This window comes from Heterodontus francisci, chromosome 24 (assembly GCF_036365525.1).
Source record: "Heterodontus francisci isolate sHetFra1 chromosome 24, sHetFra1.hap1, whole genome shotgun sequence".
Taxonomy (NCBI): domain Eukaryota; kingdom Metazoa; phylum Chordata; class Chondrichthyes; order Heterodontiformes; family Heterodontidae; genus Heterodontus; species Heterodontus francisci.
In genome coordinates, this window is record NC_090394.1 from 59,750,422 (window position 1) to 59,990,065 (window position 239,644).

General features: G+C 43.6%; 1 protein-coding gene across 1 annotated transcript; it reads left to right on the forward strand.

Moving 5' to 3' along the window:
- Positions 1-542: 542 nt before the first annotated feature.
- rhbdl1 (rhomboid, veinlet-like 1 (Drosophila)) lies at positions 543-234,689 on the forward strand. The gene is made up of 8 exons (XM_068056862.1): positions 543-737; positions 31,552-31,710; positions 165,024-165,248; positions 168,947-169,095; positions 179,565-179,677; positions 225,184-225,284; positions 233,247-233,307; positions 234,418-234,689. The coding sequence occupies exons 1-8, from the start codon at positions 543-545 to the stop codon at positions 234,687-234,689; spliced, it is 1,275 nt and encodes a 424-aa protein (XP_067912963.1).
- The last annotated feature ends 4,955 nt before the right edge of the window (positions 234,690-239,644 follow it).

Sequence of the window (239,644 nt, forward strand, 5' to 3'; positions counted from 1 at the left end):
GTAACAAGTAACAATAGGATATGTGTTTGCACCTAATGATTAATTCCAATGAAGAGGCATTCATAGAGGACTGGGAATAAGTCACCTGGTTTCCTTCTTGACTCAGTTTTGATGCAGAGACTCAAAAGAGAGGGAAAAGGAGACAAGAATCTTTTCTTTTTAAAAGACGTACATTTTTGGATTTTTATGTAATTGTTTCCAAAATTGATCAAATAAAATAATGTAATATTAGCCATCTGTTCGAGGAAACACATGAAATACATGTTGAAGCTAGTAAAGGGTTAATATTGGAGTCTTTAAGATGCTGTATACCTCTTGTTTCTCTGCAGAGCAGCAGTGTGGCTGTAAAGCCTCTGTATCAGTGCAGTAAGTGTAATTATGTTCGAGCAGGGCTCACTATCTCTCATCAGAGGGAGCTGTTGAGGCAGCAGCTGTGTGAAAAATCCTACAGTGAACGTTCGAGCCATGTCACTCACTCTCAATTTGTTTGGACATGATTGGCTGCATCTCTTCTAGGAGCTTGTTGGCATTCTGTTGTGTAGATGTTGGCTGTTGAAGGACGTTGTGCAGAGAGGGCCTGGATCGGTACTGCCTTGCAAGCTATCCTCGGTGCCTGTGAGTGCTTGTGCTTCTGTCTGAGTGCTGGGAGAGGCAGAGAATTCTTGCCTGGTGTGTGTGCAGCAAGCTCAAGGTTGTATATGGATAGGAGCTCTCTGCTTCAGCTCATACAGGAGCAGGTCAGTATGTCTTTAGTCACCCTTCCACACTGGGATCATCACATTCCAGAGTTCTCATCTTTTATTACTTTGAATGTCATCTCATATTAATGAATCACAAGCCACATCTTATATGGCCTTTTACATTTTATCTATCTGGTTGAATAATTAGCTACTGTCAGGGCAGTGCGAACACTGGAGCTGAGGGAGCAAATGCAAAAATGTAGGAAAACAAGATGAGACTCAGTATAATCAAAAGTAAGAGGGAAGTCAAGCAGCAGATTATTAAACTAACAGCACTTCACTCAGAATGGGTGAGGATAAGGAGAGGCAGGAAGTCCTGAATTTGAAAATGTGAAGAGGAAAAGCGCTAAAAATGAAAAGGGAAAGAGCCCTAAATACACGGAATTAAAATAGCTTAGGAAGGAAGTGAGAAATAAGAGTTAAGGGTAGGAAAGAAAGGAAAGAAATCAAAGAGAAAGCAAAACAGAGATTGCAGTGCAGCAACAGAGTGATGGAGAAAAATTAGGACAGGAGAGCAGTCAGCTGCAGATACTCACTGAGAGTAGGATGTAGAGTCGCAAACTCTTATAATATTATTTTGGCACTGGTCATAAGGCCTTATTCAATTGTAAAGTAACTTATACATTAATTAATAGGTGCGGTTTTCTGGGAATTGAACAGAAGTTAGTAAAAACCTGCTCTGTCTATAACTATGGTGCTCATTTCTTTTAACTCAGCCCTGTTAACTCTAAATTCCCATAACATGACTGTGCCTTTGCTTTGATGTTATCTTAGTCTGTTTTATATTATCTTTTAAAAAGAGGGCTATGCTAAGGATTATTTAACAAAACATATCAAATGCAAATTAGACAAACAAAGCCATAAGTAAAATTACTTTATGAATCTTTTAGCTATAGATTAAAGTGTGTTAGAAATGTTGCTCTAAAAGATCTCATTAATGCAGTCATTGCTGATAAAAATTACAAATTTTACAAGAACTGTTATGCTTGAAAAATTATTTCTTGAGATTGATCTTTTTAAAGGAATTTGTAATATATGAACTTTGGTTAATTTAATCACTGATGCTACAACTGAATCTATTTTTGAATGCCTGATTATGCAACATAGAATTCTTAAAAGAGCTGTTAATGTGTGAAAAATGACTGAAATGTTCTGGACTATTGCATAGGTAGGTAATTGGGGCTGTTTTATACTGCAATCAGAGTTAGGCCGTTAATAGCTATGGCTCAATCAGGAATTTTGTATAATAGGAATGAATGAAAAGCCATTTGGCCAATTGTATTTCTATGGAATGGGAATGAATGAAAAGTGATTTAGTTAATTGGATTTCTATGTAATGGGAGTGAATGAGGTTTGATTTAGTCCAAAGAAATTAGGTACAGGGAGAGTAAATGGGAAACAATTTAGCCTATTGAAATCTTTTACACTGGACATGTTGGGGAAGTGACTTGGTTCATTGTAATTCTGTATGATAGAAATGAATAGGAAATAGCCATTGGAATTTTTTTCATTTTATTATAATTGTTCTTGGGACATGGACATTACCGCATTTCTAGTTGCCCTTGAGAAGGTGGTGGTGGCTGTCTTCATGAACCACTGCAGTTCATGTGGTGACAATATTCCGAAAATGTTGTTAGGTGGGGAATTCCAGGATTTCGACGCAGCAATGATTAAGGAAGTAGGGATGGTGTTTGAGTGACTTGGCTGGAAACTTGAAAGTGATTGGTTTTCCATGCACCTGCTGCCCTTGTCTTTCTATTTGATGGAGGTTCTGGGCTTGGATGGTGAATTGTAATAAGAAATGTGGTTGTTTTTCTATTATTCAAACCCAAGAGTATGTTAGAACCTTGACATGCCAAAATGTCTCTTTTATTTAAAAATAATTGAAAAAGTTATATTTTGTTACAACATATTTTCCACTATGCCACTTTTAAATTTTGGCATTATGCCTGTTGGGTTTTTCCATGTAGCTCTGGACCATGTGACACAAAGAAGAGACATTTTACACAGAGCTGTCAGTGCTGGGTAAATCCTGGGTGTGAGATTTGTAGCCACATACCCAAGGCAAAGCTATCATTTCATTAAACATGACAGCCTAGAGTTTCCTTTGCATTTGTTAGTGGGCATCTGGGTAACCTGGGCACAAATCAATTAAGTGGCTTAACAAATCACCAAATTTTGGGCATAAGTGAATTATGCATGTAACTACAATATGCCCAAGTCCATCAAACCCTCCGTCTGAGTGAATCTCCGGCCACAGACCTGGGTATGCCTCTGCCTTTCAAATACAAGTACTCTCTAATTGCACTTGTTCGCTGATCCCTCAACATTGAGTCTAGATTTTCAGGTGCAGCTGGAAACAAAAGCATTTTGAATTGCAATTTTTGATTGTTTGTTAAAATAAATTATCCTTACTGAGACCTGCTCTCGATTATGTGCTTCCTTTATTGCATTTTTATGGCAAAATATAAGTCACATTAAAAATTGAAAAGCTGCCTCGATTGCAGGTTCTTAAAATGCTATGCTTGAAGTGCATGAATGATGGTGAAATGAGTTGAAACTCAAAGAAGAAATATACTGGTGTGGGTTTGGTATTTCCTTGGTCCCGATTGTTTCTACTTAATTGTGCCAGTTTGCACCCATTTTGAGTATGGATGCATTCTAATGGATTGGGAAGATTCTTGAACATTTTTTGACATCAGTACAATTTGTGCAGTTTCAGGCAACTTCTAGATTCCACCCACGGAGCAAAGTCTAGGCCAATAAGTGTTTTTCAGAGAAAGACCTAGCTACCTGAGGTCAACAAAAACACCAACTTGCATTTATGTAGCATCATTAACATTGAAAAAAAAACGAAGGCACTTTAGAGCAGCCTAAAGAAGAAAATGAATCTCGACCTGGAGCCAGGAGTCCTGAGCACAGTGGCTAAAATTGTATATGCTACAAAACTGAAATAGGTGTCAGACTGCAAAGCTGAACTGTATAAGATACAGGAGGATTTTAATCTACTTGGAAATTGGGCAGATAGGTGGCAAGCTAAACTCAGTCAAGAGAAATGCAAACTGTATTGAGGACATAAAATCCAGGAAGGCGCTATCGTTAAATTGAAAAAAAAAGATGTGAATGGAACATGAGGCCTGGATGACAAACTTTAAAGCAATTTCTCTTGACTGAGTTTAGCTTGCCACCTATCTGCCAAATTTCCAAGTAGATTAAAATCCTCCTGTATCTTATACAGTTCAGCTTTGCAGTCTAACACCTATTTCAGTTTTGTAGCATATACAATTTTAGCCACTGTGCTCAGGATTCCTGGCTCCAGGTCAAGATTCATTTTCTTCTTTTTCATCGTTCTGATGAAAGGTCACTGACCTGAAACATTAACTTTGCTTCTCTCTTCACAGATACTGCCAGACCTGCTGAGTATTTTTCAGCATATTTTGTTTTTATTTCAGTAAATTCTGGAAATGCTTAGCAGGCCGGGCAGCATCTGTGGAGAGAGAAACAAGAGTTAACCTTCTGTCAGAACTGCAAAAGCAATTCAGATGTTGGGATGCATTAAAGAGTCAATATCAAGCTGAAATAGTGATGTAATCGTGCCACTTTTAAAATCATTGATGCAAATACACTTGCAATACTGTGTACAGTTCTGGCCGTTGCAGTACAGAAAGGATATTGCAACTCTTGAAAGAACACAACCAGAATGATTGAGGGAATGGATTGTGATGAGCTTATTATGAAGTGTAAATTGGGCATGCTCTCATTGGAAAAGAGATGGGTGAGAGGTTTTATGATTGCTGTTTTGGGGATTCTAAAGAGACTAAATAAGGTGTGTGATGTCAAGGCGGTCAATTTTGAGCGCCTGGCAGTAGCAACCTAAAAATGAAGTGAGTAGCCTTATCATCCGTTACCACCAGCAATGTGGCCGGATCCATTTTAGAGCAGCTCTGCTGCTTGGTGTCCAAAGCACCTGCCTGATTCCGGCATTAGGCCCTATTTTAATATGGAAATTGGGGTCCTAATACATAAATTAGGATAAGGATTTAAGGTAGGAACTAGTCGGAGCCTGTGCGGTGCTGGCTTTCATCAGTTCCTTGGACAATGAAAGAGAAGAGACCCTCTAAAGGTTCAATTAGTTTGTGTAATGAAAACAGTCTGAGCCACTGCCACCCTAGGACCCCAACCCTATGTGATTGTGACCCCAACTGTATCTTACTTTGTTGGTGGCTGCACCAGACAATTTTCAGTATTCAAGGTGGTGAGTGGTGTCAGGACACCTATTTGGACATCTGCTCCCAAAAGCCAAAATCTACCCTATTATTTCAGTGAGCGATTGGTAAGTGGCGGAAGCAGATAGTATTGATTAATTTAAATGCAAATTGGATAGATTTTTTTCATAAAATAATATTTTGAGATGAGTTATATGAGTAATTTGAGAAATTACATATGGTAAGTGTAGCATGTTTGGAAGGAACAGGTAACTTTTCGCTACCAATTTTTGGTTATGGTTCTCAAATCTTTGCACCACTGAAAGTTTTCCTCGCCTCATGCCTGGTTCTGTGGCGGACTAATTGATAATGATTGATTGCCATAATTAGTCAACAACCTGTTATTATTGTATCATGTGACTACCAAGATGGTATAAGTTTATACTAGATGGACTTTGGTCTTTTTTTCACCTCTCAATTCCTATGTTCCTAGCCAACAAGGGAGATATTAGGAGGACTGACCAAAAGCTTGGTCAAAGAAGTACACTTTGAGAAGAGGAATGTGGATATGCCAGGGGTACTGGGGCTGTGGGGAGGGGCGGGGGGCAGGGGTGGGGGGGGAGGTGATGGCGGGTGGGCATTGGTGGGGGTGGAAATTCAAGAGTGGGGCAGCTGGATTTACGACTGCCAATGTTTGGGCAAAGGACTGGGGGAGATGCGCATGTGACTAGAGTTCGAGGAATGGAGAGTTGAAAACAGATTGTAGAGATGGAGGTGGTTAAAGAAATAGGGAAGAGTTGGAGCATGAGAGGATTTAAGGAGAACTGTTTTAAATTTGAGGTGTTGGGGGACTGGAAGCCAGTGAGTATGGGATAATGGCCAAGTAGGACTTGGTGCAAGAAAGGATACAAGTGGCAGAGTTTTGGTTGAACTGAAGTTTGCAGATTATGGAGTATGGGAGCTCGCCAGGAGACCATTGGAATAATTTGCTCTAGAGGTGACAAAGACACATATGAGGGTTTTAGTCGGAAACAGACTGAAATAGCGGTGGAGGTGGGAAAGTTCATTAACATCTTATTGCTTATGAAGCGACTGTTAGTGAAATTCTTCAGTTATTGCTGGAGAGTGAGAGAAAACAGCAGAAACTGGAAATACTGGTGTATTCCATGGAAATGTGAGATTATTCCGGAGGTGGTAGAGCAGAGAGCTGAATCTTACACTCAAGATGCTCACACAACCTGGCAGCATTGGTAGGTCAGAATGGACACAAAGGATTGAATTTTCAGGTCGCACCAGGGGCAGGAAGAGAGGCAGGCAGGGGACAACTATACCGTTGCCAGCCAGCGTGGCGGTCTCCCGATGCTGTTCCTGGCCCGGCAAGTTTCACCAGGACAGGGGAGGACAGCCCCAAAATCCTGCCTGATCCACTAACAAAGGCAATTAAGATTGTTAAGGAGCTCATGAAAGGGGCATGTTCTGATTTTGACAGGGGCACGCACGCTGTCTGGGGCAGATCTGGTGCATGGAGGTGGACACACAGCGGGGAGCCAGTCATGGCCACCCCAGGGAATTAGGTGGGGCCCATAAAAGGTGAACAGTGCAGAGGGGGACTCAGCCATTGGCATACAGGTGCCATTAGCTCAGTGCAGGTTGCAGGGAGAGTGGTCAGTATGTGTTCAGGCAGTGCAAGGGGTCGTCACCCTGCTGGCATAATGACTCCATAACTGGAGTGGCCAATGCTGCCAAACAAAATTGGGGGGCCATCTGATCACAAGGAAGGCAGCAGCTGGCAATGGGGGGCATGACTCTCAGATTTTGGGTGATGAGGAGCAACACCCTAAGCAGGAAGGGCAGAGACCCAGGCTTCAGGAGGGTAGAGGACACAGAGACCTTAGCATAGGATCTACCAGGGAAGAAGGAACTACCTTGAGATGACCGAGAACCAGTGCTGCAGGAGACTGCGGCTCTCCAGGCAGAGGGTCACGGAGATCTATGCCCTCATCGCCGAACACCTCACATCTCACAGTACTGCTCACCATGCCCTGCCAGTAGCTGTCAAAATCACTATGGCCTTGAACTTCTTCGTTTCTGACTCCTTCCAAGGGTCAGCTGTGGACCTTGGTGGCATCTCGTAAGCGGCTGCATGCCCAGCACCTCGCAGGTTACTGATGCCGTATTTGCAAGAGCTGGACAGTGCATTCAATTCCAGACAGACTTAACCTCACAGGCACAGAGGGCAGTGGGTTTCATCTGCATTGCTGGATTCTCCCAGGTGCACAGCATCATGTGGTCATCAAGGCACCCAGTGACCGTCCAATCAGATTCATCGTCAAGAAGGGCTTCCACTCCCTCAACTTTCAGCTGTTGTGCGGCCACAACAAGAGCTTCCTCCACGTATGTGCTCGCCTTCCTGGCAGCTGCCATGACTCCTTCATTGTCCTCCAGTTCAAGCTGCAGCAGCTCTTCACTCCACTCCCAAACTCTGTGGATGGATTCTAGGAGACAAGGGATATCACTTGAAGAGATGACTACTCACCCTCTACGAGAGCCTGAGACAGAGGCACAGAGGTGATACAACCAAAGCCATCTACTGACTAGGACAACGATTGAGCAGGCCATCGGGCTTCTGAAGATGTGATTCCAGTGCTTGAACTAGTCAGGTGGCACCCTGCAATACACTACTGCAAGGGTCTTGCACATTATGGTGGTCTGCTGTGCTCTCCATAATATGGCCCTCCAGAGAGGTGTGGACCTTGAAGAGGGTGAGGCCCCTGGAAGAACAAAGCTCATCAAAGAAAGTGGAGGAGCGGGACGTGGAAGGGGAGGAGGAAAAGGAGGTGGAGGGGAAGATGCAGAACACTGAGGTGCCCCGACTGCACAGAGAGGTGGCTGTCCAGACAGGAGATTTGAGGGTCTTGGCAGGATGCCGTTAATATTTGGTATCATCTGATTCAGGCTCGTTCTGACTGAGCCTCTCTGACCAAAGAGGAACAGCATGGTCTGGAATTCACTCTGAGCTGGCAAACACGTCTATTGAAGACGCAGCCTGGAACATGTAAACATCTGCCCTGAGGTTTCACCATCACCATAGACCGACCCTTACTCGCCTTCACCACTTCATACCTCTTTTTTTGTCCCGCCATTAATCAAAGGAGGCTTACGTATCTGGCTTCATGTCCCAATATTTACATGATGCTCATAAAGGAAAACAGTGCACAGTTATAGGTAGAAGACACCCCAGTGACCCATTCACTGCTCTATCCGTCGTGGTAGTTTCTGCTCTTGGCCACTCCTACGCAGTTCTCCCCTTGAGGCTTTGGAGGAGGTGGAGGCAACTGCTCACTTTTCTCTGCCTGAAATGCACATGGCAGTCGTCCTTGTCGTGGAGCTCCCAACTGGGGCACTTCCAGAGACTGTCCGTCACTGGGTCCTGCTGCCTTCGTTAGATGATGATGATGGCGTCCTGTGAGGGGTAACCCCCTCATCCTCCTCAGTGACTGCCTCAGCCCTTGGCTGGTGCTGTAGATGGCTGGAGGTGAGCACCAACTGGGACGCAACTGGCATCCACTCCAAGCATCTCTGCATCACTAGCGCTACTGACTGATCCATGCTACAGAATGTGGCATGCATTGTGTGAATGTCAGTACGCAGTTCCTGCATGCACTGAGAGTGCTGCCTAATATGGCTGTCCATAAGGTTGGTCACTCTCTCAATGGACGAACTCATGCACTCAGAGCTCTGAGCTTTGGTGACGCACATAAGATGGATGGACTCCTCCATTCTCAGCCCATGTCATTGCACTCCCTCAGGAATCATAGAAAGTTTAAGGCACAGAAAGAGGCCACTTGGCCCATCGTGTCTGTGCTGGCTGAAAAAGATCCACCTATTCTAACCTCACCTTCCAGCATTTGGTCCGTAGCCCTGCAAATTACGGCACTTGAGGTGCAAATCCAGGCTCCATTTGAATGAGCTGAGGGTTTCTGCCTCAACTACCCTTTCAGACAGTGAGCTCCAGACGCCCACCACACTCTGGGTGAAAAAGTTTTTCCTCATCTTCCCCTAATTTTACTACCAGTCACTTTAAATCTATGTCCCCTCATCACTGACCTCTTTGCTAAGGTGAATAGACCCTTCACCTCCACTCTATCCAGACCCCTCACAATTTTGTATATTTCAATCAGATCTCCCCTCAGTCTTCTCTGTTCCAAGGAGAACAACCTCAGCCTATCCAATCTTTCCTCATAGCTGCAATTTTCTAGTTCTGGCAACATCCTCGTAAATCTCCTCTGTACCCTCACCAGTGCAATTACATCCTTTCTGTAATGAGGTGACCATAACTGCACACAGTACTCAAGATGTGGCCTAACCAATGAGTTATACAGTTCCAGCATAACCTCCCTGCTCTTATATTCTATACCTTGGCTAATAAAGGAAAGGATTCCATATGCCTTCTTAACCACCTTATGGACCTACCCTGCTTCCTTCAGGTATCTGTGGACATTCACTCCAAGATCTCTCACTTCCTCTACACTTCTCAGTATTTTCCCATTAATCGTGTATTCCTTTGCATGTCTGACCTCCTCAAATGCATTCTATTTGCCACTTTTCTGCCCATCTGACCAGACCATCAATATCTTCCTGCAGCCTACAGCTATCCTCCTCGCTATCTACCACGGCCAATTTTTGTGTCGTCTGCATACTTCTTGATCATGCCCCCTACAATTACATCCAAATCGTTAATATATACCACAAAAAGCAGGGGACCCAGTACTGAGCCCTGTGGAGACCACTGGAAACAGCCCTTCAGTCACTAAAACACCCATCAACAATTACCCTTTGTTTCCTGCCACTGAGCCAATTTTGTATCCAACTTGCTGCATTTCCCTGGGCTTTTAATTTTTTAAATCAGTCTGCCATGTGGGACCTTATCAAAAGCCTTGCTAAAATCCAAGTAGATCACATCAATTGCACTACCCTCATCTATCTTCCTTGTTACTTCTTCAAAGAATTCGATCATGCCCCCTACTTTTACGTCCAAATCGTTAATATATACCTCAAAAAGCAGGGGACCCAGTACTGAGCCCTGTGGAACGCCACTGTAAATAGCCCTCCAGTCGCTAAAATAGCTGTCAGCAATTACCTTTTGTTTCCTGCCACTGAGCCGAATTTCCCTGGATCCCATGACATTTTATTTTTTTAACCAGTCTGCCATGCGGGACCTTGTCAAAAGCCTTGCTAAAAATCCATGTAGACCACATCAACTGCACTACTCTCATCGATCTTCCTTGTTACCTCTTCAAAAAACTTGATCAATTTGGTCAAACAAGATCTTCCTTTAACAAATCCATGCTGACTATCCTTGATTAACCTGTGTCCTTCTAAGTGACAGTTTATCCTGTCTCTCAGAATAGATTCCAATAATTTTCCTGCTACTGAGGTTAGAATGACTGGCCTGTAATTATTCAGTTTATCCTTCGCTCCCTTTTTAAACAGAGGTACAACATTAGCAGTCCTCCAATCCTCCTGTACCACACCTGTATCCGGTGAGGACTGGAAAATGATGGTCAGACCTTCTGCTATTTCCTCTCTTGCTTCTTTTAACAGCCTGGGGTACATTTCATCTGGCCCTGGTGATTTATCAACTTTCAAGGATGCTAATCCCATTAATACTTCCTCTCTCCCTATGTTTATCGCATCCAATACTTCACACTCCTCCTCCTTAACTACAATATCTGAATCGTCCCCCTCTTTTGTGAAGACAGATGCAAAGTATTCATTAAGAACCATACCCACATCTTCCATCCCTACATATAGGTTACTTTTTTGGTCTTTTATGAGCCCTACTCTCTCCTTAGTTATCCTCTTACTCTTAATGTAATGATAAAGCATCTTTGGGTTCACCTTGATTTTGCTTGCCAATATTCTTTCATGCCCTCTCTTTGCTTTCCTAATTTCCTTTTTGATTTCACCCCTCCACTTTCTATACTCCTCTTGGCTTTCTATAGTATTGGGTTCTCGGTGTCAGACATAAGCTTTCCTTTTCTGTCTTATTTTACCCTGTAGGCTCCTTGACATCCAGGGAGCTCTAGATCTGGCCGTATCACCCTTTTTCTTTGTGGGAACATGTTTACTCTGAGCCCCTTGAATCTCCCCTTTGAATGCCTCCCACTGCTCTGACACTGATTTACCTTCAAGTAGCTGCTTCCAGTCCATTTTCACTAAATCACTCCTCAGTTTAGTAAAATTGGCCTTGTCCCAAATGAGAACTCTAAGTCCTGTTCTATTTCTGTCCTTTTCCATAATTATGTTAAAACTGTCTGAATTATGATCACTACCACCAAAATACTCTCCCACTGCCATCCCTTCCACCTGCCCATCTTCATTTCGTAAAACTAAGTCTAAAACTGTGCCCTCTCTTGTTGGACTTGCTACATACTGGCCAAAAAAGTTCTCCCGAATGCACCTCAAGAATTCTGCTCCCTCAATTCCTTTCACACTAAAACTATCCCAGTTGATATTGGGATAGTTAAAATGCCCTATTATTACTGCCCTATTATTCTTACACTTCTCAGAAATTTGCCTATATACCTGCTCTTCTATCTCACTCTGACTGTTTGGCGGTCTATAGTACACTCCCAGCATTGTGATTGCCCCTTTTTTGTTCCTTAACTCAATCCATATAGACTCATTTGATAAACCTTCCAACATATCATCCCTCCTCACAGCTGTAATAGTTTCCTTGACCAAATTTGCCACTCCCCCTCTATTCTTATCCCTCTCCCTATCGTGTCTAAAAACCCTGTAACCAGGAATGTTGAGTTGCCATTCCTGTCCCTCTTTAAGCCATGTTTCTGTAATAGCTATGATATCATACTGTCACATGTCTATCTGTGCCCTCAGCTTATCTGCTTTATTTGCTATACTCCTTGCATTGAAATAGATACCCTTGAGCACTGCCAAATCTTTTTTTTACATTTTCTAATCTTGTTTCCTTTGTCTTCCAGACTCATCCATTAATTTTCTGCCTTCCATTTTCATTTCTGATTTTGTCCCAGCTGAGTCTATCCTCAGGTCCCCATCCCCCTGCCAAACTAGTTTAAACCCTCCCCAACAGCACTAGCAAAACGTCCCACAAGGAACTCAGTCCCGGTTCTTTTCAGGTGCAACCCGTCCAACTTAAACAGGTCCCATTTCCCCCAGAGCCAGTCCCAATGTCCCAGGAATCTAAAGCCCTCCCTCTTCCACCATCTTTCCAGCTACGCATTCATCTGTCTTATCTTTCTATTTCTATACTCACTTACGCGTGGCACTGGGAGTAATCCAGAGATTACTACTTTTGAGGTCCTGCTTGCTAATTTCTCACCTAACTCCCTAAATTCTGACTGCAGGACCACATCCCTCTTTCTACCTATGTTGTTGGTTCCAATGTGGACCATGACTGCTGGCTGTACAGAATGCTGTGCAGCCACTCAGTGACATCCTTGATCCTGGCACCAGGGAGGCAACACACTATTCAGGATTCATGTCTGCAGCCACAGAAACGCCTATCAGTTCCCCTGACTATTGAATCACCTATCACTATGCAGCTCAGTCTTCGGTATAGTGTCAGATGGGTTGGCGTGCAGTGCACCCCTTAATGAATGCATTGCACTCCCTAATCACCATCTCCACCATGGATTCCCATTTTGCCTTACCAGACTTCTTTGGGGTCCGTGACCCTGGCGATTCCATGTAGGTAGGGAACCCCCACCTCCCGCTGGGGTCCTTTAGTGGGCATAACGAGCCTGTTTCTTCTGAAAGGACAAAAAAGAACAAGATAAGGCACTGCTGACTTCTTTGGTCAATGCCAGCTGCTCCTATCCATTGGAAGCTGCATGTTTCAGTGCTGGCAGATCCTCAGCAGCACTATGGATCTGAGCCACTCTGAGGGGTCAGAAAGTGCCCTGGACACACATTCCTCCCATGTTCAGGAGCAGCATGGAACCCTGAGGCTCCTCAGCTATTGTGTCTGCTGGAGGGTGAATACCCAGAGGCCAGTCCTGAGGGTTCGGCATTGCACTCACCTTAGCAGAGCGAATCAGGTCGTTGAACCTCTTCCTACACTGCCCCCAGTTTCTGCACACCACACTCTGCTGACTGTTTCAGCTATCTCCTTCTAGGCCTGTTTGGTCTGGCTGGATGGCCTCCTCCTGGTACCCTCTGGGAAGAGGTCCTCACTGCCCTCCCTCACAGCTTCGAGGAGGACCTCCAAATATACAAACTGGGTGGTTTTATTTTAATAAAAAAAAGTCAACAGATGAAAATGTCCGCTGAATCGTGGGGCTGCCCTGTCCTGTGTTCTAAGCCTCTGCCTCTCTGGAGACATCTTTCAAGCAGAAGGTAAAGCAATGAAATGCTAGCCAAAGTAATGGCTGCCATGGTCGGCTTAAATGGGTCCCACACTTGTACAGTCCCACCTCTGTTCCCACAGCCACTAATTGGCTACCAAGCTGTCTCCAAACCAATTAACAGGGTACCCCAAAAAAATCAGGGCTGGTGTCTCCCCCCAGGGCTGGGTTCAGGACCCGGAAACAGTCCTGATTTCCATTTCCCATCCCCGGAAGGAAAACCCTGCTCATAATTGCGGAAGATGACCCCTATCTTGTGCAGACACATCAATAGCCTTGACCTAGCTAGATGCAGAAATTCTGGCACATTCATATTAATGACAGGTGCACAGTGTGTAGAGTGAGTTTATGCAAATTAATTTCTCTGAATGTCCACCGGCAACCACAAAAGTGAAAATTAGGGCCATTAACATACCTTCTTCCCATAACAAAAAGTACATACAGTAATGAGAACACTTGCCAATGCCTCATAAAAGACAGTCTAATCACAGCAACAAAGAACATATACATAATTCTCAGGAAGCTCTTAAAACCTCCTTTCCTTGTCATTATGAAAGTATTCTAAATAATTTTGTTCAATAACTCTCTTCATACACACCACATTCTCACAGCTGGACGAGATCACTTCTTACAAAAATTTCTATTCCTTTCTTCATGCCTCTCCCCAGCTGGCTGCCTCCTGCTTAATCCATGTTCTGTCTTTAGACAGCTTGTACAGCAGATCCACACCTCCAACTGGTGGGATATGTGTGCAGGAACTCCTTTTAGCTTTATACTTGATGAAGACATAGGCAGTATTTTCTGCACCACTTTTCAGTGTGAGATTTGTGAGTTTGAGATCGCAATCCTCGGCCAAGAAGTTTTGGCAATTCTTGCCAATACAACGGCATTGGATAAACCCCCTTTTACAATATTATGATGATAGAATGGGATTCAAATTAGACTCTGATTTTTCTGCTTTTTTATGAAGTTGGATCAAAAAATTGGATCAATTCAGCTCTGTGCAAAGATGGACTTCTGCAGGTCAACAATGAAACGGGATGTTTGTAACCTGAAAGCGTTGGGTTTAACCAACAAAACAAGTTCGGAAGGACTAGATAAAACATCTTAAACATTAGCTTCTTTCTCATCATCTCTTTGTTCATGGAAGCTGAACGTGACACAGCTGATTGAAGGTGCAGCCTATGTCAATGCTGCCCATCAGTTAGTAGAGAAGATGAAGTGTTTCCTGTGCCAAACAGGAAAGCAATTGCATGTGTCACACTTGAACTGCAGCAGGCTGATGCAGGTGTTTTCAGGTTTTATCAGATTTAATCCTAAATTTTGGGATTTATTTTATGATGGGTAATTATTGAATTTAACCCTAACAGCAGAAACTTTAGCAATAATGGGGCCAACTAAGTGGTTAGAAATTTGCTGTGAAATAATTTCCATGTACATATTATAATTTTGCAGTGCCTTTTTCTATCAATTCATCAATGGCACTGTCATTTTTAACAAGTTAATAGCTGATTGTAATGTAATAAATTTGAATACTAGTGGAGATGAAGCTGAAATTCCTGATCTTATTTTAATAACTGAGACCAGCCATGAGAGCAGCCATAAGAGCAAGGAGTAGTTTAATGAATCTGCAAGAAGTAGGGAAATGAATCAGTTCAGGGCCATGCAGTAGAGTCTGCGCTTGGGTTATTTTTAGAATATCCATGGTAGAACTGGGTGATTTATTAAAAAGTGAGCAGCTGAAAGGTGTAGGGAACATAACTGATGATTGCTGAAGGATGATTGAGGTTTGTAGGCCCAAGTCAGTGGTCATTTATTTTTTGGTAAATCACTAAATCCTGCCATCTATTTTATTTGTACCACAGTCATTCCATTAACTTATCAATTTGTCCTCCCTTAAAATTTAAAACAACAAACTTTCATTTTGTGTAGACTTGCAATGGCTGAAGAATGATATGTAGTTTGTGACACAGAGTTATGATATTGCAATGTCATTTGGCACTTGCTGGAAGGTCAATGGTGAGAGTTTTTTGTTTTACATGGTTAGGATCCTTATGCCATAATAGCTACAGTTTTTTCAATCACTTGCCCTGGCACTTCAGTGATAGGAAAATTTACAATTTAATTTACTTGGTATAAGAATTTCCCTCTAATTAGTCACTATTAATCATGATGATAATAGATAGGGAGAAACGTGTCCGTCATTGTGTGCATATACGCATGCATCACTTAACTTTTGGAGTCAAAACAAATGCTAGGCTCAGAAATAATTCTTTATAAAGAAACCCTAATCTATGTGTGCCATAAAAATTATCTGAAGCATGCAGTAGACGGAAGTTGAAAGTCCTTTGGGTCTGGTACATTACAGCTCATGTATGGCTCCTGTACAAATTGAGTAAAACTCCTGTATTATGAGTTTGATACGTGAGTGGTATGAAATACAAGCCAGGTTTGAGTCAGAGACGTTGTGGGTGTACGATTGTTGGAATGCGTTTGTGAAGTACCAGATGTGTATGGGATTGATTGTTACAGAATTAACGATGAATATCACAATCTTGGAGTGCTTTTTTTCCTTAAACATAATCATAACAGTCTATCGCTTTTGTGTGCAGGGCCATTGTTACTAACACTTGCGTAGAATAGCATAGAAACAGTAGTAATCACTGCTGGTAATGTAAGTGATTGCTCTTTCTTGGTGTTACTGTCAGAATGCTATTAAGGTCCAACATAAGTAAAATAGACACAGTGCTGTTAAGCTATTACAGTCGCTACAGACCGATACCTTTTAATGAGACACGATGATGTAGCACTGAGATCATTGCTTTATTTTATTTATTTTTCAGCCAGGGTCACTCAGCTCCTGACCTCATTACAGCCTTGGTTCAAACATGGACAAAAGAGCTGAACTCAAGAGGTGAGGTGAGAGTGACTGCCCTTGACATCAAGGCAGCATTTGACAGAGTATGGTATCAAGGAGCCCTAGCAAAACTGAGGTCAGTGGGAATCAGGGGGAAAACCCTCCGCTGGCTGGAGTCATACCTAGCGCAAAGGAAGATGGCTGTGGTTGTTGGAGGCCAATCATCTGAGCTCCAGGACATCACCGCAGGAGTTCCTCAGGGTAGTGTCCTGGGCCCAACCATCTTCAGCTGCTTCATCAATGACCTTCCTTCAATCAGAAGGTCAGAAGTGGGGATGTTCGCTGATGAATGCACAATGCTCAGCACCATTCGTGACTCCTCAGATACTGAAGCAGTCAGTGTAGAAATGCAGCAAGACCTGGACAATATCAAGGCTTGGGCTGAGTTGTGGCAAGTAACATTTGCGCCACACAAGTACTAGGCAATGACCATCTCCAACAAGAGAGAATCTAACCATCTCCCCTTGACATTCAACAGCATTACCATCACTGAATCCCCCACTATCAACATCCTAGGGGCTACCATTGAACAGAAACTGAACTGGAGTAGCCATATAAATACCATGGCTACAAGAGCAGGTCAGAGGCTAGGAATCCTGAGGCGAGTAACTCACCTCCTGACTCCCCAAAGCCTGTCTACCATCTACAAGGCACAAGTCAGGAGTGTGATGGAATACTCTCCACTTGCCTGGATGGGTGCAGCTCCAACAACACTCAAGAAGCTCAACACCATCCAGGACAAAGCAGCCCGCTTGATTGGCACCCCATCTACAAACATTCATTCCCTCCACCACTGGCGCACAGTGGCAGCAGTGTGTACCATCTACAAGATGCACTGCAGCAATGCACCAAGGCTCCTCAGACAGCACCTTCCAAACCCGCGACCTCTACCAACTAGAAGGACAAGGGCAGCAAATACATGGGAACATCACCACCTGCAAGTTCCCCTCCAAGTCACACACCATCCTGACTTGGAACTATATCGCCGTTCCTTTACTGTTGCTGGGTCAAAATCCTGGAACTCCCTTCCTAACAGCACTGTGGGTATACCTACCCCAAATGGACTGCAGCGGTTCAAGAAGGCAGCTCACCACCACCTTCTCAAGGGCAATTAGGGATGGGCAATAAATGCTGGCCTGGCCAGCGTCGCCCACATCCCATGAATGATTAAAAAAAAATTATAGCAGGATTTGTTTACATTTCAAAAAATGAAACTCTTCACACCTCCGTATATGTAAATAATATAACAGGCACAAAATCCTTGTAATGGATCAATCATCGATCACTACAAATTGTTAATCATAAGCAGAAAAACATTTCTACAAAAAAATGTTCTTAAATGACATCTTCGCAATACAGTAGGCTATAGAATTGAAAGTGTCAACCTCAAGGACACAGTAACCATCAGGGATATTCAACAATCCCTCTGTTTAGTTGCTAACAGTATGTTTGACTTCTCATGAGATTTATGGGAAGTCCGGTATTTTATATAGAAAAAATTACTTGCATGCATCTATGAGATGGAAAATAAAGAAATCTATTAATACAGGCAAGTATGTTTGTAAGTGACACAGAAGAGTTGTTCAGCTGTTTCATTAATAGCCCATGAACAGGTTGCAGTTGTTTGTAAATTGAAACGTGTAGTGTGTGAATCAGAATAGGCAGGATGTGTGCCTCATCTATTGAATATAACTATCATGGCAGCATACTGCTATTTCTATGGTTTTAGTAATAATTTTAATTTTATCATTGCAAGGAAATACAGATGCTTTTGTACCAAACATTTTTGAAAACTATTGAAATTTCACCATGAGACTTATTTTAGTGGGTTCAGTATGCAAGTTCCAATATTGCAATAATTTCTCTCCAGATTGTCCTCTGTGCTGTGGTTACTGAGCATTTTCTGAGAGTTGTAGAGTGCTTCCAGTTGTGGAAATGCCATGCTTACCGTAATCACCACGACTATGCATTGCTCAAGGTTTTTTTTAGTCTATAATTGAATATCATACATTTGTGTCGAAATCGTGATGTGTGATATCAGTAGCAAGCATGCTAATTTGTTAATATGAAAGTCACTTGTCTCAGAATAAGCAGCTTAATCCTGTTTATTAAATTAGTGAGTCAAGGAATCTCATAACATAATACATTTGCTGCTCACATTACACAGCTTGTTTTCAATTCCATTGTCTAAAACACCAATTAAGATAGTTATTTGGGGCTGATTTGAGTAAAGTAAGAAATATTAATTTCAGAAAATAAGCTCTGTAATACTCGTTCTTTTGGTATGTGAACTATTGTAAGATTCACAGGACTGCAAGTATTATCCAAAGAATACTTGGGTATTTTAAATTGAAACAGATACATACACAGTGTCATGCAGCCCCCACCTGCCAAGAATGAGGCGCACATTATTTCACATGAACATTAAAACTTAAAATTGTTGCCAGGAAGAAAAGGCCTATCACAAGGAATTGCCAAACCCTCGCTGGAAAGAGCTTTTTTGCATACTAACAGACAGTGTTGGAACAAAGGAATCAGTCCCTGCTTCCCCAATACACAGAAGACCTGGTCAGACCAGTTTCGTCACATGACTAACTGGCAGTTGCAGTTTTTTTGAATTTGAACTTGCCACAGAGTTTTAAAACTCAGAAAGCTCTTTGCTCCTGGACTGAGAACATCTCTCTCCTGTCTGCTCCCATCTCTTTCTTACGGAACTGAAGACCCATTGAAGACACATGAACCCGAAGAGAGAAAAGTCTCCAAAAGTGAACAAGGTTTAAGAATACTGGGCCCCAATGAAAAGCAAGAATTACCTACAAAAGGACTAGTGAGCTCGAAGCACAGTAACAAGAAACTCTTCTGATAGTGCCTCAAACCTCTACTTTATCTCTTCTTCTGCTCTTTCCTGTCCCTATTTGCATATGCATATCGCGTATGCATGCTAGCGTGGGGTGCGGCGTGTATCCATAGGCATTAGCCAAATTAGAATTTAAGTTTTAATAAATTTCACTTTTCTTCTTTAAACCTAAGAAAGCCTGGTTATGCTCATTTCTGTGCCTTATAATTGGAAAGTGGTGAACAAGGATTCACCAAGGGAGAGCTCAAAACAGTGTGTTTAAAAATTAAATCCTGTTACAATAAGACCAGGTGAAGGCTGAAAGAGACCCCTGGACACCTTTCTCACCTGATCAGAACAACAGCTACTACAGGAGCACAGCAAAGCATGTCTCACTCTGTCAGGCTACACCCACAACTCCCTGGACATGTGTAATGTGACATCATTTCCTCCAGTGACTTTCACTGACAGCCTCTTAAGGTGGTCCCACAACAAGCGCCAACTCCATTTGAGGTGTTTAGTGATAATTGAATTTGCGTTAGAAACCAGTACCCAGGCACTCACTGCTCTTGAGACACAAAGTCCACAAATCTTTCATAATACTTGGTCCATTTGCTTTGGTCATTGAGACTGTGTAACATATGTCACTGTTACCTTGACCAAGTGCTATTGAAGGCAGTGGCATGATTTGGATAACATTTATACATATAGAGCGACAACCTCCAGTGATATGACAATGCTGCAGACCCAAATTTTTTGGAGTCTTGTAATTTGTCATCAGATTGAGTGTTCTGATTGGAGCTGGTTTTATGGCTTTTAAAAATCCCGCCTGGTAGAAACCAGTTGTGGAGGTTGTTAAAATCCATTGTGTAACTTAGTCATTGATGTCGCACCCAGATCTCACCACTTTTGATATTTACTGGCATTTCTGGAGAGGTGGACATCCAAAGCTGGCAGGGTCCTTCTTTAAAAGTGTGGATTGTGGTTCGATTATGCCATTGGACCCTAACTGTAATTTTAACTCTGGCCTTAGTGTGGAAGCTGCTGCACTGTCCCACCAGGTAAAAGCTTGCTAGAAGAGGATTGGATGCAGAAAAGGCCATTCAAGGTAGTCTTTTTAACTTACCTTTGTGGTGCCCAGGAGGGGCAGGAGTGCTCCTCTGGGCCCCACAAGGGAAGCTCAGAGCTCCTGTGCCCCTCCTGTGGACTACCCATCTTATCCCACAGCAAGATGTGCCTGAAACCTTTGTCTCCAGACTTACGGGAGTTCCAGAGGAAGTCGATTGTTGGAGGGTTAGTGAGGCCAAGGAGTTAAAATTGTCATGGCCTTATTCTGCCATGCATAGGCGGAAAGTTAACATGTCAGTGCATTTTCTCATTGGAAACCCACTATGAGCTAAATTCCACCCATGTATCTGCATTCTTGTGTCCTGACCTAATGGGGTACATTTCCATTTGGTGCAGACTTTGGGCAGCTAATTGACAGAGTGCAATTGCTGGTCACCTGAGATTCTCGGCAGGGGACCAGGTCCATTTTGAAGACAGAGCCTGATTAGCATTTGGACAGGGGCTTCAGGTGGAAAACAAATGCCCTGGGACAGCCTGTCAGCTCCAGGCACTACTATACTGTCTGGCCTTGGTCACATTCAGTAAGTATAACAAGGGCCTACCCCATGATAAAGGGACCATTCTAGCCAGTGAGCGGTAGGTCCAGGGGAAAATTATGTTGACCACATCATGGTGAGAACTGAGTGATAAATCATTCTCCACATTTTTCGAGATGAAAGCATCCCATTTTCACTGAGCGGGAGGCCTGAAAATCTTCCACAAATTTGCTTTTTGATAGAACCACACACATCTGTATTTGAAAATTTCTGCGGAATTATTTTCTTTCCTTTTATTTCAGTTGCACCTGTCATAAATTTATTAATTTGAGTGCAGATATTGACATTTATTGGACCTGCTCTGAACCACTACCTGAATCAATCTTCCATGGATTTTCAGGAAAACTGATACCAGATTTCAGTAAAATAAAGGAGAATGGCACACGAAGCTTGCTGCTATTTGTTTGAGTATCTCTTTCCCAGGAACCAATGCACAAGGTAAAGGTGGTTGTGGCCAGAACAGTGGAACAGGAGAATGGAGGCAGAGAGGGAATCCTTTACGGTTTATGTATCTTGTATATTTTACACATTTCTGGAATTCTACCCTTGAATGCTTTGGTGATTTTTCTGTCGTTGCTTTGGGTCACTCCAATGCATTTAACATTAGGCTGAATTTTGTGCAGGGAGTGGGAGTCCTGATGGTGGGCCAGAAAGCTGCCCCAGCTGCATTTTATGGTGCTGAGGCAGTTAATGCCCGATGCTGTGCTCCACGCCCTTTTAAGGATGTCGATTCTGCTTCCAAGAGTTTCTGGCCAATCAGAGAGCCAGCAGCTCAGCAGTGCCACTGGGAGCAGTGGCCATTGCTGGGACTGCATTAGGCCCAGGACCAGGACCAGGAGCAGCACTGGAGGCCTAGAGTGAAGGTAAATGTGGGGGAATTGCCGAAGCCATTCAGACAGGCCTTGGTGAGGAGTGGGGGCATATGGTTGTTGAGGGCATTGGAGTGGTGTTGGCTAGCGGGTGGACTTTGCCACCAGGGGTCCTCCATGGGCCACAGATTGCCCAAGCAGGAGCGTACGCTCCCAACCCCCCCAGCCTACAGGGAGGCTGCAAAGTTTTACTGAGTGGCTTTCCCGTGTGGTGGAGCACCCCCCCCTCCTCCCCACCCACTGCCACTAGTTAAATGCCAGTGGTGGTGGAAAGGGACCCTTAAGTGGCCACTTAAGGGCCTCAATTGGTCTCTGTGTGGGAAGGCTGTCCTTGGCCTTCCCTGTCTTTGACAAATTTCAATGGTGTGAGGATGGCAACAGGCATTCCACCCACCGTCTTCCCTCACTATTTTATGGGCCCCCCTGCTTCCCTGCCCATCCCTAGAGGACTGATAAAATTCAGCCCAATCAGTTCAAATTGGCCCTTTTGGTCCAGGTAACCTTCGACCATATGTTTATGAATTAACGATTACACCTGGACATGCTAAACCTGTACATTGAGGTGAATAAGACTCAAGTTTATAAATGACTCTTTCTGCTAATGGATACTTTTGTCTACGTGTGAACACATCGGCAGGTGTTGGAAAAGAATTCTTAACTGTGACAGGCTCATCCACTGTGTCTTTTTCCCATCAACTCGGGTTTCCCACAACTCTGTGCTCTCTTTATACAATGACCTTCTTAGCTCAACATCCAACCTTATCCACTGTTTGTTAATAATTTCCCTTTTCAAATTGCATCCACCAAGTGTTGACAACTTCTATCTAGTCCCCTTGCATTGCAATGGGACAATTGCTCGATCTTGATCCCTTCCATGCCTTTCAATGGCCAATGGAAATTGTGTTACTTCAATTGTTCAAATACATAGTTTCTTCATGTTTCTTGTATTTTTTTCCCAAAATATACTTTATTCATAAAATTTGTAAAAATACATTACAAAACAATTCAAATTTGACATTACATAAAGTGCAAAAAAAATCAGTTTCTTTCAATACAGTACATGAGGTGCCTTACTACCCTCGACATTTCAAGTTATATTAACAATGTACATTTGCATTACATACCAAAAACATTCTCTGGTGCTACAGTACGAGGGGTTTTACATGGGTTCCAGCCCCTTGGTATTATCTTCAATAGCTCTTCCTTTGATGGCTCTGCCTTTAGTCCTTCATTCTAAAATCACAAAGTGCAATCTGCCAGTCATAATTTTGTAGTGGTAGTTTGCATTTACACTGAAATCAGATCATCCAGATACAATTCTACGGTCTTTATCAAACAACTGCAAAGGTTGCTACTTCCTGAATATGCTGCTAATTTTAAATTTCGAACATCAAATTCTTAAGTTAACTTTAAGTTTTCCAAAATCTACTCTGTGTGCTTTTGTTTGGAGTCAGTTGATTTTGGATTGGCTCTTTTAGCAAGGTGTTATGAAAGTGCTTGTGTTTTTGTGAAATATCTTTTTTGAGGAATTCATAGTCAAACTGAAGAAATGTTGGACCAGTTTTTTTCCAAGATGGTCATCAAGAGGACACCAAAAGGACTTGTTTGACAACAACATTTACTGGTTGTCACATGACTCAAGTTAAAAATAGAACAGAAACCCTGGTAACTGGGGGAAGATGTGTGCAGAGAAGTGATAGATCAGAAGGTAGACTTTGTTTCCAGTTTCACTTTTGAATTGTTTGGAGTTGGGAATGAACTGTTTAAAAGGGGTTGGAGTTTTTAAAAATAACACTGAAGGCAGAACTCCAGCTCAGCCCAGCCTGTTCCATCTCTTTAAAAAGCCTGCAGAAGAAGAAGAGAACTTCCAAGGAGAGAAGAGAACTTCCAAGAACAGAAGAGAATTCCCAAGGAAGGAGAGAGGATCATTACCCAGCTCAGCTTTCCAGCACCTCTCTAAAAGAAATAAAAACAAGAAATGCTGGAAATACTCAGCAGGTCTGGCAGCATCTGTGGAGAGAGAAACAGAGTTAACGTTTCAGGTCAGTCACCCTTCTTCAGAACTAGTCTGACCTGAAACGTTAACTCTGCTTCTCTCTCCACAGATGCTGCCAGACCTGCTGAGTATTTCCAGCATTTCTTGTTTTTATTTCAGATTTCCAGCATCCGCAGTATTTAGCTTTTATTTACCTCTCTAAAAGACCCTGAGAAGTCCACTGTGTCAACTCATCTCGTCTCCTGTCTTTGAAGAAAAACCTGCTAAATTAATTCTCAACGCCGCCTGAAAAGAACTGTTCTAAAAGATCCCAGTGACCCATCTACGTGTACTCAGAGGCCAGACTGTATGGGAGTTTTGGAACATAACATATCTCATCAGCTGTTTCTTCAAGAATGAGCAAGTATTCAGCCCAAGTGTTTTTTTTGCCGGTAATAGAGCTCTAAAAATAAAAATCCCTTTATTTTTCCGGTTAACTGGTGTATGTGTGTCTGTGTGAGTGTGAGGGGACTAAGATAAAAAGGGAGCTTTAAAATTTCTGTGTGTTTATGCTTTACTTCAGTACTGGTTAAGACTTGTTTCATAATAAACTGATAATTTTGTTGTTTATTGGTTGCGTTTTACTCTGGGATAAAAAGAGAGTTTATGATTGTCCGTATTGGTAAGTGGGAAAAATTTAAATATATGTTGTGACTTGTGGAGAAGTGGAACTAGAATAAACAGTGCACTGCTCGAGCCTCGTTCGTAACAAAGGGGACCAAATAAGTGCTTGATTTCTTGGGTAGACTGGTTAAGACCAGAAACCACCCCTGAGGACACCTTTTCACCACCCTGAAACAGGAGATTACAGAAGTAACAGGATATCTTGAATAACATTTGCAATCATTTTCATTTTATCTTTGGTGTACCAGTTTAATTTTCTAAATAATTATTGATTATGTTAGTTGTCATAGTTTACAGTAATATAATTATTTACCCTAAGGTACTCTTCATGAGTTTACAAAATGAATTTCTGGTTTGCACATCTAATTTTGTTGGAACAAACTCAAAGCTCTGTAGCACAATTATTTTATTTTCGTGTTTTATAAGCCCATCTGAATGGGCAGCTTCTCATATGCAGCAAATTCATCCATAGCCATAAATAACCAAACTCTGGTCCCTGACCTTCAGTGTGGCTGTGATTCTCTTTGATGATACCCAGAGAGTGGTTAGATTGTGGAACGTGCTACCACATGGAGTGGTTGAGGTGATTAGCATTTAAGGGGTGGCTAGATAAGTGTATGAGGGAGAAAAGAATAGAAGGATAGGCTGATAGAGTTTGACGATGTGGGGTGGGAAGAGGCTCATGTGGAGCATAAACACTGACATAGACCAGTTGGACCGAATGGCCTATTTATGTGCTGTAAATTCTGTGTAATTTTTTGTAACCAGAAACAGTATTGTTCGTACATTTGCCTCCTGAAACAAGGATTTTGATGCGTACATCACTCTGGATGTGCTCTTCAACGTGTACTACGTAAGTGTATAACACTTCTACATTGTAGGCTTCATAACTTGGTTCAATGGAAGAGCATATTTTAAAGAAAAGATGTGGAATTCTAGCTGCCAGAAAGATGAGATATCCTGGCAGTGATAATAGAAGTCCATGTTAATCAAATTTGGGAACAATTTTCCCCCAAAATCAGAAATATGCAATGTGAAATCTGCTGAAAGCAATATTGCAAATGTGGGTTTTTAAAATCAACAGAAATAACACAACAGCAATGATCATTGTGATGTTAATCATAGTAGAAAAAAAACTACAGCATGTTGTCAATTTATTCTGTTTGAATTGCCCAGGGAACAGCAAGACTTTCTGCTGTCTCAATTGAAGCCTTCTGTTATCATTTCAAATGATGTGTATTTTGCACTTCACACCACCACAGGCATGATGCTGACCAGAGAGCTGCTGTCCTGCCTAAGGGGATTCTAGTCAAATTGTACAGGGTTTTGCTTTTACAGAGCAGCCATACGAGCGCCTAGATGGAAGAAAGTAGAGTGCATGGCATCCCAAATGTCTGTTAATTCTTCGTGCAGAAGGGTCTGTGACTCAGCCCAAATGTGAGCCAAGCCAACATTCAGAGCTGAATGTATTCCAGGTCCCACATCAGCAAATAAATACAATAAGCAGACTGCACCTGAACACATAATCAAGTTAAACCAGCCAACAAACCAGATTGTAAACCAGACCCAGCTTGGATAAAACAAACATACATATGGAGCAAATTTCTGCCAAGAGGAAATCCATTACATCATGAAATTTTACAAGTCTTACATACCTGATCTGAGATCTTTTTCATGCTGACCATACAACGTAGAGTGACTCTATGCTTTGCTGCACTGAACTACACTTGCACAAATTTTGTCGCTGTTTGTATAGACCACTAAAAAAAAGCAAAAACAGTAAGAGAAAATGACTCTCACGTGGGTGGCACTTTGTGTTTCTTGTCAAAAGCTATCTGTCGTCATGGTAATTGATGAATGAGCATGAGTATAGCTAGATCCACAGCACCAAAAGAGATTTGTATCAGCATTTTATCCTATCTTCTCACCTTCTCCTTTCCTGAGGATGGAGATTCATACTGGGTGGGATTTCATAAGGTGCTGTTTGGTATATCACTCAAGTGGTCTTTCTGCTGAAGTGGTCATTCTTCCCGTGTAAGCCTAGACAAAATCTGCAAGGCTATTTTACCACAGAGGCCATCACAACTGAGTTCAATACTATCCTTACCTGACATCCACAATGACAACAACAACAACTTGCATTTATATAGTGCTTGAAAAGTAAAATGTCCCAAGGCACTTCACAGGAGCAGTAACAAAATTTGACACCGAGCCACATAAGGAAATATTAGAATAGGTGGTCAAAACCTTGGTCAGAGAGGTAGGTTTTAAGGAGTGTCTTAAAAGAGGAAAGAGAGGTAAAGAGGGGGAGAGATATAGGGAGGGAATTCCATATTGCACACTTACAGCCCAGATGCTGGATAATGGTCAGGTGCAAGTACACTGTCTGATTTGTTTTTCTGCCTCTCTACCCTAAACATGTTGAGGCCAACCAATTAAAATGCCCCACCCACCACACTAATTATCACTAGCTAATACAACATATTACATTGGTTCAATCTGGGACCTCACTGGTTTGTATTCTCAATACTACAATCACACGGGGACTGATTTTCCTTCCGGAGTCGGGAAACGGGCGTTGGGACTGTTTCCAGGTGCCGATCCTGTCCCGGTGGTGAGTAGCAGTCACAGGCCACGATTTTCATGAGGGCAGTTTGGGCAGCCAATTAGCGACTGTGGGGGTGGGAATGGAGGTGGATCTAAGTGAGTGCGGGCCAACTTAAACAGACCATGTTTCATTGATTCAATCACAGGAGCAGATGTGGAGCAGGAAAGGCAGAGGACTGGAATCTGGGGCAAATATGCCCTTCGCTTCGCAGATGCAGACCTGGAGGTCCTTCTTGAGGTAATGAGGGAGAAGAGGGAGGTCCTCTTCCTGAAGTGTGGCAGGAGAAGGCCAACCTTGCAGAACACTGAAAATGTGAGCAGAGTGTGGTCAGGAAGAACTGGGTGCAGCACCGCTTTGGCAAGGTGAGTGCAATGCCAGACCCCCAAGACAGGCCCCTGAGTATTCAGTCTCCAGCAGACACTCCAGCTGAGGAGTCTGAGGGTGCATACTACTCCTGAACATGGGAGAAATGTTTGCCCGGGGTACCTACTGACCTTTCAGCAAGACTCAGAGCCATAGTGCTGCTGAGGACCAATCAACTCTGATACATGCAGCATCTTATGCCAATAAACTTTTGGCATTGGCCAAGTGGCCAGCAGTGCTTATCTCTCTCTTTTTTGTCCTTGCAGGAGAAAAGAGCAGATAATGCTTGCGAGAGGGCACAGACTGGAGATGTTCCTAACCTACACATGGTCACTGCCAGGTGACTTCTCCAGAAGCAAGTTGGGGAAGGTGAGATGGGCTTCCCTGGTGGAGAGGGCAAATAGAAACTGCAATGTGTGAGTGAAGGGAGCACACTGCACTCAAGCCCTTCCAACAGCATGACAAAGACTCAGCTGCATTGGGAAGCCTCAGCACTGTAGAGGCTTCTATTCTCCAAGGCTTGTTCTCTTGGGTCTCTCACAGGTTCAAAGGTCATAGGGGAAGGACAGATTCCTGTGTCTGAATCACGCCAAGTGCTGCCAGAAGAGACATCAGCGCAAGAATCATCACACCTTACAAGTGCACCCTCCAACAGTTCAGAAACACTCACCTCGGTGAGTCCTGGCATGCTAATAGATAGGGTGGCACTGAGTGATGAACACATTACCTGTGAGTAGGAGGAGGTGAGAGAGGCAGAAGCAACTATGGGCAGCCCCCCTCAGAGGATGGAGGACAAATGCAGGACTGGGTGCAGATGCAGGGCCTCAGGAGTTTCATGAAAGGAGGCTATACTTAGATCAGCAGCAAGAAAGAGATGTCCCACATGTCAGAGTTCCCTAAGGCGGTTTGGGGTCATGGGCTGAGCATGCAGGGGTCCATTTAGCTCATGTGCACCATCATGATTCAGGGCTTCGAGCACATGAGCTCCTCATTGAGAGCCTCATGGAGAACCATATTAGGCGGCACTCTGAGTGTATGCAGGAACTGCGCACTGACGTTCGCAGAATGCATGCTGCACTCTGTAGCATGCACTGGTCAGTGCTACTGGTGGTGCAGAGATTTTTTGAGGGATGCCAGTTGCACCCCAGTTGGCACTCCCCTGCAGCCATCTGGAGAACCAGCCAAGGGCTGAGGCAGTCACCGAGGAAGACGAGGGTGTCACCCCTCATGGGACACCATCATCATCATTGACCTCTTTAGTCTCTCTGACAGAGGGAGCATCTGTGCAGCAGGCCCAGTGATGGAAGCTGCCCTTTCAATGATGCAGGTCCAGCAGCCTCTGGTGGTGTCCCCACTGGCACCTCCACAACAAGGACGACCGCCACGTACATGTCAGCCGCAGGCAGAGACAAGTGCGCAGGCTGCCTCCACCTCATCCGAGGCCAGAAGCGGAGCATTGCATAGAAGTGGCCAAGAGTGGAGGCCATTGAGTCAGGCAGAGCACTGAGTGGGTCATTGGGGTTTGTTTCACCTGTAACTGTGCACTTTTTCTATTTTTCAACACCAAGTAAATATTGACACATGACACCAGATGTATAAACTTCCATTATTTATGGCGAGACAAGAAAAGAGGGATGTACAGTAAGAGTTGATCTATTCCAAATTGTTCTCACAGGCAGTTAATGAGTTCTAGACCATGCTGTCCTCCTGGGTTAGAAGTGCTCAGCTGAAACATGCCTGGATCAGATGATCAATGACATTAACAGCATCCTGACAAGACTCTTAAGTCCTGCGCATCTTGTTCCTCCTCTTCCTCTAATAATCTACAACTTCACCCTCTTCAATGTCCAGACCTCTCTGGAGGACCATATTATGAAGAACACAACAGACCACCACAATGTGCGAGATCCTTGCTGGAGTGTACTGCAGGGTACCACCCTACCAATCCAAGCACCGGAACCGCATTTTAAGAAGCCTGATAGCCTGCTGAATGGTGGTTCTTGTGAGCAGATGGCTTTGGTTGTAATATCTCTGTTGCTCTGTCTTGGGCTCCTGTAAAAGGGTGAGTAGCCATCTCTTCAAGGGATATCCCTTGTCCCCTAGAATCCAACCACGTAGTTTGGTGGGGTGGAATGAAGTGCTGCCGCACTCTGGACTGGTGGAGGATGAAGGACTCATGGCTGTTGCCAGGAAAGCAAGCGCACCCATACAGGAAGCGCTTGTGGTTACAGACAAGCTGAATATTGAGGGAGTGGAAGCCCTTCCTGTTGAAGAATCTCACTGTCCAGTAACTGAGTGCCTTGATGCCTACATGGGTGCAATCAATAAAGCCCTGCACCTGGGGGAGTCCAGCGATGGAGGCAAAACCCACTGCCCTTTGCATCGGCAAGGCCACACCTGTCTGGAATTGAATGCACTACTCAGCTTTTGCAAAATGAGCACCAGTGACCTCTGAAATATAGTGGTATGCAGCCTTTTGCGAGATTCCTGCAAGATCCACGGCAGATTCTTGGAAGGATGAACTTCAAGGCTAAAGTGACCTGAACGGCTACTATCAGGGCATGGTGAGCAGTGCTGCAAGGTTCAAGGTCTTCTGAGATGAGGGCAATAATCACTGTGACCATCTGCCTGAAGAGTCACAGTCTCCTCTGGCATTGGTTCTCTGACATCTCAAGGTAGCTCCGTCTTCGCCAGTAGATCCTCCGTTGACTTCCTGTCTCTTATCCCTCTCCGCTGCCCTCCTCATGCCCAAGGCTCTGCCCTTCCTGAGGAGGATGTTGCTTCACATTGTCAATGGACCCGAAATCTGAGAGTCATGCTCCCATTGTCAGCTGCTGCCTTCCTTGCACTCAAGTAGCCTTCCAATTATGCCTGGAAGCACCCTCCTCTTATGCTCTCATGATAGCAGGAGGGTGACAGCACCCTGCACTGCCCGAGCACGTAGTCAATACTCTCCCCACAACCTGCGCACACCCGATAGTACCTTGTGCATGGCAATGGCTGATTGCCCCTTTTAGCCGTTCTCCCTGTTATGAGTCCACCGAATTCCTTGGCTAGATTATGTAACCATTCTTCCTTATAGTCTAATGGAGATGGGAATATGTGTCTGCAGACCATAGTCATGTACCTGTATTTCCTGGGAGTCTCACGGGAGAAGGATTGTGTTCTTATTTCTTAGAGGTCTATAGGGAGGGGGTGGAGGGAGAGAGGTATTTGTATTCCTTGTTGATTTAGTGATTGAGTATATGTTTGTATTTTGGAGTTGTGGCCGTATCACTGGTGATATAGTAGGTATTTGTAATCCCTTAAATTGGCTGATATATTGCTCTGGGAAGGAGGTCTGCTTTTGATTTTTGCTAATGAATAGGTGCTTTTTTATAGTCTGAGCGGAAACTCCAAAATCTTGAAAGCTTAAATCCTAACATAATGAAGGCCTGATATTAAAAGAACCATGGAAAAAAATTAAGGGATCAGTGTAGAAATAAAAGGAACTTTAAAGTATGCTTAATGAAGATTTTTTATTATAGATATTCCCATTAGTACTGGGATACGCTAGTAAAGTTTTCAGTTCCTGAATAATATTATTGCTCACTTAGGTGAGTTCATATATTGAGACCTGAGAAATATGTTTCATATATTTGTGAATGTAATCATACAAAAGAATACGATTATGACCAAGAGATTCCTCAGAGCTGCAGATGCTCTGTTTTTGTTTTTTGCCATGATTCTTCACAGTGTGAGATCCCCATTTTCAGTTGGCCATCTGGGGAGGTACCAAATGGAAGTGTGGTGCATCCGTAAGGAAGAAGGGAAAATTGAAGCATAAGCCAACCTGAAAGTGGACTCAAATAAAAAAATGTCATTGACAGAGGTTTTGGAACAGGTAACTTTATTTTGTTGATTATGGTATTATGTCGATGGGCTAAAGTTGGAAGGAAATTGTTGTATGATCGCCTTAAGAGTGATGTCCCTTTTAGAGCTCAGTATGCTAATGAGCTAAGTACCAGGATGTAGTCATGTGGCTACAAACCTTCGTCACTCTGCAACTATAACACCCAGATGAAGGTTCTGTAAATAGTTTGCTCTGTACTGTATATAATAGTTTAGCTGTTTAATAAACCTGTTAAGAGATCTTCAGCAAACTGGACTCCATGCATCTCATTTATGTTGCACAAGACAACATAAAGAACTCATATGGTAGCAATCATGGTGGTAGTAAATAAATAAACAAACAAAAAAATAAATAAATAACAAGTAGTAATTTATTGAACATGCTCTAATTGTCCTTCCTTGATTCTTACAGCTCGATCCAGAGAATACTGGTTTCATTGCTGTGGAGCACTTTTCCAATCTGCTTCAGAGCCATGAATTACAGCTGGACCCCACCAAACTTGAGATGCTGTTTGCTCTTGTACAGAGCAACGAGCAGGGCCAGATCTGCTACCACGAGCTCGTCAACCTGGTGAGTAACAGGTTTATGCAGAAAATTTGGCACAGTGCCAATGTGAAACATGTTATAGGGATACTAAGTTATACTTCAGTACATTATGTAACAGGGTACAGAGATGCTAGGTTGTACATGTGCTACTAATGCTAATGTAAAACAGGACTGCACATCAATAACCACTCTGAGTTGGATATAAAGACAATAGGCTTTACAGTAATGCAACCATGAGAGATGATATAGGATATGATGATGTGAGACTGGATTTATGGTTGGTACAATTTGTATTATCTGCGACTCTAATGCTTGTTCATCACAAGTGCATTGGTGTCATTTTAAAGACAAGAGAATGGTTGGTCGAATTAAATTGTTGAATTTGTTTTTTTCACGATGCTGAATGGGATATTGTGTAACTCCACATGCTGTCTGTCATTCTGGCAGAAACATTCAATCCAATGATTTTCAACTGTGGTTTGATATGAAGCTTCCAGTTATTTTTTGGGGGGCTTGCAGCACTGTGGATCTTGATAGCTTAGGAACACAGTTTGCTGTTAAAATTGTTACTGGTGATTTTCAACATGTAAAAGGCTGTATGGAGAGATGCGTACACAGGCAGCTAAGGGTAATGAAGCCGATGGGTGTGTTACCTCATGCATTTAACTTCATTTCAGGCATTTGAGGGTGAAATTTAACTCCTGCAGGGACACAAAATGGGTGCTTGCAAAGTGCCCTTCAGTTATGCACCCCTGTCAAAGTTCAGTGTCACTCCTATTATGATATGTGCAAGATTGTAGAAAAATAATGTCACATTGTGGTGTAAGGACATATAATTCACAGGGACATCATTTTCAGAGGTACCGGGCAACAAAACAGCCTGTATGTAGTATTGCTGCAATAAATATAAAGGCAAATTAATTGAGGCTGAGCTCCTGCACAGAGGCTGACTAGACAGGAGCACAAGTCAGAGATAAAGGCGATAATACCATAGTCCTGATTTTCCAATTGTTCCCCTATCTAGCAACGTTCCACTCTGGGAGCAGGGGCTCACTGAATTTGCCCTATAATATCAGGTTTAGATTTTTTTTTCCCTGATTGAAGTTAATACTGGTGAATGGAACAGGTTGTCACCTTTGCATCAGTTTTGAGAACTCCCAAATGATCCAGCAGCTAGTTGCAAAGAATAGCTCCCCATGAAATGTCATTCCTGTTTGCACCTGGTAGGAACTGGGTTGAGTCCAGCCAAATTTATTTCACATGTGGGTCTTACAGGCATCACCAAGAGGAAACTACCAGCCCATCGTCCTGGGCTGGATTTGTCTGCTGATTGCAGAAGTACAAGGACCATGTGTTAAACCATTGCACCACCAAGTTCTCCCACCTTCTATAGAGTGGATTACATTGTATATTGTTAGAGTATTTTTTGTTTATGTAACAGAAATACAATAATACCACAGCACTTGCACCAGCCCCCCACATATTGCTTGGGCTTACCGTCAGATAGACTAGAATTGCAGTTCATGGAGGAGAAATTGAACATTGTGGCACCTATATTTTGCGTATTAAATCACTGTTGAGGGGGATGAATTTTGGGTCACGATCTCCTGAGCTCAATATCAGTTGGCAGTGCACAGGATGTTGAATGGGAAGCTGGCAAATTCCAGGTGTGAAGGGTGCCTATCTGAAAAGGCATTAGGCACCTCTGCGTATGTAAATTGGGGTCTAATGCTGTTTGAGGACCCTAACCAAAACTGGTCAGCAAATACGCAAAGTTTGTGTGGTGAATGCTCCATCCATTTGTTCAAAAATCAGAAGCTGTATTCCAAGCCCAGAGATTAGCCAAGGATCAATAACATAGGAGATGTACCAGTTGTAGATATGGGATGATACAAGAGTGGGTATGTGTTAAACAGCTTCTCCTATCCTGTTCTAATACTATTAAAGGTGTTTTTAAAATACTGATCAGCAATTCACGAAATTAAAGCCCTCACGTACAGTATTGAAAGAAACTGATTTTTATTGCACTTTATGTTACGTCAAATTTGATATGCTGTGAAATGTATTTTTACAAATGTTATGAATAAAGTATATTTTTGGAAAAACAATTACTAAATTAAAGTAAGCAAACACTGAGGGAGAGGGAAGTGTTTCCTTGGTAATGAAGTGTGGAGCATGATCAGCAGTGTTCAGTTCTAAAGTTTGTGTGTGGGGATTGGATGAGAGATGTAAGGCCAGGAGTAGAAACAAACAGCAGTCACCTCCCTTTGTAATACACCCCTTGGATAAATTAGATTGTACAGGGAAATGTCACCAGCCACTTTTGAACAGATCCAGGATCAGACACAAAGGGCTGAATTTTTGGGCCCCACTGAGTTCAGGGCCAGAAAATACTGGCACCGGCCAGTGTGTCAGTTTTGTGACGTTGGCAAAGTTCACCAGAGTGGGGGGAGGGTGGGATTACAATCCAACTGCTCCCTGATTAAGACCAATTAAAGTTGTTAAATAGCTCATTATGAGCTTGTTAAAGGGGGAGTTGATATTTTCATGGGGCACATGAGTTTCATGTGCTGTCTGGGGCAGACCAGTTGAAGGGAGGTGGGTACAAAGTGGGGAGCCAGTCAAGGCTGCCCCAGGAAATTACCTCGGTCCTATAAAAGTGGCACAGAGAGGGACTCGGCTTTTGGGAAACAGGTGCTCTTGGTGCTGCACATGTGGTGGGGAGAGTGGTCAGTCAGCACTTGGGTAGTGCAGGGGGTTGGTACCCTCCTGGCATAGCGGGGGCAGAAGAGCAGGGGGAAAGGCCTGCCAAGCACAATAGGACTGCAGGCATGATTCTCAGATTTTGGGCCCAGTGGCGATGAGCAGCCTCCACGGGAAGGGTGGAACCCTTCAGCAGGATGGCGCAGCAGAGGAAAGATTGGTAGGAAGGCTATGGAGGCAGTACCCTCAACATGGCATCTACTGCCAAAGACAAAGCTACCTGGAGATGACTGAGACCCAGTGCCACAGGAGACTGCAACTCTCCAGATAGATGGTCACAGATATCTGTGCCTTCGTTGCCAAAGACCTTGCAGCACTGGTTGCCGTGTTCTGCCAGAAGCCATCAAAATCACTGTGACCTTTGAACTTCTTCACTTCTGGCTCCTTCCAAGGATCAGCTGTAGACCTTAGTGGCATCTTGCAAACAGCAGCATACCACTGCATCTCACAGGCCACTGATGCCCATTTGCCAGAGCTGGACAGTACATTCATTTCACAACAGACATCGCCTTGCTGGACAGTGGGTTTCAGCACCATTGCTGGACTCCCCCAGGTACAGAGCATCATCAATTCCACCCATGTGGTCATCAAGGCACCCAGTGACCGCCCAATTAGATTCATCAACAGGAAGGACTTCCATTCCTTCAATGTTCAACTGGTCTGTGACCACAAAAAGAGCTTCCTGCATATCTGCGCTCATTTTCCCAGCAGCTGCCATGACTCCTTCATCCTCAGGCAGTCCAGTCTGCCTCAAATCATCACTCCAACCCTTAAAGTCTGTGGATGAATCCTAGGGGACAAGGGTATTCCTTGAAGACATGGCTACTCACCCCTCTAAGGGATCCTCAAACAGAGGCACAGAGGAGATACAACCAATGCCATCTGTTCACTAGGACAACTAGTGAGCAGGCCATTGGGCTTCTGTATATGCGGTTCCGGTGCTTGAACCAGTTGGGTGGTGCCCTGCAATACTGTCCTGCAAGGGCTTTGATCATTGTGGTAGTCTGCTTCTTTCTCCATAACATATCTGTCTACTGTTTTCCTTCCTTTGCACAGTATAAATGATGACACTTTAAGCCACACCTCTGGGCCTCCTTTCATTGCTGGAGTGACAGGAAAAGTGGTATGAGGTGGTGTGGGAGATTATGGGTTACTCCACAGTGAGGGCGAAGCCTCTGGGTAGATGTGCTTTCTTGATTGGCAACAAGTGATTGAATGTTTCAGGCTGCGTCTTCCATGCATGAGTTAGTACAGGTATCACAGATTCACCTCCATTCCATACCCTTCTCCCTGGATCAGAGGGACTCAGCTGAAATGCTCCTGAGTCAAATAATTTCTGACATTCATGGCATCCTGACGGGCTCTTCGTGCCCTGGAAACCGATTGGGGGGCAGGGGCAGGAGGGAGGGGGGGGGAGAGCAGGAGCAGGAGGTGTGAGAGGAGGAGGAAGAGGAGGCAGAGGGAGAAGATACTGAAAAGAGAGGTGTCCCATTTGCATAAAGAGGTGACCTGGCATGTTGTGAGGCATGAAGAGCTTGATACATCAATATGAAGTGACACTGAGATGCCTGCGATCTCGACTGAGCACTACTTAAAATGACCTGGTACTTTACTTTTTGTGATGGTAAATACATGTTGTACCTCACTCTCAGGAAGAGACTCCGCCACGTGTCGAACTTTTTCTTCGACAACCTGCACATCTTTGCAAAATGGTTCCACTTTAACATGAGTTACACATTTTCCCTCGAGCTGGTCATGGCATTGTGACTGGATGAGCATTTCTACAATTTGGGCACAGTTTTGAAGGTAACTGACTGTGATGGGGCACATTTTGATGAGGTTGCTGAGGTCTTCTTGTCTTTAACTCTTTCACGAAGCTGGTTGGGCAAGCTGTCGAAGGGTGCATGAATGTGTAACCTCTTTGAATCTAACATGGCAGATTCGATCTGGACTGCCAAATGTTATGGCTTTTTCCAAGGTTAAATCATCATCCTCCATGAGGAGACATTCCCTAATTTGTTGAATTGATGTTTTTTCAATTAATTGGTCACAAATTAGTTTGTTGGTTAGTGTGCCAAATTTACATGTAGCCACTAATTGCTGCAATGCTGTCACATATTGTTTAATGGGCTCACCATGTCCCTGGGATCTCTGACGGAATGTGTATTGCTCTATCATCACACTTTTCTTTGGCCCGAAGTATTTTTTGAGAGCATTTACCGCCGTATCAAACATAGACGTATCTTCTGTGAACTGCTCGAATATGCGCTGGCCTTCTGCTCCGAGACAATGTACGAGTATCACTTTCTTACGGTTCGCCGTTACATCTGGACTGTCCATCCCTGTAGTGAGCAAGTAGGTCTTGAACCCCAAAATCCCTCACTCCCAGCACAAGGGAGGACTTCCTGGTAATGAAAGAAATGGTTCTGGAGCAGGTAAACTTGCATTTTGCTGGATCATCCTCGTAGCCACGTTTTTATTATGTTTACGCCGGGTTGCTGGATATTTATATATATCTGATTTATCTCAGAGCATTGCAGATATCACACTAGTATTAAATCATCAACTGGTTTATTTACAGAACTTTAAACTATCCCAGCACTTACTAGATCTCATTACAATGTCTTCTCCAGAACTGTCTGTGTTTAATAGAGCATTCTAACTCTGTCTCTTTTTAGTTTCAGTTTCAAACTCTTAAGCTTCACCCATAGGCTTAAGGAATCAAGCACAGAGAACACTGGACAGACTAATACAAACAAACCCAGATCAATCAAACATTACAGACATCATCGGCACTGTCTGCCATATCTCCAAGTTTGCTATCATTGGCAAATTTTGAAATTTTACTTGGTATTCCAATATTCAAGTCATTTATTTATATAATATATATATATATATATATATATATATATATATATATATATATATATATATCAAAAAACAGTGATCCTAACACTGAACCTTCAGGAACACCACTGTCTACCATGCTCCTGTCTGAAAAACAACCATTTACCACAACTTGCTGTTTTCTGTCCTTAAGCTAATTTTTTATCCAAGCTGACAGTGAGCCTCAGTCTTTTATGTGGTACTTAATCAAATGCTTTCTTAAAATCCATATAGACAACATCCATTGCATTCCCTTCATCAACCGCCTCTGTTACTTCATCAAGAAATTAAATTAGTCAGGCACCACTTGCCTTTGTTATGGAAAGGTGAGAAATGGTGTGGCTGATTTCCACTGGTCACCTCCCAACTGACCACAGATAGTGTTTTTGTTTATACTTATGATCAACCCCTGGGTTTTGTTGGCCAAATAAACAGGCAGTGACAGGTTTTCTCATGAGACTAAAAACAGATTAAATATTTTATTGAAAAATAGTCACACAAAATGTTCACAACACCACCCATGCATGCATTCAGTCTCTTGTGCACACTCAAGAAACGATCGGAGGTAAAAGGTAAGATGCGTTAAGAGTTCAAGGTGTAAAAGTCTGCTGTTTTCAGCAAAAACCTGTGGAATCCTCTTAGAAGGTAAGTTTTAAAGTTGCAGGCATGTTTGCTGGCCGTCTTGCCCTTGCTGGGTTGCTGAAGTCTCCTGGCAGTCAACACTTCAGTTCGAAGATGGTGCTGGTATTTCTTAGTTTGATTTTCGCAGGTGAAGGAGTTGTTCAAAAGGCACTCCCTTACTTTTCTGCTGCAGTTGGTTGCTAACTCATGTCTTAGCTGGAATTGAACCCTCTCTCTCAGCCTTGTGCTGGAATTCAAGATGGTTTTCGAAGTTCTCTCTGTGTCTGGAGATCTCAGACTGATGTTTTGATGTCTTGATGACTTGTTGACTTCCTCTGCTCTCCAAAAAGGTTACCTTTGAAGGTAAATTCATAAAGTGTTAGTTTCACCCATGTGACTTTAGGCTTTCTGTTTCTGAGGGACTATACAATGGCTTCTGAACTCAGCCCATTTAATTGTAGCTGGAGATGGAGCATCTGCTAATGCCTTTGTTTTAGCTCACTTTGTGAATAGCTCACATTCATGGGTGATGAACTGTTTCATTTCAATGCAGACTGGGTTAATGAATTTCAGTTATAGCAGACATGAAGGTGTATTTGAGTGCAAGAGAAGGTATGTTTCATGTGACTTTTCCGCCATCTTGTTGAAGGCAAGTGTACCAGTCTTTTTAAATTGTTCTCTTTTTAATAACTCTTTGGTTTATTTTTGTATTGCTGCACTTTCCGTGAGCGTAACAGCCTTTTACAAATCTGTGCTGGCTCTGCTTAAAACTCAAACGTCTCCAAGTGCCTGTTGATTTTTTCCCTGATTGTTGTTTCTAAAACCTTACTCACCACTGATGTTAAACTGATGGGCCTGTAGTTACTAAGAATGTCCTTACACCCTGTCTTGAATAAAAGTGTCACATTTGCCACTCTCCAATCTTCTGGCATCTCCCTTGTATCCAGGGAAGATTGGAAGATTATGGCAAACCCTTCTGCTATCTTCACTCTCACTTCCTTTAGCAACTTTAGTTGGACTGAGAACATACTGGTCAAGGAAGTTCTCCTGAACACATTTCAGAAATTCCTTCCCCTCCTTCCCCTTTACTCTAACATTATCCCAATTGATATTTGAGTTAATTAAAGTCCCCCAGTATCGGCTCTCTATAGTTCTTGCACATCTCTGTGATTTCTCTGCAGATTTGCTCCTCTATCTCGCTCTCACTATTTGGAGTCTTATAGAATACTCCCAGTAGCATGATCATACCCTTTTTGCTTCTGAACTCTTACCAAATGGATTATGTCTTTGCCCCCTCAAAGACATCCTCCCTTTCCAACACAACAATGTCTTCCCTGATTAGTACTGCCACCCTACCTCCCTTTTTACCATCTCTGTCTTTGGATTCCTAAATATTAAGCACCCAGTCCTCACCATTTTTAAGCCACTTTTCAGTTATTGCCACTACATCATATTCTTAAACAGCTATTTGTGTTTGTACTTAACCAACCCTATTTGCTACACTTTGTGCATTTACATATATGCATTGTAAACCTGTCTTTGTATTCCTCATAGTTCTTCTTAGTCTGCTCCTATCTAATATGGTAGTACTTCCTTCTTGAGTATGATCCAACATTCTCACTTCTTTATGTACCTTATTCCTCTTTTCTACTTCTATATGCTGGTGCCCATCCCTCTGCCAATTTAGTTTAAACCCTTTCCAACCACACTAATGAACCTCCCCACGAGGACATTGGTCCCAGTCCTGTTGAGGTGCAACCTGTCTCTTCTGAATAAGTGCCTCCTGCCCCAGAACTGGTCCCAATGTCCCAAGAATCTAAAGACCTACTTCCTGCATCATGCCTCAAGCTACGCATTGATCCTCCCTATCTTCTTATTGCTACTCTTGCTAGCGCATGACATTGGGAATAATCCAGAGATTACTACCTTCAAGGTCCTACTTTTTAACGTCCTCCCTAGCTCCTAAAAATCTGCCCGTAGGACCTCATTACCTGCTCTTTCTATGTCGCTGTTACCAACGTGTATCGCAATTTCTGGTTCACTCCCTTCCCCCTGCAGAATATTCTGCACCCTCTCCATGATGTCCCTTACGCTGGCACCAGGGAGGCAAGACACCATGTAGGACTCACAATGACAGTTACAGAAATGCCTGCCTAACCATGAAATCCCCTACAATAACTGCATTTCTACTCTTTGCTGTTCCCTCTTATGCAGTCCCTTGTCCATTGGTGCCATGGTGTGAACTGCACTCCTTCAAGGTGTTGTCACTTCTAGCTGTCTCCAAAGCTGAGTACCGGTTTGAAAGTGGCACACACCCCACTTCTTGCACTTCCTATCTTTTCCTATTCTTCCAGATGGCCACCCATCTACTATCCTGACCTCTAACTGCCTGTGGAGGGACCACCTCCTGGAACGTATGATGCAGGAAACTCTCATCCTCCCTGATGCTCTGCAGTGACTCCAGCTACCCTCAAACTCCTGAGCTCAAGCTCAAGCAGCTGGAGACACTTCCTACAAACGTGGCCCCGCAGGACACATAAAATGTCCTGAAGTTCCCACATGGTGCAGGAATTACAAGCAACAGGTCTCAGCTGCCCATCCATGATTGAAGAAAAAATCTCTATTCCCTCTTTTAGAATCTAGTTAATACCTTGATATTTCTAGACCTGCTCTGTGCTAATACTCTTAATACTAATTCCCTTCCTGCTATCCTCTGACATCACTCCTTGCTTTTTGGAAATACACCAACCAGGTCTGTGCTGTTAGCCCACTCTCTCTTTTATCCTCTACCACCGCTGCTGGTGTCTCTGATCAAATTCCCACTGTTCCCCTGTTCTCTCTCCTTTTTTATCCTCTTCCTCCGTTGCTGGTGTCTCTGATCAGGTTCGTACTGTTCCCCCGCTCTCTTTTCTCTCTTTTATCCTTGCTGCCCCTGCTGGTGTCTCTGATCAGGTCCGTCTATGTTTTTGCCTTAACCCACAGTAATTTGGCATCACCACAGTACAAGGTCAAGATGCACTGCTCAGGTGACCATCACAATTTATACCCTTCCCTTTGGACACAGCAAAGTAGAGGGAGCAAACACGCAACTTTTATCAAGTGGCAGGAATCCCCCGGGTCCAGGTTTGGATGGAACCTGTGTGGCATTAAAGACTCCTTTGACTGCTTATTCAATGGTATTCCCAGCAAGGATTATAATATAAATGTACAGTATTACCACACACTACCACTCTTGGTTTCAGGCACTGGGGAAAAAAAACATAGTGGTACTGTGTAAAGAGTATTGCTGCAGGTCATGAGGCCATATTTGGCATGCAGGTGAGTCATGCTACTAACTTGTCTCAGGATGTATTTGGGTACACAGGTCTTCAGTTACCTTGGCCATCCTCGTAGGCTTATAAAATATTTCTTGGCACTGTGTGGTCATGTGTTGGGTGATGGAAATGGCATTGACTGCCTGAACCACCTCCTTTTATAACATATTCACTACCCTCTTCTCTAGCTTCCTGGCTTTTGTCCCTGGGAGACTTTCCCTTCTGACTCTTATTTCATCTGAGAATCTGGAGCTTATGCCACAGTGTGAAACCACCAAGGCTGCTGACTTTCTTGAGTATTCCTGCTACTGTCTCTTTGATAATGATTTATTCAGGTCAATTGCCCCCATAAGCAGCTGCAATATTTTATATACTACAGACGGCACAGTGGCGCAGTGGTTAGCACCGCAGCCTCACAGCTCCAGCGACCCAGGTTCAATTCTGGGTACTGCCTGTGTGGAGTTTGCAAGTTCTCCCTGTGTCTGCGTGGGTTTCCTCCTGGTGCTCCGGTTTCCTCCCACATGCCAAAGACTTGCAGGTTGATAGGTAAATTGGCCATTATAAATTGCCCCTAGTGTAGGTAGGTGGTAGGGAAATATAAGGACAGGTGGGGATGTGGTAGGAATATGGAATTAGTGTAGGATTAGTATAAATGGGTGGTTGATGGTCGGCACAGACTCGGTGGGCTGAAGGGCCTGTTTCAGTGCTGTATCTCTAAAACTAAAACTAAAAACTAAAAACTAAAGACTGGGGAGGGCAGTGGTGGTAAGTTTGACAGGAGTGAGGAGACCAAACTCACCTTGTATTGGAAATTAGCCCCACCCAAGAAAATGGGATAGGATTATGCCAGGGTCACATATGCATGTGGAAGTTCTGCTCCTCCACACATATAGTGGGAAGAGGAATACTCAGGGCTCCTTGGCTGTGTTACCCAGTGTTAAATTATGTGTTGCATTTACACTGCATCTGCTGCAGACAGGCAGGGGGGAATCCATGAGTATATTAAAATTGGGGTCCTATGACGCAATTCGAACCCCAACACAATTTTACTGCAAAATTTTAACTAAAGTCAACCAACAAGTGGATCTATCCAGAAGAGAGCCATAAAACAAAGTCATTTTTAATGCTCTTTGTTTCCTTGCAGACCAGGAGGAATGAGAAGGAGGGAAAATGAGCTTGAGTATTCTCACTCCTGTTACTGAAACCTACATACCTATAGCACAAAACTCCGTGGCCCCAATTTTCATTCCCACCACCCAGCAGGAATGGACCAGTAGTGCCCCAGAAAATGCAGCAATGCACTTACTGCCCCATTGTCTCTCCGTTTCCCTCTGTTGCCATTTTGGTAGGGGTCTCTGGATGGACAGCCCAGGGGCCGCCTGTTTCAGGCAGAAGCCTGGCTGTAATTTGCTAATCAGGGTCCCATGGCGTACAAAGGAACTCTGACGCAATTTTAAGGCATCAATAAGTGGAGCGTGCAACTCTGTCTCTGCAATAAAAACAAGAAATGCTGGAATCACTCAGCAGGTCTGGCAGCATCTGTGGAAAGAGAAGCAGAGTTAACATTTCAGGTCAGTGACCCTTCATCGGAACTGTCAAATATTAGAAAAGTCACAGGTTATAAGCAAGTGAGGTGGGGGTGGGGCAAGAGATAACAAAGGAGGTCTAGATTGGACCAGGCCACATAAATAACCAAAAGGTCACGGAGCAAAGGCAAACAATATGTTAATCGTGTATTGAAAGACAAAGCATTAGTACAGATTAGGTGTAAATACACTGAATATTGAACAGTAGCAAGTGCAAACCTGAAAAAAAACAGTGGGTAAGCAAACTGAACAAAGATGAAATGAAATAAATGCAAGAAAAAAGATTGTAAAAAATGTAAAAAAGAATGTTAAAAAAAGGAAGAAAAAATAACTAAAAATGAAAGTAAAATGGGGGGCTGTCATACTCTGAAATTATTGAACTCAATGTTCAGTCCGGTAGGCTGTTGTGTGCCTAATCAGTAAATGAGATGCTATTCCTCGAGCTTGCGTTGATGTTCACTGGAACACTGCAGCAATCCCAGGACAGAGATGTGAGCATGAGAGCAGGGGGGAGTGTTGAAATGGCAAGCAACCGGAAGCTCAGGGTCCTGCTTGCGGACTGAGCGGAGATGTTCCGCAAAGCGGTCACCCAGTCTGCGCTTAGTCTCCCCAATGTAGAGGAGACCACACTGTGAACAGTGAATGCAGTATACTACATTGAAAGAAGTACAAGTAAATCGCTGCTTCACCTGAAAGGAGTGTTTGGGGCCTGGGATAGTGAGGAGAGAGGAGGTAAATGGGCAGGTATTACACCTCCTGCGATTGCAGGGGAAGGTGCCCTGGGACGGGGACGAGGTGGTGGGGGTAATGGAGGAGTGGACCAGGGTGTCGCGGAGGGAACGATCCCTTCGGAATGCTGACAGGGGAAGGGAGGGGAAGATGCGACTGGTAGTGGCATCACACTGGAGGTGGCGGAAATGGCGGAGGATGATCCTTTGGATATGGGGCTGGTGGGGTGAAAAGTGAGGACAAGGGGAACCCTGTCACGGTTCTGGGAGGGAGGGGAAGGGGTGAGGGTAGAGGTGCGGGGAATGGGTCGGACACGGTTGAGGGCCCTGTCAACCACAGTGGGGGGAAATCCTCAGTTGAGGAAAAAGGAGGTCATATCAGAAGCACCGTCATGGATGGTAGCATCATCAGAGCAGATGCATCGGAGACGGAGAAACTGGGAGAATGGAATGGAGTCCTTACAGGAGGTAGGGTGTGAAGAAGTGTAGTCGAGATAGCTGTGGGAGTCGGTGGGCTTATAATGGATATTAGTAGACAACCTATCCCCAGAGATGGAGACAGAGAAGTCGAGGAAGGGAAGGGAAGTGTCAGAGATGGACCATGTAAAGGTGAGAGAAGGGTGGAAATTGGAAGCAAAGTTGATAAAGTTTTCCAGTTCGGGGCGGGAGCAGGAAACGGCACCGATACAGTCATCAATGTACCGGAAAAAGAGTTGGGGGAGGGGGCCTGAGTAGGACTGGAACAAAGGATGCTCGACATATCCCACAAAAAGACAGGCATAACTAGGACCCATGCGGGTACCCATAGTGACACCTTTTAGGAAGTGCATGGAGTTGAAGGAGAAGTTGTTCAATGTGAGAACAAGTTCAGCCAGGCGGAGGAGGGTGGTGGTGGATGGGGACTGGTTGGGCCTCTGTTCCAGGAAGAAGCGGAGAGCCCTCAAACCATCTGCAACACTTGCTCTGTCTATTTGTTACCAGACATTGTGCCATTTTCAGGAGATCAGCATGTAGTGTTTACTGGAATTACTTTTCCTTTGAAAAATTCCTTATTTGAAGAGAATGTTCAGAGCACAAACAGTCTAAACCCCACTTGTGATGAGGTGAATTAGCACTTTGGTTGCCTTAAACAACACTGCAAACAAACCACAGAGGAACAGAATGCATCAGTAAATATATTGGCATACAATTTCTGAAGGCTCTTCTCCCTATATCCCACTATAATTATGATGTGAGATTGGCAGGAACCCCAGAGAAATGGTGTAAGCAGCTGTTTACACCAGTTCTTCAAGGTTTCTGCTAAAGTTATGGCAGGAAATTAGGAGAATCCATATGGAACTTATACCCCATCTTTTTCAATCTTTTTACCAATTTAAATTTACCTCATTAATGTTTGCGCTAGTGTGCTGAATTGGACTTAGCTGTTTATGAATTATTATTGGTCCGTCCACTTAATGGACTTAAATCATGTATCACGGGTCTTCAGAAAATATCCTTTATTTTTACATGCAGAAAGCATTTTAAGTGCAAGATTTTGACACCTCAGTTATTTTTTAAATCCAATGTGACCTTGTGCCTTATGCTTTTTGCCTATAGCCCAGTTATTCAAGAATAGCTACATAGCTTCTTAATGTTTGGTTCCCTGACCCAGACCTTTTGAATTTCTTATAGTAACTCCACCCCATAACCATATTATCTAGTATTACACACCAGCTAGCCTGGAACTGACAGCTCCTCTTGGTTAATGTAGAAGTGCACCACAGTAGGTATCTTAATTTGTCATGTAGGTTAGCTATTCATCCCTGTAACTAACCTAAATTGACTACTGTCCACTATCTCTCCAAGCTGGTAGGCCATTTTATTAAATGTGCCTGTTAAGTCAGTGATTGGTTCTGTTGTTACAGAAGGTACCTAGTTCCAAGCCCACATGACTGTTTTGTACGCAAAAATGTTTTTTTATTCAGTCTCAGGATATGGGCATCACTAGCAAGGACAGAATTTATTGCCTATCCCTGGTTGCCTTGAGAAGGTGGCAATCAGCCTTCTTCTTGAACTGCTGCAGTCCAAATGTTGAAGGTACACAATGTAGGGAGCTCCAAGATGTTGATCCAGCGACAACGAAGAAATTATGATATGTGTCGAAGTCAGGATGGTGTGTGATTTGGAGGGGAAATTGTAGGTGATAATATTCCCATGTACATGCTTTCCTTGTCCTTCTAGGTGGTGGAGGTCGCGGGTTTGGGAGGTGCTATAAAAGAAGCCTTGTCAAGTTTCCGCAGTGCATCCTATAGATGGTATACATGATAACCACGATGCACTGATGCTGGAGGGAGTGGATGTTTAAGCTGGTGGATGGGGTTCTGATCAAGTGGACTGCTTTGTCCTGGATGGTGTCAAGTTTCGTGAGTGTTGTTACAGTTGCCCCCATCTAGGCAAGTGGAGAGTATTCCATTATACTGCTGACTTGTGCCTTGTTGGTGATGGAAAGGTTTTAAGGAGTCAGAAAGGGAGCTACTTATTGCAGAATACCCAACCTCTGACAATGCTCTGAAAGGTATGGCATTTATGTGGCTGGTCCAGTTGAGTTTTTGGTCAATGGTAACTCCCAGATTGTTGATGCTGGGGGATAGCAATGCTAATGCTATTGAACGTCAAGGAGAGGTGGCCTCTTGTTGTATAGTCTTGTGTTGGAGATTGTCATTGTCTGACATTGGCGTGGCGTGAATGTTGCTTGCCACTTATCAGCTAAAGCTTGGATGTTGTCTAGGTCTTGCTGCATGTGAACATGGACTGCTTCATTATCAGAGGAATTGGGAATGGAGCTGAACGCTGCAATCATCAGTGAACAACCCCATTAGTGGTCTTATATTGGGTGGAATGAAGGTTTAGCAGCTGAAGATAATTAGGCCTAGGATGCTTCCCTGAGGAATCCTGCAGTGATGTCCTGGGGCTGAGATGATTGCCTTCCAACACCCACAACCATCTTCCTTTGTGCTATCTATGACTGCAGCCACTAGAGAGTTTTCCCATTTTTCCCCATTAACTTCAATTTTTGCACAGCTCCTTGGCGACACACTCAGTTAATTAAAAATGAAAAGTGCTGGAAATACTCAGCAGGTCTGGCAGCATCTGTGGAGAAAGAAGCAGAGTTAACGTTTCAGGTCAGTGACCTTTCATCAGAACATGTTCACTGGTCAGATGGTCTCTGACCTGAAACATTAACTCTGCTTCTCTCTCCACAAATGCTGCCAGACCTGCTGAGTATTTCCAACACTTTCTGTTTTTTCTTTCCGATTTCCAGCATCTGCAGTATTTTGCTTTCACACTCAGTTAAATGCTGCCTTGATGTCAAGGGCAGTCACTCTCGACTCACCTCTGGAATTCAGCTCTTTTGTCCATGTTTGGACCAAGGTTGTAATGAGGTCTGGAGCTGTGTGGTCCTAGCATAACCCAAACTGAGCATCAGTAAGAATTATGTGATTGTCTTAGTTACTGCTCTGGGACTTGTGTGCTTTGCATAATTCTCAAAAAGCAGGTAAAATATACATTGATAAATTATGTGCCAGATTTTGTAGTAGAAATAACAGTGAGGCTAACAGTGTTCACCATCATTTACATGGAAATCAGATTGTCCTCCAGAAGCTGCATAATAACAGTATCTTCCCAAGAGACTCACCATTCAAATACATGGCACGGTGTGAAGTTGCAGTACTTACCTGAGATATACAACCTAAACTCGCCAGAAAAAGTTAGGGCTCATCCACTCCAGTGTAAGTACATTTTTAACAATATGTTAAGTCTTAATTATTGCCAAAGAACTTCTCTGGACTGAAAATTAACTTTTACAAACCCAAGTCTCATTCCTTCAGATTTTAATTATTGTTGGAGATTTTAAAAAAAAATACTTTTTTCTTTTACTTTTATCTCTCTCTTAATCCAATAATTCTTTCCCTCTATTTTGCTTTCTGTACCTGATTTGACAGAGAAATCAAGATTCTAACAGACACTTTCTGGTTTAGACTCTGTGCTGTTCATTAAAAAAGCTTCAATTTGATTGGTTAAGGAGATGCACAGTTGCCTCCCCTATTCACACAGGACCCAGACACTCTGTCGAGGGCCCTGCACTTTTTGCATGGTTGGCTGATAGGACTTTCCCGTATAAAAAAACCATAGAAAAGGCAAGTGCCATTCGTTCACTGCTGGCCTCAAAATACGGTCCAAACTAATTTGTTTGCATTGAACACTATGAATACATTTCTGGGTCCTGGAAACATTTTTATTTTAACATTATTTAATTTCCTGAACCTGAATAAATATTGCAAGATCAATAATTGTGGTGACATAATTAGTTAGGTATTAAAAATAGCTGTTATTATTTAAAGCAGAGTTTTTTTACCTTTAGGATTGTAATTAAAAGCATGTCATAGTGAGGATTGTTATTTACCCATTTTGGCTCAAAGAGCTGCATCGTAATACTTTAGAAAAGCATAGGCTTAGGGGTGGTTTGACCGAGGTTTATAAGGTGATGAATGGACTAGATTTTGTTTGCGGAGACCAATAGTTTCAAAAGAATAGATTAGGTAGAATCTGGGGATCACTCTTCCAAGCTGCGTAAGGGCAGACTAGGGTAGATATTCAGAGTTTCTTCTTTCCTCAGGGAAGAGTGGACCTGTGGAACAAGCTGCCAGCTCATGGGATGAATGCTGGTTTATTGAATTCCTTCAAGTGAGAACTGGACCTGTTTCTGGCTGGGGCTGAGATCCCAGGGAAAGGTACCATGTAATGTTAATCAGGACTAAGGTGGTCTGCTGGACTAGTTTTGGTTACCTAAGGGAATCAGAGGAATTTTATAGAATTTGTTCGCTTAATTGGCCTGGGGTTTTATTTTGTTTTTCACCTCCCTTAGGAGATTACATGGCTTCAGGTGGGTTGGCATTTGTATGTTATGTGTTGCATAACACAACTGTATGTGACAGGCTGAATAGACCAGTAGATCTATTCCTGTCTGTCACTTTTTTCAGATATTATGCCTCATAAAAAGATGTTAAATTCTGCACTATTTTTAAATCTCGTGATTTAATTTGTAGTATTAGGGCGGCACAGTGGTGCAGTGGTTAGCACCACAGCCTCACAGCTCCAGTGACCTGGGTTCGATTCTGGGTACTGCCTGTGCGGAGTTTGCAAGTTCTCCCTGTGACCGTGTGGGTTTCCGCCGGGTGCTCCGGTTTCCTCCAACAGCCAAAGACTTGCAGGTTGATAGGTAAATTGGCCATTGTAAATTGCCCATAGTGTAGGTAGATGGTAGGAGAATGGTCGGGATGTGGTAGGGAATATGGGGTTAATGTAGGATTAGTATAAATGGGTGGTTGTTGGTCGGCCCAGACTAGGTGGGCCGAAGGGCCTGTTTCAGTGCCGTATCTCAAAATCAATAAATATTGACACTACTTAGTGAAAGCTCATATTTTAATTTCTCCATCCACTAGCAGTGGAACTGGATATCTGTGCCTGTCCATTAGGATAGGGATTGGTCAAGAAAATGCCCATTGGTGCAGGTCAGTAAGCAGCGACAATGACTATTTACAGCTCTGTGGCACAAATAATATCACCTCCCAACTCAATGGAAATAAGCTGTAGAATGTAAAGCACACTGCCCATATTACCTCATTTTTGAAAACCAATATGTGCACCGCTACCCCTGATCATTCTGGAGGGACCCAGGCAGCCTTTTAGAAAATGTTGGTGGAATCAAGTGTTCTGGGTAGGAGTAGCTGCTTTAATCTCTGCTGGTGTAGAATAGTTCCTCTGTTGCATTTCAGTAAAATACCCCACACGTAAAATAGGTTGTAGTGTCAATATTTTGGGAATAGGCGACATTTTCACTCTTCTTCCTGATCAGAATGTCTTCTATAACTAGTTTCATCAAGTGCTGCAGCCATTAAGAGGTGCACTCTGGCTTTCAGCAGTGTAGTCTGGCTTTAAGTGCTGCTAGTCTTGCATAAACTTGGGCCTCCTGCTGAGGCATGCCGCCACTCAGCCGCACATTTAGCATGCTCCTATCATTTAAATGAACAGCCAGCACAAAATTTGCGTGCCGTCTGCTTTAGAACGAATGGGTGTGGGTTAATTACACGTTCCAATTTCTGCACCCATTTTCGGGTCTTATCTGATTTTTCCCTCCATGATTCTGTGATATGATGGGAGGGTTTTATGTATTCCTGCATCCTGTATGATTTGGGGGGTGGGGGGAGGGATCAGTGGGGGTGGTGCCATCAACACCCACTGTCGTACCTGAGAATCCTGCTGGATTTTAACCCACAATTCAAGGCCAGAGCTCTACTCTCTATTCAGCCAGTGTCTGGAGCAGGATTTCAACCCAGCACCTTTTGGTTTAGAGACAGGAACGGTACCAAAAACTCGATTCATTCTGGATTAATTCTTTGGTTGAATGGGGGGGGTTCTCCATGAGTCATGCTATAGTAGAATTCAGGACTGCTCCCACTTTATTGAGCTGACCATATCTGTTATGTTAAGAGGAAGGGAACATACCATCAATAATGCAATCAATTCCTTCAAAGATATAGGTAGATTTTCCAACCAAAAATTCTTGTTTCCCGCAATAGCTTTTATCAGAAGGTCACCTTTCTTCTGTTCGTATTTAATTACATTGATCTGATGCATCAAGTCTGCCTCCAGACACTGATTTACCTATTTTACTCAGCACTGCAAACCAACACTTCATGGAGTTGAATAAAGAATTCATGAGGCCTTGATTATCTGCTCTGAATGTGCTTTTACGCATGGGCACTGGAATTTTACTGGCTGTCTCAGAGTGGAAATAGCCTCACGTGATACAGACAAATCACAGAGTCATTTCCAAACCAGGATGGAGGAGCAAATGGAAAAATAGTTCAAAAAATGAAATTAAATGACACAATTGACATGCTGCATACCTTAGCAAAATCTGGAAGTAAGGACATATTTATTGTATAATTCTGTAGCTCTGCACCACACATGCCTCTTCATTCATGATGTATTTTGCAGCATGGTACTAGCAGCAGCAGTTGCCCTGTGTAAACTAGAACAAGATAATAATCGGAACATAGGAACAAAAGTAGGCCATTCAGCCCCTCGAGCCTGTTTGCCATTCCGTTAGCACATGGTTGATCTGCAACTCAACCCCATTTACCTGTCTTGGTTCCATATCCAAGTGATAGTGATAGTACTTCTACATCAGTAATAACACTGCCTTCATTCCACTTATTCCTTGGGGTTCACTGTAATTAATTGCATTAGCTCTGAAATTCTACAGGAGTTTTCCTTGCCTTCAGCTACAGCATCCTCATTTCCTTGCTAGAGTTACAATGGAGGGACAGGAGATTCTCTGATGGACGTTCAAGGCCAAGGTGTCTTTCTTGCCTTAGCTTCAGCAATTCCTTGACTGCCTTCAACAGGTAAATTTGGGAGAGAAGATCAGACTACCAGGCCGTCTCTCTCTATTTACAACATTTTAGGGCCATTACTGTTGCTATCCTGCAAGTATTGCCACCTTTTACCTGGTACCCATGGAGCAGCAGGAAGTGCAGCAGACGAGGCAGGCCCCACACTGTTACAAGTACTGAGTGTGGTGTGCATGGAAAGTGTGCCAGTGGGAGTCAGAATTTGGTGGGGTACAAGAATAATCAAGGTTGGGGGGAGAGATGGCAGTAGGTCTCACTGCCTGATTTTTTTCTGCTGTTTCACCCAATCTGGGATGAGATAGCAGAAGGAAATCCAGACAATATAGGTAGTGCACATACACCCTGCTGCCATCCCACTCATCCCCATCAATCTGGATGGGATTTGAGCCCTCCAGTGGTGAAAGGACAGTGCTCTGACTCAATGGGCAGAATCTTCCCAGCTCCTTTACGGCAGCTTTGAAGGCAGGGTGCTGAGAAAGTATTGGAAAACCCCGTGAGGATGGCTCACTGATGCTGTTTCGCTTCCGGGTGAGTTGCCCAAGGGTGGGCTGACACGTGAATCAGCAGCCCGCTCCACGGAGGCAGGCAGCCATCAATCAAGGGCCATTATGCCATGCTGATGGAACTTTCATAGCCTTGGACAGGCCCTCCCACTGAGTCTAGAGCTCGACAACTACTTGGAGGCGGCCTCCCGGCAGCAGGTCAGAGGATCATGGGAGCCTCTTCTCAAGCCCCCAGTGACAGAGCCGCAAGGCTGAAACAGCCACAGACACAATCATTCATGTTGAGGGGCTCCCCCTCCACACTGATGACCCTAACAGCTCTGGGCCTTCTTTTATTAAAAATGTTCTGCAGTTATCTTAGAGCGCCTCCATTTTGAGGTATCCTCGTGCTCACCTACCTGTCTCAGCAGCATCTACCTCTCACGGTGGGGCTGCGAGCCCTCTCATTGGGCCTCCCGCTTTGCTGTCCCACTCGCCATCCTTAATTGGACAGCAAATGCGGACACAGCCTGTTAATTGGCCGTCTCCCAGGAGATTGTGTCGCATACAAACATCAGACATTGGAGGGTCAGGACGGGAAATTGTCTCAACCTTCATTTTTTTTAATGTCTGGAAGATTCTGGCCATTGTCATTTGTTCCTTCATGCTATCATTCTCTTTGCAATACGTAATATTACTTTTCAGTTTTTGCCTGAGTGTTTCTGTTGCCTTTTCTATTTAATATTTACTGAACCAATTACTTTTCATGAAATTATTTGATGTTCCATGGTAAATGTCTACAGCCACTGCAATGCACAGGCAGGATGATGGAAATGTGTGAGACACAGAATATAATATTTCTCGGGTTAATCACCCATGGAAGTGGAATACTGATTAATAGCTCCTTGAGTGGGGAGAGGTGGGGAGAAAGTGGGTCTTCTCCCTCAGAGAAAGCATGCCAGAAGAAATAAAATAAATATAGAAACATGAACTATCCATTCCTGCTGCCCCTGGGAAGTGACATATTTAATATGAACTGAAGGTAGCAAAGTTAGGCTTTGGGCCACATGAGGACTCCAGGGTCTCAATGTGTACTGATTCTTGCTCTGCTAAGCCATGCGTTGCTTTATATAACTAATAAATTTCCTGTGGAGTAACATACAGTACAGCATGTAAGACAAATGGACAACCTGCCAGACCATATGGTTGTTTTAATAAAATTGGGCTTACAACCATGTCCTGTATTTAAACCTGGGCAGTATGGGGAAAGATTATATTAAATACAAAAGCAAAACATGTACAGTATAATAAAAGCAAAATACTGCGGATGCTGGAAATCTGAAATAAAAACAAGAAATGCTGGAACCACTCAGCAGGTCTAGCAGCATCTGTGAAAAGAGAAGCAGAGTTCCGAAGAAGGGTCACTGACCCGAAACGTTAACTCTGCTTCTCTTTTCACAAATGCTGCCAGACCTGCTGAGTGGTTCCAGCATTTCTTGTTTTTATGTAGAGTATAATCTTTGTTATAAGTAGCTGTCTGAGTGACTGGGTGAATTTGTGTTTGAAAATACATGCATATGTGCATTTGCACTGCTCCATGCTTGTATATGTCCCTATGTATTGTACATCCATATGTTATTGGGGTAGAATTTCTGCAGGCGCTCCCTGTTCTCCTGAGTAACTTTGGCGGAAAGCCCGGAGAAATGGCGCAAATGCCTTTTACAATATTTTTCTGGGATTTCCAAAGTTACGGCAGGAGATCAGGAGAACCCCCATGGAAATTCCAGGTGAGTGTGTTTCTGTGTGATGGCAAGTGTCTGTGTAACTGTGTGACTGAGGTTTTCTCAGTGTATGCTTGTGTGACTGCATGTTTATCTATCTCTGTATGCAGTTGCATGTCTCTATGTGTTGTCTAACTGTATGTTTGTGTTTAATTGTATGGGGTAGAATTTCTTCAGGTGTTCCCTGATCTCCTGCATAAATTTAATCCCTCTCCAAAGCGACAGTGGGAGTTTGGGAGAACCCTTTGAAATTCCAGGCATATGTTTCTTGTCTCTGAATAAATGTTTATTTGTACATAATTTTGTATCCTTTCTTCGAGTCTTCCAATATTATAATGCTTTTAAAATGACACCAACAGTTCACAGGTGAAGTGCGTGTGCAGGCTGTTCATGGTATTTCAGCCAGTATACAAACATAGAGTGCTGATATTGTGATATCAGTCATGACATCAATATGGAGTTAATAGATACATTGGTAATTGATGACTTCCGGAAGCAACATAGAATCATAGAATGGTATTGGCACAGAAGAAGGCCACTCAGCCCATCGTGCCTGTTCCTGCTCTTCGGAAAAGCTATCCAATTAATCTCACTCCCTGTTCTTTCCCCATAGTCCTGCAAATTTTTCACATTCAAGTATTTATCCAATTTCCTTTTGAAGCTTGCGATTGAATCTGCTTCCACCACCCTTACAAGCAGTGAATTCTAGATCACACCAATTCGCTGTGCAAAAAAAAAAGTCTTCATGTCACCTCTGGTTCTTTTGCCAATTACCTTAAATCTGTGTCCTCTGGTTACTGACTTTTCTACTTCTGGAAACAGTTTCTTCTTATTTCATCTATCAAAACCATGTTTCTGAACCCCTCAGTCAAATCTTCTCTTAATCTTCTCTGCTCTAAGGAGAACAAGTCCAGCTTCTCCAGTGTCTTTACATGAGTCTCTCATCCCCAGTACTATTCTAGAAAATCTCCTGCAACCTCTTTAAGGATTCGATAGACTTTCTAAAGTGTGATGCCCACAATTTGAGACAATACTCCAGCTGGGGCTTAACCAGTGTAGAATGATAGAATGGTTACAGCATAGCAGAAGACCATTCAGCCCCTCATGTCCGTGCTGGCTCTCTGCAAGAGCACACTGCTAGTCCCACTGCCCTGCCCTTTCCCTGTGTCCCTGCAATTTAGCATATCTTTCTTGCTTTTGCACTCAATGCCTCTTTATGTAATGCCAAGGATCCCACATGGTTTTTAAACAGCTTTCTGAATGTGTCCTGCCATTTGTGTACATATGCCCCTAAAATTCTGTTCCTGCAACCTTTTTAAAATTGTATCATTTAGCTTATATTGCATCTCCTCATTCTTCCTACCAAAATGTATCACTTCACAATTCTCTGTGTTAAATTTCATCTGTCCATTTCAGCAATCTGTTTCTTCATCCTTCTCATTGTTTACTCCATTTCCAAATTGCATGTCAAGATTGTGGCCAGAGCCTCCGCAACTTCCACCCTTACCTACCTCAGAAACCTAGGATGCAACCCATTCACTCCAGCTGACTCTTCTACTTGGAGTACTGTCAACCTTTTAAGTACCACCTCTTTGTTTTTATACTATCCAATTTCTCTACTACCTTATTGGCAGCATCCTTTTTTCTAATGAAGGGAATTACAAAGTACTAATTTAGTACCTCAGTCATGCCCTCTGCCTCCGCAAGATGATCTTTTTGGTCCATAATCAACCTCATCCTTTTACTATTTTTTTTTGGGTTCCTTTTTATGTTACCCACTAATCTATTCTCATACTCTCTCTTTGACCCTTTCACATCAGTTCTCCTCTGTACTTTCTGTACTTGGCTTGGTTCTCTACGATATTATGAACTTGACATTTGTCATAAGCCTCCTTCTTCTGTTTCATTTTAATCTCCATATCTGCGTAGATTTATTCATTTGACATTTAACCTGAGTCCAGGGAAATCTTTTATCAACAGGAGAAGAGATTCTTTGACAGGCAATTGGTGTTCTCATCAAACACAGAACCTTGCATTCTGAAGATGCAAAATTCTTGTCAAATGCAGGTGAAAGCAGCACTTTTGGACTGCAGCCTCTGGAAAGAACTGCAACTCCTGCTGCTTGGACCACATTTTCAGGGCCACGGATTTCTTGTCACGCTTGTTATACAACTGACAGATGGCCGAGTCAAGTACAGGGGAAGCATGGGTAGGTCCAAGGCAGTATAGTAGACCCAGTACAGACAGCCTGCTTTGAACTCAACAGGTAGCTGTCAACCTCTGTTGATACAACTCCCATTTATTCCAACCATGGTGAAGAATCCTGCAAATGTCTACATCAATAACTTCTTAAAGTTCTTAAAAAGAGCCCCCCAACTCCTGAGATAGGACTCTTCAAAAGGGCAAACACAGGTTGAAAAATCTAGCAAGCTCTTGTGATAAAGAAAAAAATCTTATCATCTCCTCCATCATGTATCCAGGGTTTTACCTGCTCTGATCTTTTCTTGATCTGCTCAAATTCTGGTCATCGCCAGAACACCTTGCTGCAATCACAATAGCAGATTTACTAAGTATTGAAGTACAGAAAACACAGTGAAAAATGAGCCTTCCTTGCTGTTAGCCCAAAAAAAACCCCCAGCAAGTTAATATTGATGTTGTCCTCGGCAATGGGGGACCTGTGCTACAGGAGTCAGCAGCTGAAAAACAATATAAAAGTGTCCTGGCCAAAATGTATTCCTCAATCACCACCACCAAAAACAGATTATCTGGTCATTAATTTCATTGCTGTTTGTGGGACCTTGCTGTGTGCAAATTACCATGTTTCTCTACATTACTACATTACTATCCTTTAAATAGTTCATAGTTGTGAAGTGCTTTGGGATGAATTGAGATCATGAATGGCACTAAATGAATGCAAGTTCTATCTTTCTATAAAAGCATGTGTGAGTGCATGTTATATATCTGTGTGTGTGACTGATTACATCTATCTGTGTGAATGTTTGAATGACGGATTTTGTGTGTGTGAATGTTTGTGTGACTGATTACGTCTGTGTGAATGTTTGTGTGACTGACAATACGTGTGTGTGCATGTGAATATGTGTTTGACTGACTACGTGTGTGTGTGAATGTGTGTTTGACTGACTGCATGTGTGATTGTGAATGTGTGTGTGTGGGACTGATTACATGTGAATAAATATTTGTGGAAGCAATGGCATTTACTGCTGACCTTGAAGAAAGCTGTTTACAAAGATCTGGCGATCTCCGTGGCGTTGATTTTCCCTTTCCCAATGGCTGTTTAAATCTGTTGTAAAGTCAAGGGGATCTCCAGCTGTCCAGCAGCAGTGATGTCATCAAGCAGCATAAGCAGCCAATCTCATTGAAGTATTTTCATAGACAGCAAAACAGGAAATTAAAAATAGGTGAAATATTTTATCATAACCAAGAAATTTGATACGCCACAAATATAAAATTAGCTTTTCAGGGGTAGTGAGACTGTTTAGCAGTAATTCTGAAGTTTGTATGCCGTTATCTAAAATCTAGTTACATCTTATTCAACAAGGTGTAACTTTTTCAAGGAGTTTTATAGTGCGACAAACAGTGTAAAAGGGGAAATTTTCATCACTTCACTGATTACTTAGTGTTTGGACACTGGGGGGAACGCAACAGCACACCCTCTGGAGGCATGTAGAATCATGGACAGTAATTTCTGGATTTCCATGTTATCCTGTTCATGTGCAGACTCTCGAAGTTGCTGTCAGTTATAATGAAGCGATGACAGTGAACGCTGACAGTTTCGCTGTCATTGCTACTGCAAAATCTGGACCTGTATGTGTGTGTGTGACTGACTACATGGGGAGAATTTTTAATCCCTGGAGGAGGTGAGACCAGAGGTGGTGGGCAAGTGCAGCATGCCAGCTCTCTGATGCGGTCCCATCTCCCTTTTGAGGAGGTGTTGGGACTTGGATGCCAGCAAGCCATCCGAATGCAATGGGTCAGCACTTCAGTATGAAAATGAGATAATTAACAGCCACTTAAAGGGCTGAAAGCGAGTTTTGATTGCAGGCAAAGGAGCACGAAATGTAATGACCATGTCCCCCAGTAGAAGGTGGCAGCACAGTGGGGGGTTAGTCATGGAGATGGGTTCATTTAACATCAGTGCATTAAAGGGGAATGGCTCAGAGAGCCACTCAGGCAGTGGCACACAGTGGTCTTAGAATGTGCAAAGGTAGCGTAGAGGGAACTCTGTAAGCACTGGAGCACTTGGTGGGGGGAGTAACACTACAGGGGTATAGCAAGGGGGTTCCTGGCAGCTGTGACCTCGCTTCTGGTGGCAAGGGAGGCTAGACATGGAGATGGGGTTGAGCTACTTGAATTTGGGAATGAGCAGCGGAGGAGCAGCTGCTCACAGAGCAAGTGCAGGCCAGAGCTGCTGAGGCACACAGAGATGTTGGGCAAGGGACTGGGACAAAAGGAAGGCAATAACCCTCCACATAGGGTATACTGACAACAAGTTAACTTGCTGAATCTGACAGAGTATCAGTGTCACCGAAAGATGCACCTATGAAGGCAGATGGTGGCAGAGCTGTGTGGCCTGGTGGAAAGCCACCTGCATTGTTGCTGGTCATGTTGTCACGTCCTACCAGTAGCTGTCAAAGTGACCGTGGTGCTGAACTTCTTTGCCTCTTGGTCCTTCCAAGTGGCAGCAGCTGACCTCACTGGCTCATCACCACATTCTCAAGGGCACTTAGGGATGGGCAATAAATACTGGCCTTTCCAGCAACACTCACATCCCAATAATGAATTTAAAAAATCTGCCCATCACAGCATATGGGAGATGACAGATGCGCTGTTTGAGAGGGCATTGGATTACATTGAGTTTACCACCAATGGGGCCAGAGACATAGGCAGCATTGGGATTTGCCTCCATCACTGGACTCCCTCAGGTGCAGGGGATTGTTGACTGCACCCATGTAGCTAATTAAGACACCGGCAGAGCAACCAGTGGCATTCAAGAACAGGAAGGGATTCCACTCTCTCTCACTGGTGTGCGACCACCAAAAGCATTTCCTCTAGGTCTGTGCACAATATCCAGGCAGCTGCCATGTTTCATTTATCCTCAGGCAATCTTAGGTGCCGCAGCTGTTCTTGCCACTAGTGAGCCAAATGAATGGCTGCTTGGGGACAAGGCCTATCCATTGAAGAGATGGCCGTTGACACCTATATGCAACCCTTTGACGGCGGCATAGAGGCGCTACAACCGCTGCCATCTCAGTACAAAGGCTACCATTGACCAGGCCATTGGACTGCTCAAGATGCGGTTCCTATGCCTTGAACGGTCAGGAGCGCCCTGCAGTATGCTTCCTCAAGGGTGTATCGGACTGTAGTGATCTGCTGTGCTTCATGTAACATGACTCTCCAGAGAGGTGTTGACCTCAATGAAGGAGATGCTGAAGAGCGGCATGCTTTCTTGGTGGAGGAGAAGGGTGACCCAGCCTCGCAAGGACCTCCAAAGAATTGGTGAGGCCTCAAGGCATCGATTAGGATGCAAAGGATGCTCAGGCCGCTCTGATTCAGGCACATTTCTCCTGAGGGCTCCTCATCCTGGAGGACAGGTGGTTCATGACTTCACCATTCAATGGGAAAGGGTATAAATCCACCAAACGAATCATAGGGGTACCACTGGTCCCCATTGCTTGGAAGAAAATTCTCTAACTATCACAATATGTCATTAACACACTCATTTGTGATTCTCCCCCACCTCATAATTCGTCTGCATTTAACCCTTAAGTCATTAGAAGCACAAATGTCTGGGTGAAATCATAATCATTGTCATTACAATACCTTGATTAATTTTAAGATATCATAGGTATAATATGTCACTCAAACTGTGAGACCACTGCAATGGAGGCCTCCAATCTCAGCCGCTCCTACAGGTGCTTCCCCTGTGGAAGAGGATGAGGTGGAAGCAGGCTGCTCACATGTGTGTGGATGAGGCTGAGATGCCCGTGGCAGTCATCCACGGCGCCATAGTGCTATTGTTGGCACTGCAACATGCTGTCCCACTTGCGACAATGCAGGGGCAGCCTCTGCCACCAGGCCTTCCTGCAATGATAGTGCCTCAGTCAGAGGGACCAAGGGTACATCAGATGATGAAGTTTCCCCTTATGGGTGGCCCCTCACACTCATCGCAACCTGCCTCAGCCTTTCCATGGGCTGTTTGAATGTCAGTGTGAACGACCAGCTGGGACTCACCTGGCATTCACTCCATACATCATTGCACCATCAGAGTTACTGATTGGTCAGTGCTACATAAGGTGGTATTCATTGCCTGGCGGTCAGTGTGCTGCTACAAAAAAAATTAAATATTATCAGCTTTGTGCAATAGAAATGCAGAGTGGGATTTCGAGCTTTGCTGAATTCACAAGTAAAATATTGTGGGCCTACAAATTGGGTGCACCCTAATTTTCTGTCGGGCTGATCCCTGATTTGGATTACCCTGTGCAAGGCAGCATTCTATAGAAAGTACTACTCGAGAAATTGTGAGCCCAAAGCATCCGATTACCTCTCCATTCATTTAAACAGGCAGAAAACCAGGGGTTACGGACTGCGTTCCCTAAGTATTGATCCCTGTGAGGCCCACCCCATGCTGGGATCATCTGACCAAGGTATCAGTTCTAATATAAGTTCCCAGTAGATTAAGCTAAGAAGTGCTAGTGTTGAAAATTTACAACACGTTAAGATAGTAATTGCATTCATTTACTGAGCCACTGCTGTTGAATATTTTAATCCATTATTGGTTAGTTCATTCCTGTTATAAATTAAGCTGCTTTTCTTCTGACACTTGGTCAGGTGGGATTCCAGGATACTGACATCTGTTAGCCACCTCCCAGCATTTACTCTGCAAAATTAGGCTGCATCGAACCAAAGATGTTTACAGCACAGAAGGATGTAATTTGACTCATTGTGCTGGTGCCGGCTCTTCATGTGCTCTCATCATCCTCTGGTTCAAATATTTACCCAAATTCCCATGAACAGTTGCAAAAGGTTCTCCCTCCTATGGCAAAGCTTTCCATGTTCCATCAGCCTTCTGCAGAAAGCAATCTCTTCTAATCTCTCTCCTTTTTAGTGATACTTTTAAACTGATGACCCCTTTTCATTGATTCCCCAACCAGAGGAAATCATTTTTACTCATTCATGCTATCATAACCATTCATAATTATAAAAACATCTCTTGAATATTCTCTTAGTTGAAATAACTCTGGAGGCACAAGTCCTTTCTCATAATTTTAGTTTCCCATCTGAGGAATAATCCTGGTGAATTTGCGCTGTTCGTTCTCTATGGCTTTAATGTCCTGTTTATAATGGGGCGCCCAAAAATTCACATAATGTTCTAACTGTGGCATGACGATTTGTACAAATTTATTATTACTCTTTATTCTTATGCTCTATATCCCTATTTATAAAACCCAAAATGCTATTGACCATTTTAATGGCTTTATCAACCTGTGTTTACACTTTTAGGGAATTATGTATTTGAATCCAATGGTCTCTGTGTTCATCTGCATCTTTTAATGCCTTATCACTGACTCACAGTCTTTGGTTTTTGTCCCATTATCTCTCACTTATCCACGATTTTTCCTTAAAAAAAAATTTAAACAAAATAAAAGCACCTTCATAACAAATGCTAAAGATCGAAAAGGACACTGAGTGTCAATGAAAGTTATGGAGCGCATCACTGTCACAAACCCATAGCTGGTGTATGGTTTTGTGAAGGCAGGTCTCTAGTCTGTCCTCTTAGAAAAATGAGTGGCACAGGGTTGATGAAACTGGCAGTACCTGATTTAATACCAAATTTCAGACAACTGGAATTGTTGAAATATTGATAATCTAATTCAAAGGAAAGTTGGCAATCCACCATATTGTACTGTTTCCAATGCTAAGTAAAAACTAAGTTCATCATTGAATTTCTTTTGGTACTTTTTTTTCAAGTGTGTCTATCTGGCTGAAATATTATGTTGAAAATAAGAATATAGAATCATAGAATGATACAACACAAAAGGAGGCAATTTGGCCCATTGTGCCTGTGCCAGCTTTTGGGCAGAGCTATTCAATTAATCCCACTCCCCTGCTCTACTCCCCATAGCCTTGCATACATTTTTCTTTCAACTATTTATTCAATTCTCTTTTGAATGTTACTATTGAACTGGCTGCCACCACCCTTCAGGTTGTACATTCCAGCTCACAGTATCTTGCTGTGTAGAAATATGTTTCCTCATGTCACCTCTTTTTTTTTTGCCAATCACCTTACATTTGTGTCCATGATGGGTCTATGAGAGAAACTCTCAAGCAAGTCCCTGAGGAACTATTGAGCAAATGTTAGTGAGCACTTTTTGTGTAAAATTCACATATGAGGCATTTAAGTGAAGTATCAGATGTTTATCAGTATGTTCCGTAAGCGTTAGCACCACCAGGAGAGATGCAGAGAAAACTGGAAAAAATATGCTTATTTTATATTGGAAATTGTAACACACATTTAGAAAAATGAAGATAAATGTACAGACTTAGATGCATCAGTTGTATTATAACCTAGTTGGAATGGGACTGATTTGTTGGTAATAGAAGGAGCTTCAAATATCCAGTCACTTAAAGTGATTGGATTTGCCTCCGAAACCAGTGCTTTTAGCTTGGATATAATAAACATTTATTGCTGTACTAAACTCATATTGGAATAAACAGCATGTCACTAACACTGCCAAAAGTATCCTTACTGTCTAGGGAGCCATTTTCCACCTGGTAATTGGACTGTAAAATTACCCTGGCAGTCCTAAACCTGTATGTTTCTGTATATGTATGCTTGTTTGTGAGGTTCAGGACACTGCTGATGGAATTTTTGAAATATGTGGGCAAGGAAATGGTTATTAATGAACGTAGTTTAAGGGAAGCCTCCACTGTGCTGGTTTGAAATTCTTGCTGATTGTTTGATGGACATTTTTTTACTGCAGCTGATGTGATCCTACCAGAGTCAGATAGCAATGGAGCACTCTGGACTAGGGAGATATCTTTATTGATGTCTAAGCTATAAATTCACAGAGCTGGCTGTGATTTAAGTTTCCCCTCCCCCTAAGTGATTAGTGTGAGGGCCGTAATGCTAATTAAAAATATTTCCTGTGTTTTCCGGTGCTGAGGTAGTGAAGTGGAAAATCTTTCATCAGTGTTAAAGACTATCAGCCCCTTCATTACAACTTCACTTCTGCTGTCTTTTCTCCTTAATTTCTGAGCTATAATTGATTTAATAAGAGGAATGATGCTTGTGTATAAATTAGTTGACTAATGGGCTCAATCTCTTTTTACTTAAATGTAACACTGTTGTTAATCACTTGACTGAGAGTCACTGGCTTTATAAACTCAGTATCCGGAGCACTTTGGATTGTGCCAGGATTCTTTTATGCACTTTGCCAAGTTGAAACATAATGTTGTCTGTGCTACTGCATTACAAATGTTGTGTTGTAGGCACTTGTCTGGGAAAATTAGGCAATACAACAAGTTGTTAATGGACTTGAGGTTCTCAGGCACATTTGTGTAAGGAGGACAAATATTTTGGTTTGTGCAGAGGATGCACTGATTGATGATATGTCCTGCAGTTTGGCATTACTCTGAGGCTCTGTACTATTCTGAGGCTGTATTGTTTTGAGGCTCTATATTCTCTCCTGTGGCCCAATGCTGTTTTGTAGTTCATGCTGTTACGTGTATTCCCTAGCTCTGACCTGTTGTTTGCCTCAATGCTATACGCTGGCCCTGTTCTGTTCTCTGGCTCTATTATTCTCTGGATTAGAACTATACTCTGTGCACTGTTTTGTGGTCCTTTGCTATTCTCTGGCTGAGGTCTGTACTGTTGCTCTGTATGTTTCTTTAATTCTGTTGTGTGCTACAATCTATAATTTAACAATAGTACTGACGGTGCTTTCTTAGGGCTTCCTCCCATGTTGTAGAATTGAAAGGTATATTAGTCAATAAGTCATAGGAGCATCTAAAGCGTGGACTTTGCACCCCACTGGCAGAAAATAATTACTGCAGCTAATTTCCATTTTAAATACTCGGTATAAAATAGAGGGAGGACTGACAGGTCTGATACATTCAGTGCAAAGTGATGGACAGATATTAAAAATATTCCATTCTCTCCCTTCCCTCAACGCCTGGAGCCCTACCCTACTCAAGCTGTGGTTTGTTCCTTGCGCAAAAGGAGAACACTCTTTTGAAAAATAGGAATCTCGTGTTATAGTAATGGTTTGACTCTCCTCTTGCTTTGCCCTTAATATCAATGATTTGCGACACTGCACCTGCTAATTGTGCTGCTTCACCACATACTACCTTTCCATCTACACCTCGAGCCATTTATGTGGCAAAATGTTCAATCTCTTCACAGATTCACAGGAAAATCTTTGCGATTATTTTTTAATCATTGCGACTTGATGCTCTACAGTGAAGTTCTGCTTCCTGCTGGAAAAAGTAGATGACCAACATCTCTCCACATGTCGAGAGTACCTCTGGGCTTCATTATTGGAGTGTCGGGGGTAAGAATTCTTGTGGTCAGAAATAGCAACGTGGAGGCATTTCCCTCTGTTCAATATTTCTAGCAGGATTGTTATAAAAGAATATTTTCATGGCTTTATCAGAAAGACTGAACAGAGGGAATCTTCACAAAGTCACATACTGTGTTGTTTAACAGCAGCTTGAGATTTGCCTGGGAACTTGCATGCTGTAGGTGGTGTCAGAAAATGATGAGTGCTTTGCTTATCATTTTCCATCCACTGACACCAATGGGCAGAAAATCTCAGGCAAAGCACCTGTGGTTTGCCAATTAGCACTCGCAGTATCTCAGGCCTTGCTGGTGGCACGGAATCTCAAGAGATTCCATCCAATGACGTAAAGAATTCTTACTCCTATTTGCAAACATTCTTAATCCCATTCAGACTAGGGATTGGATGCTGATGAAACTAGCATCTGACATTACAGCTGTTGCAACACTGTTATTTCCAGCTTTTGGGAGACCCACTTGAAGAGCTCATTTCCACAATGGGGACACAAACTGGAGATGAGGTGCTGATATGAGTGTTGCTAAAAACAAAAAGAACACTGACACCAAAAGACAGCAGAAGGACACGAACGCTAACAGATGAAGGGCTGATTTCCTCTCACCGCCTCCTGCATAATTAATGAAATAAAAAGAACATTAAGTGTTGGAAATGTAAATAAAGAGAATGTTGAAAGTGCATAACAGGTCAGTCAGTTTCTGCACCGAAGCAGTTGCCTGTAGTTGCTAAGGAAGCTGTTTTTGTGTGGGAGAATTCTCAAAGAATGAATTCATGCCTGTGGAATGTGGGAATCTGACCAATCACTGCACCTGTCTGAACAATTACCACTTGTGGAGCATGTAAGAAGCCACTTAAATGGTGGAAACATGAAAAGGCAAATTGCTGCCAAAACTCATGGGACACCTCACCCAGATACTAGCTCAGAAATTCCTGGGAAAGTCTTTTGGGGCAGATCTTGGATGAGACAGAGCTTCAAGGCTGTGCACATATCCTGGGATCTGTGGTGTTTACATATGGTAGGAAGACACTTGCACTAATTTAATGCATTGATGGGGCAAATGCCTTAGGTGAAGAGGGAGTAGTGAATTCAATATAGTGTCTAGATGCAAATAAATGGGGTTGTGGCCCTCTTGGAGCAGTACAACAATGTAAAAAAATTGGCTGATTTCCTACTATGCTGATGTTCATAATTCAATCTAACATTTTAAATCCTTTATTGAAGGCCTTAGCAATGATGAGTGCTAGGAAATGCCCTCACCCTTATAATGTTGTTTCTCTACCACCAGGCTGCAGGAATTTCGGGCCAGTAATTTCTGTTCGGTAGCACTAGAAAACATAGCACCATAGAGTAGGGCACAACAACAATGACATTTCCCTCAAGCTTACAGTATTAAAAAAATAGTAAGACTTGTATAATACGTTATTAGTCCAGTGGAGCTTCAGTGTTACAGGCCTACCAATTACACAATCCTATTTAGAATCTTGCACTTTGTGATGTTCAATGCTCATAATTTGTCCTATTGCACTTGGCAACTACAATTGCAACATAATTGGAACATCTTCTGTTGTTCAGTCTTTCCATACCCGTACGCTGCTCAGCTGCTTAAATTGTTGGTGAGTATGTTTTTGACCAGCTGGTTACTGTACATTCAGTGACATTCAGGTTGTCATGTTATCTCCAGGATTACTTTGGGATGCCTGTGCTGAAACTGTAATAAACCACCATTTTACATTATGTCACATGTTTGATTGGCTTTCCCTTGGGTATAACCGTCATATTCCCTGTGCCTCATTTCTATTGTAGAGTGAAAGGTCTAATTGCCCAAACTACTCACCCAAAACGTTTATTAGAATCTGTAAAAGTCGTACATACTCTCCCAGAACCAGCAATGAAGTCAATTCAGGGAAGTGATAGTATAATCCAATTGAGGGGTTCTGAGGGGTTCAGAGGAGTACAGGCAGTCTTTTGTGATATGCTTTTAAGTCATTTTTCTGCCATTTTCTTTAAATGGATTTCTCATTTCTGACATGAATCTCAAGTTCTTTACTTTAAGTCACTAAAAAATCCACTTAAAACATTTCCATTTTCTTCTATATTACCAGTGATTGTGTTGTCAGATTTGAGAACTGATTCCAGCCCAGCCATTTCCATTTCAATATGCTTGAAGCACAGCAGCTTCACTTTTCCAACAGAAAACAAAGGAAGAAATCAGTTTGGTTAGTCAGGCACAGTAATGCACTGGCACTTGGCTAAGTGATAGAATGGAGATTTGGTGCAAAGGAGCAATTGCTGCTCCTGATATTCTCTGTTGGAAAGTGCATGCTTGTGGGCATTGGGTAACATTACAATTCGGCTGGGTTTTGGATCCTCCAGTTGTCATATGGCCCAGCACTGCTCATTTATCTGAAAAATGGCTACCAGTTAGATACTGGAATTATGCTGACACCCATGGAACTGGACCTCTGAATGAGAGGGAAGAGCAAAATGTGAGGAGTGGAAAGAGGTGTATGATTGCCTTTAAGAGTGATGTCCCTTTAGGATCTTAGTATGCTAATGAGCTAAGTTCTAGGACGCAGTCATCTGACTCGGAGCTAGAGTCACTCTGCAACTGTAACACCCAGAGTAAGGTTCTGCAAATAGTTAGCTCTGTACTGTATAACAGTATAGCTGTTAATAACCCTGTTAGAGATCTTCAGCATAACTGGACTCCAAGCGTCTCATTTATGTTGCATCAGACAACATAAAAGAACTCATTACAGAAAGTATTGCATAACTTTCTGCACTGTGCTGCTGCATGGTCAGAGTTATCCACTCAATACTGTTGAAAACAAAACTTTGCAACAGAGTTTCTAATTATTGACAGTGCAGCAGATGGATGTCATTTAAATATCTTCACAGTGAAGATGCTTTATAACATTATTGCAGATGGGCCATTCTCCTGAATATAAACACATTAATTATATTGAGATGATTTATCCCTATTCCTATTATTTCTTAATTAAACCTATTTTTTATTGATTTTCATTAGAAACCTACTACATTGAAGGGTCTAGAAAAATTATTCCCAAAGATACTTAATATGCAATACATGTGCTCCTCCAATTCTGGCCTCTTGTGCATCCCTGATTTTAATTGCTGCACCACTGGTGGCTATGCCTTCAGCTGCCTCGACCCTAAGCTCTGGAATTCGCACTCTAAATCTCTCCACTGAGCTACCTCTCTTTCATCTTTTAAGACACTCCTTAAAATCTATAGTCGGGCATTTTACGTGGAGGCAGAGGCCCTGGCTTAAATGTCAGGGGAGAGCCTGCCTCCACCAGACTTGGAAGCTACACAAGTGACTTTGGATGGCTGAGGCCCTTAATTGGCTTCGGGCAGGACATCCCGCACCTCTGAGGTAGGAAGTCCCGCCTCCAAGAGCTGCCGGCCAATCAGAAGGCCAGCAGCACCACCAGGAGCAGTGGCCACTGCTGGAACTACACCCAGTGTGAGGAAGAGGGATGCCAGCCCCAAAAAAGGTAAGTGGAGTTTCGGGCCTTTCCAGGGATAATCGGCTGGGCCCCGGTGAGAGAGTTGGGGGTCCAGCAGGGGCAGCTTGTGCTGTTGGGGGGTCCCTCTGTGGGGCACAGGGTGCCCGATCAGGAGGGGCCCTCCCACCACCACATCCCTGGGCCCGCAAGGAGGCCGCCTGGTGTTATCGGGAGGCCTCCTCAGCTGACAAAGTGCCCGGCCACTGCTGGTTAAAGTACCAATTAATTGGCCACTTAAAGAGTCCCAATTTCCTGGGACGGGCGGGCTGTTTGCCACCTCTCCCAATGCTGATAAAATGGCAGTGCGGGTGGGTAGGTGATGGGAACAGCAAACCCACCTCCTACCTGATTTTATGCCTGCACCCACCACCCCCCTGCCTCCAGCCCGCTCCTGGGAGGGGAAGGGGGTGGGGTGGGGGGGGGGCGCATGGTTGGGGGGGTGGGGGGTGGTTGGTGTATAAAATTCCGGCCTCTGTCATTGACCAAGTCTTTGGTCACCTGTCCTAATATTTCCTTATGTGGCTAGGTGTCAAATCTCTTTTTACAATTATGTGCAACACCTCTGGACGTTTTACTACATTAAAGGTGCTGTATAAATGCAAGTTGTTGTTGTTAAAGTAATCTATATATGTCCCTTCTGTGATTAACAGCCCGATGATATAAAAACAGCCAGGGTGGGGTGGGGAGCGTGGGGAGCGGGCGGGTGTAGAAAATTAGCCATCATTGAACCTCGTCCAGACTATGCTCTGCATCCAAAGGACACATGAAAAACATTCAACTCATATTGGCCTCAGATCTTTAGGCGTCCCATGTGACCACCTAAAACAGGTATTAGGATCTTGATATGATAATGTTTTAGGATTGTTCAGGGAGAGTGGGCTGCTTTGAATGGAGCAGGCGTATGGCCATCTCCATCTCTCCTTTTCTACTCTCCCCCCACCCCCCCCCCCCCAACCCAACCCCCAACCCCCCAACCACCTGGCCCTTACCTGACAACTGCTACTAATATGGCAACCATGGCTCAATACAGAAATAAACATTACTGTTATACGATGGTTACTGATTGGGATAAGTGCAGACACATGTATGCAGTGTGACTGTTTGGCTGGGATTTTACGAGGCAGTGGCCCCACCCACCGGCTGGAAAGCCAGGGGCGGGCCCACCTCCACCGGCCCTGGAAGCCACCACCGTATTTTATGGCTCCCAGGCAATTAACTGCCTGCAGTCGTGGCTTCTGCCCCTCTGAGGCAGGATGTCCCACTGCCAAAAGCTGCTGGCCAATAAAAAGGCTGGCAGCTCTTCAGTCTCAGCAGCATCACCAGGAGTGGTGGCCAGTTCTGGGACTGCAGCAGGCCCCATACCCAGCTAGCGATGGAGGCCAGACATAAGGTAAGTGAGGTCGGGGCCCCAGCCAGGCACCGGCAAGGGAGACCATAGGAATATAGGAACAGGAGTAGGCCATTCAGCCCATCAAGCCCGCTCCACCATTCAATTAGATCATGGCTGATCATCTATCTCAACGCCAGTTTCCCACGTTATCCCCATATCCCTTGATGTCATTAGTATCCAGATAGCTATCAATTTCTGTCTTGAACATGCTCAATGATTGAGCTTCCATGGCCTTCTGGGGTAGAGAATTCCAAAGATTCACCACCCTCTGAGTGAAGGAATTCCTCCTCAGCTCAGTCTTAAATGGCCTGCACCTTATTCTGAGACTATGTCCCCAGTTCTAGACTCACCAGTCAGGGGAAACATCCTATCTACATCAACACTGTCATGCCCTGAAAAAATGTTGTAAGTTTCAATAAGATCACATCTCATTCTTTGAAACGCTAGAGAATACATGCCCAAAGGGGTCGATTGAGAGGGCGGGGTGGGGTGTTCCTGTGGGGGGGGGGGCCCTTCATGGGGCACAGGGTGGCCAATCAGGAGGCTCCCACCCCCAGCCACAAGGAAGCAGCCAGGTCTAACTGGGCAACCTCCTCAGGTGGCGAACTGTCCATCCACCGTTGGTAAAGTACCAGTGGCAATTGGAAGAGGCCCTTGGCCACTTAAGGGCCTCAATTGGCCTATGGGTGGGTGGGCCGCCTGGTAAAATAGGGCACTGCACCCCCACCTTCCCACCTAGTTTTACACCCCCTCTGCCTCCAGCCTGCTTCCGGGGGCCGGGACAGGGAGGTCATAAAACCCCAGCCTTTGTGTGTCTTTGGATAGACATCTGTTTTCTCTATGTATTGTCTGTTGAGCTGTTATTTCTACAGTAAAGGTACTATATAAATGCAATTTGTTATACTAAGTTGCAGATCAGCAAGTTTCCAGTTTGATCCCTCGGTGGTGCTAAGTTAGCTATCTCAACCAGAGTAGCTCTGTGAGTACTACAGTTAGCTTCTTTGTCTCTAGGTTACTGAAGGCAAAAAAAGGTATTCATTTGGGTTTTCTACTCCTGTAAAAATGACGTGTAGATATCATGAAGGTAAGATAGCCAGGATTCTCTCCTTTGGGGAGGTGTTTCGGCAGGGCAGGGCAGGGCTTTCATTCATCCTTCTGAATTTGACCCAAACCTGACCCATTTCCTTAAATTGAGTTCTGAAGAAGGTTCACTGACCTGAAATGTTAACTCTGCTTCTCTCTCCACAGATGCTGCCAGACCTGCTGAGTATTTCCAGCATTTCTTGTTCTTATTTCAGATTTCCAGCATCCGCAGTACTTTGCTTTTATCCTTAAATTGAGGATCATTTTCAATGCTCAGAGGGATTCCTGCCATTGAGGAAGGCTACCTGTGGGTAGAAGACAACCCTGATGTCCTGCTGCAGGTCACCATTGCAGTACCAATAGAGATGGCAAGTGACCTTAAAGGGGCAGAAGTGCCCCAAAGTTGGCATCAAGGCTCCTACTGGTGGCCTCAGCAGAGACTGCGGCCTTCAGTGGGGAAGTGCTAACCCACTTCCTTGGAAGGATAGGAGGCCCCAGGAAGTGGTAGGAAATAGATTGACAAGAGGGAAATCTTCTGGGGACCCAGGGATTAGCTTTCATCATCATTTGCATGCAGCAGGTGGAGAAGGAATGGCCAGCACCAGTCCCAGCAAGGGGGGAGGCTCGGGGAGAGAAATCCTGGTTGCTATGGTGAGTTGGCAATAGGCCTCACTGCCTGAATTTTCTGTCATTCCCTGCCACGATTGTGCTCGATTTCAAGTGGGATTGTGGAGGAGTATCCAGCCCAATGTATTTCAACTGTGGTGTCAAGTGAACCAGGCCCTTTCTGTATGGTCTGAACGTGATAAAACAAAAATGAGATATTTTCAGATTCATATGTCTCAGCGCTTATTCAACTACCGAAATAGATTGAACAAATCCTTGCTATTCTCCTGAAGCTCTCTAATAGGATCAATGAAAGTCAGTGGGCACTGATGGAGAATCTCTACTATTGTCAGAACAAGGGCCACCTAGAGTGCAAAGCCATTAAAGGAAGTGACAAAATCACTGAATTGTGTGCACAAAGATTTAGCAGATAAATGACAAGTTGTAATCAGTTGTAGTAAGAAGGTGTCACTGTGTAGCCTTTTTAAACTTCTTTCTCTATAGCAGTAAGAATAAATGTTTTACTTATTTTGAGGTCTCAATTTCAGATACTGAAATGTTTGGGATACTGGATTACATAGGATATATGACACAGAAACAGTCCATTCAGCCCAATTATGCCGGAGTTTATGCTCCATTCAAGCCTCCTTCCATCTTTCCCATCTATATTTATCATTGTAACCCTCTATTCCCTTCCTCCCTCATACGCTTGTCTAGCCTCCCCTTAAATGCATCTATACTATTCTCTTCAACCACTCCCTGTGGTAGCAAGTTCCACATTCTTGCCACTCTTTAGATAAAGAAATTCCTCTGAATTCCCTATTGGATTTCTTAGTGACTCTCTTATATTGATGGCCTCTAGTCATGCTGTTCCCCACATGTGGAAACATTCTCTCTGTATCCACTTTATCAAAAACTTTCATAATTTAAAAAACCTCTATTAGGTCATCCCTCAGCCTTTTTGCTAGAGAAAAGACACCTAGGCCTGTTCATCCTTTCCTGAAATGTATATCCACACATTTCTGGTATCATCCTTGTAAATCTCTGCACCTTCTCCAGTGCCTCTATAGCCTGCATGTGTGGTCTAACCAAGGCTCGATACAGGTTTAGCATAACTTGCCTACTTTTCAATTCTGTCCCTCTAGAAATAAAGCCTAGTGCTTGGTTTGCTGTTTTTATGGCCTTGCTGACCTGTTGCACAACTTGTAGCGATTGTTGTATTTGTACTCCAAAATCCCTTTGTTCCTCTAACCCACCTAGACTTGCACCTTCCAAGTAACCTACCAAAATGCACTACCTCACATTCATTTGCCTCCAAAACCAAGTTCATTCCTTCTCAGATCCTGAGAAACATTAATATATCCGTTATTTTAGGCCATCTTAGGATAATATGGATCTCCACCATTATGTGTTTGTAATTTGGTTACATTCTCCCCTCTCTACTACTATCCCATACTACATTGCATATCTAGCTTTCAACCTGCAACTAGTGCACAGTCATCAGCAAACAGGAAATCATGAAGTATGTGTTGATATATTAATTGTGTGTCAATGGTTTGATTATATGCAGGTGAAGGGTATTAACTGGGGTTTTAGTTGAGCACTTATAAGCTGACCCTCACTGTGATTGGTGGAGGTTTTGAGTGAGGAGCTATATGTTTGTAATCCTTTTACTCTGTGCAATAAATGTGAAACTGAGTAAGTATAAGCTCCAGCATTATCTTTCTACAACAAGCTTTCTGGAATTTAACATGGTTGCCTAAAGCTGAAGGTTGGAAAATAGGAAGTTTTTTTTTGGATAGAAAACAAAATTCTCAAGGCCTATTGTGAAAAATAATATGGCAGAAAGCAAGGCAGAAAACAGTGAAAATTGTCAGGGTATGATTACCATCCGGTGTTCTCAAAATCTGAACCATATGACCAGTGGGAGAATGTAGTGGCTATGTGGATACGGGTTACATCTCTACCAAAAAGGAAACAAGGTATGGCCTTGGAGTTGTCACTTCCTACCAAAAGTAAAATCAGAACTAAAGTGTTTTCTGAACTGGATGCTCGTCAGTTGGATACTGACGAAGGGTTGGGTCTTCTGTTAGAATTCTTGGTTGAAATTTACAAGAAAGATGACTTATTGAATGCATTTGAGGCATAGTCAGACTTTGATAGATTTTGGAAAACAGTTGGTTATTCAATGGATACAGCACAGAAGGAGGCCATTTGGCCTATCATGTCCATGCTGGCTCTCTGCAACAGCAACTCCAGCTAATCCCCTTCACCTGCCTTTTCCCTAGTCAGATAATTATCCAATTCCCTTTTGAAAGCCACGATTGAATCTGCCTGCAACAAACACTCAGGCACTGTGCTCCAGATTCTAATTGCTCGCTCCTTAAAGGGGATTTTCCTCATGTTGTCTTCAATTTAAGTGAATGCCAAAAGAATTAGTGTCCTCTGGTTCTTGACCCTTCTGCCATTGGGAACAGTTTCTCCCTATGTGCTCTGTCCAGACCCTCATGATTTTGAACACCTCTGTAAAATCTACTCTTAATGTTCTCTTCCATGGAGAACAGCCCCAACGTCTCCAATCTATCCACATAACTGAAGTCCCTCATCCCTGGAACCATTCTCAAGTCTTTTCTGCACCGTCTCTAGTGCCTTTTCACATCCTTCCTAAAGTGTGGTGCCCAGAATTGGGCACAATATCCTAGTTGAGACTGAATCAGTGTTTTAGTACTCTATGCTTCAATTAATAAACTCAGGATTCCAAATGCTGCCTTAGCCACTTTCTCAACCTGCCCTGCCACCTTCAATGATTTGTGCACATATACACTCATATATCTCTGCTCCTACATCCCCTTTAGAATTGTATCCTTTATTTTATGTTGCCGCTCCTCGTTCTTCCTACGAAAATGTATCACTTCACACTTATCCGCATTAAATTTCATCTGCCCATTCCACCAGCTTGTCTATGTCCTCTTGAATTGTTGATAGATAGTTATAGAAAAGAAATTACTTCTGAAAAGAACTGAACTCCGAACAGTTAAGTCACTGGACCTTTCTGGCATGCATCAAAGACCACTGGAAGAAATCAGAGAAGAGATAACTTGCACTCTGACCTCTCTTGGCCTCCTACACTATTCCAATGAAGCTCAATGAATAGCACCTCATCTTTCAATTAGGCTCTTTACAATCTTCTGGGCTCAACACGGAGTTCAACAATTTCAGATCATAACCACTGCTAACATTTTTTTTGGACAGCATATGCTGGTAAAGATTCTTTTCATTTAATCACTACCTTATCACAGACGTTCTCTTCTCTTCCCCACTCCATTTTTCCCTGCCTCTGCACTTAAAACCTGCTACATCTGTAAAATTTTTCAGTTCTGATGAAAGGTCTCTGGAATTTGTGGTAGTAATGATGGTGAAACTGTCAGCATTCTCTGAAATTGACTGCAACTTCTGGGGTCTGCACATGCACGGTTAAGCACAGAAATAGAAATTTTTGTCTGATTCTATGCTTCCCCATAGGGTGCATTGTTAAAGCCCCTGTCCTCTTCTCTCTTTCCCCCCTCCCCCTCCCCTGCAACACTGCAGTCAAATAGAAATCACAGAATTGGGGAAAACATATCCTTTTACACTATTAGTCTCACTGTAAAAACCCTTGAAAAAGTTGAATGAGGTGTAACATGTTTTTTTAACTGCATACTAAACTCATAATTACTGCTGAATCACTGTCCCTGAAAAACTAATGTTATATTTGTGGAATGTCAAATTTCTCCATTATGATAAAATCATTCACATTTTTAAGATATTGATTTTTTTTTTTGAAGTTTGTTTGATATTTCAGCTTCTACTGGATTGGCACATGTATGTCCCAATTTTTTATTTTGCTCTCTTTAAAATTTTTTTAAAAAGTTTAAAAATTCTGTCATTTTACTTGGTTTGCTGTCTGTGAAAATACTTCAATGTGATTGGCTGCATACCTGCTGCTGGATGCCTGGAGATCGCCTTGACTTGGCACCAGATTCAGAGTAACGTTGGGAAAGAGGAATTCCATGCCACAGAGATCGCTAGATCTTTGTGAGAAGCTTTCTCAGTCGTCAGTGGCAAGCACGGTTGCTTTGCCACTGACTGCGAAATCCAGGCCTCTGTTTCTCACTCCACAGATGCTGCCTGGCCTGCTGAGTATTTTGAGCATTTTCTGTTTAAACTACAACAGAAACTCTGGCTACAATATTTCAATCCTTAAGTATGCAATTGTGCCTTTGGACTATAGAATAGTTATGTAAAACATTTCTTCAAGAAAAAAAGAGAAGGATAAACTGGTAATTATAGACCAATATAACATCAGTTGTGGGTAAACTTAGAATCCACAATTCACGATAAAGTTACTGTGCTTTACAAGCACATGGGTTAATCAAGGACAACCAGTCCAGACTTATTAGAGGCAAATCGCGTTAAGCTTAAGGCTGTGATTTTCACCCTGGCCAGGTTTTGGACAGGTGGGTGGTGAATTGAGTTGGAAACTCATGCACTGGTCCAGAAATCAGGCCTATATGCTATTTTAATTCCCAGGACTTATTAACATGCCAATGTTTGACTTTCCACTCAGAAGGAGACATGTTAATGGGGGGGAAGCAACTGCTGACCAAGGATGTTGTAAACCACATGATTGATTCATAGGAACTTATTCAGATCTGAAACAGTTTGAAGGTCAGAACACATTTTGTTGTTCATCAGCCTTTCTTTTTAAACAAGTGTTATCTGAAGACAGGGCATCCTAGTGATAGCAGAGAGTTAAACTCCAAGCTATCATGTAGTTTGAGGGAATCAGCTCAAATCACAACAACCTCCTGCATCAGATAGTGCAACACAAAGTGGAACTATATTCTTTTTCAAATTTTCTTTGTATCTTAGAGTCATTTACAGCACAGAAGGAGGCCATTCTGCCCATTGAATTCATGCCAGCTCACCGCAGAGCAATCCAGTCAGTTCCACTCCTTTGCTCAATCCAATAGCCCTATAAGTTTATTTCCTTCAAGTGCCCATCCAATTTCCTTTTGAAATCATTGATTGTCTCCGCTTCCATCACCTTCATGTGCAGCGCGTTCCAGATCATTACCATTTGTTGCGTAAAAAAAGTTCTTCACATTCCCTCTGCATCTCTTGCCCAAAACCTTCAATCTGTATCCCCTAGTACTTGTACCATCAGCTAATGGGAACAGTTTTTTCTTGTCTACCTTATACAAACCTGTCATAATTTTGTACACCTCCATCAAATCTCCCCTCAATCTCCATTGCTCCAGGGAGAGCAGCATTAGCTTTTCCAATCTAACCTTGTAACTAAAATCCCCCATTCCTGGAGCCATTCTAGGAAATCTCTGCACCCTCACATCTTTCCTAAAGTGTAGTGACCAGACCAAGATGCAATACTCTAGTTGTGACCTAACCAGAGCTTTATAAAGGTTCAGCATAACTTTCCTGCTTTTGTACTCTATGCTTCTATTTATGAAGCCAAAGATGCCATAATGCTTTGCTAACCACTCTCTCAATACTGCCACCTTCAAAGATCGATGCCCAGGTCCCTCTGTTCCTGCACATTCTTTAGAACTGTGCCATTAAGGCTATATTGCCTAACCCTATCCCTTCTGCCAAAATGCATCACCTCACACTTGTCTGTATTATATTCCATCTGTCACTTATCTGCCCATTCTGCTAGTCTCTCCATGTCCTGTTCCAGGTGGTTCATATCATCCTCCCAAGTCTGGTATTATCATTATCAGTAAATTTTGAAATTCTACTCTGTAATCCAATATCCAAGTTATCCGAATAATTTATATATAGCAAAAAAACAGTGGGAACAGAGTTGACCATCCTCCAGCCTGAAAAACAACCATTTACCACGACTCGCTGTTTTCTGTCTTCAAGCCAATTTTTTATCCAATTGGACACTAACCCTCCTATTACATGAGCCTCAATTTTGCTAACCAGCTTTTTATGTGGTACTTTATTACAAGCTTTCTTAAAATCCATATGGACAACATCCACCACATTCCCTACATCAACTTTCTCTGTTACGTCATCAAAAAATTCTATTCGATTAGTCAAGCATGATCTCCCTTTTACAAAACCATGCTGGTTCTCCTTAATTAACTCAAACCTCTTCAAGTGCCTGTTGATTTTTTTTTTACCTGATTATTATTACCCACCACTGATGTTAAACTAACTGGCCTGTAGTTGCTAGAACTGTTCTTACACCCTTTCTTGAATAAGGGTGTCACATTTGCCACGCTCTAATCTTCTGGCATCTCCCCCATATCTAGGAAAGATTTGAAGATTACAGCAAGCCCTTCCGCTATCTCTGCCCCACTTTCATTCGCAACTTGGGATGGAAACCATCTGGACCAAGTGACTTATCCACCCTAAGCATGGCCAGCCTTTCCAGTATCTCCTCCCTCAATTTTTACCCTATCCATTGCCTCCACTCGCTCCACTTCTACTGATATTTTATCAGCAGTCTCTTCCTTAGTAAATACGTATACAAAGTAATCATTAAGTATTCTAGCCTTGCCCTGTGCATCTAAGCATATATTCCTGTCTTTGCCCCCAGTAGGCCCCACTCCACCTCTTACTACTCACTATTAGTATTTACATGTGGTAGAAGATTTTTGGGTTCTCTTATGTTAACTGCCATTCTATTCTCATATTCTCTCTTTGCCAGCCTTATTTTCCTCTTCACCTCCCATCTCAACTTATTGTATTTGATCTGGTTCTCACTTGAAGACATTCTGCCACATGTAATTCATCCTATTTCAAACTGACTGCTGGTTCATTATCTGTTTACACTGGAGTCTGTGAAATGTGTACTGTCTGTTTTAGTTCACACAACACTGAGTATACTCAGCTGGTACTGAATAATCAAACAATGTTCAGTAATACAAGCAAATCTGTCATCTGTGCTCAAATCTCTGCCAAGAAAATCCAAGCCTAAGGAAGAAAAATGAAGATCCTATAGATTAAATACGGACAGTCTGCTCTGTGCCATAAGTTTGTTAAATTCCATTCCAAGTGCTGAACCTATTGTTAGTTCAGTATTCAGGCAGATGGGGTTGAATTTTGTAACATTTGTTTGCAGAAGTTCTTGTGTCATTTTATTGATCTTATTGATCTTCATCTGGATGACCTTAAACCTTTTAAACTATTGTGCCTCACAACATCTGCTGCTGAAACTCTCATCCATGCCTTTGCCAGATCTAGACTTGCCAATTCCTATGCTATCCTGGATGGGGTCTCATCCTCCAGCTTCCATAAATTTTAGTTCATTAAAAATTCTGCTGCCCATATCTATCCCTTAGTCCCACTCACCCATCACCCCTATTCTTGGTGACCTACATTGGTTCCCGGACCCCCAAAGCCTCCAATTCAAAATTCTCATCCTTCTGTTTAAATCCATATGAGTATACGAACATATGAATTAGAAGCAGGAGTAGGACACTTGGCCCCTCGAGCCTGCTCCGCCATTCAATAAGATCATGGCTGATCTGATTGTAACCTCAACTCCACATTTCTGCCTACCCCCAATAACCTTTCACCCCCTTGCTTATCAAGAATCTATCTACCTCTGCCTTCAAAATATTCAAAGACTCTACTTCCACTGCCTTTTGAGGAAGAGAGTTCCAAAGACTCACGACCCTCTGAGAGAAAATATTTCTCCTCATCTCTGTCTGAAATGGGCAACTCCTTATTTTTAAACAGTGACCCCTAGTTCTAGATTCTCCCACAGGAGGAAACATCCTTTCCACATTCACCCTGTCAAGATCCCTCAGGATCTTATATGTTTCAATCAAGTCGCTTCTTAGTCTTCTAAACTCCAGTGGATACAAGCCTAGCCTGTCCAACCTTTCCTCATAAGATAGCCTGCCCATTCCAGGTATTAGTCTAGTTTGCCTCCTCTGAACTGCTTCCAACACATTTGCATCCTTCCTTTAAATAAGGATCCTTTCATGTCCTCTTTCCTCCGTATCTCTGTAACCTTCTCCAGCCCAGCAACTCTCCCCAAACTGTCCATTCCTTCGACCCTGGGCTTTTGTGCATCTCCCCGTCCATCATGCTATCACCCATTTCTCCTCCATAAGGCTGCCAAGCTCTTGAGTTACAAACATGTAAGTTATTTAATAGTGAATTGGATCTCTACTTAAAAAGGAAAATTTGCAGGCCTATGTGGAAAAAGAATAGTGGGACAAATTGGTAACTTCAGAGAGCTGGCACAGGCATAATGGGCCAAATGGCTTCTTTCTATGTTATATACTTCTATGATTCTATTTTGAAACAACATGAAGAAGAAATAGCTGCTGGAAGAATGGGTATCATTGAGAAAGCTCAAATCTCCTAATTATAGATGATACTCACAAAACATACATTTGCCATTTGATGGAATACTGTAGCAGTACTTGGCAGGAAGCAGAATAAACTCCTATCTTGCTCTAACATAATATAGTCCAAAGTCATTATCACCAGAGCTCATCCCCAACATCACAGATTCAAAAGCAAAATACTGCGGATACTCCAACGGGATTTCCATATGTCTCTTTTTTTTACCTTGTTCATCTTCATTGCTTTCTGTTTCCCTTCTCCTGTTTGATCAGGTATCTACTAAAATTCGCTTTCATAGGCATATCTCTTTCCTCAGCAACTGTCTCCGGCTCCGAATTATTCCACGTGCATTCCAACTGAAAATCCACCCTTCATGTTTTGGCAGCACACATGATTACAGATCTCTCCAAGATATTCAGTATTCCTTGAACCACTGCTCTTGCTGCATTGAGATCTACGTGCAACGCATGTGCCATCACATGTGCGCTCTTGATCTCTTCCTTCAGCAGCACTGATTCAATGTAGCTCAAAGCTTTCCTGGTCTGCTGTTCCATTTCATTCTTTGTCTCATCTGTTGCTTTAATAAAAAAAACATTTTTTCTTCCTTTCAGGTGTCAAGGATCGCAAGTTTCAACAACTCTTGGATACCACGCCCCTCTAGATCCTCTCCCCTTTCACTTTCCTTTGATGCCATCCCTTCTTTTAATCTTACCCCTTTCATGATGTTCACTATCCTGTCATGTAAACATGCTAGGTCGAATGATTTTTTTTTTGTAATCCATCGGCTGGAAACCTGAAGATTAAACTGGTGGAGACAAATGACTCAAACCTGGCAAGCTACAAACTCTGCCTGCTGACGGTGAGCACTGAGGCATATTCCCTGCTGCAGACTGTACTGTTCAATGGTTTAATTGATCTGTGTCCACCATTCGATGCTGACTTTGCTTAATTACTTACACCCGACGGGGAGCTACTGAGAGTAGAGAACGTTCCAGAAAGAACAGACTAGCTCATATGCCCCCAGAATAGCATTTTTAGTCATCTCATAATCTGAACTTTCATCTGGCAACTGTGAATAAACCTCAGGTGCTTTTCCTGTTAGCTTGCTTTGTAACAACAGAGTCTAGCTCTCTGACAGCCATTTCAACTGTCTTGCAAGCTTTTCAAAAGTGACAAAAAATGCTTCCACATCCCCCTCATTGAACTTTGGAATCAACTGGGAGAACTTTAAGAGCTCAGCACACTATTCTGAGCTAGGGGTCGCTTCCTCACTAGCTGTGCTTTCACTAAGTGTACTAGGTCTTCCCCTAGTTAATTCAAGCTGCCTTAACTCTCCTTCCTCCTTCTCCTTCTTCTAGAAAGCTCTCTCTTTTTCCCTTTCTTCCCTTTCTTTTTCTTTCTTGACACTTTCGCTGCTCATTCTCTCTCCGGAATTCTAATTCTAGCCTCCTCTGTTCTATTTTAGCTAACATTACCCTGTTTCTGACTCTAACACTGTTGCTGAATCTTCAGGTTCAAGTGAAAAATGGTTGGCCACAAGTCTTAGGATTTTGGATTTCTTAGCTTTTGAATGGAAAGTAATCCCTAACTGCCCAGCTACATTCCTCAACTTTTCAATAGATAGGGCCTTTAACCTATCCCAAGTTACTTCACTCTGGCTTAGGAAGGTGCTGGCCTCGAATGTGGACATGTTAGTATTCTAGCAGTGAAAGCCACAAGAAAACCTGTATTGTAGTTTATAGAAAATATTTTCTAGGGATCAATTTGGTTTCCCACTTCCAATTTCTTATTTGTCAATGGGTTATGGTCACAGACTAGAGCCCCCAAATTTCTGTTACGGCCAGGTGAGGGGGTCACAGTCGCCCCTCTTGCCCTTCCTCTTTTTTTGAGCGCAACAGGGTTTATTCCTTTTTAAATAGTGGTTGTGCTTACCACCTCAGTGAGTGTTTTACCTTTGACTTTTAATGTGATCGTGAAAGAACCAATCGGACAGGTTTTCTTGAGTTTAAACAAGAAAAAGATAAATTTATTATACTCAACAAGGTAAACCCAATCTAAAATAATGAAAAATATGCTACACATTTGCACACAGACACAGACACAGACACAACAAAGTGGGATGTAGGTTTTTTTGGTTGGATTAAAGTCCAGAATAAATAAAAGTTAAATCCGCAGTCTGAGGTTGGATGATGCAGTGGTCTTCCAGCTGGAGTTGTATTCTTGAGCTCTTAGGCTGGTCACACTGCACTTTGTGGCTGGCCTGCTCTGCTTAAGGTTTTCTTGGAGGCAGAATTGTAGTTGGCTCTCTTCCCCTGGTCTCTGGCTGCAGTAGTCTGAAGGCTTGGAGGGTCTACAGTCGTATACAGTTTTCAAACCTGATGTTTTCTCGAGAGGTAGAGAAAGGGAAGCACTCAGCCTTCTCTGCTGCTGTACCCTCAGTTGCTGCTTGTCTTGGTGTGTAACAAAACTCCCAGTTTTTGACAGCCTAGGGAGACGGTCACATAGTTCTCTCAATCCCCTTTGTTTTTAATGAGGTCCAAAGTCTAAAACCCAAAACCTCTCAGGTGGGGTTGTCTGTGTTTACCCCCTGGAGGGATGTCACGATTCACGAATGCCTCAAGATGGCTTTGAATGTCCCGCTAACGAGGGTAATCGGGATAATCTACTCAGTTAGCCAAAGCATTTTCTTGGCTGGGCTTATTGTTGGATGCAGATTGGGTGACCACTTTGTGGAACACCTCCGCTCAGTCTGAAAGCATGACCCCGAGCTTTTGGTTGCTTGCCATTTCAACTCACCATCCTGCTCTCAAAGAACAGTACAGTACAGGAACAGGCCATTCGGCCCTCCAAGCCTGCGCCGATCTTGATACCTGCCGAAACTAACACCTTCTGCACTTCCGAGGCCCATATCACACTATTCCCTTCCTATTCATATATTTGTCAAGATGTCTCTTAAACGTCGCTATTGTATCTGCTTCCACCACCTCCCCTGGCAGCAAGTTCCAGGCACTCACCACCCTCTGTGTAAAAAAAAAAAAACTTGCCTCGCACATCCCCTCTAAACTTTGCCCTTCACACCTTAAACCTGTGTCCCCTAGTAACTGACTCTTCCACCCTGGGAAAAAGCTTCTGACTATCCACTCTGTCCATGCCGTTCATAACTTTATAAACCTCTATCATGTCGCCCCCTCCACCTCCGTCGTTCCAGTGAAAACAATCTGAGTTTTTCCAACCTCTCCTCATAGCTAATGCCCTCCAGACCAGGCAACATCCTGGTAAACCTTCTCTGTACCCTCTCCAAAGCCTCCACGTCCTTCTGGTAGTGCGGCCTAACTAAAGTTCTGTACAGCTGCAACATGACGCCAATTTTTATACTCTATGCCCCGACTGATGAAGGCAAGCATGCCGAATGCCTCCTTGACTACCTTATCCACCTGCGTTGCCACCTTCAGTGACCTGTGGACCTGTACGCCCAGATCTCTCTGCCTGTCAATACTCCTAAGGGTTCTGCCATTTACTGTATACTTCCCAGCTGCATTAGACCTTCCAAAATGCATTATCTCACATTTGTCCGGATTAAACTCCATCTGCCATTTCTCCGCCCAAGTCTCCAACTGATCTATATCCTGCTGTATCCTCTGACAATCCTCATCACTATCCGCAACTCCACCAACCTTTGTGTCGTCCGCAAACTTACTAATCAGACCAGCTACATTTTCCTCCAAATCATTTATATATACTACAAAGAGCAAAGGTCCCAGCACTGATCCCTGCGGAACACCACTAGTCACATCCCTCCATTCAGAAAAACACCCATCCACTGTTACCCTCTGTCTTCTGTGACTGAGCCAGTTCTGTATCCATCTTGCCAGCTCACCTCTGATCCCGTGTGACTTCACCTTTTGCACCAGTCTGCCATGCGGGACCTTGTCAAAGGCTTTACTAAAGTCCATATAGATAACATCCACCGCCCTTCCCTCATCAATCATCTTCGTCACTTCCTCAAAAAACTCAATCAAATTATTAAGACATGACCTCCCATTCACAAAACCATGCTGTCTCTCGCTAATAAGTTCGTTTGTTTCCAAATGGGAGTAAATCCTGTCCCGAAGAATCCTCTCTAATAGTTTCCCTACCACTGACGTAAGGCTCACTGGCCTATAATTTCCTGGATTATCCTTACCGTCTTTCTTAAACAAAGGAACAACATTGGCTATTCTCCAGTCCTCTGGGACCTCACCTGTAGCCAATGAGGATGCAAAGATTTCTGTCAAGGCCCCAGCAATTTCTTCCCTTGCCTCCCTCAGTATTCTAGGGTAGATCCCATCAGGCCCTGGGAACTTATCTACCTTAATGCTTTGCAAGACACCCAACACCACCTCCTTTTTGATAATGAGATGACTGAGACTATCTGCACTCCCTTCCCTAGGCTCATCATCCACCAAGTCCTTCTCCTTGGTGAATACTGATGCAAAGTACTCATTTAGAACCTCACCCATTTCCTCTGGCTCCACGCATAGATTCCCATCTCTGTCCTTGAGTGGGCCAACCCTTTCCCTGGTTACCCTCTTGCTCTTTATATATGTATAAAAAGCCTTGGGATTTTCCTTAATCCTGTTTGCCAATGACTTTTCATGACTCATTTTAGCCCTCCTAACTCCTTGCTTAAGTTCCTTCCTACTGTCTTTATATTCCTCAAGTGCTTCATCTGTTCCTAGCCTTCCAGCCCTTACGAATGCTTCCTTTTTCTTTTTGACTAGGCTCACAATATCCCGTGTTATCCAAGCTTCCTGAAACTTGCCAAACTTGTCTGTCTTCCTCACAGGAACATGCTGGTCCTGGATTCTAATCAGCTGACGTTTGAAAGACTCCCACATGTCAGATGTTGATTTACCCTCAAACAGCCGCCCCCAATCTAAATTCTTCAGTTCATGCCTAATATTATAATTAGCCTTCCCCCAATTTAGCACCTTCACCCGAGGACTACTCTTATCCTTATCCACAAGTACCTTTAAAACTTATGGAATTATGGTCACTGCTCCCGAAATGCTCCTCCACTGAAACTTCGACCACCTGGCCGGGCTCATTCCCCAATACCAGGTCCAGAATGGTCCCATCCCTAGAAGGACTATCTACATACTGTTTCAAGAAGCCCTCCTGGATGCTCCTCACAAATTCTGCCCCATCCAAGCCCCTAGCACTAAGTGAGTCCCAGTCAATATTGGGGAAGTTAAAATCACCCACCACTACAACCCTGTTACCTTTACATCTTTCCAAAATCTGTCTACATATCTGCTCCTCTACCTCCCGCTGGCTGTTGGGAGGCCTGTAGTAAACCCCCAACATCGTGACTGCACCCTTCCTATTCCTGAGCTCCACCCATATTGCCTTGCTGCATGACCCCTCTGAGGTGTCCTCCCGCAGTACAGCTGAGATATTCTCCTTAACCAGTAATGCAACTCCCCCACTCCTTTTACATCCCCCTCTATCCAACCTGAAGCTTCTAAAGCCTGGAACATTTAGCTGCCAATCCTGCCCTTCCCTCAACCAAGTCTCTGTAATAGCAACATCATATTTCCAAGTACTAATCCAAGCTCTAAGTTCATCTGCCTTACCTGTTATACTTCTCGCATTGAAACAAACGAACTTCAGACCACCAGTCCCGCTGTGCTCAGCAACATCTCCCTGCCTGCTCTTCCTCTTAGTCCTACTGGCCTTATCTACTACGTCCCCCTCATTTACTTCACTAGCTGTCCTACTGCTCTGGTTCCCACCCCCCTGCCACACTAGTTTAAACCCTCCCGAGTGACGCTAGCAAACCTTGCAGCCAGGATATTAGTGCCCTTCCAGTTTAGATGCAACCTGTCCTTCTTGTACAGGTCCCATCTGTCCCTGAAGAGAGCCCAATGGTCCAGATATCTGAAACCCTCCCTTCTACACCAGCTGTTCAGCCACGTGTTTAGCTGCACTATCTTCCTATTTCTAGCCTCACCGGCATGTGGCACGGGGAGTAATCCCAAGATTACAACCCTAGAGGTCCTGTCTTTTAACTTACTACCTAACTCCCTAAACTCCCCCTGCAGGACCTCATCACTCTTCCTGCCTATGTCATTGGTACCGATGTGTACCACAACCTCTGGCTGTTCACCCTCCCCCTTCAGAATGCCCTCTGTCCGTTCAGAGACATCCTTGACCCTGGCACCAGGGAGGCAACATACCTTCCTGGAGTCTCTTTCACATCCACGGAAGCGCCTATCTGTGCCTCTGACTATAGAGTCCCCTATAACTATTGCTCTTCTGCGCTTTGTCCCTCTGTGCTGAACAACAGTGCCAGCCGTGGTGCCACTGCTCTGGCTGCTGCTGTTTTCCCCTGAGAGGCCATCCTCCCCAACAGTATCCAAAACGGTATACTTGTTAGAGAGGGGGATAGCCACAGGGGATTCCTGCACTGACTGCCTGCCCCTTCTAGTGGTCACCATCTATCTGCTTGCACCTTGGGTGTAACCACTTCTCCTGTCTATGACGCTTTCCGCCACCTGCATGCTCCTAAGTACATCCATGCGGTCTGTGAGGAGCTGCAACTGGGTACACTTCCTGCAGATGTAGTCGCCCGGAACGCTGGAAGCGTCACAGACTTCCCACATCTCTCAGGTGAAGCACTTCACCCCTCTAACTGACATTTCTATCACTAATTAGTTAATTGATATAAAATAAATACTTATTAAGTCCTTACTTAATTATGATACACTTCACTATGTGGTCCCTAGTGCTAGATTTCTACAATAAATATTAAATGCTGTCTAAATACAGTAATCTCCTCCCTCTGGTTTAGTTACTCTACTTATTAATTAGTTAATTAGTGTTTTAATCAATTTTTCAGTTTTATTTTCAAATTCGGTACAGATTCCCTACCAGTCAATCAGGTCACAGCTTTCCTGTGACGTCACTTTTTCATTTTTTTTTCCCACCCGAGGTAACTTACTCTGTAAACTCATCGCTCCGGAACTCCGCCCTCCAAGTCTGCTCCGAGTATCCCCGAGGTAAGTTTTTTTTTTTTAATATACTCTCCGCTCCGGAACTCCGCCCTCCGAGTCTGCCCACTCATGCCCACTTTTCTGTCCTTAGCCTGCTGCAGTGTTCCAGTGAACATCAACACAAGCTTGAGGAGCAGCACCTCCTCTTTCGATTAGGGATGCCAGAGCCTTGTGGACTCAATATTGAGTTCAACAATTTTACAGCATGACTGGCCTTTTTTTTTTAAAAAAAAAATGTTTTATTTTTTTTAAATCATGTGCCTGCTTTTCATATGCTTTTGGACAGAGCTGCTCATTACTCTGCCATTAACACTCTCTGGACTAATGATTTGTCCTTCACCACCGGCATTAACACTCTCTTTGCCTTTGTCCCATGACATACTTGTATCTTAATCTCTCCTCTCTCTGCCCTATCACACACCTTCCCTTTTATTCTCTTCCCCACCACCTCCCCACCAACCCCTTCACTTGCTTAACACCTAATACTTTTCCAACCTTTGCCAGTTCTGATGAAAGGTCACAGACCTGAAATGTTAACTCTGCTTCTCTCTCCGCAGATGCTGCCTGATCTGAGTATTTCCAGCACTTACTGTTTTTATTTCCAATCAGAGGTTTTTAGGGCACAGGGATGAGTCTTCTATGTGAGACTATGGGGCGAAGTTTACAGACCCCCTGATGTCAGGGGTTGTGGCGGGGGGATGGGGGGGGGGTGGGGGGTGTGCAGAAAATGCCTCTGGGAGATGCCAGCCATGGACCTCGATGCCAGGAAGGCCTGGCCCTATATTGCCCACTCGGCGGCGACATCTGAATTTAAATTTTTAAATGTATTGAAAGTGATGATTTAAATACTTTCCCGCTCCCGCCATCAGTCCCAGTGCAATATTAGTGCCGGTGGCCAACACTCCCACGCCTTCGGATCTCTGGACGGAGATCCAAGGCATAACACTGGTGGGGATGGGGAGCAGGTAAGTATTTCCGTGCAGGAGTTGGGGGAGTAGGGTCAAATGTAAATGGTTGGTGTCTGGGATAGTGGGGAGAGTTAAAGAAGAAAGTTTGTGAACTTTGTGGGGTGGCAACGGTCAGGTGCACAAGGTAAATATTTTTGGGGGGAGAGGGCAAGCAATGAAATGTTTGGTTATTGGGGATGGGACAGGGGCTAGGAAAATGTATTTAATTGTTTTTAATAAAATCAAACTTACATTTCATTTGCATTTTTAAAGAAATAGTAAAGGCTCAAAGCCCTTTAAAAATGGCATTGGCCCCTGGCAACAGCACTTGACACCGTTGCTGGGGACACACCGCCCGCCCCCTCCATATCATCGGGGGGGGGGGGGGGGGGGGGGGGGGGGGTGGGGTCTGCCCTGGCCATGGAAATGAGCCGCCGCATTTAATATCATGGCAGCTCCACAGAGTAAAACCCACGTGTGCAGGTCGCCGTCTTTGAAGCTTGCTGCCGATCCCGGCGGCAAACTTGAAAAATGCAGCCCTATATCTCCATATTGCATAAACGTTTCACAAGAGCATATGCAGAGGCTCAGGAACACTTAAAAACCTCCCAGAAAGCTATGAAAAGGCAGGCAGATAAACACGCCAAGGCCAGAACATTTCAACCTGGAGACCAGGGGTTGGATTTTATGCATCCGCTGCGTCTCCTGGCGGCAGGCAAGGAAATGGTGGCCCGCACATGCAGGCGGTGCGCTGCCATGCCACTGCGATCTTCCTTGCGGCGGCCCACGATAATGCACCTGTCGTGCTACACCGTCCCCAATCATATGGAGGGGGCAGGCTCTCCGACGCCAGGAATGGTGTCAGCTACCTGTGCGCAGGCACTGGTGCCATTTTTAAAGCCCTACTGACTAATTTACATTTTTAAAGTTATTCCCCCCGCGCTGTACCAATCAAAAATCTGTCGCCCCTTTCCCACCCCTCAATAGCAAATAAATTCAATATTTGCCCTATCCCTGCCAAAACATTTACTTTCACTACTCCACCTCAACACCACCCCCCCCCCCCCCCCCACCAACTGAACAAAGTGGAGAGGTCACCCCTTCCCACTATTCCCTACACTAGTACTGTAAATCTGACCCCGCCCTTCCCGCACCCCATAATAAAAATCAAAAGATCCCCACTTGCCCACCACTGTGGCACCTGCTTTCCGTGGACGGGAAATTGAAGGCATGTAAATGCTGGCTGCCGCTCAGAAGATCGTTGCCCGAAGGTAAGATTGGAGTGAATTTTAAATAATCTATTCATGTGCTTAATTTAAATATTCACAGCCGGGTCCTGTGACAGTGGTGGGGAGCCTTGCCGATGCCAGTAAGAATGGACCCGGCACTCCCAGCGTTGGATTCTTTGGCGGGCTGTTGCCGGAATGATCTTTGCGTCACCGCCACCCCCCTGCCCCTGCCATGGAGACCGATGTTGGGAGCTCAGTAAAATCCCGGCCCAAGTGTTATTTTTTTTCTTTTTTAATTCATTCATTCATGGGATGTGGGCGTCGCTGGCTAGGCCAGCATTTATAGCCCATCCCTAATTGCCCTTGAGAAGGTGGTGGTGAGCTGCCGCCTTGAACTGCTGCAGTCCATTTGGGGTAGGTACACCCACAGTGCTGTTAGGAAGGGAGTTCCAGGATTTTGACCCAGCGACCTTGAAGGAACGGCGATATAGTTCCAAGTCAGGATGGTGTGTGACTTGGAGGGGAACTTGTAAATGGTGGTGTTCCCATGCATTCGCTGCCCTTGTCCTTCTAGTTGGTAGAGGTCGCAGGTTTGGAAGGTGCTGTCTAAGGAGCCTTCGTGCATTGCTGCAGTGAATCCTGTAGATGGTGCACACTGCTGCCACTGTGCGTCAGTGGTGGAGGGAGTGAATGTTTGTAGATGGGGTGCCAATCAAGCGGGCTGCTTTGTCCTGGATGGTGTCGAGCTTCTTGAGTGTTGGAGCTGCACCCATCCAGGCAAGTGGAGAGTATTCATCACACTCCTGACTTGTGCCTTGTAGATGGTGGTCAGGCTTTGGGGAGTCAGGAGGTGAGTTACTCTCCTCAGGATTCCTAGCCTCTGACCTGCTCTTGTAGCCATGGTATTTATATGGCTACTCCAGTTCAGTTTCTGGTCAATGGTAGCCCCTAGGATGTTAATAGTGGGGGATTCAGCGATGGTAATGCCGTTGAATGTCAAGGGGAGATGGTTAGATTCGCTCTTGTTGGAGATGGTCATTACCTGGCACTTGTGTGGCGTGAATGTTACATGCCACTTATCAGCTCAAGCCTGGATATTGTCCAGGTCTTGCTGCATTTCTACATGGACTGCTTCAGTACCTGAGGAGTCACGAATGGTGCTGAACATTGTGCAATCATCAGCGAACATGCCCACTTCTGACCTTATGATTGAAGGAAGGTCATTGATGAAGCAGCTGAAGATGGTTGGGCCCAGGACACTACCCTGAGGAACTCCTGCAGTGATGTCCTGGAGCTCAGATGATTGACCTCCAACAACCACAACCATCTTCCTTTGCGCTAGGTATGACTCCAACCAGCGGAGGATTTTCCCCCTGATTCCCATTGACCTCCGTTTTGCTAGGGCTCCTTGATGCCATATTCTGTCAAATGCTGCCTGATGTCAAGGCCAGTCACTCTCACCTCACCTCTTGAGTTCAGCTCTTTTGTCCATGTTTGAAGCAAGGCTGTGATGAGGTCAGGAGCTAAGTGGCCCTGGCGGAACCCAAACTGAGCGTCACTCAGCAGGTTATTGCTAAGCAAGTGCTGCTTGATGGCACTGTTGATGACACCCTCCATCATTTTACTGATTGAGAGTAGACTGATGGGGCGGTAATTGGCCGGGTTGGCCTTGTCCTGCTTTTTGTGTACAGGACATACCTGGACAATTTTCCACATTGCCAGGTAGGTGCTGGTGTTGTAGTTGTACTGGAACAGCTTGGTTCGGGGCACGGCAAGTTCTGGAGCACAGGTCTTCAGTACTATTGCCGGAATATTGTCAGGGCCCATAGCTTTTGCAGTATCCAGTGCCTTCAGTTCTTTCTTTATCATGCGGAGTGAATCTATTTGGCTGAAGTCTGGCATCTGTGATGCTGGGGACTTCAGGAGGAGGCCGAGATGGATCATCAACTCGGCACTTCTGGCTGAAGATTGTTACAAATGCTTCAGCATTATCTTTCGCACTGATGTGCTGGGCTTCCCCATCATTGAGGATGGGGATATTTGTGGAGCCACCTCCTCCAGTTAGTTGTTTAATTGTCCACCACCATTCACGGCTGGATGTGGCAGGACTGCAGAGCTTAGATCTGATCAACGATAGTGCTACTACCAATACATGTGAACCACTGAAAGCCCGGTTCAGTGGCCTGTACAGAGTAGGAAAGAGGATTAGCCAGGTGAATTATTTAATTGACACCCCAGACCATAGGAAACAGCAAAGGCTGTGTCACATCAATATGTTAAAGCAGTATCGCAGCTGGGAAGGGGACAAATAAGCACAGGTCTGTCAGGCAGTCAGGAAAGAGGAGGGTGAAAGGGACAGTGAGGGCGAGTTAGAGGGAGGCCTGGAGGATTCCCAAATTAAATCCCCTACCGTCTGGTTAGCTAACACTGAAATGTTAGGGAGATTAGACACCATACTCTCCTATTTGACCGCAGAATAGAGAGGCGACCTAACAACGCTGCTCACAGCATTTAAAGAGATCTGCAGGGACAAACCAGGGTGCAAAACCCTAGCCCTACAGGATGTGGATGTAGGAGAGACCCCTTCCATAAAGCAAAATCCCTGTTGCTTAGGTCCCAGGAAACTGACCCCGGTTCAGGAGGAAATTCAGTCCATGCTGGAGCACAAACTGATTAAGCCCAATCAGAGCAGCTGGAATTCCCCAGTTTTGCTCGTGCCCAAGCCCGATAGCTGAACAAGGCTCTGCATTGATTACAGAAAGGTTAATGCAGTGACCAGAGCTGACTACCCAATTTCCTGCCTGGAAGATTGTACCGATAGAGTAGGAAACACCATCTCGGTAGACCTGTTAAAAGGAATAAAAACAAAGTGCTGGAAATACTCAGCAGGTCTGGCAGCATCTGAGAGAGAAGCAGAGTCCATGTTTCAGGTCAGTGACCTTTCATCAGAACTCCTGTTAAAAGGATACTGGCAGGTTCCCTTAACCACGCGAGCTAAAGAGATCTCTGCTTCTGTCACCCAGATGGCATACTCCAGTGCCGGCTAATGCCATTTGGATTAAGAAATGCCCCAGCCACCTTCCAAAGGCTGATGAACCAGGTAGTGGCTTGCCTGCCCAACTGTGTAGTGTACCTGGATGATCTGTTGGTATACAGTGACACCTGGGGGGACGACTTAGACCAGTTAGAAGTCCTCTTCCGAAGGTTATGGTCGGCTGACCTAGTGGTAAATCTTGCAAAGAGTGAGTTTGCTAAAGCTCAGGTAACCTACCTAGGGCATGTTGAGTCAAGTTTGGGTGCTGCCCAAAGCAGTGAAGGTATGGGTATTGATGGATTTTCCTGAACCCACGACCAGATGGGAAATAATGCGATTTTTGAGGATGAGAGATTTGCGCAAGGTCGTCCGAAACTTCAGCACTAAAGCCGCCCCACTGACAGACATATTACAGAAAAGACTGAAGGTAGTGTGGTCAGGGAGGTGTCAAATAGCTTTCGGGAGGCTGAAAGCCATTTTAACTAATGAGCCAGTGCTAGAAATTCCAAACTTTAACAAACCAGTTAAAGTGGCAGTTGATGCTAGTGACCTAGGGGTAGGTGCAGTCGTCCTCCAAAATGATCAGGCATTGAGAGACCAGTTGGGTATTTCTCCAAAAATAAAACAGACATTAAAAGAGATACTCTACTGTGAAGAAGGAAACTCTGGGACTGTTACTGGCTCTCAAGCACTTTGAAGCATATGTCTGAAATGGATATAGAGAGACCGTATCTTACACCGACCACAATCCTTTGGTATTTGTGGTGAAATTCAAACCCCAGAATGCAAGGCTATTTCGATGGAACCTGCATTTGCAAGCTTACTACCTAAAGATTGCAGGGAAAACAATGTGATAGCTGATGCTTTATCCAGAGTCTAACTCGGCACAGAATCATCCTGGATGAAAACTAGACCAGAGCACAGCAATGGCAGTGTGTGATTGATAAGTGAGTGTTTGTTTGTTTGAGGATGAATGTGTGTGTACCATTTCTTTTTTTTTTACTTACAACCTCAAAATGAAATGCTCCTGTCATCGCATTTCATTTCATATGGTGTGAAGGTATCATAAAAACATGCTAGGTCGAATGATTTTTTTAATCCACTGGCTGGCAACCTGAATATTAAACTGGTGGAGATGAGCCACTCAAACCTTGCAAGCTTTGAACTCTGCCTGCTGACTGTAGTATTCAGTGGTTTATTTGATCTGCGTTTGATTGTGTTAGTTTGTTTGCCGATCAATGCTGACTGTGCTTAATTACTTAAACCTGATGGGGGAGATAATGAGAGTAGAGAACTTTCCGAAAAGACCAGACAGAGACTTCCTCTCGAAGGAAATCAGCTGCATTGCTGTCTCCCTGAGAACCATTGAATCAGCATCCACATCTTCAAACTGGAAGCCACAGGACCACCAAAGGAAAGTTGCACAACCACTGAGTTCAGCCTGAAGCCAGCTGAATCACCAATCTCCACAGACGGTATACCCCTTTTATTTCTCTGGACTCTAATTCAACCAATCTATCCTTCCCTACTCTGTAATCTATTTGTGTGTGTGTGTGTGTGTGTGTATACGTTGGAGCGTATTTTATTATTTTTACTTAGATTGGTTTAAGTACAATAAAATTAACCTCTTTGATAAATGGAGAAAACTGTCCAATTGATTCTTTTTAATGATCTGGGGCATAAACAGTTAAACATTCACTGAATGGGCAAGTCTATCCACTTCAAAAACAAATAAATCTGTTGTGGTCAAACAAGGAGAGGTAAATGAAGGGAGCCCTTTGACCCCTCCTCACCTGATTGTAACAATCCCCTCTGACCTTGAATAATCATCCCCTTATGGTCCCACCTCAATAAATTGTGAGCTCAGCACAACACTGAGCTCTTATTCTGCTGCTTTTGCCTCTGTCCATTTTTTTTGACCAGAAATATTTACATATGAACATATGAATTAGGAGCAGGAGTAGGCCACTCAGCTCCTGCGCCTACTCTGCCATTCAATAAGTTCATGGTGGAACTGATTTCTCCACATTATCACCTGATAACCCCCGATAACCTTTCACCCCCTTGCTTATCAAGAATATATTTTGAGGAAGAGAGTTCCAAAGACTCACGACCCTCAGACAAAAAATTTCTCCTCATCTCTGTCTTAAATGGGCGACCCCTTGTTTTTAAACAGTGACCCCTGGTTCTAGATTCCCCCACAAGGGGAAGCATCCTTTCCACATCCACACTGTCAAGACCCCTCAGGATCTTATATGTTTCAATCAAGTCGCCTCTTACTCTTCTAAATTCCAGCAAATACAAGCCTAGCCTGTCCAATGTTTCCTCATAAGATAGCCCGCCCATTCCAGGTATCAGACTAGTAAACCTTCTTTGAACTGCTTCCAACGCATTTATCTCTTTCTCTCTCTGGCCTCCTTGTCTCGAGAGACAATGGGTAAGCACCTGGAGATGGTCAGTGGTTTGTGAAGCAGCACCTGGAGTGGCTATAAAGGCCAATTCTAGAGTGACAGACTCTTCCACAGGTGCTGCAGATAAAATTGGTTGATGGGGCTGTTACACAGTTGGCCCTCCCCTTGCGCTTCTGTCTTTTTCCTGCCAACTGTTAAGTCTCTTCAACTCTCCATTCTTTAGCCTGCCTTTATGGCTGTCCGCCAACTCTGGCAGTCACTGGCAACTGACTCCCACGAGTTGTGATCAATGTCACAGACTTCATGTCGCGTTTGCAGACGGATGGCCTGTGGGTCTGATACCAGTGACTGGCTCGCTGTACAATGTGTCCTTGGGGATCCTGCCATCTTCCATGCAGCTCACATGGCCAAGCCATCTCAAGCGCCGCTGGCTCAGTAGGGTGTATATGCTGGGGATGTTGGCTGCCTCGGACTTCTGCGTTGGAGATACGGTCCTGCCACCTGATGCAAAGGATTCTCTGGAGGCAACGAAGATGGAATGAATTGAGATGTTGCTCTTGGCTGACATACATTGTCCAGGCCTCGCTGCCATAGAGCAAGTTACTGAGGACACCGGCTTGATGCACTCGGACTTTTGTGTTCCGTGTCAGTGCGCCATTTTCCCACACACACTCGGCCAGTCTGGACATAGCAGCGGATGCCTTTCCCATGCGCTTGTTGATTTCTGCATCGAGAGACAGGTTACTGGTGATAGTTGAGCCTAGGTAGGTGAACTCTTGAGCCACTTCCAGAGCGTGGTCGCCGATATTGATAGATGGAGCATTTCTGACGTCCTGTCCCATGATTTTCATTTTCTTGAGGCTGATGGTTAGGCCAAATTCGTTGCAGGCAGCTGCAATCCTGTCGATGAGTCTCTGCAGACACTCTTCTATGTGGGATGTTAATGCAGCATCATCAGCAAAGAGGAGTTCCCTGATGAGGACCTTCCGTACTTTGGTCTTCGCTCTTAGATGGGCAAGGTTGAACAACCTGCATCTGATCTTGTGTGGAGGAAAATTTCTTCTTCTGAAGACTTGAACGCATGTGAGAGCAGCAGGGAGAAGAAGATCCCAAACAGTGTAGGTGCGAGAACACAGCCTTGTTTCACAACACTCAGGATAGGAAAGGGGTCTGATGAGGCGCCACTATCCTGAATTGTGCCTTTCATATTGTCATGGAATGAGGTGATGATCATTAGTAGCTTTGGTGGACATCCAAAGTAGTCTGAAGAGACCACGTCTGCTGACGAGGTCGAAGGCTTTGGTGAGATTAATGAAAGCAATATGGAGGGGCATCTGTTGTTCATGGCATTTCTCTTGTAGCTGGCAAATGGAGAACAGCATGTCAATGGTGGATCTCTCTGCTCGAAAGCCACACTGTGCCCCAGGGTAGACACGCTCAGCCAGCTTCTGGAGCCTGTTTAAAACGACTCAAGCGAAGACTTTCCCCTCTATGCTGAGCAGGGAGATTCCACGGTAGTTGTTGCAGTCACCGCGGTCACCCTAGCTCTTATAGAGAGTGATATTGGCATCCCGCATGAGACACCGACCACTCCCTGGTGTGCAGCAAGGTTAGACTCAAACCAAAGAAGCTGCATCACTCCAAGCAGAAGGGCTGCCTGCGCATCAACACTAGAAGAATTTCTTATCCACAGCTGTTACATAAGTTTCTAAATTCACTTGAAAAAGCCCTTCAAAACACTCCTACAAGGGATGCAGAGACCAAGTGGGCCCACATCAGAGGCGCCATCTATGACTCAGCAATGACCACCTATGGCAAACGTGAGAAGCAGAATGCAGACTAATTTCAATCTCATATTGAAGAGCTGGAACCTGTCATAGCCGCTAAGCGCATTGCACTGTTGAACTACAAGAAAGCCCCCAGCGAGTTAACATCTGTAGCACTTCAAGCAACCAGAAGCGCTGCACAAAGAACAGCCAGGCGCTGCTCAAATGACTGCTGGCAACACCTATGCAGTCGTATTCAGCTGGCCTCCGACACCGGAATCATCAGAGGAATGTATGATGGCATTAAGAGAGCTTTTGGGCCAACCATCAGGAAGATCGCCCCCCTCAAGTCTAAATCAGGGAACATGATCACTGACCAACGCAAGCAAATGGACCACTAGGTGGAGCACTACCCAGAACTGTACTCCAGGGAAAATGTCACTGAGACCGCCCTCAATGCAGTCCAGTCTCTGCCAGTCATGGATGAGCTGGACAAACTGCCAACAAAATCGTAACTCAGTGATGCCATTGATTCTCTAGCCAGTGGAAAATCCCCTGGGAAGGACGGCATTACCCCTGAAATAATCAAGAGTGCTAAGTCTGCTATACTTTCAGCTCTCCACGAACTGCTCTGCCTGTGCTGGGATAAGGGAGCAGTTCCACAGAATGCATTTACATCCTTCCTTAAATAAGACCAATACTGTACACAGTACTGCAGATGTGGTCTCACCAATGCCCTGTATCGCTGAAGCATAACCTCGCTAATTTTGTATTCAATTCCCCTCGCGATAAACAATAACATTCTATTAGCTTTCCTAATTACGTGTTGTACCTGCATACAAACCTTTTGCGATTCGTGCACTAGGACACCCAGATCCCTCTGCATCTCCGAGCTCTGCAATCTCTCACCATTTAGATAGTATGCTTCTTTGTTATCCTTCCTGCCAAAATGGACGACTTTGCATTTTCCCACATTATACTCCATCTGCCAGATTTTTGCCCACTCACTTAACCTATCTATATCCCTTTGTAGCCTCCTTATGTCCGCTTCACAACTAACCTCTTCCTACCGATCTTTGTGTCATCAGCAAATTTAGCAACTATACCTTCGGTCCCTTCATCTAAGTCATTTATATAAATTGTAAAAAGTTGAGGCCCCAGCACAGATCCCTGTGGCACACCACTCGTTACATCTTGCCAACCAGAAAATGGCGCATTTATGCCTACTCTCTGTTTCCTGTTAGCTAACCCATCTTCTATCCATGCCAATATGTTACCCCCTACACCATGAGCTTTTATTTTTTGCAATAACTTTAGATGTGCTACCTTATCAAATGCCTTCTGGAAATCTAAGTACAATACATCCACCCTTCATCAACAACTCCCTCAAAGAACGCCAATAAATTGGTTAAACATGATTTCTCTTTCACAAAACCATGTTGATGCTGCCTGATTGCGTTCAATTTTTTTAAACTGATTTTTCTAAGTGCCCTGCTATAACGTCTTTAATAATAGCTTCTAACATTTTCCCTAAGACAGATGTTAAGCTAACTGGCCTGTAGTTTCATGCTTTCTGTCTCCCTCCTTTTTTGAATAAAGGAGTTACATTAGCTATTTTCCAGTATAGCGGAACCTTCCCTGAATCTAGAATTTTGGAAAATTAAAACTAACGCATCAACTATCTTACTAGCCACTTCTTTTAAGACCCTAGGATGAAGTCCATCAGGACCCAAGGACTTGTCAGCCCGCAGCTCCAACAATTTGTTCAGTACCACTTCCCTGCTGATTGTAATTATCTTGCATTCCTCCCTCCCTTCCATTTCCTGACTTACAGCTAATTCTGGGATGTTACTTGTATCCTCTATAGTGAAGACCGATGCAAAATACCTGTTCAATTCATCTGTCATCTCCTTATTATCCATTATTAATTCCCCAGACTCACTTTCTATAGGACCAACGTTCACTTTGTTAATTCGTTTCTTTTTAAAATATCTATAGAAACTGTTACTATCTGTCTTTATATTTCTAGCTAGCTTTCTCTCATACTTTAATTTTACCTTCCTTATCAATCTTTTAGTCATTCTTTGCTGTTTTTTATATTCTGTCCAATCTTCTGACCTGCCACCCATTTTTGTGCAGTTATATGCTTTTTTAAAAGTTTTATACTATCTTAAACTGTTTTAGTTAACCACGGATGGTGGGTCCCCCCTTGGAATTTTTCTATCTCATTGGTATGTATCTGTTATGAAATATCCCCTTAAATGTCTGCCACTGTATCTCTATTGACCTATGCCTTAACCTAATTTGCCAGTTTACTTTAGCTAGTTCTGTTTTCACGCCCTCATAATTGCCATTATTTATATTTAAAATACTGGTCTTGGACCCATTCTTCTCTCCCTCAAACTGAATGTAAAATTCAATCATATTATGATCGCTGCTACCTAGGGGCACCTTAACTATGAGGTCACTAATTTATCTTATCTTATTGCACAATACCGGGTCTAGTAAAGCCTGCTCTCGGGTTGGCTCCAGAACGTACTGTTCCAATAAATTGGCTCCAGAAGGTACTGTTCCAAAACCATTCTATGTACTCCTCATCTAGGCTACCTCTGCCCACCTGATTTTTCTGGTCTGTATGTAGGTTAAAATCCCCCATGATTATCACCATACCTTTCTGACAGGCTGCCATTATTTCTTCCTTTATACCCTGTCCTACAGTGTGGTTAACGTTAGGTGGCCTGTACACCACTCCCACAAGCGACTTCTTGCCTTTATGATTTCTCATCTCTACCCAAACTGCTTCTATATCTTGGTTTCCTGACCTTAGGTCATCCCTCTCTATTGCGCTAATCCCATCATTAATTAACAGAGCCACCCCTCCACCTTTTCCTAGCTTCCTGTCCTTCCTAAATACCATGTACCTTTCAATATTCAGGTCCCAATCCATGTCATCCCGCAGCCATGTCTCTGTAATGCCTATCAGATCGTACTTATTTATTTCTATTTGCGCTCTCAGTTCATCTGTTTTGTTTCGAATGCTACATGCATTCAGATACAGAGCCTTTAGTTTTGTCCTTTTTTTTATTTTTGTAACCTCTAGCCTTATCTGTTGATTTACTCCTGGATTTGTACGCTCTGTCCCTTCCTGTCAGTCTGTTTATCATTTCCCATATTAATACCACCTTCTTTTGTCTCTACTCCTTGATTTACCATATCTTCCCAAATTTGATCCCTTGCCCCCACTATTTAGTTTAAAACCCTCTCCACTTCCCTAGTTATGTGGCTCGCTAGAACACCAGCCCAGCACAGTTCAGGTGTAGACCGTCCCAACGGTACAGCCACTACTTTTCCCAGTACTGGTGCCAGTGCCCCACGAACCGGAACCCACTTCTACCACACCAGTCTTTGAGCCACGCATTACTTTCTCTAATTGTATTTGCCCTATGCCAATTTGCAAGTGGCTGAGATAATCCAGAAATTATTACCTTTGAGGTTCTGTTTCTTAATTTAGTGCCCAATTCCTCATACTGACTATGCAGAACTTCCTTCCTTGTCCTGCCTATGTCATTGGTACCTACGTGGACCATGATGACTGGATCCTCCCCCTCCCACTGGACGTTCCTCTCCAGCCCTGAGCAGATGTTCTGAACCCTGGCACCGGGCAGGCAACACAGCCTTCTGGACTCTTGCTCTTTGCTGCAGAGAACAGTCTCAATCCCCCTAACTATACTGTCCCCTACTACCACTTCATTGCTTTTTTCTCCCTCCACTTGAATGGTTTCCTGTACTATGATACCATGGTCAGGTTGCTTATCACCCTGCAGCCCCCACTCTCATCCAAACAAGCTGAAAGAACCTCAAACCTGTTGGACAATCGCAAAGGCTGAGGCTCCTGCATTCCTGCCTTCTGGGACCACTTACCTGCCTCAGCTGCAGCCGCACTCTCCTGTCCCTGACCACTGACCAAATCAGAAGACCCTATCCTAAAGGGTGTGACCGCCTTCTGGTACAAAGTGTCCAGGTAACTTTCCCCCTCCTTGATGGATTGCAGTGTCTGCAGCTCAGCCTCCAGTTCAATGACTCTGAGCCGAAGCTCTTCGAGCTGCAAACACTTACTGCAGATGTGTTTGCCCTGGATCACACTGGCATCCAGGAGCTCCCACTTGCTGCAGCCATGTCTCATCGCCTGTCCTGCCATCCTTAATGTGTTTCAATTAACTACTAAATTATTTTATTCAGTTGTTTATTTTATTTTCCTTTTTATATATTTCCCTGCATAGTGGACCCTTTCATCCTATACAGAATTCTCTCTCCACCTGCGCTTCTCCCTCTGGCCTCTTATCCTCTCTAGATCTTGTCATTGAAAACTGCCAGTGTGATATCGGCCGTCTTAATTTTTCTGCTCCCATTACTCACTCTAACTTACTTCTCTCTGAACTTGAAGCACTCTATTCTCTCAGGTCCATCCCTAATAATATTATTAAATCTGCTAACAAGGGTAGTGTGCCGTTGTTTGGTGATCTAACCTCTACCTAGCGGAGGCTGAATGCTATATCTCTGATACCTCCGATCTACCCCTGGACTGTGACTCTACCATTAAACATTAAGCTATCATTTTCAAGACTGTCATTGACCTCATCTCCTCTGGAGATCTGCTCTTCTTGACTTTCAATTTCATAGGCCACCACCACCACCCCCCCACCCCCCCCTCCCCCCCCAACCTCTCAAACCCCACTTTCACCTCCTTCCCAAGATTCACAAACTGGAGTGCCCTGGTAGACTCATCTTTTCAGTCTGTTCTTGCCCCACGGAAATTATTGATTCCTATCTTGAACACCTCAGTTCAGTCTGTAAGCGTGACCCTGAGCTTCTGGTCGCCTTTCATTTTAATTCTCCACCCCACTCCCACGTGACCTCTCTCTCCTTAGCCTCCTACACTATTCCAGTTCAACAATATCATATCATAATCTCTGACCCCATTTTGTTCAGACAACAGCTTTTAGTGATGATTCTGCTATTCCTATTAACACACTCTCCAGACCCATCTTTTGTCTCTTTATTTGTAATATTGTGTTGTGTTCTTAAGTCTTAATTTAAAGGACAACCACAGACTTTATATTCAGATTCAATACAAATGCTATTTATTCTGTATTGCTGAAAATAGAGACATTTTGTCGAATCTATTCGTCTTGCACTCATCAAAACAATTCGCAAGAATACTAATATAAGGGAAACAACAAATTTATACTGTATGAGAAGAGAGTGCTGATTGGTTGGCAAGTGGACTCTGGTAAAGGCATTGCCATGGAGAATGCACCAGTTTATGGTGACTGACAGTTAACTGCCAAGCTTTGTTTGAAATTTAAACTAGGCAGCTTGACTCTGATTGGTCAAGGTATTGCCCTGAGGAATGAACCAGCGAATGGCTGTCACTTATTTTGTTTAGCTGAAATAGGCGCAATGTGTGTACATGTTCTTTCTGTCTGCAAAGAACAGGGCCCTGTGTATTAATATATGTAGCTTCCAGCACACGCAAATGTGCCACACTGCAAGCTTGACTGACAATCTTAAATTGTTTGTCAGTGTAATATTTAGCAAATGTTGACCAATCGCGGAATCGCATCTAATGTTGGACACTGTGTTTTGAGTTTTGCAAGCACAGGCTGTTTTGGTACAGTCTATACCTTGCCTGTTGCGAACAGTGGCAGGGATATGCTGTTTGATATGATCCACCAGTCTTTGGGATGTACAGCCTATATACCTAGCATCACACTGGCATTGAAATTCATATATCACATTACTCATTTGCATGATAGGCAGAACGTCTTTTTGGCTTGACAGCAGCTTCTCTGTTATTGGCGAACACCACACATGTTGATACTGCATAGTAGCAGCGTGAAACAGCTAGTTTCACCTGTTTCTCAAATTTTTGGGATACATTACCCTTCCAGGGTAATCTGAGGTAGACTGGGCACTTTTCAGGGCTGAAAATGACGGTCTTAGGCTCCTTCATAAGTTTGTGCGATATATAGCGAGAAATGATCTGATCAGGGTAGCCATTGTCATGCAGGATGCCTTTGATTCACCCTATTTCAGCATCAAGCTTGCATGGTGAGCAAAATGGCTCGGGCCCTATTTACAATAAGGCCACTCTTATAGCGCGTGGAACTGTAAGAATCCAAACGCATGTACTAACCAGTAAAGGTAGGTTTGCGGTCGACCTTGGTAGTGAACCCCTTAGCAGATTTCTCAACTAGTATGTCAAGGAAAGGAGCTCATTTGACTGCTCCATTTCAAAGGTGAATTTGAGCGCAAGATGGAGCCCATTAAGATATGTAAGGAAATTATTAAATGCTGCTGTGGATTCAAATAAAGCAAACGTATCATCTACGTATCGGAAATAGGTAAGAGGTAGGAGGTTGGGTGTCATTACCTTGAAGACACATTTCTCATGGAACCCAACAACGATGTTTGCATAAATTTGTTGTTTCTCTTACATTGGTATTCTTGCGAATTGTCCTGATGAGTGCAAGATGAAAAGCTTCAACAAAATGTCTCTATTTTCAGCAATACTCAAGTTTTGTACTACCAAACAACTATTTATTGTCTTACTTAGCTACGTTGCATGATTTCAGATATAGGCGTTTTCCTTGCTGATGTTTCTCTGCTCTCTGTAAACCCATGTGCTGAGCATGTGTCTCAAAAAGGTGTCTCCTATATATATATATGTATGTCTGGTGATGTCATCAGTTGCATCAGTGGCCTGATCTCTTAAAGGTACGCTTTCTTAAAGTTGAAGTCACCATTACACTACATTATATTACACCCTTCTTTTAAATTTAAAGTTTTCCCCTTTTAAAAGATTTACAATTACAAAATTACATTCAACAAACTTGGTTGGACTGAAGTTTGAAACTTGGAGGGGATAGGTTTCAGGCACACCACCCTCAATACCAGGATTGACTTTGAATCCTGTTTTGCATTCACAGGAGGATCTGCATTCGAGATTGCCTTTACGTTCTTAGAATCTGGAGTTAGACCCTTTTCGTTAAATATGTGTCTGTAGAACTTCACTTCTGTAGCTGAAAATTGTACATGTTTTTATTTAGTCACAAACTGTGCACTTTGAGTCGATCTAAGACTGATGTAAATGCTTGCCATGTTCTGCTTGTGTGCTCCTGTATACAATAATGCCATCTGAGACATTCTAGACTCTACTCAGGCCTGTAAATAGTTATGCTACTGCCAATTGAAACATTTTGGAGGCTGTGTTTATTCCGAACATTACCTTCTTAATCCAACTTGGGTACTGAAAGTAATTATGTATCGACTGGATTTGTCTAACTCAAATAGGTGATATCCAGTGGTCACATCTAGGGTACTGAAGATTGTTGACCCATTCATGTCTTCAATTATCTCAACTAGCGCTGGCGGTGGGTACCTTTTATCACTTTGTTGGCCTCTGTCATGTCCATGCAAATTCTTTCTTGTCCTGTGGGTTTAGGGACTACAACAATTGGGCTGATCCATGGTGTTGGCCCTTCTGTCTTTTCAATAATGTTCAACTTTTCCAGTCTGTTCAATTCTTTCTCTATGTCTTAGAATGTGCAGGGTTATGGGGAGAAGGCAGGGGAATGGCACTAGGTGAATTGCGCTTTCGGAGAGCCGGTGCAGACATGATGGGCTGAATGGCCTCCTTCTGTGCTGTAACATTTCTGTGATTCTGATTCTGTGAATGGAATCCTCTTGTGTTTCTGTTGTTTGGTTTGGACTGACTCATCTAAATGGAGCTTGATTTTCTTGTTTTTCACTTTGCCGATGCCTTTGAATAATTGTGGATATTTCTTCAGGATGTCTTCTTTCGTCAGGGAGCTCTGACTTCTGATGGTGTTGATTGCGATCAGTTTCAATTTGCTGGCAGGTTGGAAACTTAACAGATTTCCTTTGCTTGAGTTTACATCATGGAACTCAGTCATGGACCCATGGAAGGATTTGAGAGTAACTTGGATGATCCCTAAGACCGGTAGAGGGATATCTGATCCATAGGAAAAGATTTCAAACATCATCTTGCTCAATTGCAGTTTCTGTTTTCTTTATAACTTGTGGAATGTCAAGGCATCCATCAGATTGACTTTTGCTACTGAGTCAATTACTGCAGAGATTGCCGAATTGCCTATGAACACATTACACATGGGCAGGTGTCGGTACTTGTGGTTGTGAGCAACAAAAATCTACTCTTGTGCTGCAAAGATGTAATCTCCCTTCTGGCATTCAACTCTATTAATGTCTTCTGCAGGCTTCGATTTGCATACTCTTGCAAAATGTCTCATTTTTCCGTAGTTTATCTGTGTGGTTCGCCATCTCGTAAATCCCTTTTTTAAATGGCAAATGTGTTCAGTTTTCACCCTTTTTAATAATTAATTTATGGCTGCATCACTTTTATTTTCATTTTTTTAACATGCAAAATGTTCCTTTTCCTGTTCCAGCCCAGGTTTTCCTTTTGTTCCAGACTACTCTTTCTCTCTGATCCAGTCCTGTTTTTTTCTGGACTTTTTTTTGCCTTGTTTGCTTAACCTTGGAACCTTCTATGCTTCGTCTTTTCTTCTTTTTTTTCTGCTGGTTGCCAGAAGTTGTTGTGTTTTGCTGTGTTCTTAAGTCTTCATTTACATGGCAGCTGCAGGCTTTATATTCAGACATATTCTCTCTCCGCAGATGCTGCCTGACTTACTGAGTAATTCCAGCATTTTCTGTTTTTATCACAGTTTTGAGCATGCTTGCCAATCCTCCGCAATGTCATGGTTGGAAGAGTTGTTGGCATTTAAGTCAGGCTTCCATATTTATGGATGGTAAGAGGCAGATATCCATAGGAACTGGAAAAAAGAGGTCACTAATTCATGGGATTGGTTAACAGCAAACATCCACACTTTAGTGTCCAGTGCTGAGTGTTGGTCATTTAAAATCAGGCCTAATACATCATTAGGTTTATTTCTGAAATGCAACTCTGAAAATTATTTTCTGCAGTGTAATAAGATATAGAAAAGAGTCTGAAACACACAGTAGTTTACCATATTCTGTAGGTTATTTGAAATTATGGACAGGATTTTACTGACAACCACTGAAGTCCCAACATCAGGATTTAAAGCGGGTGGAGGAAGTGAGAATATGATATTGTCGGGGCCGTCCAATTAGCGGTCAGCAGGCGTGGGAGCCAGCCAGTTAGGAGGTGCGTGCAAATCAGGTGCCATCTTTAAAAGGCAGCCAGCCGTAGTTTTAAAGGCAGCAGCCCCAGAAGAAACTGACAGGGAGCCCTGGCAACTGGGGAGATTGGGAAATGGTAGAAGGTAGAGCAAGAGTGGCATCCAGGTTCTCTGATGCCTTCCTGAAAGTGCTCCTCCAGGTGGCACGGACTCAGAGGGATGTCCTTTTCCCTCTGGATGGGAGGAAGAGACCAGCTTAACAGACAATAAGGGCATGGATGGAGATAGCGGAGGAGGTGAGCAGCCGTGGGGTGATCCCACGTACGTGGCTGCAGAGGATCAATGATGTAATATGTTCTTGCAAGGTGATTGCAGCACATAATAAGCTTTCAGCCTTAAATATGACTAAAGATGAGTATGAATTTGGAGAAAGGTGTGCCCACCCAGTCAGTTGCAATGCTCCAGGCAGCAGCATTGGCTGCTAGATGCATGCTAGCCTCTCTGTGGAGGACACTGGTCAGTCAGAGCTGACCCCTGCACTGCCATTACTGAATGGCTGCATGTGGGTAGCATCCTCTGGTGCCATGGTTCACAGTTAGGCTGCCACCAACATAGGTGTGGTGTATAGCTATGATCGAGTAACAATGTATAGTGATATGTTTGCAGGAGAAGAGAGTTCACAATGCATGAGAAAGAGCAAGAACTGAAGGCAGCGTCCCATATATGGTGATCCTCATGCCAATGGAGGAAGAGGCATTGGAGCTGGGAGGCATGTAGGCAGGGCAGGCAATCGCTGATGGTGCAATGGGTGTGGTGTCCCGAGAGAGTCAGTAGCCTAATGGGTGGGCACAAGAGACCCTCTGATGAGCACAAAGCATTGTGCTTGTGTGTGCACCACTCATCACATAGAGCTCCAGATGATGAATAGTCAGGAGGATGTGTTGGGATGCGCATTGCCCTCTTATCATCCTTCTATCTCTTACAGGTTATGGACAAGAACAGGCTGCTGTAAAGCCTGCAGGATAGCCTTCCACCTCTGAGGAGGAGGAGAAGACCTCAGAGAATGTAGTGTCACATTATTCCCCTGCACCTTCCAGATACTGTCATATTGAGGAACAAAGGGGTCTTAGTCTGGTGAGCACAGCACAGACGTGCCTGAGCAGCTGATGGAGGCAATAACAGTTGTGGCCACTCACACTTGGTTGACTGTGGGAGGGCCTGGCGATGCTCAGCTTCAGGCTGATGACATACCTCTGGAGTTATCAACAAGGTGGCAGATTCTGGAGCTGCAGCATGAGGTGTGTGAACATCTGGCAAAGCTTGCAGAGGTTTTGTGTACCCATGCACGAGTGATTGAGTAGTCCATCCAGGCTATGAGTGCAGCCATGTCTCTGGCATGTGCGCGTATGGCATCCTCAATTGAGAGAGTGGTGACCCTCATGGATAGCCATATCCAGCACACAGTGGATGCTGGAGATGGGCGCGGAACTGCATGCCATCACCATGAGCTCTATGGAGCAATGGCTGGGTGAGAGGGGTACGCGATGCCTGAAGTCATCGTGAGGCGCTCAAAATCTTCGGGTAAGCAGGGAGGGAGAGGTGTAAACTAAAAAAGTAGAGGAGTGGCAGCCTGAAGCACCTGAGGACTTTTCTCAGGGCATTCCTATCTTGGACAGCAGATGCTCATCCCCTCTGACATGACACCAACGCTACAGGAAGCTGTGATGATAGAGGTGGCTCCTGCACTTGTACAGAGGCCCCCAATGTGCGGGACCCTCAACGCCTCAGGCAACTAGAGGACAACCACCTTGGCCATCAAAAGTCATGGAGCAGAAAAGTCAGCAGCCTGCCTCCACCTCAGCTGAGTGGGAAGGGGTAGCACCATGTAGGAGCACTCGCAAGCTCGTAAGAAAATCCACCTAGTTGCACTTGGGTTTCACGGGGTTATATTGCGTAGTTTGATGTCATCTTTCTATTTATTAGTCTTTAATGAAATCTGAAATGCTGCACCACCAAAAGAATCCTTTATTCATATGTCCACTACTGGGCCTTTAACAGTTCGATGGCTCTTGCAAAGGATGCGAACGGAAGGACCACACCACTTGAGGTCAGTGCAATCACATGCCGTGGCCTGGTGTGATGATGGGTCCAGTGAACTGGTAAGGGCATTCAATGAAAGAGCAAAGGGGCAATAAAAGGTAGAAGATTCATTTGATTGGGTGTGAAAAGAAGGCTCATAAGAAATGTGTCGGTGTTAGTGAGTCATGAACCTTTCTTGCACATATCTTATTGCGCCTTGCCTGCAGTCCCTTGGGCTCTTCATCATTTTCTGCCTGGTCAGCAGTCCCCGAGAATTCGTCATCCTCAGAGGAGACATTGTGCTCCAGGATGCCCTCATTGTTCAAAGCTTCTCCCCTCTAGTGCCAGGTTGTGCTGAGCACAGCACACCACAGTGATATGTGAGACCCTTGCTGGGGCATACTGAAGGGCTCCACCAGATCTATCAAGGCATCTGAACCACATCTTCAGAAGCCCTATGGCCTGCTCGATGGTTGCTCGAGTTGTCCTGTGGCAGCTGTTACATCTCTCATCCGCATCTGTGCTGGGGTTCCACACAAAGAGCCATGTCTTCACTGGGTAGAACCTTGTCATTAGCATTCATCCTTGAAGGCGTGCAGGGGCCTGAAAAGGTCAGGCACCTGGGACTGCCTTAGCATGTAGGCGTTGTGACAGTTTCCTGGGAACCATGCGCAGACCTGAAGGATCCACTTGTGGTCGTAGACCAGTTGTACATTGAATGCATGGTAGTCTTTCCTGTTGATGAAGGCTGGTGCCTGAGGTGTGGGAGCCTTGATGGTCACATGCGTGCGGTCGATAACACCCTGCACCTGGGGAAATCCAGCAATGCCCTGAATCCTACAGCCCTCTCAGCCTGACTGTCTGGATCGATGCTAAACTGCATGTATTTGCCGGCCCTCTTGAACATGGTATTGGTAACCGTCCTGTTGCAGCTGTGAGCCGCAGACTGGGAGATCCTACAGATGTCTCCAGAAGGTCCCTGGAATGATCCTGAGGTGTAGAAATTCAGTGCCATGGTGACCTTCACCACCATAGGCAATGGGTGCCCACCACTTCTCAGTGGGCTCAGACCCTCCTCCATCAAGGCGCACAGCTCGGTAACTGCCTCCCTTGAGAGGGGCAGACTTTGGCAACACTGCTGCTATGACATTTACAGGACCATCATGACGGTAGACCCTCTCTGGTGAGTAGCTTAGTACAAGAAGCTGGCTTTGTTCCCCTCTGCGCCCTCCTCATCCATGCCCCCTTCCACCCTCATGATCCTGCTCCCATTGGCTGCAGCTCTCTCCCTCTCTGGTCCTCCCCTTTGGAGGTCTCAAAGCATAAATGAATGAATCCCATTGCAAATTGCTGCCCTCACTTCTCAAGGCTTACCGCCCCCTCCTTCCTCTGTACACTTAAGTGGCAAGTTAGAGAGGACACTGAACCAGAATGCCTCTGTTGTGCTTGCCATGTTTGGCTAGCCTCAGATTGCTACTGCTGCTGTTTACTCACTATCACCCTCCCTACAATGCCACGCTACCTCTCGCAATGGTTGCCGAATGCAGCCAAGACTGGCCTTTTGCTGAGCTTTTGTCTCCTTATAGCTGGCGAGGCTCTGATCTCTGTTGTTCTCATGGCCCCTCGCAAAATTGTAAAAAGCTGGTAAAATCGCCATCAATTGTCTGTTTAACAGGCTTAATTACATTCCTGCTGCCTTCAAGCATGGCCTCCTACTGCTAGCCCGGCCGCCTCTGGAAATATCCACTAGTGCTGTAAGCACATCTGATTTCCCTCCTGACGCCATGCACCGCCATTTTGCCGCTCCTCCTGCCTGCCAGCCCATCTCCACTGTGCTGACAAAGTTCTGCCCTATATTTTGGATTCTTCAAAGTACTACGTGAACTTTGCTTGTAACCATCCTGGCTTCCATTTTCCTTTCCAGAGTGGCTAGTCAGTATAGTCATCTTATAGGCGGGAGACATTGCAATGTATCTTCCCCTCTAAAAAAAAAAAATAACATCCTATGCAGTACTGATCATGAGCTGTTTGCTGAATTATAAATATGTTTACTCACTGATAATTTAAAGGAGGATGCATATGACTGAAAATGATACAAATGCGATAATTTCCAGATCTCAGCCTAGCCAGTTTGGAAGAGGGAACGGGCAAAGATTGCTGAGCAGGGAGAAACATTCTGGATAGGGAGGAAAGGGAAAAATCCCCAGTTAATCTCTCTCAACTCCCAATGGCTGATTGCAATTCTAACAAGAAGTTAGAAGGGATATCAGGGCAATTCCAGCTTTTGGAAGGCTGGAAGCTCGGGACATGACTTTCTTATCACCTTGTTACCCCCCCACCCCGCCCACCTCGGTATTTGTGCCTATAATGGGAATAGCTCAAAATTGCTCTTAGTCTGGGAAGAGATTCCAGGTTCTGATAAAGGGTCTGTACCATAAACACTAATCTATTTTTCTCTTTCAAATGATGAATGGATGCTGTGCATTTCCCATATTTTCTGTTGGCTCCTCATCACCCTGGTAAGCTTTCTTTCATGCAGCACCAAATTAAGCATGGCATTGTGTTGCTTTTGAAAGCCCATCCAGCATACCTGTCAGTGAGATATTCACATATTGTAATGTAACCAGACGTTTGCAGGCACAGCTGTCTTTGGGAAGAGCAGCCTCCAACAACAACATTGGCCAAAGTGAGGGAAGCCATTTGTCTTAGCAGATGTGGGAATGCAGGTTCCAGCAGGAGTGCATGCTGCACCTCCCCGACAGCCCTCTGCTCTTCTTCCTCTTCCTCTGAACTGATCAGCTCAGATGCAAACCCTCGGGTGGCAATAAAAGAAACACAGTGCACAAAATACAAGTAGTGCCTTTAAAAAAGCCTAATGCACTTACCTTTAAAATCTGCAGGCCTTTTACAAGTTCCCTCAGGTTTTCCCCATGCCTTTTCCCTGCCAGATTTCCACAGTTGTCTTGCAAACTCAGTTCCAGAAATTGGGCAATGAATGACACACCTAATTGGTCCTCTTGCATCGTCGGGATGTGACCGGTGTGCTGCACGCACTCATCACACCCAGAGAGACAATGTACTGGTTGCAAAGAAGAGGAAAATTAACTGGCAGGGAGCTGCTGTTAGGCCTATGGAAAATCTGAGGGGGAGGAGATCAGGTGGGGGGGGGGAAGATATTGTCTTGGAGGGTTGGGATTGCAAGTTGAGTGATGTCCAGCAGTGAGCTGCTGTCGCAATGTGGAGCCAGGAAGGGTACCCAGTTCTTCAGGGATGTAAATATTGTTTTAAAATTGCCTTTTAGGTGGCTGCCTTAGGTGGTCCCTTTAAAGACCATTGATTTGGCAGCTTCAGGCCCCAGAAAACTGCATGCAAGCCTTTGGTCACCTGTGCTAATGTCACCTTCAATGGCTCAATGTCAAATTTTATTTGAGTAAGCTCTCGTCAAGCACCTTGGGATGTTTCATTTCATTAATTAGGCTATATAAGTGCAAGTTGTTGTTGTATTTTGAATTCTGCTTATACTATTTCTGGTACGGCATTCCATGTCCGAACATTAAAATAAATTTTCCAAACTTCTTCCTTTGCTCTTTTGCCGATGATCCTAAATGTATACACACTGGTTACCAACTCACTGACCAATGTTGTCCGAAGATAACAAGCAAAGTAATATAAACAGAAAATGCTGGAAATACTCAGCAGGTCTGGCAGCATCTGTGGTGAGAGAACAGAGTTAACGTTTCAGGTCTGTGACCTTGCATCAGAACCAACAATGAACTAAAGGACCAATTACACAAAAACCAAGGCAAAAGCAATAAATGTGTTGACTTCCATCTTCAACATCAGAAGAATTCAAACTACTACATTCAAGTTGTTGGATGCAAAAGCAGTTGAGTTGCTAATCTGTTCTCTGGCACTCAAAGCTCTAGTTGCTCATTGAACAAGGTCACTATGGATGAGCAAAGGTTCTGTTGCTGTGCAACTATTAACAGTTTCATAAATCAGATGCAGAGTAGTGCAGGGGAAAGGGGGAATTACAACTTCTAATTCCACCCCCCCCCCCCCCACACCTGCCGCCCCAAGTGAACTGAATTGGAATTTGATTTGTACCTGCAAGGCAATAATCCTCCCTAGATCTGGCCGACTGCAGAGCTGCTTTACATACTATTACTTTGCACAGTGAAACTCAGTCCCTTAATATCACATTACTGCACCAAACTAGGGAGTTGCAAACTTCCTTTACATGGCATTAATCCATGAATGAAAAACAATTGGCACTCCATTTCTGTCAGTACGTATGGGTTTCATTTCCAATCCGTCAAAAATCAGATATGCTGTACAGCAGCCAATTGCATTCAATCCACAAGTGAGCAAGGCTCAGGGAGGAGTATATCTTAATATTGAAAACAATCCTAATATGCTTAGGGCCAGAGTCTGTTTAGATAAATGATTGCTTAAATTTATTTGCAAATTCTATCTGTTCTTGAGAAAACTGTTATTAACATTTAATAATGAAAAATAAAGATTTTCAGTCAATCTGGAGAGATATTTGTTTGTTGGAGATTAGCCATTTCATTAGTTTGCATTGATCAGATTTTGTTCTGTGTATTTGTTCTCATTGAGAGGCATTAGATGCTGAGAGCCTTAAGCACCTCAAGTTTAGCATGATTGGATGCAGAGTAAAACTTCATCTCTCTTTGGCCTCCTTATCTCGCGAGACAATGGATACGCGCCTGGAGGTGGTCAGTGGTTTGTGGAGCAGCGCCTGGAGTAGCTATAAAGGCCAATTCTAGAGTGACAGACTCTTCCACAGGTGCTGCAGAAAAAATTGTTTGTCAGGGCTGTTACACAGTTGGCTCTCCCCTTGCGCTTCTGTCTTTTTTCCTGCCGACTGCTAAGTCTCTTCGACTCGCCACACTTTAGCCCCGCCTTTATGGCTGCCTGCCAGCTCTGGCGAACGCTGGCAACTGACTCCCACGACTTGTGATCAATGTCACAGGACTTCATGTCGCGTTTGCAGACGTCTTTAAAGTGGAGACATGGACGGCCGGTGGGTCTGATACCAGTGGCGAGTTCGCTGTACAATGTGTCTTTGGGGATCCTGCCATCTTCCATGTGGCTCACATGGCCAAGCCATCTCAAACGCCGCTGACTCAGTAGTGTGTATAAGCTGGGGATGTTGGCCGCCTCGAGGACTTCTGTGTTGGAGATACGGTCCTGCCACCTGATGCCAAGTATTCTAAGGAGGCAGCGAAGATGGAATGAATTGAGACGTCGCTCTTGGCTGACATACGTTGTCCAGGCCACGCTGCCATAGAGCAAGGTACTGAGGACACAGCTTGATGCACTCGAACTTTTGTGTTCCGTGTCAGTGCGCCATTTTCCCACACTCTCTTGGCCAGTCTGGACATAGCAGTAGAAGCCTTTCCCATGCGCTTGTTGATTTCGGCATCGAGAGACAGGTTACTGGTGATAGTTGAGCCTAGGTAGGTGAACTCTTGAACCACTTCCAGAGCGTGGTCGCCGATATTGATGGATGGAGCATTTCTGCCGTCCTGTCCCATGATGTTCGTTTTCTTGAGGCCGATGGCTAGGCCAATTTTGTTGCAGGCAGCCGCAAACCTGTCAATGAGATTCTGCAGACACTCTTCAGTGTGAGATGTTAATGCAGCATCGTCAGCAAAGAGGAGTTCCCTGATGAGGACTTTCCGTAGTTTGGTCTTCGCTCTTAGACGGGCAAGGTTGAACAACCTGCCTCTTGATCTTGTGTGGAGGAAAATTCCTTCTTCTGAAGACTTGAACTTCATCTACTCTTCCCTAATAATGTGCCTCAGCTGCAGCCTTAGTTGAGCACCCCTTATTTCACCAGTGTTTACATTTTTCATTTCCCACAGTCGCCATCCTGCAACTTCTCCGAGTGAGATTGCCAGGCTAAAGAAAGTTTTAGGCTGTGGGCTGTGAGAAACTGGATTCAAGTGGCCATCAGTCTTGGTTTGAATTGAATCCAAATGCCAGAGATTGGAGGCCAATGCTAAACCAAAGCATCACCTAGTCATACTGATTGGCAAAAACATTTGTTTTAATTTCATACCATCAAGGCTTTGGTCATTAAAGAGAAATTATCACTTATCAAAGTGTCCTTTACTGTTACTAATAAACTAAGGTTGGATTTACTTTGAAATCTGCCAAAATTTAGCTACCATTTGCTGCTATAAATCTGTCTAATTGTGCAGTCCAAATTAGCGCCAGCACAAACAAGCGACAATGCCACTAATGGTTTGGAATTCATAACTGGATCTCCTCATTCAGATCTAATCATTCCCCAAAGTGAGAGCTATGTAGATTGTGTGCACTGAGCGTGTGCGATCTGAAGGAAGTTGATGAATGCACAGTAACATTATCAACAAAAGAGTGGAGAATCCAATGATGAGAAAGTCATTGATGTAAAGATGGAACACAGTCGGAGAAAGGATAGTGTACTGAGGTTGCCCGGAGTTAGTTGGAAAAGTGTCAGCGGATGAGTCATCAACCATAATGCAAATACAGCCATTGGCAGGGATCAGCTCCAAAAACCCCTTCCTCCCAATATACGTGTTTTGGTGATCCTCAAATCTAGAATGCTGAGCCTTCATCCCCACCCTCCCCCTAACCGCCCCCCACCCCCGTCCAGTACTCACCACTGACCTCAAAGAAAGCTGTTCACAAAGATGTTGCGATCTCTGTGGCATGGATTTCCCCTTTCCTGATGCCAGTTTGAATCTGTTGCCAAGTCAGGGGAATCACCCGGCCTTCAGCAACAGTGATATCGCCAAGAGGTTAGGCAGCCAATCACATTGAAGTATTCTCACAGACAGCAAACCAGGAAGTAAAATGCACAGAATTTTTCACTTTTAATTAAAATCTTACAGAGAGCAGAATAAATGATTAGGACAAACATATGGTATTAAGGTAGAATCTGAAATATGATAAAATTTTAAAAATATATTTTATTTTAAAGGTGTGATTTTTTGTCATAATGGAGAAATTTGACATTCCACAAACATAAAATTAGTTTTTCAAGGATAGTGAGGCTATTCATCAGTATTTATGAAGTTAGTATGTCATTAAAAACCTAGTTACACATCATTCAACAAGGTGTAACCTTTTCAAGGGTTTCTACAGCGAGACTAATAGTGTAAAAGTGGAAATTTTTGTCAGTTCAGTGATTTCTACTTGATTGCAATCTGGGGGAGTGCTTCAACAGTGCTCCCTTTAGGAAAGCATAGAATCACTGACAGCATTTTTTGGATTTCTGCATTTAATTGCACATGTGCAGACTCCAGAAGTTTCTGTCAGTTTCAGAGGAGTAATGACAGTGAAGGCTGACAGTTTCATTGTCATTACTGCTGCAAAGTCTGAGCCATTAATTCTTCTTACTTTCACTTGAGTGAATTTGTTTACAAGATAATCCATGCCTCAAAAACTAGTATTCTATCACAAGTGCCTTAAATACACACAGATGTTTTGGCAAGAATCACTATTATAAAAGACATATCATTTGTCTTTTTCTCAAATTATATATTCTCTGTAAAAATTAAACTTTCACCAGGGTGGAGGAAGGAAGGCTTTATTAGGTTCTGACAATTCTCTCAGCTGGTTAATTTCAATTGTCTCCTCGCTGTATATTCCAATTATTGTTTGCCTGTCTCTCACACCTCTGTAGGATTATTTCTTGTGGTTCTGTCGTGCTGTCTTATTCTGAGTAATGAATTGCATTGTTCTTGCAGACACTGCAATAAACAGGCATGTTACACAGAGAAGGTGCTGATACTCCACTAATCCTTTTGCAGATCTTCCTGACCCAACCAAGTGCTCTTGACTTATTTGTTGACTGCTGCAATATTCATGTGTACAGTGAGCTGCCTAACATTGTCTTCCTTTTACTGGCCTTTCTTTGTCTTTATGTGGAGTTTAGTGCGGTCCTTGTTTTTAGACAAGTAATGGATAGCATTTAAAGAATTAATACTGTTATGGGCGGCTAGGCGATGGTGTGACTGGTTTCTGCTGTTCACCTCCCAACTGACCACAGTCACTGTTTTTGTGTTACTTGTGTTTCAACCCCTGTGCTTTAATGGCCAAATGAACAGACAGTGGCAGGTTTTCTTGTAGGTTTTAAACAGAAAATTAACTATTAAACAATATTCATTCCTTGAAATTTTGCAACACCACTCATGCATGCATTCACTCTAGCATGCAATCTCGAGAAGATAGAAGGTATAGGGTAGGAATTCAAGGTGTAAAAGTCTATTGTTTTAGGGAAAACCTGTTGGATCCTCTTGGAAGGTGAATTTTACAGTGGCAGGCCTGGCTGCTGGTTGTCTTATAATTGCTGGACTGTTGCAGCCTTCTGGCAGCGCACTTTGGTTTGAAGATGGTGCTGATGGTTTTGTTCAATTCTCACAGGCGGAAGAGCAGATTTTACAAAGGCACTCTCTCATCTCTGCTGTAGCTGCTTTCCAATTTGTGTTGGCTCGAACTGATCTCTCTCTCTCTCTCAGCCTTTCTAGAATTCAAGATGGTTTTAGATATTTTTCATGTGGCTGAGGAGAGACCCAACTGATCTTGATGTCTGAAGTTCTGTACTGGCAAGACCTCCTTTGTTCCTCAAAATGATTATCTTTTAAGGTGAATTTGCAAGTGTTAGTTCTGCCCATGTGACTTTAAGTTGCAGTTCTTGCTGGGCTGCACAATTGCCTTTTGATGGCCCCATTTTGAGGATATGAGGGCTGTTCACATCCCATTGTGGTGAAGGTTAGTTGGCGACATAAAGTCTGCGGAAGGCCTTTGTCTTTGTTTTGAGTATAGCCCACATCCATGTGTGAGTATCTGTCTTATTTCGGGTTGATTGGTTTTCAGTCTTAGCAGACAATGGATATGGATTACAGCGCAGGAGTTGGTATGAGTCCATTTTGTTGACAGCCAATGTACCAATCTTTTAAAGTTGTTCTAATTTTTATAACTTTTCAGTTTGTTTCTGTATTTTCATTGCTACAATTCTCATGAATGTGACAATACATAATTTGCAACAAATATATGTTCCTACAAGGCACAAAAACCCCACAGAAAATGTAGTCCAACCGTGGCTAACAAGAGGTTAAAGATAGTATCAGATCAAAAGAAGATGCTTATAATGTTGCCAAAAAGAAGAGTAAACCTGAGGATTGGGGGGATTTTAGAATTTAGCAAAGGAGGACTATGAAGTTGATAAGGAAAGAGAAAAGAGAATATGAGAGTAGACTAGCAAAAGACATAAAAACAGATTGTAAATGTTTCTATAAGTATGTAAATAGGAAGAGAATACTGAAAGTAAATGTGGGCTCATTAGAGGCAGGGACTGTTGACATTATAATGGGGAATATGGAAATGACAGAGACATTAAATAAAATACTTTGTATCTGTGTTCACTGTTCACACAAAAAACATGCTGGAAGTAATAAGGAACCAAGGGTCCAGCGAGAATGAGGAACTTAAAGAAATGAGTATAAGTAGAGAAATAGTACTGGAGAAATTAATGGGACTAAGTGGTGACAAATCCCCGGGCCCTGACAACTTGCTTCCTATTGTTTTGAAAGATGTAGCTGCAGGGATAGTGGATGCATTGGTTTTGATCTTCCAGAATTCCTTAGCTTCTAGAACAATTCCCAAGGATTGGAAGGTAAACATAACCCTACTATTTAAGAAAGGAGGAAGAGAGAAAATGGGGAATTATAGGCCAGTTAGCCGAACATCAATAGTAGGCAAAATGCTAGAATCTATTATTAGGGGCGTGGTAACAGGGCACTTAGAAAATCATAATATGTTTAAGCAGAGTCAACATGGATTTATGAAAGGGAAATTGTGTTTGACAAATCTGTTCGAGCTATTTGAGGATGTAATAGGATAGTTAAGGGGGAACCTGTGGATATAGTGTATTTGGATTTTCAAAAAGTATTCCACAAGGTGCCACACAAGGGGTTATTTATACAAAATTAGGACTCATGGTTGGGCGTAACATATCAGCATGGATTGAGGATTGGTTAATGGACCAAAAACAGAGGGTAGGAATAAACGGGACATTTTCAGGTTGGCAGGCTGTAACTAGTGGGGTACCGCAAGGATCAGTACTTGGGTCTCAGCTATTTAAAATCTATATTAATGACTTAAATGAGGGGACTGCATATATTATATCCAAGTTTGCTGATGGTTTACTTTCCCACTTAACTTTATATCATGAGGAAGACACAAAGAGGCTGCAGAGAGATATAGACAGGTTGGTTGAGTGGGCAAAAATATAGCAGATGGAAAGAACATTGTGGCGAAGTATCATGTTATCCACTTCGGTAGGAAAAATAAAAAAGCAGAATAATTTTTTGAATGGTGAGAGACTGGGAAATGTTTGCATTCAGAAGGAGCTGGGTGTCCTTGTACATGAATCATAAAAAGCTAACATGCAGGTACAGCAAGCAATTAGGAAGGCAAATGCTATGTTAGCTTTCACTACAAAGGGATTGCAGAATAAGAGTAAAAAAAATCTTACTATAATTATACAGGGCAAGGCCATATCTGGAATACTGTGTGTAGTTATGGCCTCTTTACCTTTGGAAGGACATACTTGTCCTAGAGGGAATACAACGAAGGTTCACTAGACTGGTTCCAAAGATGACAGCATTCTCCTCTGAGGAGAAATTGAGTAGACTAAGTCTATATTACCAGGAGTTTAGAAGAATAAGAGGTGATTTAATTGAAGCATACACAAAATTCTTAAGGGGCTTGACAGGGTAGATACTGAGAAAATGTTTCCCCTGGCTGGGGTATCTAGAACACTGGGTCACAGTCTCAAATGAAGGAGTCTACCATTTTGGACTGAGATGAGAAGAAATTTCTTTACTCAAAGGGTTTGAATCTTTGGAATTCTCTACCTCAGAGCTGTGGCTGCTCAGTTGTTGAGTGTATTCAAGACAGAAGTAGATAGATTTTTGGATACTGAGGAAATTAAGGCATATGGGGATGATGTGAGAAGGAGGTATGATCAGCCATGATCTTGCTGAATGGCAGAGAAGGCTCGAAGGGCCAAATGGACTACTCCTCCTATTTCTTATGTTATGTTCTAGTGTGGCTTAAGAAGTCTTTCTGTTGCCATATGCTCTTTCACTTTTTGGCATTTCTATAAAAAAAATTCTTCTCCTGCCCCTCTCTCCATGTAACAGTAGCTCTGCCCAAGAAGATGAAAGGCAATCTGTCCTCAATATTTTTCCAAGGTTGTTTCTCAGCTGATGATTAGTTGCCTGGGGACAACTTTTCCAATGATATCCCATGCCTTCCTGTAAGGGGGTTCTTGACCTTCACTACTGGCACCCTCCGCAACTCCCTCCCTAAAATTGGAAAATTCATTTCTGTTGAGGAATGGTGGATGTTGTACTTCTTAAAGCAACAGGCATGGTTGCTAAAGGAATTATTCTGAAACTTAGACATTAGAGCTCCAAAACTTATCTGACTACATAAGATCCAAATTAACTTCTCTACTGACATAAAAATAGTAACTGACAGTAACTACTGGCTAACAACATCACAGGAGTGGTTAAAAATACTAAATTAGAGGTTAGAGAGGGCGCTAACTGGCTCCAACAAAAGAGAGAGATGGAGACATTTCCAGTGTCCAATCCCTCTTAGCTCAGTGATTGAAGTTGTGTCTGGTATCCAGCAGAGGGTGCTAGTGGGTGTAGATGGCAAGTCTACAGCAGGGTCTGGGGTGTGGAACCCTGGATCAGTAGGAGCTGTATAATTACAGCAGTCTGTATCTGTCCCAATGTAGAGGAGAAATGGCTAATTTAAACACAAATACAAGTAAAGAATGTGTAGCCGAATTTGCATCCTTGCCATGTAAGCATATCAAAGTCCACATTGACCATGTGACTGGTCCAGGAAATAAACAGCTGTGTCCTTCTGCCAGTCAGTACAATAGACACATGTGCCCTGGGACTGGTCAGTAGTACATGCACACCCAACTTGGGAGTGAGAATCACAGAAGTATCCAACCTGAGAGTGAGAATCACAGCCACATCTAAGCTAGGAATGGTCAGTACTGCATGCACATTCAATTTGGGAGTAGTCAGTACCATGGACACAGGTAGTCCATAAATGCTGAATACGGGAGATGCAGGGGATTTGGAAACTGGTAAGACTGTTAATCTGGTCAGAACAGTCTGAATGTTACTTTATGTTATCAGTCATCACTAACTAAAATGAAGCACAAAACAATTTGAAATCCCTGTTTGGAAGAGCAGCTGAACTTTGCTGAAATAGAAATCCTCCGTAAATACAATTTATCAATTGTGAACACATGATGCATCGCAAGGCTCCTTTAGCAAACTAGTAACCTTGCATCAAGGTTGGATGAAGAGACTTCCCAGTGTAGTAACCCTGCTGTCATTCGGTGCTATTCCATGGCCTCAGTGCTGTATGTTGCAATTATTGTTTTAATTACATCATATTATAGTCTCCTGGCTAATTTAATTTAAAAAAACCTTGAGAATTTTAGCAATTCCTGGGAATTGACCAGTTCCAACGCGAGATAACAGTGTTAACCAACCCTCGTGCTAAGAAATTATTTTCTTTTTCTCTTGTTGTACTTACATCATTAATAATTCAGACTTGCATAACAGAAGCAATAGATTTTCTGTTCCTTTGGGAATTGTGAGGTTTATTTCTATATTTGTTCCTTATGGATCTGTATGATCCTCATTTGGGCTCTCCCGTGGATACTGCACTGTGAATTCTGTTTTACGGCTGTTTTAACTGCTAAATGCTCAGCTGCCATTTTTCTTCTGCATTCTTCATGAAACAATAGAACATCTGAGTATATCTTATTATCCAGAATCATTTAATATGCATCTGCAAACCCACCAACATCTGGCAGAGTTTATGTCTGACTAATTTTATACAAGTAGTGTACTTTAAAATGGTCATAATGTTTTTTTAGAATAAATTCCCAAAAGCCTATTGGGAGCAACACAATAATAGTTAAGTACGTTGGAAGGAAAACTGCATTACAACCTAATTGTATGAAGTGCACTTGGCATTTTAAACAAATGTAGCTGGTACTGTGTAAAGACTGATGGTGATTCAGGTACATAGAAGAACATAAGAAATAGAAGCAGGAGTAGACCATACAGCCCCTTAAGCCTGCTCCGCCATTTAGCATGATCGTGGCTGATCTTCTGTCTCAAATCCATTTTCCTGCCTGTTCCCATATCCCTTGATACACTGAGAGACCAAAAATCTGTCTATCTCAGCCTTGAATATACTCAATGATGTAGCATCCACAACCCTCTGAGGTAGACAATTCCAAAGATTCAAAACTCTCTGAGTGAAGAAATTTCTCCTCATCTCAGTCCGAAATGATCGGCCCCTTATCCTGAGACTGTGCCTCCATGTTCTAGATTCCGCAGCCAGGGGAAACAACCGCAGTGTCTACCCTGTCAAGCCCCTTCAAAATCTTTGATGTTTCAATTAGATCACCTCTCATTCTTCTAAAAACTCCAGAGAGTATAGACCCAATTTACTCAGCCTCTCATCATAGAACAACCCTCTTATCTCAGGAACCAATCGAGTGAACTTTTGCTGTACTGCCTCCAATGCAAGTATATCCTTCCTGAGATATGGAGATGAAAACTGTGCATAGCACTCCAAGTGTGGTCTCACCAAAGCCCTAAACAATTGTAGCAAGCCTTCCTTATTCTTCTACTCCAATCCCCTTGCAATAAAGGCCAATATGTCATTTGCCTTCCTAATTGCTTGCTGTATTGGCATGCTAAATTTCTGTGTTCCTTGTACAAGTACATCCAGGTCTCTCTGAACATCAAAATTTAGAAGTTTCACACTTTAAAAAATATTCTGCTTTTCTATTCTTATGACCAAAATGAATAACCTCACATTGATTCACATTATAATCCATATGCCAACTTGTTGCCCATTCACTTAACCTGTCTATATTTATTTGCAGCCTCTGTGTGCCCTCCTTACAGTTGACATTCCCACCTAGCATTCCTACCATACATATTGCATAAAGAACCTGCATAGTGCTTTGTTTGGGGATAGGCATTGCAACTGGATAAATGGTGCATATCTCCTATTGGAACAGAATCTATCAGAGCTGCCAAATGATTGAAAACAAGCTGCTCCATCACCAAGAAAGCTTATCCTTTGCATGTTGTTTTGCACTGGTCCTGTAATTCCTGGGGGAGAGGATGGGAAAAACAGATATATCATCTGCTGGGGGATCCGAAACATGGGTTGGATCCAGGATTTAAAAAAAAATTCATTCATGGGATGTGGGCGTCGCTGGTTAGGCCAGCATTTATTGCCCATTCCTAATTGCCCTTGAGAAAGTGGTGGTGAGCTGCCTTCTTGAACCACTGCAGTCCATATGGTAGGTACACCCACAGTGCTGTTAGGAAGGGAGTTCCAGGATTTTGACCCAGCGACAGTGAAGGAACGGCGATATCGTTCCAAGTCAGGATGGTGTGTGACTTGGAGGGGAACTTGCAGGTGGTGGTGTTCCCATGCATTTGCTGCCCTTGTCCTTCTAGTTGGTAGATGCTGCAGGTTTGGAAGGTGCTGTCCAAAGAGCCTTGGTGCATTGCTGCAGTGCATCTTGCAGATGGTACACACTGCTGCCACTGTGTGTCGGTGGTGGAAGGAATGAATGTTTGAGGATGGGGTGCCAATCAAGTGGGCTGATTTGTCCAGGATGGTGTCGAGCTTCTTGAGTGTTGTTGGAGCTGCACCCATCCAGGCAAGTAGAGAGTATTCCATCATACTCCTGACTTGTGCCTTGTAGATGGTGGACAGGCTTTGGGGAGTCAGGAGATGAGTTACTCACTGCAGGATTCCTAGCCTCTGACCTGTTCTTGTGCTATGGTATTTATATGGCTACTCCAGTTCAGTTTCTGGTCAATGGTAGCCCCTAGGATGTTGATATTGGGGTTTTAGTGATGGTAATGCCATTGAATGTCAAGGGGAGATGGTTAGATTCTCTCTTGTTGGAGAAGGTCATTGCCCGACACTTGTGTGGCACAAATGTTACTTGCCACTTATCAGCTCAAGCCTGGATATTGTCCAGGTCTTGCTGCATTTCTACACTGACTGCTTCAGTATCTGAGGAGTCACGAATGGTGCTGAACATTGTACAATCACAGAGTCATAGAGTTATACAGCACAGAAACAGGCCCTTCGGCCCATCGTGTCTGTGCCGGCCGTCAAACACCTAACTATTCTAATCCCATTTTCCAGCATTTGGTCCATTGCCTTGTAGGCTATGGCGTTTCAAGTGCTCATCTAAATACCTCTTAAATGTTGAGAGTTCCTCCCTCAACCACCTCTTCAGGCAGTGCATTCCAGATTCCAACCACCCTCTGGGTGAAAACATTTTTCCTCAAATCCCCTTGAAACCTTAGAGCACCTTACCTTAAATCCATACCCCTGGTTATTGATCCCTCCGCTAAGGGAAAAAGTTTCTTCCTATCTGACCTATCAATGCCCCTCATAATTTTGTATACCTCAATCATATCTCCTCTGAGCCTTCTCTGCTCTAAGGAAAACAACCCCAGCCTTTTCAGTCTCTCTTCATAGCTGAAATGCTCCAGCCCAGGCAACATCCTGGTGAATCTCCTCTGCACCCTCTCCAGTGTAATCACATCCTTCCTATAGTGTGGTGACCAGAACTGTACACAGTACTCCAGCTGTGGCCTAATTAGCGTTTTATACAGCTCCATCATAACCTCCCTGCTCTTATATTTTATGCCTCGGCTAATAAAGGCAAGTATCCCATATGCCTTCCTAACCACCTTATCTACCTGTACTGTTGCCTTCAGTGATCTATGGACAAGTACACCAAGGTCTCTCTGACCTTCTGTACTTCCTAGGGTCCTACCATCCATTGTATATTCCCTTGCCTTGTTAGTCCTCCCAAAATGCATCACCTCACACTTCTCAGGATTAAATTCCATTTGCCATAGCTCCGCCCATCTTAACAGCCCATCTATATCATCCTGTAATCTAAGGCTTTCCTCATCACTATTTATGACACCACCAATTTTTGTGTCACCTGCGAACTTACTGATCATACCTCCTATATTCACCTCTAAATCATTAATGTACACTACAAACAGCAAGAGTCCCAGCACCGATCCCTGCAGTACCCCACTGGTCACAGGCCTCCACTCGCAAAAACAACCCTCGACCATTACCCTCTGCCTCCTGGCACAAGCCAATTTTGGATCCAATTTGCCAAATTGCCCTGGATCCCGTGGGCTCTTACCTTCTTAACCAATCTCCCATGCGGGACCTTATCAAAAGCCTTACTGAAGTCCATGTAGATGACATCAACTGCTTTACCCTCATCTACACATTTTGTCACTGCCTCAAAAAATTCAATCAAGTTAGTCAGACACGATCTCCCCCTGACAAAGCCATGCTGACTATCCCTGCCTCGCCAAGTGGAGATTAATCCTGTACCTCAGAATTTTTTCCAATATTTTCCCTACCACTGATGTTAGACTCACCGGCCTGTAATTACCTGGTGTATCCCTGCTACCCTTCTTAAATAATGGTACCACATTTGCTGTCCTCCAGTCCTCTGGTACCTCTCCTGTGGCCAGAGAGGATTTGAAAATTTGTGTCAGAGGCCCTGTAATCTCCTCCCTTGCCTCACCTAACAGCCTGGGATACATCTCATCTGGGCCTGGGGATTTATCCACTTTTAAGCCCGTTAAAACAGCTAATACTTCCTCCCTTTCAATGCTAATATGTTCAAGTATATCACAATCTCCCTCCCTGATCTCTACACCTACATCCTCCTTCTCCATAGTGAATACAGATGAAAAGTAATCATTTAAAACCTCACCTATGTCCTCCGGCTCCACACACAGATTGCCACTTTGGTCCCTAATGGGCCCTACTCTTTCCCTGGTTATCCTTTTGCACTTAATATACTTATAAAACGCCTTAGGATTTTCCTTTATCTTTCCCGCCAGTGATTTTTCATGTCCCTCTCCCTCTCCTAATTACATTTTTAAGTACCCCCCTACACTTTCTATACTCCTCTAGTGCCTCCACTGTTTTTATCACTCTGAATCTGTCATAAGCCTCCTTTTTTTTACTAGGACTTGTTGGTCCTACCCTTCACCTTAACGGGTACATGTTGGCTCTGAACCCTCACTATTTCCTCTTTGGATGACTCCCATTGATCTGATGTCGACTTTCCTACAAGTAGCTGCTCCCAGTCCACTTTGGCCAGATCTTGTTTTATCATCTTAAAATCGGCCTTCCCCCAATTCAGTACCTTTATTTTCTGGTCCATCTTTGTCCTTTTCCAGAACTACCTTAAATCGTAGAGTTATGATCATTATCCCCGAAATGTTCCCCCACTGACACTTCTACCACTTGTCCGGCTTCATTCCCTAGGATTAGGTCCAGTACTGCCCCTTCTCTTGTAGGACTTTCTATGTACTGGCTCAAAAAGCTCTCCTGTATGCATTTTAAGAATTCCGCCCCCTTTAAGCCTTTTGCACTAAGACTATCCCAGTTGATATTGGGGAAGTTGAAATCCCCTACTATTATTACCCTTTTATTTTTACACCTCTGAGATTTGCCTACATATCTGCTCCTTTATCTCTCCCTGACTGTTTGGCGGCCTGTAGTACACGCCCAGCCAAGTGAATGCCCCCTTTTTGTTTTTAAGTTCTACCCATATGGCCTCATTTGAGGAACCTTGTCAGATATCATCCCTCCTTATTGCAGTAATTGACTCCTTGATCAACAGTGCAATGCTTTTACCCTCCTTTTACCCCCTCCCCTGTCATGCTTGAAGATTCTATATCCTGGAATATTGAGCAGCCAGTCCTGCCCTTCCCTCAACCATGTCTTTGTGAAAGCAATAATATCATAATGCCATGTGATAATCAATGCCGTCAATTCATCTGCCTTCCTAGTAAGACTCCTTGCATTAAAATAGATGCAATCCAGCATTGCATTTTTCACTTGTGCCTTAACTGGTCTATATTTGCTCTGCCTTCCAGACTGACTCATTTTCTGTTCTATATTTGACTGTGCATCACCCCCTACTGTAACTCCACTCTGTATCCCATCGCCCTGCAAAATTAGTTTAACCTCCCCCCCCGCCCTCCCCCAAACAGCACTAGCAAACCTCCCAGCAAGGATGTTGGTCCCTTTCTGGTTTAGGTGCAACCTGTGCATCTTGTACAGGTCCCACCTTTGCCAGAAATAGACCCAGTGATCCAGGAAACTAAAGCCATCCCTCCAGCGCCACCTCCTCAGCCACGCATTCATCTGCTCTATCCTCCTATTCCTATACTCACTAGCACGTGGCACTGGGAGTAATCCAGAGATTACAACCTTCGAGGTCCTGCTTTTTAATCTGCTACCGAGCTCCCTAAATTCTTGTTGCAGGACCTCATCCCTCTTTCTACCTACATCGTTGGTACCAATGTGTGCCACGACCTTGGACTGTTCACTCTCTCCCTTCAGAATATCGTGCAGCCGCTCCGAGACATCCTTGACTCTAGCACCAGGGAGGCAACATACCATCCTGGAGTCTCGTTTGTGGCCACAGAAACTCCTGTCTGTTCCCCTTATGATTGAATCCCCTATCACTATGGCTCTCCCACTCTTTTGCATCCCCTCCTGAACAGCAGAGCCATCTGTCGTGCCACGAACTTGGCTGTTGCTGCTTTCCCCTGGGAGGCCATCCCGCACCCCCCCCCCCACCCCCCCCAACAGTATCAATAGCGGTATATCTGTTTGAGAGACGGATGGCCACAGGGGGCCCCTGCGCTACCTGCCTGCGCCTACTACTCCTCCTGGTGGTCACCCATCCCTTTTCTGCTGCTGCAGCCATTATCTGCGGTGTGACCACTTCGCTAAACGTGCTAGCCACGACGTCCTCAGCATCGCGGTTGCTGCATCCACGGCTCCAGCTGCGCAATGCAGTCAGCTAGTAGCTGCAGCTGGACACACTTCCTGCACACATGGTTCCCAGGGACACTGGAACATCCCCACTTCTGACCTTATGATTGAAGGAAGGTCATTGATGAAGCAGCTGAAGATGGTTGGGCCTAGGACACTACCCTGAGGAACTCCTGCTATGATGTCCTTGAGCTCAGATGATTGACCTCCAACAACCACAACCATCTTCCTTTGTATAAAAGCAAAATACCGCGGATGCTGGAAATCTGAAATAAAAACAAGAAATGCTGGAACCACTCAGCAGGTCTGGCAGCATCTGTGGAAAGAGAAGCAGAGTTAACGTTTCGGGTCAGTGACCCTTCTTCGTTCCGAAACGTTAACTCTACTTCTCTTTCCACAGATGCTGCCAGACCTGCTGAGTGGTTCCAGCATATCCTGTTTTTATTTCATCTTCCTTTGTGTTTGGTATGACTCCAACCAGTGCAGAGTTTTCCCCCTGATTCCCATTGACTCCAGTTTTGCTAAGGCTCCTTGATGCCATACTCAGTCAAATGCTGCCTTGATGTCAAGGGCAGTCACTGTCACCTCACCTCTTGAGTTCAGTTCTTTTGTCCATGTTTGAACCAAGGCTGTGATGAGGTCAGGAGCTGAGTGGCCCTGGCGGAACTCAAACTGAGCGTCACTGAGCAGGTTATTGCTAAGCAAGTGCTGCTTGATGGCACTGTTGATGACACCCTCCAACACTTTACTACTGATTGAGAGTAGACTGATGGGGCAGTAACTGGCCTGGTTGGCTTGTCCTGCGTTTTGTGTACAGGACATATCTGGACAATTTTCCACATTGCCGGATGCCAGTGTCGTAGCTCTACTGGAACAGCTTGGCTTGGGGCATGGCAAGTTCTGGAGCACAGGTCTTCAGTACTATTGTTGGAATATTGTCAGGGCCCGTAGCCTTTGCAGTATCCAATGAGTTCAGTCGTTTCTTGATATCACGTGGGGTGAATCAAATTGGCTCAAGTCTGGCATCTGTGATGCTGAGGACTTCAGGAGGAGGCCGAGATGGATCATCAACCCGGCACATCTGGCTGAAGATTGTTGCAAATGCTTCTGCCTTATATTTTTCACTAATGTGCTGGGCTCCCCCATCATTGAGGATGGGGATATTTGTGGAGCCACCTTCTCCAGTTAGTTGTTTAATGTCCACCACCTTTCATGGCTGGATGTGGCAGGACTACAGAGCTTAGATCTGATCCGTTGGTTATGGGATCGCTTAACTCTGTCTATTGCATACTGTTTACACTGTTTGGCACACAAGTAGTCCTCTGTTGTAGCTTCACCAGGTTGACACCTCATTTTGAGGTATGCCTGGTGCTGCTCCTGGCATGCCCTCCTGCACTCTTCATTGAACCAGGGTTGGTCACCTGGCTCTACTGGCTTGATGGTAATGGGAGAATGGGGGATATGCTGGGCCATGAGGTTACAGATTGTGGTTGAGTACATTTCTGCTGCTGATGGCCCATAGCACCTCATGGATGCCCAGTTTTGCATTGCTAGATCTGTTTGAAATCTATCCCATTTAGCACGGTGATAGTGCCACACAACACGATGAACAATATCCTCAATGTGAAGACGGGACTTTGTCTCCACAAGGACTGTGAGGTGGTCAGTCCTACCAATATTGTCATGGACAGATGCATCTGCGGCAGGCAAATTGGTGAGGACAAGGTCAAGTATGTTTTTTCCCTCTTGTTGGTTCCCTCACCACCTGCCGCAGACCCAGTCTAGCAGCTATGTCCTTTAGGACTCTGCCAGCTCGGTCAGTAGTGGTGCTATTGAGCCAATCTTAGTGATGGACATTGAACTCCCCCACCCAGAGTACATTCTGCGCCCTTGCCACCCTCAGTGCTTCCTCCAAGTGGTGTTCAACATGGAGGAGTACTGACTCATCAGCTGAGGGAGGGCGGTAGGTGATAATCAGCAGGAGGTTTCCTTGTCCATGTTTGATCTGATGCCATGAGACTTCATGGGGTCCGGAGTCGATGTTGAGGACTCCCAGGGCAACTCCCTCCCTACTGTATACCACTGTCCCGCCACCTCTGCTGGGTCAGTCCTGCCAGTGGGACAGGACATACCCGGTGGTGGTGGTGTCTGGGACATTGTCTGTAAGGTATGATTCTGTGAGTATGACTATGTCAGGCTGTTGCTAGACTGGTCTGTGGGACAGCTCTCCCAACTTTGGCACAAGCCCCCAGATGTTAGTAAGGAGGACTTTGCAGGATCGACCGGGCTGTGTTTGCCATTGTCTTTTCCAGTGCCTAGGTCGATGGGCCTGTTTAACTTTTGTAAGAAATTCTGGATAGGAAGAGTGGATATGCCTTCCACCTATGCTGGTGTTAGGTCCTTTGGGTTGTATGAAGGATGTAAAATGTACCACAGCTGCAGGCAAAGGTAATCAATCCCACAGCCTTTGGTCTTTTTTTGGTCTTTCCTGGGTCTTCCATCTGCTATCAAAGAAACATGTTGCTGTTCTAATTCACTGGAATGCTATTGGGGAAGGCATCTATGATGCACCTTTACAGTGCAGGCCACCTGCCCCAAGGAATTAAATAACCCCATACTCTGACTTGGCATGTTGAGGTCCGTGGGCAGATGGGAGTTGTGCTCTGCCACAGTCACATGGTTGGAGAACAATCCCAGAGGTGGTGAGGTGAAAGTGATCTTAACATCAAGGCAGTTTTTGACTTCGTGTGGTATCAAGGAGCCCTACTAAAACTGAAGTCAGTGGGGATCAGAGGGTACACTCTCCAGTGGGTGGAGTCATACCTAAAGACAAAAGTAGGTGATTTTGTCCATGGAGGCCAATAATCTCAGCTCCAGGACATTGCTGCTCCTCGGCAATATCTTAGACCTAACAATCCCCAGCTGCTACATCATTGATCTTCCCTCCATCATAAGGTCAGATGTGGGGCTGTTTTCTGATGATGGCACAATGATTCACAGCTCTTCAGATAATGAAGCAGTTTTTGCTTGCATGGACAACATACAGGCTTAGGCTGATAAGTGGCAAGTAATATTCAGGCCACAGAAGTACCAAGCAATGACCATTTTCAACAAGAGACAGAGCCAAATCACCACCTCTTGACATTCAACGACATTATCATCACTGAGTTCCCCACGATCAACATTGACCAGAAACTCAACTGGACCAGCCACATAAATACTGTGTCAGAGGTGGGTATTCTATGGTGATCAGCTCACCTCTTGACTACCCAGAATTTCTCCTCCATCTACAAGACATAAGTCAGGAGTGTGATGGAATACTCCCCACTTGCCTGCATTCGTGCAGCTGCAACACACTCAAGAAGCCATACAGGACAAAACAACCTGCTTGATTGGCACCCTGGAATTTTGGGGTCATGTATTCAAAACGTTGTGATAGATGTAGTCAGCTGGGTAATTAACCTATGAATTCAGAAATTATGTGAGCCAAAGCATAAGAATGAAGAATACAGTGTAATGAACAGCATTTCCAATGTAGTTTGAGATGTTTGAAACAAAAGTGTGTCTTGTATCATTTATTCTCTACAGTTCTGTTCTTAGATATTGGCTTCCCACGTAATTAACTCAAAACGTACAGCATTTATCGTAAAAAGCCACAAGAATTGAGAGAGGCATGTACAAGCCTTAAGAAATAGGAGCAGGAGTAGGCCATTCAGCCCTTTGAGCCTGCTCTGCCATTCCGTACGATCATGGGTGATCTTCTACCTCACCTCCACATTCCTGCACTAAATGTGAATTAGTAGTCAGCTTTTGTCCAATATGTACTGCATGTTTACAGGTGCTGGCCTCAAGACATACACATGAACATAAAGTATGAAATTAGCAATTCAGACCTCCTGATTCCAACAAACCATGTACAATCTGGACTCTCATGGATTCTCTCTAACTTTAATCTCCTAACGGAGGTGAACACAAATTTATTTCTGACAAGGGATAGATAGTAATATTTCTTTCTCAACCAAAATATAATGGATGGAAAGTTTTAACAAGTTAACCTAATATTTCGATCTATATTAGTCTACATCTGAACAGTTGCATATCAGAGATGAGATTCTCCTGGTCTGAACATGATGGGAATGATATTATCCTGTATAGTATATGGATCCCAGAGGGCTCTCCCCACACCGGCCCCCCCCCCCCCCCCCCCACTCCGACACTCACACTTTTCCTGCTTCTGAACTTGCTTAAAACCTATTACATCTGTAATATTTTCATGAATGGTCGTCGACCTGAAACATTGGGCTGAATTTTACAGACCCCTTCAACGTCGCAGATCATGGCCGGGGTTGGGGGGCGGAAAATGCCTCCGGAAGAGGCCCGCCATGGGCCTCGAAGCCGGGAAGGCCCGGCCCGATATTGCTGGCAGCGGCCCGCCCGCTGCTTGGCAATGGGAGCCTCATTTCAATATGTTAATTAATTAAAATGAAGGAATTTATCACCGTTGCGCTCCCGCCATCCGTCCCAGAGTGATATTTATGCCGGTGGCCGGCTCTGCTGTGCCTTCGTATCCCCGTCCGGGCAACCGAGGTGTAACACTGGTGGGGAGGGGCAGCAGGCACGTTTTTCAGTGCAGGGTAGGAGGAGTGTTGTCAAACTAATATCATTAGTTTAGGGGATGGTGGCAAAGGCTAGAGTTTAATGTTTATGTACTTGGCTTGGGGGAAGGTCAGGGAAGAGTTTTGGGGTGGGGGAGAGGGCAAGTAGTTTCTTACATGGTTATTGGGGAGTTGGGAGAGGGGCAAATTAAATGTTTTAAAAATTTTTCATAATATCTTTCTTTAAAAATTTTAAATCCAATGGAAGGGAATGAAGCCCTTTCAAAATGGCGTCAGCGCCTGGGCAAAGGCGTCTAGCGCCATTGCTGGGAACGGACCGCCCTCCACTTCAATGTCATCGGGGTGGGCGGTCCGCCCCGGCTATTTAAATGAGCCAGTGCGCTGAATATCACGGTGGCTCCGCGACGCTCAGTCTGCATGGGTGGACCGCCATTGTTTACGTTGTTACAACTAGGTGAGAAAGGTGTCTAGGGGTCCCTTTTTAGCCTTCATCTGTCTTATTGTAACAGGATTTAATTTTAAACACACTGTGTTTTGAGCTCCCCCTTGGTGAATGCTTGTTCACCACTTTCCAATTATAAGGCAAAGAAATGAACATAAACAGGCTTTCTTAGGTTTAAAGAAGAAAAGTGAAATTTATTAAACCTTAAACTTAAACCCTAATTCGGTTAGCACCTATGGATACACGCTGCGCTCTACGCCCCGCGTCATACGCAATACGCATATGCAAATAGAGACAGAAAAGAGCAGAAGAAAAGAGGTTAGAGGCAATATCAGAAGAGTTTCTTGTTACTGTGCTTCAAGCTCACTGTAGTCCTTTTGTAGGTAGTTCTTGCTTGTAGGTAATTCTTGCTTTTCGTTGGGGCCCAGTATTCTTCTTAAACCTTATTCACTGTAGGTGACTTTTCTCTCTTGGGGTTCATGTGTCTTCAGTGGGTCTTCAGTTCCGTGTGAAAGAGATGGGAGCAAACAGGAGAGGGGTCTTTTCCAGTCCAGGAGCAAACAGCTTTCTGAGTTCAAATTCCCTGTGGCAAGTTCAAATTCAAAAAACTCCACAGCCAGTTAGTTGTGGGAACAATTTGACTACCCACTTCCAATTTCTCTCGTTTGTCTGTGGGTAAAGTTCCAGATAGCCTAACATCTGTTGTGGGGAAATTACTAGAATCTATAAAGATAGGGTGATTGAACACCTTGAAAATTTTCAGCTGATCAAAGAGAGCTACCATGGATTTTTAAACGCCTGACTGTTACGACCAGGTGAGAAAGGTGTTTAGGGGTCCCTCTCAGCCTTCACCTGGTCCTGCCATAACAGGGTTTCAGTTTAAACACACTGTGTTTTTAACTCCCCCTTGGTGGGTCTTTGTTCACTGCTTTCCAATTGTAAGGCAAAGGAACCAGCACAAACAGGTTTTCTTCGGTTTAAAGAAGAAAAGTTTGAAATTTATTAAACTTAAACTCTAATTCAGTTAATGCCTACAGATACACGACGCGCCCACGCTAGCATGCACATGCGATACACACATGCAGATAGAGCCAGAGCAGAAGAAATAAAGTGGAAAAGTTTGAGGCAATATCTGAAGAGCTTTTGTTACGGTTCTTCGAGCTCACTGTAGAGTCCTTGATTGTAGGTAGATCTTGCTTTTTGTTGGGGCCCAGTATTCTTCTTAAACCTTGTTCTCTGTAGGAGACTTTTCTCTTTTGGGGTTCATGTGTCTTCAGTGGATTCCAAAGCTTGTGAGAGAGAGAAGGGAGCAGACAGGGGAGATCTTCTCAGTCCAGGAGGAAACAGACGCTCTGAGTTCAAACTGTTTGTGTAATTCAGAAAAACCCAGGTTGCCCAACAGGTTAGTCATGTGACTAACTGGTCTGACCATGTCTTAGATTGTATCACCTTAGCAGTCTCTGGAATGCTCCTCTTACACACAATACCTGGTGATCAAGGTCCATTGTGGGTTGAATGTGTCAGGGAATGGTCCTTTGTTCTTCCAATCATCGTCTGTTAATATGCAAATGTCTTTTCCGGCCACGGCTGATCTATTTAACAAGTCCCTTCTTCACTCCAGTAACAGTTTAAAATCAATGTTCATGACAAAATTAATGTGCCTCATTCTCGGCAGGTGGGGGTCTAGCATGACACTGACAAACCTAACTGAATTTTTTGGTGAAAGTAGTTGACAGGGGAAGACTATGGACATAATTTATATGGACTTCCAGAAGGCACTTGATCAAGTTACTCATAAGAGACTGTTAGCTAAAGTTGAAGCTCATCAAATTGAAGGCAAGTTATTGATCTGATTAGAAAACCGGCTGAACGGTAGGAGACCCTGAGTAAAGGTAATGGGCAGGTACTCTAATTGGCAGAATGTGACTAAAGGTGCTCTGTAAGGATTTGTGTTGGACCCGCAATTATTTACCATATTTATTAACAACTTAGATGATGGGATATAAAGCCAAATATCCAAATTTGTTTCAGAGATACAGCACTGAAACAGGCCCTTCGGCCCACCGAGTCTGTGCTGACCAACAACCGCCCACTTATACTAATCCTACATTAACCCCATATTTTCTACCACATCCCCACCATTCTCCTACCACCTACCTACACTAGGGGCAATTTACAATGGCCAGTTTACCTATCAACCTGCAAGTCTTTGGCTGTGGGAGGAAACCGGAGCACCCGGTGGAAACCCACGCAGACACAGGGAGAACTTGCAAACTCCGCACAGGCAGTACCCAGAACTGAACCCGGGTCGGTGGAGCTATGAGGCTGCGGTGCTAACCACTGTGCCACAATTTGCTGATGACACAAAGATAGGCGGCATTGTAAACAGTGTAGATGGAAGCATAATGTTACAAAGCGATATTGATCGATTAAGTGAATGGGCAAAACTGCAACAAATTAATTTCAATGTAGTGTTATGATCCTGTAGTTCTTTTTTCCAGGAAGAATGCGGTGTGCCTTTAAGGCTGGAAAAGGAGCAGTACTGCTTTAAGGCAACAAGCTCCAGAGACTGAGTCAAAGAATGCATTCTCGTTGCCATAGGATACAGCCACTCAGGACCAAAGACAAGAGATACATTGTGGCCGATTGACGTTTGAAACTTGCTGAAAAACTGGCTTTTGACCGACACAGACAGACAGCTGGACCAGCATATACTGAAGGAAATGAGAGCTCTCTCTTGGTTAATTTAAACCCTGTTTATTATACTCTCAGAATTCTGATGTCAAGCCAGATTAATTTCTTAAAAGAAAATAACCAATTCCTTTAACGACTGAACTGTAATTGTTGAAATTCATCGCTGGAAAAGAAGAGCATCAGTTCGACTGCTGAACTAGACTGGAGACTGTTCTACTGTTGAAGAACCTTTTTTCCCCCCCATCGGATAGCTGTAAGCACTTCAAGCAACCTTGGACTGTTCCACATTGGAAGATTTCACTTCGGCAGGAGCATAAATATGCAAAGACTCTAATTGTTTTCTATTTTAAATGTTGTTTAAGAATTTAGTTTTTCTAATTAAACAGTTAATTTGTTGATCTAAAGACACCTGGTCTGTCCATACAGTCCTTTAAATAAGAATTTGGGTAGGAGTCTGCTTTCTTTACCGCAGTTACATTTTTACAGTCTATGCAAGTTTGAGTCAACCCACCAGGTTTAGACATCAAGACCATCTGCGAATTCCAGCTGTCCTGACTAGGTTCGACGAAGCTGCCCTTCAACATGCATTGTACCTCTGCTTCCACTTGGGCCTGTCTGTCTAGACCGAAGAAACAAGGAAGTTGTTTTAAAGAAATGATTCCCCTATACCCGCATCATGTGTGGCTAAGGTTGTACATCTTGGCTTATCCCTACAAACATTTTGAACATTGTGAAAACCCTGGTTAGGACTTCACGCTGTTTTGCCTCTAAGTATAAAAGCCTATTGTTTAATTTTCCTATCCATTCTGTATTCGCTAATTGGATAGTTGGAGGTTCAATCTGAGAATTTCCTAGGCCTGCTTCTGCCTCATCCTCACTATCCTTTTCCTTCTCAACAGTCCCGATTACCTGACATACCTGTATTGGCTTATCCTCCTCCCTGCGGTGGTAATGTTTTGAGCATATTAATGTTACTCAACTGGCTGTTCTTCTGGTGATCAGGGGTGTCAATCAAGTAATCTACTTTACCCACTTTTTTGATCACTCTATATGGGCCAATGAACTGTGCTTTTAATGGTTCTCCCTGTAATCGTAACAACACTAATACTTCATCCCCTGGTTTTATGGTAGGTTGTGATTTTCCCACCATTTTACAGGTGTGGCATGTCCTACAAAAATTGTCTCACATCCTTTGTAAGACCTGGCCAGTAATAATGTTTGCTTATGTGTGATTTGGTCTTCCGAATTCCCCTATGTCCTGCAAAAGGAATGCCGTGTGCTAACCGTAATAATCCTTGTCTATATTTAGGTGATACCCGCTATCTGTTCAACAACCATCCAGCCTTTATCGGCAGGTCTATGAGGCCTTCTCCATTTCTTCCTCAAAACCCTGTTTGCCATATAATAGCCTTCCAGAACTCCTTTCGCAACAGCTTCTGACAGAGCCATCTGTGCTATTTGGTAAATCTCTGGATCAGCTTGCTGTGCTGCAATGATAGACGATCTGTTAAACAACTCATTTGGATTATCTAAATCCCCAAATAAGGTTTCAGATATTTGGCTATCATTTGTGGTGCCCCGTTTTATCTCCGACAATGGATTCTGTTCAGCCATTGCTCAGGTGTCTACACACGTAGGAAATATTCCTGGAACTTGTTCCTGTAATTGCTCCATTTCCTTAGTTTCACTTAGTTCCTCTGTAACAATAGGAGAAACTAATATCTTTGTTCCTGCCAAATCATTTCCTAGGAGTAGATCAATTCCCTTTATGGGTAAACTGTGGAAAGCACCTCCAGTTACTATCCCAGATATTAAGTTACTCTCTAGGAGTACTTTATACAAAGGTACAGGTATATACTCCCCGCCAATTCCATTTACTAAAACTTTAGCATTCAAGGCGCTCTCTGGTGGGAACCTTATATCTTTCTCCAGCAAGTGTGTTTGGGTTGCTCCTGTGTCCCTGAGTATAATGATAGGTTTTCCTGCCTCACATACAGGATATGGAGTTACTCTCCCCTTTGACAAAAATTCATTATAACTCTCAGGTATTTTATTCTTAACCTCTACGTTTTAGTTTTTGTATCTGGTTTCACATTCACAGCTGTCATTAAAGCTATAGTCTGGTCTGCTATACTCTCAGTCAGAGTCTTTTCCTCTGCACTAACTTTACATACCCCAACAAGTCCTATGGGTTTACCTCACAATTTCCAGCACACTGAACGAAGATGACCCATTTGGCTTGCAAACCTCACTACCGTCAGCACCTTCCTTTCTGAGCTGAGGAGGTGATCCTGGGGCATTTCCAGCTGTTCCTTCTGGTCCCTGGCTACTTGCCTTCCTTTCACTCTCCCACTTTCTATCCTTCTCTGGTTTATGGGGTGATGAACAAAATAGGTTGGTTTATCCACAAGCACAAAATTATCAGCAATCTCTGCTGTTTGCCTAGCTTTCAGAACTTTCAGGCTATCTATATGAGTTCTCACCACTGAAGGAATGGAATTTTTAAACTTTTCTAAGAGAATCAATTCTTGATATGTGGTTTCTATCTTTAATGCCCGTATCCAACAGTCAAAAGTTATTTGCTTCACCCTGTTAAATTCTAAGTATGTCTGTTCAGCCAATCTCCGTAAATTCCTAAACTTCTGACGGTCAGCTTCAGGGACTAACTCATACGCAGTGAGAATAGCCTTTTTTGCCATCTCATAATCTGCAAAAGCCTCTTCAGGAAGCATGGCATAAGCTTCATGAGCTCTGCCTACCAACCTGCCCTGCATGAGCAATGTCCAGCTTTCTTTCGGCCATTTCATCTGTTTGGCTATTTTTCCAAAAAATATGAAGAATGCCTCTATGTCCCTTTCCTCGAACTTAGGAAGAGCCTGTATAAATTTAAACAACTTTTCGCTGGGTCGTGATCTAAATTCAGATTCATCCTGACCTGAATTTTCCCTGGATTCAAGACTACCCTTCTTTCTTAGTTCCATCCCTTTTAACTTAAATTCCCTCTCTTCTCTTTCACTTTCTCTCTGAAATGCTCTCTCTATCTCCCTTTCCCCCAATTCAAGTTTTCTTATTGCTATCGCTTTTTCTTTTTCAAAGAACAAAGAACAAGAACATAGAACAGTACAGCACAGGAACAGGCCATTCGGCCCTTCAAGGCTGCGCCGATCATGATGCCTGTCTAAACTAAAATCTTCTGCACTTCTGTGGTCCGTATCCCTCTATTCCGATCCTATTCATGTATTTGTCAAGATGCCTCTTAAACATCGCTATCATACCTGCTTCCACCACCTCCCCCGGCAGCAAGTTCCAGGCACTCACCACCCTCTGTGTAAAGAACTTGCCTTGTACATCCCCTCTAAACTTTGCTCCTCGCACCTTAAACCTATGCCCCCTAGTAACTGACTCTTGCACCCTGGGAAAAAGCTTCTGACTATCCACTCTGTCCATGTCGCTCATAACTTTGTAAACCTCTATCATGTCGCCCCTCTACCTCCGTCGTTCCAGTGAAAACAATACGGGTTTATCCAACCTCTCCTCATAGCTAATGCTCTCCAGACCAGGCAACATCCTGGTAAACCTCTTCTGTACCCTCTCCAAAGCCTCCACGACCTTCTGGTAGTGTGGCGACCAGAATTGCATGCAATATTCCAAGTGTGGCCTGACTAAAGTTCTGTACAGCTGCAGCATGACTGGCCAATTTTTATACTCTATGCCCCGACCGATGAAAGCAAGCATGCCGTATGCCTTCTTGACTACCTTATCCACCTGCGTTGCCACTTTCAGTGACCTGTGGACCTGTATGCCCAGATCTCTCTGCCTGTCAATACTCCTAAGGGTTCTGCCATTTACTGTATACTTCCCACCTGCATCAGACCTTCCAAAATGCATTACCTCACATTTGTCCAGATTAAACTCCATTTGCCATTTCTCCGCCCAAGTCTCCAACCGATCTATATCCTGCTGTATCCCCTGACAATCCTCATCACTATCCGCAACTCCACCAACCTTTGTGTCGTCCGCAAACTTACTAATCAGACCAGCTACATTTTCCTCCAAATCAATTATATATACTACAAAGAGCAAAGGTCACAGCACTGATCCCTGCGGAACACCACTAGTCACATCCCTCCATTTAGAAAAGCACCCTTCCACTTCTACCCTCCGTCTTCTATGACTGAGCCAGTTCTGTATCCATCTTGCCAGCTCACCTCTGATCCCGTGTGACTTCACCTTTTGTACCAGTCTGCCATGAGGGACCTTGTCAAAGGCTTTACTGAAGTCCATATAGATAACATCCACTGCCCTTCCTTCATCAATCATCTTTGTCACTTCCTCAAAAAACTCAATCAAATTAGTGAGACACGACCTCCCCTTCACAAAACCATGCTGCCTCTCGCTAATAAGTTTATTTGTTTCCAAATGGGAGGAAATCCTGTCCCGAAGAATCCTCTCTAATAATTTCCCTACCACTGACGTAAGGCTCACCGGCCTATAATTTCCTGGATTATCCTTGCTACCCTTCTTAAACAAAGGAACAACATTGGCTATTCTCCAGTCCTCTGGGACCTCACCTGTAGCCAATGAGGATGCAAGGATTTCTGTCAAGGCCCCAGCAATTTCTTCCCTTGCCTCCCTCAGTATTCTGGGGTATATCCCATCAGGCCCTGGGGACATCTACTTTAATGCTTTGCAAGACACCCAACACCTCCTCCTTTTTGATAATGAGATGACTGAGACTATCTACACTCCCTTCCCTAGGCTCATCATCCACCAAGTCCTTCTGTTTGGTGAATACTGATGCAAAGTACTCATTTAGTACCTTGCCTATTTCCTCTGGCTCCACACATAGATTCCCATCTCTGTCCTTGAGTGGGCCAACACTTTCCCTAGTTACCCTCTTGCTCTTTATATACGTATAAAAAGCCTTGGGATTTTCCCTAATCCTGTTTGCCAATGACTTTTCATGACCCCTTTTAGCCCTCCTGACTCCTCGCTTAAGTTCCTTCCTACTGTCTTTATATTCCTCAAGGGATTCGTCTGTTCCTAGCCTTCCAGCCCTTACGAATGCTTCCTTTTTCTTTTTGACTAGGCTCACAATATCCCGCATTATCCAAGGTTCCCGAAACTTGCCAAACTTATCCCTCTTCCTCACAGGAACGTGCTGGTCCTGGATTCTAATCAACTGATGTTTGAAAGACTCCCACATGTCAAATGTTGATTTACCCTCAAACAGCCGCCCCCAATCTAAATTCTTCAGTTCCTGCCTAATATTATTATAATTAGCCTTCCCCCAATTTAGCACCTTCACTCGAGGACAACTCTTATCCTTATCCACAAGTACCTTAAAACGTAAGGTTTTTTTCCTGTTGAAGCTCCAGTTTTTTCATTTCTAACTGAATCCTAGCCAATTCCACTGCATCACTCTCAGACCTACTACCTTCTTTCTCTTGTATTCCCTTTCTTGTTCCTCGTATTCCCCTTCATCTTCATCGGCATCATCATCATCTACAAATTCCAGATGTTCGGCTATTATGTCAATTATCTCTGCTTTTTTAGCACCTGATTTCAATTCCAACCCCAATTTCGCTGCCAATTCTTTTAATTTGTTCTTAGTTAAAGTTATCAAATCACTCAGGGAAACATTCTGCTTTCCAAAAAACTCTGCTACAACCACTAATGCTATTACAATGGTATAGACTGTACCTTATTATACAAGAGAGCTGGTTCTTTTATTTATTTGTAATTGGCGTTAGATTTAGATCCCAACAATTGAGATTCCAATTGATATAATCCCAGACGCGAGAGCAATTAAATATGATGCCAGATGCAAGACCCCAATTTAAATATGTTATCCCAGAGATGAGCAGTTAATATGATTCCAAATGCAAGCCCTCCAAATTAGTCTGATTCTGATCCCAGACACGAGCCGCTTAATAAAAATGATTCAATCCCAGACGAGCTCCCAATTAATGTTACCAGACCTTTCAGGACTGAAATTAGGAAACACTTCTACATGCAAAGGGTGGTAAAAGTTTGGAACTCTGTTCTGCAAACAGCAATTAATGTTAGATCAATTGTGCATTTTAAATCTGAGATTGTAGATTTTTGTTAACCAAAGGTATTAAGGGTTACGGGGCAAAGGAGGGTATATGGAATTAGGTCACAAATGAGCCATGATCTCATTGAATGGCAGAACAGGCTCGAGGCGCTAAATAATCCACTTCCATTCCTACATTATGTGCTGACCTATTCCTCAATTGGAAGAGTATGTTCTGTTTAAGGTTACATACTCAAAACAGTGTCTATTCACACCTTGCTCAGTATGATCTTCATTACTCTATGTCCTCTTTGTTTTAGCAGGACTTACAAATATACATAACCTCAATGATCAGTGACTGTAAAACTGGTTCAAACTGACTGTGTAATCAATAAAGTACACGGTTGACTATCCTCGCACTTAAGGGCACACAATGATGTCTGGGCTGTGCTTCTAAGTACACAAATATTGTTATACCTCCAATCACTCCCTCAAAGTTCTAAAAATGTCAACACCAAGCAGTGTTGTTGATTTTCTAGGCTCTGTTTTAGCTAAACCTTCTTCTTTTGGGCCTCCTTATCTCGAGAGACAATGGATGCGCGCCTGGAGGTGGTCAGTGGTTTGTGAAGCAGCGCCTGGAGTGGCTATAAAGGCCAATTCTGGAGTCACAGGTGCTGCAGAGAAATTTGTTTGTCGGGGCTGTTGCACAGTTGGCTCTCCCCTTGCGCCTCTGTCTTTTTTCCTGCCAACTACTAAGTCTCTTCGACTCGCCACAATTTAGCCCTGTCTTTATGGCTGCCCGCCAGCTCTGGCGAATGCTGGCAACTGACTCCCACGACTTGTGATCAATGTCACACGATTTCATGTCGCGTTTGCAGACGTCTTTATAGCGGAGACATGGACGGCCGGTGGGTCTGATACCAGTGGCGAGCTCGCTGTACAATGTGTCTTTGGGGATCCTGCCATCTTCCATGCGGCTCACATGGCCAAGCCATCTCAAGCGCCGCTGACTCAGTAGTGTATATAAGCTGGGGGTGTTGGCCGCTTCAAGGACTTCTGTGTTGGAGATATAGTCCTGCCACCTGATGCCAAGTATTCTCCGAAGGCAGCGAAGATGGAATGAATTGAGACGTCGCTCTTGGCTGGCATTCATTGTCCAGGCCTCGCTGCCGTAGAGCAAGGTACTGAGGACACAGGCCTGATACACTCGGACTTTTGTGTTCCGTGTCAATGCGCCATTTTCCCACACTCTCTTGGCCAGTCTGGACATAGCAGTGGAAGCCTTACCCATGCGCTTGTTGATTTCTGCATCTAGAGACAGGTTACTGGTGATAGTTGAGCCTAGGTAGGTGAACTCTTGAACCACTTCCAGAGCGTGGTCACCAATATTGATGGATGGAGCATTTCTGACATCCTGCCCCATGATGTTCGTTTTCTTGAGGCTGATGGTTAGGCCAAATTCATTTCAGGCAGCTGCAAACCTGTCGATGAGACTCTGCAGGCACTCTTCAGTGTGAGATGTTAAAGCAGCATCGTCAGCAAAGAGGAGTTCTCTGATGAGGACTTTCCGTACTTTGGACTTCGCTCTTAGACGGGCAAGGTTGAACAACCTGCCCCCTGATCTTGTGTGGAGGAAAATTCCTTCTTCAGAGGATTTGAACGCATGTGAAAGCAGCAGGGAGAAGAAAATCCCAAAAAGTGTGGGTGCGAGAACACAGCCCTGTTTCACACCACTCAGGATAGGAAAGGGCTCTGATGAGGAGCCACCATGTTGAATTGTGCCTTTCATATTGTCATGGAATGAGGTGATGATACTTAGTAGCTTTGGTGGACATCCGATCTTTTCTAGTAGTCTGAAGAGACCACGTCTGCTGACGAGGTCAAAGGCTTTGGTGAGATCAATGAAAGCAATGTAGAGGGGCATCTGTTGTTCACGGCATTTCTCCTGTATCTGACGAAGGGAGAACAGCATGTCAATGGTCGATCTCTCTGCATGAAAGCCACACTGTGCCTCAGGGTAGACGTGCTCGGCCAGCTTCTGGAGCCTGTTCAGAGCGACACGAGCAAAGACTTTCCCCACTATGCTGAGCAGGGAGATTCCACGGTAGTTGTTGCAGTCACCGCGGTCACCTTTGTTTTTATAGAGGGTGATGATATTGGCATCGCGCATGTCCTGGGGTACTGCTCCCTCGTCCCAGCACAGGCATAGCAGTTCATGTAGTGCTGAGAGTATAGCAGGCTTGGCACTCTTGATTATTTCAGGGGTAATGCTGTCCTTCCCAGGGGCTTTTCCGCTGGCTGGAGAATCAATGGTATCACTGAGTTCCGATTTGGTTGGCTGTATGTCCAGCTCATCCATGACTGGTAGAGGCTGGGCTGCATTGAGGGCAGTCTCAGTGACAGCATTCTCCCTGGAGTACAGTTCTAGGTAGTGCTCAACCCAGCGGTCCATCTGTTTGTGTTGGTCAGTGATTATGTCCCCCGATTTAGATTTGAGGGGGGCGATCTTCTTGATGGTTGGCCCAAGAGCTCTCTTCATGCCATCATACATTCCTCTGATGTTTCCGGTGTCTGAGGCCAGCTGAATATGACTGCATAGGTGTTGCCAGTAGTCGTTTGCGCAACGCCTAGCTGTTCTTTGTGCAGTACTTCTGGCTGCTTTAAGTGCTGCGGATGTTAAATCGCTGGGGGCTTTCTTGTAGTTCAACAGTGCAATGCGCTTAGCGGCTATGACAGGTTCCAGCTCTTCATTATGAGATTGAAACCAGTCTGCATTTCTCTTCGCACTTTTGCCGTAGGTGGTCAAAGCTGACTCATAGATGGCGTCTCTGATGTGGGCCCACTTGGTCTCAGCATCCCCTGTGGGAGTGTTTTGAAGGGCTGTTACAAGTGAATTTAGAAATTTTTGTAACAGCTGTGGGTGAGAAATTCTGCTCGTGTTGATGCGCGGGTGGCCCTTCTGCTTGGAATGATGCAACTTCTTTGGTCTGAGTCTAACCTTGCTGCACACCAGGGAGTGGTCGGTGTCGCAGTCCGCACTGTGGAAGCTGCGTGTGATTTGAACACTGTTTAAGGCGGCTCGCCTTGTGACAATGTGGTCTAGCTGGTGCCAACGACGCGATCTTGGGTGCCTCCATGAAACCTGGTGACAGGGTTTAGTGTGAAAGAACGAGTTGGTGATGCAGAGGTTATGATAGGTACACAACTCAAGCAGTCTCTGCCCGTTCTCATTCATCCTTCCAACGCCATAGCGCCCAAGGCAGGAGGGCCATGAGTCATGGTCGGCCCCAACCCTGGCATTAAAGTCCCCCAGCAGGAATAGGTGTTCGGTGTTGGGGATGCTGCTAATGATGTTATGGAGTTGTTCATAGAACTGGTCTTTAGCTTCAGGTGGGGAGCAGAGTGTTGGAGCATAGATGTTGAGTAGGTGTACTGGACCAGAGGTGGTGAGCAGTCGGATGGACAGTATGCGTTCCGAGCCATTTGAGGGAGGCTCTATCATGCTGAGCAAGGCGTTTCTGATGGCGAAGCCCACTCCATGCTGTCTTGGTTCTTCAGGATCCCTGCCCTGCCAGAAGAAGGTGTAGTCTTGCTCTGCTAGAGAGCCACTCGCGGGGAGGCGAGTCTCCTGAAGTGCTGCAATGTCCACATTGAATCTACTGAGCTCGTTGTTAATGATGGCGGTCTTCCGAGAATCGTTGATTTGTGTAAGGTCTTCCGACAGGCCAGGACACATAGTTCTGACGTTCCAGCTTGCAAAGCGAAGGGCTGGTACCTTCTTTCCTTTTTTCATGTTGTTTGGTGCGGTGTATCAGTCCACCTTTCGGGCAATGACCCTGAGCTCCAAGCACCCATTGAAGCAGGCAGACTGTGGCGGGACAGAACCTTATTGACCGGGGGCTGCCCGGTTTGAGGCGGGCGGTAGCTGTCCATTGAGGTGCAATGACCTCTCCCAGTGCCATCGGTAATGGGGAATGTCAGTTTGAGCCCAAGAAAAGCTTGATACATATTAATGTAGGCTGTAACTTCAGGCTTCCCAGAGAACTGATCCAGAACCACTCAATACCACTGAATGCATATAATTGCATACTCAGCTAGTAGAGAGTCTTCTGGGATCAGTCAGCACAGAATCTGCAGCAAGGCTGGTCCAAAGTCCCGTCACCACTGAAATGAATGGAGCAAATCTGGGGTGCAGATGCTTGTCTCTATGTTTGGTATTGGTGGAATGACAAGCTGGATGGAGTCTCAAAATGGTAGGTCTTTGTGAGCCTAGAAAATCAACAAAATGTTATAATTGATAACACCTATCGCTAAAATTATGTTTTTTCAGAGAGTGATTGGGGAGACTCTATAACCCCAGACTTTCTTACCCCTATAATGATTACCTCCTGACTGCCACTCTCTGTCGTTTCATCATTCCACTCAAATGTAATTGTTTGATTTAAACACAGATATTAAACACTTTACACAAATTTAGTCACATCACAATGACTTCACAAAAAAAACTGCCATGTCAATTAATGTCATACGGTTTGCAATTAAATCCTACGCCCAAAGGCTGTTCCTCTATCGAATCACTTCTCTGCGGATGATCTCTCATAAATTCATTTCATGCAATCTCCAGAATCTTTGCCTAGATTTGGTCCTCCTCAAGCTGTTGGCAGTTTCGGTGAACAGCATTTAGAACTGACCAGATGGTATGCACAGATCAGCTGTCCTTTTTATTTAGTGACTCTTTAAACAAAACGATTCATTTTATTGGCTTTAACAGAGGACAGTGTGTGGATTCAGAGGAGCATGTCCTGTAATTTTGATTAATTTTTCACTGCCTGGTTGCTACATTATTTGTAGTTGTGTCAGCATGTTGGACTGTTGAAATAAGCTAATAGGTTGCTATGTTGGGACCTTAGCAACAGAGCAGCCAATGACTGTATTTTTTTAAAACACAATTTTAGCTGCTGAAGCTGGAGGTTGGAAAGCTACAACACATAGGTGGAAGAATATGGTATTGCAAAAGAAACCGCTCATTTGAAAGCATTCTGTTGCTTTCCTTTATTCTCTGAAGTCTGTGGCACTTATCTTTATAGTCATTATTTTAGTCGACTACTGCTGAGAGTTAGCTTTTATTCCCAAGTCTTTGGGAAGAAAAAATTAAATGTCAGTGACAGAGCAGTAAAATATTCACTACAAAGTGCAACAGTGGAGCTTTGTATTCAAAGCTGTACATGATACCATGGGCCTGATGTTCACCAGATCAGAAAACACAGATGTAAAGCGTGTTTTTAGATCTTCTAATAGATCTTATAATGAAATCTAAGTGGTACATGGAACTCCTAAATGTTAACTATGAGAAATTAAAGAAGGCCAACTGGGATTTTAGCTGCCTGGAAGTGGTCTCCCGGCAGCAGTCTGGGTTGGCGGCAATGCTCCAGGCAAGCACGGAGGCCCTCCCTGCCTGCCTGGGTGCAGCAGCAGCCGCGGGCCTCCCTTTAGAGGGGTTCCCTTCCCACCCCCACCATTGCCGCCAACCCAGACTGCTGCCGGAAGACCACTTCCAGGCAGCTAAAATCCCAGTTGGCCTTCTTTAATTTCTCATAGTTAACATTTAGGAGTTCCACCAACACAGCTGTGGCCTGGCTGCATAAGCCATTTTTAAAATTTGGTTAAAAAAGTTGGAGAGAGGACGCCTCCATTTTGAAGCGCTTCTCCCTCACTTACCTTCTATTACATCCTGCTGCTGCTTTTAAGCTGGAAGGCCTCTTATTGGCCCTCCAACTCCGAGAACCTGCCTGCCATCCTTAATTGGATGGCAAGCCCACCCTCTGGCCATTAATTGGCCACTTAGAGGAAAATCACATCGAGTGACATTCACACACAGTGCAGGCTTCTGACCCATATTTGAGCCTGATTGCAGGGTTCAGAAGCCTGCAGAGAAAATCCTGCCCTACATGTACGCTGACAACACCCAGCTCTATCTGACAACCACCTCTCGTGACTCCTCCGCTATCTCTAAGTTGTCAGACTGCTTGTCCGACATCCAGTACTAGAGGAGCAAAAATTTCCTCCAACTAACTACTGGGAAGACCAAAGCTAATGTCTTTGGTCCCCACCAAAAACTCTGTTTTCTAGCCGCCGATTCCATCTCTCTACCTGGAAACTGTCTAAGGCTGAACAAGACCATTTGCAACTTTGATGTTGTATTTGAACCTGAGATGAGCTTCCGATCACACATCAGTGCCATCACCAAGACTGCTTATTTCCATCTCTGTAATATCACCTGACTCCACCCCTGCCTCAACTCAGGTGCTGCTGAAATCCTTATCCATGCCATTGTTACCTCTCAACTTGACTATTCCAATGGTCTCCTCGTCAGCCTCCCATATTCCATCCTCCATAAACTTGAGCTCATCCAAAACTCTGCCGAGTGTATCCGAACTCGCACCAATTCCCGTTCACCTATCACCTCTATGCTTTTTCACCTACATTGGCTCCTGGTCTGGCAAGGTCTCAACTTTAAAATTTTCATTCTTATTTTCAATTCCCTCCATAGCCTTGCCCATCCCTATCTCTGTAACCTCCTCCAGTCTGCGCTTCTTTAATTCTGACCTCTTGAGCATCTCCTATTTTAATCACTCCACTACTGGTGACTATACTTTCATCTGCCTAGGCCCTAAGTTCTGGAATTCCTTCCCTAAACCTCTCCAGCTCTCTCTCCTCCTCTAAGATGCTCCTTAAAACTTACCTCTTTGACCAAGGTTCTGATCATCTGTCATCTTATGTGGTTCAGTGTTAAATTTTGTTTGATAACAGTCCTGTGAAGTCTCTTGGGAAATTTTACAATGTTAAAGGTGCTATATAAATGCAAGTTCCTGTTGTTATGACTGAAGCAAAGACGATGGCGGGGATTTAGCCCTGGATGGACGGAAGCCGGCCACTGCCTGAAAAGTCGGTGGCGAACCCGCTTCCGCCTCGCGTGGGGATCCGACCCGTATTTTGTGGGTTGCCGGGCTTCAATTGTTGTGAGGCAGGACTTCCATCCGCTTGAGGTAGGAAGTCCTGCCGAATAGAACTGCCGGCCAATCAGCGGACTGGCAGCTAACTGTCCCAGCAGTGCCACCGGGAGCGGTGGCAACTGCTGGGACTACAGCCCAGCTCCAAAAAGAAGATGTCGGGGAGCCCGGAACAAAGGTGAGTTTTGGTTGCCTCGCCAGGTGTTGGACCCCGGTGAGGCAAGGGTGGTCGATTGGGGCAGCGGGGGCGGCCCTCCGTCGGGCACAGGGTCTAGGATGCCCGCTTGCCATGCATAAAATCCACGTGGAGGCGGACAAAGGCCCTTAATTGGCCACTTAAGGGCCTTGATTGGCCTGGGGTGGGCGGGCCGTTTCTCGCCACCGCTGCCCTGTGTAAAGTGTCAGCTGAGGCGGGAGTGGGTCAGGAAAGGCACCCAGAGCCTCCCACTCCATTTTACGCCACCCTGCCCCACCCCCCGCAACCATCCTGCTCTTCGGGGCGGTGGGGTGTAAAATGCAGCCCTGTATCAATATTTAATAATCGGTTAGATCGCAATGTTAAAGGGAAGGGTATAAATTGACATATAAAAAGAGTTGTGGAGGATAAATCCCAACACAGTTTGGTTGGACTGAATGGCCTGTTTTCATGTTATAATTTCTATGTAATTCTTTTCAGGTAGTTGTCTGTAAGCAGTATGAAGAAAATCACACCACATAAGGGGCAAAGGTAACAGTAAAATATATGCACTGTACAACTTAATAATATTAGTTCAGTATTACTATACCTTGCAGCCTGTCATTCCTTGTTGCATAGAAAATAAAATTTCAGTTGTCGATAAACAAAATTGATAAACCATATGCAATATACAGCTAAAACTAAACAGAGAAGAAAAATAACCAATCTATGATCAAAAAGTCTGGCATTTATATAGCCCCTCAGGATGTCTCAAAGTGCCTTTTAGCCAATTAAGTACTTCAAATTGAAGTTACTGTTGTACTGTAGGAAATGTGGCAGCCCATTTGCACACAGCAAGATCCCACAAACAGCAATGTGATAATGACCAGATAATCTGTTTTAATGCTATTGATTGAGGGATAACTATTGGCCAGGACACTGGGGATAACTCTTCGAAATAGTGTCATGGGATCTTTTACATCCACCTGAGAGGGCAAACAGGGCCTTAGTTTAACATCTCATCTGAAAGATGGGACCTCTGTTAGTGCAGCGCTCCCTCAGTACATCACTGGAGTGTCAACCGAGAGTTTTGTGCTCTATCCTGGAGTGGGACTCTGAACCCACAATCTTCTGTCTCAGAGGCGAGAGTGTGAACAACTGAACCACAGCAGACACAAACTGAGCCAATAGCATACTCAGACATCCCAAAGGAGTTCACAGAGGTGTGCTCAGAAATATGGATGCCAAACCAAAGAAGTAGATAATGGAAGGGACCAAAAGTTGGTAAAACAGATGGGTTGTAAGGAGATTCTTAAAAGAGGAGAGGTGAAGGGGATTTGGGAGAGAATTTAAGAGGATGGCCTAGGTGGCTGAAGGGATGGCCACCAATGGTGAGACAATGGGAGAAGGATGTGCAAATGGAATGGGGAGTCTGGGGTAGGGGGAGGGGTTGGTGGAATTGTAGAGCTGAAGATTATAGAGATGGGGAGGGGGCGCAGACCTCTCTACCACCGATTAAAGGGCTTTTGGGGGGAATTTTAACTGGGAATGTATTCAGGCGGGTGAGGATTTGGGCAAGTGGCACATAACTCCAGTGTTGGCAGTGTGAAGCCTGGGCAATTTAAATTCCAGTGTCTTAACTGCATGCCACCAGTCAGATGATTGTCATGGATGAAAAGTGGCAGCTGCCTGGTGGGTGGGAGCAGAGGTTTGGATGGCAGAATGGCATCTGCCTGCACCAAGGAATGCTTGTTGACAAGAAGGTAAGCGGCAGAGAGGGGGTTTCATTGGTTAAGTCATCCAGGACAGTTTACTTGCTCAGTTCCTGCTGGGCCGACAGAGTTAAAATCGCCCCTATATCTCTATTTCTGTCTCTCTCGTAAGCTGTTTCTGTATTGGGTTTGTGTTGATCGTGCCACGGGCTCCCAACTAATGAGCCTTGTGCAGCTGGGGCATTTCTTACCCAGTCTGGCATATATGTGACAACCTTTAGCAATGTGGTTGACTCTTAACTGTCCTCTGAAATGGCCCAGCAAGGCACTCGGGTATTAAGGTGGCAACTCACCACAACCTTCTCAAGTGCAATTTGGGATGGGCAATAAATGATGGCCTTCAGCGACATCCACATCTGTGAATGAATAGGAAAAGTACTCAATGTAGAAAATGTGAGTTTGGCGCTACTTACCAGTGTTGAATCCTTTCAAAATCAGAACAACTTTAAGAAGTGTGCGGAAATTAAATGAAAATTCATCTGATTTTTTATGTGGGACGGAGGGAGGAAAGTAAAGAGCAGGTTCACATGGCTATGATGAATCCAGCAGGGGGTGGGGGAGAGTAATCACCCAGCTCATTCAACATGAGCCTTATCAACACATTTTTTAATTAGCTTGCCAGTATTTCCATAGCAACAGCCCACAGCTCTGTAGCTGTAACTATGGAAATCACGCCTGACCAATTGGAACATATGCTCTGAACTGATGCACTTAAATTATTTCTAGCATGATAATTGATGTCTACATGCCTCCACTTTCTTCAGTCTTTAGAATATTGGTATATATCAAACATGCAAATACAGAGGTTGGCACATGCTGGGGAAGTCTGCAGTAAAGTCAAATTCTCCTGTACAATCAGCCAGTTAAAGGCAGCAGATTTCAGTTATGCTGAAATGCTCAGATCTGCCTCAATATGTTCCTCTACCTATTCGTTTTAACAAATCCATAATCATTTGCAAAACACATTTACAATTCATGAAAACTAAGTTACATCAGAGAATATCAGTCCAGAGGTCTTCCTAGTGCCTGGTTTTGGTAAATTCATCAAGTTTTCTTGGAGGTTGCCCTGGCTGCAGAAGGCTTTCATGTTGGGAGTCAGTGGCACTATCAACACAAATCCCCAATACAAAATACGAGTGAAACATAAATAGAAATAAAGAGGGTGATTTTAACTCTGCCTGCTTACAGGAACCAGGCAGGTAAAGCGCCCTGGGTGACTGAACTGATAAATCCCCACCTGCTTCCTAATTCCTAACCTGCTGATCCTAATTTTAACCTATTTTTCTGAGCAGGTGGCAAAGGCCTGTAGTTTGGGGTCAGATGACATCATTGGGCCCTGACTGCAATTTTAACTCAAGGACTGAATTATAGCCATTATAGATTCCCTCCCATGCAACGCTCCCAATACCCCAGCATTTGTATTAGGATTTTACACACATAACTGACAGTGAAAGAAAGAACTTGCATTTGTATAGTGCCTTCACAACCTCAGTATGCTCCACTTTTCCAGAATTAAATACTTCTGTAGTGTAGTCACTCTTGTATAGTAAAAGATACGGCTGCCAATTGGGCTGAAAGGTCCCTCAAACACAATACAATAATGACCAGATAATCTGCTTTAGTGATGTTGGTTGAGAAATAAATATTGGTCACTAAGAACTGTTCTACTGTTCTTTGAAATAGTGCCATGGGATATTTTACATCCACCTGAGAGGGCAGGCTTGGCCTTGATTTAATGTCTCATCAGAAAGCTGGTACCTTCAGCAATGCAGCACTACCTCAGTACTGCACTGGAGTGTGAGCCTAGATTTTGTGCTTAAGTCTCTGGAGTGGAAATTGATCAGCAAGGATCAGAGATTTTCCTACTTGTACACCAGACCAGCAGGTATCAGAAGCTCTCCTCTTTGTACATTAGATCAGTAGGGATCAGAAGCTATCCTTGTCCACAGGGATCAGAGATTATCCTCCCTTTAGATGCAGGGTTCAAAGACTATCCTGCTTATGAAATAGTTCTCATTTCATTCATCAGTCTGGTGTGGATTTATACTCAGGTTCCAGAGGTGAAAGGATGCTGTCTTCCTAACCCATTACATCAGTCAAGTCCTTTTGAAAGATGGGTAATCCAATGCAAAAGAACTATTGAAAATTCATGGAGAGGCGAGTTGGGAGGGAGAGGGATGGAGGAAGTGTTGTTATGATGCTGCAACCATCATGAGCTTGGGACAGGTGTGATGGACCAGCTGGTCTTTTCCTGCCCCCCAATTTTATATGTTGTAAAAGAAGGATGGGAAATGGTGTAACTTAATATTGGGCTGGCACAGAGCACTGTAACACCAAAGTGCATGTCAGTTTATATTGTTGCATTAAGACAGTAATGCATTGTGAAGGTTGCTTGCCATTTCAACACTCCCCCCTGCTCTCATGCTCACATCTCTGTCCTGGGATTGCTGCAGTGTTCCAGTGAACATCAACGCAAGCTCAAGGAACAGCATCTCATCTACCGCTTAGGCACACTACAGCCTGCCGGACTGAACATTGAGTTCAATAATTTCAGAGCATGACAGCAACCCCCCCCCCACCGCGCCCCCCACCCCCCAATTTTACTTTCATTTTTAGTTGTTTTTTCTTTTTTCTTTTTTTCTTTTTTTTGCAACCTTTTCATTTCATCTTAGTTTGTTCAATTTGCTTACCCACCATTTTTTTTCATGTTTGCACTTGCTGTTCAATATTCAGTCCGTTAACACCTATTCTGTACTAATGCTTTGTGTTTCAACACACCATTAACATATTGTTTGCCTTTGCTCCATGACCTTTTGGTCAGCTATGTGGCCTTGTCCAATCTGCACCTTCTCCTTTGTTATCTCTTGCCCCACCCCCACCTCACTTGCTTATAACCTGTGACATTTTTAATATTTGTCAGTTCCGAAGAAGGGTCACTGACCCGAAACGTTAACTCTGCTTCTCTTTCCACAGATGCTGCCAGACCTGCTGAGTGGTTCCAGCATTTCCTGTTTTTATATACTGTATATCACGTATGGTATTTATTTTTGGGACTGTTGGAGGAGAAATGGGAGGTGCCCAGGTCTATTGCTTAATGACTTAGGTCTACCACATTCTTTATTGTACCAGGGAACCACTTCTAACTCACTTTGCCTATTGTAAACAGGATAATAGCGGCCTCAAAATTGCAGCAATGATCTTACCCCACCCTGTTTAGACTCCTGATCCACTCACCAACATCTTATTTTGCGTCCTGAGTAGGGCAGCCCATATGCCCACCTATGGGAGCCTCATTACGTATGTACATCAGGGTTCTATGATGTACCTAAGACCTCAGTGCATTTTTATGTATCAATTGGTAGAGTGTTTGCAGTACCCATTGATAGCAGGCATTGAGCAGCCTGACCAATGGTACTTAAAGAGACTACTACAGGCTGCTTAGGGAAACTTTTGTGGAACGTGACTGGGCCTATTGGTCCCACAAATATTTTTCCATGCTATCCAGCCTGTCTGATCCTACAGTCCTAGCGAACTGCCCCCTCCCCTCCTGGGGATAACATTTCCGGTGGTTCTGCATCAGAACTGCTGGAATTCTCACCTCCCTGCCTGGACTGGCGAGCTGCCTGTGATTACTGGAACAGAGCCATAAGCAAATTGGAGTAGGATAAATAAGATTAGAGATTTGAATGCATGGTTCAAAGATTGATGTGGGAGAAAAGTGTTTTGATTCATGGGGCACTGGCACCAGTACTGGGAAAATTGGGAGCTGTACCTTTGGGATGGTATTTACTTGAACCATGTTTGGACCAGTGTTCTGGCGAGTCGTATAACTAGGGCGGTAGAGAGGGCTTTAAACTAAATAGCGGGGGTGAGGGATCAAGTGAGGGAAGATGTGATAAATTAAAGAGAGAGGACAAGGCAAGTGAGCAAGGTAGCCAAAGGGAATTGATAATCTGAGTGTGGCAGGAAGGGACAGAGAGTACAAACTTAAGTGTGCACCAGCAGATAAGGCTAGAAGTTGTGAAAATAAATAAAAGGAAGGATAGGTAAAGAGGAAAAGGGGTTGGGGTAGTGCTGTTAATAAAGGATGAAATCAGTACATTAGTGAGAGTGGATCTTAGTTCGGAAGATCAAGATGTAGAATCAGTTTGGGTGGAGCTAAGAAACAGCAAGGGACAGCAAACATTGGTAAGAGTTATTTACGGGCCACCAAGCAGTAGTGGTAATGTAAGGCATGGTATAAATCAAGAAATTAGAGGTGCATGTAACAGGGATAATACGGTAATCATGGGGGTCTTCAATCTACATATAGACTGGGTAAACGTAATTGGCACAATGCTGTGAAGGACAAATTCCTGTAATGTATACGAGATGGTTTTCTAGAACAGTATGTTGAGGAACCAACTAGAGAATGGGTTATTTTAGATCTGGTAGTGTGCAATGAGAAATGACTTAGTAATAATCTTGTTGTAAAGGAACCTCTAGGGAAGAGTGACCATGAATTCTGCATTAAGTTTGAAAGTGATATAGTTTGTTATGACCAAGACGGGAAGAGTGCACTCTTAATTCAGTCCCACTTCTCCACGGGCCACAGCATATCAATACATTTTCTCACCTACTGAAAAAAAAAGTCAATTCCCTACTCTATTTGTTCCCCAGAATAAAGCACACCAACCAGGTTTCTTTAATCAACAACAAAATTAACTATTTATTAATAAATTAAGTCTTAATCAATAATGAGATAAATCTATATACGCAAAGCTTCTTATTTCCCTCGCCCTCATGCACAAACACATACTTTCAAAAAGAAACCAGTTAACCAGGGAGAAAGGATTTTGGGTTTACAGTTGTTTCATAGGAATAGAAGGAATAATAAAATAATTCAGTTTATCATGTTCTGGTAGGTAGGAAATTCTTCGGTTTAGTGAGATGTCCCAGAGTTGAATAGTCAGATGCCAATCGAAGTCTCTCCAGGTGAGATTGATGAACAGTTTTTGGATGGGTAGGCGTTCAAGGCACTTCAACAGCAGCAGGCTTCACATAGGTCTTTCAGCAGGGGTTTAGCAGCATGTCTGCTTGGGTCTTAAAGCAGCAGTCTAGCTATAGAAGATTTCTTCAGGTATCAGGATTTCTTAAAACACAGGAAGCAACAGGAACCACACTTGATGCAGGGGTTCTTCAAAGACAGGAGGCAATAGGAGTCTTCTACCTCTGACATACAGGATTTTCTTTTCAAGAGATGCAGGCTTCCTTCACAGAGAGAGGTAACACTTTTTCCTGGGTATTTCTCTCTGATCTCCAGGCAAGTCAAAGCCAAATTTCAAATGCCTGCTCTTTGTCCAACTCACTGTTTTTTTAAATGGTCCAAAGTGAAAGCAAAATGTTTCTGAGCTGATCACATGATCAGACATAGCGTCTCCCCTGTCATTCAAAGTGTTGCTCTGAGGAGGTCAAACCTGCTTTCCTGTTCTTGTAAACAAAGTCAACATCCAAAATTTTCAGCTATTTCAGGTGTCAATGTCCACTGAAATCCTTTTATAGTTTTTTAAAACACACAGAATTTAAGTTTTGAATACAAAAACAAAAACCCTTGTAACACCTCCGCCCTTGGCGAAATAAATGCCATTTTTGAATGCATTTCATTACAATGAAAAAACAGAAGTTGAAAACATTTTAATCATATTTTCGCACACATGCCCGCATTCAGTCTACTTGCAGTTAACACAATTTTGCTTTGTATCATCTTTATTCATATAACTCAACAAAGTTAAATTTGTGACAAAGCATCTGCAATCATATTGTTTTTTCCTGAAATGTGTACAATCTTTAAGTGATAAGGCAGTAACACCAAACTCCATTGGAATATACTGGCATTTTGGGGTTTAAATTTTTCTACGAAGGTTAATGAATTATGGTCACTATATATCAGTGTTTTTCTATTGTCATGGTGGACATATACTTCAAAATGTTTAAAAGCCAACAATAGGCCTAATGTTTCTTTTTCCATGGTGGAATACTTTTTTTGGTGGTGATTCCGTTTTTTTGAAAAGTATCCCACTGGTTTTTCTATGCCTGATTTGTCATCATATAATAGGACCCACAGATCACTAACATCAATTGCGACCTTGAAGAGCTTAGTCAAATTTGGAGCAGCTAATGCTGGTTCATTAGTCAAAATTGCCTTTAGCTTTTCAAAAGATGCTTGACATTCACCTGACCACACTACCTTGGTTCTTCTTTTCTGTAGCAAATCTGATAGTGGAGCAGCTACAGTACTGAAATTTGGTACAAACTTTCTGTAGAAACCACACATCCTCCTCAAAAACCTCATGACTTCACGCTTAGTCTTAAGGATAGAGAACTCCACCAAGGCTTGTACTTCTGTCGTTCTTGGCAATGCTTGTCCTTGGCCCACTATATGCCCAAGGTAGGTCAGTCTTGCTTTTTCGAATTCGCTTTTTGCCGGATTTACCACTAAATCAACTGCTTGTAATTTTTTAAACAGAGTTTCTAGCTGTTTTAAGTGTTCCTTCCAAGAGTTACTGTCTATTAGCACATCATCAAGATACACTACACAGTTGGGAACACTGGCTACGACCTGATTCATTTGTCCCTGAAAAGTTTCTGGGTCATCTTTTAGCCCGAATAGCACCACTTGGCACTGATAAAGACCGTCTGGTGTGACAAAAGCTGATATTTCTTTAGCTCGGGATGTTAAAGGAATTTGCCAGTACCCCTTTAACAAATCTCTCTTTATAAGAAGTATGGCACTGCCCACTCTGTCAATACAGTCTTCCAAGTGAGGAATTGGGTAGGAGTCTGCCTTTGTTACTGCATTGACTTTTCTGTAGTCTATGCAAAGTCAGGTTGACCCATCAGGTTTAGGCACAAATACTATTAGTGAACACCAGCTGCTTTGACTAGGTTCAATTAAGTTGTTTTACAGCATGTATTGGATTTCTGCTTTTACTTGGGCCTGTTTGTCTGGACTTAAGCGGTAAGGATGCTGTTTTATAGGAATGGATTCCCCTACATCCACATCATGTGTGGCGAAGGTTGTATATCCTGGCTTATCCCTACAGCCTATTTTAAATGCTGTGAGTAGCCTTGTTAGGTCTTCTCGTTGTTCTGCATCTAAATACGAAAGCATGTTGTCCAATCTTCCTAGCCATTCTGTATTAGCCAACCGGATAGTAGGAGGTTCAAGTTGAGAATTGTCTAGGCCTTGTTCTGCTTCATCTTCACTATCCCCCTCATTCTTAACTGTCCCTATTACCTGACATACCTGTACTGGCTTGTCCTCTTTCCTGCGACAATATTGCTTTAACATATTGACATGACACAGCCAATTCTTTTTCCAATGATCAGGGCTGTCAATCAAATAATCTACCTTACCAGTTCTTTTGATCACTTTTTACGGACCACTGAACCGTGATTTTAATGGTTTACCCTGTAAAGGTAACAATACTAATACTTCATCCCTTGGCTGAAATGTTTGGGTCTTGCATTTTTGTCTGCCCATTTTTTCATAGCAGTTTGGGATGCTTTAAGTTGTTCCTGAGCCACATTGTAAGCTTTCCTGAACCTTTCCCGGAACACAGATACATAGTCCAGTACAGAAGATTCATCCCTCTGCTCTGAGAACCTGTCATTAATTAGTTTTAGAGGATCTCTTATTTCGTGTCCGTAAACCAATTCGAAAGGACTAAAACTGGTAGACTCATTCAGTGAGTCTCTGGTGGCAATTAAGAGAAAGTCTAACCCTTTATCCCAATCACGGGGATATTCATGACAGTATGCTCTTATCATGCAGACCCTCCACCTGCCAAGTATGAGGCACATTAATTTTGCCACATGGACATTAAACTTCGAATTGTTGCTGGGAAGAAAAGGCCTGATACAAGGAATTGCCAGGCCTGGCCGGAAGGACATTTTTTGCATAGCAGCAGACACTGCTTGGAACAAAGGACCAGTCCCTACTCCCAATACACAGAACAGACGTGGTCAGACCAGTTTAGTCACATGACTAACTGGCTGTTGCAGAGTTCTGAACTAAGATGTTTTAAATTGGAGAAACAATGTTTTGAAGACAGAAAGCTCTTGGCTCCTGGACTGAAGCAGACCTCCTCTCCTCCTGTCTGCTCCCATATCTTTCTCACTAGCTTCGGAATCCATTGAGGACACATGAACCCCAAGAGAGAAAAGTCTCCTGCAGTGAACAAGGTTTAAGAAGAATACTGGGCCCCAACAAAAAGCAAGAATTACCTACAAGCAAGGACTCTACAGTGAGCTCAAAGAGCCATAACAACACTTCAGATATTGCCTCAAACATTTCCACTTATTTTTTTCTTCTGCTCTTTTCTGTCCCTATCTGCATGTATGTATCGCGTTTGCATGCTACCATGGTAGCATGGCTGAGAGGGACCCCTAGAAACCTTTCTCACCTGGTCGTAACAGCTCTAATTATTGTTTTCAGAGTTTGATGGTACCTTTCTAAAGCTCCCTGTGGGTGATAGGCTGAAGATTTTAACTGTTTGATAGCCAAATTACCCGTGACTTCTTGAAATATCTTAGACATAAAATTGAAACCTTGATCCGATTGAACTTCGAGTAATCCATATCTTGTAAAGAATTGGGTTAACTTCTCTACTACTATCCTAGCAGTAATTATCCTCAGGGGAATGGCCTCTGGAAATCGAGTAGCCATATCCATGATAGTGAGTATATATTGGTGTCCCGCTTTTGTTTTCGGTAAAGGTCCTACGCAGTCTACCAATACCCTACTAAATGGTTCCTCAATAACTGGTATGGGAATTAGAGGTGCTGGTTTTATGGCAGGATGTGGTTTTCCCACCATCTGCCATGTATGGCATGTTTTACAAAACTGCACCATGTTCTTGGTAAGACCTGGCCAGTAATAATGCTGACTTAGATGTGATTTGGTCTTCTGGATCGCCATATGTCCGACCGTAGGAATTTCATGTGCTATCCTTAATAATTCCCTGGTGATATTTAGGTGGTACCACTACCTGTCGAGCAACTGTCCAGACTTTGTCCGCAGGTCTATGAGGTAGTCTCCAATTCCTTATCAGGACCCCGTCTCCAACATAATAACCTTCTGGAACTCCTTTTGCCTCAGCTTTTGTCAGAGCTGACTGTGCTATTTTATGTAACTCTGGATCAGCTTGTTGTGCTGCGATTAAAGCAGATTTGTTAAACAACTCATTTGGATTATCTAAATACCCAAGGAAAGTTTCAGATATTCGGCTATCTGTCTGTGGTGCCAATTTTACCCTTGACAATGGAACTTGTTTAGCCATTGTTCGGGTTACTACAAATGAAGGGGATATTCCAGGAACTTGTTCCTGTAATTGTTCTGTTTCTTTAACTTCACTGGGTTTCTCTGTGACTACAAGAGAAACTGATACTTTTGCTCCAGTCAATTCATTTCCTCGGAGTAGGTCAATTCCATCTACTGGCAAACTATGGACAACTCCTGCACTCTAGGTGCACTTGATACAAAGGTACAGGTATATGCTCCCCACCAATACCATTAACTAAAACTTTGGCATTCAGTGTGCTCTCTGGTGGAAATTTTATACCTCTCCCCAGTAAAACAGTTTGGGTTACTCCTGTATCCCTAAGTATAATAGGTTTGCCTGCCTCTCTTGAGGGATATGGAGTTACTTTTCCTTTCGACAAGAATTCCCTATAATTTTCAGGTATCTTATTCTGAACCCCTCCACTCATATTGGTTTTTGTATCTGGTTTTACAGCTACCATCAAAGCTACAGCCCTTTCTGCTATACTCTTAGTCAGAAATAAAAACAAGAAATGCTGGAACCACTCAGCAGGTCTGGCAGCATCTGTGAAAAGAGAAGCAGAGTTAACGTTTCGGGTCAGTGACCCTTCATCGGAACCCCTCTTAGTCAGAACCCCTTTCTCTGCATTAGTTGTGTGTACCCCAACAAGTCCCTTGGGTTTACCTCGCAATTTCCAGCATTCTGAATGAAGTTGTCCCACCTTGTGCCAATGATTACACTTCGGCTTGAGGACTTCACTTCCACCCTCAGCACCTTCCTTTCTGGCCTGAGGAGATGACTCCCAGCTGTCCCTTCTTGTCCCTGGCTACTTGCCTTCATTTCACTCTCCCACCTTCTATCCTTCTCAGGTTTTTGGGGGTGATGGATTAAGGGTTTCGGCTTATTCACAAGCTCAAAATCATCAGCGATTTCTGCTACTTGCCTGGCTTTTGAAATTTTCTGTCTCTCTTCATGAATTCTCACTAATGGAGGGATTGAATTTTTAAATTCTTCAAAGAGAATCAGTTGTCTAAGTTTCTTATATGTGGTTTCTATCTTTACTGCCGTATCCAATGATCAAAATTAACATGCTTTACCCTCTCAAATTCTATATACGTCTGCCCAGCCAATCTCCAGAGGTTTCGAAACTTCTGTCAGTAAGCTTCAGGGACTAACTCATACACAGCGGGAATAGTCTCTTTTTGCCATCTCATAATCTACAGAAGCCTCTTCAGAAAGCATGGCATAAACTTCATGACCTCTACCCATCAACCAGCTTTGCGTAAGCAGTGTCTAGCTTTCCTTTGGCCATTTCATTTGTTTGGCTATTGTTTCAAAAGAAATGAAAAATGCCTCTACGTCCCTTTCCTCAAACCTAGGGAGAGCTTGTATAAATTCAAACTGCTTTTCACTGTGTCCTTGACTGGATTCAGATTCTTCCTGACCAGAATGTTCCCTGGAGTCAAGACCACCCTTTTGTCTTAGTTCCAATTCTCTTAATTTGAATTCCCTTTCTTTTCTTTCTTTCTGAAATGCTCTCTTACTCCCTTTCCTCTTTTTCAAATTCAAGTTTTCTTATTGCTGTTTCTTTTTCATGCTTAAGTTTTTTCAGTTGTAACGGAATTTTAGCTAATTCCACTGCATCACCCTCTGACTTACTATCTTCTTCCAGTTTCAAATGTTGGGCTATTACATCAATTATCGGTGTTTTTTAGCACCTGATTTCAATTCTAACCCCAATTATGTTGCAAAATCTTTTAGTTTAACTTTAGTTAAAGTTTCTAAGTCACTGAGGGACACATTCTCCTTTCCCAGAAAAGCTGCAGCAATTGCTAATGCCATTCCAGTGGTGTAGACTTTACCCTGTTACACAAGAAACCTGGTTCTTTTATTTCCCTCTTTCAATTATTATTACTCCTTATAATTAACGTTATCGGCATTGGATTCAATCCCGACAAGAATCCCCAATTAATATGTTACGACCAAGGCGGGAGGGGTGCACTGTTAATTCAATCCCACTTCTCCACAGGTCACAGCGTATCAATAAATTTTCCCACCTGCAGAAAAAAAAAAGCCAATTCCCTACTCTATTTGTCCCCCAGAATAAAGCACACCAACCAGGTTTCTTTAATCAACAACAAAATTAGCTATTTATTAATAAATTAAGTTTTAATCAACAATGAGACAAATCTATATACGCAAAGCTTCTTATTTCCCTCGCCCTCATGCACAAACACATACATTCAAAAAGAAACCGGTTAAACGGGGAGAAAGGATTTTGGGATTACAGTTGTTTCATAGGAATAGAAGGAATAATAAAATAATTCAGTTTGTCATGTTCTGATAGGAAATTCTTTGGTTTAGTGAGGTGTCCCAGAGTTGAATAGTCAGATGCCACTCAAAGTCTCTGCAGGCGAGGTTGATGAACAGTCTTTGGATGGGTAGGTGTTCAAGGCAATTCAACAGCAGCAGGCTTCACATAGGTCTTTCAGCAGGGGTGTAGCATCATGTTTGCTTGGGTCTTAAAGCAACAGTCTAACAGTCGAAGACTTCTTCAGATTTCAGAATTTCTTAAAACACAGGAGTCAACAGGAACCACACTGCAGGGATTCTTGAGAGACAGGAGGCAATAGGAGTCTTCTACCTCTGGCATACTTTTCTTCTCGAGATGCAGGCTTCCTCCACAGAGAGAGGTAACACTTTTTCCTGGGTCTTCCTCTCTGATCTTCAGGCAGGTCAAAGCCAAATTTCAAATGCCTGCTCTTTGTCCAACTCACTGTTTTTTAAAGCGTCCAAAGTGAAAGCAAAACTTTCCAGTGCTGATCACATGACCAGGCATAGAGTCTCTCCTGTCATTCAACGTGTTGCTCTGAGGAGGTTAAACCCCTGCTGGTTTCCTTGAAATTGCCTGCTTTCCTTTTCTTGTATAGAAAGTCAACATCCAAAAATGTCAGTTATTTGCAGGTGTCAAAATCCACTGAAATCCTTTTTCAGTTTTTTAAAACACACAGAATTCTAAGTTTTTAATACAAAAACAAAAACCCTTGTAACCATTTCAATTCGAAACTAGTGTCTTAAATATAAACAAAGGAAACTTTGAGGGTATGAGAGGAAAATTGGCAGTAGTACATTGGGAAACTACATTAAAATGTGTGATGGTAGACAGGCAATAGCTAGCATTTAAAGAATTAATACATGGTTTACAACAAATTTACATTCCTTTGTGGCACAAAACCTAGCAGGAAGGGTGATCCAACCATGGTTCACAAGAGAAGTTAAAGATTGCATTAGATCAAAGGAAGAGGTTTATAAAATTGCCCAAAAAAGTAGCAAGCCTGAGGATTAGGAACATTTTAGAATTCAGCAAAGGAGGACCAAGAAACCGATAAAGAAAGAGAAAGTAGAATATGAAAGTAAACTAGCAAGAAACAAAACGGATTGTAACAGCTTCTATAGGTATGTAAAAAGAAAAAGATTAGCAAAGGCAAATGGGCCAACTACAGGCAGAGCTAGGAGAATTTATAATGAGGAATAAGGAAGTGGCAGAGAAACTTAACAAATTCTTTGTGTCTGCCTTCACGGAGGAAGATACAGAAAACCTTCCAGAAATACCAGAGTCAAGGGACTAGTGAGAATGAGGAACTGAAAGAAATTAGTATTAGTGAAAAAAGGTGTACTGGAGAAATTAATGGGCTGAAAGTTGATAAATCCCCTGGACCTGAGAGTGTTGAAAGAAGTAGCTGTAGATATAGTGGATGCGTTTGTGGTTATCTTCCAAAATTCTATAAATTCTGGAATAGTCCCTGCAGATTGGAAAGTAGCAAATGTCACCCCACTATTTAAGAAAGGAGGGAGAGAGAAAATGGGGAACTACAGACCTGTTAGCTTGACATCAGTAGTAGGGAACATGCTAGAATCTATTATAAAGGATGTGATAACTGGACACTTAGAAAATAATGGTAGGATTAGGCAGCGTTAACATGGATTTATAGAAAGGAAATCATGTTTGACAAACCTGTTGGAGTTTTTTGAGGTTGTAACTAGCAGAATAGATAAGAGGCAACCAGCGGATGTGGTGTATTTGGATTTTCATAAGGCTTTTGATAAGGTCCCATGCAGAAGGTTAGTAAGCAAAATTAGAGCACGTAGGATTGGGAGTAATATACTGCCCTGGATTGAGAATTGGTTAACAGACAGAAAACAGATTAGAAATAAATGGGTCATTCTTGGGTTGGCAGGCTGTGACTAGTGGAGTACCACAAGGATTAGTGCTTGGTCACCAGCTTTTAACAATATATAGCAATGATGTAGATGTGGGGATCAAATGTAATACTTTCAAGTTTGCTGATGACACAAAACTAGGTGGGAATGTGAGTTGTGAGGAGGATGTAAAGAGGCTTCAAGGGGATTTAGACAGGCTAAGTGAGCAGGCAAGAAAATGACAGATGGAATATAATGTGGAAAAATGTGAAGTTATCCACTTTGATAGGAAAAACAGAGTCTTTCTTAAATGGTGAGAGATTGGAAAGTGTTAATGTCTAAAGGGACCTGGGTGTTCTTGTTCATAAGTCACTGAAAGCTAACATGCAGGTGCAGCAAGTAATTAGGAAGGCAAATAGTATGTTGGCCTTTATTGCAAGAGGATTTGAATACAGGAGTAAAGAAGTCTTGCTGCAATTGTATACAGCCTTGGTGAGACCACACCTGGAGTATCGTGTACAGTTTTGGTCTTACCTACTTGCCATAGAGGGAGTGCAACAAAATTCACCAGACTGATTCCTGGGATGGTGGGATTGTCCTATGAGAAGAGACTGAGGAGATTGGGCCTATATTCTTGGTTCAGTTTTGAAGAATGAGAGGTGATCTTATTGAAGCATACAAAATTTTTACAGGGCTTAACAGGCTTGATGAAGAAGGATGTTTCACCTGACTGGGGGTGGGGTGGGGGGGGGGGGGGTTCAAGATCCAGGGGATACAGTGTCAGAATAAGGGGTAGGCCAGTTAGGATTGAGATGAGGAGGAATTTCTTCACAGAAGGTAGTGGATCTTTGGGATTCTGTACCCCACAGGGCTGTGGAGGCATAGTCATTGAGTATGTTCAAGACAGAGATCAATAGATTTCTAGATATTAAAGATATCAAGGGATATGGAGATAGTGCGGGAAAATGACAATGAGTTAGAAGATCAGCCATGATCTAGTTGAATGGTAGAGCAGACTCGAGGAGGCAAATGGCCTACTCCTGCTCCTATTTCCTATTTTTTTATAACTGAGGCCAGGCCCTCAAAATGGTTCAGGTGCCTTGGCATGGATATCGGCAGGTGGTGCAATTGCATCACCTCCTGCCCCTTCAAAGTCCACCCAAATTTAAAATTGACACAACAATTGGGTCATTTTCAACTTTGTCACTTGGGCAAAACTGATGGAATGAAAACTGAGCAGGTTCTACAATGGGAGATTCCACACAGGCAACACAATTGAAAATGACCCATCATTTGTTCACCATGTCCTGCCATAGATCAGAACTCTCCAGAGTTATGCTGTCACCCAAAAATTCAAATTATGGTCTGAAAATTCCCAGTTGATTTAACTCCACTTGTGGTCTGTGTGCATTAGACTATCCCATCCATGGGCTAATAATACAAGGCAGAGCTGCCAACAGAATATAAAGCCCATTAATCCTGCGAGCATTAATAAGAGTTCTAAGCAAGAAACTTGAAATCACAAGAGACTATGGCTTACAATTTTCTGACAATTGCTAGTATGAAGCAAAATTCAGATCCCAGCATGACTTTACTAGCATTTTAATTTGCAAGCTGGAAACCATTGGATGCTCTCCAACTGAATTTTTTGCCAGTGGCAGGTGATAGATAGTGAAAGCTACCACATGATTCCTCAACAACACGGCGGATAGACACTGAGTAACTAATGATTGCAGTTATGTAAGGAGGGCTGGAATCTGACACCCTGGAGGGTTGTGTTTGTTATTCTGGCATTTGCAAATAACGCTGTTTATACCCAATGTGGCATCATAAAATATCTACAATTTAAGGGAGCAAGAACCATTGTGTAATCCTCTCAAGATCCAACCAATTAAAGGGAGGTTATGAAAAGCATTGAAGGCAGAGTTCTTCCAGTGTGCATAGAATCTGGCATTCCATTTCAAAATATTTTGAGGGCAAAATGTTTCTTGGCCACTATGGAGCTATCACAGTTATGTTTATGTCTTCCTCCAAGACCTTGGGATCAAATGTGGATGTTAATGGAAATGGCGGAAAAGTATAATAGTTCCCCGCTCCAGAGACCGTGTAGTGCCTCAATTTGGCTAGCTTGACTCTTGAAATAAAAGCTTGGCCATCTTTCTGTTGGTAACTCCAGCTGTCAAAGATTATTTGTATTGAATCTAGGTAATGAGTCCTTGTCCCTACAAAAGGCTTCTGTGTCCCTCTGAGATGTTGAACAGAAAAGGTAGTGATGTTTTAACGACAGTAATACATGCATCCAGAATGAGTCCCTCTCCACTTACTTATGAATCTCATAATGGTGGACTTGTTTGTTCTAATTGTTACCAACTTGGCAGGCACCCTTTGAATAGCAAACTGGCCATTGTTCAGAGCTTGAGCTGATTGATGTGTCACAATGTGTGCGAAGATCAACACCCTGAGTCCTTGCCTGTCAGATTGTGAGACAGTGGTGGAACATGTTGTCTTGCTCAATATTTTACTTTCTTGAGACTGCCATCTTAAGGTATTGGTTGCCTCCTGGATGAGTTTGATGTCTTGGGACATTGGAGCATTTGATTAATAGTTTCTGTCAAGTGAAAAGCTAATTCAGATGAGTCAAGAAAAGTTATGCTCAGAAAACATTTCCAACATTGGTTTTGAATATGTGTGCACTTACATGTGTATGTTGAGGTTTGGGGGTTGGAGATAAGATTTCAACAGATATGTGCACCAATCTGGTTTGCATCTGCACATGCGCATTTGTGCATTGTTCTGGCATACACATGTTCATGTGGATGTCAGCCTGATAAGCACACGTGAACAACAATCTGGTGAATGTATGCACATGTCAGTCTGTTATGCACGTGTGTGTGTATCAGTATGCTGTGCGCATGCCAATCTGGTATGCACCTGTGTGTGTTGGCCTGTCAGTCTGCTGTGTACATTTGTGCATCAGTCTGGTGTGCAAGGGTGGGTGTGTCAGTCTGGTGTATGCGTCAATCTGATTTATCTTTGTGTGTCTCAACCTGCTGTGTATGTGTGTGTATCAGTCTGCTATGCACATGTGTGTGTCAGTCTGATGTGTGCATGCGTGCCTGCATGTCAGTCTGGTGCCGATTTTTCTGATGTTTCTTTGTGATTTTGTGTCCGCTATTTTCACAGGCCCCCTTCATCTCTTGTTGCAGATGAGCAGCAAGCGCTCAAGCAGCTTCCGACGAGCGATATCCAATGGACACAGGAACCTGCCTCGTGAATTCTTGCTCGATGAGCCTGGACTTACTTTTTACAAGCGTTTGGTGAGGCATGTAGCATATGAGATCCTGCCTTGTGAGGTGGACAGGCGTTGGTACTACAGCCAGTATCGAGGCTGCCCACCGCCTCTTTTCATGACAGTCCTCACGATCGTTCAGGTCAATATCAGGTTTGGTACAGTTCTGCCAAAATCTTTGATTCTCTCTTTTATCTTACAATCACTCTTGCATTCTAAGCTCAACACTGATAACAGCAAACTCCAGGAAATAACTCCAAAAGGCCATTGCTATAAATTCCTGTAATCTTCTTGCCATTCTATATGTAAAGTGAAAAATCAACCATTGCTTTAGTCCACCATTTCTTTAAGTAAAAAATTTATGGGATGAGGGTGAAATTAGTCTTTCCTGGTAGTGCAAATAGGACGCATAAGGAAAAGGTGTAAAACAGGCTGCTGATTCACTACTGGCAAAGACCAACCTTTTGCCATCAGTTCATACAATGCCAAGATCCACACTGAAAGGCAGTTAAATGTGAGAAATCAGCTTGCGATTAACTATGTATATGTTCTCATCACGGAGCCATATAAGAGTGAAGTCCTGGGAGAATTCTCCTCTTCCCACACACACAGCTGTTTGTTGGTAACTGCTTTATAATGGTGGTTAGTAATTGCAGATCAATCAGGTGTGATAGTGTGATTAAAGGGCTGGAATTTCTTTTTACGAGTTTTTTCATATATAGATTGGTTCCAAATAATATAACTAAGGCCAGTTTTCTGTCAACAACTAGCTCTCACAATCATTTTCTTCCTCTGGTTCCAATGAACTGACCTTTGGCAAAGAAGTCCTAGTGAGATGTCCAATGGCTAAGTATGTGATAGATTTTGTTATCATCTATACAGAGTTATGGCGCTGAGGTGGAAAAGGAAGGAAAATGGGAGAAGTTTGGAATACAAGCCAATCGGTGTTACAGTTTCTTTTGTGCAAAACATATTTTTTAAGAATTTAGTTATAATGCAGGATTAATATTACAATAGTAAAATCATCACTGGCATTTGTGTAGTCATATGATAAATAATATTGATTTTAACATCTCAACTTTTTTTTATTCATTCATGGGATGTGGGAATTACTGACAAGGCCAGCATTTATTGCCCATCCCTAACTGCCCTTGAGAAGGTATTGGTGAGCTGTCTTCTTGAACTGCTGCAGTCCATCTTAGCGTTTTTGATACAACTGAGTGGCTTGCTAGGCCATTTCAGAGGGAAGTTAAGAGTAAACCACATTGCTGTGGGGTTGGAGTCACTTTTAGGCCAGACCTGATAAGGATGGCAAGTTTCCTTCCCTAAAGTACATTAGTGAACTGGTTGGGTTTTTACAACAATCCGGTTGTTTCATAGCCACCATTACTGATACTAATTTTTATTCCATATTTATTTAATTAACTGAATTTAAACTCCCCAGTTGCTATGGTGGGATTTGAACTCTCCAGGTTATTAGTCCAAACTTCTGAATTACTAGTCAGTAACATAAGCGCAATGTACCCGATATAGCTAAAATTCTGGCTAACCCAAAGACTCTGGAATCTCCCTACACCTGTCAGCATTTATTTGAGCTGCGACTGTGGAGCCAGAAAATAATCTAGTACAAGAATTTAAAATAAAAAACAGGTCTATTTATTGTTAAATGCATTATTTCCTTTACAGTACACTCGTTGACACATCTGTTGCTATTAGGCTGTGGGACTGCATTTGAAGGGAGTATAGTTTGGAAATAAGGATAATGTTATAGCTTCACCTTTAATCCATGCTCCCTTTGAATGAGGCTTTCTCGCTTGCAGTGAGGCATCACTGAGTTTATCCTATCAAGTTCTTTTTATTCTTAAAGTGGAAAATTTATTTTGGTATTAAGCATAACATATTACTGTTAACATGGGCAGACATCAAAGACAAGACATGATTAGTTGTTGCAAATTGCTTAGCCTATATTTTGTGCATTTAACTCTTTCCAACCTTTGCTTTGAACCAGAATGCAGATACTCAGACCATGACCTCGCTATCTTACAGATAATATATCACTGTTAACATGGGCAGACATCAAAGTGCAAGCTGTATTAAATGAAGTGTCAGTATTTAAAAATCAAAAAGAACTTAAAGAAGTAGGAAGCACTAAAATAAATAAGCACAGTCAGCCACCCTGAACCTCCCATTATCTCTAACCCTGGCATCTGAATGGCACAAAATTGATTCACTGGATTTTTAATCAACAGTGCTTTAATCCTTCGTTTAAAAGTTCTATTGTTTTGACTGCCTATTTTGTTGAACAGATCTCACTGATTACCATTTATTGAAATTATTTGCTGACTAAATTAAGTACCAATCTAGAACAGGATAAATGAAACTATGATGCAGTTTTTCTCCTGACAGTGAAATTCTGTAACAATGTGAGGAAATGCAAAAGTAGAGAAATAACTCTATCTTATAAAGCACTTCATCAACAGCAGTAACAACAACAACTTGTATTTATATGACACCTTTAATGGAGTAAAACATCCCAAGGCACTTTAGAGGATTATTATCAAACAAAATTTGACACTGAGTCACATAAATGCAGATGACCAAAAGCTTGGTCAAAGAAGCAAGTTTCAAGGAGCATCTTAAAAGGAGGAAAGAGAGGAAGAGAGGCGGAGAGGTGTAGGCAGGGAGATCCAGAGCTTAGGGCCTAGGCAACTGAAGGCATGGATGTCAGTGGTGGAGTGATTAAAATCAGGGATGCTCAAGGGGTCAGAATTATAGGAGTGCAGATAACTTGGAGGCTTGTAGGCCTGGAGGAGGCTACAGAGATGGGGAGGGTGAGGCCATGGAAGGATTTTAAAATGAGGATGAGAATTTTAAAATTGAGGCGTTGCTTAAATGGTCAGTGAAGGTCAGTGAGCAAGGGGTGATGGGTGAACGGGACTTGGTGTGAGTTAGGACACAAGTAGCAGAGTTTTGGATTACCTCAAGTTTACATAGGATAGAATGTGGGAGACTGGCCAGGAGTACATTGGAATTGTCAAATTTATAGGTAACAAAGGCATGGATGAGGGTTTCAGAGATAGTGCCCTCAGGACATCCCAAACTACTTTGAAACCAATGGATTTCTTTTGAAGTGCATTTACTAGGGTTAATTTTGACTTTGCGTGGTAGTGTCAAATGGGCAATAGTGATTCAGCCACCTGTTGTACAACTCTCCTCACTTTCATTTGCATTGAACAGGTGGTCGAGCCGATATTGCCCATTTTACACTATCACCCAGTGTCAAAATTACCCCCACTGTTTTTACATAGGGGAATGCGGCAGTGTGTGCACAGCAAGGCTCCACAAACAGCAAATGAGATGGATTACTAATTAAGCTGTTTTTGGCAATGCTTGGTAAGGTAGGAATGTTGGCTAAGACATAGGGAGAACTCCCTGCTCTTTTTCACTCTATCTGAGCAGGTAGGCAATTGCCAATTGAGCCCATGAGCATTTAATTTTTATAGGTCTGTTTGGGTAGCACTGTGCAGAATATTCAGTTTACATAATAGTGATGGGTGAGGCCTGGGTGCAGATCTCCTCTTTACTGGACAGTGGAGTATGGCATGAAGAAAAATATAAATATATAAAGTAACTCACAAAGGAAGAAAATCTAGAGATATATTAATTTTTTTAAATTTTGTTTCAATTTATTTTTGCAAAATTATTGTTCTACTCTTAGCAATTTGTCATGTCTCTTTTTACCTGGGTTTTATAAAATGCTGGTTTAATTTGTAGAGTCTTTCTGTGTGAGCAGACTGAGTGAATGGAATGCCAATATTCTCAATAATATTTCTCTTTCAGATTATTATATTCATCTGCTATGGAGCCATGCTAAATAAATGGGTTCTACAGACCTATCATCCAGACTATATGAAGAGTCCTCTGGTCTATCATCCTGGACATAGGGCTCACGTCTGGAGGTTCTTCACCTATATGTTTATGCATGCTGGGTAGGTTGGACAGATTTTGAATTGTTTCTGAATTGAATTGAGCACAGCCACCAAAACCCTGATTATATTTATAACTGGAGGAATGGCATTCAAGCCTACAGTTAAAGGATTTCATTTTGGACACCAGAAAATCTACTCTAATTCCAACAGAAACCACGAATGACCAGACAGTGAGGGCAGATCTTGACTTTGTGATCGTGTAACACGGGTGATAGGGAGTCGGCAGCCCGAATTAAATACCTCCCCATTTTTATTTTTGTTGAGTCCATGAAGATAAGCTCTGTCACATATTCCTGCTGAAGCAGAGATGCTTCTCACTTAATTGGAGGTATGATGTCCTGGTCCTGCAAGCACATGTGGTTAAGGCCTAGGCACCCTCCCATCCTCTCGTCCTCCCAGCTGCTATACTTCCCTCCACTCTTACTGCACTTCCTCATTTGGCCACAATGGCAATTCAAACGCTCCATGTTGCCAGGGAAATTTTGTGCAGTAGCACCATGGCAGAGATTGTCTTGCCTGTGCAAAAAATAGCTCGCAATAGTTTTTGTATTCCTCTATAGCTGCCAACCCAGCCAGAAATAGGTGCAAAAACCCTCCAGCAGGCTAAAACAATATAACAGCAGCTGAGATTAAGTATTGCTGGTACAGCCTCCCTCGTGACTGTCCCTGCCCAAGGATTTGTGGCTGGGTTTTGGACTGGCCGAATACAGCACTCAGGAAGTTGAATATGGCAGAAAGGTTCTCAAGCAGGCACAAGACCCTCATTTACATTCGGTTCCACCTTTTCTGATGGGCTACCATTTCAGGTGACTGAAACCTGCCCGACTTAATATGGAGTCGAGCATATTTCCCATGCACATCAAGCACAAAAGATCACCACACAAAATTCAGAGGCCTAACACTCATTTTACTAACATGGAATGTGCGGTGGTGAGATGAATTTCTCCCCCTCTGTGTGTGATAAATGGAGAGGGCATATGGAATGAATAAACAGTGTGCAGCTAACAGAGAATCAGTATATAGGTGAGAAAGGGACAACATGTGTGAGATAAATAGTGTTCATGTGGGATGAAAAGCCCAAGGAGCTGTTCATGATGAGTCTATTGGAAGTTTTCATATGTACAGAATTATTTGCACTCCAATAACATTCTGACTGTGTAAGGTTCCGGTAATGATCGATTATTTTAACAGCTTGTAATTGAAAATCCTTCTGACTGGCAGTAGCTGGGCTGAAACAGCATCATGATGCATCAGCATTATAGTTCCATTGGAAACATATCTTTAGTCTCAGGAGAGAAATACTTCTAAACGTGCTCTGTGTCTACTTTCAAACAATTACCTTGTACATGGAAATTCAACAGCCATAACAGTTGAGTATTCAATTTGCTCTGCAGCTTTCACAATATGCACACTGTTGGCCAGATATCCTATGTAGAGATGATGTTTATCTGTAAGAGTTGATATTATAAATCTGGAGGGACATGGAAGTCTGCACGTTCCACATGATTGTTCATCTATTAATTTGGGTGAGCTTTTGGGTCCAGATTCCTCGATCTGCACTCCTACCATATTAGCCTCTGCACTGGGAGTGCTTGTTCATAAAATTCACCCCGTGTATAAATAAGAATGTCTTTCAGAGACTTTTAACTTGTAGTCGGTAAATACAAATGTTGCAAGCTGGTGTAGTCTCTTTAAATGTTCTGATAATGACATCTGGGCCCGATTTGACATTTTAACGAGGCCAGTATAGGGGAGCAGTGATGACTTCCTTGCTAGGTCAAACCTGTACAGAACAGCAGCCAGGAGCAGGGTGGGCCTAGCAAATTAAGATTTAAAACATTTTTTTAGGCCCCTTGTGGGTCAGGAAGTCAGCAAGTGGCTTAATAACGAGGCCTGGCCATTAACATCAGCTGAGCCTGCCTGCTGTCACCCTGAAACCCAGATGTTACTGTCAGGTATCCACTGTTCTTCCACAAACGTGGCATCGAAATCACTGTCATGGTGTGAACTTGGGGTACTTACCCACCAGATCCACAGCAAAGACAGCTGAAAAGTTAGGGCTGCTGCATTTAGGAGTAAGTGAGTTTTTAACACTTAATAATTGCTAATTACTGCTGAACAACTTCTCTGGCCCTGAAAAAATAATTTTATAAGTGTGGTGTCTCTTGCCTTCAGAAGAAAATTAATGAGGCAGATTCTACTTGCACACTACTTGCTGTGCTGTGTTCCTGCCCAGGGAGTTGACATCAAGCCCTCATGTCTGGAATATACAAGTCCGAATTTTGCTCTCCAGTGAAGAAATGGCTGTCACCATTCGCCTTGCTGCCAACTGCCTGCAGACATTTTGTGGACTTGCCTTTGCAGATTTCCTCAAATCTACCCTTTATTCCAATGTGATGCCCTCTAGAGGGGATCTGTGGTGTCTGTGAGCAGGACAAGTAACAGCGAGGCACTTCAACCAATCGGATTGCATCCTCACTGAGACATGCAGAGTCCAAAATGGGATGTATAAAGCAGGAAATATAAATTAGATTTAAATGATGTACAGAAAGTGAAATAAAGATTGGGACATACAGATGGGATTAAGGGAGAAAGATAAAAGAGACAAACAGCAACAATTTTAAAAAGTATTTTAATTTTAATTCTATTTTTAAAAAATCTGTCACATTAATTTTCTTCTGAATGTAAGAGACACCACACTTATAAAATTATTTTTTCAGGGCCAGAGAAGTTGTTCAGCAGTAATTAGCACTTATTAAGTGTTAAAAACTCACTTACGCTTAAATGCACCAGCCTTAACTTTTTCAGCTGTTTTTACTGTGGATCTGGTGGGTAAGTACCCCAAGTTCACACCATGACAGTGATTTCAATGCCATGTTTGTGGAGGAGCAGCGTATATCTGACAGTAACAATTGGGTTTCTGTGTTTAACGACGCATACGTGGATGCCAAAAGTTGCTGGCATATTTATCCTGTACCAACAGCCATCACCGATAGCCTCAACACTATTACTGTAGCAAAATTCAGGTCATTATCTGGGGCGAGGGGAATTCTTCTTGTCTAAAATTTTACCAATAAAGCCATAGTCAGTACAAAATAGGTCTGTTTAGTATTCCCTGTACATGGTAATTGTGTCAATTACTATCAGCTGCAATTAATCCCTTGTGATAAAGAAGGAGTTTTCAATAACTGGGAGTTTAAACATTTAACTATTTGATGGAAATATTTAACTTATTGACCTTTGAGATATTTCCCCTCCCCAATGACAGAAATAATGAGTTTACCATGTTTGTTTGAGGTCACTAGTGGAATTTCGGGATGCTGATGGCCAGCTCTTCTAGAGGACAGAAGGGATGTTTCATAAAAGGTTCCTTGCTGCGGACCATAACTTTACATTGGAAAATAGTATGAAAATCATGAAGAGAGCTACGGATGGTTTATGAATTGACATGGGCTCTTTTGTGAATTTCCTGTATAAAATCAAAATAGTGGACTTATTTGGTGGTGTCCAAGGGCAAAAGGCTGTTGCAGTACTTCAGGGTAAATAAACTTGATCGACCCATAAGAAAGGATGCTTTGTATCAACTATGTATGGTCAGCCAAGGAATCGATTCAGTTACATAACGTGAAAAGATGATTGCTTTCTGAATTTCCACATAATCCTCAAAGTTAGAGATAGAGAGTACACTTAAATGTCCCTCAGACTTTCCTTCTACTCATGTTCTGTGCTTTCAACCTGTTGAATGCAATTTGTCAGAGGTGAAATATTTTACCAGTAGCAACATAAGAACATTCAAAAAATGATGGAGAGGGAAAGACCTACTTGTCCATCTAGTCCAACCCATACAGTTGTAATTCCTTTGCCTCAAAGTACATATACTCCACACCTACCTGAAGCTATGTAATCTCCTGGGAGTGGCAAAAAATAGATAAAAACCCAGACCAATTAGGGAGGAAAACAAATCTAGAAATTTTTCTCTGACTTCTTAGGTAATCGTGATTGGTTGAGGAACACACACACGGAGCCTAATTAAAGTTACAAGGTCCTTCCCTCTTTTTTTAAGTGATCCTCTCCCCAGTCAGAAACAGGCCCAGCTCTCTTCAACACGGTGAAGTTCTGCTCCACTAAAATAAATGGAGAATTCTCCCTCTGGCTTTGTGAATTTCAATCCTCATTTGACATAATGAGAGTGGAATCTCATTATATTACTGCAGAGGAAAATCTACATAAAATATGTACTTACAGCCTCTAGCCAACTACAGCATGGCAATGAGAAGGATGGAAATGTATACGGGTATCTTTGTTAGTAAAAATTTGAACTGTTTGGCAGTTCTGATGTATATTGTTTGGCCACTTTTCTCCTGGCCTTTGCTGAATGAAGTGACTCACACTGCGATATGATCCTCCTTGTGCCCCAGTCAAGTCCCCATTCTTCATGTGTGAACATGGACTGTGATGGATGGTAGACTGACTATTCAACACGTGCAAGCCCAAACCTGACAAGTCATCGTGAACAGTGATCAGGAGGAAACATTCTGGGTGATTTCAACCCACCCACCCCTCCTTTCTGACCCGGGTAGCTCTATGCTCACCCCAATCCCAACTAAGGTCAGATCTGACACCTTTTTAAGTCTGCTGGATGAGAAATTGTTGAAAACGATTAAGTGCAATTAGTGTTTACAAAAAGATGGAGTTCTTTAGCAAAATACACTGAGTCCACCACTTGTGAAAGGATCGAGAATGAGAGGGCACAGATTTAAAGTATTTGGTAAAAGAAGCAAAAGTGACATGAAGAAAAACTTTTTCACACAGCAAGTGGTTAAGGTCTGGAATGTACTGCTTGAGAACGTGGTGGAGGCACGTTCAATTGAAGCATTTAAAAGGGAATTAGACAGTTATATGAAACAGAAGAATGTGCAGGGTTATGGGGAGAAGGCAGGGAAATGGAACTGAGGGATTTTCTCTTTCAGAGAGCTGGTGTGGATACTATGGGCCGAATGGTCTCCTTCTGTGCTGTAACGATTCTATGATTCTGTTCTGTGATAAAGCAGCTCACCTGGAATAACACAAGAGTTTTGATGGCATCACAAACAGATTCAAGTTTTTTTTCTCTTTTGTTTCCCTCTCTCATGAGTTTCCATTAAACTGTTCTCTTGCTGTTTCCTGTACCATTTTTTAAAAATCTAGTTTTTATCCACTTCCATTTTTAAAGGTATCATGGATTCTGTTTCCACTACTGCTTCTGCTAGCACATTCCAAGTCCTAACAACCCTCTGCAAAAGTTCTTCTAAGCTTTCACTTCATTCTTTTGGTGATGATTTTTAATTGTGACCTCCTACTTACTGATTCACCAACCAACTGAAATAATTGTTCCCTATTAACCTATTCAAAACACTATATAAATTTGAACGCCTATATCAGATCACCTCTTAACTTCCTCTGTTCAAATGGAAAACATTTCAGTTTTTGTAATGTCTCCTTACAACTAATGCCTCTCATACCTAGTATCATCTAAATAAACTTCTTATCTATTATCTTAATAAATGTTTTCTCTGCCTGCTCCATAACCTTAACATTCTGCCTGAAGTTGACCCCATGCTGGGAGTTTCCTGAGCCCTTCCCTCTCTAATGGCGAGCTACCTGGGTACTGAGATGACTCCAGCATAAAGGACAGCTCAGCAGTAGAAATAGGGCCTACTTGAGGTTCCATGCCTTTGTCCGAGCCTGCATCCCCATAAAAGTGCAAAAATCTTTCTTCACCATTGATCTGCCCGATCTACGTACCTGTCTATGTCCTCCTGAAGTTCTTCCAGTCCTCACTACAGTTAACCATGTTATCTTTTGAATGTCATCTGCAAATGACTATTGCTATTGTACTCCCTGTACTCAAGTCCATTTTGCTTATGTATATTGACACTGAGCCCTGGGAAACACCACTGTTAACATCCCATCAGCCCAATAAACATCCATTAACCACAGCTGTCTGGTGGCTGTCCTTGAGCCAAGTTCCTAGCCATGTTGTCAAATTCCCTTTAATACTGTAGACCTTAATTTATCCATAAATCTATCGTCACCTCATCAAATGCCTTTTGAAAATCTATATACACACTTCTTTTATCAATAATCTGTTTTTCATCAAAGAGCTCCATTATATTTATCAGACATGACGTGCCTTTAATAAATTCATGCTGACTGTTCTTAATTAATCCATGTATTTCTAATTGGGTATTAATTTAATCCCATATTTTGGCTTCTAAAAGTTTGCCTACTACCGATGTTAATCTGGCTGGTTTGTAATTACCAGGTTTATCCCAGACTCACTTTTTGAATTGAGGTGTTACATTGGAAATTCTCCAGTTCTCTGGTAAAAGTTCCATGCCCAAGGAATTAGGAAAGAATGTGGCCTTTCCTTTTTGACTTCCCTCAGCATTTTAACAATGCATGCCATTGCAACCCAGTGCCTTCTCCACTGCGCGTTCCATCAACAATTTTGTTACGATTTCCTTATCTACAGTATCCGATCTAATATTTCTACCTTCTCCTCTCTTAACCTTTTATTCCACCATTGCATACTTCTTTAACAACAGGTGCAAAGTAGTCATAAGTACTTCTGCAATTCCTTCATAAGATTTATTTTTACTTTTCTACTCAGCCTTCCTGATCCTTCAACAATTGGTTCTCTTTTTTATGTGTTCATAAAATCCTTTACTATATCCTTTTTGTTCTCTGCCAATCTTTCTTCATAACCCCTTCTCAGCTTTTCTATTTTTTTGTCTTCTGCTCTCTGATCTGCTAATATATTGTAATATTAGCCCTGGATTTGTCATATGTCTCTTTTTAATTTTGGTTTGTTACTGTTCCAAGAAACACCAGCTTCATTTCTTGTGGGAATATGTCCTGCTTGTGCTCCAATCATCTTTTTGAAAGTTTCTCATTGTTTGCTCATTATCTTTTAGCGACCAGTCCAATTATTCCTTCATAGATATGGGTAATCATGTTGGGCCAGATTTTGTTGAACAAGTAACAGTGTCTGAACGATGCACACCATTATTAATGTGCAAATCAGCTAGCAACTTGTAGTGAGGAAGAGATACCCAATGGATTGCAAATCATTACAAGTTGCTGGCAATTTGTACTGCTTTGCTGTTAGCTTCACAAAAATGGCATATCATGCTTAGCCTCCCCATGACTTTCAAGAAGTTTGCACATGAATTTCCCATTAAATTGGTTACAGAAAGTTAAGTCTAGTAATTAACAGTGTCAGTACATTTTAATGATGTGATTATTGTTAAAGACTGCCAATCAATTGCTTGCCCAGAAAATAAACAATTATAAGTCTGGAGTTTCATTCCTTCGTATTCTGAATTGTTTTCAGAGATTTTAAAATGTCAAATTTTAACTTTTTTTTACCTTTTTTTCTTACTTTTCCTATCTGTCTCTCTTTTCTTTCTCTCTTAAACAAATTTTTCTCTCCCTCTCTTTATTTCACTTTCTGTATCTGATTTGATATTGAATACACCAACTCTAATTCATCCTCCTTCTCAGTCCGCCCTTTGTTTATGTCTAAATTGTTCGATCTCATTGATTATAGAGTTGGTCCTATCATTCATCGATGTCCCAGATGTCCTGTTGCCCTCACCATGTCATTATCATGTTACGACCCCAATAAAAAAGAGGTCTAGGGTTCCATTTCAGCCTTCACCTGGTCTTACCGTAACCGGGTTTAATTTTAAATACACTGTGTTTAGCTCCCCCTTGGTGAATCCTTGTTCATCGCTTTCCAATTATAAGGCATAGAAACCAGCATAAACAGGCTTTCGTATGTTTAAAGAAGAAAAGTTGAAATTAATTAAACTTAAACACTAATTCGGTTGATGCTTACGGATACATGACACGCCCACGCTAGCATGCATACGCGATACATGCAAATAGAAACAGAAAAGCGCAGAAGAAAAATAATAAAATGGAAAAATTTGAGGCAATATCTGAAAAGTTTTTGTACTGTTCGTCGAGCTCACTGTAGAGTCCTTGATTGTAGGTAGATCTTACTTTTGTTGGGGCCCAGTATTCTTCTTAAACCTTGTTTGCTGTAGGAGACTTTTCTCTCTTGGGGTTCATGTGTCTTCAGATTCAGAGGCCTGTGAGAAAGAGATGGATGCAGACAGGAAAGATCTTCTCAGTCCAGGAGTAAACAGAACTCTCTGAGTTCAAACTGTTTGTATAATTCAGAAAAAACCCAGGTTGCCAAGCAGGTTAGTCATGTGACTCACATCTTGGATTGTATCACCTTAGCAGTCTCTGGAATGCTCCTCTTACACACAATACCTGGTGATCAAGATCCATTGTGGGTTGAATGTGTCAGGGAATGGTCCTTTGTCCTTCCAATCACCGTCTGTTAATATGCAAATGTCTTTTCAAGCCATGGCTGATCTGCTTCTTCACTCTAGTAACAGTTTAAAATCAATGTTCATGACAAAATTAATGTGCCTCATTCTTGGCAAGTGAGGGCCTAGAATGACAATCAGCTCACACTTCCAGCAACTTGATGAGCAAAAATGTTTTAAAACTAAATTTGCATGAACAGGTTTAACCAACAGGGCATGCTGCAAGGTTTCCCCATGCCAGCAAAACCTTGCCATTGATTATTTGAAACTCTATTGCCTTCTAGCAATTTGATTATTCTGTGCACACAATGGGCTGAATTTAATGCCAGTGGCAGTGGCCCTGATGGTGGGCTGGAAAGGCAGGGGCAACCCTGCCTTGGCCATTTCAGGGAGCCCCAACGCCTCATGGTGGTGGGTTCCCTCGCTGCTGGTAGAAGAGGCCCTTAAGTGGCTCAATTGGCCTTAAGGGTCTCAATTACCCTCGGGGCAGGAAGGCCATCCTCAACCTTCCCTACCCTTGATTGAATTGGACGGAGTTGGGAAGGCAATGGCCACTCCACAATCCACCTTTCCTCCCAATTCTACGTCCCCCCAACCCCTCCATGCTACTGCTCCCATTGGCCAGATTAAATTTTGCCCATTGTGTGTCTCAACCTACCAATTGAATTGACCTGTTGGAAAAATGTATATTTGGTCCAATTAGCTGCTATTAATTTTTCAAAGGAAGTTTGTTGCTTTATAGCATTCTGATTGGTTTATGAGAACCACATGATCTATTTTGTGATTTTTACCACAGTTTAGGCCATACACGAGGCTGAATTTTCCCTCCAGGAGCAGGGAACAGAGGTTGGGACTATCTCCAGGTCCTGACCCCGCCTGTGCTGGGGGAGGGGGGAAATAGTCACTCACCTGATTTTCACTGGCATGACCAATTAGGGGCCGGGGGCTGGTTCACTGTCCAATTAAGGACTGAGGTGGGCTCTCGAAGCTGGAGGGCCAATCAGAGGCCTTCCAGCTTGAGAGGAGCAGCAGGCTGCAATGGAAGGTAAGTAAGAGAGAGGTTGCTTCAACATGGAGGCTGCTCTCTCCTTCAGGCACCTAAACTGGCACCTGCCAGTGCAGGAATCTTCACTGACTAGAAAATTCCAGTTGGCCTCCTTTAATTGGCTTTAATTACGCTTTTAATGCGCCTGTTTGGCTACCTGCCGGCCCCCGATCCTGCTTCCGCAAAAATGGCCCAGAGGCGGGACAGAACCGGGGAACCAGCACGCCAGCCAGCGGGGCTAATTTTTGACCCCACCCACCTCTGCTCCTGGCCTTGGTGGGGGCCAAAATTTCAGCCCATGGTCCCTGCTGTGGTTTAAAGATTTCCAAAACCTGCTGACACCTCCAATCTAGAGCCTTTTAACTGTTTGCTTCAAACAATTAAATTTTCTCTTGTGGGTGAGTGGCACTGCTAGAACCAGGGCCTCTATCTGTGCTGTCCCAGCTTTCACATTCCGGAATACAGTGGTTAAAGAACTACAAAGCTGTTATTCAATGCCAATTCCTCCCCAAAGTAAATAACATGGTCTTGGTACAAACTGGTGGTTTTGGGGGAAAGACACGATGACTGATATTAGGATGATTGATCGGAAACAATGCCACACTGTAATGTGGTCTGTTAGTGTTTGGGAGAGTGGCATTGGGCCAGTGTAGCATAGATGACAGCACTGGACCCACAGGTTAGGCTAAGGCATGAGGTCACTTGGATTCTGTTACTGAGTTCAAAGTACTGGTCAATGTACTGATGCTCACTTCCCTGATGCAGGGGCCACAAGAAAGGAGCACTCTGGGAGATGTTCAAGTTTGAAAATGCATGCTGATTTCCATTCATTATAAATATTCTGTTGCAAAGTTTTGCATGTCTCTGGCCTCCTGCTTAGCTGATTTAATAAAATTGCAGTATGTATAGAACCATGGGCTTTGAATAAAAATTAATCATAATTGTGAGTTACGCTTATTGAATGCTATCGTTGACAATGTTCATAAACCTCCAAAAACAAGTTAGTTTGACATTAACACAGGCTCTTGTGGTTACCACAGGTTGGAGCAACTGGGGTTCAATGCTTTCTTGCAGCTGATGATTGGAGTGCCACTCGAGATGGTTCATGGGATTATGCGGATTGGACTGCTATACCTGGCAGGTGTACTTGCAGGTGAGCCAGCCATTTGGTAAATCGACATACTACAGTTTCATTCAGGTATGGCTTGCATACACAAATATAAATACAGATAACAGTATTGCTCAGGTGAGACTGGCTTTTTTTATTTGTTCTTGGGACATGGGTGTTGTTGGCTACTCTGCATTTATTGTCCATCCCTATATTACCATGAGAAAGGGATGGTATCCCTTCTCTTTGAATTGCCGCAGTCCTTATGGTGATGGAGCTCCCACAAAAGTTATTAGGTAGGGAATTCTGGGATTTTAACCCAACAATAATGAATCAATGGCAATATATATCCAAGCCACAATGGGGGGTAACTTGGAGGGAAACCTGCAGCTGATGGTATTCCCATGACATTGCTGCTCTGATCTGCCTCAGTTTCTGAAGCTGGGAGGTGCTGTCAGATTAAGTGTGGAGATTTACTGCAGAGCATCCTGTAGACAGTCAAGTGCACCTGTGAAAGTGGGGGAGGTGTTGAATAATGAGTTTGGAGTGGAGCACTGATCAAGCACAGTGTTCTGGAAGGTCTTGAGCTTCTTTAGTGTTGTTGAGGCTGCACCCGTTCAAGCGAGTGATGAGTATTTCATCATAATCTTCAGCTGAACATTCGTATATATTACAGTATAACTCAAGTGAGGCTGTATTAGAGGCCATATGGTATCGAGGGCTGAATATTTCCACAAACGAAGTCCCGCCACAAGGCTTCCTCCTGAAGACCCCAGCATCACAGGTGCCAGTCTTCAGCCAATTCGATTCACTCCACGTGATATCAAGAAATGACTGAAGGCACTGGATATTGCAAAGGCTATGGCCCTGACAACATTCCGGCAATAGTACTGAAGACCTGTGCTCCAGAACTTGCCGGGCCCCTAGCTAAGCTGTTCCAGTACAGCTACAACACTGGCATCTACCCAGCAATGTGGAAAATTGTCCAAGTTTGCCCTGTACACACAAAGCAGGACAAATCCAACCTGGCCAATTACCGCTCCATCAGTCCACTCTTGATCATCAGTAAATCTACAAGATGCACTGTAGCAAAGCACCAAGGCTCCTTAGACAGCACCTTCCAAACCCGCGACTTCTACCAACTAGAATGACAAGGGCAGCAAATGCATGGGAACACCACCACCTGCAAGTATCCCTCCAGGTCACACACTATCCTGACTTGGAATTATATCGCCATTCCTTCACTGTCACTGGGTCAAAATCCTGGAACTCCCTTCCTAACAGCACTGTGGGTGTAACTACCTCACATGGACTGCAGCGGTTCAAGAAGGCAGCTCACCACCACCTTTTCAAGGGCAATTAGGGATGAGCAATAAATGCTGGCCTAGCCAGCGATGCCCACATCCCATGAAAGAATAAAAAAAAGTAAAGTGATCAAAGGTGTTGTCAACAGTGCTATCAACTGGCACTTGCTTAGCAATAACCTGCTCAGTGGCACTCAGTTTGGGTTCCACCAAGGCCACTCAGCTCTTGACCTCATTGCAGCCTTGGTTCAAACATGGACAAAAGAGCTGAATTCTAGAGATGAGGTGAGGTGAGAGTGACTGCACTTAACATCAAGGTAGCATTTGACCGAGTATGGCATCAAGGTGCCTTAGCAAATCTGGAGTCAATGAGAATCGGGGGAAAACTCTCTGCTGGTTGGAGTTGTACCTAGCACAAAGGAAGATGTTTATGGTTATTGGAGGTCAATCATCTCAGCTCCAGGACATCACTGCAGGAGTTCCTCAGGGTAGTGTTCTAGGCCCAACCATCTTCAGCTATTTCATCAATGACCTTCCTTCAATCATAATCAGAAGTGGGGATGTTTGCTGATGATTGCACAATGCTCAGCACCATTCGTGACTCGTCAGATACTGAAGCAGTCCATGTAGAAATGCAGCAAGTCCTGGACAATATCCAGGCTTGGGCTGATAAGTGGCAAGTAACATTCGCGCCACACAAGTGCCAGGCAATGGCCATCTCCAACAAGAGAGAATCTAACCATCTCCCCTTGACATTCAATGACATTATAATCAATGAAACCCCCACTATCAACATCTTGGGGGCTACCGTTGAACAGAAACCGAACTGGAGTAGCCATATAAATACCGTCGCTACAAGAACAGGTCAGAAGCTAGGAATCCTGCGGTGAGCAACTCACCTCCTTACTCCCCAAAGCCTGTCCACCATCTACAAGGCACAAGTCAGGAGTGTAATGGAATACTGTCCACTTGCCTGGATGGGTGCAGCTCCAACAACACTCAAGAAGCTCAACACCATCCAGGACAAAGCAGTCCACTTGATTGGCAGCCCATTCACAAACATTTACTCCCTCCACCACCGATGCACAGTGGCAGCAGTGTGTACCATCTACAAGATACACTGCAGCAATGCACCAACGCTCCTTAGACAGCACTTTCCAAACCTATGACCTCTACCACCTAGAAGGACAAGGGCAGCAAATGCATGGGAACACCACCACCTGCAAGTTCCCCTCCAAGCCACACATCATCCTGACTTGGGACTATATCGCTGTTCCTTCACTGTAGCTGGGTCAAAATCCTGGAACTTCCTTCCTAACAGCACTGTGGACATACCTACCCCATATGGAATCCAATGGTTCAAGAAGGCAGCTCACCTTCTCAAGGGCAATTAGGGATGGGCAATAAATGCTGGCTTAGCCAGTGACGCCCACATCCCATGAACAAATTTTAAAAAGGACCAAAGGTGGGAGCTGACTCCACGCTGTCGAGTGGTGGGACCCTGGGACGGCACTTTGCCAGCAGTGGCCAATTAAGAGGCTGCCATTGGGACTGCCATCCAGCAAAGGACGGTGGCCCATCTGCCAGTGCTACGAGCTCAATCGGAGGGCCAGCAGCTTGGCAATATCTCTGCTAGTGGTGGCCACTGCTGAGGCTGCAGCATGCTGAGGTGCCCTCGAAGACAGGTAAGTTGTTTTGGGGAAGCCGGAGACGAACAGGCCAGCCCCAGTAATTGGGGTGGGGGACAGTGGCGGGGGTGTATTCCAGTGGCAGCGTCTTAGCCACAGGGGCAGCCTTTGCTGCCATAGAGCACACATCAAGGAGGATCCCCCCAGGAACACTCTGGGAGGCTGCCAGGGTTTACTTGGCAGTCTCTCCACCTCCCGACGCTGGTAAAATGCTGGTGGGGGTGGGAGTTGGCCTTAATTGGGAAATTAATTGCCTCAATTGGCTGTCCTGTGGGTAGCTGCACTGCTGAGCTTCCTGCCATTGGTATTATGCCATGGCGGCAGAAAGACATTGGGCTCCCGATTCCTCCTCCTCATGTTACGAGCCCTCCTATCACCCAGCCCGTTTCAAAGGGCTGGTAAAATTCAATAACTACTTCCTCTTTTGTTGGCAGGTTTAGATCAAGTCATTGCAAACAAGAGATTTTTATAAGGGGGAATAATCTTAAAATTAGAGCTAGGCCAGTTAGGAATCAAATCAGGAAGCATTTTTTCTTCCAAATAGTACTTGGTTGGTTGGTATCCTCCTATCTATGAAAATTGGACATGCAGCAAACAATCCATTTAGGTGGGGTTTCTTCTTTTGGTGCACCTTTGCTGATGGCTGTGAAGGCCAATCCTTGAGAGGCAGGTTCTGCCACAAGTGCTGCCACAAATGCTGCATGTGAAGTTGCCAAGTGATGCTGTGAGTTGTTGTTTTTGACATTGGCGCCTGTTGCAAAGCTGCTGTAGCAACTGGTCATCGTGGTAGTCCACAGGATGTGTCACTATTTCCCTCTTTTGCCAGCAAGTGACTTCCAGGTGCAATAGTCGACATTTAGGGCCTTCATGTCACACTTACAAGCATCCTTGAAGCAGAGTTTTGGGCTCCCTACTGCTGTCTCACCATAAAGAAGGTCCTTGGATATGCAACTGTCTTCCATCCTGCGGACGTATCTGATCCATTGAAGCCGCCTCTATTTGATTAGTGCCTACAAACTTGGGAGCTCAGCCTTTTAGAGGACTGCTGTATTTGTGATTTTGTCCTGCCAGGATCTACCCACAATGTGTCACAGACAGCAAAGATACATGAGCTGTAAGTCTCCCATGTTTCGCAGCCATACGGCAAGGTGCTGAGAACATAGGACTCATAAACCATCAGCTTGATCCTAAGGGTCAGCTTGGTGTTATCCCATGTGCGTTTCACAAGTTGGCCAAAGGTGGTAGCTGCTTTCCCTACGTGTGTATCGAGCTCTGCATCAAGGGACCAATTGTCTGTCACCGTGGACCCAAGGTTAGTAGAATTTCCCGTGGGCTGCTATTTAGAGTGATCAGAGGCAGAGATACAACACCTTGCCCCATGAGCATGGTTTTTTTGACACTTATAGTCAAGGAGAACAAGTTGCAGGCATGGGAGAGACAGTCCATGAGTCTATGTAGCTGAGTTTCCATAAAGGTGTGGCAATAGATGGTACTTTCTGTGCTTGAGCAGTTTTGCTGGGATACTGTCCTTGACGGGTGCCCTTCTGTTCGTTCAGTGGTCTAAGGCCTTCTCAAGCTCCAGTGATGAGGTTTCTTCATCTGACTCATCCAACCGAGGCAACTCCTGCAACCGAGTAGGCCCCAGACGTACACGCTTTCATCTTTCATCTGGACACCTGTCTACGAGGTTGAGAGGGGTGTGCAGATGCGAGGTAAGTCTGCACCTCCTAAAACCATGCCTAGGCTACACAGCAAACAAAGAAAGGTAACCTTTTGCTTGGAAGCTGGAATGTGAGGACTTGTTTCCTGGAACGAACGACAACTCACAGCAAGTGTATGCAAGACAGTCCTGATTGACCGTGAGCTACACAAGTTTGGTATTGACATTGCTGCTCTGCAAGAAATAGATTAGTCGACACAGGCTCTATTCAAGAGGCTAATTACACCACCTACTGGCATGGAAAGAGTGCTGAAGATCACCGGGAGCATGGTGTAGGCTTTGCACTGAGAAATTGGCTGACACAGTCAATTGAGCCACCAGTAGCAAACTCAAAGTGCCTCATCGCCCTGCGGCTATCATCTGATGGAAGCACAGTCAACATCATATGTGTCTACGCACCAACTCTGAACCCCAGCATCTCGGATCTAGAGCATTTCTATGACTCCCTAGGTGACATTCTGACAAACATCCCCAATGGTGAAAGGCTGTTCACCCTGGGCGACTTCAACACACGTGTTGGGGCAGGCAGTGATACATGGCCAATGAACCTCGGTCATCATGGGGTGGGCAAAATCAATGACAATGGACAATGCCTTCTTGAGCTTTGTGCCCTGAATGAACTCTGCATCGCCAACACTTTCTTCCAGGGCAGACATCGCCACAAGGTATCATGGCGTCACGCAAGGTCTGGACATTGGCACCAACTAGACCTAGTCATCACGAGGAGGTGCAATCTGCCCAGTGTTCTTCACTGCGCACCCCCCCCCCCCCCACCACCACCATAGCGCAGTTTGTGACACCAACAGCAACGGAAACCCCAGAAAAATGGTTTCAGCACCCTTTATGCACTTGCTAGGGTTTCCATAGCTCTTCTGATGTTATGGGGGGCAAGGAGGAGAACCCCTGTGGAAATTCACCCTCATTGTTACAAAGTGTTCCATGTAATGATCTTGCAGAATATTAGCAAAGCTTGCCAATAGAATCTTACTAAGGTAGTCCAAACCGTAATTCAAACATAGAAAGAAAAAAAGGACTTGCTTTTATGGAGCACCTATCACAATTTCAGTGTAGTCACTGTTGCAGGAAACATGGCAACCACTTTGCATACAGCAATGTCCTACAAACAGCAATAAGATAAAAGGCTACATTATCTGCTTTAGGTGTCGTTTGGAAGAATTCCCCTACTCTTACAGCGTTGCTGGGGAAACTTTTGTATTCACCTGAGAAAGCAGATGGGGTCTCGGTTTAACATCACATCTGAAAGGTGGCATCTCTGTACTGCTTAAGCTGCATTGAATTGATTATAAGCTACCCCATGCCAATTGATGATGATGACAAGATAATCATTGAATGTTATACAATCATTTGCTAATGTTCTAAGTTATGCTCTCCTAGAATGTCCATGCGGTCCTTCAGTGGGAAATTGGCAGAACTCCAGGAGAATTGTCACAAATGACTGAAAATGTTAACACAGATCAATTCAATATTGTGTCAAAAATATATTTGCAGCACACTTTCTTGTCTTACACTCCATAAGAATATTAAAAACTCACTATGGAATGAAAAACAATTGTATCCAACTGAAATTGCTAATGAGGAATTATACAACTTAAATCTTAGCCAGCAAAACTAACTGGACAATTAAAGATGCAATGGCTCATTTTTGCAGATTTTTAAAATAAGTTAATTAAATACATTACATCCAATTACATCAAATCTATGGGACAGAAACAGGCCATTCGGCTCAACAGATCTATGCTCCACATAAGCCTCTTCCTACACTCTTTGTCTAACCCTATCGGCACACCAGTTGTGGTTCCATATGAGATTGTAGGACATCAGGAGAATTCCACTTAGAGGAACGATGATAATTAGACATCAAGCTGGCTCCTTCTGAGAAAGGGAAAACACTGACATATATTTCTGACAACCAAAGCCAATTGAGTGAAACCTGCAGGATATGTGTCTAAGTTACTGAAAACTGTCCAATTATACTGTACCAATGACATTTCAGGGATCTTAAAAGAACAGTACTGGAGCTGTAAGCCTAAAAATTACTATTTCTGATATTATTTCTGATCTCCTCTGGAGATCTTCCCTCTACAGCTTCCAACCTCATAGTCCCGCAACCCCGGACAGCCCGCTTCTACCTACTTCCCAAAATCCACAAACGGGACTGTCCCGGCAGACCCATTGTGTCAGCCTGCTCCTGCCCAACTGAACTTATTTCTTCCTATCTAGACTCTATCTTTTCTCCGCTGGTCCAGTCTCTTCCCACCTACATCCGTGACTCTTCTGACGCCCTACGTCATTTTGACAATTTCCAGTTTCCTGGTCCCAACCGCCTCCTCTTCACTATGGACGTCCAATCGCTCTACACCTCCATCCCCCACCAGGTTGGTTTGAGGGCTCTCCGCTTCTTCCTGGAACAGAGGCCCAACCAGTCCCCATCCACCACCACCCTCCTCCGCCTGGCTGAACTTGTTCTCACATTGAACAACTTCTCCTTCAACTCCACGCACTTCCTTCAAGTAAAAGGTGTCGCTATGGGTACCCGCATGGGTCCTAGTTATGCCTGTCTTTTTGTGGGATATGTCGAGCATTCTTTGTTCCAGTCCTACTCAGGCCCCCTCCCCCAACTCTTTTTCCGGTACATTGATGACTGTATCGGTGCCGTTTCCTGCTCCCGCCCCGAACTAGAAAACTTTATCAACTTTGCTTCCAATTTCCACCCTTCTCTCACCTTTACATGGTCCATCTCTGACACTTCCCTTCCCTTCCTCGACTTCTCTGTCTCCATCTCTGGGGATAGGTTGTCTACCAATATCCATTATAAGCCCACTGACTCCCACAGCTACCTCGACTACACTTCTTCACACCCTACCTCCTGTAAGGACTCCATTCCATTCTCCCAGTTTCTCCGTCTCCGACGCATCTGCTCTGATGATGCTACCTTCCATGACGGTGCTTCTGATATGACCTCCTTTTTCCTCAACCGAGGATTTCCCCCCACTGTGGTTGACAGGGCCCTCAACCGTGTCCGACCCATTCCCCGCACCTCTACCCTCACCCCTTCCCCTCCCTCCCAGAACCGTGACAGGGTTCCCCTTGTCCTCACTTTTCATCCCACCAGCCTCCATATCCAAAGGATCATCCTCCGCCATTTTCGCCACCTCCAGCGTGATGCCACTACCAGTCGCATCTTCCCCTCCCTTCCCCTGTCAGCATTCCGAAGGGATCGTTCCCTCCGCGACACCCTGGTCCACTCCTCCATTACCCCCACCACCTCGTCACCGTCCCAGGGCACCTTCCCTTGCAATCGCAGGAGGTGTAATACCTGCCCATTTACCTCCTCTCTCCTCACTATCCCAGGCCCCAAACACTCCTTTCAGGTGAAGCAGCGATTTCTTGTACTTCTTTCAATGTAGTATACTGTATTCGCTGCTCACAGTGTGGTCTCCTCTACATTGGGGAGACCAAGCGCAGACTGGGTGACCGCTTTGCGGAACATCTCCGCTCAGTCCGCAAGCAGGACCCTGAGCTTCCGGTTGCTTGCCATTTCAACACTCCCCCCTGCTCTCATGCTCACATCTCTGTCCTGGGATTGCTGCAGTGTTCCAGTGAACATCAACGCAAGCTCGAGGAACAGCATCTCATCTACCGATTAGGCACACTACAGCCTGCCGGACTGAACATTGAGTTCAATAATTTCAGAGCATGACAGCCCCCCACTTTACTTTCATTTTTAGTCATTTTTAGTTATTTTTTCTTCCTTTTTTTTTTGCATTCCTTTTTACATTTTTTACAATCTTTTTTTGCATTTATTTCATTTCATCTTAGTTTGTTCAGTTTGCTTACCCACTGTTTTTTTCAGGTTGTTTTTCTTCAGGTTTGCACTTGCTGATGTTCAATATTCAGTATATTCACACCTAATCTGTACTAATGCTTTGTCTTTCAACACACCATTAACATATTGTTTGCCTTTGCTCCGTGACCTTTTGGTCAGCTATGTGGCCTGGTCCAATCTGCACCTTCTCCTTTGTTATCTCTTGCCCAACCCCCACCTCACTTGTTTATAATCTGTGACTTTTCTAATATTTGTCAGTTCCGAAGAAGGGTCACTGACCCGAAACGTTAACTCTGCTTCTCTTTCCACAGATGCTGCCAGACCTGCTGAGTGAATCCAGCATTTCTTGTTTTTGTTTCAGATTTCCAGCATCCGCAGTATTTTGCTTTTATATTAGTTGACCAATGCCTGGCATGTTTGTATGAGATTCCTTTGTCCACTATTTTAATGCAAGTGTTAACCCATCTATTTAAAATGTAGGACAGAATCTCTTACAAATGCATTAAACATTTGTGTGCTAATATCGGCAGCAGCAATCCTACACTTCCCCTTTTTTAGGCTTGAGGGGGGCGATCTTCTTGTTGGTTGGCCCAAAAGCTCTCTTAATGCCATCATACATTCCTCTGATGTTTCCAGTGCCGGAGGCCAGCTGAATACGACTGCATAGGTGTTGCCAGTAGTCATTTGCACAGCGCCTGGCTGTTCTTTGTGCAGCGCTTCTGGCTACTTTAAGTGCTACGGATGTTAACTCACTGGGGGCTTTCTTGTAGTTCAACAGTGCAGTGCGCTTAGTGACTGTGACGGGTTCCAGCTCTTCAAAGTGAGATTGAAACCAGACTGCATTCTGCTTCTCACGTTTGCCAAAGGTGGTCATTGCTGAGTCATAGATGGCGTCTCTGATGTGGGCCAACTTCGTCTCTGCATCCCCTGCAGGAGTGTTTTGAAGGGCTTTTTCAAGTGAATTTAGAAACTTATGTAACAGCTGTGGATAAGAAATTCTGTTAGTGTTGATGCGTGGGAGGCCTTTCTGCTTGGAGTGATGTAGCTTTTGTAGTTTGAGTCTAACTTTGCTGCACACCAGGGAGTGGTCGGTTCACAGTCCACACTGTGGAAGCTGTGTGTGATTTGGACACTGTTTATAGAGGCTTGCCTTGTGACGATGAGGTCCAGCTGGTGCCAACGGTGTGATCTTGGGTGTCTCCATGAAACCTGGTGACAGGGTTTAGTATGAAAGAACGAGTTGGTGATGCAGAGGTTGTGATAGGTACACAACTCCAGCAGTCTCTGTCCATTCTCATTCATCCTTCCAATGCCATAGCGCCCAAGGCAGGAGGGCCATAAGTCATGGCCGGCCCCAACGCTGGCATTAAAGTCCCCCAGCAGGAACAAATGTTCGGTATTAGGAATGCTACTAATAATATTATGGAGCTCCTCGTAGAATTGGTCTTTAACGTCATGTGGGGAGCAGAGTGTTGGAGCGTATATGCTGAGTATGTGTACTGGGCCAGAGGCGGTGAGCAGTCGGATGGCCAGTATGCGTTCTGAGCCATTTGTTGGTGGCTCTATCATGCTGAGCAAAGAGTTTCTGATGGTGAAGCCCACTCCATGCTGTCTTGGTTCTTCAGGAAGCCTACCCTGCCAGTAGAAGGTGTAGTCTTTCTCTCTTCGAGATCTGCTTGCAGGGAGGCATGTCTCCGGAAGTGCTGCAATGTCCACATTGAGTGTACTGAGCTCATTGTTAATGATGGTGTTAATGATCACTGACCAACGCAAGCAAATGGACCGCTGGGTGGAGCACTACCTAGAACTGTACTCCAGGGAAAATGTTGTCACTGATACTCCCCTCAATGCAGTCCAGTCTCTGCCAGTCATGGATGAGCTGGACGAACAGCCAACAAAATCGGAATTCAGTGATGCCATTGTTTCTGTAGCCAGTGGAAAAGCACCTGGAAAGGACGGCATTACCCCTGAAATAATCAAGCCTGCTATACTCTCAACATGAACTGCTTTGCCTGTGCTGGGATGAGGGAGCAGTACCACAGGACATGCGCGATGCCAATATCATCACCCTCTATAAGAAGAAGGGTGACCACGGTGACTGTAACAATTACCGTGAAATCTCCCTGCTCAGCATAGTTGGGAAAGTCTTCGCTCGAGTCGTTTTAAACAGACTCCAGAAGCTGGCTGAGCGTGTCTACCCTGAGGCACAGTGCAGCTTTCGAGCAGAGAGATCCACCGTTGACGTGCTACAGGAGAAATGCTGTGAGCAACAGATGCCCCTCTACGTTGCTTTCATTGATCTCACCAAAGCCATTGACCTCGTCAGCAGACGTGGTCTCTTCAGACTACTAGCAAAGATCGAATGTCCACCAAAGCTACTAAGTATCATCACATCATTCCATGACAATATGAAAGGCACAATTCAGCATCGCAGTGCCTCATCAGACCCCTTTCCCTGAGTGCCGTGAAACAGGGCTGTGTTCTCGCACCTACACTGTTTGAGATCTTCTTCTCACTGCTGCTCTCACATGCGTTCAAGTCTTCAGAAGGAATTTTCCTCCACACAAGATCAGATGGCAGGTTGTTCAACCTTGCCCGTCTTAGAGTGAAGACCAAAGTACGGAAAGTCCTCATCAGGGAACTCCTCTTTGCTGACGATGCTGCATTAACATCCCACACAGAAGAGTGTCTGCAGAGACTCATTGACAGGATTGCGGCTGCCTGCAAGGAATTTGGCCTAACCATCAGCCTCAAGAAAACTAACATTACTGGACAGGATGTCAGAAATGCTCCATCCATCAATATCAGCGACCACACTCTGGAAGTGGTTCAAGAGTTCACCTACCTAGGCTCAATTATCACCAGTAACCTGTCCCTCGATATAGAAATCAACAAGCGCTTGGGAAAGGGGCCTGCTGCTATGTCCAGACTGGCCAAGAGAGTGTGGGAAAATGGCGCACTGACACGGAACACAAAAGTCTGAGAGTATCAAGCCTGTGTCCTCAGTACCGAGTTCTGCGGCAGCGAGGCTTGGACAACGTATGTCAGCCAAGAGCGACGTCTCAACTCATTCCATCTGCGCTTCCTCCGGAGAATCCTTGGCATCAGGTGGCAGGACCGTATCTCGAACACAGAAGTCCTCTAGGCGGCCAACATCCCCAGCATATGCACCCTACTGAGCCAGCAGCGCTTGAGGTGGCTTGGCCATGTGAGCCGCATGGAAGATGGCAGGATCCCCAAGGGCGCATTGTACAGCGAGCTCGTCACTGGTATCAGACCCACTGGCCGTCCATGTCTCTGCTTTAAAGGCGTCTGCAAACGTGACATGAAGTCCTGTGACATTGACCACAAGTCGTGGGGGTCAGTTGCCAGTGATCGCCAGAGCTGGCGGACAGCCATAAAGGTGGGGCTAAAGAGTGGCGAGTCAAAGAGACTTAGCTGTTGGCAGGAAAAAAGACAGAAATGCAAGGAGAGAGCCAACTGTGTAACAGCCCCGACAACCAATTTTATCTGCAGCGCCTGTGGAAGAGTCTATCACTCTAGAATTGGCCTTTATAGCCACTCCAGGCGCTGCTTCACAAACCACTGATCACCTCTAGGTGGCTTACCCATTGTCTCTCAAGACAAGGAGGCCAAAGAAGATGAAGAATCCTACACTTCCAGTGAGGATTCACACTTAAAGGAACCACAAATCAGAGACAGGGCTAGAACACACTTGTAGTGTTGATTCTCTGAGGCTGCAGTCCCTTCAAGCATGGTTTAGTAGAATTACCTTTTTACCACAACTGACTTGTATACCCTTGCCTCCTTTTTACATAGCCAGATAATCACCTGTCTCCTTTATAAAAGCATGTTATTACAATATTAAAAATCATGGTGCTGCTCCTTTCTAATCAGGCATATCTATTCCAACTTTCAGAAGATGCTGTTAACCAGCGGAATGGTAACTGTAATGGGTGCATTCAACCAGAGTGTTTTGTTCCCATGGCATCTCTCCTTAACATTTATTAAAAATGAATAAGAACACTCAATCCCTCCCTAGTGCCAGAGTGGCTTAGCTAATGCCTTCCCAATCTAGGGCACAGGAGGTAATACAAAATAGGAGCTCTCAACATGGAAGTAAGTGTCTCTGAGTGCTATTGGCAATGATTATATCTGAAACATACAAAGAGCAATCCAGCAATTTTCTATTTCACTTTTAAGGATTCTGACTTTCTCTGTTGTATTTTCAGAAATCTGCTTTTGAATCCTGGGTCTAGGGTAGGAAATATAAAATACTTCCAGAAATCTGTTTAATCAAGGCAAAAGGGTTTCTTCTTTTTATATTTTAGATGATGAGAGTTCTTGATTTGGGAGAATAATCAACTTTTTCTATAACATTTGATACTGCCTGATTTAAGTCAGCTCTGCTTTTCCCACACAGTATAACCCATCACATTTGGTTCTGTTGAAATATTCTGCATAATCCCCTCCTTTACTGTTCATTATTCTCATTAAAATTCTGCTTGTGCATTTAAATATGCTGTCTGCTCTATGGCTGTTTCCTCAACTAAAATCTTGAGTTGTCAGACACTGATTATAGTTCTTAAGAGGAACTGTCTTTGCCACAAAGGCCGTCATGTCTCCAGCATAGGCTGCTTCAAAGCTGTGCAGGAATCAACCATTAATTTAAGTGGGTGTCTTCATCAATAGAGGAACTTTAATTTCAGCTGCACTTGACACAGTTCAAGTCACATGGTGTGAGTGCTGCATGTTTGAGTAAAAGCTATTGTTCATTCTATGTTTGTGTATTTATTCCCATTTCCCTTTACATTTCGCCCCTCCAAAAGGTGTTGACTCATATTGAAGTATGTTCCATGCCATCAATAACCCTCCTATAGTTAGCCCAATTAACGATTCTTCATGTATGGGATAGATTTTGATATTGGAATGAAATTGCAATGGGAATAAAAATTGGGTAAAACGTAAAATGGGTTGCCAACTGGCTGTCATCCATTTTACACTATCGCACAAAATCAAATTGAGCCCCTGCGTGTCAGCAAACTATTTGGCTGTAGGGTTCAGCCAAGCCCATCCTGCTATCATTCAATGTCTGCACATTCCAGCATGGGATAGCAAACAGGAGCATGAACTCTGGCTGATTTTTCACTTTTCTTTGCATAGGAATTGTGTGGCCTATTATAACAACCCTACTTCTAGCCCAGGTGAGATCATGTAAAACAATAAGCACAAGGATCAAACTTTGGACCTCCTTGTTCTGTATGGCTCAGTACTATATTGGACTGTCCATTTACACAACAAATCACTGAGGAAGCTACATGGGTTTGTATTCTTCTTCTTTGGCCTCCTTGCCTTGGGAGACAATGGGTAAGCGCCTGGAGGTGGTCAGTGGTTTTTGGAGCAGTGCCTGGAGTGGCTATAAAGGCCAATACTAGAGGGACAGACTCTTCCACAGGTGCTGCAGAAAAAATTGGTTGTCGGGGCTGTTACACAGTTGGCTCTCCCCTTGCGATTCTGTCTTTTTTCCTGCCAACTGCTAAGTCTCTTCGACTCGCCACACTTTAGCCCCGCCTTTATGGCTGCCCGCCATGGGTTTGTATTATAGGTAAATAAATGTCTGGAAGTATATTGCAATGCTTTAATGTACTTCATTGACTCAGATAACATTCTAAACTATCAGAGCACATCTTGTGAACATTCCACAGTTAATTGGATCTTAAGAATGTGTTACAACCCTGTACACAATTTCTATTGTTGCTCTGAAGTAAGGTGCCACATGTATCATTGCACCACCTTATTCTGACATTGGCTGACTATTCTACCCTTGAACCATTTTCTGTTTCTATCCCAGCAGTCACTTACAATCTATAATATGTACAGTATTTTAATTCCATAATTTTTGGAATATCAAGAGTCAAGTTTCCCTGGAGACTGCATCTCCTGTCACTGCTGCAGTTATTTCAGTCCTTTACTGATGTTAATTGTATTCAGTTTTTCATACAGCTGTATATTAAAAGATGGGAAAACTGTGCACTTGATATCATTATTATACTAGATTGTGATTTCCGTTGGACAGAATGTTTTCTTTTAATCAATTTTAGTGGTACTATATTGCATTCTGTTCATATATATAGATTAATAATGAATATCTAGCATTGGGTCCATGTTATAGTTTAATCGGGTGGTTTATATAACGAGTAATAGACTCCAGAAGTGACTACAAGGCTGCTTCAGATGGTGTAATTAAACCAAGAGAGTGAAACAATTTTCATCATCTTGACCTCTAAGTTTATAATGCAGCCTTGCTACAGGCCCTTACACCTTATTATTTCTAATATATTGTTCCATTTTCATGTAAAGTTTATGTCAGCAGTGACTCTGATTGCAGATGACTCTGTCAAGAGGCTCCATGTCATTGGTTTATGTTAGATTTCTCATGACATAAATAACAATGGTGATATCAATACTGCTAATTTATTAAGAAATAATCTAAGGTTGCCTTCTGGCAAACTCTTTCTGCATGCTGCAATGCAGATAATGGAACTGGTTTTCGTGGTCTCCCTCTGACAGGGAGAGGGTGGTGGTGGGCCAATAATGTCAGGATGCCACTTACTGCCCAGTTGCTGCTCAAAATGTGGCTGCTGCCATTTTTGTCAGGACGTGGCCCAGGCATCTGCCTGTTTGAGGCAGGAACTTACTTGCAATGTGTTCATTGGGTTCCTATGGCGTGCATAGGATCCTGGTGCAATTTAGAGGTGCCAATGGGTAGAGCATGTGCTGCCCCTTGGTACTAGGCATTGCACGGTCCTTAAAGGGAGAGCTGCTGGCTGCTCAGAAAACAGCCTAGATAAGTTTTTAAATTATTTTTGTGGGGCATGTATATTCTGCTTGGTGGCCCATCCCTACCCTCTCTCCCATGATTGCCTCCCCTCTCCCTTTATGATACAATGTCTGACTGTGCCCCCACCCCTTTCTCCTACCTGTGAGTCCTGGCAATAATCAAATTGTTTGGATCTTGCAGCAAGGACAGGCAGCCCAAATGTTTTTTCCCTCTACTCACCCGACATGCAAATTTATTCCTACATTGTCACCGTTGTTCAAGCGGATTATCTGGGAGTTTGTGTTGAATTAAGAAGTTATACTGCAGTCTGTCCTTGACGCTGTTGTTTGTTTATTATTGGAAAAACAGGATATCAGAGCATCAAGTGGTGGGCTAATATTCTACAGGATCCTTCTCCTCTTAGGGAACTTTTGGAGCTCAAGGCATGGGGTTAATATACCACATTATTTGACGTCTTGTTAACATCAGTAGAGGAAAAGTGATTTGTAAGGTCTTGAAAAAGATAGGATGGTGGCAAACTAACAGGAGATAAAGGAAAATATTTGTATCCAAACATGAGGCAAAGATAATAGGCTGTGCCTGATCTTTGAATCTGGCTTGGGAAATAAGGCATAATTAGAATTGCTCCATTCCAAGCTTTGTTTTTCAGACAGTATACTTTATTCATAAAATTTGTAAAAGTACGTTATATAACAATTCAAATTTGACATCACATAAAGTGCAATACAGTTCAAATTCTTTCATTACAGTATGTGGCACCCTATAAGTGTAGTAAGGCACCTCAATTACAAGTAATATTTGCAATGTACATTTCGTGTCAAACATACAGCCCGAGAGGTTTTACATAGGTTCCTGCCCGTCGGTGTACCACGTCAGGAGAGCCTTAGACAATGGCCTTTCCCCATTGAGCCTTTGCCGCCGGTGTCCCAAGCTTTAGTAACTCCCTTAGTATGTAGTCCTGGACCTTGGAGTGTGCCAGTCCGCAACACTTGGACGTGGACAGCTCTTTGTACTGGAAGACCAACAAGTTTTGGGCAGAGCAAAGAGCGTCTTTCACTGAGTTGATGGTCCTCCAGCAGCATTTGATGTTTGTCTCAGTGTGCATCCTGGGAACAGCCCATAGAGCAGAGAGTCCTGCATTACAGAGCTGCTCGGGATGAACCTTGGCAAAAACCACTGCATCTCTTTCCAGACCTTTTTAAAGGCGCATTCCAGAAGGAGGCGGGAGATAGTCTTTTCCCCACTTGCAGCCGCCTCGAGAACAGCATGTTGTGGTGCTGAGACTCAGGCTGTGCATGAAGGATATGACAGGGAGGGCCTTTCTCACCACCAGTCAAACTACATCTTTGTGATTGTTTGGAAGTTCTGGCTATGAAACATTCTGCCAAATGACTTTGCCAGTCTGCTCAGGGAATCATCCGACAGGATCCACCTTCTCCTTTTCCCGCAGGGCCTTGAGGATGTTATGTACGAACCACTGCCTTATGGATTTATGGTCAAAGGTGTTTTTCTGCACAGACTTTTCCATGAGGGATAGGTGGTATGGCACGGTCCAACTGAATGGAGCGATCTGCGACAACATGGCCAGACCAACCCTTTGCAACACTGGGAGCAGATCGAACCTCAGCACGTAGTGACACTTGGCGTTTGTGTGCCAGGGGTCTATGCACAGTTTGATGCAGCCGCACACAAAGGTGGCCTTCAGGATGCGAGTGACATTGGGTATGGTTTCTCCCCCCCTTTATCTAGTCCAGACACTGCAGGTTTGGATTTTCCAGAAAACCCAGCAGATATTGTTTTGCAGGACCAGTGAAACCAGCACCAACAGTTCTTAGCTTCATATCTTGCAGTGAATTGCTGACTGGAGAGCTGCCAGGAAATTCAACAAATTCCCTACTGAAGAAGCAGGTGGTTGCTATTGGTTTCCTGCCACAGAGAATGGACAGGAGGATTTAGGCATTCACTGCAGCTTAGTTGTCGCCTTAATAGCATCTTACAATTGTGTTTCTAAATTAAGATCGATGGACCACCACAGCTCTGGCTGCTGATCTCACCCCTCCCTGGCTATCAGTCTGTTCTTGCGCAACATCTCCCAGCCTCTGCTAATGATTTCCCCCCTCCCTGAATATTAGTCACTGCCTGCACAACCCAAACCTGGCTACCGATCCTTGCCCGGCTACCAATCTCCTGCAGAGTCAACCCCCAACCTGGGCTACTGACCTTCCCCTGGCAGTGATCTTCTCCTCAGGCTACCAACTCCCCCCACACACCCCCAGCAACAGATTGCCTTCCCCTCCCGTCCTTACTTATCTGAGGGCCGCTGCTAGCGTAGCTTCCATCATGCTCCATTGGGTAAATGTAGAAACACAGAAAATAGGAGCAGGAGTAGGCCATTCGGCCCTTCGAGTCTGCTCCACCATTCATTATGATCATGGCTGATCATCCAACTCAGTAACCTGTTCCCACTTCCTCCCCATACCCTTTGATTCCTTTAGACCCAAGAGCAATATCTAACTCCTTCTTGAAAACATACAATATTTTGGCCTCAACTGCTTTCTGTGGTAGCGAATTCCAAAGGCTCACCACTCTCTGGGTGAAGAAATTTCTCCTCCTCTCAGTCCTGAAAGGTTTACCCCGTATCCTTAGACTATGACCCCTGGTTCTGGACTCCCCCACCATCGGGAACATCCTTCCTGCATCTACCCTGTCAAGTCCTGTTAGAATTTTATAGGTTTCTATGAGATCTCCCCTCATTCTTCTGAACTCCAGCGAATATAATCCTAACCGACTCAATCTCTCCTCATATGTCAGTCCCACCATCCCAGGAATCAGTCTGATAAACCTTCGCTGCACTCCCTCTATAGAAAGAACTTCCTTCCTCAGATAAGAAGACCAAAACTGCACACAATATTCCAGGTGTGGCCTCAACAAGGCCCTGTATAATTGCAGCAAGACATCCCTGCTCCTGTACTCGAATCCTCTCGCTATGAAGGCCAACATACCATTTGCCTTTTTTACCGCCTGTTGGACCTGCATGCTTTCCTTCAGCGACTAGTGTACGAGAACACCCAGGTCTCGCTGCATATTTCCCTCTCTCAGTTTATAGCCGTTCAGATAATAATCTGCCTTCCTGTTTTTGCTACCAAAGTGGATAACCTCACATTTATCCACATTGTACTGCATCTGGCATGCATTAGCCCACTCACTCAACTTGTCCAAATCACCCTGAAGTCTCTCTGCATCCTTCTCACAACTCACCCTCCCACCCAGTTTTATGTCATCTGCAAATTTGGAGATATTACATTTAGTTCCTTCATCTAAATCATTGATATATATTGGGAATAACTGGGTTCCTAGCAACGATCTCTGCAGTACCCCACTAGTCACTGCCTGCCATTCGGAAAAAGAGCCATTTAACCCTACTCTTTGTTTCCTGTCTGCCAACCAATTTTCTATTTATCGCAATACACTACCCCCAATCCATGCGCTTTAATTTTACACGCTAATCTCTTATATGGGACTTTGTTGAAAGCCTTCTGAAAGTCCAAATAAATCACGTCCACTGACTTTCCCCTCATCAACTCTACTAGTTACATCCTCGAAGAATTCTAGTAGATTTGTCAAGCATGATTTCCCTTTTGTAAATCCATGCTGACTCTGCCTGATTCTACCACTGTTCTCTAAGTGCTGTGCTATAAAGTCTTTGATAATGGACTCTAGAATTTTCCCCACTACCGACGTCAGGCTGACTGGTCTATAATTCCCTGCTTTCTCTCTACCTCCCTTTTTAAATAGTGGGGTTACATTAGCTACCCTCCAATCTTTAGGAACTGTTCCAGAGTCTATAGAATCTTGGAAGATGACCACCAATGCCTCCACTATTTCTAGGGCCACTTCCTTAAGTACTCTGGGATGCATACCGTCAGGCCCTGGGGATTTATCGGCCTTCAATCCCATTAATTTCCCCAACGCTATTTCTCTACTAATACTGATTTCCTTTAGTTCCTCTATCACTAAGCCCTGTGTTCCCCAACATTTCTGGTGTGACATTTGTGTCCTCCTTTGTGAAGACAGAACCAAAGTATGCATTTAGTTGGTCAGCCAGTTCCCTATAGTTCCTTATAATAAATTCCCCTGTTTCTGACTGTAAAGGACCTACATTTGTCTTCACCAATCTTTTTCTCTTCACATACCTATAGAAACTTTTACAGTCAGTTTTTATGTTCCCCGCAAGCTTGCTCTTGTACTCTATTTTCCTCTTCTTAATCAATCCCTTGGTCCTCCTTTGCTGAATTCTAAACTGCTCCCAATCCTCAGGTCTGTTGTTTTTTCTGGCAGATTTATATACCTCTTCCTTGGATCTAATGTTCTCTCTAATTTCCCTTGTAAGCCATGGTTTGGCTACCTTCCCCGTTTTACTTTTGCGCCAGACAGGGATAAACAATTGTTGCAGTTCATCCATGCGCTCTTTAAATATTTGCCATTGCCTATCCACAGTCATCCCTTTAAGTAATGTTTCCAATCCGTCATAGCCAACTTGTGCCTCATACCTTCGTAATTTCCTTTACTAAGATTCAGGACCCTAGTCTCAGAATCAACTATGTCACTCTCCATCTTGATGAAGAATTCTATCATATTATGGTCGCTCATCCCCAAGGGGTCTCGCACCACTAGATTGTCAATTATTCCTCTCTCATTACACAATACCCAGTCTAGGATGGCCTGTTCTCCAGTTGGTTCCTCAACATATTGGTCCAGAAAACCATCCCGTATACACTCCAAGAATTCCTCCTCTATGGTATTGTGACTAATTTGATTTGCCCAATCTATATGCAGATTAAATTCACCCATAATTACAGATGTTCCTTTATTGCATGCATCTCTAATTTCCTGTTTAATGCCATTCCCAACATCACCACTACAGTTTAGGGGTCTATATACAACCCCCACTAACGTTTTTTGCCCCTTAGTGTTTCTCAGCTCTACCCATACAGATTCCACATCGTCAGAGCTAATATCTTTCCTCACTATTGCATTAATTTCTTTAACCAGTAATGTAACTCCACCACCTTTTGCTTTTTGTCTGTCCTTCATAAATACTGAATATCCCTGGATGTTCATTTCCCATCCCTGGTCACCTTGCAGCCATGTCTCCATAATCCCGACTATATCATACCTGTTTATATCTATTTGCGCAATCTGTAAGCTGCCTATTGCTCTCCACAGCTCACCCCTGTCATGGAAATGAGGCCCAAGACCCAATACTGGGGGCACATAGTGCCTCACTATTTAGACTCGGGAATCATATCCCATGCCCCCAGGCCCAGATGTCTAGGCCTATATGATTAGTTTTTTTAAATAACTGAGATGGTGAACCACCTCTTTTTGTTTGACTATTGCTGTAATTTTATTTTTCTCCTTATGGGAAGTTTATGGCTTCTGCCTGCCATCACCCACAGCAATGCAGCTGATATCAGGAAGCCACCTAAGGCATCCTTCTACCAGTTGATGGTGCTCTAACATGCTGTGCCACCTATTACCTTTGGGTCAATATTTTACCAATGGATTGAAATCCAGTAAATGAGCTAAGGAAGGCTGGACATCCTAAGGAGAATTTTCTGGCATAAAAAAGAGTAATTAGTTTGACTCAAATGCTAAATGTGATTAGCTAAAAATGACTGCCAGTTAACTGACTTCAGTTGGTAACAGCAGCAAGCAACAATTTTTAGTAAATGCCATTAACAGGAAGTGGTCTACAGCAAGTGACATCAGTGGAAAATAAGATAGAAACTAACGCTAGCTGACATCATCAAACATGAGCATTGGGTTGCTGAAAAAGGTGCATATATTTCCTGCTTTTAGATATGTTTAACTCTAGAATTAATGTACAAATTTAGGCTGAAGTCTTTTTGGGATATAATTGGTAAGGTATTTCCTTTATCTCCATAATTTTGCCATAGGACATAACAGTATTCAGAACAAAGGGTGCATTTCAGTGCCTTTATATTATGGTAGCTATAGACTAAAAGAAATAACTTACCTATGAGAATTATAAGCATTCTTGGACGATTGACATTAATGGTATTAGTGTTCAGTGAGTGTAAGGTGAGACCGTTGCCCGTTGTAGCCACAAAGAGAAGGCTGTAGCTGGTAAAAATGTTTCCTGAGGCATTTTATCACGTTATACAAGATGACCACCGTCGTGTGAAGCTGCATCAAGCTGTGCGTAGATCCCCAGTACGCAAACTCCAAGTGTCACTACTTGCTGAGGTACTATCTGTCCCCAGTGTTGTGAAGGATGGGCCTGGTCACATTGCCGCGGAACGCTCCATCCAGTTGGACCGTGCCGTGCCACCTATCCTTCGTGGAAAAGTTTCTGTGGAGAAAGACCTTTTACCACCAATCCATCAGGCAGTGGTCTGCACGGAATGTCCTCAAGGCCTTACGGGAAAAGGAGATGGTGGATCCGGTCGGATGGTTCCCCGAGCAGACTGCCGAAGTCATTTGGCGGAATGCCTCATCACCAGAACTTTCAAACAAGCACCAAGATGTAGCTTGGCTGGTGGTGAGAAGAGTCCTCCCTGTCAGATCCTTCCTACATGCCCGGAGTCTCACCCTCCGCACAATGCCCTCGAGGTGGCTGTGGTGGGGAAGAGATGGTTGCCCACCCCCTTCTGGAATGTGTCTTTGCAAAGCAGGTGTGGAAAGAGATGCAGTGGCTTTTGTCGAGGTTCATCCCAAGCAGCTCTGTAACACGGACTCTGTGCTCCACGGGTTGTTCCCAGGGATGCACACCAAGATAAACATCAACTGCTGCTGGAAGACTATTAACTCGGTGAAAGACGCCCTTTGGTCTGCCCGAAACTTGCTGGTCTTCCAGCGCAAAGAGTTGTCCATGACTGAATGTTGCAGACTGGCACATTCCAAGGTCCAGGACTATGTGCTGAGGGACACACTAAAGCTTGGGGCAGCCGCAGCAAAGGCTCAATGGGGAAAGACCACAGTGTAATGTACCCCCACCAAGGTAAACTGAGGGGCTGGATCCATGGAAAACCCCTCGGGCTGTATCCAGAAAATATTTGTTTGTTGCAAAAAGTACATGGCAGGTAAAATGAAATGGAAGGGTTGTGAGGCAACTCACTCCTGTATTGAAGGAAACTGATCTCCTTTGCACTCTTTGTATTGTTGACTTGGTGCTGTTTTGAACTGTTTTGTAATGTATTTTTTTTACCGTTTTTTTACGAATAAAGTATATTTTGGAAATAAAAAAAACAATTTTAGCTTTACAATGTACAATTGAAGCAGACTGAGGGACGTGCAGGGCTTGGTTTCTTTTTAATCTCTTGTCCTGCCTCCTTGTTCTCTGCAGCATTTTAGAAATAAGTCAAGGGACTCAAAATAAATGCTGACTTGAAGCTATAGAATAATCATGCGTGACAAAAAGAACTTTCTGTGTGTAATAGCTCTTTAACTTCAGTCATTGCAACAGAATCTCAGTTCTGTAACCTTCAGGTTAATGTTTCAGCATTAAAGTCTTCAAATGCATACATTATTTGTATAATGTGGACTCCAATGAAGATACCGATGTACTGTTGCACGGGTTCACACAGGTTCACAGCAGTTATTTCCCACAGAGTTAATTCTCGGCTGTGCCATCAGGGAGGGACATCGCTGAACAGGTCAGGCATTTCTGTACAAGAGGGCGGATAATTAGAGAGATATTTACCCCGAGAGCTGCATTATATTTCTCAGACAGACAGTTTACAGGTTGACACTGCGAGAGCTTGCAAGACTTCAATAGGGAAAGAGGGAAAACTATTAATTACAGTTGAAAAATTGATTTCACCATAAAAATGGGGCGTGCAGATAGTCAAAGCCTAAAGACAGTAACAGTAACTTACTGTAGTCAATATCACTACAATGTTAAACACAAAAAATAAAATGTTTAAATCTTCAATCTGTGAGGGAGAGTCAGCACATATCTGACACATTCAATATTGCCTGAAAGGATGCCTTGTTTTTTTTCAAATGATTAATTGGTATATCAATTAGCAGTGTGCACTACACAATTACACTGAAACCACGTTATTTGTTACATTCGTTGCTTCCCCACATCCGGAATAAACACTCAATGATATTTTTCCTTCCTTGCGAACCAACGGGAATTCAGTCAGCCTCAGTTGGAGACCCGACAACTTGACTGTTGCAGCTGAACTTAATCGGACAGTAAAAGCTGCATTCATTTCATAAACATTCAGTAGTTGCAGGCAAGTCTCCTCGCTCCGATCAATACGAATAGTCTATTTGATTTATAATTTCTGTTTCATCTTCGATTGAAATGTAGAGTGCGTTTTGGGGCAGAGTGCATGCTGTGTTTGTAGATGCGAAGCGCCTCTCCGCTTCCTGACATTTAATTGAAATAAAAAAGCCTACCAATTACACAGGAGAACCATCATCATCATCATAATTATTTAATACCTGCCACAGCCTCATTTCTCCAGCTTAACTGTTTACCTGAGACTATTAACAGAAATAGATTTGCTTTTGGTTCAGTTTTGGTACAATTTAATGATGTATGACGTTTAACTGTCTTCCGCCACACGGCCACGTCTCGCAAAGTGTTTGCCTCCTTGATTAATAGCCCACCGGCAGTGTAGCTTTGATGTACTCTAAGACTCGGCTCTGATGACATAATCATGAAAAGCATTGAACCTGTTAACTGACACACGCTGCTCCCCACAACATCATGCAGCTCACACCGCTACCTGCGGCACTCGCTATGGCGAGGAATCTCTTCACAGTCACGCTCTAATGCACGCATTTCAACACATTGCAGAGTTCCTTAGACACACGGAACTGACAGACCTGTCACAGACATTTATTTGCAGAGTATTTAATCTTCAGGACAAAATTATCATCTTGGAACAAGAAGTACATTTGCTGTTTGTGTCAGCAGTGCTATATTTTGGGATTATTTCTCGTGTATGGAAAGCATTTGAAGGATGAGATCGCGTGTGAGTGTTTGTGTATCGGGCGGTTTATCCCCAAATGCTAGTCGCACTCATGCCAATAACATTTGTCATTCTTTTTGAACGCGCCATTTATTGACTTTTTTTCTCCATTGTATGCTGGTGAACCTAACACGTGCCTGAGGAACAGTGAGGGGAAATTAATTGAATCTGTTCCAATACTCCTGCTGACTTTAATGGGTTTAATCATTTGTAGGCCAGTGCCACTTCATTTAATTAGTCAGCTCATGGGCTATTTTCTCAAGCGTAACCAATAAGAGTCTGTCGACCATTATTCTAAATCGTGTCTTGTAATGATCCGCGACACTAACAAATATGCCACCAACATGAAAATATGAATCTTTCATTGTCTTCTCATACGGTAATCAATGATATAAAAACAGAAAATGCTGGAACTCAACGGGTCAGGCAGCATCTGCGGAGAGAGAAAAACAGAGTAAGCGTTTCAGGTCTGTGACCTTTCATCGGAACTGAGAAAAGTTAGAAATGTAATAGGTTTTGAGCAGAACAAAAAGGAAGGCCTGTGATAGGGTGGAGGGCAGGACAAATTAAATGACAAAACGTTTCATGGTACAAAGCCAAAGGGAGTGGTAATGGGACAAGTAAAGAAACAAAAGATGCGTCTAGATGAGGTGTGAATGGCAGGCAGCATAGTGGCCGTTGGAATGCAAAATAAAGGGATTGAGAAAGAAACAAGAGAAAATATGAGCCAGAAAAACAAGGAACAAAATGGGGGCAGAGTTTATGATCTAATATTGTTGAACTCAATGTTGAGTCCAGAAGGCTGTAAAATGCCCAGTCGAAATATGAGGTGCTATTTCTTAAGCTTGCGTTGAGCTTCATCGGAACACTGTAGTAGGACAAGGATAGAAAGGTCAGAGTGGGAGCAAGATAAAGAATTGAATTAACACGTGACAGGAAACTCAGGATCATGCCTGTGGACTGAATGGAGGTATTCTGCAAAGCAGTAAACTAGTCTGCATTTGGACATCACACTGTAGAGGAGGCCAAATCATGAGCAGAGAATATAGTGTAGTAAATGGAAAGAAGTATAAGCGAATTGCTGTTTCCCTCAGGAGTGTTTGGGGCATTGGATGGTGAGAAAGGAGGAGGTAAATGGGCAAGCATTGCATCTCCTGTGCTTGCAAGGAAAGGTGCCCTAGAAAAAGGAGGGGGTGTTGGTCATGTCTGAGGAGTATACCAGGGTGTGGTGGAGGGAACAGTCTGACTGCTGAAAGGGGAGGGGATGATGTGTTTGGTGGTGGCATCATGCTGGAGGTGGCGGAAATAGCGGAGGATGATCTATTGAATACGGAGGCTGGTGATGTGGAAGGTGAGGACAAGGGAACCCTATCATGGTTCTGGGAGGGGGGGAAGGGATGACAGCAGCTGTGTGAAATAGAACGGACACAGTGGAGGGCCCTGTCAACCATGATGGGGGGGATTCCTCGGTTGATTAAAAAGGAAGCGCTAGTGTGGAAGGTTGCATCATCTGAACAAATGCGACTGAGACGGAGAAACTAGGAGAATGGAATAGAGTCCTTACAGGAAGCAGGTGTGAGGAAGTGTAGTCAAGATGGCTGTGGGAGTCTGTGGGCTTGTAGTGAATATTGCTTGATAGCCTGCCCCCAGAAATTAAGACAAACAAGGAAGGGAAGAGTCGAAGATGGACTGTGTGAAGGTGATAGAAGAGTGAAAATTGGGAGCAAAGTCAAATTAATTTTCCAGTTCAGGATGAGGGCAGGAAGCAGCACAGATACAATTATCAACGTACCAGAAAAAGAGGTGAGTGAGGGGGCCTGAGTAGGACTGGAACAAGGAGAGTTTGACATATCCCACAAAAAGGCAGGAATAGCTCGGGCCCATTCAGGTACCCATACCTTTTATTTGGAGGAAGTGAGTGTATTTGAGGGAGAAGTTGTTCAATATGAGAACAAGTTCAGCCAGGCAGAGGAGGGTGATTGTGGATAGGGACTGGTTGGGCCTCTGTCCAAGGAAGGAGCCGAGAGCTCTCAGACTATCCTAGTGAGGGATGGAGGTGTAGCAGTATTGGGCATCAATGGTAAAATGGAGATGGTTAAGATCAGGAAACTGGAAACTGTTGAAGTGATGGAGGGCACTGGAAGAGTCATGGATGCAGGTAGGAAGAGACTGGACAAGGGGAGAAAAAATAGAGTTGAGGGTGACCGGGGATGGTCAGGAGGGAGGGTAGCGGTGGCTGGGGACAGTTGGGGGTAGGGTAGTAGTGGCCGGCGATGGTCAGGAGGGAGGATAGCGGTGGCCAGGGATGGTCAGGAGGGAGGGTAGCGGTGGCCTGGGATGGTCAGCAGGGAGGGTAGTGGTGGCCAGGGATGGTCAGGATGGAGGGTAGCGGTGGTGGGATCAGTGACGAGGGAGGATAGCAGTGGCTGGGGACAGTCAGGAGGGAGAGTAGTGGTGGCCTGGGTCAGTCAGGAGGGAGGGCAGTGGTGGCCAGGGATGATCAGGAGGAAGAGTATTGGTGGCCGGGGTCAGTCATGGGGGAGGGTAGTGATGACTGGGGTTGGCAAGGAGGGAGGTCAGCGGTGGCCAGCATGGTTTTAATGTCGGGTCAGGTGGAACACTCTACCTCCTCTCAGCTTGACATTTTGCTAGGTATATTTTAAAACCTTACATTTCTGGTTGTGGCCTGCAGCGGTCCCTTTAAAATTGCCTGCCAAACCACATGTTGATCATCTTTTCCCGAATGCAACATATGCAAAATGGCCTAATGCTGGACTATAGGCACCTCTTTTGCTTATACCAGTATGGCGGGCTTCACACTTCTGATTGGTAATGACTGTTCGCTTCCTGACGACCATATTGGAGATAAAGGCCTGCTACCCGACCCGAACCTGACGGGACCCAACGACATGTGTCGGGTTCGGGTTGGGTCGCTCTTCTGGGTCCAGCTTTCGGGTCCGGGTCGGGCCGGGTCTGGGTCTGGCACAGTCCCACAGTATTACCTTTTGCTCTGCTGGGAAGTTGATTTTAGTAAGTGTCAGAAGTTGAAAAGCCTGCCTGAGCTGGGAGTCTGGGATGTCAAGGAGGGAAACTCTGAGTCTGTGCAGTGAGCGTCTCTTTTATTGCTTATCTGCACAAACTGCAAAAGTGAAAAATGGATTCGGAATCGGAAGGTGGGTAAAGTGAACATTCCGGTGGTCGGGCACGGGAAAAAATGTAAGGACTCGGGGCAGGTCGGGCTCGGGTCCGATGTGGTTCTGTCGGGTTCAGGTTGGGTTTATTTTCCTGACCTGAGCAGGCCTTTAATTGGAGGCTTATGAAGCTATTTAGCACCTGAAATGCGGGCATGTGTGATCGAATTTCCAGACCAAGACTCAAAATATATTTCATAATAAATGGCTTCATGCCCAGTGAGCATCAAAACCATTTACAAGTTATCCAGGCCATTTACTCATTAGGTTCCTTCTGTATTTTGCAGTAATATATGTAGCATTCCATTTGTGTTGAGTATGTCATTATAATTTTTAGTCATTCTTGCTACTTAGAAAAAAATTGTCAAAATGCAAAAAAGCTATTAATAAAATAGTCAGTGGGAAATTACTCTGTGTGGAAGAGTTTATTTAGTGTGGGACTGCTGTGCAAAGGCTGAGGATCCCTTCATGTGTGGATGATATTTGCCATGCATGGGTGGTTGTTGTTAATACGATGGTGTTTTGGCAGCTATTCTCTTCCATCCTCCATTTCATTGTGAGGTGACTTCATAGTTATGATTTGCTTTGGCTGATCCATAACTGTTGATGGGTTGATTGTAGTTTCTACAGATGATGCAACAATACATTGCATGACATGAAACTGAAGCCACCTCAGCACAGGTTTGATTGGAGTTAACAAATGCAGTTTAAAATAGCTGCAATGTGGCTGTGTTACTATACTAAGGGGGAACTATCTTCTTTGAAAGCTCTCCTGAATGTGTTGACTGTGAAGAATAGGTTTGTGCTGCAGCAGATGTTATATCTGATGCAAAGGGAAATTAATTGCAATCATCTCAATCTCCGGGCTGAGGAATTGCTTTGGATGTAAAGTTAAACAAATTCATAGGAAAAGCGTGACATAACTTAAGGATGTCAAAGCTCTATTGTAAACAGGCCTTAACATAAACCTGCCACATTATCTCCGAATACTTCCTGCTAGCGGTCAACTTAATGAAACTGGCCTGTCTTTGTAATTGAAAATAGTGGTACTTGTTATCTCACCCGTGTGTATTACTAAAGTCACGGTATAGTGGGGTCTCCTAGAGTTACACATATTAGTATTCCAAAGAACATGTTCAGTACCTGTCATCCTCTGCTGCAAATGATGCCTTTGTCTGGTATTTTTGTACTAGTACAGTACAAGCCCAGAATATTAGCTATGTGACAGTTTACATTGTTATTTGTCTTGGCCTTCTGAATCTCCATGTGCAAATCTAGATCACTACAAGATATAGTAGAGAGAAAGAAAACATAGATAATGCTGAATTGTGATGAAACTACAAAAGAGTATTTGGGGGTGGGGAGGAGAGGGTGAACCTCACAAATCCTTTGTGAAACTGTAGAGAACAAGAAATTATGAATAATCCTGAGGGATTAGAGGAGCTGGGTAACTCTGAGGGCAGATTACAAAGCGAACCTGGGTGATACTGAGGAGGGATTAGATATGCTGGTTAATTCTGAGGAATGGTGAAATTAAGTAGATGATTTGGAACAGAGTTTGGATGGGGGCATGGGGGGGGGTTGGTGGTGGTGGTAAATGTAAGTTGTTGTTATTAATGGAATTTACATGTCCTAGGTAGGACCGATTGTGATAAGTCTCCACCAGTTAGAGTAGGCACTATGCACAGTAATGGAATTTGACCTATAAAGTGCTAGTGATGTGATGGCGTTATTCATCATCTTCATTTACAGGTCATAGAGTCATTTACGACACAGAAGGAGGCCATGTGGCCCATCGAGGCCATGCCGGCTCTCCACGAAGCTATCCAGTCAGTCCCACTCCCCTTCTCAATCCCTGTAGCTCTGTAAGTCTATTTCCTTCAAGTGCCCATCCAATTTCCTGTGAACCCATTGATTGTCTGCACTTCCACCACCCTTGTGGGCTGCAAGGTCCAGGTCACTATCTCCCTCTGTGTAAAAAAGTTCTTCCTCACATTCCCCCTGCATCCCTTGCCCAAAACTGTCAATCTGTGTCCACTAATCTTTGTGCCATCAGTTAATGGGAACAGTTTTTCCATGTCTAACTTATCTAAGCCTGCCATAATTTTGTACACTCTGTTAAATCTCCCCTCAATCTCCTTTGCTCTAAGGAGAACAACCCCAGCTTTTCCCACCTAACCTTGTAACTAAAATTTCCCCATCCCTGGAAAAATTGAAAAATTAATGGCACTGATTTTAATGCAGTGTTTTCTTTAAAATTATGTTTAGTCTCTATGTTTATTAATTGGCCTGTTTCAAAATTACTCCTTATACCAGCTTTTACTTTTTTCTTTACATTTTATTTATATATTTTTGCTATCTGGTGTGATCTGGAAAGTTAAGTATCACTGGAGTTTATGCTGTGCAGGGAGAAACATGTCAACAAGTGAGTCGTAATCATTGCTGCTTAAACAGTAAAACACACACTTGAAACTTACTTTGTTGATTGTAAAGCACCTTAGGACACGCTGAGGCCATGAAAGGTGTTCTATAAATGCAAGGCTTTCTTTCTTTAAAGTCCAAAAGTTGTCTGGACAACTCGGAGCCTACAAACTACTGCACAAAAATAATACTTAGAGTGGAATTTTATGAGGGCTGTGGTGTTCCTGACAGTGGAACCGGAAGTTGGCGTAACTTCCACTTCCACTGCAATTCCTGTTTCACGCGAGATTTTGTATGTAAATAAGCCATGTGGCGACTGGCATGGGGGATACGTGGGATCATGCGGCGGGGTGGCCTTTCATTGGTGGAACCCTCCATCACTTCCCCAAGCACCATGATCGCCACAGATATGAAACATTTTGTGCTTGCAGACTCAAGGATCAGCAGCTGTTCTTTCAGGTAAGTATCTTCAGATTAACCTAAATTGAAGCTTTTACTTAAATCATCACCACCAACTTCACATCATTCATTTCCCCTGCAGCAAAAGTGAGTCACATATCAGCTAGTAAGCAGAGACAGCCCCATGGTTCAGTGATGTCTCCCTGCAGGTTCCCCTCCAGGCCATCAGGGAAAGGCGGGAGGTCTTCTTCCCTGCAGATGGTGTGTGAAGACCCTTCGGCCTCTCCAAGGCGGCCCGGATGGAGGTAGCAGAAGAGGTCTCGAACTGTGGGGTGACACACAGAACTTGGGCGCAATGTCACAAATGCATCAATGATTTGCTCAGATAAGCGAGGGTAAGTGGTCTTGGCGAAGCAGGTCCATTGTTTTCTTCCATGGCTCTGTGTCTTTAAGGCAGAGGGTAGACAAGGAATGCAGTGGAATGCGTGAGCAGCCTGGTGCCATTCATTAAATGATTTTGATCCAAAATGAAGATTGGCATTGTTTATGTGCTTGGATGTGTCGTACGAAAGCCACTGCGGAATGAGTGATGTTTGCAAACCATCTCAGAAAATGACCAGTGTCCATTTCTCATTGGAATTTGAGCCTGCAGTCTTCAATGATGGCTGTTTTCCTATTGATTATTAACTTTTTCCAATACTGTCATGCCTTACTTTTGTTTTCTATGGTCATAATTTAACGCTGCTTGCAGTGTTATGTAATCGCATTCATCATAGCCCAAAGATGATTTCAAATGCCAATCACATGAAAGTGCAGCAACGTTTCATTGAGATTGTTGTGATGAATAAGACCTCGTGCAAAAGTGAATTTCTGTGGAGAATGGTTATGTTTCTCATCCCACCGTTAGTTGATGATGTGGCTTATTGTTGACTGAAACAAGCATAAATTAGGTTCTCCCTGATGTCCCTTGCATGTCTCTCCATGGCCCTCATATTGATGATGGCATTGTTGTCCTCCTCCTCACCCTCTTTATAGTCGTCTTCATCTGAGGAGGACTGGTGTTCCTCTGCCTGCAGAGTGTTTCCGCGTCTAATTGCAAGGTTGTGCAAGGTACAGCAGACAACGATTATTCGCAACACCCTCTGGCGCATACTGAAGAGCCTCTCCAGACTGGTCAAGGCAACAGAATCGCATTTTCAACATGCTAATGGTGTGTTCAGAGATGTCTGTGGTGGATTTGTGTGCAGCACTATACCTCTCTTCAGCAGCGCTTTGGGGATGATGCACTGGTGTCATCAACCATGTACAAAGTGGGTAACCCTTGTCATCCAGGATCCGCTTCGGCTGGTTTCTCAAACTTCTGGCAGCTGGGAGTTCTTCAAAATGTATGAGTCATGACAGTTCCCTGGGAAATGTGCAGAAACATACATGATTCTTCTCCTGTGGTCGCAAACCAGTTGCACGTTTAAAAGTGGAAGCCTTTGCAATTGACAAATGCAGCAGGCTGATTCCAGGGATCTCTAATGGCGACATGAGTACAGTCGCTCACTCCTTGCGCTCCAGGGAACCCAGCGATGGCGCCAAACGCTGCAGACCTTGCTGCCTGTTGTCCTCGCCTCACGATAAGTAGATTAAATCATTGACAGTTGAAAAAGGGAATTGGTCACCTCTTTGATGCACCTGTGCGTCGCAGACTGTGAGATGTCACATATGTTGCCTGTGGCTCCCTGGAAGGAGCTGCTAGCAAAACAATTGAGTGCAGCAGTCACCTTGAGGGCGACTGGCATAGGATTCCCACTGAAGCCGAGCAGCTGCAGGTCATGCTGCAGGACCCTACAAATTTCTGTGACCATTTCACGTGACATCCTTGGGCATCTCTGGCATTGCATCTGACATTTGTAGGTAATTTGACCTTGTTCTAAGGATGCGATGACGTGCCAGTTCCTGGATGTTATCATTCGGAGCATCCTCACCTTCCTGTTCTGCCTATTGCTGGCACTCTGGCATCATGAGTTGAGGGGAAAGAGTCCTCCTTAGTTTCTCCCTTTGCTCTTCTTCCCATGGTACTAAACAAATTGGATGTATGAGACCCATGTTGCTACAGCTTTTCTGAGCAATAAATAAGCAGAGCATGGCAATTCAGCCCTCTGTTGCCAGTGAACTGAAACATTGAGGCAATGAGCAGCTCCCTTGTATCTGCCTTCAAATTGCATCCAGGTAGAAGACACATCCACTGTCTCCTCCCACTCTCCTTGCTGTCCTTGTTGGAGAAAATGGTGCATGTGTAATTCAGGGCAAGTCTCCCCACCTTCCAACCTCCTCCTGCAACCTCCCAGCTTGAACCCATCACCCTTGATCCGTCCAGTGTTACTGTTACCTTTCCCTCCATTCCCATTGAGTCTCCCCCACCAACCCATTACCGTGCATAGTGTAATCATCAATGTATTCATGCCATCTATCCCCTGTTCCTACTCACATATTATTGACATGCTGACTCTTACCCTTGAACCTCCTCACATTGAACTGACCATTGTTGCCGAGTCCTGTTCCCATCCATATGAAGTTATTGATTTCCCACCCATTAGTCTTGATCTCCTCGAAACCCTTACAGAAGCCATTTGCCCCCATTTTTTTAGATTAGATTAGATTAGAGATACAGCACTGACACAGGCCCTTCGGCCCACCGAGTTTGTGCCGAACATCAACCACCCATTTATACTAATCCTACACTAATCCCATATTCCTACCAAACATCCCCACCTGTCCCTATATTTCCCTACCACCTACCTATACTAGTGACAATTTATAATGGCCAATTTACCTATCAACCTGCAAGTCTTTTGGCTTGTGGGAGGAAACCGGAGCACCCGGAGAAAACCCACGCAGACACAGGGAGAACATGCAAACTCCACACAGGCAGTACCCGGAATCGAACCCGGGTCACTGGAGCTGTGAGGCTGCGGTGCTAACCACTGCGCCACTGTGCCGTACCCTCAATTTGCCCTACAGCTTCCCGATGTTGACAGCATTCATCCCTCCCGTTAAGCCTTTACCAAATATCTTCACACAGTACAGATCTAATCCACCCACCACCCCTGCAGCCAACAACATGCATCTTCAGCATCCACAGCAACCATTCAACAACCTGGACACTCCACCCTCCCCTGCTCCTCCATGCACCTGATCAGCCCCACCCTTCCCAATTACCCTCCCCTGGTCCTCCATGTAGCCCCCATGCCTTCGCTGCCATCCCCTGAAAGGATTCATCCTTGCGGGTGCTCAGCCTGGAGGCAAACATCCATTCCAATGCTGGCATTAGTTTAGCGGATGAGTTAAAGAGAGAAGAGTACAAACCTGAGACTCAACTGTACAAATCCAATTGCTGCACGCCACAGTGAAACAATCGTGAACTGGGTGGCACGGGAATATCGCTTGCTGGTCATTTAATCTGGCCTGAATTGTAACTATGCGTAGAGTAAAGAGTTTTTTCACGTTATTTAAATGAATACAAAGCTGCAATCTGCCACCGCTCTGGGAGAACCCCGGAACACCACAAACCCGCCGTCAACTTCACTTCTCTAACATTTCCCACCGTCTGGAATCCGAAAAATCACCTCCCGCCTAATTATATCATCCTGCACGCCACCAAGTCCGCCCCACTGGACAGTGCAAAATTCCCCTCTTAGTCTACCAGAAAGAAGCAAAGAAGTAAGCAACATTCTGGTTTTGATCCTGATGTATCGAATTCATGATTGAATATTGTTGAATCCTCTACTAGATCAATTGCTGTTCTCAGGATTAATGCAGTAGTGAATAGTATAGATATGCAGTACCATGACTGTAGCCTGCCATATTGATTTGTGTCTCTAAACTAGCCTAAAACTAGCTCTTCTGTAATTGTCTGACTAAGGAAGAGTGATGCAACATAATATGTGGATGTTCTCTGTAAAATTACTGTAAATCATCAATAATGGACAGAAATTGATTGAATAGCCTAAGAACAGACAAGAGAAATTTATATTCAAACCCCTCTCTTACATTACCCAGCACTCCACCAGGCATTTAAATCATTCCATGTCTGCAAAGGGGTTTAATTTCATTGAGGTTCATGAGACTGCTCTCACTACAGAAATGTAGGTTTATAAATGATCAAATTACATAGATTCCGCAACACAATGCAGAGAACAGTGAAACAGCACGATTACAATAATTTAGAAATACCATTCAAATGGATTAAATATAGTGCTCACAGCTTAATTCCTGAATATCAAAGATAGATCATTCATGGGTGTTGGAATGTGTTATTTTTTCACCACCATTATCTTTACTATCTGAACAAAAATAGTGGCTATATGTTTTAAAGTATTGAATTGTAAAATTGTACCGACCTGTTGTTAGGAGGTGTGATCATTTAGGTTTGTGGTTGTTGTAGGCATCAGGTTTCACGTGCTTTGGTCTTGTGATATCAGTGCACTGAAAGCTAGCCGATTCTAAAATGTTAATTCCGCTAGGCCACCTGGCCAAACTTCCTCTAGTGCTCCCCCCCAACCCTTGCCCTGAACTCACATCTTTCTCTCATTTCTCTCCGATCTGTCCGCATGCCTTCTCTGAGCTCATCCTGTCTGTGAGAACCACCTCCTGCTCCCTTGCTCCTATTCCCACAAAACTGCTGACCACCCAACTTCCCCTCCTGGTCCACATTTAACTCAGCAGGTCTGGGAGCATCTGTGGAGAGAGAAGCAGAGTTAACTTTTCAGGTCAGTGACACTTCTTCAAAACTAGTTAGAAATGTGAAAGGTTATAAGCAAGTAAAGCAGGGGTGGGGCAAGAGGTAACAAAGGAGAAGGTGTAGATAGGACAAGGTCACAGAGAATAACCGACCAGAAGGTCATGGAGCAAAGGCAAACAGTATTTTAACGGTGTGTTGAAAGACAAAGCATTAGTACAGATAGCGTGTTAACAGACTGAAAACTGAACAGCCACAGGTACAAACATGAAAAAAGTGGGTAGGCAAACTGAACAAACTAAGATGAAATAAAATAAACACAAAAAAATATAAAAAAGAAAAAATAACTAAAAATAAAAGTAAATTGGGGGGCCCGTCATGCTCTGAAATTATTGAACTCCATGTTCAGTCCACCAGACTGTAGTGTGCCTAATCGGTAAATGAGATGCTGTTCCTCGAGCTTGCGTTGATGTTCACTGGAACACTGCAGTAATCCCAGGACAGAGATGTGAGCATGAGAGCAGGGGGAGTGTGGAAATGGCAAGCAACCGGAAGCTCGGGGTCATACTTTCGGACTGAGCAGAGGTGTTCCGCAAAGCGGTCACCCAGTCTGCATTTGGTCTCCCCAGTGTGGAGGAGACCACATTGTGAGCAGCGAATACAGTATACTACATTGAAAGAAGTACATGCAAATCGCTGCTTCACTGAAAGGGGTGTTTGGGGCCTGGGATAGTGAGGAGAGAGGAGGTAAATGGGCAGATATTACACCTCCTGCGATTGCAGGGGAAGGTGCCGTGGGAAGGGGACGAGGTGGTGGGGGAATGGAGGAGTGGACCAGAGTGTCGCAGAGGGAATGATCCCTTTGGAATGCTAACGGGAAGGGAGGGGAAGATGCGTTTGGTAGTGGCATCCCGCTGGAGGTGGTGGAAATGGCGGAGGATGATCCTTTGGATATGGAGGCTGATGGGGTGGAAAGTTAGGACAAGGGGAAACCCTGTCGCGGTTCTGGGAGGGAGGGGAAGGGGTGAGGGTAGAGGTGTGGGAAATGGGGCGGACATGGTTGAGGGCCCTGTGAATCACAGTGGGGGGGAATCCTCGGTTGAGGAAAAAGGAAGACATATCAGAAGCACTGTCATGGAAGGTAGCATCATCAGAGCAGATGCGTCAGAAATGGAGAAACTGGGAGAATGGAATGGAGAATTACAGGAGGTAGGGTGTGAAGAAGTGTAGTTGAGGTAGCTGTGGGAGTCGGTGGGCTTGTAATGGATATTAGTAGAATCTGCTTATATCTCCTTATGTGGCTGGCTGTCATATTTTGTTTTATAATACTCCTGTAAAGTGCCTTAGGATGTTTTATTATGTTAAAGGCGCTATATAAATATAAGTTATTGGCAGTTTAACACCATGATTTATGTTTGAGTGACAGTATGTGACAGTGTAAAGTATTTTCACATGTGTATGACCAGTTTTTTTTATCAGTGATGTGAAAATGCACATAAGCATTCTGTCAAAATGCACATAATACAAATAAAATGCTATTGAAATGTATAGCATACAAAGGACAAGATACAATGTTGATGGGTGGTTGAATGATAAGTGGACATCTGGTCCCTTGGAGCATAATGATGATATGGCCTTAGCAATGATATGAATACTGAACCTCTGAACATTTAAGATATGAACCCTGTCATGCAGACCCCTGCCTGCCAAGGCTGAGGCACACATTATTTCGCCACATGAACATTAAAACTTAAAATTGTGGCTGGGAAGAAAAGAGGGCCTATCACAAGGAATTGCCAAGCCCCTGACTGGAAAGACATTTGCATGCTGGCAGACGGTGTTGGAACAAGGGACCCAATCCCTGCTTCCCCAATACACAAAAGACCTGGTCATGCCAGTTTAGTCACATGACTAACTGGCTGTTTGATTTTGAACTTGCTGAGAGAAAGAAACTCAGAAAGCTGTTTGCTCCTGGACTGGAAAAGACCTCTCTCCTACCATCTCATTCTCACCAGCTTTGGAAACCATTGAAGACACATAAACTCAGAGAGAAAAGTCTCCTACGTGAACATGGTTTAAGAAGAATACTGGGCCCCAACGAAAAGTAAGAGCTGTCTACAATCAAAGACTCTATGGCGAGCTGGAAACACGGAAACAGTAACAAGAAACCCCCTTCAGAGACTGCTTCAAACCTCTCTACTTTATTTTTTCTTCTCTTTTCTGTCTCTATTTGCGTGTGCATAGCGCGTATGCATGCTAGAGTGGGGTGCGGCGTGTATCTATAGGCATTAACCGAATTAGAGTTTAAGTTTTAATAAATTTCACTTTTCTTCTTTAAACTTAAGAAGGCCTGTTTGTGCTCATTTCTTTGCCTTATAATTGGAAAGCGGTGAACAAGGATTCACCAACAGGAAGCTCAAAACACAGTGTGTTTAAAATTAAACCCTGTTACAATAAGACCAGGTAAAGACAGTAAAAGACACCTTTCTCACCTGGTCGTAACAACCCTCAGTAGAATTTCCCAGATCTGTGCTTTGATGTTACATTTAATACGTTAAACACAAAGGGGTAGAAATTGGTATGCATTTGCCTGTTTGTCAGGCACAAAATGGGTGCAAAGCATACCAGTTTAGTAGTGGAACGGCCTTTGCCCAATCTATCCAGACATTGGTCCCTATGCTAGATTTGTGAGGACCATTTTTTAGAGTGGGAGTGTTCCTCCCCCGACTCCGCAGTTCTGGCGATCGGCACCCTCTGAGCACCACCCCCTCACTCCCCTGTTGTCTGATCCAAACCCTTTTTTAGAATTTACCGGAGGACTGGTGCTTTTGTCCCAAAATTCACTTTTCTCATGGATCTGGTACCTGAGGAGGTGCAGTAGATCCTGGCAGTTTAACTGAAGATGTAGATGAGGCTGGAGATCCAATCCTGCCACTGCCTTGGGCTGTTTTGTTTGGCACAGGCCTTGGGAAACCAACAGCTCAAGGGAAGTGAGGACCACTTTGGGGAGAAGATAGGTGCCCTTACAGCATTTCTTGTGGGCCAGGCGGAGCGGGAGCACCTCCTTCCTCCCGCTGGCTCCCCCCAAGCTTACCTGCTTTCATCGATTGGACACCACACCCTGCCTCCCCCCGCCCCACCCCCCCCCCTCCCCGGCAACAACCGATTGGGGCTTGGACTCCCCTGGGATCGGGGATTGGACAGTCCCCTTCCCCTGGCCCCCAAAATTAGACCCCACCTCAGGATTGGAACCCCCACACCCCCAGGTCAAAGATTGGACCTCCTCCTAAGTCTTCCCCACCTGACTGGCAGGCTTAGCTCCCAATCAGAATGACTTGGAGGCAAGGACCCTGTCGCAAAAATAAATACGTTGTGGAGTCAAAACTCCATAACATGCGGGAAAAGTTTTCTGTCCAAAATTGCGCTCCTATTGTTCAGAAACCCCTCCTCCCACCAATATCGGGGCCTTGATTTCAGACGTATGCTAACTCGTGGAATCAACCTGCAGCAATGGAGTCAGATCCATATGACAGTCTCAGTGGAACTAAAAGCAACCACGCTATAAAGATTGCTGCATTAATAAAAGTGGTTTGACTCCCTTCTTGATGCCATTTCATAGTGTGTTTTCACGTGCACCCAAACTGGTCTTTGTTGAGTCTTGGACTGCGAACCTTATCTCAATCCCATCACTGCTAATATTTGTGAAAGATGCTCCAAATGCATTTGCTGTCTCTGTATCTCAGGTCTCCTCTGCCAACGCCATTAATAATGTAGGCTACTCAATGGTAGTCCACAGAGCAGATGGCTTTTGCTACATAGCACCATTGGCTGAAAATTTCATCAGCGTGTTCTCCCGATTGGCCACCATAACATTGACAGAAAACCGTTAATGCTGCATAGAGAGGGTTTCTATCTATCTTCTGCCAAAGTGGCCTGTTTGCAGCTGATGTCATAGAAGGAGATGAGACTAGTGTGACAAAGCAGTTCAATGAAATTTCCTGTCGGTTCATCTTCTGGTGCCTTAAAAATACTGTATTCCTACATAAAGTGGGCATACAACAGCACTGCTGGATGACACGAAACAAGGCCCACAAAAGTTTGGAGAGGCTGGCTTCCTGATAGCAGCTGGTCACAAAGCATTTGACTGCCCTTACTCTCCACCTGCAAAGAACAAAGAACAGTACAGCACAGGAACAGGCCATTTGGCCCTCCAAGCCTGCGCCGATCATGATGCCTGTCTAAACTAAAACCTTCTGCACTTCCGAGGTCCGTATCCCTCTATTCCCATCCTATTCATGTATTTGTCAAGATGCCTCTTAAACGTCGCTATCGTACCTGCTTCCACCACCTCCCCCGGCAGCAAGTTCCAGGCACTCACCACCCTCTGTGCAAAAAACTTGTCTCGCACATCCCCTCTAAACTTTGCCCCTCTCACCTTAAACCTATGTCCCCTAGTAACTGACTCTTCCACCCTGGGAAAAAGCTTCTGACTATCCACTCTGTCCATGCCACTCATAACTTTGTAAACCTTTATCATGTCGCCCCTCCACCTCCGTCGTTCCAGTGAAAACAATCCGAGTTTATCCAACCTCTCCTCATAGCTAATACCCTCCAGACCAGGCAACATCCTGGTAAACCTCTTCTGTACCCTCTCCAAAGTCTCCACATCCTTCTGGTAGTGTGGCGACCAGTATTGTACGCAATATTCCAAGTGTGGCCTAACTAAGGTTCTGTACAGCTGCAGCATGACTTGCCAATTTTTATACTCTATGCCCCGACCGATGAAAGCAAGCATGCCGTATGCCTTCTTGACTACCTTATCCATCTGCGTTGCCGCTTTCAGTGATCTGTGGACCTGTACGCCCAGATCTCTCTGCCTGTCAATAAGGGTTCTGCCATTTACTGTATACTTCCCACCTGTATTAGACCTTCCAAAATGCATTACCTCACATTTGTCCGGATTAAACTCCATCTGCCATTTCTCCGCCCAAGTCTCCAACCGATCTATATCCTGCTGTATCCTCTGACAGTCCTCATCACTATTCGCAACTCCACCAACCTTTGTGTCGTCCGCAAACTTAATAATCAGACCAGCTACATTTTCCTCCAAATCGTTTATATATACTTCAAGCAGCAAAGGTCCCAGCACTGATCCCTGCGGAACACCACTAGTCACAGCCTTCCATTCAGAAAAACACCCTTCCACTGCTACCCTCTGTCTTCTATGACTGAGCCAGTTCTGTATCCATCTTGCCAGCTCACCTCTGATCCTGTGTGACTTTACCCTTTGTACCAGTCTGCCATGAGGATCTTGTCAAAGGCTTTACTGAAGTCTATGTAGACAACATCCACTGCCCTTCCTTCATCAATCATTTTCGTCATTTCCTCAAAAAACTCGAACAAGTTAGTGAGACACGACCTCCCCTTCACAAAACCATGCTACCTCTCGCTAATAAGTCCATTTGTTTCCAAATGGGAGTAAATCCTGTCCTGAAGAATCTGCAACTGCCAGCTATTTTCTCCAGTGGCTTGCCTCCTCTCCAAATTTTCCTTCCCACCTAGTGGCCTCCCCAGCTACACCACCCACTTCATGGAAACCGCCCTAACATTGAGAATTCAGTCAGTGTCAGGGTGCCTGGGGTAGCCGAGTGAGTGTGAGATGCTCAGACAGTAGCTGCAGCTGCTATCTTGGGACCCAGTTTTAACTCTGGGCCAGTTTTAGCTGGTGGAGTTCGAAGCTCACCAGCTGCTCCAGACATTAGGCCCAGGGTATTTTAACTCCCAGGCCACACTTAAATACTGCCAGCCATTTCCCACCTGTTCAGGCTGGGAAGTTGATGGGAAGCGGTGGAAAATCATGTGGCCCAAGGGGCACTCGCTGAGACAAGGCAGGCGGTGAGAGTGGCTGTTGGGGCCATCCTGTGGGAGTCCTGCGATCAGGGAAGATTGGGTAAGGCCATTGTAAGGAAGGCCTAAACTTTCATTGTGGGAACACTGAGTTAAAATTGCAGTCAGGTCCCAATGTCTTCACTGGGACCTGATATGCATGTGTCATGGACCCTGCCACCTTGGGGTGCCTTCTTTGTTGAGTAGGTTAAAATCAGGAACTGCCAGCTCTTGGCATCTCTAGGGCAGCTAAATAACCTGATAGTTATAACAGCCCACCACCTGGTTTCAGACAGGCGGGTAGTGTTGAAGTCGTTTCCATGCACTTAAGCCTGATGCTGACCTGTGCCAACAAATAATATGCACATGCTTGTATTTTTTGTTTTCCTTCCTTCAAAAAGTTGACGGTTTTCTGACATTTCCTGAGTTGTGCCATGTATTAATCCAACAGAGGCAACATTCATAGCAAAGTGGAAATGAACTTTTGCTTTCGTTCAATTAATGACTTGACCCTGCTGCAGGAGGAACGCCAGTTGCCTGACAGATCCATTAAATTAAAACTGCCTGTTTCTCACAATGAATATTTTCCATTCAATGATGTAATCAAGTTTTTGAACTTTAGTGACCTGTAGCTGGGACTGATTTATTAACTCTTTCAACAACAGAGGTAAGCTGGTTCTGTCTCAGGTTAGCACTCGGCTAGTGTAAGTTTTCAATTCCTTGGCTTGGACTGTTGACTAGTAATCCAGAGGCCTGGACTCCAGAGAATGCACATATCTCACCATGGTACATCAAGAAATAGATCTGGAAATCAACAGCTGGTGTCAGTAAAAGTGGCGACGAAGCTGTTGGATTGCCTTAAAAACTCACTTCATTCAATAATGTGCTTTAGGGACTGAAACATGTCGTCCTTTCCCAGTATAGCTCATATGTGACTCCAGTCCCACATCAACATAGTTGACTCTTAACTGTCCTGTGAAATGGCCTAGCAAATCACTCTGTACTATCAGACTACTCAAGAAGTATGTCCACCATCAGGGCAAATGAGGGGTGGACAACAAATGACAGCCTTTCCAGTGATGCCCACATCCTAGACATTTAAGGGGATATTTCAGAATACACAGAATAGAGCTGGAAAATGGGATTAGAATAGATAGGTGCTTGATGGCCAGCATGGACACGATGGGCTGAAGGGCCTGTCTCTGTGCTGTATAACTCTATGACTCTAAGAATGTGTGCATATATCTGTATATTATATATAAAATTTAGTCTCTGTTTTCTGATTGGTATTATTTTAATGCTGGTGTTACTCTGTTTAAAATAAATGGGTATTACCACAGTTAAAAGAAAGTCAGAAAATATAGGCATAGAAGACAGTAATCGTTTGCATGCTAGTAATCTGCTGATTCAAAAAAACTCATCATCTTTTAGCAACCTTTCTATGATAGCAAATAATTTCAGTCCAAACATCGCAGTCAGCTTCATTATCCGTTTACCTGGGGCAAATTAGTATCTGTAGCCCAGGATCATTATACCCAATGGGTGTATCATAGAGTGGCCAACCCTTCTTGATTAACTGGGAGTCTCCCAGAATTAATGATTGATCTCCTGGATGATACTGCTGGAAAACCAGGAGAAAAGTACTTTGTATCTGTGGCACCTTCACGCCTCCATAGGCCGTAGTCTGAATGTGTGGCCCTGCATCATTCTACCCAGCTCCCTGGCACTCGAGCCACTGGCTATCTTCAGTCTCAACCATAGGCTGTTGGAATTGCATCACAGCCGGTGCCTCTCCACTGCCATAAATGTGATTTGCTGCACTACTGGCAGTTATGGTGGTGGAGCAGCACCAGCTGCAAGGAAATTCCCTTTTGATTGCTTTCTGAGAATTTAATTGGAGGAACTCTCCTCATCCCCTGTCCAATCAATTGGTGAGAGAAACTGTGCAATCCAGTTCCACTCCTCCCTCACTGAGAGTACTTAGTTAGTATACAAAATGAACATCGAAACCAATGGAAATAGAACATAAGATGTAAAAACAGCTGCCAATTTGCAATCACCCGCTTTGCACTAACATACCAAGTCAAGATCTGTCTTTTCTCCTTTTGGATGTTAGTTATTTAACTGGTTTGCCATTTCCTGGAATAATTCCCTCGATACTGTTCTGACACACCCATCACCATTTGACATCCTTCTGGGATAAGGAATTGCAGTGGAAATTTTGTCAACTGGAGTTCTCCAGTATGGAGCATACTAATGGAGAACTTACTTTATTGGGTCTTTAATTCAGTGGGACTGAAATAGTTTATTCTTGACACATTTCTTCATCTCTCCTCACATTAATTTTTTTTATCTCAGGAAGACTCTGGCCTCTGGACATGCTAAAAGCAGCATCATTTTTATTCATAGAAGCTCCACAAATGTATTCCTCTTTTTGGGATTAATTGGTTTAGACCAGAAACATTATAACAACAATTCTTCTTTTTATTCTGTGATACTTGGTTGTCACAAGAAACCTTGGGGCAAGGGTTGATGAACATTTTCCTAAAACTTGTGAGATGTTCTAATGAAATCAGCAACCAATGCACCCACAATCTTACTGATTGGAACTATTGGACATATTTTGCAGGAGCACTACGTCAAATTTAACGTTTTTTAGATCATGAAACTGCCCTGGAGTGTCCTGCACCTCTAACCCAGCTGACTAACAAATCTTAGTAGAAACTGTGATTGATCCATAAACACAGCAAGGATATTAGCACCACTGTTACTAAGCGGATGTTTTGCAATGGGATCTCTTTGCCTCTGTACTTGCAATAAGCACATTCAGCTAAACACTGAAGGCTTGTAATGTGAATGGTTAATGGATATTAACTGGGGCATATCCTGTTGGGATGTAATGAAGAAAAAAAGAGAGAAATAATAGAGATCCACATGAGTTTTCCAATACATCTGAAACATCCAGTTGAGTTCAGGCATGATATAAGGGTTTTGTTGTATTGATTCATACCCACTAGAAGTCAACTGCTCAAAGGGTATACTCATTCTTTCAAAAATAAAATTGTTGGAATTGATAATGATACGAAGACCCATAAATATTGGATTAAGAAAGATAACTAACCACAGCTTGGGTAGTTTGAAGTCACTCAGGTAGATCTTGACTTTAAGCGATAGTCAATGGAAATAAAAATTGGAAGAGATGTAAAACGTGCTGCTGACTCGATATCACTTGTTTTACAATATTACATAGTCAAGAACTACTTCACTAAGTGATCAGTGCCTAGCAAGGAATTGATTACTGTCTTATGACTGATAGGAAATTGGAGAACAATCAACGCAAGGGTACTAGCCTCAGACCCAACATTAGCCATTGGAGGTTTTCTCAAAATCAGAATGATAACTGGCTGCAAACATCCAAAAATAGCCAAGACAATAATAACCACCAGAAAACCAGACACATACGCTACACTAGAGACCAGAAAGCCAGACACAAACCCTACTTCTTCTTCTTCTTCTTAGGCAGTCCCTCGGGAACGAGGATGACTTTCTTCCACTCCAGGGTTGTGGGTCCTTAGGTGACTGCGTAGTCCAATTCTGGATCTGCACATTCTACTACAGGTGGGGCAGATGGTGTTTGGTGAGGTGTGTGAATGGGATGCCCGAATTTCCGAACGCTTCTTCAGCTGTTTGCACTTGGTTGCTGCCTGGGCATATCGACGTTGTTCGAACTGGCTGGCACCGTTGCGGATGCTTCTACTCCATTTTGGGCGGTCTTAGGGAAGAGATTCCCATGAATCAGTGGAGATGTCACATTTTTTCAGGGAGGCTTTAAGGACATCCTTGTAGTGTTTCCCCTGCCCTCCTGGTAGCCTCTTGCTATGACGGAGCTCGGAGTAGAAAGCTCGTTTTGGGACCTATACTAGCCACCAGAAAGCCAAACACAAATCCTACATTAGCCACCAGGGATCCACAACAAACCCTACACTGGCCATCAGGGAACCAGATGTAGGTTTAATACTAGCCACCAGAAAACCAGACGTAGCATTAGGGAAGACAGTACAGACAAGATGGCCTTACTTAAACCAGAGAGGAAAGGGTAAATAGGGCACTGGAAAAAGATGTAAACTAGTTAGGGGATGGAAGGGAAAAATCCACTTAGTTAAAAAGTGTGTAAAAAGACCAGTAGGACATGAGGGCAAAGGTGGGAACAGTTGGCAGAAAAGAATTCCATACACGAATGCACGTAGCATAAGAAATAAAATGATGAGTCAGAAGTCAGAAGGGAACAGTAAAAGCTGGAAATGTCACCGGTTTACATCTGTAGGTGATGAGGATACTGAAGCTGAGTCCTGACTCTTAACAGATCACAAACTTCATTTGTAGGTGGAACACAGATGCTTTCTTCTCAAATAAGCAGTTCCCTGGTATATTGGAAATGCTGACCTGGCTGATTGGATTTACACAGGAGAATTTCATGAATCTGATTACTTACGTACCATTCTGTTTTTGTGTTACAGGCTCCTTGACGGTTTCTGTCACTGATATGAGGGCACCCTTGGTTGGAGCCTCTGGTGGCGTCTACGCACTCTGTTCTGCACACTTGGCCAATGTTGTCATGGTAATAGTTTTATTTGTGTTATTATTCCTGTAGCAGTTTACAAAACAATACAAATAAACCACAGCAATATTGAGCTACATTAAAGGTCAAAGGTAATGCTGTTCAGCAGCAATTTTTTTTTTGGCAAAGTACTAATCCAGAATCATGTGTTGTGCCTTGCAGAGGTTCTAGAACCCCACTGTGAATTCCCAATCTCTGCCAGGTTGTCAGAGGAGGCTGGCCTGCACAATGGCATTGCAATTGTTTACAGTGTGTTATTGCCACAGGTCAAGAGCAGTTTCGGCCAGTGGAATAAGTCGTGAAGAAATCTCTTCAGTTACAAAATTCAGGAGTATATTTTTCACTTTTCTTTTACATTATTTCCTGGCCAGGAGGGCAGGCAAACAATGAGTTTCCATATTCCTGCTGTAACAGGCTGTAATTGGCCACTGAGAGGTGTGAGAGTAACCTGAGTAATTTACCATTAGTTTACCATTACCCCACTATCCCAGGCCCCAAACACTCCTTTCAGGTGAAGTAGCGATTTACTTGTACTTCTTTCAATGTAGTATACTGTATTCGCTGCTCACAGTGTGGTCTCCTCTACATTGGGGAGACTAAGCGCAGACTGGGTGACCGCTTTGCGGAACATCTCCGCTCAGTCTGCAAGCAGGACCCTGAGCTTCCGGTTGCTTGCCATTTCAACACTCCCCCCTGCTCTCATGCTCACATCTCTGTCCTGGGATTGCTGCAGCGTTCCAGTGAACATCAACGCAAGCTCGAGGAACAGCATCTCATTTACCGATTAGGCACACTACAGCCTGCCGGACTGAACATTGAGTTCAATAATTTCAGAGCATGACAGCCCCCCATTTTACTTTCATTTTTAGTTATTTTTTCTTCCTTTTTTTTAACATTCTTTTTTACATTTTTTACAATGTTTTTTTGCATTTATTTCATTTCATCTTTGTTTGTTCAGTTTGCTTACCCACTGTTTTTTTTCATGTTTGCACTTGCTGCTGTTCAATATTCAGTGTATTTACACCTAATCTGTACTAATGCTTTGTCTTTCAACACACCATTAACATATTGTTTGCCTTTGCTCCGTGACCTTTTGGTCAGCTATGTGGCCTGGTCCAATCTAGATCTCCTTTGTTATCTCTTGCCTCACCCCACCTCACTTGCTTATAACCTGTGACTTTTCTAATATTTGTCAGTTCCGATGAAGGGTCACTGACCCGAAACGTTAACTCTGCTTCTCTTTCCACAGATGCTGCCAGACCTGCTGAGTGATTCCAGCATTTCTTGTTTTTAATTTACCATTAGGATGTACTCACATGTACAGGATTTGGGGTGATGTTTCTTTCTCCTATTAGTCAATATCCCCCCCACCCCCCCGATCCAGAGGAAATCTGGCAGGAAAGCAGTAAAAAAAATAGAGTGGGGAGACTTCCCCATTCCCGTTCTGATGAAGGGTCACTGACCTGAAATGTTAACTCTGCTTCTTTATACACTGATGTTGCCAGACTTGGTGAATATTTCCAGCATTTCTTATTTTCATTTCAGATTTCCAGCATCTGCAGTATTTTGATTTTATTTACTAAATCAAGACATATTGACTATGTGACACCAAGCCTAGACAAGTGAAAGATTATGAAAGCTGGTACAGTTAACCCTTGCAGCTCTATAATTGAGTTTATCCCTCTGGCTCTATTGTTTTGCAGTGTTGCTGACAACACCCATGTTAATCTGGACTTTGACTGCAAACTGGTCTTTAAAGCTAGAATTCATTCATTTCCCAAAATGGAGAGTAAGGGCAAGGAGGCAGAAGGAGAACAAAAGGGGGAAACATGTTAAAATATTTGAATTGGGAAAGAATAAAAAGTTAAATTGACCATTTAAATAAAAAGTATAACGAAACACATAGGGGAAAAATAGGAGGAATACAATGGGACGGCAGGGTGGGAGCTACGTGGGTGATTACTTCCCTACTTTTTTGAAAAATTGTATTTTAAATATTTAATTTAGTAGTGCTAGATTAATGTTACATTTGTAAACTTTTTAATGATGTTTGAGTAGTCCCATTACTGTAATGTTATTATTTTCAATATCACAGTGTGTGAGCTGACACCTTACTGGAATAGTCAGCCCAGGGAGACAGAGAAACTGTTGGTAAGAGAAACTGCCCATATTATATAAACAAATCTAATAATTCATGTTGCCTGGCAACGCTTGGTTGCTTTTTATCTTCATCCCAATTCCTGTACATGTAGAGAAACAACCCAGTAAAAGGTAACACTCATTTGTTGTCTCGTAGTGCATCGATTGTATTTAACTTCTGTAGTTGCTGTAAACTGCACAGCAGAGAGACAGCAGTTGATATCTGATGGAGGAAACCCGTGCTGTTGGAAGAGGAACTGGTATCCATGTATTCAGCATTTAAGAAGGGAATATGGGATTAATGTAGGATTAATATAAATGGGTGGTTGTTGGTCGACACAGACTCGGTGGGCTGAAGGGCCTGTTTCAGTGCTGTATCTCTAAATAAATAACTAAGACAGGTACAGCAGCTGTATAAATGATTCACCTCCTATATAAGCGGGTGTCATTACACATAGCTCCTAACTGATACATGTGTTAGTCCCAGCACAATGCACACTGCGAAAGTATCAATTTTTGGGTCAGTTAAAACTCAAACGTTCGCTCCTGTGGTGTCAAATTAGTGACTCACTAGAGGTTGAATCATGTTTAATGTGCCATCCAAGACTGGCCAATTGCAAGGACTTCTCGCAGTGTTAAACAGTTGACCGAAATCTGCAAGTAGATGATTTTAGACACTGCAAATGTAAATCACAAATTTAGGAGGAGCTAAGAGAGAGTTAATGAACGATAAATTAAAACAAAGGGCTTGATTCCCAGTAAACTGGTAAGAGTGAATTACAAAATTAAAGCTGTTCAAGAAATTACACAACTAATTATCCAGAAAGCAAGGAAGAAGTGAGATAGTATTTGCAGTAAGTGAAGCCACAATACTTGGTAGCAGGGGGTCACTCCGTTGTTTGGCTCCACCTTTGGGTTGGATACATAACAGTTTCAGACCAGATGCAGTTGCAGCAAACACCAGCATGTTGATGCCATCTGGTGGCTAAGCCTGGAACTAGACTTTGTTTGAAATGCCAATGACAGCCTGCAATGCTTTGGTGAGATGAAATTAGGCAACTGCTCAACCTATACAGCACCTGGATTTAGGCACATGGTACAACCATAAAAGTTCCATAAGTAGCTCCACTGTTACATTGTAGTCAAAAGAATTAAATTCAACTGCCTTGTTTAATGGAGCTTACTCTTTCCTTTGTTGCCTTGACAAATATGAAAAATCAATCCTCGAATCTTTTGAAATGGAATTTATGTTTTGACAACAAGTTTCTTGACATTAAAAGTTTCTGTCAATAAAAGGCAATTCTGCAATTTGCCAACATGTAGACCAGGAAGTTACGAATTCTTAACATGCCTCTGAAATTCTTTTGTCCACTATTTTAGTGTTAATTTTTAACTTATTGTTAGATGTGCAAATAATGGCAGAAAATGTAATTAATGCGAAGCAAACAAAAGTTTTTGGAGTTTCCTTAACTAGTTACCATTTTCCATCTAAAAATTTTAATAACAAGTTTATCTATTTTCAAAACTTGTAAGATAAATGTTAGCAAATTCCTCCATCTTGTTAATTAGTGAATTGTTACACTCTAAATCCAGTGAACTACTCATTGAAATAGCAAAACTAGTTAGCATCAAATTGTCACTACATCAGTACGTCAATCAGTTTCCGTAAGGAACGTACAAGTATTATGGTCCACGGGTAACTTCCTGTTATAATCTTTTACATGCTGTGGATCTTTACAAACATAATAATGGGATGGAAACATCCTACTTAATGTTTCAATGTTGTGCTGTCATAAGTAGCACTGAAGACCTTTTTTCATAGATGCTATTGTATGTGTAAATAAAGTTTTTCTACAAATGTATGCACACCAAGTTATGAAATCCCAGTTTGAAATATGCAATATGTTCCAGTCTTCCACTTCATGTCAGCACAGAGCACTTCCAGATCAGTCATAGAGTGGATTGGAAATGAGACTTTCATCTCATTAGTGTAGCTTGACTTAAACAAAGGTGACAGGATAGAGTGCTAACCAATTGTGGTACCCAGCTATCTGTGCATAAAAACAAAACATATATTTGGGGTGGAGGGACGGTGGGGGAGGGGCACTAGTTTCATTGTGAAATTGATTTGGAAGCTTGGAAGTAACTGCCTATCATCACTTGTTACCATAAATGCTTGGATGCATGAGGATACTCATTCTAACATAACATGTAGGCCAAGGTTTTGTGGTTGGCATGATGGTGAGGCTATCAAAACTCTCTGTTATTAAAATGCAAATCTGACAGCAACTTCTGGCAACTGCAAGTGCAGTTAAGTACAGAAATCAAGAAGTAGCTGCCTGATGGGCCTTGCTCCTCCAGAAACTTCGCTATATCAGTATATATCAGTGAGAGACTCAACATTGAAATACATGAAACAGTGTGCTGTTGCTACACTTAGGTGATGGATACCCACTAAACTTCCCATAAAAAGTTAGGGCTTGTCCATTCAAGTGTAATTGATTTTTTAACAGCATGATAAGTCCTAATTACTGCCAAACAAACCCTCTGACACTGAAAATTTGGTTTTGCAAGCGTGGAGTCTCATTCCTTCAGATTTTAGTTATTGTTGGAGATTTAAAAAAATTAAACAATTATGTAAAATCTTTTCTTTCTATCACTTTTATCTTTTTCTTTATCCCATGTTTCTTTCCCTCTCTATTTTGCTTTCTGTACAAGATTTGAGACTGAATTAAATATTCCAAGTTACACTTCCTGGTTCAAACGCTGTATTGACTCAGTATGGATTCTTCAATCTGTTTGGTTAAGGAGAAACACCAATGCTTGCCCTGCTCTCTCATACCACCTCAGATCTCCTGTAGAGGGTGCTGCGCTGTTTTGGGGATTTCTAATCACCACAAGTTCCATTGCAAAAGTCCAGGGAAAGTCTTTGGCACATGTAAGTGTAATTTACAGCTGGCACCATAGGGTATTACTCAACAGTTTAAGGCTGTAACAATTTTGGCCCAGATTTTGTGGTTATTGGCAAAGAAATGGCGTACACCATTTGCCTCACTAACATCTTCCCACAAGGTTCTTGTGGGCTTTTAAGCATAGACTTGCTGTCATTGGGTGTCTGATCCAGCACAGCACCCTCAACAGGGGATCTGTGGCATGTGTAAGAAGGGCAAGAAATGGCTCTTCAACCAATCACATTGAGGAATCCTCACTGACACAGAGGCTGGAAATTTACGTTGGGTAGGAGGTCCTGCCCACAGACTTGGGGAACCACGCTAGAATTTTTCACTCCCCAGGCCCTTAATTGGCCTTGGGTGGGACTTCCACCTCCTTGAGGCAGGAAGTGCCAACGAATGGAACTGCCGGCCAATCAGTGGGCTGGTAGCTCTTAGTCCCAGCAGTGCCACTGGGAGGAGTGGCCATTGCTGGGACTACACGGCAAGCAAGGTGAAGGACGGCCCCAGAACATCGGTAAGTTTTTGGGACCTCGCCAGGGACAATCGGCCAGGCCCGGCAAGGTAAGTGGGGGGGGGGTGGTAGTTGGGGCTTTGGGGGCAGCCCTCTGTGGGCCACAGGATGCCTGATCAGGAGGACCAACGCCCTCCCACCCCCAGCCTGCAAGAAGGCCGCTAGCCTTTACCTGGGGGGTGTTCTTGGGGCCTTTGCCATTCGCCCGCTGTGGGTAAAATACCGGTGTGAGTGGGAGTTAATTGGCCACTTAAGGGCCTTGATTGGCTTGGAGCGGGCGGGGCGTTTTTCACCACCATCGCCCCATGTAAAATTGCAGCGGGGCTGGGAAGGCATCAGGAATGTCGTCCTCACCTTACCTCCCACTTAATTTTACAGCCCCCCCTCGCCACCAGCCCGCTCATTGGGGGGTCATAAAATTCCAGCCACAGACTCTAAACAAAGGAGTATAAATCATAGAGTATAACTTAGATTTAAGTCATTCACAGGAAGTGAAATAAAAATTGGGGAATACAAATGGGATTTAGAGAGAGAAATAAAAGGGACAAACAGAAAAAAAAATCCAAGTCCCCAATGCTACCCAACGGGGGAGGTGATGGAAGCAGGTACCATAGAGACGTTTAAGAGGCATCTTGACAAATACATGAATAGGATGGGAATAGAGGGATACGGACCCCGGAAGTGCAGAAGGTTTTAGTTTAGGCAGGCATCAAGATCGGCGCAGGCTTGGAGGGCCGAATGGCCTGTTCCTGTGCTGTACTGTTCTTTGTTCTTTGCTAGAAAACTTCTGAAGGAATGAGAATCCACAGTTGTATAATTAAAATTTCAAGGCTAGAGAGGCTGTTTGGCAGCATCAACACTTTTCGTGCCATTAAAAAATCACTTATTCTTGAATGTTCAAGCTCTAACTTTTTTTGGTGTCTTTAGTGGGGAGCTAGTGAATAAGTAGCCCAACGTTGTGCCATTGCAGTCATTTTAGTGCCAATTCTATCGGCCAGGACTGTTACAGCATCACCCTGTTGTTACGACCGCGGTGGGAGCAATGCACTGTTAATTCAGTCCCATTGCTCCACAGGTCGCAGTATATTTCTTTAAGCTTTCCAAATCAGAAGAGCAACCAAACTGAACACTATAGTATCTCCCAAAAGAAGCGGACCAAACCAGGTATCTTTAGACAACAACAAATTAACTATTTATTTTAAAAAAACTATAATCTTAAACACTACAAAGATAAAGCTATGTCTAAAGACTTTATAACTTTTTATTTAAAAATCTAACTCCCACATTCGCATACATATACTCAAAATTAACAGTGGTTTGGTTTTTAATTAGCTGGCCGTTAAGAATAAAATAAAAATATAAAGTCTTTACAAGTTATGTTCCTGATGAATGGAGTCTTCCAGTGTAGAAACAGTCAAAGGTCAATTGAAGTCTTCACATTCGTCTGATGGAGGAAAATAAGGTCCTTCAAAGATAGGAGTTCAGCTGTTGTAGCATTAAACTGTCACTTCAGTGATGAACACAGCAAATACCAATAGTCTATTGGGAAAGAAAAGCTTTTTCTTATGGAAGTATTGCTTGGTAGAATTTTGAGAGAGGAAACACGGCTTTTTCCTTCAGTTCAAATTGCCCCAGAATTATCTCTGCTTAAAACCAGTCTCTGCCAGCTAGTTTAAACAGTCAAAACTGCAACATTGAATCACGTGACCTCTCTCTCCTGCTGCTGTTGCTTGGCAACCAGAATGCAACTGGCAGACTGAGTCTCCGGAACCTTATGTCTTAAAGGTGCACTGATCGTTTCACAGTCTTAAAGGCACACACAATATTTCCAAGGAGGAAAAAAGCAAGACTGTGACACTATGGAGGAGCGGAATATCTCTTACAGCAACCTACGGACTTCTGCATTTAACTGCATATGGGTAGAGACCAGAAGCTGTTGTCTGATTTACCTTGCTTTGACAGTGAACGTTGACAGTTTCACCGTTATTCTTGTCACAAAATCTGCCAAAGTTTTCAGATAGCAACACAAATTGCAAATTTCCCATTACAATCCAGGTGTTTATTATATTGGAAACACACGTCACCCAATTAATTCTATATCTATATTGGGAAAATTCCACTGTTCTTTTAATAGCATGGTGGGATCTTTTATGTCATGGTTTCATGTCTCATCTGAAAGATTGCACTTCCAACAACACTGTACCTCAGTACTAGATTATGTGCTCAAATCCTGGACTGAGACTTGAACCTTGAACTTTTAAAGGTGAGTGTTTTACCACTGAGTCCAGGCTGACACCTACAGAATAACTAGAGAATAACAGTATATTATGCTACAGCATGTTATCTATTATCTTTCAGAATTGGTCGGGAATGAGGTGTCCCTATAAACTACTCCGAATGATCTTGGCACTTGTCTGCAGTAAGTACCGTGTTTTTAAGATTTTGTCCCCTACAGTAATTATTTACCTCCATATCCTTAACATTGCAAAGACCTATAATCACAATACTGAGTGGACATCAAAATTATTAAAAGACCTCTACACAGGTTCACTCATTATCAGGAATAGGACTCTTTTGTTGTTTAGGCTAAGCAATTATTTAGATTGTTGTTTAATTTTTGATGGGTAACACAAAATGGAAGACAGTTGGCACTAGCAGGGGTCGATTTCCCCCTGCATAGTTTTCTGACAGACACCTGGCAGAGCACACTGGCTGGCTGTTCGATAGTGATGACAGGAGACCCTGTCCATTTTGCGGTCCAGCCCACATTAACATAGAGCTGGCGTGCTTTGGATGGTAAATGAGGATCTCGGGGCAGCCTGCCTTTTCTGGGCACAGTGAAAGGTAGATATGGGGATGAGGGAGACAACTTGTTTTTGTGGAGCTGCTCCTCCTTGGCTCCATCAGAATAAACTAAAACTTAGCTTCTGGGTTCCTTTTTGGCTAGACCACTAGCAGAAATTGTAGCATGTGCATAGTGCCCGCTCCATATAGTTAAGTCCTAAAATAGCACTCGAGATCCTATGTCTAATTTCACACCTCAGTTGACATATTAAAAGAGCCTATGGCCTGACTCAGGTGGGCGCCCAATCTTCCAGCAGTAGACTCTTGGGAAAGAAGGTTGGCCATACCATTGACTGAACAGGGTAGTAAGCCCTTGCCTACTATTTTCAGGATGCTACCACCCTGTTTCCATTGGGCTTGATGCCTCTAACTCTCCCCAACTCCTCCCCCTTCCAGTAGCTTGACAATACAGTCAACTTCAAATGAACATATACCCTGATCCAGGCATAGAATGACAAAGTGCACAGAACTTCAACTAACCAGGAGTTACCTCAACTAACCTCTACTTAAAATTCCAAGATGCCGCACCTCTTCAGATTCACATGGGAATGACCGAATTAATATAATTCTTGTTTTGTTTGGAAAATTTAAATAGATAGTAAAAGGACAGTGTTGTAGTTTAGATTGTCTTGTTATTTTGTTCATGTTTTGAATTTTTAAACTTATGTTCTCTTTCCTTTGGCAGTGAGCTCTGAGGTTGGCCGTGCAGTATGGCTCCGTTTCTCCCCTCCACTTCCTTCTTCTGGCCCCCAGCCTAGCTTCATGGCACATCTGGCTGGTGCAGTGGTAGGAATCAGTATGGGACTCATCATTTTGCGCAGCTACGAGGAGAATCTCCACCAGCAGTGTGCCTGGTGGGTTATGGTTTTCTCGTACGCCATCTTTGTCGTATTTGCAATTTTCTGGAACATTTTTGCATATGATCTCCTGGGTGTGCAGATCCCACCTCCGCCGTAGGTAGCCACACTTTGGCTTTGGACCCTGTCCCAACAGAGAGGTTTATTTGGCTGCAGAACCTCTTTGTGAATGAAGAAACATGAGGTGGACCTTTAATGAACAACTGTTAAAACTGACCTTTTGACTACCGATTTTTATCATCATTGTGATTGGCAGGATTTGTATTTCAATTACTAGACAATGAGTAAACACCACACAAGTGATAGATATCACTTGCAAATTATGGGATTTTGAGAGTATAGATGGAAGAATGAATTTTTTTGGTGAACCAGGTGTTCTAACACTGTGCTAAAGAATCTCCAAGCCAAACCACAGAAATATCTGTATAAGTGGAGCTTCTGTTTAACCTGGAGGGCCCATTTATTTCCTGTAGGGATGCATCCCACTTGCCTAAGTCCAGAGAATTTAGGTGCAGGTTGGAACAAGTCAAGGCTTAGGAACCAAGTATGCACAGGAATACAGCCGGAACGATAGCGGCTAAACCCAATTACAGGTTACAGGCACCCAGCACTGGTAAGCTTCCTGTTGCTTGTCTATCTAGAATCATCCTTATCTGGTACGATGGTCGAAACAGGAATAGGTTTGGAAGCCCAAATTTAAACCCCATAAAATTCATTTTACTCACTCTCCATTTTCTCAAGAACCTCACTGTATTTTATGTACATTTCGTCAAATGGGATGTGAAGATATATTGAAAAAAATTTAAGTGACAAAAATTATATTGTGAACAATGACCTACACCATCCTTCCTATGACCTATTAAGTCTGGTTAAACTGGTTAAGTCTAATGTGTTAAATTTCATACGGATGTTTTCAAGCCAAAATATCTCAATAAATATTGACCTTGATCACAAAAGACTGTTTGTATATGTTTGAAAGAAAATCTAGATTTACTAGTTTTTGTATGAAGAGGTACACGTGAAATTAAAAAGAAATTCCACTGGTATGACCACTAGGGATGAAAATTACCATTGTTTGCTAGTTTGCTGGAAATCAACATCCTTATTGGTCACAATCTCATAACAGTGGAAATAACACTTTTTTTTTACATGATATTGGAATTTCATACAAAATTGAATGTATGGGAGATCCCACTAGACTTTGAATAAGTAAGCATAGTACTTGTACTCAAAAATGAAGACAAATCTAATCGAGCAAACTACAGTCGCATCAGTTTTGCATCAATAACTCATAAAATAATGGAATCATTTATGAGGAAAAACTCACTAATCACCTCAACATGGCTTCAAGAAGAGGAAGATCCTGCCTAAACCAACCTTCTTGATTGTTTTGAAAAAGACCCCAAATGGACAATGGAAAATCTGATTATGTGATGCACTTAGATTTCCAAAAAGCCTTTGTTAAGTTTCTTTTGAATGACTGGTACTTGATCTTAAAATAGTGGGATTTTCGCCGCCTAACTTGTTCAAAGAGTGATGTCGGAATGGGAGGGAGGTTCTGATTGGAGAGGCCAGGCGAACACCTACTATTCTTAACATACATTAATGACTTAGATTCAGAATTCATATGCAAACTGGCCAAATTTGCAGATGATGCTAAACTGGAAGGAAGGGAAGTTTAGTATGGGGAAGCAGACAGGGACATTAACAAAAAAGACTTTGCTGGAATCTGCAAATGAGCAGAACAGTGTCAGATGAAATTCAGTACAAACAAGCGCAAGGTACCACTTATTGGAAGAATATACAGATACTAGTGTAAAAGTTAGATATAGCTAATAGTGAAGGTGATCCAGACATGACAATAAACTTACTACATAACAGGGCCCATCTTATTTTCTGCCAAAGGGCTGCCAGGGTGAAGGTGAATAGGCCACTGGCCATACTCTTACATCTGATGAGATAATGCATGGTCAGCTCTTTTATATGTTTCATTGATACACTTGGTGTTGAGCTCATGATGCCATAGGCTGTTGGGGACAACTGTGTTGGGCGCCAGGAGCCGATTAAGGCACTGTTCCTGCCTGAACATTGCTTCCTTTTTTTTTAAAGAACTTACAGCCACTGGGCTTTAAGTTCCCTTACTTGATCTGACCATTGAAGACTGAAAAAAAGGACAAATGAAGGATAGTCCCACTTTGGAGAGAGACCCACCCAGCAACAAAATTCTATCCTGAGTGAATTTCAAACAGTCTCTTAACTCTTCATGAGCACTCACTGCACTAATTTAACTAAATGTGGAACCTTGATGCTCTGCTTGGCTGCACTGGGAGATGCAGGACTGAATTTTTCCCATGGGCATCAAGATCCCAATGTCGGGATGTTTCCGGGTCCCAAGCCTGCCGCTTCAGTAGCGCGCCCGCTGCCTAATTTTACGCCAGGCAGCCAATTAACAGACTGTCTCTGCATTTGCCATCCAATTAGGGACAGCGAGTGTCTCACAGACGCCAGAAGGGCCAAAGGGAGGGCCAGACAGCAGCCCCACTGGGAAAGGGGTGTGCTGCCTGGGCAGATGGAGACGCTTAACCAAAGGTCCAACTGCCATACTTTGAATAGCAGCCAGAACCATCTCGGGGATCACTGTGCAAGGGGAACAGCTCCAAATGGATATGCTACAAACAGTCTTTCTGCTCATTTTTACTTGATTCTGAAAGATGATATGCTGGCGCTCTGCACTCCTGCTGTGAGGCCGCCTCTGATGACTTGCTGAGCTCCTGCCGCAGCAGCAGGCCTATGCATCATTGGGAAAATTTCAATGCATTGCTAGTATAGGGGCTAATTGCCCTAATCAGTACCTTAATTGGCTACCCGCCACTGTTGGACAGTTAAGCATTGCCACTGGAAGCCCACTTCCAGGAAAGCACATGGGGGTGGGAACACATCGGGGAAGCTGGCCCTATGTGCTGTGTTCCAAATTTCCATGCTTCATTTGCCTCCACAAGGCCGCCTCCATCAGGCTGGTAAAATTCTGGCTGCAGAGTGCATCAGGCATGGGCTGGTCTTCAGGATGATATGGGGCAGTGTCCAAGTCACAATGGGCTCTAAGAAGAAAGACTTCCATGCATATAGCGTATTTCACAACCTGAGAGCATCACAAAATGCTTTACACTCAATTAAGTACTTTTGAAATGAAGCCGCTATTGTCGTGTACAGAAGGCAGCAGCCAATTTTCACACAGCAAGGCCCCACAAACAGCAATGTGATAATGCCCAGATCGACTGTTTTTAGTGATATTCCTCACCATATTATTTAGGCAGCTGATGCTGAAAAATGGTTGGAGGTCCCATTTTATCAGAAATGAATGTCAACACACTTTCCAGTGGGTGGGACCGATGACAGGTGAAGTGCTCAAAAGGCAGATTAAGATAGTCTAATGAACAAATACAAATGTCAGAATTTACAATTTATAAGACCTAAAATATTGCATTATTCTCACATAGTCTTCTTGTATCCTTTGTGATGTATTGAGCACAAATTGAACTTTCTTGTTTTCTAGTCCAATGATAAAAAAGCTCAGAAGGCTGTAATTCTATTCTATGTAAGAACCACAAAGCATTGCACTGCATAAATATTTGGATTTTTTTCTCCAAGGTACCTGCCAAGGTAAAACATTAACTCTTCAACTCTTACTAAGGTAGTTTTCCTGACTATAGGTTACAATGTTCAAGGGTTGTTTGCAGAATGTAACATGTGTGACAAATGAAATTTAAAAGAATGTCAAATTTCAAAGTGGAATCTTTATGTTTAGGAAAGTATTCCATTCAATCATTAGCTGCTTTTCTTTCATTTCATACTGAAAATCAAAAACAATGATTAGTTCATTCAAATAGTTTTATTTATTGATCTGTGGAATATTTAGCTACCTGCAGCGAGCAAGGAACAACAATATAATTTTCCAGGCTTGAATTTAAAAAAAATTGTTTCACTATTTCTGGACTGATGTCTTACAAACTTCTTTCTAAATGTCTTCACTGGAGATGTGCAACCTCCACCACTTCTATACACCAGCAACCAGCACCACTCTCCACCCAACCCCCAGAACAGCATTCACTTTGACTAACTTTGAGCAATGCCATGGGAAATCTGATGGTTTGCATGTCCAGCATATTTTGCCCATTTGAACTCTGTTTCTCTCTCTACAGATGCTACCTGACCTGCTGAATACTTCCAGCATTTTCTGTTTTTATTTCAGATTTCCAGCATCCGCAATATTTTGCTTTTGTAAGCAGTGTTTTCTGTATCACACTTCAAAGTAAAGTATTTCAAAAGAGAAAGAAAACCAATTAGATGGAATCTACCGATAAACTGCAAAGAAACTCCCCAAGCAACAGACCATGCCTTACTCACCCTTGAATCTGAATGTGTATAAATTCTAATTAACTTAGTAATCACACTGAAAAGAAAGAAAACCAGCCTGACCTATAATTAACCCGAACATTGATTTCAACAATGCAATTATACTTCATAGTCTATAGTTTAGCAACAGGATAGTACAGATTGTATTATGTGGCATAATGTTCCTTCTCCTGTGAAGCAGCATATCCTCTAACTAATCATGAGCAGCACTATGAGAAATCCACTCATATCTAAATATATTTTAAGTGGAATAGTAACCTGGTTTCAAGATAGAAGTCTTGAGATGGTCTGGCTGTGAGAAAAGATGGATTTTTTAAAATGAGGAATTAAGATAAAGCTTTTTTGATGTGGTTTTCAATTGCTTTGTATACAAGTGTTTTCTAAAGGTGTTGGGTGCTTGCATTTTAAGCAACACGAGGTAGAGTTCCACTTTGTGTCCATTCGGCAATGAGTGCAAATGGTACTCAAAATTGTACCAGTTCTCAGAAGTGATTTTCCACTCAAACTCATTTGTATAATCGCTGAACATAAAATCTGTCATGAACCAGCGCAATTGGGCAGCATTTTAGAGCTTTCAAAAAATTGCATTAAAATACTCTTTGATATATTTAACACCAATAACCTGGTGCAGTTTTATTAATA

Coding starts and splice junctions, on each gene's coding strand:
- rhbdl1 (XM_068056862.1), top strand. CDS start 543: ATGTTGGCTGTTGAAGGACGTTGTGCAGAGAGGGCCTGGATCGGTACT. Junction 738..31,551: donor TTCAGCTCATACAGGAGCAG/GTCAGTATGTCT, acceptor TGATTCTTACAG/CTCGATCCAGAGAATACTGG. Junction 31,711..165,023: donor ACCACGAGCTCGTCAACCTG/GTGAGTAACAGG, acceptor CTCTTGTTGCAG/ATGAGCAGCAAGCGCTCAAG.